The sequence below is a fragment of the Ziziphus jujuba genome, chromosome 5, assembly GCF_031755915.1.
Source record: "Ziziphus jujuba cultivar Dongzao chromosome 5, ASM3175591v1".
NCBI classification, from domain to species: Eukaryota; Viridiplantae; Streptophyta; class Magnoliopsida; order Rosales; family Rhamnaceae; genus Ziziphus; species Ziziphus jujuba.
The window spans coordinates 32,582,696-32,854,635 of NC_083383.1; the positions used below are offsets into that span (position 1 = coordinate 32,582,696).

Below are 271,940 nucleotides of genomic sequence, written 5' to 3' on the forward strand. Positions count from 1 at the left end.
GGATGCGTCGTGGAATTGATCCCATGGAGGATCTTGGTTTAATGGCGTGCTCCAGGTGAGTGATCCACCTTCAAATTAATTTCGGAAATTAAATTTGTGAATATTTTGTGTGAATTGAATATTTGAAATTGATATTTTATGTGCCAAATATTTAGTGGTTTTATTTGTGAAAATTTGATGCCCAATTGAGTGAATCAAAATATTTATATATTAAAAAATATTTTGATTCAAAGAATTTTATAAAATTGAATTGAAATTATTAATTATTAAATTAATTTGTTGGAATATTTCATAATTGAATATTTCCAAAATATGTCGATATCATGAGAATTTCTATCTAGAATGGTATTGCTAATTCATAATGTTTTTAATATACGTTTTGGTGCCAAAAGAATATATTTGGAAATTTAAAGAAATTGTGGTTTGATTTATTGTAATTATTGCTATGGTTATTAGTTTTAAAAATTGTTTTGGGGTATAATATTATATATATATATATGTGTTCGAATAATTTGGCTTATATACCATTTGATTGAATGTTTGGATTATGCATATAAAAATATTTGCCTTATTAGATATGAGTTGTCATTTTACGTAAGGTTTGACAATGTATTAAATGGTTTTATATTCTAATGGGTTCATAAGTGAACTTAGAGTAGTTAAATATTTTGGTATTTAAATTGAGATTTTAAATCATTTTGGAAACTATTGGGTTTGAGAAACCAGATTGAAAATCATGTATTTTTAAGTACGATCAAATATTTTATAATTTTATGTGCTTAAAATTGGTTTATGGTGAATATATTTCACTGTGGTATTTCTGGTTTTCGTATGAAATGATATTTTGAGATTTTGAAATATTTGAACAAGCAGTTGAACTTGACAATTAAATTATGATTATGATACAGTAGGATACTGTATCAGTTATTTTAATCGATGTACCATATAGTACCAGAGTTTGGTTCAGTATTATATTACAGCGTGCTGGGTTTACCACGGTGCCGTGAGGTTGGTTTCATCCAACGGTTATCTATTATTACCACGGACTGTGAGGTCGTGTTCATCCGACGGTTTTAGTATTATTACTACGGTGCCGTGAGGTTGGTATCATCCAATGGTTTATTATTGCCACGGACCGTGAGGTTGGGTACGTCCCGACGGTTATTTATTATTTCTACGACACTATTTATATATGGAGGGTCATGAGGTGGGTGTATCCCACGGTTTACAGATTGGTACGTCGTATGGTACATTGTATATGTTGTATTTAACGTTGTTTTTATTAGTTATTTCAATTGGAAAACTTAATACAAATTTTATGAAATTTTATTATGTTTTTGATTTCTTATTTATATTAGTGTTTTGACAGTGCATTTCATCTTGATTTTTCTATTTATATTGATTTGGTGATTTTAAAAAGATCTTACTATGTTTTTACCATTTATCTTAAATTGAGGTTTTAATTTGATTTAATTTTTCTTTTACTTAATTCTTCAAGAAATTAATTCATTTTAATTAAACAATTATTTCATGAATTGTTTTAATGTGAGTTTTAGTAATATTTCGGTATTAATTATTATGACATGGATTAATTATTAGTAACTGTTATAAGTTATTTTTATTTCAATTTATTCATTATAAATTTTGGATGCTCGATTTATTATATTTTATTGGATATTTAGTTGACTAATTGATTCCTTGGTTTTCGGAAAATAGAAATAACGGATGTTGCGAAAATATTTTAAAAAGGGAAACTTTTCCAAAGGAGTGAATGGTGAGGGTTTTGAGAGAAAATATTATTTTCAATTAATTATTATTTATTTATTTATTCTTAATTAATCAAGTGTACTATAATTATTATTACGGTTATAATTATACAGTAGATAGGGTCACTCACTGAGATGATTAGCATCTCATATTTCTGAATTCTGTTCCCTTAGGTACCAGGTTTGGGAGACGTTGATTGTCCGGGGCGAGCTCGACGTCTCAGTTCTTTGCCGAAAGTCCAAGAAACATTTCTTCCCTTTTCCTTTTCATCTTGTATTGCTCCTTTATCTAACATTGTATTAATTCCACATTTATTTGTATAATGCTCTGTTTACTGTATTGGACATTTGGTTGTTAATTATGCACTGATTTACTGTTATTCATTTGGAGTGCTGCAAAATTGTGGAATCAAATTGTAGTAATGTGGGAGGAATAAGGGGATGTATATAGAAGTGTGTTTTTAGTGCAGGAAATTTATGGTAAGTCCAACCCTTAGGAGAGATTCTGCTGGATTTCCATTGGAAGGTCCGGTAGGGTTTCCCTGGGATCAGGGCTTGTCTAGGGTTCTGGTGAGGAATTTTGGACGGGTCCTGACAAATGGTGACTCTGGTGGCTGGAAAACTTTTTGCAAAATTTGGCCAAAATTCCCACTGATAAATCTCTTAATCGATGAGGAATCTTGGCAAATGGAGCATGGAAATAAATTCAGAGGATCCAAAAATGGGAGGAAGGGTGTGTGGGTTGGCCTGGAATGGTCGGAAAAAGGCTAAACGGTCACTGTCGGCTTGAAATGGCCGATCTCAGCTCGTCAGCGGCGGTTTGGCCCGGTTGGTCTCCCAAAAGTGGGTAATTTGGGTGGTTGGCACATGTAGATATATGGTGGCCGGAATTTGAGAAAATGATGGTGACTTAATTGGGCATTAAACGGGTTCAAATCAACCCAGTTCAATCAGTCGGTCTGGATAGAGTTTCTTGGGTTCAAGGGATAAAACAAGTATTTTGGAATTTTTTCTCTATTAAGCATACTTTTCAATGCTTATATAGAGTCTTGGATCACTAACAGATAAAAATCTAAGATTGGTTTGAATACTAATATAAAACTGATGTTTGAAACTTTACAATTTTATTCGCAACTCATAATTTGGCATGCCACCAGTCTATGAACTCGTATCAAGATCCTCTACACAATAGTATACCGGTCAAATTAAAATATTGACCATACAAAAAGTCTAATTCAGGATCTATAAATTGTCTCGTTGATGAAACTCGGTCAAAGTTTTAAAATTTTTAGGCATTTTTTAGGACCGGATGTCACAATTGGCCTTGGAAACGAAAATTGCAGTTCTTTATTAAGATTTTTTAGCCAACATAATGTAGCTGTAACATAAGCCAAGGCTTTTTATGAAGCTTCTATGCTTGATATAGCAACTACGTGTTGCTTTTTAGAACTCCACGAGATTAAACTTGCTCCCAGAAAGATACAGTATCCACTTGTGGGTTTATTGTTATCAAGGCTACTGGCCTAATCTAAATATGCAAAAGCATGTAACACTAGCTTATTTAAAGCTTGAAGTTGAAGACCAACATGTATGGTATCTTTTAGATATCTAAGTAGTCTCTTGCAACCTCCCTAATGTGCTATTGTAGGAGCATGGAGAAACTAGCTTAACTTGTTCATTGAAAAAGATATTTGTTGTGGCTTCTTTAATGTTAGGTACTAAAGAGCTCCAACGGTGCTTTGATATAGTTCAAGATTATCAATTATTTCACCATCATATAAAACAATTGCTTGCCACTTAACATAGGAGAAGAAACTTCTTTTGCACCATCCATTTTATTTTTCTATAACAAATCCCAAATGTGTTTACTTTGAGTTAAATGCATAATACCTCTAGATTGATGAACCTTAAGTACTCCAAGAAAGAAATGTAGATCTCCAAGATCCTAGAGAGAAAACTCTACATTTAAATATTTAATAAGTTGATTGACAAAAACATCATTGTTCTCTGTGAATATTATATCATCCACATACTCTAGTATCATACCACAAGTTGCACCAAAGTTAAACATGAATAACGATATCTCAGCTTGTGAGGTCTTAAATCCTTTCTAATACTCCTTTAAGTTTTTCAAACCAAGTTCTTGGAGTTTGTCTCTAACCATATAAAGCTTTTTATAACTTGCAAAAATATCCTAGATTTGTTGAAGAAATAAATCCCTCAAGCTGTGACATATACATTATTTCATTGAGATCTTCATAGAAAAAGATATTATTAAAATCCGGTTGCAAAATTACCCAATAGTTCAAAAAAGCTACAGTCAAAATCAATCCAATTGTGGCTGACTTAGCCACTGGATTGAAAGTTTCAAAATAGTCCGAACATGGTGTTTGCAAAAAACCCTTGGTAACTAATCTAGCTTTACATCTTTGGACCATCTGCATTGTACTTCGCTAGGAATACCCTTTTATTTCCAACAACATTTATGTCAAAGGTGCAAGGAAATAATTGCCAAATATTGTTTTTATCAAAGTTGAATACTCAAGTTCCATAGCAAATTTCCATTGTGGATCAAGAAAAGCAGCTTTGACTATTTTTGGTTCAATGATTGTGTTTAGACAGGTAGGAGGTAAAGGATGTTTTATAGCTAAAAAACCTTTCGAGTTTGAAAATGTCATTCTTAGGTCTGGTTATCATAGGATTGATAAACTGACTTTTGGGTAAGGAATTAAATGAGTAAAAATCTATGTTTGAGCTAAATGAAACTTTGACCAATAGAATGCTCAAAACTAGAAGTTGATTTTGAAATTCAGAAGGATAAGAAGAACAATCAGACTGTGGAGAGCAATTATTTGGAGACCAAGTAATTGGAGAAATTTAGGAAGAAATACAATGAAAAGAAGATTAATTTTTAGAAGAAGAAATAGTATCTTTGGAAGAAGAATAGTTCAGAAGAAGAAATATTTTGAGAGACTAAATTTTGGTAAATTTATATTAGTAAGAGAAAAAGTAAAAGAGTCAAAATGGAGAGAAGAAGAAGGAGAACCAATATTTAGGCAAATAGATTGGGAATTTTTAATTTCATATGTTTTGTTTGTAGTAATAGGTATATGGAAGAATCAAAATTATATATATTTTTTAACTAGCAATATACAGGTTGGGTTAGGTTTATCTAGATTTATATGTATATAATATGATGCCCAACCTGATCGAAAAAACCAAACTGCAACCCCCTTTATTAACATCGGTTTCTCTCATTATTGGATTAGATTAGGTTGAGTTGGTCGGGTTTAATAGGTTGATCGGTTTTATGAACACCCCTAATGGGGAGAGAGAGAGAGAGAGAGAGAGAGAGAGAGAGAGAGAGAGATGTGGCTGCGACTTTAATTCCAATATAAACAATGGGGGAGAAAGACAAAGCCATAATCAACCTTTTATTTTTGTTTTTGTTTCCTTTGCTTTTGTTTTGCGGGCTGGGACTTTAATTATATTCTCCAAAAGGATAGCCCGGATGGAAACCCTTTTATAATATTAAATTTTAAAATACCAATTCCAGCTTAAAAAAAAAAAAAAAAAAGAAGTATCAAGTTTTTTTTTTTTTAAAAAAAACAAAATATTAAGGTTTTTTTTTTTTTTTGAATTCGAAAAGAAATGCTAATAAAAGAAAAAAAATATTTCATAGAAGTGTACAACAATCTAATTCTGCTGTAATAATACTATAAGAAAAACCATAGAGTTCAAATATTTGAAAAAAACAATTACCTCCTTTTTCTTGCATTCCTTGTAAATATCAAAGTGTTCTTGGCATTTGCTTTTGTCTGATTGATATTCTTCTAGACCTGCAAAGTTTACCCAGGAAATTACTATTCAGATATTGTAGGCCATACACTCTGTAAATGACTAAATCAATAAGTAAAACTTAAAAAGCAACACAAGTGTAAACAGCTCTCATTTAAGATACTATATTGTCACGGGCCTAAACTTTTCCAACATTCCCATGCGGCATTTAGCACCTCCCTTGCTAAGTAAGCCTTGTTCACAAGCTAACACAATGCGGAATCTAAGAGTAGGAGAGTAGGAAGTAGGAGAGTTTGAGAGAATGTGGAGAATACTTGTATTGCTAGAATACTTCGATATCTTACAAATGAGAGTCCAACCCTTTATATAGAGGGCTTGGCACGTATCACAAAAATATAAGGTTCTAGATATGTACACATGTCACCTATCTAGTTAGGATTTTAGATTATTCTAGGGTTATATACAAAATATTTACATGGAGTATTCTAGAGAGATTCCAATCTACATTAGTCTAGGTTTCTCTTGAATCTTCTAGAATCTTCCAGGTTTTCTTGGATCTTCATGGAGAGTGTAGAGTCTTTCAGTTAAACCTCAAGGATTCCACTCCTTTTGCATGGGACGTGACACTCTCACCCACCTAAACTCGCGACGCCCTCGTCGCGCCTTCTTCCTTGCCCGTCGAATGTGGTCTTTAAGTTGCCTTTGTATATCTTCGTGCTCTCTACTTACTTCACCATCCGGAAAGTCCTTCTCCTTCACCAAGTATTTGGTGTAGTTAGGCACGCCTCTATATTGAATGACTCGATCCGCAGGTATCGCTTCCATATACTTGTCGAGTGAAGTCACTATTACCATGGGTGCCCTTCTTGACTTACCTTTCTTTGGGGCTTCCTTGCCCCCTTTCACTACAATGGGAAGTGGCCTCTCATAGGGTCCTATCACCCCCTTATGCTCCTTGTGTAGTGTTTCGGATTGTTGGGGTAGCGGCTTGACTAAGTCCCCTTCCTTAACCTCTACATGCCTTGTCTCATTGTCTCTACAACTTGAGGCCAACGCATGCAAACTCATTTACTTCAACTCCTTTGGTACACCTTGCACCTTAGGTGTAACACCCCGTCCCAAAGTATGACGAAAATTTTCCAACTTTGACGGAGGTTGACCGTTAACCGTTGACTTTGACTTTGACCGTTGACCAAGGGGTCAACAGTTGACTTTTTGACTCGGATGGAATTCTAGGTTGACTGAGGTACCGTTAGGAAGTACACGTTGGCACGAGTTCGTATCTAGTAGCACGTTGAAAACGGAGCTACGGCTTGAAAGATATGCGCAAAACAAGTTGAGGTCCAAACTGTCCAAGGAATACTGAAGTTGACTTTTTATTCATGCAAAGTTGAGCTTTGACTCATGCATGGTTGTGAAGTACTCGTCGATACGAGTTTATAGACTAGTGGCACGCTTAATTTGGACATGTGGTTTGGAAGTTATGAACCTGTAGAGTTTTTCAAATACTGTATTATTTTAATATTATTTTTGAACGTGTAACAATGTGCCACGTGTGACTTAATAAATGTGACCATGTGTCACCATGTTGAGATGCCACATGTCAACCATGCTTAATACCCTATTATTTTATTATTGTTATTTTATATAATAATATTATTTTGTTATTATTTAATTATTTCTTTTTTTTTTATTTTCTTTTTCTTTTCTTTTTTTTCTTTTCCCCCACGTGGGAAAAAAGGGCCATAGGCCCCTTCCCCTTCTTCTTCTTCTTCTTCTTCTTCTTTCTTTCCTTCTTTCTTCCTTCCCACCGGCCATCTCTCTCTCTCTCTCTCCCGTGTTCATCTTTCTCCGGCCACCACAAGCCACACGCACCGGCCACCGTCCAAGACCACACGCCGGCGAGCTCATCAGCCAAATTTGGCTGCCGGCCGGCCGGCGACGCGCCCAGATCGGGCCGATGAAATCGGCGGCAGCGGGTTGAATTTTTCCGGCGATTCTCGCCGTTTCCGGCCACCCTAGTCCAAATTGCCACCCCTTTCCCCCTATTTTGGGTCCTCTGAGTTCAATTATGGTCTCCAATCTTTTAAATTCAAAGTGGTTCGTGACATACGAGGAGATCAAGACCGGCCGAAGCTTTCCGGCTAAATTTCGGCCACCACCGGCGGAATTGGGGTCAATGGAGACCGGTAATGCGATCCTCATTCCACAAGCTTCGATTAGGAGCACGTGTGCGTTGTGGAATCGATCTTATGGTGGATCGTGGTTTAATTGCGTGTTTCAGGTGAGTGACCCACCTTTAAACCTATTTTGGGGTAATTAATTATATTTATTTGGTGTTTAATTGATATTTGGAATTATGCTCATGTGGTGCAATTTAATTATAATTGTGGAAAATTACTATTTTATAAGTGCGTATATGTTTGTTGGTACTAAACGTAAATTTTGGGTTATCCAAAAATCCCGATTTTTATTATGATGATTTAATTTTATTTATTACGCATGAGCAAGGTATTTTCAGTAATGAATCGTGTGTGATTTTAATATTATTTTTGGGCATAATTGGTTTAAATATTTTAAGAAAATTATTTGTTTAAATTGGTGGTTTAAATTTTATAATTATGCCCGTGGAATAGCATTTGTTGGACCTCGTGTTACGAGAAAAAATATTTTTATATTGTTATCGATGGTTTCGTACTGAGTATGGTTACGAGAAAAAATATTTTTATATGTGGGATAGTAAATTTGAAAACTGGTATATTTCACACGGTGATTTTTGGAAAATCGGTACGGTAATAATTTATTAATAATTATTTTAGACACACTTGTACAGTATTGGTGTTCCAGGCATATGTGGTTAGCGCGCAAGTTATTATGTCTCCCGTGAGTTGTCATTGGACCGAGGGCAGGTAAGTCTTATATATTGCGCATCAGCCGCCCCCCTCCTTGGCCGGGATGACGGTTTCAGCAGCGGTACTATCGGGACACCGAAGTGCCGTATGCAAGTTTCTCTCTTTAACCTCCCCGCCAGTCGGTGCTCGGGACGCTGGGTATCGAAGGGCATCACTGGTATATAGTGTGATGCATCAAGTATAAATTTTTGGATGGAAATTTCAAACCCCAAAGTGTTCAAAATTATTTATCATATTTTATTACATTTTATTTATATTTGGGGTATTTATCTATTGTTTATTAAATTAATTGATCCCTTGATTTTCGGAAAATACGAATATCTGGTTTTGTGAAAATGTTTTAAAAGGGGAACATTTCCAACGGAGTGATTAGTGAGGGTTTTGAGAGAAAATATTACTTCAAATGTTTAATATTTATTATTTATTATTTATCTAATTGTTGGTATTAATTAAATCCCTTTATTTGTTATATTATCGATATTAAAAGTGTACAGTAGATAGGGTCACTCGCTGAAATGATTGGCATCTCATATTTTTTAAATTCTGTTCCCCTAGGTCCAGGTTGGGAGACGTTGATCGTCCGGGGCGAACTCGACCTCTCAGTTCATTGCCGAAAGTCCAAGAAGTATTTCTTCCTTTTTTCCTCTCCATCTTGTATTACTTCTTTATCTGTCATTGTATTAATTCCACATTTATTTGTATAATGCTCTGTATACTGTATTGGACGCATTTTGTTAATTATGCACTGGATTACTGTTATTCATTTGAAGTGCTGTAAATTTGTGGAATCAATTTATAGTATTGTGGGAGGAATAAGGAGATGAATATAGAAGTGTGTTTTCAGTGCAGGAAATTTGTGCTAAGTCCAACCCTTAGGGGAGGTGCTGCTGGATTTTCCGTTGGAAGGTTCGGTGGTATTTCCCTGGGATCAGGGCTTGTCTAGAGTTCCGGGGAGGAATCTTGGACGGGTCCTGTCAGTTGGTATCAGAACTCTAGTTTCTAGTATTCCTAAGGGACTGTGCATTGTTGTGCATCCCATCCGCGTCTATTCTCTCGTTTTACCCGTCTTAAAGCATTCTTTCCCTTTGTCTCGAAGTAAATTCGTTGCCCGAGTTTAAATAACTCTAATCTTCGAGGGTGTCAATTAGAATCACCTATCCTAACGGGGAATTCCTATGGCCTAGTCGATGGTTGAGGATTGCCTTTTCTTTTTGAAGGTTAAGTGATGGGGGCATATCCAATTCTGTGAATCTTTTTGGGAATCGAAGTGGTCCTAGATATGGAGTGAGTAGTTCTTATGTTTATGGACCTCTACTATAAAGGAGTAAAGTTAAAGTGTTTCAGCTTACCTGAAGTGGTGCTTCGTGGAGGAGTTAGGAGACCTTTGCTGTGGTTCATTTCTGTCCTCGTCTCCAAGGAGCTATCAGAGAATGGTTGTCAAGGGTATTTGACCCAGATGGTTGATGCCAAAGAAGATGGTGAGCGTTGGAACCGCTATTAGTGGGAAGCAATTCGAAAGCTTTTTTCCCAGCAAGTTATCTAGATTACGACCGTAAAAAGGATATCGAATCATTATTGAATTGGCTTTGGATATCGATCTGTTTCAGTACCGCCATGCCGTGCGACTTTATGAAAGTTAAAGGACTGAAAGGTTCAGCTGCAAGATTTGGTGAATAAAGGTTTCACTAGGTCAAGCTGATCATCGTGAATGGCATTTGTTTCATTCATGGAGAAGAAGGATGATTGCCTAAGGGTGTGTATCGGCTAGCAACGATTTAGCAAGGTCACCACCCATAATCGATACTTGTTGTCGAGTGTGGACGTGTGTCGATCAACCTCAAGGTGTCGAGATATTTTTCCGATCAATTATTAAAAATTAAATACTCTTCAAGGTGATATTTGAAATTAAAGGTATTTTATTCAAGTGTTTTTTTGTTTATGTTCGTACATGTATTGTATGTTATATTGTTTGATATTATACTGCATATATTGCACCATATGGAGGCGGCGAACCAATGTGGTCCATGTAGAGCTAGCTCCATAATCATGTTGTCTACGAGTCCAGGGGATCGGACAGCCAATATAGGCAACCACCCTGGTTTGTATTGGTAGCAGAGTACCGGCGACAGCTGGAATCATGGATCACGTAGCATGTTAGAAGGGATCATATGTACCTCCATTACGAGCATGCATATTTCATTTTACGCTATGGATTTTAAGATATGATTTTATGCATTTATTCATGTTTTTATTATTGTTCCAATGTGGAATTTTAACAATTGCCTATGCAAGTTAAGGTATTTTAAAATAATTTTTGTATTATTATTATTTTATTGATTTAATTAGTAAATTTCATAAATTATATTTCGATTTTTGAAGAAGTTTGGAAATTTAATTTGGGTTGATAAATTGGGTATATTTTATGTTGGTGGTATATTTGAAAATATATTTTATTATTTGTTTTATGTTATGGTCTTTCCAAGAGCGATTTAAGGTTTAAGTATCGCCAATTGAGAATCCAAGAGTAGGATATCGTTGAGTTCAAAAAGGAGATCCTAAAGGAAGCACGTGATTCAATGTATGCGATACACCCCAAGGGTACAAAGATGTATGGAATGCTCACTAGATGACATTATGGTTTGGCACGATAAAGGAAGTTGCAGGATTCGAATAAAGGTACTTAAGTCACCGACAAGTAAAAGTGGGGAATAGAAACGTTTGAAGTAGTTTCAATCCTTGCGCATTTCCGTGTCGGGTGGGGAGATGTAAACATGAATTTCGTGCTTAAACTATCGTTCACAAAGAGAAGGTACGACAGCGTTTAGAGAATCAAGCAAGATCCGGATAGCGATTGAAGTTCTACTTGGTTGTTGATTTAAGGATGCATACTTCAGAAGCACTTTATGGTTAGCGTTCGACTATGACCAAGACTTGTAGATCGTGTTCTCATGGCCTGGTTTGAATATCCTTAATTAGGGGGCATGAGAAGGAAAGTTGCACAAGAGGAAAGTTAAAATTCACTATTAGGCGTGATGGTAATGTAGTGATAGTGGATGAGGTCTCTATTATACTTGCTAAGTTAAGCTGCTCAAGTTCGAAAGAAGAGCTATACAGTTGTGTGTATACAGATAAACTTGGAGCGAGACTTAACGACTGCATCGCCTTTTACCATAGGCCAATGGACAAGCAAAGTGCAGATTTCACACTTGGAAGTTATGTTGAGACTGTGCATTATGCAATGTCGAAAGAAGCTGGATTGAGCAATTGGCATCGATAGAATTCGTTACGATATTAGCTACAAAGCGAGCATCGAAATGTCTTCGTATGAGATTCTATATAGAAGGCAGTGTTAAACCCCACTATATTGGAGTGGAGTAGTTGAGGAGAAGCACCGTACGATGACCAACCTGAATTGGATGCAAACACCTACGGATGACTATGAATAAGGTGAAGGTCATCCGAGAGAGTTTGAAAATTGCTCAAGATCAACAAAAGAGTTAAGCCGACGTGCATGGAAAAAATCTTGAATTCGAAGTCCGAGATTAAGTTTTTGAGATTATCTCCGTAGAAGAGAGTCGTATGCTTTGGTTGATAGAGAAAGCCAAGTTCTTGTTACATTGGTTCTACAGGGTTATTGGAAGAATTGGTTTGTGGTATGCAAGTTAGTATTTTAGGGAAAGTAGACATGGGTATGCAGCGTAATTCACGTATTGTTGCTACGAGAAGACATCGAAGACCTGTCATGTAAGGAGCGACCAATGCCGATTTTAAGTCATGAAGAATGCTTATGGGTCAATAAGACTATTTTCTCAGATCAAAAATCTCATGGTGAATTATTCTAGTCGAGAAAGCGACGTGGAAGCTCGAGGGACAAATCCGCAATCAATATTCTTATGAGTTTCAGCGATGTAAGAAATTTCAAGGACAAAATTTTTGTAAGGGGGAAGATTGTAACACCCCGTCCCAAAGTACAACGAAAATTTTCCAACTTTGACGGAGGTTGACCATTGACCGTTGACTCTGACTTTGATTGTTGACCGAAGGGGCAAAGTTGACTTTTTGACTCGGATGGAATTCTAGGTTGACTGAGGTACCGTTAGGAAGTACATGTTGCCACGAGTTCGTAAACTAGTAGCACGTTGAAAACGGAGCTACGGCTTGAAAGATATGAGCAAAACAAGTTGAGATCCAAACTGTCCAAGGAATGCAGGAGTTGACTTTTTATTCATGCAAAGTTGAGCTTTGACTCATGCATGGTTGTGAAGTACTCGTCGATACGAGTTCATAGACTAGCGGCACGCTTAATTTGGACATGTGGTTTGAAAGTTATGGACCTGTAGAGTTTTTCAAATACTATATTATTTTAATATTATTTTTGAACGTGTAACAATGTGCCACGTGTGACTTAATAAATGTTACCATGTGTTACCATGTTGAAATGCCACATGTCAACCATGCGTAATACCCTATTATTTTATTATTGTTATTTTATATAATAATATTATTTTGTTATTATTTAATTATTTCTTTTATTTTCTTTTTCTTTTCCTTTTTTCTTTTTTTTCGATCCTCATTCCACAAGCTTCGATTCGGAGCACGTGTGCATTGTGGAATCGATCCTATGGTGGATCGTGGTTTAATTACGTGTTCCAGGTGAGTGACCCACCTTTAAACCTATTTTGGGGTAATTAATTATATTTATTTGGTGTTTAATTGATATTTGAAATTATGCTCATATGGTGCAATTTAATTATAATTGTGGAAAATTATTATTTATAAGTGCGTATATGTTTGTTGGTACTAAACGTAAATTTTGGGTTATCCAAAAACCCCGATTTTTATTATGGTGATTTAATTTTTTTATTACGCATGAGTAAGGTATTTTCAGTAATGAATCGTGTGTGGTTTTAATATTATTTTTTGGCATAATTGGTTTAAATATTTTTAAAAAATGATTTGTTTAAATTAGTGGTTTAAATTTTATAATTATACCCGTGGAATAGTATTTGTTGGACCTCGTGTTACGAGAAAATATATTTTTATATTGTTATCAATGGTTTCGTACCGGATATGTTAAAGGAAAATATATGGGATGGTAAATTTGAAAACTGGTATATTTTTCACGGTGATTTTTGGAAAATCGGTACGGTAATAATTAATTAATAATTATTTTAGACGCACTCATACAGTATTAGTGTTCCAGTGTATATGTGGTTAGCGCGCAAGTTATTATGTCTCCCGTGAGTTGCCATTGGACCGAGGGCAGGCAAGTCTTATATATGCGTATCAGCCGCCCCCCTCCTTGGCCGGGATGACAGTTTCAGCAGCGGTACTGTCGAGACGCCGAAGTGCCGTATGCAAGTTTCTCTCTTTAACCTACCCGCCAGTCGGTGCTCGGGACGCTGGGTATCGGAGGGCATTATTGGTATATGGTGTGGTGCGTCAAGTATAAATTTTTGGATGGAAATTTCAAACCCCAAAGTGTTCAAAATTATTTATCATATTTTATTACATTTTATTTATATTTAGGGTATTTATCTATTGTTTATTAAATTAATTGATCCTTTGGTTTTCGGAAAATACAAATATTGGGTTTTGTGAAAATGTTTTAAAAGAGAAACATTTCCAACGGAGTGATTAGTGAGGGTTTTGAGAGAAAATATTACTTCAAATGTTTATTATTTATTATTTATCTAATTGTTGGTATTAATTAAATCCCTTTATTTGTTATATTATCGATATTAACAGTGTACAGTAGATAGGATCACTCACTGAGATGATTAGCATCTCATATTTTTTAAATTCCGTTCCCCTAGGTCCAGGTTGGGAGACGTTGATCGTCTGGGACGAACTCGACGTCTCAGTTCATTGCCGAAAGTCTAAGAAGTATTTCTTCCTTTTTTCCTCTCCATCTTGTATTACTTCTTTATCTGTCATTGTATTAATTTCACATTTATTTATATAATGCTCTATATACTGTATTGGACGCATTTTGTTAATTATGCACTGGATTACTGTTATTCATTTGAAGTGCTGTAAATTTGTGGAAGCAATTTGTAGTATTGTGGGAGGAATAAGGGGATGAATATAGAAGTATGTTTTCAGTGCAGGAAATTTGTAGTAACTCCAACCCTTAGGGGAGGTGCTGCCGGATTTTCCATTGGAAGGTTCGGTGGTATTTCCCTAGGATCAGGGCTTGTTAGGGTTCCGGGGAGAAATCTTGGACGGGTCCTGACATTAGGAGATGTCTTAGCATGGCTTGGAGCATCCTTGCTAGGCTCTTGGGCAGCAACTAGGTTGATTTGCTCCTCCTTCTCAACTTGTAGTGCCGACAAAACCTTAGTCTCTCGTTTGCTAGCTTGTTCCGTAGGCACCATGCATGTCATTCCCCCATCCATGATGCATAACATGTTCGCAAATGGGAGTGGGAAAGCCTTTACTTGGTTGAAGAATTCCATACCAAGGACAACTTTGTAGTCATCCATGGACACAACCGTTAGGTTCAATTGGTCTTTCCAATCTTCGATGTTGGTTTTCACACCTCTAGCAACTCCTTGGAGCAGCTTTGTGTCCGAATTTATCCCCTTTATGGAGCCCCTTTCTTTTGTTGCCTTAATCCCAAGCCTTTGTGCCTCCTCCACCGATAGGAAATTATGTGAGGCACTCGTGTCCACCAACGCCTTAGTGAGCACTCCATTGAATTTTGCCTCTACGAACATTAGGTCACCCTTCTTTGTCTCCTTAGGAGCAGCCTTGATAGCATTCAACAATTGTAAGAAACCTATACTAGTTTCTTCCTCTTGCTTCTCCTCGTATTTGGTAGTCATGGCATTCAAACCCTTCCTCTTCGAACAATCCCTAACCCAATGTGGTTCATCACATAAGAAACAAGAGTTTTTGGGTTTGGAAGCATCCTTACCTTCTTTAGATGCCTTCCACCTTGAGCTTTTTAGCTTATGTGCACTTTCTTCCCTTTCATCTTCTTTGGACCTAGTAGGTTCTCCCCCACCTTTTCTATGGTTGTCTTTCCATTCCTTTGGCTTTGGAGAGTCTCTTTGGTTGGAGTAATCAATGAAGCCTTCGGCATACGCAATGGCACTAGCCAAATCTCATACTCCACGCCTTTTTAACTCCGTCTTTGCCCAAGGTTGTAGATCATCCATGAAGTAGAAAAGGGAGTCTTTATCCGATAGGTCCGGGATCTCCAACACCAAGTTGGTGAACTCCTTAATGTATTCCCGAATATGGCCTACTTGCTTGAGTCGTCGAAGGCGACTCCTTGCCTCATCTTCGGCATTCTCTGGGTAAAATTGCCTTTTTAGATCTTTCTTAAAGTCATCAAAGGCATGGAAAGTGCACGTACCTCGCTCTATGTCACTATGCCTCCTCCACCATAACATAGCCGTGTCGTTAAGGTAGAGAGTGGCAGTTTTAATCTTTGAAGCACCGTCCACAATGCCCATCGCTTCAAAGTATTGCTCCAAGCCCCAAAGGAAATTCTCGAGCTCCCTTGCATTCCTCGCCCAAGAGTAGGACTTGGGCTTTGGCACATCGATTCGTGGCCCCTCGCGTATGGTGGTTGTCCTTGACGCCACCGCCCTCTTGCAAAGAACCCAATCGCCCTGCATTTCCTCCATTTGTGTGCGGATAGTATCCAATTCTCTCTCCAACATTGCATGAAGGTCTGCTACCTCCCCCATGCATTGGTCGCGTGTTGAGCGGAGCTCCCTCCTTAAGGCATCGTCTAGCCCATTGAGTAACCCTCTCACGGCTTGATAATGGCAACATCCTCCGATGCTAGCCCATCTAGGCGACTCTCCAGTGCCTCAAACCGTTCATGTACTCCAGCAGCATGATCCTCCAAGCGTAACTCTACGCCAGTCATCACATCCTTGGACTTGGATTTATGTTTCTGCCTCCCCGCATTAGGGTTGCGTTGCTCTTCACAACCTCGCACATCGATAGCTCCCTTCACATTGATGGTAACCTCCGAGCTAGCCATCTTGCCTACTTCCACATTACACCAACGGTATGCTCGAGTAGCAACCAATCTTTGATACCAACTGTCACGGGCCTACACTTTTCCAACACTTCCATGCGGCACTTGGCACCTCCCTTGCTAACTAAGCCTTGCTCATAAGCTATCATAATGCGGAAGCTAAGAGTAGAAGAGTAGGAAGTAGGAGAGTTTGAGAGAATGTGGAGAATACTTGTATTGATAGAATACTTCGATATCTTACAAATGAGAGTCCAACCCTTTATATAGAGGGCTTGACACGTATCACAAAAATAGAAGATTCTAGATATATACACATGTCACCTATCTAGTTAGCGTTCTAGATTATTCTAAGGTTATATACAAGATATTTACATATAGTATTCTAGAGAGATTCCAATCTATATTAGTCTAGGTTTCTCTTGAATCTTCTAGAATCTTCCAGGTTTCTCTTATATCTTCATGGAAAGTGTAGAATCTTTTAGTTAAACCTCAAAGATTCTACTTCTTTTGCACGAGACGTGACAATATGCCCACAAAGAAATTATAATCATGTTAAATAACACAAAGCACCAAAGTTGGAATCCACTAGAAAACAAAAAAAGCAATGGAACAGAGAGTTCATGACTCATTTAAACACCTTTTATACAGCATAAATATGCCTCTTACAATTTGGACATATTGATAGGTAACATCAAAACTTACAAATGATTAAGGAAAAGAAATAATTCTTTACTAAAGAAAAAAAAGTTAAATCATATTTATCGTGCTATGATCTCTACAAAAAGAAAATGCAAAAGAATATTTGTTACTATGAAAAGATGCTAGCTAAAAATAACAATTCAATCATTACAACAACTCCTATAGGGATTGATAAAACGCAAAATCCACACAAATTAGATGACACATTAATGCCGTTGAATGCGCATCAAGCAATGGCTCCGAATAGTTAGCATAAGTTAAGAAAATTCAAAATAACCGACTATTAATTATGCCACAACCACCACTGCTGCTCCAATCTCTTCCTTCCTCATAGTTCAGAACCGAACCCAAAGCCAAAATGGTAGCAGCAGAGCAACCAGTGCCATTGGAAGGCCTAGATAATTGTATTTTGCTCACCCCCATTTAACCTAAATGACAGTTTCAATGCCCACTTCCAATCACAAGCCAAGTTCCTCAGTCTGCATCTGACTCAGACAGTTTCTGGGTTTGAACTTTCAAAACCAGGTGGTGTGGCAGAGTTACTGAATTAGCAGTACCTCTTAAGAAAGAAAAGAATTTGTTCAATCAGGATCAGTATTCAATAATCCTTTTCCTTCTCACACCCAAAATTTTTCACTCTTGAAAACATCAAACTTTTTTTTTCCCCCCCAAATTGACACTGAAACTAGGCTTCAACTAAAATTTTCCATTCAAATTTCCACCTAAAATTCGGAAATTTTCCAATAGGGGTGTCAAAATTGTGCAGAAATTTTACTCTGCGTACTTATTTCGGTGTTTACGAAACCAAAGTTTCAATCTTTAATACTATTTATGGACAAAAATTGAAACTTTACAGCAAAAACTGAAAACCAGAAAAAAGAAAAAAAAAAAAAAAAAAAAAAAAAAAAAAAAAAAGAGAGAGATAAGTAAAGAAGTCTTACATTTGAGAGAAGCAGAATATGGAGGATAGCAAGGAGAGTCAGAAATTCTCGCAGCACTTGGATATGGCGGTGTTGAAGATTTCGATGCCATAGTCGTTTCCTTTCCTCTGTACAAAATATTACACATATCAGCATGTAGGTAAGCCATTGTGGGCCATCCTCAAGCCGAGACACAAAACCAGAAAGACTTGTGGCATATTTTGGAAGACCATGGGCCATTTTATTTGACTCTCTGGACTCAAAAGAAACCATAAAACCTGTACAAGACGAGAACAGCTCTTGTAAGCTTTCTATCAAAAAGCAGATCTGGTCCAAATTAACACCTATATAGCACCGACCAGCAAGCTTCAAAAGGTTTCGCCAGGGCTCCTTTTTTTTTTTTTTTTTATTAATTTACTTTTTTCTCACCGCCCTTGTTTTTATGGTAACTGTGTAAAATAACAATTTTCGCCTAAAAAAATAAAATAATAATAATGAAATCATCAAAATTGTTTTCTAGTGAAAACGATTTTTTTTTTTTTTTGCTTAAATATATGTAGTGAAAACGATGGTACTTCAATTTTAATTTCTGCGCATATGTAGCAACGTTAAACTTATAAATTCATTTAATTTTATCGCTTTATCAAAAATATATGGTAAAACTTTTAATTTCTCTTTCAGCCAAAAAAAAAAAAAACACTTTTAATTTCTCAACAATTCTCTTTTTTGTTTTACAAACACACATTACCTTTATAAATCCCTACGCTATCAGCGGTTTTTTTTTTTTTTTTTTACTATAAAATATATATACTTATTATGCACTTATTTATTTAACCTGGTAACTTGGCTTTAGATATAACTTTTGCAAACCTTTAATTACCCCAAAAAAAATCCACTTTGGAAATATTTTTACTTTGCTTCATTATTACTTCTTTTTTATAAGAGCATTTTTGTAAACTACATTTTACTGTAGTTTGGATTTTAAACTTTTGCAGAGGTCTAAAGCTCTTCTGTAAAAGAATCCAAGTAATTTCAGAAGGCATCTTATAAGTCGTAAGAAGCAATATATTTAGTTCTTTAACATCCTTTTGTCAAAAAAAGAACAAAAAAATCTTACATATTTATTAGGTCAGCAATGTTTCTTTTTTCTTTTCTTTTTTGACAAAATATAATTCTGATTATATATCATAATTTACCTTATACATAACCAGCATGCATATATAATACCTTTATTCATATAAAAAAAACAAATAGACGTGATTGACTGAACAAATTTGGGATATCTTAAGTCTCTATAGTATGAAGTTAAAAAGAATTTCCATACAAGTTTAGGTGTTTAGAATTTGTAAATGAAATCATAAACACAAGGGGCAGAGAAACAAATTTAATGACAGTCAAACAGGACCAAAAATTGTTCATCATCCAAAGTACATAGTAACTTTGATATGCAAAACACTTTAAACACAGTTATTTGCATCTTCTTAAATTGAATGGAAAATTAATAAATTACCTATTACATGAGGGATGATAGAGTGCTAATTAGGAACTAATGGATGCCTTAAGCTTGAAGAATTGTTTGTGTGTTTCCCAGAAACAAGATCCTATAGCTTCCCTTTACCATTTAATTCCTATACTGCCATAATTCATCCGTGTTCCACATGCTACCTAAAAAATCCCTATCATTCCAACTGTTATGTTCAACATGGTAATCTCCTGGAGGATTTTCAAACATCCCGGATGCTGATAAACTTGCATCATTGTAGATATCAATGGAGGAGCCATTGCTGACATTTGAGCAGCTCTTTCCCAATGTGTTGTGGTTCATTGATTCTGAAGAGTCTATGCATGAAATAGTGCAATTTTCCCAATCTGAAATCTGCTCCTGAATGTTCAAACCATTTATGTGTCCGTCCGCATTTAGATGATCTCCCTGAACAGAGATTTGTGGCGGTGGACATATTTGTGCCGCATCTGCTGATGCAGAATATTAGGAAGTAGCATTGTCAAGAGACAGGAATTTCTGAGTTTTGGATTGGCAATGATGATGATGATGATGATGATTCTTCTATCTTTTGAAGCAACCTTGGTATCCAAAAGTACCTAATGATGTCTTGAAATGCTGTGCTTTTGCTGTCAATCTTAAGATGCTTAGCTTGTTTCTGAACTCTTGTCCTCCAATAGTTCTTGATTTCATTGTCCGTCCTCCCAGGTAAGTACTTTGCAATTTTCGACCACCTATAATGCACAAATGGATGAAGTTAAAGACCTTTTGATGCATAGTTTTCATCAATACCGTGTGCAAAGTCATTTTTGTCAAATAAGAAGTTCCAATAATTCTGGTAGCCAAAGTTTTGGAAAAATGACGCAAAGAAATTAACAAAATTCACGTATTCTCATTCAATGCATGGTCGTTTCTAGAGAACTCTCAGAAATACAAACTTGTTTAGTTATGAAAAGCTATAATATGGTAACAAGTTGCGGACATAAAAACTCAATGTCAGTTACAAGTTATGATTATTGATAAGGGGACATATATATATATATATATATATATGTATATGTATGCACCTGTTGCCCCACTTTGAATGGAGATCAAGAATCAAGAGCTGCTCCCCTAGAGTAAGATTTCCGCGCTTGACATCATGTTTCAGAGAATTCAACCATCTCAATCTGCAACTCTTGCCAGTTCTTCTTAGCCGTGAAACAAAAGGAAACCAATACAGGAAAGTTAATGTTGGAATCATAATAACGTTCTGCTAATATAACCAACTTGCAGATAAGTTTTGTGATTACGAGAACGTTTTGCTAGCAAGTTCCATCTTCCTTCACCATGGTGAGCTATGTAATGAATCAGGAGAGTGTCTTCTTCAATTGTCCAGGGCCCTCTCCTAAGCTCATTATCATCTTCACTGCAACTGGTTGTGCTTTTACTACTAGCAGACATGGAAAACTTTCACTGAGTAATACCCACAAACACACCATACGCATAAAAAGGAAGGGGCTTTGTGTGGTCTTCAGTCTGAAGTGGAGCAAAATTACACAGCCAGGCCATCTTTATATAAAGGAAGTTGAAAGCTTGACCGGATAGTGGGTCATATATAAACCATTAACTTGTCAAAAGAAGTAACTCTTAGAAGTAAAATTCCATATGGAACTTCCACCGATTTTCCATGGAGTCTATTAAATTGATTAAGAAAAGAAAATAAAAAGACCAAAAAAAAAATATCACTGAAAGAAGCCTCTTAATGATTTTACAATTCAAGAATCTCACTTAACTCCTATAGACTAGAGTCTCCTAAGAAAATACCCAAATGGCCCTACTCATAACCATTTAATTTTCTTGGTCAGAGCAAGACCCAAACAGATTGTTCCATTAACACCCATCAAAGAAAAAAAAAAAAAAAAAAAAGATAAAATTATCAATCCAACAGTTCCAATACCAAACAGTTTCTGATTGTTTTTTCTTTTCACAAGAATTACTTAATATACTGTTCTAGTAATTGTGGGTCTTGCTCAATGAATAGTTCCATGATTGTATGTGTAATAATTACCCTGTCTGGGAATGAAAGAAAATGAATTCCAGGACAATAAAATAAGAAATGATTATATTTCCAGTGCTTAGAAATTTCCTTGACCGTCTGGCCCGGTTTCGGTCCAATCTGATCTCTTTCTCTCAATAGTATAGAGGCATCAGTCGACTCTGTGGATTCTGTTTATTCCCTTTCTTCCAAATCTCGATCCTTTCGTCAAATCATGTCTACACCGTCCAGTGATGTAAAGATTGGGCGTGGGAGAGGTGAATTCGACGAAAGAAACTCTCCGGGCCGATCATCTTTCTCTAAATCACATATAAAATAATATTGGCAAAAAACAAAAAAACAAATAGACGTGATTGACTGAACAAAATATAATTCTGATTATATATCATAATGTACCTTACAAATGAGTCTAAGAACTTGTATATTTAAAATTCAATTGCAATCTACATAACCACCATGCATGTATAAAAGAAAAAACCAGTAGGATAAAAGGAGTGCATTAAAAAAATTCTAAAAATACCTTTATTCGTATATAATACGTTTTATTCAATATGAACAAAACCTAAAAATGTCCCATCGAAAAAACAAATTAATTAAGAAAAATCTAAAAGCAATATTATCTTCCAAAGTCAACCATGCATATACGCCCAAAAAAAAAAAAAAAAAAAAAAAACGCAATCAAAACTCTCCACGTTCGAATCCAAATCCAAAACAAGTTGAACCATCTTCTCCTCCACCACCACCACCACCACCACCACCAACAATAAGACCATGATCTCCATCAAACCCACCATGATTAGTAACACTACCAGCTCCATGAAAACCCGAAACCGCCAGAGGCTAAGCCAAAACAGCATCGTTTGAAGCAGCACTACAACTCTTCATCAACTCTTCAGTCCTATTCACAACCTCCCTTCTCATCTCCTTCAAAGCAGCCATGAACTGCTCCAACTCCTCCAACCTCATCCCATCAACCATCTCTTCCTCCCACCAAAGCCTCTCACTCCACGCCACCTTCTTTTCTTCAGCCGCAAGTTTCACCTCTTCCGCTCTCTTCTTCTCTACCTCCAGCTCTTTCATGGCTTCTCTATACTCCCTGTTGAACTCTCCCACCGGCACCAACGCTCTTCCGGCAGCGGCAGCGGCGGCCGAAGCCATGGCCGCTGCCGCCGCCTCTGAGGAATTAGAAGTGTTAGTGTTACTACTAGTGGTGCTGTAAATGTAGCGGTGAATTACGGCCTCGGGGCTCGGGTGGCCGAAGCAGAAGACCTTGCTGTTGGGAGAGAAGACGATGGCGGCGACCTCGGCGCCGCAGAGGACGCTGAGCTCGCCAGCTTTGTTGAAAAGACCCACACGGCGCTTCGAGAAGGTGACTTGTTTGTTGCTCTTGTTTTCAAGCTTCTTGATTTCGATCTTCTGGCGGCCTTGGGTTTTTTTGGTGGCCATGGTGGAAGAAAGAATAGGAAAGGAAAGAGATGGATAGGTTTTTGGGAAATTCTTTTTGAATGAAGAAGAAGAAGAAAGTGGTAAAAAGAGAAAGTGAAAGATATGGAAATCAAGGATTTTATAAAGAAAAAGATGGGGTTTATAAGATTTGATTGAATATATAATTATATTATATAAGTATATTACATTGTATTCATATTTGGAAAGTTTGATCAGAAAATAAAATGTTGGTTTGACGAAAAAATTACTTCCATATATATATATATATGTATTGTATTTTATCCCTTAATTTTCTGATAATTTAATTTTCACTGATTAATTATTAATTTTTGGGGTCTAAAAGTTTTGAACTTTTTATAATATGAAAGTTTGCTTTGTTTTTCTTTTTTTTTTTTTCTTTTTTTCGTGTGATTTCGACAATATCTCCTAGTCGACCCTAGGGTTGGGCAAAATCCAATCCAACCCGTTCAACCCGTCCAATCCAATCCATTTTTAACGGTTTGGATTGGATTTTTATATCAATTGGATTGGATTGGGTTCAAAATATTATAAATTGTATAGATTGGATTTGTTATGGATTGGAAATATAAATCCAATCCAATCCAATCCAATCCAAATAATATATTATATAACTAAAAAATTATATATTTTTTATTTTTTTCATTTTTATATATTAATTTTAGTATATATATATATATATATTTTTTTTTTATATATTAATTTTTAAATTTTTTTTCATTTTTATATATTGATTTTTAATATATATATATATATATATATATTTTTTTTTTTCTTTTACATTCTTATATCTCAAATTCCAAATCAAATTGTAAATTATAATCCTAAACTAAACATTTACCTTTATTACCGCCTGCCACCAGTCCATCACTATCACCATAATATATATATATATATATATATATATATTTTACATTCCCATCATATATATATATATATATATATGTTTAAATATAATTTATTGCTAATTTTATTGTTTTGATCTTTGTAGAGCTTACAGAATCAACTAAAATTAGTGAATCTGTCAACGTTGATTGACTTATGATTTACCAAAATTTTAAGGTTAAAAAAAAAAGGAATTATGCATTGATTCTTGAGTGAATGAATTTTGACGAATGTATTATTTTACATTATTTGTTCTAACAATTTTAATTTGATTTTATAGGAGTGAGATGATAGACATTAATGTTTGCTATTTAAAAAGTGCATGATGTGTATCATTTGCTATATTTTCTTCTTTATTTTCCTTTGTAGACTATGTTGTATTATTCTAATTGTATTTTATGTTGGATAATTATAATTTATTATTTATATTTTAAATTTGGAAAATTTTTTGTTTGTATTATATATTTATAAATTAGTAAGTTTTAAACCGATCAACCAATCCAAACCAAACCGATCATAAATGGTTTGGTTTGGTTTGGATTTAACGTTTTAATGATTTGGTTTGTATTGTAAATTAGAAAAACCGATATGTATGGATTGGATTGTATTTCGGTCCAAAACCAAACCAACCCAATCCATGCCCACCCCTAGTCGACCCCATTAATCCCACCACGCTCTGCTGCAGACGCCGCCCAAGAAGATGACTTTCGTTGTCCTGCATGGTTTGTAATCACTTATGCAATCGCTCTGTGTGCACTATAAGTTTCATATATTTTAGGTGTCTCAATATTCCGTGGACCTTCAGTTTCCATCGAATCTATGTCATTCACCGTAGTGGATATGGCCTCCTTTGACAATAAGGTAACCTCCAACTTGGAGGTTGTTTTTTTGATTGATAACAATGGCTGTGGCAACACTACATACCATCATATAGATATTAAAAGGTTTACCATCTGGATCGGGTAGGAGGACATTATATGCCACAGTCAAAGCGGAACCCCTTTCAATTTCAATCTACGTGGACAAGGGAAAACCGGGGTTCACGGTCAAATGGATGGCATGGTTGTCGTGGTGGACGGCTATCAGGGAACACGCATATCATGAGAAAGATGGAGTTTCATACCTGAGGTTGGAATTTTCGGGTTTTGTAAGGACACTGTACAATTGGTTGTTTGGTGGTACACATATCATAGCAGCCTGCAATGAGCTCAAAGTGGTGTTTCCATGGAATCAAACACGAACGATCGAGTTTCAACCGCCCGAGATATGTTATGATGATGGAGATTTTAATACTTTAATACGACCGCTTGTGCTGATGATGTTATTCATAGTTTTAGTAGTATCTTGTTTTTTGTTTTCTTAGGTTGTTAATCCATATTCTTAATAGCATTTTATTTATCAAGGGCTGATATAGAGAGGTGCTGATACATAACAATTTAACATGCCATTGAACTATTATAGAGGTATGGAGATTTGCAGTTGGGTTGCTTTTTTTATTTTTTTACCTTTCCAATGTGGGCGAATGAATTTTTATTATTATTTTTTTTAAAGGTCTGCTTTTTTCATAATGTGTATATTGTTATGACTTAAGAGATACTATTTCATGACACAATTTTCCACATCAAAGTCTCCTTCAGATGATTGTAAAGAAAAATAAAACTAAATATACTACAATTAATGTCGATCTAGTCTAAGTCTAGTTGTTATATATTTATGGTCGATGCACAGCTGGGGCCATGGAGCCTCCAATGCGACATCGTAATTAGGGAACTGCAAACATGTCGGAGGTAAGAGAGATAGATCAGTTTCCCATGCATCAAAATTCAAACAGCAACAAAAACGAAGGGTTTTTAGGTTCAATAGACTATGTAAAAGAACAATATGTAGTCATTGGACAATGTAAAATATGTCTAGACAGAAAGATCAGATATGCAGAAGAAGAAAACAAGTTGAGATGCTTAAACAAGGATTTTATAAAATGCGAAGCATCTATTATATTTAAATTCTTTCAAATATAAGAATATTAAGAAAAAGATATGCAAGTTCATCCATCCACTGAAAATTCTTTGTATAAGAAACGGGATCACTGGATGACGGGGTTCATGGTCTATCCAAGTGTTTAATATCTCCCATATGATATATCATGTGTTAGAGAACTCATCCAACAAACCTATTTCAACAAAGAAGACAAAAGCTTTTAAATGACACTGTAGAAGCATACAGTAGTGTCGGTCCAACACAAAATATCAAATATACAGCCAATACAACAATCAGATAGCAACCTAACCAGCAAACAACTACATAAAATAAAATTCGAAATGAAACAGTAACAAGTTTCAACATTTTTTCTTATAGCTTTTCATAAACTACTCATTAATATTGAATGCGAGTGCTTGCCTAATGAAAGAGCATAATCTTGTGGCGTTTATCTTCGTCGCCATGCCCTTCTGTGCTCAACTTTCAAAGACACTTTCGTAAGCATCAGACTATACACTTTTCAGGGGGCAACTTAATTTTGTGATGAGTCATCCCCTTGAACTTCTGTCTAAAAATTTGAAAATGTGTATCTGCTATCCTATTGAACAATCCCAAATACACTAAATGGGGCTACTTTCTTTCTCATAAGTCCCAACCCCGAATCAGGACTCCTTTTTTCACTTTAAAAGATTACTTCTCTGTCATATGGTTACTTTTGGTAAAATATGGCCAAGAAACGTCACCTTTTACTAACGATGATAATGAAGTAAAGGGTCAACTCTGGGGTCATACTTCTTTATACCAGCTCCATCAGATTGCAGCTCAAGGTCGAGATCATGTGTGGAATGCAAGATTGAATCTTTATATGAAATTAATTCCAAAAGTTGATGAACTGAATAATAAAAGTTGATGAACTGAATAATTAAAAAAGCACTCGAATTTGATCAACAAATGAGCATAAGCCTTTTCCATTTCAACTTATTTTTAACATTTGGCTAATTTTTCTTCTTCATTCACATCAGAACAGCAGGTTTGCATGTGCTAAATGCCCATAGTTGTTTAACTGCCTCCTGATTTCTTCCAGCAGTTTGTATATCTCTTTACTTTTCGGATGTGATTTGTCACCCTTCCGAAATTCATGAACAACACCATCGAGCTCAATTGAACTACATCCAGGATTTTTCTTCATATTCTTTTCTTTCATTGCCTTTCTCAACTTCACTGCTTCCGTCCATTTATTTGCAGAGGAATATAAATTTGACATGAGCACGTATGCACCATCTCCATCTGGCTCTACCTTTACTAGTTTTTTCATCACATCTTCTCCTAGTTCAACGTTCCCATGGATCTTACAAGCTCCCAAAAGGGCTCCCCAAACAGAGGCATCAGGCTCAATTGGCATATTTTGGATGAACTTCTCTGCCTCATCTATCAATCCTGCACGGCCTAAAAGGTCGACCATGCAGCCATAGTGTTCCATTTGAGGCTTAAGTCCGTACACAAATTCCATGTCCTTAAAATACTTCTGGGCTTCAACCACAAGGCCTGCATGACTACATGCTGCGAGAACTCCGATAAATGTTACCTCATCTGGATTTATTCCCATTCTAGGCATCTCGGAGAAGACCTCCAATGCCCTATTTGCTTCCCCATGCATGGCTAATCCAACAATGATGGCAGTGCATGAATATACATCCCTGTGTTTCATTTCTCGAAACACTTTATAAGCTTCTTTTATGCTTCCACATTTGGCATACATGTCAACGAGAGCATTCCCTATAAACCCATCTGCCTCAATCTGATTTTTATCTATATATGCATGAATCCACTTTCCCAACTCAAGAACACCAAGATTTGCGCACGAATTCAAAACACCAACTAAAGTAAAATCATCTGGTTCAAGGCCTGTTTTCTGCATTTTCCGAAACATATTTAATGCCTTCTTGAATTCCCCTTGATGAGCCAGCCCTGATATCAAGGAATTCCAAGAAACAACATTTCTTACAGGCATACCGTCGAACAACTCACGTGCGGAAGCAGCATCTCCACACTTGAGATACATATCGATCAACGCATTGCCCACGAAGACGTCAGAGCTCACCCCATTATCACGAATATAGCCATGGAGTTTCCTGCCCAAGCTCAAGTCTCCGAGCTTAGAGCAAGCCGAGAGAACAATGACCACCGTTTTCTCATCAGCTTTCGCTTTGGCTTTGCACATCTCAAAGAAAGCCATAACGCCCAGTGTTGGAAAACCCATCTTGACGTAACACTGAATGAGTATAGTCCACGAGACCACGTCCAGGTTACAGGGTTCGGCAAACAAAGCTTCCACAGCATCGACAAGCCCACAAACGGCATAGAGCCTCATGAGCGTGTTCTTGACGTAGGCATTGGAGAGGAGCAACCCAGTCTTGATGGAATACGCGTGAATCTGCACGCCTTCTTTGAGCGCGTGAGACTGGGCACACGCCTTGAGGACGTAAGGTACAGTGTAGTTATTTGGAAGGACACCGTTCAGAAGCATCTCGCGAAACAGCAACAGGGCAGCCAGAGAATTACGGCGACTGCCATTGCTGCTGCTGCTGCTGCTGCTGCTGCTGCTGCTGCTGCTGTTGTTATTGGAAGAAAGGTTCCGAACGACGGCGTTGCAAAGGTCGAGGCAGAGTCGTGGGTTGTCCAATTGGTTTAAGATATGGCACACGTGGATAGAAGAAACGACGACGTCGGGTTTGGGACCTTGGGAGGGAGAGAAGAGGAGTAGCGGTTGGGTTGCGAGAGGAAGAAGCCGAGTTTTGACGACGTAGGCATGGATTTGCTGGAGATGTCTTACGGAACTCGCGGGTTCGGGGGATCCGAATCCGAGTCTGCCCGGTATAAGGCGCTCTTGGGAGTTCATTTTATGTAATGTATGTGCAAATTAGGAAGACGTACGGAGTGTAACTAGTAACCACCACCAGGGACTGTGATCGTCTTCCTCGCGAGATTATATGATAAAGTGAAAACTCGAACCACTTATGCACCGCCACATGGCTATGGAAATTGGGACCTACTACTTATGAAAACAATAGTGGATTGGTTTACTGGGCTGGTAATCATTTAAATGAGGCCCAATAGGCCTGATAGTGGAAGAAGCTGAGCCCATTCGCATCTGTCGTCCGTTCTAACTCGTAGCGGCTGGCGGGGAAGAAGAAGAAGAAGAAGAAGAAGAGAAGACAGAGAGAGAGAGAGAGAGAGAGAGAGAGAGAGAGGGAGTAGGGTAGGGCAGTGGTGGCTGGGAGTTTGGGAATTGGGATCACTTTCCGGTTTTGCTCTTCACAATCAAACCGTCGATCTTTCTCTCTCTATCTGCCGTACGAGAAAATCCCGAAAACCAACCGAGCGAAGAATTTTCAAGCAAAAATTAAATACAAATGGCGGAATTCCTGGACCTCGAGGCCCAAGACGGCGTTCGAATGCCGTGGAACGTCGTGCCGGGGACGAAGCAGGAGGCGACGGGCTGTGTGGTTCCGGTGGCAGCAATCTACAGCCCCATCAAGCCGTTCCCTAACATGCCGGTGCTGCCGTACTCACCGCTAAGGTGCCGGACGTGCCGCTCCGTACTCAATCCCTTCTCCATCGTCGATTTCGTGGCTAAGATCTGGATCTGTCCGTTCTGCTTCCAGCGCAACCATTTCCCTCCGCATTACAATTCCATTTCCGACGATAACCTTCCGGCCGAGCTGTTCCCTCAGTACACCACGATCGAATACGAAGAGAAGGCGTCGTCTTCGACTCCGTCGGTGCCTCCGGTGTTCATGTTCGTCGTCGATACGTGTATTATCGAGGAGGAGATGGCGTTCCTCAAGTCCGCGCTCTCTCAGGCGCTCGACCTCTTACCGGACCATTCTCTCGTGGGGCTCATTACCTTCGGGACCTACGTTCAGGTTCACGAGCTCGGCTTTGGACAGATTGCCAAGACCTACGTTTTCAAAGGATCCAAGGACTATTCCAAGGACCAGCTTCTGGAGCATATGAATTTCTTCTTGAAGAAGCCTAAGCCGCCCACCGGAGTGATCGCCGGTGCCAGGGACGGCCTCTCCGCTGAGAGTATTGCGCGGTTTCTGTTGCCGGCATCGGAGTGCGAGTTTGCGCTTAACTCGGTATTGGAATTGAATTGCGTTGCAATTTTTCCAATTCTTTCTTCTATTTGTTAGTAATTTATTATTATTATTATTTTCCAAGAAGTTTGGAATTTGATTATTATTCGTTTTGGTTGTGATTGAATAGGTGTTGGAGGAGCTCCAGAAGGACCCTTGGCCGGTTCCAGCGGATCAGCGGGCCGCGAGATGCACCAGCACGGCATTGAGTATCGCAGCCAGTTTGTTGGGAGCCTGTGTTCCTGGGTCTGGGGCTAGGATTATGGCGTTTGTGGGCGGTCCGTCCACGGAAGGCCCGGGTGCTGTAAGGATTTGCTATTTTGCTAATTAGCACCTTTCGTTTCCTTTTTGGGTTCAGTAGTCATCCTTTGAATTCACTTAAGTTTCCATAAATGGGGAATATTAATATTAACATAATATACAAGAGCCGTAGCACAATTAAACCTAGTGGAAATGACAACTAGTGAGTATGCAGGCAATCATGTTGTAGCTGCTAGTCGTCCTGCAATGGCCTTATTTCCTTCTTGTGTTGTAACTCTTTTGTGGAACATCTGCTAAGTTGTATGGTATGTTGTTGCCTAAGCTACCTAACTTTGAGAGATAAGATCTCTGACAACCTAAACAGAACCATAATTTTTTACAAGTAGTCTTTTATATTTCCCATATCTTGTCAGTAATTAACCAGCACCTGAGAGACAATTGGTGGCTTTTGTTGTGAGTAATAAAAATATTTAGAACTTATAATCTTCATGCAGTGTTTCTGAGATATGACTTTTAATTTACTTATTCTAAATTTTCTCTGCTCTAGAATTACTATTTTTCGTTATGCTTTTCTGAAATGTTTGTTGCACTGCTTTGGCATGGCTATCAAAACTTTCCTGCGTGAGGAATTACTGGTTTTTTAAAGATCTCTTTTATTCTTTTAATTTTTTTTTTTTTTTGGGTATATATTTTCATTTTATAGCTTATCCAGTTGACATGGCTTTGTAGATTGTGTCAAAAAGTCTATCTGAACCAATTCGTTCTCACAAGGACCTGGATAAAGATTCTGCCCTGCATTTTCATAAAGCTGTGAAGTTCTATGAGGGACTTTCAAAGCAGCTTGTTCATCAAGGACATGTACTTGATCTTTTTGCTTGTGCTCTTGACCAGGTGATTTTCGACATTTTCTATTCTGTTTCTGTAGTGTTCACTTTATATTCTATATGAGTAATGGATCAATGTTCACTTTATATTCTATATGAGTAATGGATCAATTAGATAGTAGTTGATTATATGCACATTAGATGTTATAACTTCTGGGTATTTGTGTGCATTTGCAATTATTTAGTTAGTCTTCTGCATGGTGTTCTCTGTTTCAGGTGGGAATTGCTGAACTTAAGGTTGCAATTGAGCGAACCGGAGGGCTTGTTGTGCTTGCAGAAAGTTTTGGCCATTCGGTATTTAAAGAGTCGCTGAAACGTGTTTTCCAGTCGGGTGATCACGATCTTGGTTTATCATCAAAGTAAGGCTTCATTGGTTTAGTAAAACTGGATGCTTAAATGTTTTGAGGCATGAATCCCCAACTATGGAAACCTCTCTTCTTTGTTTTCCTCTATAATATTTAACTTTGTGGTGTAGCTGAATAAAATATTTATACATTGTACTTGAACAGTGTCATTACTGCCATGTGGTTTTTGTAGTTTTGACGACTTAACAATATAAAAAAATGAAGCTATAGATTGCTTGCTGTTTGTGCCTTGAATCTGAATACCTTCTTTCTCTCTATAATTATCTGAAGCTACATATTTGTTTGTTTTCTTTGTACCAATAAGTTTCTTAGAAGTTTATTTGCTTAATTCTAAGGAGATATTCATTGGTTTATATTCTTGATAAGATGAATGAAATCATGTGTTACTGACTTTCAATGAGTTGAAAAGTTATCCATCCCTTAGAAGAACAATCTGTCTTTGTCTAATTTAATTATAATTGCATGTGGTGACGGACATCGTAGTTTATAGTATTTTTATTTTTCATGGTCGACCAGCTTATTTGTGATTCTTACTTTTGAGCTTAATCCAGTGGTATATTTGAGATAAACTGCTCAAAGGATATCAAAGTTCAAGGAATCATTGGTCCCTGTGCGTCTCTTGAGAAGGTAAAATTCGGAGTTTCTTTGTACCGTATTAAAAGACAAAATAAAATCTAGTGTATCTTTGAACTCTCTTTTATGTTGGTTGTGTTTCTTATGTTTATTTTGGTGCATCTGCAGAAAGGACCTTTGGTCTCTGATACAGTTACCGGTCAGGGGAATACAAGTGCGTGGAAGATGTGTGGCCTTGACAAAGCTACATCTTTATGTCTAATATTTGAAATTGTTAAGAAAGAAATCCCAGATGCTACCGTTCCAGCTGCTAGCAATCAATTTTACTTCCAATTTTTAACCTAGTATGAATTCCACACTTGAAACACCTAAGTAATTGTTATTAGTTTTCTATTTTTCCAGAATATGTGGAAACTTTTCTTACTTATCGGTGCTAATTTTCTCCAGTTATCAGCACCAGAGTGGTCAAATGAGGCTTCGTGTTACTACCTTTTCCAGAAGATGGGTAGCTGGACAGGGAAGCATACAGGCAAGCTCTTATTTTCTTGATATATGATGCAATTTTACTTTATTTTGCAAAGAACAGAAGAAAATAATAATAAATAAATAAAAGGGGCACAATTAGCTGACTGGTAGTAACTTGTTAAATGGCTTAAAAATTTAATCACCAGGCTTGTGAAATGACTGTCTCCCACCATACGATATGGGACATTGTCCATGGTAGCATTTGTAAATGTGTAGCACATTGATATTTATTTTTCCTAATGTATTTTTTTGCTTTAATTTAATCTATAATTTGAGTGTTCTTTGATATGCTACAGGACTTGATTGCTGGATTTGACCAAGAAGCAGCTGCTGTAGTTATGGCACGTTTAGTTTCTTTCAAAATGGAAACTGAGGTAATATTTAACTCACAAAGTCTTGGTATAACTTTTGAATCTAGGGTGTTCGACTATACGCATGCACATATATACATTCAGAGTTTAAAAACAGTATAAGCCAATATGAACAAACTTAAATCTACAATAAAAAAACTCTAAAGCATTGGGAATTGATAGGAACATAATTTTTTTTGAAATCACCTTCATTGTTTACTCGAAACCGAGAACCTGCATCAGATGCGAAGCTGATTTTCTTTCAAATTTTGTAAACATATAGGGCTATGAAAAAAATAAAATAAAATAAAATAAAATTTGAATGCTTTTATGCTTTGTTTTATTTATTTATACATGTATGATATTCCTCGAGGTGATGTATTTGGCATTCAGGCAGAGTTTGACCCTATAAGATGGTTGGATAAAGCATTGATACATCTGTGTTCTCGATTTGGAGATTACCAAAAGGACGCTCCATCTTCTTTCAGCTTATCTCCACGGTTTTCAATATTCCCTCAATTTGTGTTTCATTTAAGACGTTCTCAGTTTGTTCAGGTATATAATCGTATATATGTCTTCATATGTCTACCAAGTTTGTTTTGACATTTTCTCAATTTCAATTAATCAAGTATTATCAGTATGTTGTCCGTAGATGTTTTAGTTGAATTTGAACAAGTTTGTTTTACAGGTTTTTAACAACAGCCCAGATGAGACTGCATACTTCAGAATGATTCTAGATCGTGAAAATGTTGCAAATTCAGTTGTGATGATTCAGCCTTCATTGATTTCATACTCATTTCATTCAGGCCCAGAACCAGCACTCCTTGATGTAGCTGCCATTGCAGCTGATAGGATTTTACTTTTGGACTCTTATTTTACCATAGTTATTTTTCATGGTTCGACTATCGCTCAGTGGAGAAAGGCTGGATATCATAATTTGCCAGAACATCAGGTAATTTATTCACCTGTGGGATTTGAAATAAAGTTGGCGCCAGTGACTTTAGAAATCTTAGAACTGTGTTAGTTTATTTCACATTAAATGTGAATGATGACATCATTAAATTTTCCTTTATATTTATTACAAGGAGAAATGCTTCCAGGCATCCTGTTTTATGTCTTTCTTTTCCCAATACTCCTTGTTACTAGTAAAAATGTGTGCCTTGTCTTATTTTTCTTTCTGGCAGAGAGAAGAAAATGTGAGCTACTCAGGGCTTGGTTATTTATGTCACACCTTCTGTCCTTGTTGGCTTTAATGCCAAAATTGCCCTCCTATATCGTTAGGTTCTATGCTTTTGTCATTGAAATATCTTCTATAGATATTGTGTTTCTGTATCACATAATTTCTTGCTCTTATCCCTATTAAATGGTGATTTCCATGTCTCTCATCCAGTCATATGATGATATCCCAGTTGCAGTCAGTATTTGCACTTTTGAAAAAGATGAGACAGTTTTTACTCGTCAATACAGGGGGGTGGTAGTGGACTCAATGTTTGCAATTTTATCACATGTGAACTTAAAAGTACTATGTGCTTGCAGGCTTTTGCCCAGTTGTTGCAAGCTCCAGCTGACGATGCGGATGGAATAACCAAGGAAAGATTTCCAGTTCCCCGTTTAGTGGTTTGTGATCAGCATGGTTCTCAGGTTATTTTTAAATATCACTTTATCTCTCTCGTTTTGCCATTTTTGTTTTTTCCTTCTTTTTATTTTATTTTATTTGTCCTGCTCTGTTCTTATTCCTGACCCATGTTGACAAATGGTGTCTGTTTCTGCTTGCACCAGTAACATTTCGATTTATTTATGTTGTGTATGCCGTGGTCGATTCATTGTCATTGAGAATCACTTTTTTTCTCAATCAGTTTGCCTTTTAGTTGAATTACAAAGCGGAAAGGAAAATAAATAGTACACTAACAACTGGGAGCTAAGCTTATATTACCTTTCGCAATATTGTACTTGATTTGAACAATCTTTCAGTATGTGCCTAGTTTTTTGTGTCTTACTAAGTTCCGACATCAAACTCGTTTTTGGTAATTGTTCTGAGGTCATATGTTTGGTTGTCAAAATGGCGATTGTATTCCTTTTATTATGTGGTTGAGTAAATCTAACAAATATGATTTATTACTATTCTCATTTAGAAGCAGAGTGGTAGTCCTATTAATGCAACATTAATTTATGCAGGCCCGTTTTCTTTTGGCAAAATTAAATCCTTCAGCTACGTATAACAATGAGGCTCCTCTTCCTGGGGGAGATGTAATCTTTACAGATGATGTTAGTTTTGAGGTATTCTTGGATCATCTTCAGAGACTGGCAGTTCAATAATTTACAAATACACAGACAGGACATTATCTCCTCCCTCAGTTTTGTAAAATTTTTATTTTTATTTTTTAAATTGCGTGTATAGTAAAATGCATACATCTAGATTTTCTAGCTTTATTTTGTTTTCGGCTCTATAATATGCAAAAGCATGTAGTGCCTTTTCCTTTTTATGGAAAAATACATATTGAGTTCACATGAATCCATCAAATTAGCATCTCAACTTGCCTTTCCACCAAGGTACCTAATTATCCTTTTATTTATTTATTTATTTATTTTTTCCCCCTTCTTCTTCTTCTTCTCTTTTAGGGGCATTGATTCCCTACTGGTGTGGATTGGATTGAGTTGAGTGAATTTGTCCAAAAAATAATAATAAAATGAACTCTAAGAATTGTTGAATTTTTGTTTCTTATTTTTTACTATTACTAATCACACCCGAAAGCAAAAATACGAAAGATAAGGATTCTTTTTTTTTTTGGTTTGGCCTTACGACAAAGAAAATAATTATTGTATTTGTTTCGGCAGGTCAAAGTCCCTGAAGAAATAAAGTTTGAAAATTAAAAACTGAACCTAAAAGTGAGAAGTCGTGTATATGGTGCAATATCAATGGAGAATTAAGAAGGCAACACTTTAGTTGAATATGAGAACAAAAATGTTTAATAGTATACATAAATGAGTATTTCCCTTGCGTTTGGTAAGAATGAAGGGAAGGAGGAAAGAAGTAATTTGATTTAATAATTATATGCTCTTTATATTTATTGATATATATGAAGATAAAAACATAAGTATATCCTTAATTAAATTGAGATCTTAATTAATAATTAAACAAGAAAAATAAACAGAGATCCAGGTCCAAAGAAAAAATGGTCCCAGAGAGTTATAAAATTAATGTAGAATCGGAGGTGGGAATAGTAGTGCGGAACGAAGATGGAGCACTCATGGTGGTAATGTTGAAACCTCATCTAGAAAGATTTAACCCCTAATCTTTTGTTAGAGAAAAATATAAATAAAATAAAAGCTTATATTTCATAACTTTTAGAATCAGTAGTAATTCAATTTAATATCAGAACCAGAAATCTAAGAGGTTGTGAATTCTCATAAATAAATAAAAAAATCTACATACAAAAAAAATATTGGAGTCTACATGTGAACAATAGGAGTATTAAAAAAAAATTTTAGAATAAATGATAATTCAATTATCTTTGACAATCGTATTATGAACTATAAAGAATGCTTTTAGATTCGTCCGCATAAACAATTCTCTATAGAGGTAAAATAGAAACGATTCGAAAGAAACCATTAGACTTCTGGTAGAAGAAGACACAAGCCTCATATTTGACTGTTTTCTCCTCGATACTGCTAAGGCCAGGCTAGCACAACAGGGGCACTTCAAAATGTGTATCTTCTCCAACAGATACAAACAAAGTTGCTCGTGTTCTTGCTCCTCGGAAAGGTATTTATTTAGATAATTGTGAAATATGGTGGATGGTCCATTATGGATGGATTCGTTTATCCATTTAGATGCTGTTTCTGTTTATCAATAAAGATCCAATTAAATTACCGAAAGAAAAAAGAAAAAAAGATCCAATTTTTCTTACTATATATATATGTATATTTATATACATACTATATATATCATGTAATATGATTTTATCATATTTACTGCTATATAGGAAACACTAAGTGGAGACAGAAGAAATTATAAAAGAGTTTAGCTCTTATATTTTGTTTGAAAAATGTTACGAGAAAGAAAAATGATAATACAAAAACTGGAACCAAAAATATAAGTATATTCTAAAAACTTGTGATTTCTGAATTCCTTTTTCCTCTTCCTTCATTTATATGGATTCCGAAATTCACATACAGGGTTAATTTGTTCAAATGAAAAGAAACCATTTAGAAAATTTTCATTTAATTTGTACTTAGGTAGTGCATGTGTGTTATAGAGTATATGAAAATTATGAATATAAAACTCAAAATCACATGATGAGAAGAGCTACATCCATATATATCCATGCATATATATATATATATATATGAATTAAACTCAAATGAAAAAAAGTCGATTTCATGCCATATACAAATACATATATATGTGGTTTTTGCTTGGGGATTTAGCTTCCCATTTCACCCAAAAACTCAAATAAAACAAAGTTTTCTTCATGCCATATACATACATATAGCTTAATTATTTAATTATACTATCCTTGTAGTTTGAAGGAGGCAAGTATAGTAAAAATATATATTAAAAGTTTGGCAGAAAGGCCCTAGAGTTTGTAGCAAACATATATATATATATATATATATAAACATTGCATATTTCCTCCATTAAGTTCATATATATATATATATATATATATGTGGTTGAGAATTGATCAGATGGCTACCAGAATCCATTATGTTGCATTATCGCGTTCCATAATTTTTACCACGCCCTTATAGTAGCTCATGAATTTTGCTATAAACTCTGCACACAAAAATTATAACAAATTAATTAATTATATAACTATGTAGAAATTAAAACGTGCAAAAAGAAGGTTTTTAAATTGATTTTCTGGTTCAAATTAGTAGTGCTACCTTCAATCCTCAAGAATTTCTTTGTTGTGTCATTTAGATGATAATGTCGATTTTGTGAAGGGCCAGCATTGTCACTCTCGAACACATTTGCCTCCTTTATCTGGATATACATTAAAAAAATATTAGATCTACAATTGCATGCATTTTTGGCTTACATAAAAGAAAATTTAAGTTTATGGCAATCATACAATGTATTCGGAATACAGAAGATCAACTCGTGCTTTCAACTCGTCATCCAAATGTTTCTTCAGTTCTTCTACCAAGGACTGCATGCAATGTAAAATAATTAATGTAAATTATTAATTAATATATGCCTTACCATAAAAGTTTTAACATTTATAATTTTCCAAAATAAATCCATATGTACTTTTTTTTTTTTTTTGGTTGGTCAGAAAAACAAATATGTACCTTGAAAATAAAATCAGGAGACACATCATGCTCTGAAAAATTTTGAAGCTTTCCTCGGATAGTGTATAGCCTGTGAATATTAATCATATCTTGAAATTAAATGAATCTAGATGGTTGCTAAATTTATACTACAAAAGGAACTTTAATTTTAATTTTAGTGCATATAAATCTTACTGTTTTGGGCTTTGCTCTTTGACCATATTCTTAGCGATATTTGCAATGTCATCTTCCCAACCGGTCAAAACGACTTGATCTTCTGCAAATGGATAACTGCAAAAAGAATACAGAAAATAAACAATAAATTTTGTGCAAGTAAATATTCATGTTAATTTAATTTGGAGTGTATATGTGTATAGTTGTCTATTGATAGTTAAAATTTAAGAATAATTCCATTTTTATACCATAAATTTTTAGAATCTTGCAATTATTTCTTTTAACTTTTTAATTCAATGACTTAACATTTATTATTTTAATTTCTGGCAATTTGAATCTTATTTAACTTTTGATTATAGAGTTTAATTAACATCTCATGTCACAGTATAAATTATATTAATTTTCAAACTAAAAGGTATTAAAATGAAAAAAAAATATAAAAACTATTTTTAAAATTTTACATATTAGTATCCTTTATTTTTAAAAAAAAAATGTAAATCACCTAATTAGAACTAAATTGTAACAAATTTAAACTATAAACTATTAAAAATACAGATTTTTAAAATTAGTTTAAAAATTTTACATTTTAATTTAATATAATTTAATATCAATCATTTATATAATATAGTTGTTAAACATCTTTAATAAAGAAAACCTAAATTTCAACAAATTAAAAATTTGAAAATCTAAATCACTAAATTAAAAAATTAAAGTCTAAATTGAAAAATGGTAAAAATCGAGAATATCAAAATGCAACTAAATTTTAGCTATATACCTTTTCAGCCAGGTGGCCTCAAACGATCGAATGGCTTGGCGAAGATTGTTTTTAGATTTGTCAGCAATCTTTTCTGCCAAGTTATTCTGCAATTCTATGCCTTCTTGCTTCGCTATGAATTCCAAAACTTCAACAACCTTCAAGGACATATATATGCAAAAACGCAATGTATACATATAACTAGTAAGATTGATGTCACTAATGTTGGATTATTGAGCTTCCAAATATACATGAATAATGAATATAATTTAATTATAACTTTTCTTCAAAATATATATATATATATATATAACCTCGTTCCTTGAAGGAGGCAGAAGGTTGACGACAGTGCAAAGGGATTTGATAGGCTGAAGTTTAGAGACATCGGTGCAGCAGAAGAAGACCTTATTACAGCCTTTATACCTCTCCAGCAGCCACTTTATATACAGTAAAGCATCTGTTGACAGTTTGTCTGCCTCATATAATATTATTGCTGCATTTATATACAAGTCACAAATATTAAAGTACACTAATATAATATAAATTGTGAAAATATAATTGAAATTATAGGACTATATAATACAAAATAAAAATATATACCTCGGCAATTGTCAAGGCTACTGGGCAAGGCTTTGTCGGCTATCCAGTTAGAATTATCCTTTATGAGTTCCAGAATGACATGCTTTTCATACCCTTTCAACTCTGAAAGATTCACTTCCACATGCTGGGGTGATTCTTTTACATGTACTTCTATTTTTCCTACCACTTCACCCTGTATTCATTTTTCCATGTCAGATTAATTTACACGAACTAAAAAAAAAAAAAAAAAAAAGAATACCCTGTAATTCTTAAATATTGTGATTTAAGAAGAGTATAATTAACCTACTGGAATTAAGTAGTATTATTAACCATGTAGATATTAATTAAGAGTGCATGCTTAAAAGAATTAATTAATTACCTTCAAGCTAAATGCCTTGCATTCCTCCCTGCAGGCCTGGCAGATGTAAAGGCAAATAGGAAAAAAATGCATCAAGTTAATTTAAGTGATATATTATAATGTTTTACGTAATTGATGACTGGATGTCAATTTATTTATTTATTTTTTTAAAAAAAAATATAAAACGGAAGAGACATAAAAAGTAGCAATTAAAATAATATGAAAATAAAATTAATCATCATATATAGACTCTGTTTTTGCTTTTCCATATTTTATTACTCTCTCTGAATAAACTAAAAAACAGAAATCTGTTTCCCAAATCCAATTAGTACTTTTGAATATTATGCTATACATCGTTGTTGTTAAGATTATTATTATTATTATTATTATAACAGCAAATGAATATATGTTTATGTGTGTATACATATATATATGTAGATACCTGTATGGTCTCAGGTCCAAAGGCCTCTCGAAGCATCGCCCAGATCATGGTTCTCTTCCCCACGCCTGCTGGCCCTTCGAATATAAAATGACCACATTCTCCTTCTCTAGTCTGTATTATCCATAATTACCGCAACACAAAATTATAATTTATATATATATATATATGGGTGTGTGTGTGTGTGTGTGTGTGTATATATATATCACAGAAAATTAAACCAAACTTCAAACTAGTTAATTAATTTATTAATTACCAGAGCCAGCAGCTGAGACGCTTTGTCTCGATTGCAAATGAAATCTTCCAAAACCTTGGGCTGATACTTCTTTGCCCATGTAAAGAAGTACTGATTTTCCACAGAGGCATTATTATTACTACTATTATTGTTATCATTCATCATCTCCTCCTCCTGGTTTGCTTTGTCTTTGTGTTCCTCTTCTAGTGTGAATGATGATGATGATAATGATGATGTTGGAATCACAGCAGCTTCCGTGGCAGCTGTTGTGTCCGATAAACTCTCCCTCAATGGCTTCTCTTTGCCAGTAACCAATTTTGTATCTTCATTAATACTCTTTTTGCTGCCCTTTTTCATTTCCATTTTCAACTCTTTCTCTGAAGTAGTCCTAGACGTTGTTGTTGTTGTTGTTGTTGTACTACTTGTTGTCGTCGTAGACGAAGTACTCTTGGTTGACATGAACGATGGAGAGGATGGAGTTACAGGCATGGGCGGCTTCTTGGTCTTGTTGTGTTGGTGTTGATGATGGTGGTGATGCTCTCTTTTGGTCGTAAAGTGAAAGCAAGAAGCAATACTCATCTCTTGCATGACTTTAACAATGAAAGACGAAGAAAGAGAGATCCAACTGATACTTGGACTTGGAATTGGACTTGGACTTGTTGTTGCATGATGGGTTTCGGTATTCTGAGGACTCGAACTGCGAGATATGTCAAGGGAATAGTCAATGAGTCCTTTGTAATAAGGACTATGATGAGGGCTATGTTGATGATTATGATGATAGTCCTTGTTGTACTTGTTCTCCTGGGCAAGAGCAAACTGTACGACCCTCGAAGGCTTAGAGGGGGATCCAACCCTACACGAAGAAGACGATGATCGGTTGCTGCAAGGTGGGATGAGCTCGGTGTAAGGGTGAGAGCCACCGCAGGTTTTGGAGAAGTAGCAGGGACTTGAAGGGGAGCTTGCGATTGAAGGGCTCGGCATTTTTTTTGATTAATTTGCTGAGAGACTAAGACCGGTAGCTAGCTCGATCCCTAGGTTTGCCGACACCTGTTGCTGGATGGACAACAAAGGTTGTAGGATTTCTTGAGTTTATTCGGTTCTAGTTTTTGGTAGATTGGATACTACCAAAGCTGGCGATAATTTCTTTAGCAAACTAGCAAGTGGTCGTTGCAAACTATGATTCATTTCTAATGTTGACATATGTAAATATATCTAATGCATAGAGTCACGTTGACGTAAGCCTATGCAATCAATTTAGCATAATATTATATTTATATTATGATTTTAATATTAATTTTTGTATCGCTTCAAATATTAAAATTTAAAAATTAATATTAATGATTAAATATAAATTTAATAATATACTAAAATATTATTTTGAAAAAAATAAATCTAATTCACTGAACTATTAATTTATTATTAAGCATCAGTCTTTGAAGCACAACTCAATGATTGATTAAAAAAGTTTCAATGGTAAAATCATCAGCCCAACTTTATATGTGTTTGGTTATACCATATGTGTGTATATATATATATATATATTCTTAGGTTGAAACTTTTTTTTTTATCAGCATTTGGATTATTTTAAAAATTAAAATTTGAACATATATTTGAAGTTTATAAGAGTACATGTAGGATTCACTTTATCATCTAGAGTTTTAATAAATTATTAAACTCATATAGTTCAAGATTACATCTTTAAATTTTAACTATTAAATCAATTAAAAAACTAATAATAAAATTTCGGCTAATAAATCCATTAGAATATTCTAATAGAAGAAATACAATATATAATTTTATTATAATATATGTCCAATTACATGTAATTTTATATTATATATTCCATAAATTATATATAACTGAATAATATATTTTATAAATTATATGTAATCAAATGTTTAAACCCATATTAACGTGGGCATCGCAAAACTATATATGTCTAAATATATTGATTTTATTTTCATAAAATGATTTATATGTATAAGTATATACACGCTGGATGTTTAATGTACTATTATTGATAACAAGCTACAATGACATCTAACATAAGTCATTCAATAGAGCCTAAAGCATAATCTCAATATATAATAGAAAGTTGAAAATGACCTAACATGCATTTTCATAAAATCATCAACAATTTCACTTACTGTTATTTACCAGAAAAAAAAAAAAAACAATTCTATTCGTGTAGTTAATTACAAGAACTTTAAATCTAATTAAATTAACATTTTATTCTTAATTTTTAGGTTATTTTGATTTATGGAATGTTGTCAATTTAAATACATAAAAATACATTCAACATTAGGTATACAATATGGTTATTGCCTAATACATATTCGTATGAATTAAAAATAGGAAAAAAGAATAGTCATTCCTATGGATTTATATCTATATATATATATATATATATGTTTGATTATTATATCGAATTAGTTTCAATGTTAAACCTTTTATAAATATTTTTTTAAAAAATATTAAATATAGTAAAAATTAATTAAAGGCAAATTTTATAGTTATATATGTATTTTATGAAAGTCAATTTAGATTTAAATATATTTTAGATATAGTAAAATCTTTATTTTTGAATTAAAGGAAAACATATTATAAGCTTTTTTATAAGAAATATCTATTGATTGAAATGAGGGAAGAAAATTTCTATGCAATACATTTTGCTAAATTGAAAATATATTAAATATAAAATTAGTTAATCTATAGAATAATTATTATATTTCAATATATATTTGGTGATACCAAATATGCCCTAAATTAACTGATTTTGACCCTTGTAATTAAAAGTGTCGGGTGATGTTGTATGGAAACCATGCATGTGAAGCTATGAAGGAAAAAAATATATGCCTAAAAGTAAAAGTGTAAATTTGTCAAAGTTAAGAAATACTGATTAATTTGGACAATGAACTCTCGAAGGTTTTTTTTTTTTTTCATTATTTTTATTTTATTTTATTTTATTTTTTGGTTTCGGTAATAGTGAACTTGTTTAGTTGAAGAACAATATATGAGTTTCTTCCAATGAAAACTTAGAACCACAGAAAAGAGAACCATAAGACAGACGACCGTATATTACCAACTAATGATTAATTATAATAAAAAAAATACTCACTCATAATTTTTTTTATTATCATTTGTTTTTGCCCCATAAAACTATATATATATATATATAATAGTTTTACGAGTCTATATTTTTTTTTAAAAAAAAAATATCAATTTTGTTGTATATGTTTTTTTCCAAAAAATAATGATGTTCACTTAAATTTCAATTTGGTGGCAACCCTCCAAAAACTTTTTTTTTTTTTTTTTTTTTGTTTTTGTCCCCTTTGTTTTATGGGATTTACATATGTAAATATCATATTAATAAATTAAGATGCAACTGACCTATGCGTACAATTTAATGATTGGAATCTCTTTTTTCTTCGGACGATAATTATTAATAGTTGGGATCAGCTGAATACTATAAAAAAGTTGGAACCTTTTTTTATGTGATAGATAGATACTTTAAATAATTTGTTTCTCATATCCTTAGATTAACTTATAGTTAGATTACAAATCTATATGTACAATAATTATATAACCAGAACTAGATCTCCAATACATTTGGATGGAATTAATTAAATTTTGTAATAGTTATAGAGTTTAAATTTTCTTGCTCTATGTAAATAAGGATATAGCATTTTCCGTTTCAATCGTGACAATCCGTCAATTTAGAGATGGACCAACCAAAAACCCATAAAAATTGTACAAGAGGCCTCGTACTAGCCCAGTCCAACCCGTCTCTCCGTTTCATATGTTGCCCAATCTGTTAGTAGCCTTTCTTAAATATTTATATTATTTTTAATTAATGATTATAATGCTACAAATATCAAAAAGTTTATCAAGATGTGTAATAAACTATCATAATTTATTAGTTTATATTTAATTATATTTATTCTTTTGAAAATTTATTTATTTTATATTTGAATTATATGAATATTTGAACTAATAAAACAATGATCATGATCAAGAAAAAATAATAAAATAATAACTAGTCATAAGCTTACCATATCATTTGGAATAACGTAATTCTTTTATATAGTAATAGATTTGTTAGCATCTCTAATATTACTAAATGAATTTATTGGTCTAAGTACCCAAATGCTATATCATAATTGAATTTGAATTATATATGGGCCTATTGCTATTATATATATATATATATATATAGTTGGAGGAATCTTGAGGCAGAAAAAATTAATTAATTATGCAAATCATATTGGTGACCATCATGATTACGCATTAATTCCTGTGCCATTTTACAACTTTTTGAACCTATTTATTTACTTTTTAATCGAAATAAAACCTTTTATTTATAATTAATTTCCCAACTTCGTTTTTGAAGTTAAAAAAAAAAAAAGAAAAAAAAAAGACGACCTTGAGTTTCAATAAAGTTAATTCGTACAAAATTAATTCTTTATGCGAATGGTCTTTGGCAAATTTAATAATAGACTTAATTACAAATTAGGCCGTTATATTTTAGGAATCCTCAAACGATGTTCTTATATTTATAGTATATGTATACAAAATAATAATTGACCTAGTTAGTTTAAGCATTCTTTAATACTTGGGGCATACTTACTTTGATTTCTTTGTTGTTTAACATTACTCTTCGTTGGCAGATAAGATAAATAAGAGAGAAAATTATTACTTTTGTATTTTTAATATGATCCCATTTGGTCCTTCAGTTCAAATTTAGATTATAAAATTACAAAATTATGGTTATAATGAATGATTGCTAAAAGGAATCTTCCTGAAGTTTAGGATTAATATTTTTCCCCCCATCATATCAAAGGTCTCGTAAATCTACATATACAGGAACACCAGCCATGGATTTTCGTTATATATGTTTAGTTATAATGTTAAAGTGCATAAACTCATGTATATATATAAGCGGTTTCTCATCGGACCTAGTTTCAGATTTAAAGAATTTATCATGAATATTAATTTGATTTTAAAAGAGAAGATTCAATTTAATTGAATAAATTAAAAGTCAGTAATATAAATCCCTAATCTACTATGTATATATATAAGTTGAATTATCACTTTTCTAAAAGTTTAAGTTATTAGGTAACGAGCTATCATTTTTTTTTTTATATTTTTTTTTAAAGACTCACTCACATGTAGGTTTGTCTCCTTTTTATGGTTTTCTTTTGGATCTTTATATTTATTTTTTATTTATTTTTTTTTAGGATTATTAAGTTTTAAATTTAGAACCATTGTCTTTAATATTGAGTTAATTTATCATTTTTTCCAAAAATTTAAACTAATAGAAGATAAATTATCATTTCTTTTATTTCAAATATAAATAATATAATAACCTACCTCTTAGCTGAATATTTTATAATCAGTGATAGTTTATCTGTCACTCTCTCTATATATATATATATATGTGTGTGTATGTTTGTGTCATATATGAGATATGCTACAATTCATAATTGATCTATATGCCTACTATATAACTATATATAATGGTCGTATATAGTCTTTTAACACTGAAAGTTTGATTTATAATTATCTTTTGATCTCGAAAAGCATTATAAAAGTGTAAATCCACTATAACAAAATTAATTATATATATATATATACACTACACATACTTACTACATAATTAGTTAATTTAGTGAAACATAAAATATTAAATTTAATGTGTGTGCATGTACACACACATATAAATTGAATTTATAACACTATTAATGTACTAAAGAAACAATGAACTCATGCTTGATTACTTGGCCAAAAAATAAAAAATAAAAAAATCTTGCCTAATTGTTTGTTACTTGAGCTTTTTATCTATTATGAACCACATGTTAGCAGTGAAGCAAAAATCGGTGACAAAGGGGATATATCAGCGGCAATGTCGCGTATCGGTCATTGGTGACACCGATTTTTGGGGGGGGGGGGGGGGGGGAAGAAGTTTCCGTCATGGATGTCAGAGAAATATCGCCGGAATCATCAAAAGCCTGTAGGAGTTTTGGAGTTGTGGTGGACAACGATGGAAACACATAGGAAAATTCAGTTGTCGATGGAGATATCGGATGGAAATATCAGTCGGCACTCTCTTTGTCTCATTTGTTTCCCATGTCAAGAAGAAGAAGAAGAAGAAAAAGAAAATTTACGATGTGCCAGAGCCCAAAGAGAAGAGAAGAAGATCTGTGTTATGACTGAAGGAAAGGAGAGAGAGAGAGAGAGAGAGAGAGAGAGAAGAGGAAGATTGGACTGGAAGGGAAAATGGCTGAAAGGGAAAGAGGTCAGCCGGAATGGAAAGACTGAAAGAGATCGGAAGGGTGGTACCATGGTAGTAGGAAGACCAGAAGGGGGACAGAGAGAAGAGGAAGGATCTAGAAGAAATTTTTTTTATTGATTTTTTAATTTTCAAGAAATAGATTAATTTGTTTTGTTTAATAATTAAATTGTTTATTATTTGATGATAATTATGAATGGAAGTGTAAAAAGTGAATAAAAGTGCAGAAATTGTTTATTATTTCGATTTCTTTTAATTTAATGTTCACAGATTTTTAAAGTGTTAATCGAGTAGGATATCAAAAGAAAAAAAAAGTTTGAAATGAAATGAGAATAGAAAAGTAATAGTAAATACCATCAAATATTGGGAATCTTTTCAGAAAGAAATCGAAAATTATTGGGAATCTTTTCAGAAATTTGATAAGAAATTTTACAGCTATGAATGTAATTCACATGTTAATAGTAAATACATTTCCATGATGAATTAACATGATGGAGCTTATCTTTCTAACTCTTTGGATACAATGAGTTTAAATACACAAGTTAGTTTTCAATATGGAAATTATGAGATTCCAATTGTGTAAATTAGTCAAATAAGATTACATAATCCTCACAGTGATTACGATGTTAATATCTTTAATCATCTCATGTCTCAAAATGAATGTTATACTCCTCCTTGGGTAAATCCACATTACCCTTCACTTGGACAGTTGGTTGGAATTGATAGAGAGAGATATAGTTGGCACATCCAAAATTACATAGAAAATTTCTCTAATATGATGAGTTGGAATACCTATTGTTATACTTGTTGTAACACCCCGTCCCAAAGTACAACGGAAATTTTTCAACTTTGACCGAGGTTGACCGTTGACCGATGACCGAAGGGGGTCAAAAGTTGACTTTTTGACTTGGATGAAATTCTAGGTGCACTGAGGTACCATTACGAAGTACACGTTGGCACGAGTTCGTAGACTAGTAGCACGTCGAAAACGGAGCTACTGTTTGAAAGTTATGGGCAAAACAAGTCAAGATTCAAACTGTTCAAAAGGTGCCGAGAGTTGACTTTTTATGGTTGTAGAATTTTATTTTGACTTTTTTATGGTTGTAAAGTACTCGTTGATACGAGTTCTTAGACTAGCGGCATGCTTAAATTGGACGTCTGGTTAAAAAGTTATGGATATGTGAAGTTTTCCGAATATCGTAATATTTTATTATATCTTGCTTAAGTGAACAGTGATACCACATGTCAACATCTGAGAGGTCCACGTGGGTGAACAGTGTCACCCATGGTGGCTTTTATTTTGGCAAAACAACGGGGGAAGAGAGAGAAAGAGAGAGAGGAAGAGAGGAAATCGCCGGCCACCGGAGTTGCAAAATTTTCCGGCCGATTCTTGCCACACCCGCCGGCCAGACAGGAGCGCCTCTCCATTCCCGGCCAAACCCAAAATTTCACAACCAACCAACCGGCGACGCACCCCGATTGGGGCTTTTTCCGGCGGCGGCGCCGATTTCTTCAACCGTCGATATCTCCACATTCCATCCTCCATTTTTGTCACCGCTTGTCCCGTTGTAACCCTCTCCCCTCGATCTACAAAACTCCCAAAAATCTCAGCCACCAGCCACCGCACGTGCCGGCCGAGGCGACGGTTGCCGGTGACCGCGACGGCTCACCGAAGAACTCACTATTCCGGCTAGAACCCAGTTGCACCGCCGGTCTCTCCCCACTAATTCCGACCCCCTGAACCCAGATCCGGTGTCCTTTTCCTCCAATTCGAGACGGTTTGGGAGAATCGAGGCTCTAAAGGCCGAAAGCTTTCCGGCGAGATTCCGGCCACCTCGGGTCCGATCTCCGGGAAGTAAGATCGGATTTATAATCCTTGTCACTCAAGCTTCGATTCGGTATATTACTCGTCAATTTTGGCTAACGTTTGTGTTTAACCCCCCGGGTACCGGGTATTATTTATCCGAATAAAATATTAATTTATTTGAGTTGTATAATATTGTTGTTTTAGGAGCACGGATGCATCGTGGAATTGATCCCATGGAGGATCTTGGTTTAATTGCGTGCTCCAGGTGAGCGACCCACCTTTAAAACTATTTTGGGGTGATTAATTATGTTTATATGGTGTTAATTTGATATCTAGAATTATGCTCATGTGGTGGAATTTAAATATAATTGTGGAAAAAATATTATTTTATATATATATATACCCATTGGTGCTAAACGGAAATTTTGGGTTATTAAGAAATTCTCGATTTTTATTATTGTGAGTTAATTGTATTTATTACGCATGAGTAAGGTATTTTCATTAATTAATTGTATCTGGATTTTAATATTATTTTTGGGCATGATTGCTTTAAATATTTCAAGAAAAATATTGGTTTAAATTGGTGGTTTCAAATTTTACAATTATGCCCGTGGAACATTATTTGTTGGATTTTGTGATACGAGAAAAATTATTTGTATATTGTTATCGGTGGTTTTGTACCGGAAATGTTAAAGGAAAATGTGGGATGGTGAATTTGAAAAATGGTATAATTCCCACGGTAAATTTTGGAAAATTGGTACTGTAATAATAAATTTAATAATTGGTTTTAGACGCACTCATACAGTATTGGTGTTCTGGCTGTATATGTGATTAGCGCGTAAGTTATTATGTCTCCCGTGAGTTGCCATTGGACCGAGGGCAGGCAAGTTTGATATTGGCCATAGCCGCCCCCCTCTGTGGCCGGGATGACGGTTTCAGCAGCGGCGCTGTTGGGACGCCGAAGCGCCGTATGCAAGTTTCTCTCTTTAACCTCCCCACCAGTCGGTGCTCGGGACGCTGGGTATCAGAGGGCATCACTGTTATATGGTGTGGTGCGTCAAGTATAAATTTTCAGATAGAAATTTCAAACCCTAAAGTGTTCTAAAATTATTTATTATATTTTATTACATTTTATTGGCATTTGGATTGTTTAATTATTCTGTGATTTGTGGGGCATAAAATATTGGGTTTTGGAAAATATTTTAAAAAGGAAAACCTTTCCAACGGAGTGAATAGTGAGAGTTTTGAGAGAAAATATCATTTTCAATTAAATATTATTTATTTACTTATTTATTTCCCAATTAATCAAATGTGCCATAAGTATCGTTGTTTTATAATTGTACAGTAGATAGGGCTACTCACTGAGATGATTAGCATCTCATATTTTTTTTAAATTCCGTTCCCCTAGGTCCACGTTGGAAGACGTTGATCGTCCGGGGCGAACTCGACGTCTCAGTTCATTGCCGAAAGTCCAAGAAGCATTTTTTTTTTCCTTTTTCCTTTCCGTCTTGTATTACTTCTTTACCTGACATTGTATTAATTCCACATTTATTTTTATAATGCTCTGTATACTGTATTGGATATTTAGTTGTTAATTATGCATTGATTTATTGTTATTCATTTGGAGTGTTGTAAATTTGTGGAATCAAATTGTAGTATTGTGGGAGGAATAAGGGGATGAATACAGAAGTATGTTTTCAGTGCAGGAAATTTGTGGTAAGTCCAACCCTTAGGGGAGGTTCTGCCGAATTTTCCATTGAAGGGTCTGGTAGAGTTTTCCTGGGATCAGGGCTTGTCCAAAGTTTCGGGGAGGAATTTTGGACGGGTCCTGACACTTACGAAACATCGAGATATGATCATCAATTTGAAGAACCAAGGAGTTCTTTTTAGTATTGATAATGTATTAGAAATTATATTTGAGAATTTCTTGTATCTTACTATTATCTGTTAAATTTTCTATATTTTGTACTAACTAACATTATATTTTATTCACTTATAATAATTTGTAATATTTATAGACTATTTTATTATTATTGTATTTTTATATTATTTTATTATATTAATTATCTTATATGTAAAAATCTGTATTCTAAATTAAAAGTTTACAGTTTTCATAACTTTATCGATATTGATGTCTCCATCAATATTTTTACAAAATCATATCTTTGATATTTTCATCGATATCGATATTTACTTCACTGCATATTAGTATCAAAATTAGGTATAAGTCATGAACCTAATGGCTAATTCTAAATATAAGTAAACCCACTTTTTTTTTTTTTTTGATGAATCTGAGTGAACCAACTTATAATGACTATTTTTTTACATTTTGTATAAAAATCTTTTTCTATAAATTTTTTTATATATTTAAAATATTTTTATAAAATTATTCTAACATTTTCAAAAATAACTTTTAAAGTTTAAAAATTTGAAACAATTTTTTTTAAAGAAAAATAAAAATAAAAAAACCAAAACGTAGCTTTGTAGGGCTTCCATTATAGAATGGACCAAAGCTATATGGTTAAGAAATATGAATGCTTTATTAAAGAAAAACATGGGACTTGCTTAAAATGCGCGCAAAAGTTAGGTGGCTCCATGATCTAATTGCCTTCGAAGTATGATATATTTGCCAAGCAGCTTTGCAATATATTAAATTAATTAATTTCATAATAGTAACAATTTAATAATATTAAAAAGACCAATTAGTTTTCGTATGAACAGAACATGGTGGGGTCCACCTCGGATTTGAGGAGCACATTAGATAACTGTTAATTGCTTTTCTTGTGCCCGTAGACACATTTTGATTGGTCATTGATGCTATCGTTGTTGAGATAATCAACGAGAGAGAGTTGTTAATAAATTAATCCCGAAACCGACAAAGCTTTGCTCAAGTGATTAGGTTCTTTCATCTAAAAAAAGTGATTAGGTTCCACTGAACAACTTTTCCCATAAACAATTCGCTATAACATATGCCCTACTTGTTTTTTTTTAATCACAACTGGCTTGCTAGTCAAATTTGGACCAACATTTAGTTTTCAATTTACATTTCTAATTATATATTATCTTTATATATTCCATGGAAATCAACTCTCAATATGGTTGAATATTTCGTATTATCGATGGTTCAGGTTTAGTAATTAACTAGGGTTTACTTTGGTGGTGGAGGGAGATCATAGGTTCACCTCCCTATGAATGTGTATGCAAGGATATATATGCACATATGCGAGTCAATTTCTTACGAGGGTGTGCAAGGATATATATACATAAGAAGTCAATTTGTTATAAGGAATAGCTAATTTAGCTAAATCAGAAATATATTTATGTGACAAATATTTATATTTTTTAGATAGATTGATAACATAAATACGCATAATTCAATAATTATGACCATTAATCCTAACCATAGTCATCTCTCCATATTCTTTTTCTTTTCAAAAGGAAAAAACCTTTGAATATTTCATCATTAATTGGTATTACTCATTTCTAAGTCTATGAGCCAAATTGTACATAAATATGAACTATGAAGTGAGTCAATGTATAAATATACACCAATATGGGTATTGATTTCTACATGCCTAAGAATAATTTAATAAAAGGAGCTAAGGCATCTTAGATTTATATTTGTTTGATTTGGTCATTTTGTTACGTCCTATGCACCGTGTTGGCAATGCCTTGGATTTTGGCTTATCAAGTTGAGGCTAGATATTGTCGGCTCTAGTCACCTTGACAATCTATATGAAAGCTATTTATATACCTATTTTATTTGGAAAAGTAACGATAATCTTATCTCAAAAGTAAGAAAATATAAATTAAATATTTATATATACGTTTATGTAACTGCTGCGTGATAACCGCATATTTGAATTAATAGAGTATTTACTTTCGTGTTAATTTTCACTTGAAATAAAAAAGTTAAACGAAAAGACTCAAACACAAATTAGTCTCCATAGACCATGCGTATGTATATATTTTATGAAATTTTGAGTTTACAATCTGTAAACACTACTTTTGGTTTTTGAAAAGACAAGTTCGTTAGATTGAATTCACAAAATAAGTTCAGACTTTGTTTTCATATATTTTAATATGTATATATACATGCGTGTGTGTGTGTGTGGTATGTCCCTTATTCATGGATGCAAGTACAGAGAATTTGCAAGAGAAGTTTGTCAAATGGGAAGAGAAAAGAGGAAAGAAAGAGGGTTGATAGTGAAATATAATGAGTACAAGAATTGAATATACATAGGAGGAGTTGGTCAAAACTCGGAAAGTTGGGATTAGAATAGGATTAGCGAGATCTAAGAAATTTGGTCCACATTAATTAATCCTTTTTTTTAAAATTTGGTCATTTTGATAATTTAATATAATATATGTTTTCTTATTTACCAACTCAATCACTCCTTTATTGATTCATGCGTGCTTTTGGCGTGTGTGGGTGGATTTTCCAACTTTTGTTTAACTTTTCTTGATTTTTATTTAAGAAACCTTTTGGGACATGTAGGGCTCTTTATTGCCCTATATTTATGGGGAATGATCTTATTGTCTTGACAACAGTTTAAGATTGAAGATCTTCAGAATCCAAATTAATCATCTTCTTCTTTTTGGAGAGGAAGCTCTTTTCATTATTAAACTACTTTAATTATTGATAATTGTTTACTTAAAAACTTAGAAAGTAGAAAGTACATATGGTTTGAAAGTGGTCATTAATTTGCGAAGAATTAAAATAATGAATGAAGGGTTATTTAGATGGTCTTGATTTTTCGATGTGTTTAAGATTTTAACTTCCATACATTATATATATATATATATATAAGTGAAAAATGAATTAATTAAAGATGAGATGTGAGATTTTAGTCGGAATATTGTGACAGTAGATGGGAATGGATGAGTTTGGATATTGGAATTAAAAAACAAAACCTTAGAATATATTGTAGGCGAAATGGAAAAGAGGGGAACCCCTAAATTCTGGTGTGAAATTAGGGGGCGTCCAATTAAGTTGATTGGTTCCCAATGGAAAACACGGACTACTCCTTTGAGTTGAATAATCATTTTTCAAGTTGATGGGAGATCGGTGGACATTCTTTCATATATTTTTCATGACACTCCTTTCAAAATTAGGCTTATTATTTTTTAAGGTCCAATTTAGATCATAAAATCAAATTAAATTACCACTTCTTACAAAAAACTTTAAGCTAATGTAAGGTGAATCATTATTTATTTTATATTTTTTTCTTTGACACTTTGCCAATAACTAGCTCTATATAAATAATAACTGTTTATAATATTATCTCATCAATTTGGTAAAAGACTATAAATAAAAATAAAAACATCTGATAAGAGACTATACATAAAAATAAAAACATGAGAAGAGACGGTGTATATATATATATATATATATGTATATATTGTTTGCTTGTATGTAATTATATATGTATATATATACATGACCTTACGTGATGCGTGTTTACTACCAAAGAAAGGGTGCCAATTTTTACATTTGCAAGAGAAAGAGAGAGTTCATATATATGATCCCTTAATTTGAAGTAATTGTAAGCGATGATCGTATTTACAAATAAGAAAATAAGAAAAGACCAAAATTGATTAATTAATTGAAGAAAAAACTAGTTAATTTTTTTTTTAAATTTAAACTTTCTATTAGTTAATTTGAAAATTAACGAATGTAAAACAAATTATAATTAAAGATCTAGTATGGAACTTTTTAAATTCAAAGATTTAATGCATAATTTGACCAAAATACTAGATATATATTCAAATGTAATTAACCCATTAATTGACGTATGCATATTGGATATCCAAAAAAAAAAAAAATAAAATGTATGTATATCTCTTCGATCCTTTTAAGTGATTTCAACATATAACACACAACCTGTGAATGAAACCAATTGTGTGTGTGTGTGTGTGTGTTTTTTTTTTTTTTTTTTTAAAAAAAAATCAACTGTTTTTCCATTAATAGCCTCTTTAAAGCCATGTTCCTAGGCTTTGATAGATCTCTCACCATCATATTCAATCTGAAAAGTTGTTTATATAAAATATTTCTCCACCAATATTTTGATACTGTTGTGGTGGTTGATGATTCCATATTATGGCCCATTTACTAGCACTCCACATATCAGCTTGTGCAACAAGCGTTGCATCGTGTCACCATGGTATTGCATGTTTACTGCTTCTTTTCCCGAATTGATATGATATGTATAGAATTTGCTATAAAACAAGTGCACATCTTTGATAACAAAAGTGTGCTAAGTAGATTATATGAAATCCTTTATAGTAAATTATATGATTCAATTATATATAAAGTTATTATATATATATATATATATATACATGTTAAGAGCATATATTTCTAACATAAGATGATTTTTGCTAATATAACAAATGCTAAAAATATCATCTTAATTAATAATTTAAAATTGAAAATTTAAAAAAGGAGTGGAATCTCTTAATACTTGTCACATTTATAAGTTGCGACATAAAATGAAAACTTTGTTTGTAATTTATCAAAAATTCAAAATCATATATGTATGTATATATAAAAGATTTTTATGGTGTGAACGTATTCAAAACCAATGCTTTTTGGATGAAAGAATCGGTTTTGTTGTATACTATACACATTAAAGCCGAAATTTTCATCCAAAAAATATCGGTTTTGAATGCAATCTATATGCAGACCGTTCACATCGTAGAATTTTTCTGTATGTATATATATATATGTTATACAAGTATATGTACACTCGTACACACAATTATTTTCAAAATCAGAAGTTCGAGTTTTATTCTCCAAGTATTAATATTATATAAGATGGAGTGAATATCATTAATATAAAAAAGATCATTACTTTTTGTTTTTTTGAGAAAATAAAAAGGATCATTACTTATGGATATAATCAATGAATAAAGAGAAGGTTATATAATTTCTATATATTTACATCAACATCTACCTCAATAGTTCCTATTTCTTGACTAAATTAATAATGAATGGGTTTGGCTAGATAATGGTTGCGGAAAATGCACTATCAATCATAGTTAATTAGTTCCATATTAAAAAAGTATTCATGTATACTACAATGTTTAGCACATTTGCAGTTAAAGAATTTATAAATTACAAACTTGTAGCATGGATGTTAGCATGAAAATTTGAATTTGCCAATTGATTAATCAACTACTGTTTGCAGAAGTTCCAATTTCATATTACTTTTATATCTTCTAAAGCAGCTCAATTCTTTAATTTTCTAAACTGCCTTGGTTTCTTTTTATTTTTTTATTCGGTGGAAAAAATGTTTAGTGGAGGTTCAAGATTGAATTGACAATGTCCAATCTTTCTTCCTTCTTTTAGCAAGAAAGGGGAGAGAGAAAATCAAATATCAAGTTCAAATTAATCTAACATGTATAAATTGATGTTAAATTACTTGATGTTTGTGCATATTAAATATATAAACACCAGTTAATCTATTATATATATATATATATATATATATATCTTACATGGAAAAAGAAATGATAATATTTGGAGTCTATCAGACTTGTCATTTATAATAAGACGGATCTTCATGCATGAATTTGAAAATTGAAAATAATATTGTACTTTGAAATGTTAATTTTCTAGAAGCATGCTAGTTAGTTATTAGAAAATAAAATTAATTGTAAAAGTAAGAAGAACCAATTCAAAATCTAGCGACTATTAAAACAATGTAAAATTGATTAGTTATTAATTAACTAATTAATTTGATAATTCTAACAATAATTTTGTGTGTATATATATATATATATTTAGGCTTGCAAACATGTATTATTGTATATAGGATGGTCATGATTAATCACTTTTATTATGATTATAATATTAACTGCAAACACATTCTGATTTTAAAATTTGAGATTAAAAAAATAGTAATAATAATAATAATAATAATTATATATCAAATCAGAAAAGGATACAGACCCGTTTTTCACACAAATTATTATAAACTAACCATAGTCAGTCTTACTCCATCTGATGGGCCAATGGAACCCAGAAAAACATAAGCAAAGAAAATCAACTTTCCCCTAGTACAGAAACAAATTTAAGAAAAATTAATATTATATATATGTACATATGAATTAAAGAATAAATTAATAGATAAAATATAACAAAGGTTTTATATAATTTAGGCGTAGAGAACAGGTGCAGGCGTTTGCCACTTTATCTTTTCTGTCTGTCTGTGTTTCTCTCTCAGCTGCTTCTTCTCTCCCTCTCCTTTTCTTTCTCTGCACTCGATTCCTTTTAGTTTTCTATTTGTTACAGTGCTTTGAAATCATGGGGCTCTCCTTTCTCAACAAAACCATTAAATAATTCTCTCGATCACCTCCTCTCTCTCTCTCTCTCTCTCAAATTTTATTAAATTCTATAATTATTAATTTTTCTATCTAGCTCTATTTTTAATTACTATAATTTTTTCTTTTTTCTTTCTTACTTTCTTTTTTCTTTTTCTTTTTTTTTTTTTTTTTTTTTTTTTTTTGGGTGTGTGTGTGTGTTTTCCTTTTACATCCTGTTTTGGTGTATGTATGGCTGGTTTAGACTTAGGTTCAGCATCTCCCTTTATTCAGCAGCTCCAACGCACCACCACCGACCTCCATCTTCAAAGACCCCCCAACTCTGACGATGACAACAACCACTTCTCCGCCGATCAAAACGACGACGAAAACAACCTACAAGGCGGCCTTGACCTTGTCCCTAACTCAGGTCACGGCGATATCGTGGGCCGCCGCCCCAGAGGCCGACCTCCCGGGTCCAAGAACAAGCCCAAGCCGCCGGTGATCATCACCCGAGAGAGTGCCAACACGCTCCGAGCTCATATTTTGGAGGTCAGCAGCGGGTGCGATGTGTTCGAATCTCTTGTGACCTATGTCCGGAAGCGACAGCGGGGGATCTGCGTTTTGAGTGGAAGCGGCATGGTCACCAACGTTAGTCTCCGGCAGCCAGCAGCGGCGGGAGCCGTTCTGACCTTGCACGGCCGGTTCGAGATACTGTCACTGTCCGGTTCGTTCTTGCCTCCTCCAGCGCCGCCGGGGGCGACGAGCTTGACGATATTCTTGTCGGGGGGGCAAGGGCAGGTTGTGGGAGGGAATGTCGTGGGAGCTCTCACGGCATCGGGGCCGGTAATCGTGATAGCTTCGTCGTTTACGAACGTGGCGTATGAGAGATTGCCTTTGGATGAGCAGGAAGAGGCACTTCAGATGCAGCAACCTCAAGGAGGACCCGGTGGAGGCGGAGGAGGCGGCGGCGGCGGCGGCGGCGGCGGAGTGAATAATCCGTTTCCGGATCCGTCATCGGGACTTCCTTTCTTCAATCTGCCACTGAATAACATGCCTCAGATGCCTGTTGATGGATGGGGAGCAGCAGCTGGAAACTCATCAGCAGGACGACCACCTTATTAAAATTGATGATCATCATCAACGGGGGTTTTTGTTTCTTAATTAGGTAACCTAATTAAACGACCTCAGACAATCCTTCTCTTTTTTCCCCTTTTTTTTTTTTGTGTTTTAGATAAAATTAATTAAGCCTCCATGCCATCTTTGTAAAATCACGTTCTGTTTTTGTTTTCTTTGTTTTCGTTTCTTTCTTATCTTCCTTTTTATCTTTTTTTGTTTTTGTAACTCTCTTTTGTTTCTGAAAAATTAAGGCTTAATTTGATGATCATGATCATGATATATGTGGACTACTCCAACTTGATTAATTCCCTTTTTAATTTCTTCATTCTAGGCTCGATGGGTCCAGTACTGACTGGTTAATTTTGGATTTTATTCATGAATCTAACTTTAATTATTTCAGCTAGAATTCGTAATGAAATTTCATAGTATTAGAAGGTTTAATATTTTTTGAATTCTTTTTTTTGGAAATTTGTAATCCAAACAAATTATATCGTAGCCTTTAAATATTGATCTCTGTGGAATAATTAATTGACTCATATGTTTGGCTTTATTTTTTTTAATTAACAGAGAGGTTTTGAATACATCCTAAATCTTCAGGTTAATTAAACCGTGTAAGAAAAAAAAAATATTTATATATTTCTGTATTGTTTGCTTTTGGATCTAGATTCTATGATAGATTAAATTACTCCTAAACGCCATGAGCAATGATATAATCAAGTGGATCATGTGAAGTTAAAGAAGGGGGGAAGCTGATTAGTACTCCACTTTAATAACCTCTTTATTCTCTCCAAAAATGCTTAAATCTTAGCAGCACATAAAATATGGGCAACAGGGGTTAAATTAACACACATATATAAAAAGAAGCTTCTAATTATTTATTTCTTTTAATTTGTTTCACTTTTCATGCATTCAAATAATTAATTATTTTGACAACTAACTAATTAAGGGTTTTTATCTGTAGGAAAATTAAGTATTTCTTGGAAATCTGTCTAAACTTTTGGTGAAATTTTTAGAATAGCTTTTACCTGCCGTGTTGTTCAATATGATATATGGAGCAAAATGTATTTTGGTACATTAATTAAATAATTAACAGCTAGATTGCTTGGATCAGAGTTTCTCTTCTGCATATTAAACTCCTTAATGTTGGTGTGATAAATTAGCTGTTAACAAATACTGGGAGAGAACTAATTGCCAAATGAAAGTCAGTCCACCACACATTCTGCTCAACCACCAACATTTATTTATTTATTTGACAAGAAAAAGAAGATTATTATTTCCCTCCATGCACATGCATATGCATGCAATGGTGAAACTGAAGCCGAAGGCTAACAAGGTTAGTTAATATTTTGTTTAAACGACTAAAAATTTTCAATAAAATATATTTTCAAAAATATTTTGATATTGTAATGTTTCAAGTGATGATGAGTTTAATTTAGCGGATCAACTAACTTTGATGAGTTGATTGAGTATCCAACAACCAATTTCTGAACTTCAATGGGAGTGTGATCATTTTACTCTAGTTTCATTTTAATATTCATAATAGAGATAGAGATATGATGTAGTGTTTTTTAATGGCCAATCCGATGACCAAAAGCTCGTCTTCTGCTCTGTAGTGAAAATTTGGAATGAATTTATAGAGAGGGTGAAAAATTCATATATACTATCATATTTGAGAATTAGATCAAGCTATCGAGACACATTTATTGATCTGATATATATGTTCTTCAAGCATGCATGCTTTGTATATTATTTCCTATTATTTCTTGCCTGATATATTTAGGAAGAAAATTATATCTTGTGTATGTTAATTTATTTATATATTTTTGTGTATCTTCTAATATTATGTGGAACAGAGAAAGGTAAAGTTGTTAAATTAATTAAAGCTTAAAATGCTAGAAAGTGGGATTCAAATATTGATTTCTCTTTATAGAATGAAATATATGAATATGTTGTACCTAATAAAAAATGAAAAGTGAAAAAGAAGACAAATATACATGTGTGATGGGAAATCTTGGCCGCCATCTTAATCTTTCCCAAGCTAGTGAATTTATTTATGTTCATAAATGAAAGCTGCTCGTGATGTGTATATATATATATACATGTTAAATTTACTTTATAACAACTTACAGCTGTTAAAAAAACAATTTGATAATTTGACTTGGTATATTAAAAAATGGTCAGGTTTAAACGTGAAGGAAATGTTAAAAAAATATTAGAAAAATGATAATTAACATTTTAATAACTTAAACTTTTTGGGTTAATAACCATTTATAAGTTTTTAATTGTGTTTTCTTTCTTCTATTTTTTTCACAAATATGTTCATCTTCTTTTAATCTTTTTTTGATATTGAGGGCTGGAAGCCTAGATGATTTGAATTTGAATTATTATTCAAAAAATAATAATGATTTTTAATACTAGACTATTCTATAAGGACAATTTTGTGATTTAATTTGATTTTTAAAGTTTTAAGTCCTGTTTGGTCATGTTTTCTATTTTTAGTTTTTAAAATATTATTTTAAAAATAAAAAATATAAAACTGTTTTTATTTATTTCATGAAAATAAAAAATGTTTGGTTTGTGATATTTGAAAATAATTTTTAAACTAAAAAACAAAAAATATTATTTTAATATTTTTTAAATTTTATCTTTTAGATTTATTTTTCAAAATTATTTTTGAAAATTAATGGCCAAACATATTTATTTTTGTTTTAAAAATATATATATATATATATATATTTTTTTTTTTTTTGTAGAACAGAAAACTACTTTAAAATCTATTAACCATTTTAAACCATATTTATGGAGAATGATATAAACATAATGACAAATCCAAAATGGTATAAATATAATGACAAATCCATAGGTCTTTTTGCTAGATTTTCAGCGTCATAATTGACGATAGTAATCATATATATAGCATGCGTTTTCTTAGATTATATGGAAATTTTAATTTTTATTATGATGATTTTTTTTATTTACTTTTTTGGGAAAGAAAGTTGGTATAATACCGATGAAATAAAATATAAATGCTTTTGCTTTTTTGTTAAATCAATTTTACTGGAAAAAAGAATTCTAAATTCAAATATATATTATTAAATCAGGCCACCTAGCTATGTGAATGTGACCTTGTCAATTTTATCAAAGGATAAAAGGATAAAACGCAGTTAGTATTTTATTTTCACAATATTTCATTTTAAGTGTTGTAAAAAAAATTTGAATTTAATACCTTTTTTATTTTCAAAATACTAAATTTTAATTCAAATCCGTTAATTTCTAACAGAAACCATGAAAATGGTAACCTGCATCCACAAAATTAATTTTCTTTTTTTTTCCATATTTTTTATTTAAAATTTAAAAAAAAAATTGTTAAAAGCCCAAACGCATAGTTTTGAAAACCCTTCATCTTCTTTTCCTTCTTCCTCCTCTACTCAACCAGGCAAAATGAAATTTACTTTGAATTCGATGCTCAATTAATTCATTTCAAGTCAAACCACCACCAACAACCCCCCCCCCCCCCCCCCCCCCCCCAAAAAAAAAAAAAAAAAAAATCTGAGGTTGAATCTCTGAGTTGCAAAAATTAAATAGAAAGCTTCCAATTTCAACATCTTAAACGCATCCGATCACCACATTCCAAAACACCTCATATACAAAATCAACATCATCCTCTACTGTCTTTTTTTATATCATGCATCCTGAAGAAAACAAGTAAACCTAAAAAAAAATACCTATAAAAATTCCTCCTTTTTCAAACACCCAGTTGGGGAAAAAAAAAAAAAAATTTGGTGAACTGTTAGAGGCATGAGGGGCAGAAACTGGTGAACTGCTCTTCTGGATATCAGTTGCAGGAGGTGGATGGATGATGGGGCTAAGGAGGTTGCAGAGGCAGAGTTGGAAGCGATGGTGGAGGTGGAGGAGCTTGAGCTTCCCATCAGACGGGGTGTGAACTGCCCTCTCTCCTACTAATCTTTCTGAGAAAAATGAAAGCTTTTTAAAATTACGGGGTTTGGAATCTGGATTAGAGAAAGTCAAAGAAAATCGAGATTAAGAAAGAGAAATTGAAAGGAAGAATTGAAGTTTGGTTTGACGTAGTTAGATAAGAGAGGGCTTGAGGAGATGAGCAATGGATGAAGAAGAAAGAAGTAGAAGATTAGGGTTTTCAAAATTGTGCGTTTGGGTTTTCAACAATTTTTTTAATTTTAAATAAAAAATTTGGAAAAAAAAATTTAATTTTGAGATCACGTGAGCACGTAACCATTTTCACGGTTTCTCTTACAAATTAACGGATTTTGATAAAAATCTAATATTTGAAAATAAAATGGTCTTAAATGCTTTTGCTTTTTTGTTAAATCAATTATATTGAAAAAATTTCTAATTCAAATATATATTATTAATTCAAGCTCCCTACCTATGTTATGTGATATTGTCAATTTTATCAAATTATATAATTGATGAAGTTATAAATTTTTCAAAAAAAAAAAAAAAACAACAAATTGAGACATGACCAAATAAAAGTACAAAATATTTATTTTTTATAAATTTATATCTAAAGTGAATCATACATTTAAATATAAAATTCCTTAAGCTAGCTGGACCGTAATATAGTTATTATTATTTTTTTGTTCTTGTAGTTATTTTAGTGGATTTTATATTAATTATTTTATCTTAAATTTATTATACATAAATTGGTCCATATCCTTACTTACCAAACAAAAAGAAAAACTTGTCGATTTCCTTATTAATTAATAATTTGTTTAGTCTATCAATATATATATATATATATATATGTGTGTGTATGTGTGTACGTTACATGTACTTTAGTTATTTTTAGTTAATTGTTAATGTTAGTTGATTTTTATTGTTAGTTAATTTCTATATTAATATTTTTTTATTATTTTTTTCTGAGACTTTCTCTTAATATATACATTTTCACATGGCATAAAAAAAATAAAAAATTAAAAAAAATTAAAAAAAAAACGAAAATGAAAAAGTAAACGTATGGAAAAAAATATCTATTAATATATATTAATTAATTTCGCCATATATAGCTTCAATGACATAGACGCGCCATATATATATTTTTACTGAATGAGATGGACGAGTTATAAATATGTTACAATAATTTTATATTCTCCATTATGTCTTTAATTCGGACTCACCTTTTTAGTGACTTTAGGTACGCTAACAAATCTTCACATTACACGGAAGCATTTGTCATATCTTTTTGAAGTTATATAATTCTCATAAAAATATTTAATGATGTATATACATCATGCTTCAAACTTTATATATATATATATATATATATGGTTTAATTATCCGTTCGGTGGTTGAGAATTAATTAAAAGAAAATTTAGGAAATAAAAACGACAAATTTAATAAATTAGGAATAAGAAAGACTTATCTAGTGATTATTAATCGGTAACATATAACTCATGGTTTTTCTGTAGCAATAACTAAAAAGTAACAACACTATATATTTAAAAAGAAGCATTTGTATATAGGAAATAAATATATATGCTTTGCATGGATGTCGGAAAACACAAGCACACATGAAACACAAGCATATATATGTGTATGGAGGGATCAATCTAATAGTAAAGTTATTATTTCAAATATTTTCTTTTATAATAATTTCAAATTCAAATCCTCATATCCACATAATACATATATATATATATATATATATTAAATTATTTGAATAATTCCATGTCAAACTTAATTTGTATATGCATGATTTTGGGCATATGAAATACTCAAAACAAGCAGTACTTATTAGTCTATACTACACAACAAGCATTTGGATTTTCATCACTAAATAATTGGGGAGCATAGACATAGTGAACAAAATATGGGGCATTGCTGTCTTTGGCCTTGACTTCCACTACCTTTGTCTCCTCCTTATTTATTTCAACAATCTTGGCTGATTCACTCGTACTAGTACTAGATTTTCCTTCTTTTTCTTTGTCTTTCTTTTCATCCTTTTCCCCTTTATCCTTGTCTTTCTTTTCATCCTTTTCCCCTTTATCCATGTCTTTCTTTTCATCCTTTTTGTCTGGTTTTGAGGCTATAATCTCTGCGTGTTTGTGCACTTTTTTCCGAAGCAAGTTTATGAGTTTTTCAGGCTCAATTGTTCCATCCACCGTTAGAGTTTGGGCTTTCATGTCAGTTTTAACACTGTAAATATCTGCCAATATTATAGGCTTATTAATTATAATTAATTAATGAACCCCCCAAAATTATTTATTTTTAATGAATTTCCAAACATCTTTGACACTAGCTACTGATCACTAATGTTGTAATTCTTATATAATACCTTTTCGCTTTAGCAACTTCTTTTTTAGGTCTTTCTCACATTGTTCGCAGTGCATATGAACCTTCACCGATGTTGTCCGAGAAATTTCCTTTGATATATCATAAAATAATAGGAGTCAGACTTTACAAACTTTATTTTCTTGAATAACATAATATACGAGTTGTTAATTCAATTCATTAATCAGAGTAGTCTTTGTATTATATATATTCTTCGGAACTAAGACTAATACATTGATTAATTACAAACTAATTAAAATAGAAAGTTTAAATTGTATTACAATATTATATAATTAAAATTAGGATCAGTTCCAATAATTAATAAGACTACATTATATATGATTAAACAAATATATATATATATATATATAGTCAATATATATAGGCTAATATAAAGCAAAAAAGTTAGTTAATAGAAATATGGTGCACATATACGGTTTATGAATTAATTAAACTCTAATATTATTCTTGGATGACTAAAAAAGATCCTAAATTAATGGTGTGCATCCATGAGGCTTGCCTGGGAATTTCATGACAAGAAAGAAGATAAGATAATTAATTCGAAAATGGGTAATAAATTACATCCCGAGACACCACCTAGCACATGTATACCATTTCCCTCCAAACAAAAAGACATTTATTTTTTAATCCAAATTAATTAATAACAGCCTGCGGTTTCACTGTTTCCCTTCTAATTAATTTCATTCAAGGGATGCAAGCAAAAGATGCATACAATATATACACAAATTTCCATGCAGGCATATAGATATATATATATATATATATATATTAGAAAACTATTAAAGGTTTTTTTTTTTATTTATGAATTTGTATTATTAAATAAAAATAGAAATCAATATATAATTAATAAGTACGAAAACTCACTTGTTTGGTTTCCTTAGGTTTTTGGTCTACTTTGGAAGTATCTTTTTCCTTTATCTGGATTTTGGGTGATATCAACTCAGTCTTCTTCTTACTCAATCTCTCTATTTGTTTATGAATTTTAATGGGGTCGAAAATTCCTTTTGCCCTAATTTCACCTTTCTCCATATCAACCTCCACATTCTGAACCCCTGTTAATAATTAAATAATGCTTCATATATAAAAAAAATATAAAAACAAAGAACCAAATCTCCATAAATAGCTCCTAGCTTTCCATGTAAAATAAAGAAAAATTTAAGCTATATATCTCAAAATTAAAGAAAAATATAAATTGGATGAATTTATATATATATATATATATATATATAGTGTAGGTTTTACCTTGGGTTCTCATAAGAGGCTTCTTGATATCGCGTGCACATTTCTGGCAATGCATGTTTACTTTGTAAACAGCATTGATTATCCCATCCTTCTTCTCTTTCTCTTTCTCTTTCTCTTTCTCTTTGATTCCTTCTTTTGCTGTGTCTTTCCCTTCTTCTTTCTCTTTGCCTCCTTCTTTCGCCGTGTCTTTCTCTTGCTCTTTCTGTTTACTTTCACCTTTTGAAGCCATTTTAGCAGCAGATTAAGCTATTCCTACCTAGCCTGGAGCTTCATAAGCATGCAAAATGATTAAATGTTGGAGAATTTGCAGACACAAAAAACAATTAAAAACTATGTGAGTTGATCAGGGGACTTTAATTAGCAAAATCCCCAACTTATAATATGCAAGATGTACAAGGCATGCATTGTGTTGGTGGGACTTTGTAATGAGGGTAGGTCGCCAACTTTTGTTAAATTCTTGTGAAATTCCTTATGATACGTTATGACATTTTTCTTTTTCTAGTGGCAGATCATCTAATAATGACTGCCTTCGCATGTTTGACAAAACCGCAAACGTTAGTTTTATCGCTATACTTAATTCCTTTTTTTAATACCTTAATTATAAATTAAATGTTTAATGTTCTTTTTTATTTATTTATTTTTTTAAAAAACAGTTCAACTAATTACTGACTTGGTACGGTTAAAAACATTTTAAGACACATTCTGAAGAAGTTAAGTAGGACAAAAGTTTATGCACATCAATGCTGTGGTGATGAACCTCAGCACAATAATAACAATAATTAAATTTGGGGGTGTACCTGAATGCTCATTTTCGTTCTTTTAATTTTTTTTGGTTCCAAATTAGTAAACATGTCCTTTTGGATGTCGATAATCAATATCTAGGATAGAAATCAGTTAACATTTTATTCTAATAACGAAAAAAACAAAAAAAAAAAAAAGGAAAAAGAAAAAAGAACATTTTAATTAGTCTAAGGTTGATCTTCTTACGCTCGTAGAACACGGGTTTGGGCTCGTCCTTATTAAATGCCCAACTCCATTCATGGATCTAGTGTAGATTGAGCCCAACGTGTCAACCTTTGTACGAGTGATAACGTCCAAAGTCATATAGTTTCAACGGATCTTGGGTTTTTTCAACCCTTATTACGACAGTTATCTGGCCCAATGATCTTCAACTAGCTTCTTTAATATCAATTCCCTCTTCTATACCCTTGAGAAGCATTAATCAAATTTCTCAAAAGAAAAAAAGAAAAAAAAAAAAGAATAATATATAACATCAAAAATAAATGCTTGTTTGGTAACCGATATGTTTTTCCATTTTTGTTTGTTTATTTATTTTTCTTAAAAACTTTTGTTTATTTGTGTATAATTTTGGCATGTAGTTTAAATGATACTTATACTTCTCAGTTGATTACATATTTAAAAAAATTAAAGGAAAAAAAATTAAAAAAAAATTGCCATACTAAAAACTATTTCAAATTATTTTTAAAATGAAAATGAGATTAAAGTTTTAAATATCAAAATTTTTTAAAAAATTTTCTCAAAATTTTAAATTTTTTTTAAAATATCAAAATAAAATTTAAGTTTCAAATAGAAATAAATAAAATTTCCATATTATTTATTAAAATTTTTAAAATTTTGCTAAAATTTCTATGGAAATTTCCGTTAAAATATCCACATTAAGTCTTTTACAATTTAGTTAAAAAATACATAATATTTATCGAAATTTCATAAAAATTTTTGAAATTTCCATAAAAATTTTAAAAATATCTATAAAATTTTTTATTAAAAAATTCAAAAATATTATTGATGTTTAGTAAATTATTTTACCAAGTTAACCTTAGTGATAGTTTTTTTTTAAAACCTTTTAATTGTTTTTTAAATATTTAATGATATAAATAAAACGAAGTGAATTGAATTCAATACTCTTGATAAGTTCTATTCATTGATACAATATATATATATATATATATACTTGCTATACATTTTGTATAAGACAAATTCAGTAGATTTTTATAATTACAAGTTAATAATTAATTGTATAAGAATGAAAAAAAAATATCATAAAATAATAACATGAAAATACAATATTATATAGAATTGATATTGATAACATTTAAATTAATAACATTAAGTAAATAAAAATAAAAAGATAATAGAATATATTATCTTAAATATCAAGGACAATTATACTTAATACAAAGTTTTTATGGTTAACATATTAATAATTACATAAAAAAATTATTAAGGAGATATATCTTTTAATAATTACTTTTTATATTTTACATCTCAAAATAAGAACGAGAAAGAAACCAAATAATTTTCAATTATCTAAGAGTTCTATAATTATTAAGATGATATTTATGAAATATAATTTAATTGTAATGGTTGTTTATTTTAATTAATAAACAATTAATCAAATATATACTTTTAATTGTTTATTTTTATCAATAATAGTTTATTTATAATTTTTACCGTTTACTATAAATTAAATTGATTAAAAGAAATATAATACCTATTCACTATTTTTGCAATTTTTATAATTAATTATTCAAATAAACTAATGCTAAAATTTCAATAAAAATTTTTATTTTTTAAAATAAATTTTTTTTATCTTTTATAAATTTTTATTAATATTCGATATTTTTCGATATTTTTCGATATTTTCATAAAAATTTTCATATTTCAAATCTTCAATGTTCCGTTAATATTGAAATTTTAAACTTTCAATGAGATTCATTTTGAAAATGTATTTTGTTTGCTATTATAACAATTAAAAAAAAAGATACATACAAAATTGAAAACATAAATGTTACATATAACTTAATTAATTGATGCACAATTTTTATTCCAAAAAAAAAAAAAAGGGTGCAGGATTATCACTAAAACAGAAAATTTAATATCTCACAATTATCAATAAAATGCGAAATTTTATTATATCTCGCACCTTTTATATAAATATATATATATATATATATTTTTTTTTTTTTTTTAAGTTTCTTAAATGATCATCATTAGTATCGTTCTGGCAATGTTTACTTTCTAACCACGTTTTTTCCTTTTCCGTATAATCCTTTTATAAGGTGGTAAAAAATGAAAAATGACAAATTGACATTTAAATTTAATTTATTTATTTGCTCCGGCTTTGTTATTTGTTGGTTAATTACTTGTTTAATACATCAAAAAAAAAAAAAAAAGATTTAAAATTAATTTGATACTGTATCCTGCTTATACTTTTTACCTAAATTGAATTCAACATCAGAAGTGCATCTGTGAAAAAAGAACATGTAATTTGACCATAATATTGCGCAAAGATAACCATTAACCAATTAAGATGAACTCAGACGAAAACTAAATTAAAAAGGAACAAATAAATCAAAGCACAAATAATTCATTCTTGCGCCTAAGAACCATTGTCCTAATTTTTTCATAAATTATAACAGCAGCTCCATTAACAAAAAGCCATATGGCCAACACCCTCAGCAAGGTTAATTTCCTCTTTAATTAACATGTTGACGAGCTCTTAGAATCTGTAACTTTGTCCTCAACCTTTGAGGAGGAGGAGGAGGAGGAGGAGGTGTACGCATGATCTTCTTGAGCGACTCAATCTTCTCCCCAATTTCCATAATATTTTTCTCAACCAACTTTCCCAATTCATTCAACTCCACATTGGTCATGGCTTTTATCAATTTGTCTCCAGCCAAGCTCTGATACATCATCTGTTCGATTTCCTTCTCGTGGTTCTCCTTGTGTTGCTTCTTCAATTGCTCCTCCATTTTCTCTATATTTTTCCTCAGATAGCTTTCTTGGCTCATCATGTTTTTGCTTTGATCCGACTCCGGCATCTTCCTGAACCTTGCTAGTGTTTTATGGACTCCCATGGTTGATGGCCATACCTCAGGTTTTTTCTCATAAGGGCTGCAAATAATTGTGCAAGTCTCTATTCCACACAGTATGCTCAGCTCACTCAACTTCTTCATTAGCCCTTTCTTCCTCTTCTTGAAGGTGGCTTTCCTTGCAACATCGTTTTTTATGTATGCAAGCTTCACTTTCTTTCTTGTCATGGGTAGGTACTAGAGAGAAAATCAAAGAGATATAGATATATGTATTTGTCAACTCTATATAGTGTGGAATTTTCTTGCCTCAAGATATATACATATATATATATTGAGATGTGGAGGGTTTGGTTCATTAGTAATTCATATGATTTTAACATTTAATATGATTTTAAGCAAATGAGAATGCATTCAATGGCATATGAAAGTATTAAAAGCATTAATTGCAAGAAATCTGGCTGGTAATAAATGCTTAGGATATAGACTAGCTGAATTTGAAGGACTTTTTGGCAATATGAATTTATATGTATATATTTACCAACATGAATAATGAAAATAGTTGTATGGTACGAGTCACGAGGTTGCTCACGGCGCATGTGGTCAGGCAGCCTTACATTGGAGGGCAACCCTTTTGGCCCTCCACCGATGGATGTTGTCCATGTGGATGATCAAAAGCTCATTGTGTTGATGGACAGAAGAGTTCCACCTAAAAATTTACCTAATTAAGTTGCCTTCAGAGGTGATATGTGACTTTTGGTATGTGACAGCGAAAAAATGTCAAAAGAAAATCATTTGCTCAATTTATTAACTATTAGTCATTCTTTATAAATGGTAGCTTGGTTTTAACTTTCAAAAATTTTGAAAATTCCATTTAAGTGGCAAGTAGTATAAAGTTGGCACAATATGTTATAGCTGACCAAGACCATATATATATGGAAATTTTATGGTGAAGACGGTTCGCATAAGGACCGCAGTATTAGTGACGGTTTTTCATACTATTAATGACGGTTTTTTAGAAAATCGTCACCAATACTATGAAAAACTATTACCAATACTGTGGTGCATATGAGGATCGTCCGTACCATAGACGGACTACATATATATATACACCATATATATATATATATATATATATATTAAATTGTCAGGTGAGATGTTCTTCGTAGATAATTCTGATGATTATATAATTTACTCGTGCCCAATAAATCTCAAATGCAGTAAAAACATAAATAAATAAATAAATAAATAAATGTATGAAAAAAATAGTCAACGAGTAAAGAAATTAAGATGCTAGAAAAAGTCCATTATCATATCAAAGCCTACTCATTCTCATCACTACATCATGGTGAAAAGCAAATTTGATATATAATTGTTACAAACATAGACATTGAAGCCCCCAAATATATAGCTAGGTGAATTAATTAACACACATAAAAAAAAAATAAAAAAACAGAAACTTTAACAAGAAATGAAGTGAAAAACAAGAGTGAATAGAGCAGGCAAAAATAGCAATGGAGAAATGGGAAATTAAATTACATCATGGGGTTATTGTGATGAGGAGGACCAGACATATTGTTGGTAGGAGGAGCCATAGTATTAGGCATGCCAGTGGAAGCTGTAGCAGAGGCAGAAGTCATATTGTGTTTAGCCAATTCTCTCTGAGCCTTCTGTCCAGCTTTTGCAACATGCATATCCATTGCTGCTTCTGCCTCTTTTGCCAATCTTACTTCATGTGCTACCTCCATTCTTGCTTTTGCTATTTCCTTCTCAGCCTGCAATATCATTTCATTTATACCACGTTGTTCTGTTATTTTTCTTTGGAACTAATTCAACTTAATATTTTTGTTATTTGTCACAATTTTTCTTGTTAATTGATATTTAATCAGGTCATTTAAATAATAATAATAATAATACTAAGCATTATATGGTTTTATTGTTGTTGATGAACTATACCTTCTCTTCTGCTTTTGCCTCTGCCTTGACCTTGCGCATGGCGTTCATGTCACTAATCTTATCCTTAACGGCCTGCATGATTCTCCTTTCTTTCTTCCACAACTTGCAGAAACTCAAATGAGATATTCAGTGTTTATATTCTCTCGGGAAACAAACAAAGACAGCATTGAAAACTCAAGGAGGGACAGTTATATATACCCACATTGAAGCATTCCATAGAGCTTTCCATGTGTCGACCAACCAGGCTTTTCTTACAAGGTTGAAACCTACAAACATGCAAAACCCAAGGATTCAATCACTGATTGAGATCCGACTTTTATGTTCAAATGTTCAATTTTTATGGCCGGTCACAACCTCTTTGGTCTTTGCTATCCGAGTCTCAAGCTTCGATAGCACATACATACATACATATATATATATATATATATATATTTTTTTTTTTTTCTTTTTTCTTTTTTCTCTTGGGTTGTTGAACTTTTAACATTCTAAATTATGGTTTTAATTCTTTAAAGGAATTGGTTTTTTTTTTTTTTTTTTTTTTTGATAATTAACAGCTAGTCCACTTGTCACAAGTTCGAACCTCAGCAAAGAAAAATAAGAAAATATAGTCTTTACCAACTCGGCTAATTGCATTATTTTTTAAAGAAATTGGTTGACTCATCAATAATATTTACTTAATTAATGAAACATAATAATATTTACTTAATTAATAAAACATAGTAAGCAATTTATTAAAAGTATGAAACATTGTTTCTTAATAAAAAGATATTCTTTTTATTTATTTAATTGAACTATATAATATTCTTTTTATTTATTTAATTGAACTATATAAGTACAATTCACTAATGTTTGTAGTACTCTCCAATTTGTTGCAAATTGGAAAACTTTGTTTGCATATATACCTTATTAATTTTATGGTTTGCATTTTGCGGTTGGCAAAGCCTCCAAAGCAATCAAAAGCAAGTGCAAAAAGGTTAAACGGCATCGAGATTTTTCGCAACGTGAATTGAATAAGGTAAAATAGAAATCTAGCAAACATAAATCCAGGTCTTCTATATTTTTTTGGCGAATAATCCAGGTCTTCTATTTACCACTCCCTTGGCTGTCCCAACCCAATCCAGGAGTTGAGCAATATTTTAACGAAAATTTGGAAAAGTTCTTCCTTACCAAAAATAAAAGCAAACTACCAGCAAAGCTAATAGCCAATTTGAACGAGATCAGGGCCCTCAAAAAATGAACAAATATGTCAGCCTTAACAAAACTGGCACACATTCAGGTCAAGCTATCCATCTGCTTTCTCTACCACGGTGAGCCTTGCCGTAGAGGAAATGGCAACATTTATCTATGGTTGGGGCCCATCATAATTGCCAGTCAGTTGTTTACAATGCCTTTATACGTGTGAATAGACTAAAGATCTCTAAAATGAAACGGATAGGCAAAGGCATTATTTTTCCTTCAATATTTACATGGATACATATTTCACATCAGTAGAACTACAAACCAACATCATATTGCCAATGAAATTATTGTCCAATAATATAACTTCCTCGCACCTTCAAATTCATTTCATGCCTATAAATCAGAAAACATTAACAAGTTTAACGACTAAATATCATCGATGGCATCCTCAGCACACAATTTTTAACTTCCTCGATAAGTAGTGAACGAGAATGGTGAAAGTAGCAGGGGTACATGAAAATGTTCCCGCTTCTGTGACTCCTTGATCTCAAAGATAATAGAAACATATGGAAAGAACCCAGTTGGACAATACTTACTTGTGTTGAAACTTATCCTGTATATCCCTGGGTTAACTACATCAACTATGCTCATTAGTTGACCACTTCGTCCATCATTATCTGTGGTTGAAGAACCCTGAAATACCCACCCACCTGCATCTGATTCACCAAATACTGGACGAGGATGAGGACCTTTCCAAATCTCTAAATATACCTCGACTCCAGCAGCTGGCGATCCTCGAGAAACATCCAAAACATGGGTTGTAATAGGAGGACGTGTTCGAGATGGAGCTTGGATTGTTTTCCCAGCTGAAACTTCTGAAGCAGCAGTTAGATGCCCTCCTATGATGCTCACACGATCTTCTAGAGTTCAGATAACAAAATGTAAATCAACATAAAAAGTTAAGGGACTAATCAAGGTATATTAAAGTGGATCTTATTAACATGCATATAAGGGGAAACAAGCAATGACAAGCTTCTAACTAAGCAAGTTTTCACTTTTTAAACTCAAAATGTTGTTCCATAAGGAAATAAAATTACCTTCTGCTTTCTTAGCAACAGCTGCAGGATAATGGTCTCCTGTCGAAGTTTCTTTTGCTTTAGAAGAAAAAAGCTTTGCAAGACGAAGCTCTGTTATTTTCATCTGCTCCTGAGCTGCAATCTCGAACTCAACTATAGGCCTGTTTGGAAATCGTTTCTGCAAAAGAGTAAAGAAAAATGAGTCAATTGACAAGTTGGTTATGCATATAAACTGCAGAGTATGGACCTCCCACAAGGGGGATCCATTTTCTTACTTCATGGATCTCTCAATCTAAAATTCACCACAAGGTCGGACAAACTTCCGGAGTCAGAGTTTGACACCTCTAATACAAGCAGAAAAGTTTTCAGATATCATACTTTAAAAATCAATCTGGTATCTTGATAACTAGTTTCTGTATTCCCCTTACTATACTGAAAAGCATTCAATCTAGTACCATACTTTCTTCCAACAACAAACTGCTATGATGCTAATAACATGAATTTCTCTGGGTAAAGCATTATTATCTTTATCACCACTAATCTCTCAAAAGCACTCTAGACTGTATCATTGAGATAAATCAATTGAATAAGAAAACATTTAGTTAAAAATTTCACCTTCAATTCAGCAAGTATTTCTTCAGTGCTCCTCCCGGATGCACATATGAGAAACACGAAACCAAACTTTTGATAATAGCGAGCATTCCATTCAGCCAGTTGCTGAAAAGAACAAGCAAAACAAACCACAAATCAATCGAAAAATTCAAATCAGAAGCTCAAAATCCGATCGGAAAGAAACAGGCTTTTTGAGAGGCACCTCACCTGTAAGCTAGAAGTAGTAGCAGTTGCGAAAGCAGTGGATTGCTCTCCTTTACTCCATCTACAGAAGAACATTTCTTGATTGATTATGAACTGAAATGCAAAATCCCAAAAAGGGAAATTACCGACAAGGAAGAAGAAGAAGAAGAAGAACTCAACTGGGCACTGGTTGGATGAGCCGAAGAAGAAGGGGTTTGTTGTCCAATCTGTGGATGAGCAGAGAAAGCTTGGAGACAGCCATTGACGTCGACCTTGTTGAACCAGACATCACGTGCGGCGGCGATGGCCTCCTCGAGAGACGAGAAAGGCGAGGCCTTTGCCAATTCTTGAGCGAATCTGGTGCTTCCACAGCATGCTACCAACTCATCTTCACCAACCGCTATAGTTTTCGCTGCCATTTCTCTTTCTCTTTCTGGGTTCTCTTAGAAATTCAATAATTAGTGGAAAAGTTTGAGAATTTGGAACGACAGAAATTATAAAAACTCTTTTTTTTTTTTTTTGTTTTTCTTTGCTTGACCTTGCTCTTTCACTCTTTACTGGCACAAAAAAGACGGAAACGGTGATCTTAACCAATAACAAAGTAACTTGTCAAAAATAAAAATATAAAACGAAAACAACTTATCTAATTATGACGAATAATACTTAAAAATTATCCGTCTTTTTTCTTTTTTTCTGTCAATTTTAATTCAAAATGTTTTTAATATAAATTCGCTGCAAAAATGTCAAATGGGTTAGATTTTATCGAAGGTGAGAAAAAAAATTAAATCTTACAATTTGATAACATAAAATTAGGAAAGCCATCATATCCAATATAAAATAATAATAGTAATAATTATAAAAGAATTCATTTACATATTTATTTATTTCCTTCTTAGATAAACGTGCCACAAACGCAAAATATACGAGACAGTCTCGGCTCGGGTAAGAACTTCGAACCATTTCCCGTTGCAAGTCCGACAGCTCCGACGATCCTCAGAACCCAAAAACTAAACAGTTTTAATCCGCTGAATCTCAAAAAGCTTCCTGTTCCTGTCCAGATTCCAATTCCAATTTCCAACTGTTTGATATGGCGGCTAAAACTAACTCAAGAGCAGGCCACGAGGGCCAGGTTCGTTTCTCAATTTTCGCTTTCGGAATTACGTGTTTGTTTGTTGCTTCAGAATTTTGTTCTGAAAATCTATCTGGGTTTTTGCTTGTTCGTTTGCTTAACCAGAGAAATTTTTCTGCTTTGTGTTCTTCTTCCGACAGGTTCTAGTAGAAGAGAAGGCGTTTGTTAGGACTTTGACACTAAACAGGCCTAGGCAATTGAATGCTCTTTCATCTCAGATGGTACGCCATTTTATTATTCTATTTCAATGTTATTTTCTATCATGGTTATTTTTGTCATCTAGAAAAAGAACATCAAAGCCATTTATTTTCAAAAAATGCTATTTCTTTTTCATGTATTGTACCTCTGCTGCTTATCAGTGTACTATTTCAAGTAGATTTACAGTTAAACATTTATATGAGACCCGCCTAACTTATGTAACAAAAAGAGAATTTATAGAATGTGATGCAAGTCCTGACACATTGGATTATAGAAAACTCGAATATGGAACTTTTAAAAGGAAGAATAGGTATAGTGTTTTTCTGGAGATCCCAATTGGGGCTGCGCTGCGTTGGAAAGTTACCATTGTTTTCAAGATCATTTTTTTGGTATGTAGGCTTGCATTTTGCTGATTCTGTTGTTGTCTGCATCATATTTTTTTATGTGCTCGTTGTACTCATCTATGTTCGTTTATATTATATTTATTTTGGTGGTTGACACCATATACAAGACAAGAATGGAATCTAAATGAACTAGCCAACTTGCTATATTCAATGTCTGAGGTGTGAGAGTTTAATCATTCTCTATATTTCTCTTACCTTTTCTTTTTCATAGATATCTCGGCTTTTGGAACTTTTCACTGCCTATGAGGATGACTCTAATGTCAAGTTGATTATTGTCAAGGTACTTCATTTCAATAGGAAAATTTTGTTTCCTGTCCTCAAATTACATTGTAGAAAAATCTAAGGCATATTTATAGTCATCATCTTTATATGTCTTTTACTGCGTTTGTAGGGGAAAGGAAGAGCATTTTGTGCCGGTGGTGATGTTGCAGCCGTAGTTCATGAGATGAATAAAGGTATAAGTTTGTTTTTTCTTGATTGATTCTTAACATTCTATAAAATCTGCAGCCTATATTTAGGAGGAGGTATCTTAAACTCTTTTTCCCATGACGGTTTCTGCTAATGTTTGCTTTCTTTACTCTTTATCTCTCCTTTTCTTTTTAATGCAACTGTGAAAGAAATCATTTATAAGATGCAATGGATGTTAGTGCTAAATTAGCATTATCTTGTTGCCAATTTGCATGTACTAGGAAAATGGAGATTAGGTGCTGAATTTTTTCGAAAAGAATTTATCTTAAACTACTTGTTGGCAACATACAGTAAACCACAGGTAAGCCTGTTTTCCATTTAAGTTAATTTGCATGATAAGTTTTATATCGGTTTTTTGTAATGGAAGTACCCTTGGTCAGGTTGGTTAGTAATATTTATTTGCAGATATCCACATATATATTTTTTATTTTTTCTTACTGTTTGCATGCAAACTTCATTGAAGGTTTCAATTCTTAATGGAAATGTCATGGGAGGTGGGGCTGGTGTTTCAATACATGGTAGATTCCGTGTTGCAACAGAGAAATCGGTATGTCTTACTGTTTTATTCTGAATGCCCAGATTGTGCAGTACAAGCATAGATGTTTATTCTGTCTCATGGTCTTGATGGTTAACAATGAATCATAAGAACAACCCTTGAGTGATATTCTAGAAAAATTTTATTGATATGTGCAGACGTTTGCAATTGACGCTGACATACATGTACATACATGCATACATATCTATAATATATATAAATTATATAAAGTTATAAAGGCATATAACTTCTTGTTAGGTGGTTTGATTAATTTTCTTGGTCTACTTTTTTGAAAATTATAATTGGTTCTACCTCATAGAATGTTAATCCCTCTGGTACAAGCAGCATCCTTTTATGTCTTTTAAGTTGCTATTGTGGATGCTTCTTTCCTAGTAATACTAAATTTGTAGCACTGAACCTGATGAAGTACAGGAAGCACGGGTTTCCTGTCTGGTTGATAGAGTGATATGTCTGTGAGATAGAGTACTCTATCCTCATATGGAAGGTGAGAGATAATTTATTGTCAACACAACTTAAGATAGATAGCCAATCGCTGAATTGATTGATCTTTCAGTTTAATCTTTTGGCGTTGGAAATATTTTTTGGGTGTTCCTTGTCTGTTTTTCTGTGGCATTACATAAATAAAGCGAAGAAAAAGAAAATCCACATGCTCATATGTTTGCTTACTGCTTCATACGGTGAATACTATGTACATGACACCAGTTATTGTTGGAAACCTGGTTGGTAGGTGCTCTTTCCAAATATTGATGAGGATGAGAAATCTTCACATTTAGTCAAAAACTAAACTATAGTTCTAAATCATATCTCTCCAATTCAACAATGTCATAGAAATTTGACCATTCTTGACACTTTTGAAGTGGATACCTGTTAGGAAGCCCAAGACTTGATGTCATCCTAAAGGATTCTTACATCATGCAAATCACGATGATCCATTGATACTCTCTGTCTGCCTATTTGCTAATATTTATGCTTTATGATGTACTGTTCCCTTAAAATTTATTAATTCTAGTTAATATTTGTCACATGTACAACAAATTGGAACTTTTGCAGGTCTTTGCAATGCCAGAAACTGCTTTGGGACTCTTCCCGGATATAGGTGCCTCTTATTTCTTGTCAAGACTTCCTGGATTCTTTGGTAATGACATTGACATTTACTTTTCCTGATGTTAAATATTTCCATGTAATTCTTTTTCTTTTTCTTGTTCATAAATATTTTACATGGTAAACAAAATATTATTAATGAAACCCAAGTACACTGCAATTATGCGAAGGAAAATGTGTCAGGATGCTAAGGCAAAGAGGTTTTTTTTTTTTTTTTTTTGGGTAAAAAAAAAGTGTTTTGGGTGGGAGAATTTAACTCGATGAGATGGTTATATTACTGTATTTGAATACTGGATCAGCAAAACTACTTGCTTTTGACTATATTCCACATGCTTCTCATTTATATCAAAACAAATATAACAGCAAACATTTTTTGTCTCTGTTTATTTTCTCTTATTTTGATTTTCACTTCTGTTATTGTTAATTGTCTTTCTATTTTGTTGATTACTGTGGTTGATGCTGAATTTATTGACTCTGTACTCAGTTATACTTTTTATTTGTTGTTTTTTTTAATATTGGCAGGAGAATATGTTGGTCTAACAGGTTCTAGATTGGATGGTGCTGAAATGCTTGTCTGTGGTCTTGCAACTCACTTTGTTCCCTCAACGGTATGCCACCTTAGTCCCTCCTATTGTTGAAGTAGTTTAGTATACGTATGCTCATACTTGAAATGTTAATGTCTCATTGGGAAATCATTCTGGTTGAAAATTATAACAGGTATTTGGAATGCTAGATTATTCTGGTTGGAAATCATCATGGTTTTCTTTCTTTAGGAATTTATATGCATATGCTTCTTTTCTGTAGCTGTCAGTATGAGTATTAGACTTTTTTTATTTTTTATTTTCTATCTGCCTTTTGACAGTAAAAGTTTTCTCTTTCAATTAGCCAAGGGACTGTTTTTTAATGCCATTTTCTCTATCTTATTTAATGGACAGAGATTGTCCTTGTTAGAAGAAGCTCTATGCAAAGCAAATTCAAGTGATCCAGCCATCATTTCATCAATTATTGATGAATATTCACAGCAACCTTCTCTGAAAGAGCAAAGTGCTTATCGTCGGTTAGTATTTTATTTGCAATTGTATTGGTCTATTGATTATTTAATGCTGTTTATATTTCGCTCCTGTCTTCTTTCTCTCTCTCTCTCTTAAGAAAACACATCATATTATAACATTCTGAAAACTGACTTGCTACTTGGTATTTCCGACATAAGGTTCTATCATAGGCTTTTGACATAAGGTTCGATCATAGGCTTTTAGACCTCAGATTAAGTATGAATGTCTTGCAGTATGCTAGGGAAAGATATACCAGCAACAAATTGATCAAGGAGCTAAACTGGGTTACTCACTTTGTTATTCAGTAAGGGTAATGTTATGGTTGTTGTCCTGTATCTCACCCCTTGAGCAAAAGGACCAGCTTTATAAGTTGAAAATTGAGGTGGAAACTGGTCTTTGATTCTTGTTTTTGGTCAACAAAACTGGTCTTTGATTGGATGTTAAAAGGCATAACATACTAAAATGAAGGACTTCATTATGATTAGCAAGTCTTTTAAGGACAGTGGGAAAGGTATAAAACATAACTACCATCTTCTATGACTTTAGGGATATAACGTACTTACCCTTATTCAATAAGAGAGATCCTTGTTATACACACAACCACACAGATTATGCATGCATGTGTGCTGTTGCACATGTCGAAGGAACTGATATGGTAATGGTTTGTATGAGGATGCTTGTTAGTGTGCTAAAGTACCTATGTATGCTTGTTAGTGTACTAAAGTACTTATGTACTGAGAATCAACATATCATAATTTTCATGAACCATGAACCTTCAAATTAGCTTGGAAATTGAAGTGAAATTTAATCCTCTAGAGTGCTTGTTAGACTTCTACCTTATGCAACTACTAGAGGCGGTTGCTGTGTTGCAGACGTTCTATATTAGTTCCTGGATCTTTCTCTGTCCCAAGTTTTTTATATGAAATTTTGTGTTCAAAATCACAAAACTCATGTTTATCTAAGACGCTGTCTTAGCTTCTGTATTTATTGATTGAACTGCACGCTTTACGAGCCAGTTTTGTTAATATCATTTAGATCTTCATATATAATTGTTAATATCATTTAGATCTTCATATATAATTGTTACTTGAGTACAGGCTGGATGTGATTGACAAGTGCTTCTCTCAGAGAACAGTAGAAGAAATTTTATCTGCCCTTGTAAGTTGATGGTAGTGACGTCCCCATGCTGAAATAGTCCAGTTGTTAAGTTTAGGTGCAGTTTACCTGACCATAGTCCTATTTTTTGATATCAAAGGAAAGGGAGGCAATTTACAAGACAGATGATTGGATCACCTCAACAATTCAAACTCTGAAAAAGGCATCCCCAATGAGTCTAAAAATTTGGTTGAGATCGGTATGATAGCTGTATTAAGAAATTGTTTCAAGGAAGAGCTTCTTTAAATCAAATGAAATGTTCTGATTTCTCACTGCCTTCTCTTCACTGATTTTCCAGATTAGAGAAGGCAGGCTTGAAGGTGTTGGTCAATGCCTTATTCGTGAATATAGAATGGTTTGTCATGTCCTGCGAGGCGAAGTCAGCAAAGATTTCGCAGAGGTCTACTGATTATGATGCAGTTTTCACTTTCCGAATTGATCCATTCTTATAGATAGACCCATAAAAACGTTATCCTGATTAATTGTGCAGGGTTGCAGAGCTATATTGTTGGACAAGGATAGGAACCCTAAGGTATGAGCTGGGGCTTTCAATTTCTGTATCTTATATTCTTCAAGCTAACTTTATGTATTGCATGAGTCCAACTTGTGTCTTATTTGATTTCCTTATGGCGTTTTATTCAGTGGAATCCTTCTAGATTGGAGCTCATCAGTGATGATATGGTTGATCTGTATTTCTCTAAGGTGGATGATGAAGATTGGAAAGACTTAAAGCTCCCAGCTAGATCCAGCTTGCCTGTCTCTGCCATGGCAAAGCTCTAAGTGTCATTTACGATAGTGTGTTGTATGAAATGGAGCTTCATATTCTGAGCAAAGCAACTTTGTTTAAGATGTTATGGGGTTCATACAGAACAACTGTATATGTTCAAAGCCCCATGTTAATATGCTTGATAAAAGATGATTTGGAACGGTTTGGCAGTCCATGAACTGAAATAAAACATAGGATGATTAGGAATAATTCATTATAAAGATGCTATATCTATATAAATAAATTATGTACGTATCACATTTATGGCTTAATGACCAAACTGGGGACTTCATAATGCAGATTTTGTTTTATACATTTTTTGAGATGCACTTTCACAGTAAAGAATCATCCTTGAAATGTTGGAAATGTGTGTCCCTGATGACGTTCAAGTTATTATTATATATATATATATATATATATATTTTTTTTCCCTATTTAACTAAGACTTTTAAATGATAATATGTATATGTATATATATTGTGTAAACTATTAACAGCTCAAATAATTCTCTACCTTTTAACAATGCAATGAAAAAAATTCCCGATTGAATGTTGAGTACATAAAGATTTTGGTTTCCTTTGCGGTGGAATGCCAAGGGATGTTAGACATACGAGGCTTTAAATTGATGATGGAATGGAATTTGAAAATTATAAATTATAAATATACAGTGAGCAATTAGAGGTGCCCTGCCGTTGAAGGCATAACCTTGCAACATACTAGAAGTGTCTTTTAACATCATCTTTTTATTAAATCGCTGTCAATTTTGACTTTTACTTTATGTAAGTATGGATAACAGAGTGTAATTACGGCAGGCTAATTATCCTATTCTGGAAGACCCGGATCCTTATCAATACCCTAGTAAACAATGTTATGTATATGTCTGCATACATACTTCTGCATACATACATACATACATACATACATACATACATACATGTGATGCATAATTTATGCCAGAGGACACGTTCAATATTATTAAATGTGTGTGTATATACATATACATGCAATTCGAATCTAGAAGTAGACATTTCACCCAAGAAAAAAAAAAAAAAATCAATCTAGAAGTACACTTCAATTTAATTACAAAATACAGAGATATATGATTTAACAAAATTTTCAAACCTCAACCACGCGCATAGAAAAGGAAATGGCAGCAATTATATTTCATTACTTGCTTCCATTTGAAAAAGAAAAAAAAAAAAATTACTTGTATACTATCAATCACTTGTATATAAATTCAAAAAAAAAAAAAAAAAATCAGATCACTTAGGAAGGAGTAGAAATGACAAAACCCAAAAAATCCTTCAAGTCAGAAGGGAAACATGGAAATCGACTCCAATAATGGCCATGCAACTTGAAGATCTTGACGACCTTATCCTTAGTGGAGGATCTGCCATCAATATGCAGCAATGCCAGAAGCTTCTTCACCGCTCCACAAATCAACATCTCATCAAGTACTCTCTCCGTTGCATGGAAATTACAAATTAACCACAATATCTTCACCACTATCTTGGTAGCAACATTCGACACCTGCAGCATCTTCTTGCTTATTGCCGCGATTCCCATACCATGCTCCACCAAACCCAACCTCCCCTCTGCGCATTCACACAGAAGCTTTATCAGCTGCAGCATCCTCTCGCATCTGGGCCGGTTCGAATCCGGCAAAACCTCCACCAGCACACACACCGCACCTGCTTCGATGGCTCTCAGCCTGCTCTTCTTGGACTTGGACAGAATTTCGATCAGAACCTCCAAAGCACACGAACTCGTTTTGGTGGATATTTCATCGGAAACCATCTCTAACAACGACTTGAAGAAACCCACACCTTGATTACCTTGAATCATAAAGCCCCAATCGTAATCGGTCTTGGCCAGCTTTCTCAAAATAGTAACCGCGTAGAGCCTGGTGTCGGCGCTGGCTCTTTGGAGCATGATGGCCATGCATCTCATGGACTCCGGTTTCGATAAGAGCGATGATAATGATGACGACGACGACGACGATGATGATGATGATGGTGGTGATGAAGAAGAAGAAGATAAAGGGAGTTGGTGAAGAACTCCTAGAGCCTCTTCGCAGGCTCTGAAGGTGATAAAGTCGGAGCTGGTGTCCACCACGAGAATCTGATGGAGAATCCCAACCACAACTTCGACACCACTGCATGAAACGAAGTCGTTTTTGGTGTCGTCGCTGATCTCGACGATGGAACGTAGCTTCTTGAGAGAAGGGACCTTGAAAGGAGAGGATTGGATGGTGTTGAGGAGTGAGACAATCTCATCGTGCTTGTTGGATGATGGTGATGGTTGATGGTGATGATTGATTTGGTGGTTTTTGTTTTTGTTTTTGTTTTGCCATGAAAGAATGAGCCTCTTGAGGGTATGGTTAGGGGTAATTTGGGAATTGAAATCGGAGATGGGTTGCATGGTGGCAGGGCAGGTTCTCTTGTTGTAGGTGAAGAACCATTTCTCGATGTTCTTGCGCTCGTAGGAGACTCCCGTGGAGATGGTGACCGGGTCTGTCATGAGCTCCATGGAAATGGGGCATCGAAAATGGTGAGGAGGCAAATCATATTCATCCATGCTTGGTCCAATATCTGTATCAGATGATGATCTTGAATTTGGTGGTTTTGGGGTCTCTTTATCATCCATATATAACTTATTCTTGTTGTTGTTAATGGAGCAGTAGAATTCTGATAAGAGAAAGTGAGGCAATGAGTGGAGCAAGTAGTTGGGGGGTTTGCAAGCTAGCTTTTTATGTATATAACCCACAGTACGTAAGAGAGAGACAAAGAGAGAGAAAGTCCAAACATGGAAAATTAATCAAAGTCAAATAAAATGGATGCCTGAGCTAGCTGTTAAATATGGAACCCACAAGAAATCTCTCATGCACACAAACTTTCTTTTCATTATCTTTTTTTTTTTTTTTTTTTTGCCCTTTTTATTTATTTATTTATTGTTTTGCAAAAGTCCTGTGCATGCTTATCTCTTATATATCCTGCCACTGGTTTTGCGCAATATTTTATATTTGTCCCACATATTTATGTGTTCTTACACTGACCCGCAACTTAGCTAATATATATATATATATATATAGTATATACGTTTCATATTCAGTATTTTACTTCTTCCTTTTTTTCACTTTTTCTTTCTTTTATTTATTTGTTTTGAAATAGTCCTCTCAATTTAAATAACAATAGTCCTCTTAATTTAAATAACATACATAAACAAAGAGATAATGGCTTTGTGGATTAGTTATAACTGGTATTTTATAACATTTTTTTTTTTTTTGGGTCAACTGCAATTTATATAAGTTGGGCAGGCATATAATACCCGAGATATGAAAATGGGTTGGGTTTCCATAAAGTCGTACTTATTGAGCATGATATGTATCATAAAAAAACAAATGAATATGGCAATAACATAAAAATTGATGATATGTGTAACCACTTAACCATTTTTGTTATATATATGCATCCATATATACTGCCAAAAAAGAAAAAGGGATTAAAAAAAAAATAAAAAAAAAAGGGACGTGTTCTAAAAACCCTGCAAGTAGTTAACGCGGTTGATTTTTTTCTTTTTATTTTTTTAAAGAATTAGTGCTGTTGATTTGAATATTTCTCTTACCAAATCTTTAACGCTGTAACACTAATGAAAAATACAGAAATTGGATACTTCTTTTCCGAAAGGAAAAAATAAAAAATAAAAAATAAAAATCAAGTACTTTATATTTTGGGCTGGCTGGTTCTAATTTTATATATATATATATATATATATACATATTTGACCAAAAATAAAATAAAATAAAAAAGAATTTATAGATATGGCAATAAGATCATTAATTAGTGCCCTAAATGGCATGGAAACTTTATAAAGACGCACCTTTAATTTTAGGCTGCATTTGGAATTTAGAATCCATGAGGATTTGAATTAAAAATAATGTAAATAAGGTTTAGTGACAAATGAAAGCAAAATTGTGAATCTTGGGGCACTGTGATAATAAAACAAAATGTTGGGGAAGAAATTTTGAGGTTTCGAATATGTACGTAGCCGACCGTTTGAGGAAGTTGACTTCTTAAAAAGTCGGTCACTATTGTAATAGATAGATAGATGAGATTATAAGTTTCCCAAAACATATGCATGCTTAAGTTTCACTTTGATTCTCTTTTGATATTAAAAATAAAAATAAAAAAACACTATCTATAATTTTCACAAATTAGAATTTGGAATTTTCCAACTTCATTTAGAAATTAATTATTCAAATCATGCATACAAACCACAGGGCGAAGACTTCGATGCTCTGTACATGTTGTATTTTTATTTTTTTTTCCTTTTTTTATATAATTATTTTGTTTTTGAATTTGTAGATGAATAACGTGTATGGACTGTTGAGCTGCCTTGCTGACTCTCTCTCAGTTTCCAGGTGAGTTATTGAATAAAAATATGAAATCAGAGATGATGATAGTTTGGCTAATGATAAATAACCAGATAAATTGATCTTATAATAAAAAGTCTATTATTCATAAAATAATAATAAAATAATTAATTGATAGTTGTTTTTTTTTTTTTTTAAAAAAAAAAAAGAGTGATAAGAAGGAGTTGACAATAATTAAAAATAGGTTTTATTAATTACTTCCTCATGTTTCTAGCTATTAGTAAACAACTTTGCTTTGAAATTCATCCAATATAATGCATCCATCATATTATTACTATGTAAACATATATACGTGTTGTTCAGTTATTACCAATATATATATATATATATACGTGTATATAAACATTAGATTTGAACATAATTAACAAGAAAGTGTTCCCTTCTCGAGCTTGTAAATTAATAATAATGTTAAAAATACCGGCTGACTTTTCATTTTCTTTAAATAATTAATAGCATTTTATTTTATGCTAAAATATCGAAAAAGATTAGTCCTAATGTGTGAGCGGAGGTGCTGAATCGATGATGGAGAGAGGAATGAAGAAAGAAAATAGAAAGAGAGTAAAATTAATCAAGATTTTTTCAAAAAAAAATAAAGTGTGTATATATATATATATATATATATGATGGTGATATAAACTTTATATATGCATATAAATATGAGGTAATTGCATTTTTTTTTTTTAATCCTTGATTAGTCTGCAGAACCATGCTGATGGATAAGAAGAAAATAACAATTCAAAGCCTAAATTGTAAAATTTTAAATATCATTATGAAAAGATTATTTTTTTATCATTATAATAATTTTTAATATTTTATAAGAATAAATACACAACCAATTAAATCAACTTTACTTAATTAAAAAATATTTTTTATACATATATATTTATGAAACCTTGTGTATATATATTATAGAAAATGTTATCAGTTATTTATTGGCACTAAGGATGCACCAATCTTATTGTTGAATGATTTTTAAGGGTAATTTTACTAATCCACATTAAAATGATCATTTATATATACACATATATTATAAGTCCTCATCAAATATAAGTTAAGTATGTATACATATATTATAAGTCCTCATCGCATATAAGTTAAGTATTTTCTTTTTTAATACCAAAATAATAAGAATTCAAATTCAAAATGATTGTATGACAAATAATAGCCGCAAATCTATGTCTACATGGAAGATATAAACATTTTGCTAAGGTTGCACATTGATTCCAATTCAATGGATTTAGTTAATATTCAAACTGATCCAATCTAAATTGGTTTTTTGGATGCTTCAATCAAATCCATTCAAATTTAAGAAAAATTCAACTCAAACCAACATAAACTTGGTTGGTTTTTCGTTAAGAAAAAAAAAATTTGGTTAGTTTGAATTCGTTTTATTTTATTTTTTTAAAAAAAATATTATTTTTCACCATTAATAAATGATAACCAATAGGACCTATATGGAAAAAATAATCTAAATGATTACTATTAAAGGTTTCATTTTTAGAATTTTAAAATAATCAAATAATAAAATTAATTATTTCAATTAAAAATTGCCATATAAGATGATCATTAACACAAGTGTTTTTTATTTTTTTTGATGGATCCAAGCTTTAGTCAATCTAATCCAATTTTCAATATTTAAATTTGAACAAATTTTAGACAAAAACTTTATTATCTATTAACATTCTTTTTAATATGTATAAATCATAAAAAAAAAAATACTGCTAATTAAATAACAAATTCAATGATAATATGAAAAAAAAAAAAAAAAACATAACTTGTTAACTTAATGTTATTAATACATACTACAATATCAAAGCTGAATTACTTTGTTCAATAAAACATAAACTAATAATATGAGAATGGTCGAAATGGGTTAAACCATAGCCAGCTAACAATTACATCCAAGCTTTTCCATGGGAAGAATTCAAGCTTCCAAAATGAACTCATACTTCAAAAAAAATTTTAACATATTATATATATGGACTTTGGTCTGAATTGATTTTTTTTAAATACTAAAACAATAATTGATTCAATAAATTTGGATTTTAAAATTTTAATTTTTAATCCAATCTAATCTAGTTGGATTGATCCGATAAAATGGTCAGCTAATTTTATAAAGATCGGTTATACAAAAAATTTTGTATACTCCTAATTTTTTTCTTCTTTTTTTATTTCCTTTTTTTTTTTTTTTTTAAGTTTTGGTAAAGTATACCCCTACTTCTTGCCTAAAAGTGTTGTATTATTTTCATCATAAAGCATGAGCAATTTCCTATCATGCTAGCTAGATAACTTTTATTAAATTCACAAATTAGATATGTTCCTTTAGGAAATAATCATTTTCTTTAATTTTCTTTTCTTTCTCCTTATAGGATTCAAAATTGTTGACTTTAACAAATTAATTAACTTCCCGGTTATTTATAAATTTGCTGAGATTCATTATATAATTAAAATACTTGCATTGGGATTGCTTGTCAATTTATCTCAAGTATTTTACTAATTAAATGTACATGTTTTCTTCGATCAGATCCACTCACACAGGAAACTAGTTAATTGCATACACACATACACAAATGTATATGTGAGTGATTTAAACAAAACCAATAAAATTACATTAATAAAAGCACCTGAGGATGGAGCAAATTAAAGGAAACCATCCTCCATCACCTTTCAGTTTAAGATTGTGGGGTTGGATTTTAACACGATAATTCAATTATTTCATAAATTATATGAAGATTTTTTTTTAACCAAAAAAAAAAAAAATACATTAATATAAAGAAAAAAGAAAAATTATTGGGCCAAGCAGAGTGACAGGAGAGTGACTGACTGATCATGTAGTTTAATTACGACTAGAACAACTTTTATTTTTTTTTATTTTTTATTTTTTGGTTTTTTCCATGTCCTAAACGGATAAGTATAAATTGAAATAACTATTTATTAAGTGAGAGATGTGATGGTTAAATCTGAAGGTTATAGTTAACTAATTAATTAGCCATCATTTCAGTGCCTAGTCAAACCTTGAATTTGTTTAGTGTAATTTGTTCTAAATTTTGTGCATATTTATTTCATTATTAGAACAAAGAGCACGTCATCCATGTGGAGGGAGAGAAATAATGACTAATAAGGTTGAAAGCGCAAAGGGACAAATAAAGATAAAGGGATAAAGTCTCCAAAGAAAGTTTCACATCTTTTGCTGGCTCTCATCTTATCAAGAACCTCTTGAATTTTATTTCTCTTTTTTTCTTTTTTTTTTTTTCTTTTCTTTTTCTTTCTCTTTTCGACGATTTGAACCATTTTCTGTTCATATATTAGCAATTCTCCTTTTCTTCCTTTTTCTTCCTTTATCTGTTTATAAATTAGCAATTCTTACATTTATACATATATATAAATATATATATATATATATATAGGACTTATTTTCTCTACTCATGAATGCATTCGAATTCGGCACTTTTGTATATTCAATAGTCATCAATAGTATTACGAATACTTTATTTTATACCATATGTACAATATATACAACAATGATACGTGCTTTTTAATTCCAAAATTTAGAACCAAAGTTATTGGTAACCCACCATGGTGGAATGGATGGAAATTACATCCACCCAGGATTAGGAATACTCTTGAATTTGCACCAATATTTACAAGATAACGAATGCGAAGATTTAAAGTAATTGAACAATGATATATATATATATATAGGGAAGTAAACCTTTTATTTGAAAGCCAATGCTTTAAGACTTTGAAATTAACAAAGGCATTGCATCACCTTATATTGACTAGAAGATCTAATTGATTTATTAAAAGAAACTGGCATCATATGAAAACTATTAACCAAAAACGAAGGGCGGGCTTATTTTATGGTTTCTAGTTGGGGAATCGGTCAATGATATAGCTAGCTAGGACTTACTTGTTTTTCTCTTCTCTTTCTCTTTAACAATCTCTTTTTTCCTTGGAAGAAAATGTTTTGATCGGTCAATATATAGGTTAGACTAATTAGTTGAAGTTTGTGTCTGGTAGGTGAGCTTGCACATGGCTTGCTCAATTTGCTTTAAAGATTTTAGCTTCAAATATATGGATTACCAAAAAAATTTAAAGCCCCAACTAGCCAAAATTAATCAATACAAGTTAAATACATATATACTAGGTCAATTTGATAGTTTTTTCATCAAAAAATTTTTAATTAATTTTTAAATTTTTTAAAGGGTTGTGATTTAAAAATGCATTTATAATTTATATGAGATTTTAATATATCATTATTCATATTAAATTATTAATTAATTTTTAAATTTAAACTTTTGAAATTATCCAAAAATTAATTTAAAAAAAAAACCTAGTGTTAAAACTTTGTGATATATTAAATGTGATAAAGAGGCAAATTTATTAAGCAGAAATTGGACAAAAAAGAATTACATGGGTTCATCTTAAAAAGGAATTACATGGAAATTTGAGCAATTACCAATGAATCTTTAGTAGGGAGCTTTGAGCAAATCGGAATTGATTTTGCTTATCAAAGTCCAAAAATGACAACTTTAGATGCTTTGGATTGGTTGGAATTTCGATATGCAAATTGGTTTGGTTTCAGATGAGTCAAATGTTGTTAAAGAATAAACCACCAATAAAAAAAATAAAAAATAAAAAGTCAAAATGTTGATTCTTGGAACAGATTCCACATGCAGAATACACAGCAAGACTTTCGTTAGAGCCTGTTCTGAGCCCAAACTCGTCCTTCCTCCTCTCCACTGAGGATAGCATGGGCCGCCCATTAGGACTCCAAAGAGCCCAGTCCTAATGATACAGGGGCCTCAAAATCTTTGTAATCTTCTAGCTTTATTTATTTTTATCATTTTTCATTCCTAATTTTTCAAAAAATAATTGAGTCTAGAATTGCTGTAATAAGTCATGAACCAATTCAATCGTAAAATTCATCTTTACTTTATATATAAAATATACTAAATTATTGGGATCCATATATGAAAAACAAAATTTTTTACGATTTATTTTTTATAGTATCAAAGCTTTTAACAATTAAATAAGAAATATTTTTTTTTTCTTAATAATATTTTTTTCTCATTTCACCTTTGTTATAACTAAAAAAGGGTCTTAAAACATAGTAGTGCTAAAAAATAGGAATTGTTGAGAATTTTGGAAAGAAATTAAGAAAATTAAAGCTTAGCATTTTTGCACAATGAAGAGACTGAAATCTTGAAATGGAGTGTGCCTGAAACTAACTTAAACGCATCAACATGCAGTTTATCAACTACTTAAATTACTATACTCATTAACTAATTAAATCTTCTACCATAAGATACCATTTTCATTCCACCGTATGTATTCTCGTCAAGCATGAACAACGGGGAATTTTGTAAGTTGAACAATAATATTGTATCTCAGATCTTGAAACCTTGACATGGGAATACTTAATTAGCTAATATATCTGCAATTAAGTTTGATTAATAAACCTATCATGGCTGGGTCTTGACGAAGAACTTGTTTACTTGCAATAGAAGCAATTATATATAATATACATGTATATATATATAATTAGCCATGAGTGGTGGAACACCAGCAGGGGTTGGAAGCTAATTAATTAAATAGGCTGCTATTTATATTTTGAGTTTGTTTTCTCGTTGAGGACTGAAGCATGATAGTTTCTGCAGGAATTAGAGCTCTATATATATACCAACTAATTATGTTTGATTGATGTTCTCTATAAACTTAATTTTTGTGTCATATTATCATGTTAAATATTCTAAACTTTTATTATTGTTAAGAAGTAATATATATATATATATATACATGTGCAAAAATGTTCCTCTTAATGTATATGCTTCATAAATTTATTTCAAAATTGTTTTGAATTAACTACAATTTATATATGCATGCATTGCTGGGAATTCTCGTATAACATTTCTGAAAAATACTACTACTACTACTAATAATAATAATAATTAATAAAATAAAATAAAATAAGTACATTAATTGATTATAGTGCCAAGTCCATAGCAGCTTGCGTTAAATAAATGTACAACTTTTGGAATTATATACACCTTCAAAAGCAACAAAAAAGAAAAATTATCACATATATATATATATATATATATATTCAATAAGGATAATAAGGAGTTTTTTGCTTATTAGGAAGAATCAAAATTTAACGAAAACTCTGAAAACAATGGGCAGAAATGGGTAATGTAATAGGTTAATTAAAAAGTATAACGCTTAAATTTAGAAGCATGCGTGTTCCCACCTGTTGAACGTGTAAAGAAGCCAAAACCTCATTCTTTACAGCTTTTCGTGGCTAGATTCTCCTCTTAATTTCCTTTACTAATTAATTTATTTATCTGCATTTTTGCTTTTTTCATCTCTTCACACCATACATACGCGAATTTATTTCAAAATACATATATAATATATAAATATATATTTTTGGCAAAATTAAAAAAAAAATGTATGTATAACAAAACACATACATACATATATATATATATATATATATAGAGAGAGAGAGAGAGAGAGAGAATAGATGGATAAGCATTGATATGATCAACTAAAGAGATTGGATTTCTTTTCTTTTGGCATTTCCTTTAGATTGTAGAAATCACACTTTTAAATTTGTCATAATATCATATCTATATATGTATATATAACATAGTTTAGCATTAAATTTTAAGCCCTTTATAATTTATCCGGAGTAGCAAAAACCTCACCCTCCATGAATCCAAGTATTGGTCTAGTACTTTCCAAGAATTTAATTTTAATTAAACAAATTGAATTAATGAAAATAAACTTTCAAAAGTCTACAACGTATAGATGCATATATATATATATATATATATATACACACATATATAGTGCATGCATGTTTGCTGCATCTAAATTAATGAGAGGCTTAAACCTTGGCCTTGAACTTCTGGTCTTAATAAGATTTCTTGTCATTTTCTCCATAAAGTAGTTTTCATGGTTTCTTTCCTGAGAAAATATAAGATTATCAATTCACATTAACAGCAAATCATAAAAAAATAAAAATAAAAAGTGAGATGGAGAAGATAATTCAGTAGCGAATCACTTTTCTCCTTCTAGTTGTCTTACCTTTTTACTTACCAAAAAAAGTAAAATAATTGATAGCAATTTCACCTTTCCACTGTCTATTTCATCCTGTTTTATTATATGATTTTAAATAATTCATGAAGAACCAAACAACTAACATAGGACTTAAAACTATGTTGTTCTTAAAAATTAAAAAAAATTAAAAAAATAAAAATCTGTGAAGTACTTTTTTAAAGATCAAATTAATTTTGTATAGAAACCGATATTTTCACGCTCATATATATATGTATCTTCATGCATGCGAACATGCAAAACCTACATGTACGTATTTATATTTATATCTTATATAAATACATGTATATATATATATGTATGTACATAACCGTACACATACATATAATGCTATTTAAAATAATTAATTTATTCATTACCTTTACATGCATACATGCACTTTGCGTACATACGTATAAGTATAATATATATATATATATATAAATATTTTTTTTTGTGTGTATTATATGATCAATTTTTATTCTTGTATGTGTGAACTATCTAAACAGATTTATACCAAAAAATTGGTATGGCAAAATCTTTTATGTTGTCCAAATCATTTTGGAAATTGATATTTTTAAGTTAAATTGGCCAACACTTTGTGAAATCTTTCTGAACATCATGATCAGGAATACGATTTTGCCCACAGAAGCATAAGCAATGGATTAGACCATTACACAATGAAAGCCAAGAAACGAAAGGGTTTCAAAATTGCCAGTGTTGTGATAAACATTAAACTAAAAATTTCAAATATATGCCTCAACGAAGAAGTTAATGAGACGGAAAAAAAATAAAAGTAATAGTCATTTATAAAAGAAGAATTAAATTTTAAAATGAATAGAAAAGACATTAAATTGGGAAGGATAATCTTAAGATTACAATTTTAAGGATCAATGTAAAAATAATAATAATAATAATAAAATAGAAAATAAAAAATAAAAAAATAAAGCTCTTATTTATGGTAAATTGCAATAAATGTCAATTTTCACTCTAGATTTTTTACATTAATTGCTGTAGAAATTCGGGGGGCGAAGGACATATACATATATATATATATATATATATATATATAACTACATGGTAGCTAGCTTCATAATACATCTTATAACACTGCACTCAGTTTATTTAGAAATCAATGAAACTAGCTAACAAGATAAACAGGTAAAATAGAGAAAAAAAAAAAAAAGTGTAAAAAAGTGTAAAAAAGCTCTCTCCTTCTTTCTTTCCTTTTCTCTTTTCTTCTTTTTCCCTCTCTCTCTCTCTCTCTCTCTCTCTCTCTCTCTTTCTCTCTCTATTTTTCTTTATATATGTACACAATGCCTTCTTTTTACATAACCAGCTAGCAGTGGTTCTCAATCGTTTCAATGCAGTGTAGGTTGCAACATTGAAGGTGTGATTGACAAAGGATGGATGAAAGTGAGACAGAAACAGCAGAACATGATGAAGAACCCCTTACCATGTCAACCTCTCTTCGTATATTGGTTGTGGACGATGATGCTACTTTTCTTGCCGTCATTTCTGGCTTGCTTAAGATTTTGAAACATGAAGGTATCTGTGTGTGTGTATATATATATATATATATATATATTAACTCTTGAGAAATAAAAAACTTAATAAAAGGCTTCCATTTCTGTTTGTTACAGAAGAAGGGAAATTATAAAGAAAATGGAAAAGTTTGGGGAAAAATGATATAAGAGGAATTTTTTGTTTTTCATTTTTGGTCTCTTGTGACCTTTATTATTGATATTTACATATGAAAGCTTGAGAATCTAGTTCGATAGGAATAGTTAGAAAAGTACTAAATATTTTCTTCCGTAGACCTAGAATTTATACCATCCCTGAAATTCATAGCCAAGGACATACCATAGAGAAAAATTTATATATATATATATATATATTCTCTTTCTAGTTCTTCTTTTTTTTTTTTTTTCCTAGCTATGAGCTGAAAACCCTTTTCAAAATTTGCAATTATTATATAATTTATCTATTTATTTATTTTACTTTTCTATTATATACAAGCCAAAAACCATTTTCAAAATTTGCAATTCTTATATAATTCATTTTTTATTTTTTATTTTTAGTTATGAGCCAAACACCATTTTCAAAATTTGCATTTCTTATATAATTTATCCTTTTTTTATATTTTTTAGTTATGAGCCAAATACCTTCTTTTTTTTTTTCTTTAATTTGCAATTCTATATATACATATATATATTTATATATATATATATACATATATATATATATATATAAATATAATTTTTCTAGTTAATTATGAGCCAGAGACCATTTTCAAAATTTGCAATTCTTATACATTTACATAGTTTTGTAGATGGTAGAGGAAATCTTTTGCATGCTATACCTTTTTCTACAAATTTTCCACCTCAACAATTGTACAGGTGCACTTCATGCCTAGATCTCCGTTGGAGATGCAAAAAGTAGCAGTGCCAGAAGCTCCTTAATTAAAAATAAAATTAGACCTCATTTAATTGACTTTTGCCATGGTTTTTATTTCAACCTTTTCACATTCACTGGATCAGAATTAGATTATAGAAATTGCGATCTCTGTATTTTATGTATGTATGTATGTATGTATGTATGTGTGTATATACCAAGCTCTGAATCTGAAGTAGCTATTCATAATCACAGTAAATTAATATATATGTTGATTTATAAAATTAATGCATGTAATTAATGTAATATCCATTTGACATATTTCTTTAATTACAGTTCATAACTAGAGAGACACTGAGTCGTACTTTTGGAGGAAATTATTTAATTTGTATGTTTTATTCTTATAATAGTAGAATACAATGTATATATATATATATATATATATAATGGTATTAATTATGTTGCAATTGGGATTCTATCAGTGGTTACATTTCGAAACCCACTCCACGCTTTGTCTACTCTTGGGGTAAAGAAGAGCGATTTCGATCTGGTTATAACGGATGTTCATATGCCTCAAATTGATGGCTTCGAAATGCAAAAGAGAGTCCAGGACGACTTCAAGCTGCCATTGATAAGTCAGCATTTAATTATAAATCCTATAATTACAAATTATATATATATATATATATATGTATATTGTATAATTTTTCTTATATAATTAAGAATCCTAGATAAATTTTTATGTAAAACAACATATATAAAATGAAATAAAATACACATGTATACTTTTTAAAATATGCGTTGTTCAAATAAAGTTTTATCTAAAAACCTAGATAAGTTGGTGATTTCCTTGCAGTAGCAATTCCATATATATATATATATATATATATATAATTCTTGACGGTACATTTATGTATTACTTTTTGGGACGCCACGTGCAGTGATTTCGGCAGACGATAGAGAGAGTGTGATGCTTAGGGCCCTGAAGCGTGGTGTTGCTCTCTATATAGTCAAACCAATTTCCCTGAATGATCTGAAAAACATTTGGCAATATGTTGTCACTTCTAAGAAGGGTAAAAAACCTGCTTTTTTTGAAGAAATTACATATAATCTTGATGACTGTCATCGTCATGAATTAGCTTTAGCTGCTGGACATCATTCAATATCACCTACACTTAATCATGATCATCATGAAGATGGTGAAAGTAGGAATAATTTAGCATCTTCTTCTTCTGCCACTAATTCTTCAAAGAGGAAAATAGAAGAAGGTAGTAACCAACAACAACAACAACAACAACAACAACAACAACGACATCATCATCATCATCATAAGTATGATCCAGGTGCTAATACTCCTACTGCTAAAAAGGCCAAGGTCATTTGGACCAATACACTTCAAGCTCGCTTCTTGGAAGCCATTAATATTATAGGCCTAGAAAGTAAGTACCTCATCAATCTCTCCATCTATAATCTATATAATTTCCTTCCTGCCATATTCTATCTATTTAATTGGTTTTTTTTTTCTTTTTCTTTTAATTCTCTGTGGTACTTTACAACCATTTCATGGTTTCTTTTCTTTTCTTTTCTTTTATTATTATTATTATTATTATTATTATTATTTTTTTTTTTTTGGGGTTCTTCTTGTCAATTTCTTGTAGGGGCTGTTCCAAAGAAAATTCTTGAGGCCATGAACGTGCAAGGATTAACCAGAGAAAACGTAGCCAGTCATTTGCAGGTTTGCTTTCAATAGACTAGTATTTATTATTCAATATATATGTTTCCCAAGTTAATTATCATAGTAATTTTAATTGTTGGTAAATAAATTATATATTAGGATCATAATTTATATTAATAATGTTAAATTTTCAATTATAAACTTATACGGATAGCACGCGGCTTGAAAAATACCTTGAAGCTTATCCATTTTCTCGACGTGAACAATAAAACACCCTGCCTTTAAAACATTAATATGTATTCATGCTATTGTATATAATATATATAACTTTCCTCTTATCTATGTATTTTTATTCCTAAGAAATATGATCGATATAAAAATGGAAAAAAAAGATCTTTATATAATTGATAAACTATTAATCATGAAAACGTACATTTCTACAAGCTCTTTTACATTATTGATAGTTAATTTTCTTGACTGAGTAAAAAGAAACTACAATATCTCTATATCTATACGCTAGCAGAGCACTAGAACTTGGTAAGAAAAGTTCAGCTAACAAATATAAATTTGTGTTTCAAGAATATATACCATTGAGAAGTTTGCTTGATTAGAACCCTTGTATGGTTTGTATTTCTGATGATATAATTCCATTCGGTATTTTTGCAGAAATACCGGATGTTCTTGAAAAAGGTGGCAGAGAGAACTAAAGCAGCAAACAGCTTGGCTGCTAAGGCTAAATTCTTGAACATTGGATTAAACCATCCTTCAACGATCCTCAACACAAGATTTCCTGGCCAGAATCAAATAGGTGGAGCATCATCGCAACTGAGATTCAGGGATAATAACTTGAACCTTAGTGCTGCAAATTTTGGCCTTGGACGTTTCCATAGTCAGGGAGCTTCTAGGAGCACTTCTGTACCTCAGTTTGGATACAGACAGCTTGATTTTCTGAGCCAGCAGCCTAAGTTTGGCACTGCAAATCCTTTCCAACAAAACAGTTTCTCATCAGTTAATAATGGAGTTCAACCAAAGAATGTCGGAACAGAATTTCCAGTCGGTGGACGTATTCCATATGAAGCCGTGAAAGCTGAAAATGGACTCATGAATGGTACTACTGCAAATTCAATGCAGATTCACCAACAACAAACTCAAAAAGATCCACAACTTTTCAACACTACTGCTGGATCATTGGATTACAACTTCGGCTCATCCTCAGGAACTCCAAACTCCAATTACATTTCCCCCAATTATGGGAACACAGGATCTCTTAATGGTTATCATCCTGCTCCTACTTACTCCAACAATATTTTGGGTGGAATCCAACATACTTCTGGTGGAAATGTAGCTGCAAAGGCTTCTCTGGTGTCAAATGGATGTGGGAATTCAGCTGGTTTTAACAATTCCTTTGGTCTGATGAATGGTGTTTATGATGGCAACATGACTGCAGCTCAGATGGGGAACAGATCTTATAGCACTAATTGGCCTCCAAGAGTAGATTTATCTTCAGTTGGCTTTCCGAATGCAAATCAGTTCACTCCAAGACTTCCAAAAGCCAACACCCAAGACAACACCGCAGCACAAACCCCATTGCAACCGCATCAATATGGTCTATTTAATAATTTAGACAATAACTATATTTTAAATGCAATGGACCTTCCGTCTTCAAAGTCTCATACCAACATGACTTATTTGAACCTATCTGGTGGGAAAGAAATTACTAACACCATTTCACAGCAAATGGGTTTCCAATTTCCTTGTCAGGTATGTAAAGATGCTTAATTCATTCACTTCTACAATATTATTACCATGGAAAATGCAAAATAACAAATCTGGTCAAGCTTGCATGCATGGTGATGATCTTTTTTTTTTTTATAGCACATGAAGTAATCGTCCACACTTTATGAAAACAACATCTTGGTTTCCAATTTACTGGTTTTAATTTCTACAGAAACGAAGTAGGAATGAAGTCCACAATTCTGATTACAGTCGTCTAAATGGACAAGTCGAAGAGAATGCTCTGCTGATCAACAAAGAATCAGTTGACCAGGCAAGTGTAACAGCTACTTTATTTCCAATTTTTGTTCCCCCCCTCCCTTCTGATAGCAGGAGACATCATATCATATTATATATTGCTGAAGTACTCGTTAAGAAGCATGATATCTTTGTTTCTGTAATTTACTTAAAATCAACTATACAGTGCAAAAAAAAATTATGAAGAGTAATGCAACTCTGAATCCAAAGATTTTCACTTCTACATGCAAAGATTTAGACCATTTACTTTTTAGAATTTGATAATTTGTGACTTTAATTAAATGCATATATGTTAGTAAATGCAGATACTCAGTTATATAAATAAAACCTTTGTGATATCCTATCTCCTTCAAGTTTCATTCTTTCCTCCCATGGAAAATACTAAATACATATTTACATGCTAATAATTATTATTCCTAAGTTCCCAACCTTTGAAATTGTTATGTTACGTAGTCTAAGTGATCATTAAGTACTTTAGTTTTATGCTATGTTAACTTATTTTATTTTTTAAACTATCATTTGATTTAGTCAAATCTAACCTAAGCATGCAACTTGTAGTTTACTTGATAAGTTCTTGTTAGTTAACATTATTTAATAATTTAGATTGGTTTAGCAATATGTCTAAACATAAGTTGCTACGTAATTTTCAACATAATTACATATGAAATTCTTTTTCTAGCTTATACAAATCTTATCATTTATATTAATTTCTTAATAGAAAGTAACTTGTGTCTTCAGGATAAGTTAGCATTAATTTTATCGCTTATAAACTTGAAATAAGCAACAGTAATATTTTGAATTATAATGTTTTAAGCAAATACTTTAATTTCCACAATTTTTTGTAAAGTACTCTATGTGCTGTCCGTAGAAACAAGGCAGTGGAGAACTGATGGATGTTGACCCCAAGGGAAAGAGTGTAGTAGTGGATGAGATACCAGAAAAGAACTTTCTGCTTGATCAGGTATGTTGTTCTACGTACCAACTTCATTTCGCATTTATTGGTAAGAAGGAATTCAGTACACAAATGTTTGCGAAAATCTCTGATAGACATTTGGCTTTGCAGGAATGGGATGAGGAGTTTCCAGACTCGTTATTCAGCAACAACGAACATATAAGCGAGCAATCCCAAGACAATTCTTGATTAGAACTGGAAGTTATATAGCTGTTAGTCCGATATATTTGAACCTTTACAAATTAAACTGTCAGATCACCTATCTTCACTTGACTTAGTTTGACGTTTCTTTAATTCCTGGCTGGGATTTTATGTTTTAAAGTTACAACTTGAGTACTCTATCACCTGAATGCATGTTTTTTTATGAATGAAATCGTTATGTATTTTCCAAATCCCTATTATGATCTTCAATTTTTGGTAAGACCAGATCCAGTTTTCATTACATTACTCATATCTAGAAGTTTCAAGCCTCAAGCTAAAGACTAGGATGCCGGTGCTATCATTGAAGCTTATAATGTGGTTTTAATGACACAATAGGATTTAAATTTTAACAGCTTCTACTCCCTAGTGGCTATAATTTATAACCAAGAAGATATATATGTGAGTAAGATATAACCTTTGGATTGCTTCCTATTTCTGTGCTATTTTACAAAAATCAAAGAAAGTATAAAAAGAAAATGTAACCTTTGGATTGAATGTATTGCTCGATAGAAGTGATACTTTACAAAAATCAGTGTGAAAGAATAAATACTGTTGATTAAGTACAAAGATCAGAGAATATAGTTCAATTCTTAAGCTGTCATGGGATACAATCTAAAGTATAGTGTCCAAGCCTCCCCGTGCGGTAAAGATTCAATAACTTACAGGCAACTTTATCATGAGCATCCACACCCACGTTCTCAGGAACTTGAAAAACTTTCTGCAAGGCTGAGATCTCTGCATCAACAAGCCTAGCCAATTCCCTTTCATCATCCAAATTACCATCGAAAGATGATATTGTCTCAAAGAGAGTTTTACGAACACTATTCACTATGAAATCCTGCATGGAACTCGTGAATAACATTTTTCAATGGAAGAAAATGTAATGATGAGACCATAAAGCTAAAGCATGTTTTCTATTTATGTTATAACCAGATCTCCACCGGTATACATGTTCTTAACCATTATATGTGCTATTGTCATTGTGAAAATTTATTATTATTTTGGTTGTTGGTGTTATTTTTGTGGTAGCTCAGATTGAAGCATTTCTTTTTTATATTTATAAAGACCAAATTTATATTTTGAAGGGAAAAAAAAAAAAAAAAAAAAAAAAAAAAAAAAAAAAAAACCTAACCAAAAAGATTACAGAAATTTATTATAAAACAGTTAGAGATTATCATAACAGGTGCTCATACCTGTGTGTGATCTGTGGGGTATTGCCTTTTTCGTTTCATGTCCATTTCAAAATTGCCTGAGCATTCTGCTTTGTGGTCTGCTACTGGAATCCCATTCTTAGGGTCGGCCAACTTTGCCCATTTCTTGTATTCATCGCTCAAGTTTAAAATAGTCAAAAGATAACGAGAGAGTTCTTTTTCCCCAGCAAGACAGTTACCAATTGCTCCTGCATTTGGAAATTGAAAACCTCAGCATAGCATGATAGAAATTTGGGCATTTTCAATAGAATCATCAACTCAAGAGACACCTGTACAGGTCAACCACAGGGTGAGGGTACAAAAATTTACTGTGTTACACTAGCTACATGAACTCATCTTCAAAATTATCAAAGGTAAACTAGGCTATTGGTGTAGTACTACCTGTTAAAGCTAGCTTGCAGCAGACATCAGCATCAAGAATCTCAGGAGGCAAAACACCTGGGGTATCTAAAACGTAAATATTGGGATGGCTTCCAATCTGTTAATTAATATGAAATTTCAAATGTTAAATGACAAACTGAATACAAGGGAAACAGACATACATGCAGCAGAAGGAAAGAGATAGAACATGATGAAACTATAGGTTCTTCTTTCTCTTATGCCCACTAGGTTGTGGTAAAGCTAAAAGGAATCAAACTCCAATCCAAATATAGTTCCTCTAGTAGAAAACAATAAATGAAATATAAAATTAAATAGGACCTTCAAGATGAAGATTGCAGCCTTACCATAAGTGCTAAAAAGCATGTTTGCACAGGCTCTTACCATTGAAGCATCACAACATAAAGTCTTGAAAGAGAAGGACTACACACCTTCAAGCTGCTTATGTCTTTTGTCTCACCAGGTTGTGGACTCACTGTAGCATTCTTCAACTTTCCCTTCTCTACAAAACAGCAGAACTCTAAAAGTTATATATATATATATATATACATATAATATACATATATATCCAAAATATTTCCAGTACAAAGTATAAGGGATCCAATTATCATTTTCATATCCAAGAAACTTCCACTAAAATAGAATAATCAATAAATTTTTTGTCCAATAGAATTTGAAAAGGCACCTGCTGCACTAATCCTCCCAATTTTATGTAAGGAGTTGGCAAGAGCTGATTTACCAACATTAGGAATCCCAACAAGCAATATTGTTGTAGTATAGCTAGAATGTTGCTCTGTTCTCTTCAATTCCCTCACTCGGGCTTGTAAGAAGTTCAAGAACTGTAACAAGTGAACCTTACCCAGTTGCTATTAAACAAATGAAATCAGGCTAAGACCAGATAAAGAGAATAACCATAAAAAGGATAATACCTTGTGGTTATAGACTTGTACATGGTCGCAAACTTGTTAACTTTAACCCGAAAATATATGTATATATACATATAAACTAAGATGCAATGCTTATGATCTGAGACATGTTCAAAAGTCAATAAAAATTGGAGACCCACCAAATATTTTGGACTTTGTTCTGTTTTCCCATTAAATCAGATTAAAGCATCAAGTTCCCCCCAGAATTTTACTTTTCTAAAAGAAATTTTCATGATCCCTATCCGTGCAAATCTAAACTCACACCACACGCATAAAAAGAGAGCCATAGCATAGGGAGGGCAATGGACTTTAGGTTAATACAAGATAACCTTGTAGAAATGGTTTGTCTCATTTGCTATGCTCTTAGCAATGCACAAAGAAGTCTAAAACTAATGAGCTTTCTTTTTATTGTTTCACATCTACAAGCAATGCAAAGGCATAGTCAGAAGAGAGAGACAGAGACAGAGAGACAGAGAGATAATCCCATTTACCTGCTTGATATTCTCCTTGTTATGGGCATTGACTCCATAAGAAAGGCAGTTATTTTGCTGAAAATAGCTTACCCACTCCTTTAAAAGATTCAAAAATGTGGATATACATAGACAAATAAGATTGATTAATAAGAATATAATAATTGCATTTATAGAAGTTTGTACCGTACATATACTCAACACTTTCTAGTTTGCCATTTTTCTTTCCATCAATTTAACTGGGCATTTTGTTTAAATTGCTTAAGCATATACCATATTAGTTTGATGCACACAGTGAGTCTACTTCCAAACAGCTTAAGATTTTAGAATTAGTGGTAACTTAACATGGTATCAAAGTTCTAATTGTCTGTGGTCTTATGTTCAAATCTTACTGATCCCTATTTCTTGTCAATTTGTTGTGACACTTATATAACTTTCACTTTCTATCCACAACAATCCTAACCATGAGAGGAAGTGTTAACAGTGTGTTATGCGATAACTTGACACATAAGGCCCACTTTCTACCCTGAAGTGGACCAACTCAACATGAGCCTACAAAACTCTCAAACATTTCTCATTTACATAATTACCAGAGCTACACCTTTAAAAGTTTCAATGATAGTTCAAGACAAAGAGTAAGACTTGAATCTTTCATGATCGAATAAATAACAGCATCAATAAAGCAAAGCAACCGAGAAACAACTGACCTTAATTTGTGAACGATTAGCAAGATCCATCTTGTTCATCACTATAATTCGTTTTAAGGTGGATGAATAGTTCCTCAGTTGTTCATACTCTGAGGACAGTGGAATCTAAAGTTGAAAAAGAAAACTATTATTGATGTTTAATTCTTCCATTCCCCATAATAACAGTAATAATAACTATAACAAATTCCAATAAAAATTAAAAGGAAAAATATACACACATATATATATATATATATATATATCCATATTATATGAAGTTGATGCTGCAATATGAAACCAATCATTTAACTCTTTCCATTTAAAACTGTAAGTAATCTTCTTCCACCCTTTTTATAGTTAAAAAAAAAAGGTTTCCAGCCATGCAAGAAAATTGAATTCAGTTTCACAGTGGTAAGGTATTACATGATATAGAATTCTGACGCCCAAATCCTTTTATTTCCTGCAATCCATAACAGTAGAAATACATCCCATTCATTTAAATGGACAGTTTTAGATAAGATAATTAGGTAGCTTTAAGAGGAATGCAAAAAAAAAACTATCATCGAGGAAAAGATCAAGTGATGAAAGGAAACTCAGATAACATAATCCCCTCTGTGTGTAAAAGACAAAAAAAAAAAAAAGAAAAAAAATTATAAAATTTATAGACGAGTTAGCATGTATATGTATAATTCGTTAGCAAGAAGCAATTCCCTAGAAAATTTAGAGAAACCCAAATGCAGATGCCACTTTGCACCTTCTCCTCGATATATTTCCACTCAGTGGTGACCAAAACTCCCAAACTCCAAGTCACGAGTAACCAAGAAAGAAGAAGAAAACCCACAAAAATGCAAGTGAGAAATTTCATCAAACAGCTTGAGTACGTTCCGCAAACGTCAAGTAAAAATCAAACCCATTACTGAAGCAAAAGAAAGAAATCAATTACGTACCCTTGCGTCTCTAACCTCGAGAACAAGATCGACCAATGGGATGCGCTCCTGAATGGCTCGTGAAGCGGCAGCCATGTGAGGGCCGTACCATCCTCCAGAGTTTCTGTTTTTGGCAACAATGGCATTGCCTAATTGTCTTGCTATACTAGCCTTTGTCATTTTTGCGCGCAATTTTTAAAAATCAGTTAATGAAAAAGCCACGCAAGGGGACTAGACTAACTATCAAAAGGCTATTTATTTCTGCTGCAAACTGAATAAAAAGTTAAAAACGAAGTTCCTCATCCTCATTCTCTTTATCTCCCTGTTTTTCACTTTTTCTTTTTTTATTTTTTATTTTTTATTTTTTAGTTTTAAAAAAAAAAAAAGTGTCTGTTTAATTATTAATTTCTAGAAAAAATAAAAATAAATTTCATTTGACACAACTTGATATTTTTTTAAAATTAATAATAGGGAAGATGATAAATAAGATTATTTTTATTTAATTATATATTTTTAAGTTGATGAAGGGTAACATGTGTATAACATCTATTTCATCCATTGATTTTAGACTCATCAATTTTCCCCAGAGTCAACAAGCACTACCTGCAGCACCTTCTTGGTGCATATATATATATATATATATATATTTAGAATTTAAACTCCAATCATTACTAAAAAAAAAAAAAAAAAAAGAAACAAAAACAAAAATGAAATACAATAATTTTGGATGCGATAATAAATATTTAGCAAACGCCGTCTTTGGACGGCTTATTTTTATTAACTAATATAACATTTCATTGCCTTTGCAGTTCCTCCAAGCATTACAAACTAGTTTCCTCTCATATCTCTCTCTGTATTATTCCATTTTCTTTAGAAAGCAGAACCTAAGATGAGCTTCTCAAATCCAAAACAAATCTGGGAATCTCATCTTACCAAAAAACTTACATGAGAGACACAAGACAACATGTGTAATCTTAATCTCACTACTAAAATAGAATTACTAATTGTAGTATTTATAAGATCTTCTCTTATTATTGGATGAGCAGGAATAGAACTTCCTTCCTGCTTTGGTGCTTCGATTTGCTTTGATCCCTCTGATATGAACCTTGTGCTTATGAAGATGAGCATTTGGAGATTCTTGCCAAGTAATTATCTTGAGGCCTAGGATGTGGCAAGTGCTGCATGGGGCTTTTAGGATTCAATCTCTCTAGCCTGCAGACGACCAAACACATTTCAAACAAACCATATGTTAAAATCACTCTACATCTATCATCCTTTCGTTGACTCAGCTGAAAGGGTTTAAAAATTTAATCCGACATGATTTACCTGTATTTAAGCAGAAAATGGTGCAGAAAAACTCCGATTTCAAGCTTCGCAAGATCATTTCCTGGGCACAATCTGCTTCCTGCTCCAAAGGGAAGGAAAGATCCTGCTTTGGGCACATAGTCCTGTTTCCACCCAAACATATATGTATATCATGTCAACATAGCTTATGAAGACGATAATTTGTATGTATAAAAGCATATGAATATATGATTTCCCCGCTCGTAAAACTGACTTGTGGGAATTAAAAAAATGTACTTCTTCAACTTACATCCCATCTGGAAGGATTGAATTCCCTTGGGTTTGGATATATTTCAGGGTCAAAATGAACACTCCTAAACCAGACAAGAACTTTCCAACCCTTGGGAATGGTATAACCTGCAAGATAAGTAACCCCGTTTTAGTTGGCAACAAAGAAAGAGAAAAGCCCCAAGGTGTTTGAGTTGATTGTTCCAACAGATTAAATCAATTATATTTGAAAATAGTTTAAATCCAAGGAAACCACATGAACCGTTGTTTGTTAATTGCAAATCCATATAGCCAATATTTCAGGGGAAGATCAGAAAAGAAAATTAGAAGATGAACTAACCACTTATAGCAACATCAGTTTTTGCCTCTCTAAAGACCATGAGTGAGAAAGTTACGACACGAAGAGTTTCATCGATCACCTAAAAAAACAAAGAAAACTTTTTATGTTGAGGTGAACATTCTGAGGCTGAATGCTGAAATGAAGTTGATATCACAAATGATATACCTTGGAAAGGTACTCCATTTCACGATATTCCTTGAGTGTCATGCCTTTCTGTGTGGGTGGCCTTTTCTTTACAATCTGTTCTTGCTCTGCCTGAAGTTGGTCAAACAGCAGAATTTGATAAATGGAAGAAAAGGTATCAAAACAGACTTCATAAGGCATGATTCATTAAGCTAGACAAATCAATAAATTTAAATTTGTTGCAATTAGCTCTTGGCATGGTACCTTGGCTTTTTGTAGAACATCTGGATTTTCTTGCAGGAAATTGACAGCCCACATCATGGTATGGCCAGAAGATTCATGTCCAGCATTCAGATACATCAACAAAACATCTATGATTTCCTCGTCGGTCAATTTTTTACCATTTTCATCTTGCGCATCGAGCAAACAATCCATCATGTCTTTCGTCTTTAAGGGGACGTTGTCCTTCCTTAGTCTTCTACGCTCAGTCACAATAGATTGGAATACAGCCACAAGATTTTTCCGAGCCTGGAAAGTAAAATGACTCAATGTTGATGGGCTCAAATAAAGCATATACTTTTCACTATCGAGGAGTAACTATTAAGTTATCATCAATCCCAAAAGCTTATGTATACTGTTATGAAATGGGTCAAACTAAAACTATAAAAGACAATTAAAAAAAACAAAGCCTCACTCACCTTGAGTGCTCTATGGTAAGCAAATCCAGGGATGTTGATTGCCATGGCCCTAACTCCATAATTAAGACTTGTATATTCTCTCTCCAAAGCCTCCATTACTTCATTATCCACTGCGCTTAGAAAAATATAGATAATAATCCTGAAAGTAAGCCTTCGGGTCTCAGTTAAGAACTCTATCGGCTTCCCATAATTGGACCATCTATCCAAAGAAGCTACAACATTTTCCTCGATAAATGGGATGTACATGGACAATGCTTCGTAACCATTTACCGGAGCAGCTGTCAACCTTCTTAGACGCTTGTGGTCTTCATAAGAGATGCCAATGAATGATTTCTTGCCAATGAGTTCCACGGTGGAAACAGGCCAACCAGGTTTAAAGGCCTCATCATCAGTCAACACTTTCTTGCATGTTTCCGGCATTGTGACAATAATACTCGGGTTCCCAAACATGAAGGCCCTGTAGATTCCTGTTTTTCCATATCTGAAGCATTCTCCATAGTTAAAAACATATGTCAAATTTTTTTCACTGGAACCACGCAATTTACTTATTTTTATTTTATTTATTTAATTTTTTTTTTTTTACAGACATAATTTGTGCAGAAGAAACTATTGAGAAACAGACATTAACAAGAATATATTGACCTTTCTCCATCACAACAGTAAAGGGATCAAATTCCCTCAATCAATGATTGAAACAGGTAGCGTGCTATGTTGTCAAAAGTAGGAGCAGAAATAAGGCCCTTAAATCACATACATTGGATATCACTGAATAATAATACAAACAGCATTTTCAAGTTGGGGCCCTTCATTTTTGTTTTTAATTTTTTCAGATCCATATTCTTTACTTTAGCATAATTGTTCTTAACCATGCCACACATCAAATTGGCGCAGCTATAATCAATCATGTATCTTTTGCATGCACGGTGTGAAAGATGTATAATCAATGATGCAGGAAGTCTATTAACAAACTTTTTAGTAGTCAATCCGTTAACATGTCACTGAAAAACTAAATCATTCGGAACTTTAGTGTCAAAAAGGAAAATGATATGAAAGCATTCGGTGCCTTGCCACCACATAGGTTCCATAAATGAATAGTGCTACCTTTATATGTGAACTAATATAAATTCTTGACAATGAAAGGCGTTCCAAATTTGACAGTAAACTATATTCCAAATTTGACAGTAAACTATCTTTAATTGGGCTTAAAACAATAAAATAATAAGAATTATTTAAAACCCACAAATGAAGGAATGGACCACTAGGACCCTGAACGTAGGACGGCACCGAAAATATACCAAATGAATATGTCATTGTAAAATATATGAAAGCAAAAGCATAATATAATAAGAGAGAACATTATTTTCCTTTTGATGTCAGATACAGACTTAAATGTTTTAGATAGTATTATTGTAGAGGGGTAGTTGTTTGTGTTTCTCTGTGACGAGAGCAATGAAGGTTGTGGTACGTGGCTTTGTCATAACAGCCCAAGCCTAGTACTAGGCGACTAGCTAAGTCCTCCAAAAATGTTCCAACATTAAAATCGACTTTTTCCCTGTAGCCTTTTGGGGCAGTTGGGTTTTGAGTCGGACCAAATAAGGTCAAGCTTCTCTTATTAGATAAAAGCAAAAGTGAGACTGGAAGAGGCAAAGTGGGTCCAAAAAGTGACCTGGAAATCCTAAGGCAGAAGAATCAAAACATAGGGTGGTGGAGGCAAGGGGGTGAGTTTTTGGAACAGACGGCCAAAACTAAGGATTTTGTCGAGATTTGGTTCTGATGAAAAAAGACAGAGGAAACCAACGGTGGAAATATGGACTTTTCCTATTCCTTCACCACATCGAAGATGGCACTAAAAACGCACTCAAAAACACTGTCCTTTTCTCTGTTTATATTGTATGTTGTATACCCTCTTCTCTTTAAGCAATATAAAATATTAAAAAAAAATGGTAGCAGATAGATGGATTAAAAAATTTATTTAAAAACAAAAAAAAAAAAAAGGGACTGCATGACAGTCAAAATGACAAAAAAGCCAGCAGTAGTCTCGAATGAATCAATCGCGGGGTGGTGACGTATACTGTGATTCCGTACCCGCTAAGGTACATGAAACACACAGACAAATAAAAGAAACAAGTGTGTGGTTAAAGAAGAAGACAATATATATGCAAAGAGAGGAAGAGAAAAGAGAAAACAGACCTGGAGACGAAGGAAGACATGAAAGAGTCAGGGTCTTTGGACTTGAAGGCTTTGAGGAAGGACCACATGTTCCCAATGTAAGGCCATCCCAGATCACCTGGTGGCAGATAGTACTGCTTCTCTCCCAACTTCATCTCATACACCCACCAATTCACGCTCTTCAGAATCCATCTCACCCCTACTAATCCACCTATAATGCTCAGAATCACTAAGCAAATCGAACCCAACTCTAATTCCAATTCCATCTTCACCTTATCACTTCCACACACACACACACACACACAAAATCAACTAATATAAAGAAAGAGACTCCCTTCCGCAGACTCTTTTGCCGTCCCCGATGTCTAGCTTATTATTAGATATCGGTATATATGTATGTCTATATATGGTCAGATGATGAATGAATACAGAGACTTACGAAGAAGGCTGAATGATAATAATAATAATAATCAATAAGTAGAAGTAGTAGTAAGTGGTGGAAGTTTTAAAAACAAGCTGGTAAAAAGAAAAGAATGACTAGAGTGGGCTTTTCTTTTTTTTCTTGAGAAGATCTTATTGGTATTTTTATATAGCGAGATATGGACAGAACCGGCCGGCCTTTTTATCTATACTTAGTTTTTATTTTTGTCGCTTTCTTCGCGCTTTTGATTCTTTTATATATATGTCTGCTGCATCATCATCATCCTCCTCTATCTATATCTGCATACTACAAACATATATATACATGTATAATTAGTCATCAATCTTATGCAAGCCCATATATTAAACATTACTACACTATTACCAAAATTATATATACACATCCATCATCCATATTTAAAACAGAGAACAATAATGGAAAATGTATAGTTGTATTGAGCTTTCCTTTGAGTAATACAGGGATAACATGACAAACCTTACCATATTAGGAAGCAATAAATGAAAGATGGAATCAATTAAAAATCCCACAATTAATATGCTAACACCATGGTAAACATAAATGGCTAATAATCCTAAAACTATGGAGAGCATATATGTCTAACACATACATATATATACATAGAGAACCCATCTATATGCACATGTACTTTATATCATATATATACATATATACATACAAAGGCGCACTTATATTTTCCTTTTCTATATTTATCATATACCATGCTTTTCCTCTTTTATAATATCTTGAGCGTGAAAGTAACGATCAGATAAGAATGAATATGCATGCACTTTCACATGTTTCAGAAATTCAAAGAATTTTATCTTTTCTTTTTTTTTTCTTTTTTTTTTTTTTTTGTTTGGTGGAGATTCATGCAATTAATGATGGGAATAAAATGGCCATCATGACATGAAAGGAGTAGTAAAATCAATGTAACTAGTGAGTAGGCATGCATTATTTACCCCAAAAAAAAAAAAATAGTGAGTAGGCATGCACTTTAATCAATATATATATATATATATATATAAAACAAAAATAAAATAAAATCTATAAAAAAATAAAATAAAAATAAAAATAAAATAAATAAATAAAAAACATATTTAAGTTGTCAAATAGCGAGTAAACATGTATTTCAATCAAGGATTTAAAATTCAAAATCTAGATGGGACAAGTGTAACCTTAATAGTTACCACCACCTAAGTGTGCCAACCTTAATAGCCACCACCAACCGTGCGTTGCAACGAATTATTTATCATGCTTTGCTTTTACTATGATTTGGCAACCCAAACCCTTTTATTATTATTATTATTATTATAATAATAATAAATAATAAGTCCTTTTCACTTTTTGAAAATATATATATCTATATATGTGTGTGTATAAATATATAATATAAAAAATTTTTTAAAAAAAAAGGAAAAGAAAGAAAGAAAGAAGAAATATGATCCATTTCAGCATATATATATATATATATATATGATTAAGCAGTACTCAGTCCCTGAATGCAGCTTTTTCAAAAAAAATAAAAATAAAAATAATGAAAAAGACAGCTTCACATGTTTATTAATTTATCATGATTTGTTAATATCTTGTATGTTTGTTAATATGAGAACCGAAAACTCACACAAAAGCAATATATTAAACTGCTTATATTCATTTTAACCAAAAAAAAAAAAAAAGTTAGATTTATGTACAATAATTACTATATTTATCAAAATTATATATAATATATATATATATATATTATATTTAAAAACATGTAGTAATCAATTGAGATGGTAAAGGGACATAAGATCGTGTCTTTTTTCTTTTAATTATCTTTTGTCTGTTTCTTAGATGACATGATTTAGTATTTGACTGCAAATATATGTAGTAATTAATTGGTGAAATGAATACCACGTTCCATAATTGGTCTGAACTTGAAGACATTTGATATTCTAAGAACATTTTTATTTTTGAGTATATGTTTATGATGATATGATGTTATGCCCTCTGACCACTTCCACTACATAACAATAATTATATCCTTGTCCTCTATATTAAATATTAATACTTAAATAGTCCAATTAAGGGACGCAGAAAAACATGCTTTAATTTTAATTTATGGTGCTCAAATGAGAATATTTTAAACTTTTTCAAGTTTAAACTTTTTAAGTTGAGAATTAGTGAGCAAAATTATCTAGAACTATAAAATTAAATGTATTTGATAATGACACATTTTCATGTAACATGCAATTTAATGGTTTTAAATAAACAAAATTCATTCATTCTGTTGAAACTATCTTTCATTTGAACCGGTTCACATGAGTATTGAAATACTGAGAATCCAATACTATTAATTGAGGATATAAGTAAAAGTTCAAGGAAATTTTGAAATTATATATACCTAAGCCTTTTCTTTTCTTCCCTTTTTTTTTTTTTTTTTTTTGAAACATATCAACCTAAGATCAAGATGAACATTTAATTAGAAAAAAAATAAAATTAAGAACATATATGACAAAAAACTTGTAAAATTAAGAAGATTTCTTGAACTTTTCCTGATGATTTTTGTTTTAGAAGTTGTGGTTGAAGCCGATCAAATGAAAAAAAGTGGGATTAGTAATAGGAAATATCAAATGTATCCTAAAGTGGAAGCAAAAAAGTGGGTTCATGGCAGTTCAGATCCTTCCTTAGATTACGTTTGTCTTATAAAAGTGGTGATATTGAGTGACATGCTATCCAACCACATACATACATATAGATTTATATTAATTTATATTTATATAGTACATGTGTGTGAGTATTTGTAATATTATAGGTAGGGTATATACATGAGAGAGCCACCATTAAGTGGACATATGCATATGCTTCTCTCAATTATTTTACGCACCTTTTTTCTCTTCTTTTTTTTTTTTTCTTTTCTTTTCTTTTTTACTTCTACACTATAAATTTCAGTATGATGTTGATCATAAAATGGCAATTGGCATCTAGATTAGCATAAAAAATAAATAATAATAAAAAGGCAATAGACAAGCAAATTATAATGGGTTGAATTTGGCCCAAAATCCATATATTTGACATAGGATGGACTTTCGAGCTTGGCCATTAGGCTGACTAAGCTAAAGCTCATTAAACTAAAAAGGTCATACTATAATAATAATAATAATAATAATAATAATAATAATAATGTTTAAAAAAATTCGTTTGTCACCCCATGCTGGATACAATATTGTTAAAACCTCATAGTTTCTAAATTTTGGCATTTATTAAAACTCTCTAACCCATCATTTCAAAAATTTTGCTTTTGCAACGACAGAGAAGAATCAAAGAAAAATGGTTGGACAACTTCAGGCCTACCCTTTAACATTTTGCTTAAGGCATTCCATTTTACAAATCAAAAAATAATAACAAATGATGTAGCTATTTTCAAATAACAAGATTAAAAGAAAATTAGAAATATTTTTTCTAATACAGATAAATTTAGAAAACATTTTAGATATATCTCAAAAATTTTGAAAACAAATATATTAAAAGAAATAGATTATATTTATCATTTTAAACTAATAATTATTTATTTTATATAGATATATACATATTTTATATATATCAGTAACAAATACAGATAACATTTATCATTTTCAATAGCAAATATTTTTTTCCACATGGATATATATATATATTATATTTAACATTTATTAAACATAATTTTACCATTTTCATTTCCATTAAAAAAATTGATTATATTACAAGACACATTTTTATATTCTAAAAATATAAAATTCAATTTTCATTTTACTTGGAAGATGACATGCAATGCAAAATTTTGATGTATATCGCTTCAACCGTTTTAAAGTTCTTTTTTTTTTTTTGGATAAATTTTTTTTTTCTTGGAAAAAAAAAAAAAACAAAACAAAACAAAAAGACAAAGACAAAGAGTTTTTGTCTCATTATCCCTCCAATTATATTCCTTATCCCAGTTACCATTATAAACTAAAATAATGAATCTCTTCACAACTTTACCTATTTTTTGAAACTTTCATGACTATTATATTTAAATTATTGAAAGTGTACCTAACCAAGTTGATGAAAGCACATAATCTTAACATATTTTAATTCGAAGATCCAAAAATGAATAAAATGTTTCAAGTACTTGTTTTGGACTTCAGCTTAAGGCCACACGTTAAAATGATATTCAGGTCAGTTTGAAAACTTGAAGAGGTGAACCAAAACAAAAATAAACATTTCATAGAAAGTTTAGAGAACTTTTTTTTTTTTTTTTTGTGGGCAGCAAGTTTAGAAAATAAATTAACTTGATATGTAGGCGAAACTTTAAGGGCAATAATATAAAAATTCTTAAAATAAATTCACGAAAAAAAAGAATGTAGATGGTATATGCCATGAAAGGATACAATTATACGTTGACAATATGGAGAAGTAGAGTTGAAGTGGAAGAGATGATAATGGAAATTTATACTAAAATAAGAGACGTAAAGATTAATGGAAGTGGATTAGCTCTCTACTCTTATCATTCCGAAGAACGACAAGCGTGGAGACTAAAACTAGCCATCCATGTCAACTTTAGGCTTACCCATTTAGAATTAATTATTTAATTACAGTACAAAATTGCTCATGTGAAAAAAATAAAAAATAAAAAATTGCTTAAGAATTGAAAGCTCAGTTGGCTATGAAATGATGATAACACCTAGGTTCTTTTCAAGGCTTGGTGCTAAATTCCCACCTCTCCAATTTATAAAAATTCTAAAATTAAAAAAAAAAAAAAATCATGAGCAACGTTGTGGCCGTCTAAATCAAGAAAATTGAAATCGGAATGTGATAGGAAAAAGAATATAATAATATAAAATAAAAGATAAAAAAATTTCCTCTATGGTTTGATGAAAAGCTGAGAGTTGAAACCACCCTGCTTACATAATTACAATTTATATTATGTCTGGAAACATACTTGAAATTTTGTGATGTTGTAAATTTTCTTCTCTTTCAAAAATAAGTTTTCCTTTCATAATTTTATCACATTAAACAACGAAATTAAGAATTTGTCCGAGAAAAAATCAATTAAGAAAATATTTTTTTATAGATTTCTGTTCAATTCTAAATTCCAAAAGCAAACAAAAGCAAATTAGTATTTCATGAAACTTTCTTAAGTTATTCTCTTGGAAGCAGGAACAAATCTCATATGCATTCATAAATGGCATATATTTCACCTCAAAAATTTCCATAAGCTGCCTTCATTATTTAAAAAAAAAAAATAATAATAATAATAATAATAATAAATTGATGATATGAATTTTTGAAGAAAAACAAAAAACATAAAAACGATATAATAGATAAAAAAATTTTGAAGGAAAAAAAACCAACTTTAAATATGCATTTATTTTTGGGCCTCAACTTTTGAAGAGGCCCAAGGGCAAAGAGGCCTTGATGGTCATACCCTTCAACCGGCCCAGGATAAGAGTTACTGCAATCCCACTCAATCTTCCTCCAAAAACATTCATTTCAAATGAAAACAAGAAGGGGGGAAAAAAAACATGGAAAATGGAATGAAAAAACCAAGATGAATAATAATTTAAAAAAAAAAAAAAATTGGAAAATGGAAATGAAAAAACCAAGATGAATAATAATTTAAAAAAAAAAATTGGAAAATGGAAATGAAAAAACCAAGATGAATAATAATTCAAAAAAATAAAAAAGGAATGGAAACAAGAAGAAAAATGATAGAAACAAGAAAAGTGGCAGAAGTGGGAATGTATTAAAAACAAGGACTGCATGAAAAGAAAAACGATATAAACAAGAAAAGTGGCAGATGTGGGAATGCATTAAAAACAAGGACAACATTTTCGTTCATTGTCTACACAAAGCCTTTTTTGTTTGGTCAAATTGTCCACACAAAGCTTGCTCACTCATAACAGTGAGCATATACATGAGGTCAAGCACACTTTATAACAAGTTTAATACCATAAAACAACATATTACAATACCCATAGTGATAGAATATAGGACAAAGCTTAAAGCTTTTCCCCAAGTTTGCTAGCCCTTGAGTTCTCCTTGGGCAACAACAGGTGAACCTCCAATTTCTGGTGACTGTGTATAGGAAATAGAAATCAGCTCAGACCTAAATTTATCATCTGCATCACCATCTATTTCTCCTATCAGACTCTCACCATTCACCTTCTCAGAAGAGGGTTTTGAGCCAAGAACCTTATCTGGTTCAAAGTATGAGATGGCTATAAGCGACTCTCGGGTCACTTCCTCAGAGACCTCCTTTCCATGTACTACTTTATCCATAAAATGACAAACTGCTTCTGCAGGTGTCCACAATGCATTTAACATTCCCATAAGAAACTTTCCAGCAGTAATTCAAGATTGCATCTTAAAACAAGGGACTTTTTGTTCTGATATTTAAATTGTTCATAACTTAACTCCTAAAACACACAGGTAAAGAAGTATGAAACATCAAACAGAACCACTGTTAGATCGACAGGACACCAAGCAAGGAAGCTCGGGATATAGACATCGTTCATGATGGACTCAATCAACTTGAATGTATTCTCAGCATCATCACAAAAATTTATTTTGTCCATTTTCAATTTTTTTCAAGAATTATTCTTACAATTCTCTCAGAAAAACATGAATACCAGCGACATTTAAAAGGTTACAAACCCATCAGCGATACTCTATTTGACCGCTTTATTATTTGTTTTTAATAAAAAAAATTACTTTCCCCCTAACAATGCAAACAAGAAAAATCGATTTCAGGACAAAGACTGTTATTGGAAGCCATAAAATTGATTATCACTAGGGCTTTAAATCGGTATTGAAAACTATTGAGAAGATGGACTTCAGGACTCTCGAAAAGCTAAAAGCAACCATGTCTGCTTGTTGCTTAAATATGTGCTCTACGAAAGAACTTCTGTCAATTGAATCTGGCAAATAACCTAGGTCCTCACCCAAATTAATCTAAACTATATGTGAACCTTGTACCTCAAAGCTTCTCTCCATGGAAAGCTGACAAACTCAAATCAAATCCCTAATAGGATCTATGTATCTAAAGCTAAAGCTTGCATGTAAAATAGCTGAAACAAAAGGCAAACCCAAAATCAATTTATTCAATCTTTCACCCTAAAAGCAACCCAAAAGAGATTTTCTTATTTTCCAACCAAAATCAAATGGGTCAACTTCGATTTCTTCTTTTTCAATCAACACTCAGTCCTACATATTCAAGTTTCTCGTAATTCGCCCAAATCTGATTTGAAATAAAACAAACAAACAAACAAAAAATTTGTCCCAAAAAAAAAGAAAAATCGACCATCTTGTGTCTCCTTCGGAAAGTTTTACAGAAACAAGTTATCTATCCATAAATCGCAAAACAAACCAGAAATAAAATAAAATAAAATAAAGAAAGAATAAGAACAATTAAATTATTTGATGTTGCATGGCTCCGCAGGATGAAGAACTCGTCTATGAAAGTTTCTCCTCGGCTCCATCCCGCACGCATCCAATCCAAAGCAGTACAAAAGACTAAAAATTATCTCTCTATATCTAAAATCGTAATTCCAACTAAGTCCAAGGGGGAAAAAAAGCTCAAAAAACATGTATATATATATATATACAGATAAAAAGAGAAATAATAAAAAGAAGCTTAAATGTTGAAAACTTTCATATCAAACCTAGTAAAAATAAAAATAAAAAGATGAACAAGAAGTGAAAGAGAGGAAGAGAGGGAGGGATTACCAGGGATGGCTTAGTCTGCGGAAGATGTTGGTGGTTGCTGAATCTGAGTCTAACCCTCCTTCTCTCTCTCTCTTTTGTCTCTTTCTTTGATTTTCTGTGTGTGTGTATTTTCTAATCTATTAATTATATTATTTTATTCCTCCTTCTTGGTTTTTTTTCACTGTTGGGTTATGGCATGTATTTAAAGAGGGCAATGGGGTAGTTAGATACCGCCTTTTTTGCCGGGCGTTGATTGGCTGAAAATGGCAATTTCTTTTAAGTTTTTACTTTTTAATCCTTATTATTTACTTAATCTTCTCTTCTTTTTGTTTTCAGCTCTCCTACTTTTTCTCTCTAACTCTCTTTCCTCTTCCCTTTCCTACTATTTTTCACTCTCTCTCTCTCTCTCTCTCTAACCCATTCCATTACCATCTTCACCACTTTCAGCGCAATTAATTTCTAATCATTTATTTTAGTTTACCAATTCTAACTTTTATTCCTTCATTATTATGTAAAATAAAGAGTAATCTTTCTTCTTCTTTTTTTTATTTTTAATATCGAATTCTTTTAATATTATAGCAAATAAATGGTGGAATTTGCTTTTATCAAAATTTGAATTTTCTACAAGCCCATAAAAAAACAAAAGCAAAAACAAAAAAACAAATTTTAACTATTATTCTTTCTTATACACATCCTTTTGTTATTTGCTATCAAAATAAATGGAACCTTCTTTCTTTTTCTTTTTTTTTTTTTTCTTTTTTTAAGCAATGTTGAAATCAATCCTGTTTTGCTTTTTTATGATGTTTTGTAAGTTGTTATAGGCTAATAGCAAAACTATGTTACCGAGGATCTCCATACTTTTATTTAATTTTTAATATTTTAAAGACAAAAACATAAAATGAAATAATATTGTTTTTAAATTGAGCAATTATTTTTACTTTCCCAATATTTCATTTTTAATAAATAAATGAATAAATATATAAAGGTACCAGTGCCACGCATGCTTGACAGATGTGGCTGACTCACATTGTATTACTTTATTTGTTGTCATTTTGTCTAATTCTTTGTGCCATTTACTTTTTTTTTTGGCTTAAACTTTGTGCCATTTACTTTAGTTTTTACAAATAGGACTTTAATGATTAATACATTACTTTATATGCTAAGATTCATAAACACATAAATAGTTTATTTTATTACTAAAGTGGTGACTGAAATAAACAAAATACTCATCTTATGCAAAGGGAATCAAATAATAAATTCCGAATCATACTTGCATGCCTATTTCATTTTCCGCTCAAAAGTTTTTGGATGAGAAACTCCAAACATTTTTCAGAGTTGGAAATCCAAAACATTAGATCTGGCCTGAGCAGGATCAAAGTTTCCTAAAAAGCCGCGCTTCAAATAATCAAAATTCCCGAGTACAAAAACTGAGAAATAGTAAATTGGAATGAATAATAGCAACTTACACATTTTAAGTTTCTTCTTTACTATCAGAGAGTTTTGCCCGTTAGGAGTTTACTTTATACATTTCTGTGTGAAACCCAAACTATCTTTGACAAATAGAGGAATAAATAGCTCATGAGGGTGTCAACTGGAAAAACCCTCCAAATACACAATCAACTTTTGCTTCCTTGGGAAAAGCTTTAGCAGCATCACAAGCATGACGGTGTGAGAAGGGGCAGAAATTTTCAGTGAGGTTGTGGGTTTGCCACCATACCTTTTTGTCGCAACCACCTAACCACGCCAACTGTTTTGCTTCTTAGCATCGAAGGTGGCTCCATCATTAAGCATGTCCTGGGCATCAGTTTCCATTCCAAGCTTGGATAAGGCTAGAGCTTGCATGTAGAAGGCAGTGGGCCATTCAGGCATGCACACCTGAGCTTGCATAGCATCTCTCAAAGCTAGTTCTGGTTGGCCAATCATCAAGTAGCATAGCGCTCGCCTCACGAAGACAGTTCCAGGAGGCACCGACATCATTGATAAGAACTGTATATTTATGGACAATCACATGATAAGATACAAAAAGCACAATTATTTCCATTGCAGAACAAGTTGCCAACAACATGCATATTGTACGTAGACAAGAAAAGTAGAATTTCAACTATAAGGAAATACCTTTGAATAATAATCAACTGCATTTTTAAAATCCTTGTCTCTAAAGGCAATATCTGCAAACCTCTTTACATTCAACATATCTTGCACTTGTTGTGTCCACTCTTGGAATGACAGCTTCGAGAAAGAAACAATAAGAAGAAATCAAACATAAACAAACTGTTATATAAGATGCCAAACATAAATGCATTAAAATATAAAACAGAATAATGGACAAAACACAATGCACATGAAAGAAACTCACTTCATTTTCAGCGCCCTCCTCATCTTTATAGCCTGTTTTGAGCAAAATATCATATACAGCAGTAAGATTCATCCTTGCACAAGCCATTCCAAGAGGAGAAAGCATGGTTGGAAGCATTACTGGAGTTTTTGTTAAACCCATTAAAGCGTATGATGCAACCTAATATCAATACGAAGCCCATACAAGACTCAGTAAGGCTAAAACAAAAACCAGCACGAACAATTAAATATAACGGCATTTCAGAAGTTCACCTCTGTCTCCTTTTGAAGGGGTGCTAGCGCTGAAAGAAGAAATTTGACATCAGGTCGATCTCTAGCCTCATATTGAAGACACGTTGAGGCCAGTTCAACCAATTCAGTCGCATCTTCATTGGCATACTGCCCTTCTAAGGATGAATCCATCACTAGCAACAAATTTTTTCCCCTTATCAAGTCCAAAGCCTGGGGAAGCAGCAACAAGATTAAATGAAATCACAATTTCATATTGCATGCTCATATAAACTCTGGTTTAGCTATAACATGGTGAAATAGAAGCTCAGAAACAAATAACAGGAACACAAAAAGAGGGCTGAAAATTTCTTTTGGCCCCATGATCATGCATAATTATGCATAATTATTTAAGAAAAAAAGCTTCATCATTATAGAAGGTGTAACGTATTAAGTTCCTTATACTGGCATGCAACCTCTTACTACACTTTGCTTTGACATCTTATTTACCTTATCCAAACAACTAGAAACTGTTTCCAATTTGCCAAGTTCTGGACTAAATACGGTATCTTCTTCCCATTGGCTCAATTTGGTTTTGTTATTTGCCAAATGGGAGAGGTTGGGAGCATTGAAACTGATAAGGCAATCACAAAAGACTATCATCCAGCCATATATTATTGACAGCAAAGAAAATCAAATAAAAAATGTTTTGGCTGGGTTTGATTAATTTATAAAGCAGATAACTTTTAATATGCAAATGCTGTCACAGGACCTTTTTTCTTTCTTTTTGAAATTAAATATCATCACAAGACTAGCAAGCATGGTATTATTTTACCTAGAAAAGACAGGTACTCAACTAACAAGTGAAACTCAAAGAAGGTTAAGATAGCAGTGAGTGATCAATGATGAAATAAAGAATGTATCCTACATGGCTTGGAGGGATATGCTTTCCGCTCAGAAGGTCAAGCAGAACAGTTCCATAACTGTATATTACACTCTCCGGGATGACCCTACCTGCATAAATTTAGCCCCTGAAGTGTTGAAATCTAATAGCCACAACCAAGAACAAGAAGCAATAAATCAATAAAATAAAAAAAGAAAAATGCAGAGGTTTTCTTAATTGTTACAAGTGTAGCAAATGCAAGCTCTACCAACTATTTAAAAGATGGTCAATGTTGACGGTAAAATATCCCATATTACAAAGTACAAAACCAATATATCCTTTTCACCATACAACAAATTACGAACCAATAAAAGTACATCTAGTCATAACTCATAATCAATACCTTCCTTGGCCCTTCTACGAAAGTTGACAAAAAGGTTTAATCCAGTGAATGCATTATTTTTCCCACTTCATTGTGACAAATTTGTACGGAAGACAAACTTAGATTTGAATTATGTAAGCTCAACTCTCAATAAGACATTTCTCAGTTGGTGGAATCATCCCGACAATAAGAATGGATTTAGTACATGATGCTCCTCAAACATTTTGAATTAATAAAGCTCACTATAAATTATCAGCAAACTGAATTAAATGAATATAAACTTCAGTTTCGCCACTAATTCTGCACTTAAAGTTTACATAGAAGGAGCAATTGCTTCTATTTAGATAACTATAATAATGGAATATATATCACTGTCCACATTGCAATTAGAAGCAACCATTAAGGCACTGTAAAGACTGATGCTCAAAGTCAACATAGCTTAGACCAAGAGATTTCTCTTTATCTCAATTCTAAGGATGATAGCTGCTTCACGACTGGGGTTTACTTTGGCAGTTAACCCTCAACATTTTGGGTCAGCCATTAGTTTCATAAACTGGCACACCATTTATCCAGAGGTAAGGACCAATCTTACAACCACAGGGGCTCAAACAAGTGATAAAGGTCTATTGCATTTTGCATCTCGATCCAAATCCAGTTGTTATAGTTTTGTAGTATATTCATTGCAATTTGCATCTTGATCCAAATCCAGTTGTTATAGTTTTGTACTATATTCATTGACCGGTTTCTAAATTTTTCAAGTTGGATTACAGGAGGATCTTGACTATTCCTGCCTTGTATTTGTCTTGACAACTCTCTTCACTTTTCACTGTATCAATAACAATTCTTCATTCTTCTCCATTTCTCCCAATAGTTCACTTTTACTCTAATTAATGTCTATATCCAATATTAGAAATGAATATCTGTTTACATTTAAATCCTTTTATCAAATAAAAATCAAAGAGAAGGCATTAACAATGTACGAAAAACTGGCATACCTGTCCTCAGAAACTCAGGTGGAGTATAAGCCAAGTTAGTGCTATAGCTTTTTCCATCTCGACTATTCTTCATAAGGCCAAAACTAGATAACCGTGGGTCGCCATCCTATCATTTAAAAAAAAAAAAGAAAAATTAAGTTGAACAAAAGTCCAGTTGGTTCATAGATAATGCCACAATTTATGCTCCTTCTAGAGATGAATGAGGAATGAACAGGATGAGAAAAGTTTATAAAGAAAAATAAAAAGAAGCAAAAGGATATCAATTCAACATCTTAAACGCTATACAAATTTTCAGTAAACAAGGACAAACATCTCTCTACTATAACAATTTCTAGCCTTAATTTCCACCAATCATTTTTAAAAACCTCTCTAGCTTTGCATAAAGAAGGTGCATTTAGAATATGGACAATTTAAATTTCTCCACTATAGCTTGCCCCATCTGCACTTTCTTGTTAAATCAAATGTAAAAATGAAGTGCACACAAGTTGATTGTCTTGTAAAGATGCAGATTGTGTTTAAATGTGTATATACTACCTCGTCAAAGAGGACTCTGTATGCATTCAAGTCATGATATATTTTTCGGTTTTCCGTGTTGCAATGATCAAGTGCTTGTGCAATGTAGTATGCAACTCTCACACGCATCTCCCATGGCAGTGGCTGTTTCTCCCCTAAAACAAAAAATTTATATTGAGAAAAAGCACGGTAAAAGGGAGACCAGGAATACATGGCCAGCAACAATTTAATAAAATAAGAACAGTCACACTTGCAATAAAACATCAATTGCTAAAAACATTGTAAAAAGGATAGGAAATAATATATTAAAAAAAAAAAAACACCACAGTCCATAGAGCTAATATATTTAAAGGACAAAACATCTCAAAGGAACAATATCATAAAAACTTAAATGAGTAAAATCCAGTACTATTGGTTTCACTATTGAATAACTTGTAGTTTAAGATTAATTTCTCTTTGCGTCTTTTATTATATATGAATTTTTAATTTTGAATATCTCTATTAGTAGATTCTTTGTTACTAACTATCTTTGATTAAGATCAACTTATGGTTTAACCGCCAGAATAAATAAAAATAAATACATAAATAAAATAATTTATTGAAATGGTATGAAATTAGAGGGTCCACAAAAATCAACAGTGGTTATATCCATAAAGACCAAAGAAACATACAGTGAAAGAGATGCTTGGAGAGAGTATCATTAGGCATATACTCCGCTACTAACAGCCGCTCGTCTCCCTCAGCACAACATCCAATCAAATTCACCAATCTGTTGTGTCTCAGCTTCCCAACGCCAGAAGCCTCTGTCTGCCAAAAAGAAGACAAATAAAAATTTTTTTTAAAAAATAAAAATAAAAACTCCATTAATAGAGCATAAATTTTGATTTAAAAATACACAAAGAATAAAAACTCAATGAAAAAGGGGCATACTACAAACTGACTAGGGTCGGGCCAGGCCAGCTTAGACAAGCGCTTAATGGCGACTAAGCGATTGTTGCGGAGCTTCCCTCTGTAAACCACATTGGGGGCCTTCTCTCCACTCTCAGAGACTATCAATGCGGGGCTGAACCCATTTGTGGCCGCTTGGAGATCAGCAAGGACGAAATATTTGAATGCTGGGACTCCATGTTGTTGTTCTTCTTCTTCTTCCCCATTAGCTTCACAAAAAAAAAAAAAAGGAAACAATAACAAATTTTATTGGTTAGAACAAAAAAAAATTTTAAAAAAAAATTAGAGTAAAAAACAAACATTTTGAAAACCCAGAAGAGAAAAATGAAACCTGGATCTGCGAGAGGAGGATCCTGGTCAGGGGAAGCGAGGTGAGCAGTTTTGGACTGAAAGCAGCCCATGAACCAGTGCTACATACCACTTCTTCCTAAACACTCTCAGAGCAAATTTGAAGAGAAAAGCAGTGAATGAATGGAAGTGGGAAGTGGGAAGTGGGAAATGGAAGACTCGGAAGACTTGGAAGCAGAGAACCAAAGAAGTAAGCAAAATCAAAGTCAAAAGAGTAAGAGAGACGTGGGGGGTGGGGGTGGGTCTTTTCTCTGCTGAAGTCGAAGACTGAGGAATAGAGTCACATGACTTTCTGACATCGTCACGTGCACTAAAATTCTGACACACTCTCTTTCTTATTATTTTTATACCAAAAACTATTCATTATATTGTTTGTTACTGAGTCCTCCAACGCCAAAAACAATTATTTTGTTAGTTTTCTTCTATTTATCATATCTATTAAATTTCAAATATATAATAAATTATTTATTAAACCATTTGAATATTTCTTCAAAAAGAAATTGTAAGTACATAGGGGAAATTGATTAGATTAATTGACATTAATAATATTATAATTATTAAAATATTTATTAAATTTATTTATATGATATAAAAAAATTATATGATAATATTTAATTAGTTTATTTTTATAATTAATTTATTGTTTAATAATTTATTTTTTCGTATATCAATCTGATTAATTGATAAAAAAAAAATTATATGTTCATTTTCCATCTTAGAAATTTAATAAGCCAGAAGCCAAAAAGATAATTGAGTACCAAGTCAACATATTATATATATATATATGTGTGTGTGTGTGTGTGTGTGTGTGTGTGTAGGAGCATCTAAAAATATCTAGGCTATTATTTTTAAGCCTTTCAATTATACTAAATTTTATGCATATGTAATCTTCTGGTATAATATATGATCAAAAAGCCTGGAAACACAAGCAGCTAACAACAATTGTATGGTGATAAAACAAACAAAAACAACAACAACAACAATAGTAATAATAATAATAAAAAGTGAAAAATAAAGTAAAGAACATCTTAGAAGAGAAGATTACAAAGTAATAATCTTCTCTTATTAGTCTATATTATATATAAAAGGTAGATATTTTGTATAAAAGTCTTACACATGTTATCACAAGGATACTTAGATTTTTCTTCAAAAGCATAAAAAAAAAATCATTAATTATAATTAAGCTGTCAAACAATTATACTGACATTTTATAATATCATAATATATATATATATATATATATATATTTTAATTTTTTTTATTTTTGATAAAATTGATTGTGTAATTAATGGAATGAATATTTAATTATTAACATTTCATAAAAAAAATCAATTGTATATATTTGATTTTATTTATTTTTAGTAAAATTGATTATAAAAATAACAAAATAAATATTTGATTATGAATATTTTATATAGAATATTGATTGATATCGTATATCTACACTAACATATATCTAATACTTTAGCTAACAATCACGACAATATTATTTGTAGTTATTTGGATAAGTATTATATAGAAAATAATAAAGATATAGATGATTTTGTTGCAAAAAATATATAAATGATATAATATTATTTTATTGGTAAAAAATTTGAATTATCATTTTTATAATATAATTGTTAAACATAATAAAATAAAATTTATATTCAAAATATATTATATAATTTTATTTTATTTACCAAATAAACCAAATACATTTGGATATTAAATTAGTAAATGCCACATTTCAATTGTTTAAAATTTTAATGCTCAATATTTTGGCTATTAGTATTTTATATTATTTTATTTTGATAATTTTTTATTCTTTTATATTTCAGTTTCAATTAATAAGACTTTCTTGGTTTTTATTATTTAATTTTAATTAATTTATTTTTTATGAAATTTAATCATGATTATCTGAATTATGAGCACAGATATGAACCATGCTACAGATTTTCAGTTGAAGATGATAAATCTCATAACCAAGTTGACAAAGCTAAATAAGAATATACTACAAAAACTAATTTGGAAAACAAAAGATTTTTTAAGAAGATTCCTTATTGATTTTTTATTCACTTTTATGTATTGAATTTTTTCAAAATAATGAAGGATAAAAATATGAAAAGGAAAAAATATAAGAGATTATTTAGATAAAGGGCATGCAAAAAAGAGCAAGACTATCATTTTGACAGTAAAGTGATACTGAAAACTTTTAGAATTTGGAATAACTACATTGCACAAGAAGCAACATACATAAATTAAGTGTTTATCCTAAACAATTTAGATTTTCCTTTTTTTTTTCCTTATAATGCCTTTTTTTTTTTTTTGGTTAGAATCTATTGTGCTTGAAAATAATTGTTTTAAGTTTTATTTGGATTAAAACTAAAAAAAAAAAAATTGATTTTATTTTATTTACTATTTTTTTTTTAAATTTTCAATTTACGTTACCTAGAATATTTCCAATAATAAAATGTTTTCTAATAATATATATTATCTTTTTTTTAATTTTCGTTACAATATTTATGTAAAATAAACATGGAAAAATGAATTTTACATTTTAAAATTTAAAAACATTTTTGGCAAATTTTTTGAAAATATTTCCCAAAAAATAGTAAAATTGTATTTGACAAGTATTAAATGTGATTTAATATACGAAAAAAATATTTAAATTAAAGAATTTAAATTGAAATTTTTGAAAAGTTAGATTCAATATAATTTTTTATAACAAAACTAATAGTAGAAATTTTAATCTATGTATATGTCAATTTTCTTGAATTCAATACATGATAACAAATTTTAATTCAAGTAAACGTAATAATGATGAATATAATGAAAAAAATAAAAGAGCTATTTTCATAATTTTCTTAAAGATTATGGTAAATATTTTAAATAATGCAATTAAACATAAATAAAAAAATAAAAGTTATTTGTATCAAAAATTAATTTATTTGTCTAGGTTTATTTGTCTAATATTATATATAATTCCTCTCTAAATATTAATTAATTGTAATTTATATAGATATATCATTGGTTTTAAAAAAGTAAAAAATACAATAACAAATTAAGAAAAAGACACTTTCCACATGAAAAATAAAATATTAATAATTTTTTAAAAAAATGATATAACTACTGTTTTTTGACAGAAAGAAAAATTACATTATATAATTCACCAAATAAATTATTTTATATATGATATTAACATTACAGCATACAAACCAATTAATCATTAATTTGAAATTTTAAAATTTAAAATATAAAATTGTTGACCTTATATAAATTTTTTGTTTTCATAAATTATAAAATTAATTGTCCATATTGAATGACTATTAATTTAAAACTTTAAATTTTTAATATAAGACTTTTTAAATTTTAAAATTTAAAATTTTGGCTTATATAAATTATTTACAAGTATTATTTGCCAATAGTAAATAGTATGTTAATTTAAAATAAACAATTTTAATATAAAGCTATTCAAATTTTAAATTGTACGTATTATTATAATGAGTAATTAATATAAACAATTAAAAAAATATATATTAAAATATCAATTATGATATTAAAATGTTAAAATTTAAAAATTAAAAATTTTTACCCATAAGAATGAATATTATTAATTCTAGAATTTTAAAATTGATATTAGTTTTCTTTTTAACTAAGTAAAACATAAGATAATAAATTATGAACAAGTACTTTTCAATTAATCAATTAAAAAAACTTAAATTACTTCATAAATATTAATTAAATATCATTTATATAGGGTTAATATTACAATTGATAATTAGATTGTATTTAATTTCATTTGGAATTTTAAATATAGAAAAAATAAACATAAAAATAGTCAACTATTTAAGGCATGTTAGTCCAAAATGCCCAAGTTATGTTTTTTTTTTTTTTTTTCTCCTCAGTACTCAAAAAACAACTTTTTAAATAGTAAAAATAAATTTGAAAATTAATTGTCAAATTAAAGAAGCTTGAATAAAGCTACTTTTATTTTTTGATATGCAATAAATAAATCTGAACAAGATAAGTAATATTTTTTTGAAATAATAATTATTTTTTTGAGCAAAATAAAGTTTGAATAAGTCTAATTATTTATTTTGAAAATAAAAATTTTTCTTGAATGATAGGTATAAATAATACTAGGTTCATAATATTATGATTGAAAAGAATGGTGACCATACACAATCATTTTTCAAATTGACTCAAATAATAAAGGAAAAAAATATTATTTAGACTAATGGCTTGATTTTAGAAATTAGAGAAAATCTTCATTCACCGTTTAAAACAATATTTATGTTTTTGTCAAGTTTTAAAAGTGTTTACTTATAAATAGGCTATGAAGCAAGTGGTGTTTTATTTCCTAATCAATCAAACATATAACTACTAAACAATATTTTTTTTTTAATTTTAACGTTTTATAACATTTTTTTATTCTCTAAAAAAATTATTGTTATTTTTATTGTCTCACTTAGCTAACTAAATTTATATTTAAAATGCTTTTTGTTAAAAGATATTTAAGATTTTTTTTTTTTTTTATAAATTAGTATAGGCATCTGTTTTTGTCAGAATTATTTTAAGTAATTTTTAGTATTTTATTATCATATTTTCTTTATTTTTCTTATTGAATTTAGAATGGTATGCTCACACCTATTAAAAAAAACATCCAAATTTTTTTATTTTTAAAAAATTATCAAATAGTATCAATAAAAATTACAAAATTGAAAATCATTTTAGGCTTTGGATTTAATCTTTACTCATAAAGAATAATATAGTTTATTAATTTGAATATAATTAATTATTATAAATAATTTTCGAAATCATTTATTGCGGTTATATATATTGTACATCGCACAAAATTAATGCTAGTATATTATTAAAGTAAGATATTCAGCTGAAGTGTTTTGCCAAATGACAATTAATGGGGAGTTATTTTTCCTCTAAAATTTTATTAATATATTAATTTAGATATAATGTTTTTAAAAAAAATATGTCAAGTTCCAATATTTAATATTTAATTGTAGATAATATAATTATTAAAATTAGAACAAATAAATTTAAATCAAAAAATTGATAATTGTCCATAATCATTTAACATATTAAATATCATCTATAATTTTCTACATCATGTGTCAAGTTCCAATATAGATAATTAAGAGCAGATAATATTTTCAAAAATTAAACAAATAAATTTAAATTGAAAGATCGATAATTATCTATAATTTTAAGATTAAATATTAAATATTATCTAAAAAGTATTGATTATTTATAATTTTAATATTTAATATTCAATATTAAATTGTCTAATACCTAATATTTAATATAAAAAAATTGAAAATTTTTCATGAAAATTTGTTAAGACATGATTTTTATTAATTATAGATATACACGTACAAATAATTGTAAATAGTAACAATGAATTATACAATGTAACGAAAATTATATAAAACTAATAACCATCAATTTTGATTTGTAATTATAATTAAGTTGACTACTCTAATTGTAATTCAATCTTGAATCTTAACTATTATTATATGCTTATTAGTATGCTCAATTTATTTCTTTAATAAGAATGATTATATTATTAAATAAATATTCTACAATTTAATTATTTTTGTAATTATATTATTATATTCTCGAATATAATATATAGATAAATTTGAGCTTACATGATAATTATTTAATATATTAAATCTAAATTGAAAAATTAATAATTATCTATAATTTTAATATTCAATATTTAATATTTGATAATCTAATATCTAATATTTAATATGAAAATTAAAGATTTTTAAGAAAAATATATCAATGCATAATTTTTATTAATAATAGATATACATGACCAATGTTAAGACATTCTCGGGTTTTTATTTATTTTTATTTTTGAAAAAATTCACCAAGATGACAAATGTTTTGAAGTCTCTACTCCAACCTCAGTATTTTTTATCTATTTCCTATATTTCTCTCTTCCCTCTTTCTTTCTTCCATGAAAACTTATTGTATCTATTTGCTTAGTTAATTGTTTTATTATATTTTTCAATATTATATATTTATAGAATAGATTTCTTTCTCATTTAGTTTAAGATCTCTGGTTTAACTTTTATACAAACAATAAAAATGAAAAAGAACAAAACTAAAGAGAAATAAAATCAAATTTTCACAAAAACGAAGTAAAATAAAATGAAACATGAGTTTAAGTATGGTGAAGTGTTTTATCAAAAAAAGAAGAAAGAGAGAGAGTAGCTATCATATATAAACATGGTTAGTTTTTTTTTTTGGTTTTCTCTACTTAATTGTATATATGTCTTCCTTATGTCCAATGTTTGTTAATAATAGTTAAAATTTGTTAGACATTCAAGTTAGCCATAAAGCTTAGGGGAAAAAAAAAATATATATATATATATATATAACATTAAATTGAACATAACTTTAAGTTATGTTGGTTTTTTCATTTCATGTTTTTTCTTCTTCTTCCTTTTTTTTCTTTCTTTAAGTTTAGTTGTTTAAAATGTTTAACAAACTATAATTACCATATGAAAACTTACTAGAAGCAAATTATGCACAATTAGATGAGGAACACAAATCAAAAATTAAAACTCAATCATATTACCAAATGATACTGTAGAATAGTATAGGCGACCATAATAATTAAATGGTGGAATAACTGTATAATAGTATGCTAGAATGATAGAATTACTAGAATTATGCTAGAATTACTAGCAAAGAAAGAGTTGTGACAAGGTATTTTTACATCATTCTCAAATGTTGGATGATCTTCATCATATTGCTTTTAGACTGTTCTATACTACCATATATATACACAGAGAGAGAGATATATTCCCATTATGATAATAATTATATTACCCCGAAATTTTTTTTTTTTTGGAGTAAATATATTCAGAATCTAAGTGGAAAAAAATCGTGAAACTTGTGATCATGTGTACAATTAATTGAAATTATGATATAAAAAAGCATTGACTGGGTTATAGAATGTTTAAAAAAGAAAAGAAAAAGAAAAGAAATTGGGTTATAGAAGTACATATGTTAAAGCATTTGAGAGCTATATTTTTGGGCAAGCACTTAAACCCATGGCTCAGCTTCTTTTGGGCTTCTTCAAAAATAACTCCTTTTGGGCATCTGTGCTGACCTATTCCTTAATGAAGTCAGTCAAAGTCATACTTAGAGGGCCGGGGATCTTCTTTTTTTTTTTTTTTTTTTTGGTGGGGGGTGTGTTTAATAAGGGCCCGGGATCTTGTAACCCCACCCTGTTTCCAATTTTTGTTTGTAATGCCATCTTGTTAATGATATTCACCTATAAGAGAATTTTTTTTTTTAATTTTTAATGAGAGATCAAGCATATATATCTATATATATATATATTTTTTTTTAATTAACAGCGAATAAGCATACGATATCAACTATAAATGAATATTATGATAGTCATTTGTATTGGAAAAGAGAAAAACATTTATCCATTAGCTTTATAAACAGATTTTCAATTTAGCGTTAGGGTTAGTGTGTGTATATATATATATATATATATTAAATGCTTATACAGCTTAATTTAAAGCACAGGCCAATTATATACAGCTTAATTAAATTATTTTTTTCAAAAATAGAAATCTAAAATCATAAACACTACCAAACGATCGAGTGGAAAGTCAAACTTTTAGGCAAATGATAACAAAGTCAAGATTGGAGACTGGGAATCTTCATCATAACTTTCTACCAAATACATCAAAAGAAAAGAAGGCGATGGTCTTTGGATCACTCATTTACAACATCAAAGTTAGCAGACTTTGTTTTGTTTTGTAAAAATCAAAGTGAGCAGACTTGTTTTTGTCTTAGTTGGTGCAGCTACATCTAGCTAGCAGCAACATCTGTGATGACGACATGGGTGCTGTCTTGCTGTAATATATAGCTATTGGGTTTTAGCACTTTTAGCTACAAAGTTTCAAGAAAGTTCCAAATGCATCCATCCAAGAAGGAAAAAATGAAAAAAGATTTTATTTCTTTACTCCAAATCTGGTCCTTAAGGGTTTGCAATAAGAATGTTACTTCGACAAATTAATAAATAATAATAACTACTTGCTAAAAATCGAAATGGAAAAAAAAAAAATAATAAATAACAAAAGTTGAATTAGTAAAATAAAATTAATCATAGCACAGCTGTGAATTAGCAGCCAACCCATTTCCAAATTATAGGTCCAAATTAAAAGTTGAAAAATTTTCGAGTGCTAAGAGGCTGCTTTCTACACATATAACAACTAATTAATCGGCTAGAATTCTTAAATCTTACTCGTTATCATTACTTGTAATAGTCCTACTCTGTGTCGATCTCATCTTATCTTAGCATTAATTAATTAATAAGTTGATTAACTAGTCAAGAAATATTTATCAGAAAAAAAAAAAAAAAAACTAGTCAAGAAATACTTATCTCACGAAGTGGAACCCAGCTTGAGTAAGGAAATGCCGACAGTGCAGCAGATACAAACATGATAAGGAAAGATTAATTTCCAATTAGATATTTGTCTTCGCTTATGCAAATTGGCGAACTTGCAACTGTACGTTCTGGATAAGTGATAAGCAATGTGGATTAGGAAATATATAAGCCGTGCTCCAATTGGACATATAATATATAGGAGCAGTTGCGTTTCATTAGCTACTTTATAATTTTCCTTTAAGTTTTGAAAGCGAATTTGAACTTAAAGTCTAACCTACCAAATTGGAAGTATGGTATATAGCTACATATAGATTTCTTTATGAGGATGGAGTTTATTGGCTTTGAGCATTGTGACAATGACCTTCTGTTGTCCACTTGATGATGGACGTATGCCTATCTACTTTTAATTTACTATTTGAAACTTCAACTTGCATTGTCAATTTCAACCTTCACAATTTTCCATCACATTTATAATGATAAGGAGAGTGGAAAATTAATATGGGCCAGTTGCACATGCAATAAGGTCGTCGGTGGTATTTTAACTTTTTTTGAATAGTCTTTCAGATTATTAATATATATCAAATATTGCGCCATGTCAGTCCAGTGTTTGGTAATTAATTAATTAACTTTATTGATTATTACAAGTAAGAAATGAAAATTAAGGATTTACCCAAAAAAAAAAAAAATAAAAATAATTAAGGAGCTGGCAGCACTATGTTAATTGTTGCAAAAGTTGCAAGGTGTAGTGTTTAGTGATGATTGACAAATTAGCAGAAAGTTAATGGTTGTTGGGAAATTAAGTAGAACTAAAAAAATTAATTACGTTTCAAGTTTCAGAGTAGCTTGTTATCCATTATAATCGGTAGAGTTTCATAACTTATCTACACGATTCTATTTGTTTAACATATAACAAATTAAATATATTATATGAGGAAAAGGGAAAACTTTGAATCATGATTTTAAGGACAAATGGGCATTAAACGTGGAGCGAGCCCCAGGCCTTTGCTTATTTTACAAGGCGGGAATGCTCTTGCTTAATTTCATGACAAGACACCTTGAAAGTTTCCATATATTCAAAAATTGCTTGGCGTACAAGTCGTCAAATTAACATCATGCAGAAATCTGGTCTTGTTTATGTTGGGAATTGTATGACTATTAATCGGTTAATTCATGATTTTATGACCACATATATTTTGGATTTTTTGGGAAGATATTTTGAGAATCATCAATCCTCATTTCCTTATTGACAATTAGTAAAGAAATATGAGAATTAATCACAACCAAGAAGTGTTGGATCATGGAGTCAATTTATGCTTGGTGGATAACATATCTTATATATATATATATATATATATATTCTGAATAAACTAACATGTCTTAATTCTGAATAAGTTTTGACAATCATCACTTTACTCCAATCCTTCTTCATAACGTTTTCATGATTTACGCACCATCAACTATATATATGGTCAGTCCTCCCTACCTCTGTCCCAAAAAATAAAAAATAAAAGACAATATATATATATATATATATAGCTAGTTTGAACATCTGATGACCATCAACTAATAATTAAAAAAAAAAGAAAAAGAAAACACTAATTTACTTGAAAACAATTGAGCTGTAGTCCTCGATATGAGAGTTAGGCACTAGGACAAGACTCAAGTAGTTGAGGTGGTTGAAGGTGTTGAAAAAATCCAGAAATAACCAAGTTACCGCCATAAAAAAACAAAAAAGAAAAAAAGAAAGTACGTTTAAATTAAAACCAACCGCATCAAAATTTTATTAGCCTTTAGCTAGCTAAGGTGGCAAATTTTATTAATGGATAACGATAGATGCCTAGAAAATCTAAAGGTTCCCATGAAATATGTTTGAAAAATGACTTCCTTTTGAAAACAAACCGCAAATAATGTGCTCAAATTCTTCTATAATTATTAGGCATGTATACTTTTTTTAATATAATATAGTATGTGTAGATTTGTATAGATACGCCTTCCTCTGTACAATACTCATTTAAGCATATTCCAAATATGAATAGGGATTGAGTTGAAACCAATGTTGTCGTTTTAAACCAAAATAAACCATGGTTAAGGTTTTATTGGAGAAATGTTGAAATTTTGAAGGAAATTAATTTTTGAAAATTAGTTTATTAGAATTAATTTTTAGCATTCAATTTTCTATAAATTATTTTTTAAAATATTTGGTTTATATAAGGATATTTGGGACTTATAAATAGTTAATTAATTTGTGTTTTAAAAAATTAAGAGTAAAATTATCTTTTAATAAAATACATAAAACTAACTTTTTTGGAAATTTTAATATAACGTCTCTTTTGAAAAATTCATTTTACATTCTATTTTCTCATATTGTGAGTTTAATTTTTCTTGGATCCACAATTTCCTTCTTTTGAAAGCCATCTAAACATGGACAAAAAAAATTATTTTTCTAAGAGAATTTCTAGTTTTTACTAATTTTAATACTTTTCAAATGGAACCTAATATTATTTTTTTATCAGTAATATTATAAGTACCAAAATATTTGCTAAATTTATTTATTGGATTACACATATTATGATATTATTGGTTAGCATATTCATATAACTTAAATATGAATGAGTAAACCTTTAAACGAAAAAAGTGAATTTAAAAAAAGAACAATTAAATATTGTTACATTATTTACCACATCATTTAGCTAAAAAATTTGATAAATATTTTGGTAACCTAGCATTATTAATTTTTATTTATTTATTTTGAAGGTTTTTTAAGGTAAATATCACTGTAGCACCCCATATTTTATTTATTATTTTCAATACTATATCTTTATCAAGAAAAATATCAATACAGCCTTTTCACATTTTATTTTCATTTCAATACAAGATTTAGATAGTCAAATTGTATATAAATGTATATAATAATTTTACAATGGCATTTAAAAACTTTTTCCTCATCCATGTGTCTAAACAGTTTATATTAGTTATTCAATTTTTATATTTTAATGTATTTGTTTTATTTATAAGTTTTATTACTTTATTATTTTTCTACTAGGGATTGGATTTGACTTTGCCTTCATTAGTGAACTATTAAGGTCTTTGTTAGACGGAGAAGCAAAGGGCCGGCACTTCTAGTTTGTGGTTTTACGCAGTTGGAAAAATGGGAACAGATCGTAGAAGCCATTCAAGTTTTCTCATAAATGACTCAAAAAAACATGTTAACATAAATGCCAAGAACGGTAGAATGGTCGATGCATTTCCAAACAGTCTTTGATTATAAAATGTTTTATAGGATATTTTGGAATAGAATGATTGTTGGATACCTTCACAATGATGTGGTGTAGGAAGCCTATGATTTGTGTTAATATGTTTAAAAGAGACATTTTTTCATTGACTTTTAATGTTAACGTGGCATAGGTGGTGCAATATTGAGCTTGATAGGGCCAGAGAACCATTCAATTTGCTTCCTAATAGGTAGGGATGGGCATGGATTGGATTGGTTCGGTTTTGGATCGAAATATAATCCAATCCATATATATCGGTTTTTCTAATTTACAATCCAAACCAAACCATTGAAGCATTAAATCCAAACCAAACCAAACCATTTAAGATCGGTTTGGTTTGGATTGGTTGATCGGTTTGAAACTTACTAATTTATAAATATATAATACAAATAAAAAATTTTTTATATATATATTATGGTGATGGTGATGGATTGGTAGTGGGCGGCAACAAAGGTAAATGTTTAGTTTAGGATTATAACTTACAATTTGATTTGGGATATGGGAATGTAAAAGAAAAAAAAAATTATATATATATATATATTAAAAATCAATATATAAAAATGGGAAAAAAAATTAAAAATTAATATATAAAAATGAAAAAAATATTCTAAAATTAACATATAAAATGAAAAAAATAAAAAATATATAATTTTTTACTTATATAATATATTATTTGGATTGGATCGGATTGGATTGGATTTATATTTCTAATCCATAACCAATCCAATACATACAGTTTATAATATTTTGAACCCAATCTAATCCAATTGATGTAAAAATCCAATGCAAACCGTTAAAAATGGATTGGATTGGACGGGTTGAACGGATTGGATTGGATTTTGCCCACCCCAACTAATAGGCAAGACCCGGTTTGTTGGAATGCCATGATTGCAACGCCAGACAAAAAGCTTGAAGGTTTACCGACGGAGGGGCAAAGCCAAAGCATACATCGGCATCACCACTTTTGCAATGCTAGATAATATCAGTGATAGAAAATTAATAGATTCTTTAAAAATAATAATAAAGAAATAACGCTTTATAAATAAAACAGCACAATATAATATTAAAAAAACTAAACAATTAATATAAGCTATTACGTGGATAAAGTAAAGGTTAAAAATGTCATTATAAAAAAATATAAGCGTTTTTATACACTTTGGTTTGGTCACGAAAGAGGCATATATTGAAAGAAAAATAAAATGTAAGAAGACTGTGATAATATTTTTCATTAAAAGAATATAATATTGAAAAAATAATAAAATAAGAAGCACTACAATGATATTAATCTTTTATTTTTCCCCAGTGGACGAAATTGTTTGTCTATGAGGTAATTGATTTGTAAAATAGAAAAAGGACAAATAGTTAACAAATGTTGTTTTTATTTAAAACCATAAAAATATTTTAAAATTCATTGCTAAACAAGCTTAATTTCAAGTGCCTTGCTTAGTTGATATAGCCTTTAATTATTCATCATATTAATCCTATATATTGACTAATCACACTTAAAAAACATTAAATTAATTAACCCAACAAGGAAATAATGGCCTACTTAAGTATTTTCATTGTGTAAATTGATAATTATATATATATATATATATGAAAATCTTTGTTGAGAACTTTCGTTAAATTTGTTTAAATTGCTTAATTAATTAATTAAGTCACCAATAAGGTGGATTGTAAAAGATGTAATATATATATATATATATATATATATATATATAAATATGAATGCTATGATAAGGGATTTATAAAGAAGAATTAATAAAGATAACTATTTATATTTATAATTATTAGATAACAAAAGTCATGTAGATTGGATGAATTAATGGGTTGACGAATAACTGAGTCATGCATGAGATAGAGAAGAGGCTTTTGTGTAATTTGGTCCTATCCCATATAATATATATGGCTTTGAATTTGGACCCTAACGCGACGGCCAGGAAGCCAATTGTTGTTTGTTCATTTCGGACTGGAAAAAAAGAGCCATGACAATTGACAACCTCACACTAAAATTAAAGAACTTTTCAAAAAGTTTTTTTGGTGAATTAAAAGTTTCAAAAAGTTGAAAAGAAGAAAAGAAGATTTACGTCACCAATATTCCAAATCTTAAATACCACTAATAACATGTTTTATGCACTTTTCATGACCCAAAAAAAAAAAAAAAAAAAAAGAAGAAGAAATAATTTAAAAATAATAAAAATGAAAATTTAAAGGAAGTTTCTACTAATATTATATATTTATTATAATCTAAGATAATACATTTAACCTGAATTATATTGGAGTACTTTAGTTTTTGCAAAGACCCCCACTTGTTTCAAGGTTAATTAATTTACAAGTTTTTTCATATATGTAAAAAGAGCAACTTATTTTTAAGGTCAAACATTTAACACTTTATCATTGAATTAACTATGACAAGTACTTAGATATTTTGCCGGTCCCGAAACCAAAAAGACACTCACATTAAAGGCAAATTTTTTTTAAAAAAATTTTTAAAAGAAAAAAAAAAGAAATTAAATAGTGAGGGTCGGTATATTATATATTATATATGATGATATAGTGAAGCAATAATAATTAATTTAAAATGTGATGGGTTTTCCAAGTGTGTCTCTAGCTGTCATAAATAGTTCTAGAGAGATGGGAAAAGAACCTCCTCCTTACATGGAGCTGAGAAGAGAAAGAGCACGCAATGGCAATGACAATGTATAAACTGAATTTATGTGTGTCGTCTTGAAGTTGTTTTGAGAAGTTTGTGAGTTTTTCACGGAATCTCTAATATTTTGCTCTTTTCTTTTCTTTTGCAACATTTTGATCTAAGTGGATGCTTCCGTTTTTCTCCACTCCCAAATATGTTTGCTCAAACCAAGTTAACACTAAAAAGTGCTTTTTTTTTTTTTTTTTCATTTAATAGGGACTTATATAATTGTTATTATTATTATTATTATTTTCTTTTTCAACTTTCAAATTATATATACAATTTTTTTTTTTTATTCTAACCACTCCACTCTATATATTCTAAAGTAGGATACCATACGTAATTCCAAGATAGTAATTATTAATATTAATTTATAATGGGAAATACAAATAACATATATATCAAACCTTTCCTATATATTACTGCATCATTTTCGAAACAACAGGAATAACAATAATTATACATCTATATCAGTTTAATTGATAACAAGTTTACATAAAAAAAATGGGATCAGTACTAATTACTAGAATTTTAAACCAACTCTCAATGGAGAGGGAGCATTGAATTTGGTGTCTCCCAAGAGACTATTATACAAAAACACACACACATCTATATATATATACACACACACACACACACACATATACATATCAGCTTAGTTTATTAATTATGTGTTAAAAACTAATTAATGTAGAGTACACACTTGTTAAGAACAAAAAAAAAAAAATTTGTAAAAAAGTTATTTGATGGAGTGAAGTATTATTCTTTCCACAAAGATTGAAAAACGATTAATAAAAGTTAATATAAAGAAACAGAGATCAATTTACATCTGCTACAAAGTCTTCTTACTATGACACATTTCGTCGTTATGTCTGTTTACTTCAATGTTGTCACCGGCGTCCATATTTAGACCAACTACACTTCTAGATGATGGGTAATTTTTTTTTTTTGATCTCTTTACTTAATTTACTTTGGTTTAAAACCAGTAATAATTACCCCATACTGGTAAATTTTGGACCCAAATCATTATGGTTATAATTTATTAATAAGCAAATTAATAAAGTGTCTGTAGCACTCATCAATTGAGCTGTAACTGAGTCACAAAAGGCCGCTGTGAGGAAGCATATATATGTACATGCAGTCTAAAGAACTCCAAACTGAGCACCCAACAAATTTAAGATGGGGACAAACAAGAACACATGCATGCGGGTCCTAAGAAAGCAGTAAAGAAAAGAAAATAGAAGGCAGTAAAGAAAAAAGAAAAAACCCACTTGAAATCCAATAAATAAATAGAAAATAGAAAAAAGAAAATAAAAAATAAAACATGTGGGAGATGGGAAAATGAATGTTTGAAAAGATGTCAAAATCAAAGACAGCCATGAAAGAGACACGATGATGGAGATGGTGATGATGATGATGAATTGTGAATGACTGTATCCCACAATCTCACGCATCTTAATTTCTGTTGAGAATGATGTGCTCTTCATCTTACACATTGACATACTCCTCCTAAATCGAATCGGTCCAAATGATATCCATGCATATATTTGCTATTTATTATTTATTATTTATATTTAATTTTATTTAATTTGCCTTCAGCTCTATACGATTTCCTTTTCGTTTTCTGTATATTTCCTCTGAATCTGGACGCATGTTTTTCGTCTTACCTTCCACTAATCCATGTAGTAATTGATTTCATCCTAGCCGTCCATTACATCCTTGCCATCTCTATATATGTCTCTGCCCCCCTTTCATAAACTCCATAATTATACCATCTTTTCCTCTCTCTCTCTCTCTCTCTCTCTCTCTCTCTCTCATCACTTGCTAGCTCCCTACCTGATATTGCTCTCTCTGCTCTCTCCCTTCCTTTCTTTCTGTCTCATTGTTGATCTCTCAAGCAACTCATATCAGTATCGGACTAGTTAGCTAGCAATGGCTTGCTTAAACGTTTGCAAAGAGCAGGTTAATAACTATTTTGTGTATGTATATATATATATGCTTCATTTATATCTCTTTTACTAACTAATGTCTTTTCAAATTGAATATAAACACAATTGTGTCGCAAATCATAATATGTATACAGCTTAATTCCATGCATATATTCGCTGTCTGCATATGATTATCATCAGCAATGGCTTTTTATGGAACACTACAAGTTTATATGTAGTCTTGTTAATTAGCATAATTCCTATGCTATATATCAACAAGATAAATATATATTGTGTATATAGAGGAAAACATTCTACTAAGAGTCGAAATGCTTGCTTGTCACCTGATTATGTATAATTTTGATTAAATATTCAATAAATTACATACAATTAGGCATTAATCGAGCAATATAAAACCCAACGTTACTCATTAAAAAATAAGTATATGTATAAATGCTTTTTAAATATTATAGTTTGATTAACTCTAGATCATTTTTGAATGAAATAATTTATTTTTAATTTTGTTACTTCATCTGTATCGTGGAGTAAACATGTAGTATAAATCTGCTATTAGTGAACTGTATTCTTAATTTATAAATCTTAAGAGGAAAAAAAAAAAAGTAACGATCATAGCTAAAAGGTGAGAAGCCAGTGATGAGTTCTTTTTTTGTTTGAAATAATCTTTAAGGCCATAGTAGAAAAGTCCATCCTATGTTTAAGCTTTTGAGTCCCAAAATTACCTTTCATTATTTCTAGAGGGAAATAAATTAATTATTATTTTTTTATTACGGAAATAAGTTAATTAGGTCTCCAAAAATGTCTTTTCAAGCAATTTTCCAAATTCATGAATTTTTGATGATAAAAATAAATTAATTAGTTAGGTAAGTGATTTTATTTTTTTAAAGAATAATTAGATATGTGATTTAGACTTTTAAATTATTTTTTCCCCCTTTTTTCTTTTTATTGGTGTGCTAAGGGAGGCATATCTTGGCACGTTTTGTTTCTTTGTTTTCTTGAAAACCATGAATTTTATTACACAAAGCAACAACTATATATGGTCGAGTGATGAAAAGGATATACACATATAAAACATCAATTTATTCACCGAAAAAACAAACATCAACTTATTTATTTCCTTTGTTGTGCCCAACTCCTCTTGGCAATGATTTGGACATGCCCCACTACCTTTCTTATGATTATTTAGTTTATAGTAAAATATAATGTTTTTTTTTTTTTTTAACTTGTTATTAACAATATATGAAATTGAAATTAACTTTCAGGGCTATGGAACAGAGGAAAGGACGCAAAAGAAACAACATATTTGTACACTTGATGGAACCGTTGATTGGAATGGTCACCCTGCAATCCGAGGGACAACAGGATCTTGGGTTGCCGGAATTCTGATTTTGGGTATACATACCATTTTCATGGCGTATATTATTAGATATATATGCTGCTTAAAATCTTTATATATCAGATTTAATTAATTAATTTTATATAATTAATAGAAAAAGAAAGAAAGAAAGAAAGAAAGAAATAATATTGGTTTTATTAATAATAAAATAACATATATATATATATATATATACTTCAGTGAATCAAGGGTTGGCTACATTGGCCTTCTTTGGAGTAGGAGTGAACTTGGTGTTGTTCTTGACGAGGGTGTTGGGGCAAGACAACGCAGAGGCAGCAAACAATGTCAGCAAATGGACTGGAACTGTCTACATCTTCTCTCTTCTTGGTGCTTTCCTCAGTGACTCCTACTGGGGGAGGTTCAAAACGTGTGCAATCTTCCAACTCATCTTTGTCCTTGTAAGTCTTTTTCTTTCTTTCTTTCTTTCTTTTATTTTATTTTTTCTTTTTTCATTTCTTGCATGCATGCACGTGTATCAAACATAGGTACATACAATATAAATGTCAATATTCAAAGTTTATTGAATTGATTATTTATAGAGATGGGCCTCTCATGTCCAAAACAAAAGTGATAAATTATTGATTTACATATTTGTCCTTTAGCTACGTTCCCATAATATTCAATGACTTACAGTTGGAAAGTCTCTTAATTAATATCTTTGCAACACTTATATTTAGTTAGCAATATTATGACTTTAATATTAAAAAAAAGAAATAAAAAAAAATCAAGATCTCAATTCATGGATTGCTCAAAATTGATTAATCTATAAAGTTTCATGTACAAAATATGGTAGATATAGTTATATATATACTTATAGAGTAGAAGTTTTATGTATTATGGCAGGGCTTGGCTTCATTATCACTATGCTCCTACCTATTCTTACTCAAGCCTAGAGGTTGTGGTGACAAAGAAACCCGCTGCGGAGGTCATTCTGGATTCCACATGGCATTCTTCTACATTTCCATCTACCTAACTGCCCTTGGTAATGGAGGTTACCAACCCAACATAGCTACATTTGGTGCAGACCAATTTGATGAAGAAGACCCTAAAGAGGGGCTCTCAAAGGTTGCTTTCTTCAGCTATTTCTACTTGGCTTTGAATCTTGGCTCTCTCTTTTCAAACACAATCTTGGGCTATTTTGAGGATGAAGGGATGTGGACACTTGGCTTTTGGGCATCTGCTGGCTCTGCTTTCTTAGCATTGGTCTTGTTCCTTTGTGGAACTCCAAGATACAGACACTTTAAACCCAGTGGCAACCCTCTTTCCAGGTGTTGCCAAGTCATCATTTCTGCTTCAAGGAAATGGAAGGTTGAGATTATGCCAGCTGTAGAAGACAATCTCTATGAGGAAGCTGCAAAGGAGAGCTCTAAAAATGGGGCTAGAAAGATACTCCACACTGAAGGATTTAAGTATGTATTACTCATATTTCATGAAAACTTTTTGTTACCCACATGTATTTCACAATTACAACCAAAAGGATAACCAAGGTTAATGCTAATTGAAATTCATACAATGTTGATCATGCCTACAGATTCTTGGATAGGGCGGCCTACATGACGGAAAAAGAGCTGTACCATTTGGAGAAGGATGATGGTGTAAGGAATCCATGGCGGCTTTGCACAGTGACACAAGTTGAGGAAGTAAAATGTATACTGAGACTGCTCCCCATTTGGCTCTGCACAATTCTCTACTCTGTAGTTTTCACTCAAATGGCTTCCTTATTTGTGGAACAAGGTGCTGCAATGAAAACCAACATAGCAAGTTTCCATATTCCTCCTGCAAGCATGTCGAGCTTTGACATACTCAGCGTAGCAGCTTTCATTTTCATATACCGGAGAGTTCTGGACCCTCTCTTTGCAAGACTTAAGAATAACAGCAACCCTAAAGGACTCACAGAGCTGCAAAGGATGGGAATTGGACTTGTCATTGCAATATTGGCAATGGTATCTGCTGGCGTTGTTGAGTATTTCCGACTGAAGTATTCAAGAAAGGATTGTGGAAGCAACTGCGAAAGTCCGAGTTCTTTGAGCATATTTTGGCAAGTTCCACAATACATTCTGATTGGAGCATCAGAGGTGTTCATGTATGTTGGACAGCTAGAGTTTTTTAATGGACAAACTCCTGACGGGTTGAAGAGCTTTGGGAGTGCTCTTTGTATGACTTCAATATCACTTGGAAATTATGTGAGCAGCTTGCTAGTGACCATTGTGATGAAATTCTCTACGAGGGATGATATGCCTGGTTGGATCCCAGGAAATCTTAACAAGGGCCATTTGGACAGGTTCTATTTCCTTTTGGCTGCTTTGACAACTGCTGATCTTCTGGTCTACTTTCTGTGTGCAAAGTGGTACAAGTATACAACGTTTGAAGAAAGAAACGAAGAGGACACCAATAATAATATTGCTAATAGACATGCTGAGCTTAAGGTCTAAGTTAGTTAATTAGGTTAATTATGGTTTTGGTGGTTTAATTAATTTCTAAGTTTTGGTGTATTCTATATGTATGTATATATAAATAAAGGCTGAGAGTGAGAGGTGGGGACAAACAATAGTGTTAATGAGGGATCTTTGTGTCTAAATGTTTGCAATGACGCTTAGAGATATGTATGCATTTTATATTTCTCTAAGCAGAGCATTTATATATGAAAGGTGTTGTAAGGATATAAAGTTGATGTAAATTTCATGTAATTTGCGATCTCTTTTATATCTAGAAGCTCAAAAAATAGTAGACTCTAAATGCCAAAAGTTTACCAAAATGTGGGCATAGAAATAACTTCTCTTTCAGGATATCAGGTGAAGAACCAGAATGGTTATGGGATAGCCACCAATTTTATCCCTGCAACGGGAACCAAAATTCGGAATGTGATATGAGACAGAGCAAGAAGAGCCCCAATACCACATACATACTGGTGTCTGTTTGCGCCAAATTTGGTCGTCCATTATCAATTTATGCATATTGAAGAAGACGAAGAGGGTGAAGGAGGAGAAGAGGGGTAGATGATCATCATTTTGTGCATGATTTTTGCCGGTTGGGATTTGGGTGGTCCATTATCTAGCGCATGATTTTTGTTGCTGGTGGGGTTTTTGGTCATCCATTATGTATGAATGAGTTGCTTCAAAGTGGGTAGTTTCTTTCTGGCTTAATTCCAATCCATTTGATTATTGAACTACTCTAGAGTGAAGTTTGAAAACCATATCTACATATGGTTAAAACATATATCTACCATAAAATTTCTCTCGAGTCCATTTATGAGTTAAATCTGCCTGTTCTTTTTATTAACAGGTCCATTGATTGGACAGGCTTAGAATATGTTAGATTTCAAAACCTATGAAAAATTGTTTTTGAATCTCAACTTAAATGAAAAATAACAAGAAAATGAAGTCGATATGTACGCTTTTATATAAAAAGACTCTTCTAAGTGCAAAACTTTTACCAACAAGTGGCCATAGAAATAACTTCTCTTTTATTTCTACTTGGTATTGAATCAGCTTGCATATCCCACTACAAAGTGCAACATCTTGGAAGTTAGAAAGTTCTTATTTGAAAATTAAGTGATTGAGTGAAAGTTAATTTAATATGAAACTAATGATAGAAAATAAAATAAAATTAATAATTTGATAAATCAACTAGGATGGAATTAGAATTATCTACGAGTCATACCAAACTTTTAGGGTGAACCCTCTTCTTTTTCACTTGGCAGTTGTAGTTGTGCATGGTACTAATGCATCCAAACTTCCTCTTCATCTCTCCCCACAAACTAATTTTCTTTTTCCCCATGCCAACATTGCTTCTACAACCACCTTCAATCTCTCTTTTCATTATAGAGCACTTTCTTTCAAGTTCCATAACCTTTTTGCTCATTTTCTCCATTTGTATCCTCATTTTTTCCTCTCCACAACCATGCTCTACTTCCTCCTCCTCCTCATCATCTTGAGCTTTGTCATCAGAAAAGCCTTGAACCTCCTTCATGATTGTGTCTCGAAGCTGTAATTGCCTGACAAACAGTACCTGAACCACCACTCTTAGTGGCAATCTTTCATTGTTGCCAGCATGTTCACAAGCTTCAATGGACATCTTTTGGCAATCTAATAGCTGACACACTTCCTCTCTCTCCGACTCTGTCAAGTGCCTATGCTTGTTTAAGTAGATATCAATAGCCTTGTACAGTCCATCAGAGCTTCGATGTGTCCCCAGTGATGCTGCAACCGACATTTCTGCTAATGTAATAAATGTCTCTACCTTCAAATCGATGTCACTTGCAACTTCTGTCAAGAACTCTTCAATAAGTTCTGCCACTGCAATAGATTTTGCTATATTTGAAGCAGAGATGCGTGGAGCAGAGAAGCTTTCATAGAAATGTTTTACAATTCTCTTCACACAATCAATGTCATATTGCACTTCCCTTGCATAGCCTAGTGAAGGTATGAGGAGGTCTTTGGCTTTCGCTTCGTCAAGTTGTTTTCCAATCCTCATCTCAAAACCATTTCTGCAATCAGAACTAGCTTCCAAGACAATTGCAAATCTCAGCATTTCAAATAATAATGTACAAGGAAGAAGTCCTTGAACATGAGGCAAAAGCCTCTCCACTGCTTCGAGGATTTCCTTTTGGGATTTTCTCCTGCAGATTGACATCTTTTCCCCTTCTGTGAAGCTGGAAAAGACCCATTTCTTTGCATAATTACAAAGGGATGCAGTTATATACTCAGATGGGACTCCACGCTGACTCATTTCGTGGATCACAGGCTCATATAGCTGAAGAGAAAGTGTTGTCAGATCCTCAGGCTTCCAATCAAGGACAAAGAGCCTTCTTGCATTTTGCCTATGTACATCACCTTCGTCCTCACTATGATCATCTACAAACATTTTTTTTATTGGATCTCCAAGAAGGCGGGGATTGTTGATTGCCTTTGTAATGATGGACTCTATACAAGCATCAACTAGGCCAAGCTCCATGGCTTGTGGAAGAACATTTTCTGTAGATTGGAAAGCCTTAATTGTTTCATTCCAGCTAGGGAGTATTTTCTGCTTAAAATGGGTCAGAGTTTTTAATAGTAGATTGTTTCTGCTGCGACTTTCAGTCATCCCCAAGTAGTGAGCAAGACAACTGAGAGGGACAACATTTTCTGTGGAAATTTGGAGCTCGTAACCATGGCAGAATCTTGCTACAAGCTCAAAAGTTTCAGGATTCGCCGGGATATCTCTGAGAAAATGGAGAAGTCCTTCCTGGGATTTCTCTTTGAGTAAGGAAGCAAGCATGGATGACTTGGCAGCCAGAAGTTCCTAAATAACATGAAAGATTGTTACTACCCATTGAATTAAACAAGGGAAAAAGAAGAGGAAAAAGGTAAAAACTTAAGGATCTCAGAGTAATTACTTTATTCAAAGTGAAAGGCACACCACCTGCATAAAGCTGCACATCTGATGGAGATGCAGACTTAGACAACCTGAAATTAAGGGAAGGCAAATTATAAACCAGAAAATGTGGAAAAATTAAAGCATAACAAATAGAAGCAATTAAGAATGTTATATTATACCATGATGAGATATCTCTGCTTTCCCTGTTGGTCATAGTCTTGTAAGTCCTCTGAATTTGCATTTTTTGAAACAGTAGAATTCCTGTTGAGTTCCTTAGTCTTACTAAACACCTGTAAAGGGATTGCAGAACCAAGAAACCTAGCTGCAGTAGGCCTCTAGCTTGGCTCCAAACCATAGTATAGAGCTGGAATTAGTACTTACAATTACTTTTTAAGCAACTCTACAACTACTAATTAAAATCGATGGCTCATATTAAAAGTATAAAAGATTAAAATACTTTGGACAGGTAATTTTGAAATGAGTAGAAAATGCTCCAATAATGAACCAAAAAACGGTGAAGATGATTGAATCATATTTGAAGAACTTAAATATATATATATATATATATATCAACAGATGATGACTAAGTAAGAGCTAGACTTTAGAATGTGACCGATCAGATGTTCAAATTCTTCTTGAGGCTCGTTGACAAAGAAAACTCCATTGTTCAAGATATTCAAGGACAGAAGAAACAAAGAAAATAATTGTATTCAGATTGTTGCACCCACGCTCGAACCTTCTCCATATATATATATATATATATGACAAGTGGTTTATGCATTTATAACGTGTTAAAGATATTATAAAATGGAAACTCACACAGAAATCCCAAATTCTGGAAAATGCAGCTGAAACATAACCTTGTGTGTTTCTGCTATTCTGCAACATGCGATTGAGAAACGAATCTGGCCAGAAAAGAAAACAAAAAGCGAAAAGAAAGAGAAAAAAGAAAAAGACTATATAAAGATCAGTTGTAGACTATACACTCGGTGGACTTGCTTAAAGTTGGAAAAGAAGATAGTGCAAAAACGAAGATGTAATTGATGGCAACAGTAAGGATCCAACATAAAGTCTGTGACTAACTTGGGCATTAGATCATATGTATGCCGTTTCAACTAACGCAATGGATGTGATAAAAATATATAAACAACTGGGATTTGGTTAAACTAAGTTGCAGTGGAAGAGCTTGATCCCTCCAAAGGTTTGCTTCGAGAACAAAACTAGTTAAGAACCACTTGAAGCAAAAATGATAAAATGAGTAAAAGCAGAGTAAAGCAAATTAAGCACCTGATAAGACAAACTTTTGTTGATTGCCTCCAAAAGGAAAGCTTATTAATTTGTATGCATTTTGGAAAGAAGAAGAAGAAGAAGAAAAGGGTTACTGAGCAGCAAAGGTGGAGGCAGATTATACTGGCTTTCTGTTGCTTATTTGGCCAAAGACTTTTTTAAACACTATAACGTTTCAAAAAGAATACCAGATTTTCCTCCTAAACATATGGGGTTTCTGTTATTTTGAGTATCAGAATTTTATTCATTATAGGAACTCTCTATTTTGGGCCATTTTTATTAGATATTAATTTTATAATTTTATTTATTTATTTATTTTTATTTTCTAAGTGAACCTTTCATTTTTATTTTTTATTTTTTTTTGCTCTCTTCCGTCTCAGATTCTTTTGTTTTTTTGGGTTGATTTTTCTTCTTTTGTTTTTTCTTCTCAAATTTGGTTTATTTTGTTGTCAATTAAAAAAAAAAAAGAAGGTTTATTTTATTTTTACCCAATGCTGTAAAAGAAGCTTAAAAGTAGCCTAATAAAATTACAAATTATTGGCAAGTGATTTTTGTGTTGCTTCAAAGCTTCTCAGACTTTGAGCTTCTCTCTCCGTGTATATATATATATATATATATATATCACTTTGCAATTGCAATCTCTTACCGTTCCTGTTTATCCCAGTTTTGCGTCAATCTCACACTGCAATAAAAATTGAAATTTGAAACAAGTATTGGAGGTGAGCGAGGGGTTTGAAAACATGGCGAAGGGTTTGATATGGGCAACGGCAGAGGATTTGGCGATGAACAGAGGACAAGTTCTGTGTCTGTATCGCCAACTACTTCGCAGCCTCAACTCCCCAAATCTGCCGCTTTCTTTCGCTGCAAGACTCGCCAAGAAGGCAGAGCTCCGTGCCATCTTCGTCGTCGCTTCTGAAGAGCGTTCTCTCCATAACATTCAAGACCTTATGGATGCTGCTCACTACTCACTCTCACTCTTAAGAAAAGGCGAAATTCCCAAATACATCCAATGAGTAAGTCATCGTGTTGCTATTCATTTCAAATTTTGATTTTTCGGGTTTTTTTTTTTTTTTTTTTTTTTTTTTTTTTTTTTTTTTTTTTCTGCATTCGGTGTCTTGTAATTGATAGGGAAGTTGCTGATGGGGTTTGTGATTTGTTTCGAAATTAAAATTATTTTTCTGGGTTAACGTCTAGGGAGAACTGAACCGGGTTGTCATCTTTATTGGATGCAAGATTTGGATGGAAAACAATGGGATTATTGATGGAGTTTGTTGTTCACTATGTATGTATATATGGCACTCGAGGAAATAGGTATTCAAGTTAGGTTTATGATTAACGATGGGGAAAAAAAGATTAGACATTGTAATAAGAGATTTTGATTATTTTGGCACTCATAACCTATTATTTTGGCAAATAGTACCTCTGAACATATTTTGGTTTTTAGGTGTTCTAAAGGCGGAGGAAAAAAAGGTTCTAAATTTATTACAACATATGAAGTGCTATAAAGGACTGGAATTTATGGCAACAACAAGCTGGTTTTGGAAAATAGAACTTTCAGGAAAAAGCTAACTAAGTTGAGAAGTTTCGAGTTTGTTAATTTAAGAAGATCAGGCTGTTACAATTATGGCTTTTTTTAGGAGCTAATAGTTTGTTTTCTGTTGAACGGAAATTGGGTGGAGTTTGAGCTTAGCCTGGCCTCATAAGACATAAGTCCCCTAACTTGATAGTTTGTTGCTACTTGCTAGGTCTGGCCTTTTAAATCTGATTCCTAAAGTCTATGTTCATCTTGAAAACACTCTGTATAAGGGACTAAAACCTTTCTTGTCTAGACAGCATTTAAAAGCTATCATCCTTCTGTGTTGGATAATCTGTCATAATTTTGTATTAACTCTTTGTCTGTCCATGGTAAAAGCTGTGGTTTATTTCAAGATAGTGATTGTACTAATTGATTCTTCAGTGTCTTGGAAATGAAGCGTAGGAAAATTAAAATGTATTTCAAAAAGAAGCAAAGGGTGGACATGGTATGCAGTGGATAAACAAAAATTAGTCATGCTTGAAATATAGGAAGAAGGAAAGGGCTGGAGATGTAGCTATTTGACTGCTCTGTTTGATACTAATAAGATGTGCTTGCTCTTTGGTTCATTATAGATCAATTCCTTCTGGTTATATTGATTGTTGATAATCGAAATAATTGTCAAATTAACAATAAAATAAAAAAAATTGTAAATTTTCTCAACTAAGGGGGAGCTTTCTTTGGAACTTAATTATGCTGACCAAATTGTCTGACTTTTGGAACTCAGCCATTCCAAGTGGTACACCACCATATCACATTCTAATAGATTTTAGAAGCTTGTGACTCATTGTTGTGAAGGCACTTGTTTCCTTCACTTTGGTTGAAGATAGAGTGATTCCTCTATTTACATTGCTGACTTTTGTTGAATAGGGTATAGCTAGCTGGGCATCTTCATTGCTTACGGTGGGCTGAAAACTGGCTACTTGCTTTCCTGAAAATGATAATATAGGGTCCAGGGGAAACTTCTCTTTGGGGGTGTATAAAGAAGGAATGATGAGGATATTACTGGTTGCTGGATTTACCTTGTCAACGAAATGCAAAACGATGAAGTATTAATAATATAAAATTTTGTTGCCTCTGGATGGACTCTGTTTCTGGATATATGCATCTTTTCTTAATTTTTGCCCAAGTTCCGACATTTTTACTATATCCTTTCTTATCGCATTTTTCTGATCATGCATCCCATTGGACCTAGAACCTAGTCCTAGGGGTCATTTGCTGGGGTAACTAATAAATAATAATAAAAAGTATCACAAATTTGCAAATTAAAGATTGCAAAAGAATATTTGCTCAATGGCAAGATCAAACATTGTAGTCTAGCGTATTTATGAACTAAAACAAAATCCATAATTTGGAACCTTGTGGACCAGTTTTGGGCTTATAATTTAAACATTTTTCACTTGGAAATGTGAAGCATTTTTGGTTTTTAATTGGCATTAACAAAATGAAATATTAACTTTTGGCATAAATCAACTTGCTTAAATAATGTTAAGAAGATATATATACCTTCAGGTTCCAACATTTCAGAGGTATTGATGGAGAAACTTGCAAGATAAAAGTTCATATAATTATGTTTTGGTTTAATCTGCAGGAAGGGGCCTAATATATGAAAAGCAATGAGCTGAGAAGTGGAAGACAATAAATAAAAATATTAGAACCTACCATAGGAAATTTATACTCATTTTTCTACGTACTTTTCATATGAGGTATATCGTTCATGCGTCTTTGTTACAAAAGCTAACCTTTTTAGATATACATTGTAGGAGGAGAAACAGGACGTGAAGGAGAAAGGAAGAAAATTAATTACCTCTAGTAAAATAATTTCTATCTTTTTTTTTTTTTTTTTTTTTTTGGTTAAAATAAAATTTTCGTTTTGTGCAAACAATCATTTGCCATTCAACATAGTCCAATAATGGAAGCCAAACTGCATGCATGCAAACTTTATACCCCAAAATCATGGTTGATCTCATACACCAATTTCCATGGCAAATCTTCTATAACGCATGGATGCACGATCAATATATGGTTCTAGAATTCCCTGTGCACTTCATTTGGAAATTGAGTTACCTAGAACCAACATTGTACCATATGCTGAAGAATATAATACCAATTTACTGAGATCATCTAAGCTGATAATCTTAAAGGCATTTCGCTTTCGCTCTCACTATCCGATGCATTGGCTTCATCATCCCGACCTCGATGTCGAGGCTGTCCCTTCTCGACGTCATCTTCTTCATGATGATCAGGAGCTTTCTCCATGACAATCACTGCCCCAAAATGAACACGCCGCTCGCCACCCCCTGGAGAGTGGGCCAGGGATTCAGCTTTTGTGGAGGAATCTGGCAAGATGACATGTGGTATGGTGGAGGGGGTGGTGGTGGTGGTGGTGGTGTCTGTGTGGGAACTGCTGGAGGCTTTGGAAAGACGGTTGGCAGTATCTATGAATTGGTGATGATGAGGGGGTTGTTGTTTGGGCTTGAAGCATCTGTAGATGCAGGTGAGGAACCAGAAGGACCATGGGATGGCGACCAGAACCATCCCTACGATGGGATACCAATCTGCAGACTGTGATTCGGGGAGGAAAATATAGAGGCCGAGGAAGATGCCGCCAGAGATTATGCAGAGGAAGAAAAGGATGGAGACAATATATATTCTGGCATCTCTTTGCCTCACAATGCGGTTGTCCATTAATTAGCAAAGAGAGTGGGTTGAAGATGATTGAATTGGAATTGGATAAGAAGAAGAAGAACAAGAAGAAGGTGATGGAGATATTGGAGATGACGAATCAAAGAAGAAGAAGAAGAAGGTGATGGAGATATTGGAGATGATGGATCAAAGAAGAAGAAGAAGAAGAAGAAGAAGGTGTTTAAAGTTTCTGGGGAGGAGAGCAGTTGATGTTGTTGATGGTGGAGGGGTTGGATGCATGCATGGGAATTATGGGGATCCAGTTCAATGCGGTGAAAACGGGGCTCATGGTTGTTTTTTTTGTTTCTTTAAACGCTTTTCTCTTTTCCCATTTCTTTAACCATTTTTGTTTTTACTTCTAACCAACAATTTCCGTTATATATTTGTTCATTTATAAATTTAACTTTAAATTATTATAAGTTATATTATTATTATTAACAATAATATCTAAATTTTACAAACCCCCACCAAAAAAAAAAAAAAAAAATTAAAAAAAAATAATATTCTAGCGCTCCCATCTACTTGCTTTTCAATTTAATATATGGCCAACATAAATAAAATAGTCCTTTTTTTTTCTTTTTTTCTTTTTTTAAAATGACCTCATAATTGAGAAACTATTTGGGTTAGCATGTTATTAATCCATCTTTTACAACCCATCTTTTAAGAGGAGTACAAACCAATGGTATACAGTTTTTGTAACTTCTCCATGAAATTTGAGCATACAGACGTGTTTACCAAATGCTCATGGGATTTGCCAAAAGGATCGAACTAGCAATTTCAAAAATGCTCATGGGACTTGCCAAGGATGGAACTTGCAAATTAGATCAATAAGATATTAAATTTTTTGGTGTTTCTTTTGAGTGTTTAATTGGTACCTAATATAATAATACCCCATAAGCTAAATTAAGTAACCTACTATTTCTAAGTTGTATATATATATATATATATATGTATATATTTCTTGTTTATCTATTTTTAGTTTGACCTATGAGAGGAAATCTTTTAGGAAAATATTCTAAAAAGATCAGTGTGATTATTTTTGTTTGATAAAAAATCAGCAATATTGGCAAAATATGAAGAAAAAAAATTCATCAGATTTTAGGTACATTTTAGATAATTTCTTATCCATTACAGAAACTAATAAATAATGTATTTGTTGTTTTAAAAAATAATAATTATTTTATTATTTATTTTTCGTCTGAGTTTTGCGAGCCCAAATAAATAATTACATTTGTTATTTTTATTTACTTATTTATGTTTTGGTTGAGATCCATTAGCATATGAAGGCGAAGATCTGAGCGATTGAATGAAAACAAAAGGGAAATTCACTGATTTGTGTTGAAGAAGACAAGAAATGGAAAGAAAGGTGACGTTTTTTTGGTAAAGAATTTCAGCGAAACTCGCTAATACAGAGTCACGAGCTCATTCGAGTTTCGATTGCTTCGAAGCTTTTGCTTTACCCATTTAATTTGCACAGACGCCTCAAAGTTTCAGACTTTCAGGTTATTTCTTTACTTTGTTTATTAGTTTTGTTTCTCTCTGATTTCCTGGTTATCGAGTATTCTTTTAATTTCTGTTTGGGTTTTGCATGTTTCCTTTTCTGGGTATAAAATTTCTAATTTGCTCTTCTAGTTACTAACTGGGTAGTGATATATTTCATCTATAAGAAAATTTCATGATGGTCGGAGGAGTTAAAATTGACTTTTCTTATTAGATTAGTGTGGGTTTTGCATTTTTTTTTTTTTTTTTGGTTTCTTTGAATGCTTTTTGTGTTAATTGGTTGAGTTGGTAACTGCTACTGTGTTGTATCGTTTCTTCGTTGGTGATTTATCTACTTCTGGGTTCTTTACTCTTCCTATTCGTGGCTTGTATTTAGTTCGAAGATTTCGTTTTCAAATGCTGAATTCTAGAGCTTCGAGTGTTCTGGAATCTGGGAATTATTTTATTATTATTATTATTATTTTCTATTTGTAAGATTACAGAAGCAAGCCAAAAGGCAGTCTAATCTGTTTTTGAAACTTCAAAGCACTTAGATGAAACATGAACTTGGAATCAAAGCCTTGTGTAGCAGTCTGTGATTTGTCTTTTTTCTATTTTTTCTTCCCTTAAACCTCACATAGAAGCAACTTAGATGTGTAAGGCAAATATCTCTGAATGTTTTGCAGGTTGAGGTTGGTTATAACAATGGCTGCAGTAATAAAAAAATTCTTCATCGCGTCGATGTTTATGTGGATGACTCCCTTGGCAATACTGTATGGGTTTAATAATAATTGGCTTCCTGGTAAGATTGTTGCATTAAATTTTTTAAGTCGTATTTTATTGACGACAATACCTTTTTGCAAATTCTTTGTTTGTTTAACTTGATTAGAATAGAATGTATGAAAATTGATGGTGCTTTGTATGTAAACTTCTCAGTTCTAGAAAGCCTTGCATTAACCATACTGATATTGCATACTTAATTAACTTCATCCGCTTGTCTTCTCTCCTTACGCATTCCATAATTCTATATGATATTTGTTTCTACAACACTGTTTTAGATTGCATCATTCATTTCTTGTGTCATAAAGGCATTTGCTGCACATGGCCAAATCATTGTAATCAATTATAATACTACCTCTGAGTTCTCGAGCATGCAGATGTTTATGACTGTATCCTCTCGCATGTCTCAATATTCCCCAAAAAAATTGCAGTTTAGGACAATGATTTCTATATCACAAAATTTAGCAGGTGGCATCGTATGTTGTACAAAATCTGATTTAGAACAGTGGTGTAAGACTATTACGAGGAAATTTTAGGATGGATCTACAATCCCCGTAAGCACATATATATATATATATATATATATAAGTAAACAAGGTCACTAAGCAATGATAATAGTGGATTTTTGCTGAAATATAAGCTTGTTTAACTACAAGGAAAAATGGCTGTGGTTTCTGATCTTTCGAACCTAAGTCCTTGCACATATATTGACTAATTTAAACATTTTATTTGGTGAACATTTCACTACTAGGCTCATAATGATTGCTGTGTTTGTTCATATACCAGTATTGTTGTTGAACTTACTTACTGGTATAGGTTCTTTACATCAATTTTTATTCTGTATTCTTTTATTCAAATTGATAATTTTTGTTTGGCTAATCTGAACAAGGTATTGATTTGGAAACAGGTTCAAGTGAGTTGTCTTCGTATTCTGTGACACTAGTGAGTGGATTCCTGGCTGTAATATCAGTGAATGTAGTCATTGCATTTTACATATACATGGCAATGAAGGAACCTTCTGATAAACACGAGCCTGATCCTGCATTTCTTGCTGATGCTAAAGCAAGTATTAAACAGCAGTCTGCTGTGGACATTGACAAATCTTCACAGTCCTCCAAGAAACAGGAGTAGTGAATAGGGATATGTTTTTTTCATATGGAAACATTCGAACCTGAAATGTAGATAAGAGGTTGCTATATATTATACATTGAATATGAAGTCATATTGTAAGAGGTTGCTATATATTATACATTGAATATGAAGTCATATTGTAATTGAATGTTCATTCACTTTATTTTGTCTTTTGCTTTTTGAACTTGAGATTTGAAGTTGATGTCACCGGTTTACACAAGCAAATGCTGCAACAGTAAAGATGCACTCTTTTCCATTCCCCCATTTTCAATAAGTTTGTTTTGGTGGGAATTAGTTACATTTTAATTTGTTGCGGTGATGGAGTTGGAAGCATTGCCGAGTGTGAAACACTCTTGATTTGTTTTGACATTTTGAGCTTTTCGGATTGTGGCCATCCCCATTTGATCTTTCAAGCGTCCCCAGTTCATCCAACATCTAATATTAGTTGTATGTTCAAAGCCTCTCTATCTAACCCTTGGGAGGACAAATTTTGCTTGTATAATAATTGCTGTTTCTTTATTAATTTGGCAATACAAATACAAGTAGAGTGAAATTAAAAAAAAAAAAAAAAAGGATAAAAATGATGAACGATCTTCATTAATATTTTCAAAATTGTCTGTCTTTTCACATAAGGAATTAATTTTTTCCTTAATGCATTAAATCAAAACAACGCTTAACCTCATTCCAAGTGCCCGTTCCTTCCCATCTCAATTCCACTTTTGGCTTTTGAGGCAGGTACATGGAGCTAGAGTTTAACATGAATGCAGTGCACATGGTCATCCCTGCAACCAACGAAAATTCTGCCACCAATCATCACAGGCGAAGAAAATATGTCTCCTTGGAGGTCTATCCTTGCCAATTCCACAACGTTATCGTTATTATTCAACTCAACTCCAACTCCAAGCAAACGTATACTTCCAGAGCCGGAACACACGCACAGCAACCTGAAACATAGTGGATTATATTCACAATATACATCATCAACATCATATCATACACATATTGATATAAATGTGGGATTATCTTTTGTGGTAGTTCATTTTTGACCTTTGTGATGAAAGGTACAAGTGGTCATCAACATATGCAGATGCAATAATTGGGTCTCCAACATCGTATTTCCATACTTTATTTCCTGTTTCCTGCATTGAACCACACCAATCATCCATCTTATACGAAGTTTTACAACAATTAAGCTAGGCTCTTATAAAAATGAAAAACCAAAAAAGAAAAAACAAACACCACAACACATTTCCATCCCACACAAATGGTTGCTATCTTACCACTTCAAATGAATATACATTTCCGTTTCTGGAACATATGACCACCTGTAACAGAACAAAACAATATCTAACAGTAAGAAAACCGTCGTATTTATAACATGCAGTTTAAGATGACATGGTGTGTAAGAAATCTACTCATTCTCCAAAAGGATAATCAACAACCCACAATGGCCATGTCTCGTTGTCATTTAAAGACAAGGAAAATATTCATGAATAAAGACTTTTAACTCGTTATGACTACAAAATAAATGTACCTGAGAAGGAAGAGCAGAGGATATGCAGGCACCCGCAAATATATTACCTGAAATTTTATACTGACACCAAAAATAGATAAGGATTAGCAGTTGTCAAACACAATGTACATGTTAAAATGGATACAGGGACACTATGTTACATATGGATTTAATGTCTTAATTATGCTTATCAAGAATGCCGAATTTTCAGCCTCATGCCTTATCTCATTTTATTAGAAAATTAGTCATTCTTTGTTAGCTTTATACAAGCTCCTATTTTTATAGACGGAAAGGTTAGATGACTAAAAGTGAAAGAACTATCAAGCAAGAAATTAAACAAACCAATATTGCACCTTCCAAACAATGGATCCGCTTGAATCAAATACCATAACATGTCCATCCACCAAGCAGCATACAACTGCAGTTCATAAAGCAACTCATAATTCCGAACACACAAGAAAACATCCAAGAGAAACTTTTAGATAAGAAATCAACAATTATATAACCAAAACTCAAGAAACAAATACATACCACTCCCCGTTGAAGAATTAATGGCAAGAGACCCAAACACTGGTGCTTCCAGCTCATGCATCCATAAGATATTAAATGGCAAGGCCTGCATCATAAAACAGAGCCCATGTGAACAAGCCATTGAACACATCAAAATTATGAAAACAAAATTCGAACCACAGTAGTGTCTTTGGACTTATCAAATTTGAACACAAAAAGATGTAAGAAGGAATGTCCCAATAAAGCGGGAAGAAAGTCAACATAAATATCAAAACTATGTTAGGAATGGTTAGCACTTAGTAGTACAACTTCATTGTTTGTATTCCTAAAGAAGAGAAATGCTTCTAAATAAATTAAAATATTTAGACCCATTAGCAGTGACAAAATAGTAATATAAGAATAATAAGCCAGTAAAGCTAAGCTGCTGTATAATAGGCTTAGTGAGGTCATAACTCATCAGAGATAGCATTTAATGGAAGCGGTTTTATCAAGGAAAATAACAGGAGAAGTCCAAGATGTTTGAGACAAAGTATCCTTTGTCACCATTTCTCCTCAATTTACCAGTAGAAGCTTTGAGTAGATATAGGAGAAGGCCATTGTCATTGGAAATAAGAGGGTAAGCTGTCTCATTTTTAATTTGCTAATTACATTACTTCATATCAGGGGAGGGTGGAATTTAAATAATTTGATTAACTGAAGGGGATTTAAATAGTTTGATTAGACAAAGTTGCAGTTTATTTACCTTTATTGATATCGCTGTCATCCGGCCACTGGTAGAAGCAACATAAAGTATATTATTCAACTGCATGAAAAATTAATCATGCATAAAAACATGTGACTAGCAAGACGATAAACTCAGTCAACAACAAGACTTCTAATTTGTTCCCCTGGGGGAAAATTTTAAGGAGTTACTTGACCAATGAGAGTTAAAATCACCTCATCAATCACTGGTGACCCATATATGCTTCCACCACATGGAACATTATAAACACAACAACGATTTTTGTAGTCAAGAGCATATAAATTGTGATCATGAGATCCACACCTGCAGGCAATAATTACAGGTCAAATCCTTATTTTCTAAAGGGGAAATAATAAAACTAAGAAAGAGCTCATGTAGATCCTGTAAATCAGAAGGGCCAGAAAACAGTTCATCATCTTAACAAGTCTAGATATTGCAAAAACTACACCAACAAAGCCTTTTTACTAGGGCTACAGTAACAAGGCCTTTTCCTTTGGCTGATTCTTAGTTACAGTTTCATTCACCCTCCAACTGAAGTTAGTTTTATTTCAAAGTTATAAACTTCATCGTGACAAAAGACTTTTGAACTAAATGGTTAATACTAGGCAACGACTAGGGCCCCAAGGGCAATAATATGGCATACTGGTAAAGAAGGTTTCTAAATGGTGTTTTATTTTTTATTTTTTTATTTTTTTTTTATTTTTTTATTTTTTTAATTATTATCACTATTATTATTAACTTGGGAATCGTAAGATCCAAGATCAACCAAGAGCCTACCCAGATTTTACCATGTAAGAACTTCTGTTTCAGAAAAGAAGTACAAAAGTATTTATTTTCAGATGCAGACTTTGACATGCTATTGACAGCAATCTATTAGTTAAGTTCCACATAAGATTCAAAGCAACAATTTTCTATTAAACAAACGTTATACTTCCTAAAAGGTTTTGCACAACAATGAAAATTGTCTGATCTTGACATAAACCAGCTCTTTCATTTTGTAAGATGAACTAGTAATTTCTAGAACTGTATACATATCAAGTCTAACTCAAACCGAGATAAATCCATGAAAGAAATGCCAAGCACAATCATTAAAAGATTGAATACAAATAAGTTAGATCATTAGATTCACCTAACAATAAAGGAGGAATTAGCAGTAGCAGTCTACGATTGAAGGAAGAGAAATAATGACTTCATCTAAAGAAAAAAGAAAGAGGGAAAAGAAATTTACCAGATCAATTGCCTGGAAATGTCTACAAGTGGCTGTGACTTCACCTTCAGAGAATGAATTTGTATAAAAAAATAAATAAATAAATAAATAAATCCCTTAGTATATGAAACATGACAAAATGAAATCAAATGCCAAAGCAAATAGAGAAACAAAAAGTAAAAATAAAATGGGAGGCACAGAAATAATAATGCAATGTAGTGAGAAGTCTCCTACCAACCTTTTTGTAACAAATTAGAACCCTTACGTCATCCCTATGTCAAGGGGGTAAAGAAATGCCAAAATAGAAATATTAAGATTGAAAGCCTCATACAAGTCTTATAGTATTCTCAAAGAAATCCAACCCAAAAGCTAAGAAACTCCAACACCAGCAAAGTAACTCATTGGCTTTTCCAAGCCAAACCTAAAGAAGTTCAATAAATATTTACCAAAGACAATGAAACACCAGTATGCTAAAGCATTGGAACCATCGTACCTCAGAAGATGCTTGAAAAGACCACAAGATGTTGCCATTTGACGAATCAAGAAAATATATTTTTCCTTTGTAGCATCCAACTACAACCTAAAGGAAACTCAATGTAAGAAAGATAAACACCATAATACTAAACGCTGAAATGCCTTGTAAAGATTTTTTCAGATTAATTATTAAGTTTTGAAACAGAAAATAATGTGGAAGATAACCTGTGAAAAGTCACCGACAATAGCTGCTGAACATTCAACACGTCCTTCTAGTTTGATTTTCCACTGGACAGAACCACTAAACCAAATTCTATGATAATAAAAATTATATTGCTAGAAAAACTTTATGCCAAATGCTGTAGATAGGTCAAAACAAAATTATATTGCTAGAAAAACACCACAAACGTTTGTGTCATGTGTTTTAAATTATATTTGAAATCTATTATTCTTGTACACTAATCATTATTCTACTGATCAGAACCATTTAATGAAATTCTATTATAATAACTGAAAACTTTTTGCCTAATGAATTAGATATTTCACGCATTTACAAGATTAAAATAAAACTATACTACATAATTGTCTTAATAAAATGTGGACATCATCCAAAAAATGTTAAAAAGATCTATTATAGACACTTTTAATGCTTTATTTAGGTATTCACATTAACAAATTAAAGATTTTAGAGAATATTACTTGGGACATGACTAAGACACAAATTAATTATAATAGTAAATATGAACACGACTATGTATCATAAATTGAAACACAATATTTATATCACTCAAAAATTGGAATATAATACTTATTTCATGATGAAGACAACAATAAACATAAACGGAGTCTTGTCATGAATACTAAGAATAATTAAGATGTGTTCTGAAAGACATTGTAAGCCCTTACCTTCTGGCATCAACACACATAAATTCATGCGAGTGAGATCCAATAAATAAAAAGATGTCCAGGCCTTTAAATACAATAAGTGGCGATGCATCCACACAAGATCCCATGGAAACTTTCCATAATTCTTCCATTAATACTGTTCTACTTCTTGGAACCTCTGCACAGGTTGCTAGATGAGCATCATTAACCCTGTACTCTCCTTCATACATAACCTTGTTGCAGCGGCTAAATGAACATGACATGGGTATCGAATTAGAATTCCATGAGAATCCATTTGTTGATCTGAGACCTTCTAAAATAAGGCTTACTCTTGAATCCAACTTCAAGTGTTTAGAGATGATATCGTGATTCTTATTTTCACCACGGAGGGCTCTCAATAGTCTTCCTTCTGATTCAACTTTAGCAGGATTAGGAGTGTCAACAGCATGAAACATGTTCCTTTTACCTTTTTCAAGATTCATCTCCCACTTAGCATCATTCAGCACATCCAAATCCTTTCTCTCCAGAAGAGTCCCATAAAGCTTAGATGGACTTGGAAAACAGTAAAGCATTCTCATATCGACACCTAAATCATGAGAGAGATGTGCTGCAGAAATAGAATTTCCACCCATCAAAAAGAAATCATCATCATCGGCAACCTCTTCAACCATTAACACATTACAAAAGGCCTGGAAGAAACATCATAGAAGCAATATAAATCATTGTCTAAAACATATAGCTAGAGATAGCCCTATAACTCAAAATGGACTTCAGTGTAATTCAATGATTATATAGGAAAAAAAGGGAAAAGAAAACCTTTTTAATTACTTGCAAAAGGTTACCATTTCCAACTTCAGCAATTTTGTCTTGCACATGCTTCACGAGAAATGTAGAACTTGCCAATAACTCATAGTTAACTTTACCAGTGGAAGACAACGGAAATGATTTGGTAAAAGTGAACTGGTTAGGAATCATTGCTAATGGAAGTTTATCAACCATCCAACTTTTGATATTAGATCTGAATCCTTCATTGCTTCTCCCCTCCTTCAATATTATGAATGCAACAAGTAGTATAGTTTCCCCTTGACGTTTACTGATCACTGAAGCATCAACAACATCTGGATGTCCCCTTAATGTATCTTCTATCTCCTCTAAAGCAATACGCTGGCCATTCCGTTTGATAGTCCGGTCTCTTCTGCCCAAGAAAACAAGATCACCACCTTGAAGCCTGGTTGCATAATCACCAGTTCTAAACAGTAACTGACTTCCATGTTTAATGTCAGAACTGCAACTGGTGTTGTCTTGGGACAAATTCACATAATCCAAGGAAATAAATGTAGAATCATTGTAGTATCCTACAGAATTGCAAAGACCAGCAACATATATTTCTCCATGATCTGGTAGATCATCTTCACCAACAAGTACCACATCACAATTAGCAATAGGTATACCAATTGGAACACTAGTTAGTGGCTCTGACTCCAAAATCTTAGGCAGCCTCTTGCAATCAAAATAAGTACAATCACCAGATACCTTGATCCAAACAATCAATTTATTAGCATTCACCCATGTATCAGGAATACAACAGAAAGCGCTCCTATGTCACACGTACATAGCAATAAGACGCTGCATAAAATATGATTAAGAACATCTTTATCTGCCTCTATGCTAAAAGATTTAAAAATCTGAAAAGTGACATTGTATAAAAGATTTTGCAGCCTTTACAAAAAAGCATATCAGCATTAAAGCACAAAATAACATAAAAGATGCAGTGTTATTTTTGTTAGCAACTGGAGTCCATCTCACAGGATTTTTTTTTTTTTTTTTTTTTTTTTCGATAGGCATGCCTCAGAAGATTGGAATCTTGTGCAAAAAAAGGAAAATATGTAATAAAGGTAGTGGAAACAAATAAAGACGATGGCATGGAGGGAAGTTGGAAAGGCACTCTTGTGCAATATCATATACCACTAAAATTCAGAAGGAAAGAGAGACTCTATACAATGTGATAGATTAAGGCGATGGCATTCAATTGTAGTTAATAACTTAATAGAACAATCAGGGAAACATGCAAGGTTTGTTGACTTTTATGGAAAAAACATGGTATATTAACTTTATTTAATTACTCTTGTCTGGTTCGTTCAAATGTTATCATTATCTAGGTAAAGAAACCACTTTCTATTTCATGCCAACACAAAATTGATCTTAGAATCTTATTAGTTATGCATAGATGACCAACCACGTGATTGTGTCTTCCAAACATCTTTATGAATGAACTGCCACGAAGTAATGATGCAATGGAATCAGAATTAACAGTCAAATTAAACGACACCACTTGTCATGATGAATTAGTCACTCCAATAAGGTAGAACAGTGTAATTCTAACCTCTGTACTACCGTATAAATTCAAAATATTGGTCCCTGGTAATATCTTTGAAAGCATCTCCCATAGTGATAAAGAAAGGGTTTCACCACTTAGCACTAACAATTTCAATGAATTTGGGATCCGCATCTCATATCGACCTTTCAAAGTAGGAAGGACTGCTCTCATCAGAGATGGAACTGCAGTGAGTCTATTTATGGAGTAAGCCTGTAATAACAATCAAGAACTGTAGTTTAGCATTTAAGTTGACAAATAAATAAATAAATCAGTTAAACAATATCAAATTCTATGTTTAAAATGAATTTCCAGGGTTCAAAAGTGAGATACTAAGCACTAAATTTCTCTAGGTAGTTGTGCTGGATAACAAGCTATGATTTAACGAAACCCATAAGTTATGAACCCGCTAGTTATCAACCAACCAAAAATGACTAAACGAGAATGCTGAAACATTTTAAAAGCTTCACTCAGCGTTCTTTATAGGTCTAGTAATCAAAGGTGAGTCATATATCAATTTGAGATTAACAGTAAAAACCCAAATAGGAATACATACCTGTATAAAATCCACAACCGCAAGCATATTTTGTTTTAGCACATTGAAAGGAGGTACAACCAACGTAGAACCAGTGAGAATAGCACTGAGGAATTCTTGAAGGTGGTCGATAAAGCTTATAGATGTCTTGAACAACAAACGCTCCTCTCCACTCAGGGGATACAATTCTTGCATCCACCAAAACCGGTTCAAAAGTCCTATATTTAAATCAGAAAAATTCAATTTTTTTTTGTTTTTATCTTCAAAAAAGAAAAGAAAAATGCTAATGTGAGAAACAGATGTAATCTCAAAACTAAATTTGAATTGGAAATGTAAAGCAAAATCACAAATTTGATTTTAGCACATGGAAACCAATCCGAAAAGAACATCTGCTTACCTTGTTCAGTACCACAAACACCTTTGGGCTTCCCAGTAGACCCCGAAGTATACATCAAATAACAGAACAGTCTCTGATTCCCACTCTCACACGGCCAGTCCAAATTTGCAAAATCTCCAGCAACTCCATCATAATCATCATCACCTTGTTCCTGATTCCCACTCTCACACGGCCAGTCCAAATTTGCAAAATCTCCAGCAACTCCATCATCATCATCATCATCACCTTGTTCCATTGAAAACCATAAAACAGGGCAGGCACTGCAGTCCACCAACCAAGTCGGAGATTTGGGGTTCATAACAAAGGGAGAAGCGCAGGCGATGACAAGATGAACATTGGACGAAGCCATGACAGAGAGAACCCTTTGTTTGGGCCAGGAAGGATCCAGAGGGAGAAAAGCCTCCCCATTTCTGAGCACAGAGAGCACCGCAACTATATACTGCACAGAAGGCGGCATATAAATTCCCAATATTCTGGGCGTGCGCATGGAATTGGACGCGGCGGTGATGGGGCGTGGCTGAGGGGCTTCGAGGAGGAGTGTGCGCAGGCGGCAGGAGAGAGAATCGACGGCCGAGAGTAGACAGGAGTAGGTGAAGAATGAGTCGCCAGTTGAAGAAGAAGAAGAAGAAGAAGAAGAAGAAGAGGAAGCATGAATAACGGCGACGCTGTTGGGGTTTTGGGAAGCAGAGGTGAAGAAGAGGTGGTATATGCAGCTCCTGCGACTGCAATGGTGGTTTTCTTTGTCTTCTTTCATTTCATTCCCCTGCTCTGCTCTCTCTCACATTCACACTCAAAACGCTCTCTGCCTTTGCCTTGGGTTTCCTTTTCATTCCAAAAACTGCTTACTTGTGTCACGCGAGCGTTCCATTACAACAGCACATCATCACGCGCCACACACACCCAACATTCAATCAAACAGATTATTTGTTGCGCAATGATTATATAATTGATTAATAAATAACCTTTTTTGTTTTACAAATTGCAGACTATACTTTGTCCTCAAATATTGACACGCAGTATTCATTATCCAATATGTGGATAGTTACCACCGGCAGGAATCATGATATAGTTTCTTCTTCAATTGATTCCTGGTATGCTGCAACTTTAATCTCTAAACCTGTTTAAAATTTGCACTTGTCATGGAGATATAACTGCACTCAACCCATGTGCAGGGAGAGTGTAACAACTATAAAGAATTCAATTTAATAAGGATCTATGCATGGCTTTTCTAATATGATAGGACATGTATAGCAATGAGTAAAAGCCATTGGCATATATATGAAACAATTAATAAAGGTAGACTTTATATTGTGAATTTGATTTAGCATGAAGAGATAATATTAACAATAACCATGCGAGGCTAATCAAGTGATGATCTTTGATATCAACGAGATTATATATTTGTTTCATCAAAAATAAAAAAATTATAACCTTCTTTTATAACTAAAATGAACACTTTTGTAGCCTTAGTTAAACTGACATAAAAACATGTAGCTGGATACTCATTTAGTTAAGATTGTGTCAATTCATCCAAAAAAAAAAAAAAAGATTGTGACAACTATGTTATATTGACATAAATCAATATAATAAAAACTTAATTATAACAATCTAGGGAGTTATCTTCTTCAATTGATTTTTTTTTTTTTTAAATCTTATTATGCATTTGTTTATCTCTTTGTGAGACTGACTTATTTAATTCTAAAAATTTATTTTAAATTCTTTTAAAAAACTTAGGACCTCGATACTTTAGATAATGTATGACTCAGTGGATGTAGAAGTGGCTAATATATACTTTTCTTTTGATTTAAGGCATGAAAAAATCCAATAGCATGTATATTGACACTTGAAATTAAAAGTAACCAAGCATTGTGCATGATTAGAGCTTTTCGAATGCATAATAAGACAATTGATATTGGTTGAGCTAATTGTAAATTATTATAGGATATTAAAAGATAAAAAAGAAAAAAATCGAAAACAATAATATATATTCCAGCTTGGAAAGGGTCTTTTTTTCTTTTTTTTTTTTTGTTCTCTCTCTTTGGAAAGCAGAGTATAGTATCTGTCAACTAAAAATGAAATGATATTGATGCAGAAACAAACCCATCTTGTGCGCCATTTTTTTTTTTCCAACCTCTGTTTTCAAGCACCGCCACCTGTGCACCTCTGTCCCGTTGCTACCTTAGTTGCCTTATTCTTCAATATATATATATATATATATATATAATAATAATAATAAACGTGATTTTAATTTGCCTAAAGATAAATATTTATTTAAAATAAGTAGTGGTGATTGGAAAATATCAGATAAATTTGTTGAATCTTAGCTATTTAGCACCTTGATGATTTAATATATAACCTATATACTTATATGGTTGATGATCCCATTTTGTACGTTAAAAATAATTAACATATAAATCACAACAAATTACGCTAAATAAAGCCAACGACATATATAAAGTGATGCATGTAGAATATTATTACAATATATAATCCGAAAAAACAAACCTGAACATTTCATAATTAAATATTCCAAAGGCATTATAAAAGCAAACGCATATATATGGTCTGAAAGTAGAAAATATTGTTGAAATGGAATGTGAACATGAATATTTATGAAGTACATACATGGACATGGACATAGACATAGACATAGACATAAATGATCACAAGCCAATATTTAAGCAAGAAAATGATAACAATAGAGTTGTTACTCCTTAATGATCACAAACCAAGCAAGAAAATATCTTCTGGGCAAAAGATTTGGAGGAGTGTGGCTGTGTAGGTGAAGCTATCCCCACAACAATTTCGTTGATATCAATCCCTGCTAGCTTGGCTTTGTCACGTTCATCCAAGAATTTTTTAAATGCGCCTTCAATGTAAGTAGCGGCCTTTGAAACATTCAAATCCTCAACCAGCTTGCGGGGATAGATATCCTTGCTGTGGTCCCCATTCAATGTGGCAACCATCTGTATCAACTCCTCTTGGAACTCGCTCAGTTTTCCTTCTTCTTTTGCCTCTGTCTCTCTCAGTTTCACAGGCTCTGGCAGACTCGCTGGACAATCTGTTCTTGGGGTGCTCGCATTCAGAACACTCTCAAAAGTTCCGACCCATGCGTCCCGCTTTGTCAGAAAGTCTTTCAGGTTGAAAATCTTCTTCACCGTTGCTGCAATGGACGAGTGCTCGAACTGCGATGAAGGGTATGGACCTGATGGTTCATGCAATACTGCAGAAGTGGCATCCATGTCTTAGTCATTAATATATTAGTAATAGCATTATATATATATATATATATATTAATCTTAATGTAATAATGGTAACAAACTATATATATATATATATATGTTAAATTAGTGAGATCATTAATTAATTGGTAACATATGATATGAACATATATATTATATTAGCTAGCAGTTACCAGTTCCTGGTTTTATCCAAGGAGAAATCAATATGGCGGGAACCCTCACGCCGAGACGGTCAAACTTGAAGTTGTATGGCTCGGGACCAGAAATGTCGTCTGGACTGGGTACACCGGTGACCGGAGTTGGAACGTGGTCGTAGAAACCGCCGTGCTCGTCGTATATAACGAGGAACAAGATCTCATTCCACTGAGGGCTTGCTCTAAGAGCTTCATAGACCTCTTTTACAAATTTCTGACCTTCTGAGACATCATGAGAAGGGTGATCGTCATTGGCGGGTATGGATAAGAGATCGAAGTATCTCTGCTCAATCACCACATAGTTTGGTAACTTCCCCTCCTCGCAATGCCTCTTGAAGTCCAAATCAAACTGATGGAAGTTATCCGCGTATTTTAATTTTCTAAGATTCCTACATACATATATGTTATATGTATTAAACTGTAAATATTTGCTTTCAAAAATAATTTAAAAAAACTGTAAATATTTAAATATAGTAAAACCGACTAATCAAACTACAAGGAAAACAAAGTGAAAAGGTGAAATGATACGACGAATGGGTAGCACTGCTTATTGTAGCATCCCAACACAAAGTCCATAAATATATATATATATATATATATATATCATAGTACTGTTTTTTTCATTCTTTTACTTGCTCCGCCACCTGCCATGTGAATGTGCTTTTCAATTATATACTATATGTATGACATATGATTGAGACTTGAAAGGTTATCCTCTGAACAGTATTCTTAATAACTAAGCTAGCTACATATAGATTGAATTATTTTTATACCAAAAAATATTTAAATCAATCGAATTTGATGCTCTCACATATATTTGGACGTTGAATAAGTTTGGGGTTGGTAAATTACATAACCATAATTGTCAAACAACGTATATCGACGTCATTACGGTAACCCACCAATCCGAAGCAGCCCACTGACCTTGACAAGCCAATCGTTCAATTTTTCTTTTCTTTATTTCAAAAAAAGAATAAAGGAAAAAAAGAAAAAGAAAAAGGAAAAGGGTAAAGGTAATGATGAAGATGTAGAAAATGATGGCTGCGATATAATTGATTATTAAAAGACAAGGCAGATGGGATTAAATTTATTAATTAGTTGGCAGCATTTTGAACTTTCCACATAATTAAATAATAAATGATTTATATATATATATATATATGTATATATTGCGTATGATAGTTTATTGATCACGCTGTCGTACTTTTCAGCAAAAGTAATTAACTATATATGAGGATTATTAATTTATAAATTAAGACAAGCCAAATTTTAAAAAAAGCTTTTATAAATAATGAGTGGAATCTTAGTTGGCAATTTTCATTTTACATATAATTAAATTAGGATAATAATTTATTTTGATTAATCACGTTGCATCTTTTCCGATTACCCGCTTGTTGTTGACGATTAGACTCTACCACTTTAGCGAGAGGTAGGAAAAAACAGGCAAAAAAGATAGCGGATCAAGCAAGGGGTAGTTTGTGTTGTATTTATGGGGGTAAGATCTCAATCTCAAATAAAAAAAAAAAAAGTATAGGGAGGGGAGGGGAGGGGCATACCTGTAAAAGAGCGTAGAAGGAGGATACTGGTAGTAAATCCCAAAGGAGAGGCCGTTTTCCTCCACAGACTCGAAAATGGTCTTCTGAGGGAAACCCTCGATGAGCTGCTTGGTGTCGTTCCCTGTCATCCCATATGACGTGGCAGAATGCACATAAAGTCTATTGGGCTGCGTGGCCGCCGGCACAGACGCGAACCACCTGTCGCAGACGGCGAACTCCTTTACCAGCTCCCGGTACACCGGCACGCTCTCCGGCTTGAACCCGTTCATCACCGTCTCCGCCAAGCCCTCCTGTGTCTTCTCCGCGTTCTGCACGAAGCCTTGCATCGTGGGCTGTAGATTATTCTCGGACGCCGACGCCTCGCTCCACTCCTCCCCGAACACTTGCTCGTAGATGGCTTGGATGGAGTGCCCGGGATCCGGGTCCACGTACTCGGAGCGGTCCCCGAAGAAGATCCTCTTGGACGTCGGGTCGGACGTCGAAATGGGGTTGGACTCGGATCCGGTGACGCCGTCGATTTCTGGGTTGACGGACTTCATCCAACCCAGCATGTGGTCGAACGATCGGTTCTCTTGCACTAGTATCACTACGGTTTTGATCGGATAGCCGCTACTTGTAGACTCCGAAACCATATTTTTGCTGCTGCGGCTATGGCTGCCAGCTGCTTAATTATCAAATCAACTTAATTATGACTCTTATATTTATATATATATGATGTCAAAAAACAAAGAGGAGGAGAAATGAACAACAACAACTAGCTAGTTTTATTGGCTTCGAAAGGGAGAAGGACGTACTGGAGGAGAAACTAATTGGTTGAGAAGAAGTTAATCAAGCAAAAGAAGATATTCATGGTCAACAATGCATATGGAGTTGGATTGTTAATTAATATAAATATATGTGGTGGCCGCGCATTGAAGATCAATATAATTTTATTAAGGGAACTGGCGGACTATTAGGACAAGTAGTATCCAATGAAATGGTCGATAACGTGAACAGCATGTTCAAGTTGAAGCAGCAGCCTCCACAATACACACATATATATATATATATATTATCACATGCTCCCTCTGGGAAAAAAAAATTATAGAAAAACTAATAATCGATAATAATTAATGCCTTTTTTCTTGTGAATTTCGATTCCCTCTAGACAGTACAAAGTATACAACGTAAAGAATTGGATAATGAAATGAGTAATTCTATTTACACAGTTCCTTTTTTGTTTTAAATACCAAAAATACCCAAACTTTGATTTTCCATCTCTTTCTTTGGCAACCAATTATGAAATTTGGAGATCTTTCTCTCAACTGTAGATGATTACGCATGCCAGTACCCCCACTTCCCCTTATACCAAATATCAGTTGAATCTGTCAGTTTCCATGAAAATTCCAATAAATGGAAAATGAAAAACGCATGGTGGTTCCATAGAAATTGAGTTGAGGTACCTCTTGGAAGGTTTCTAGCGGTGGCTTCCACCAAAATGGCAAATCTTTATGTATCGAAAATTGAAAGTTTGGAAAAATTAATTTTCCGGCAATGTTCTTGATCATTTGACCTAGCACACGAACATGAAGGAATTCTAAAACGATAATGTTTTGGTTGTTGGCTCTTGAAGAAATTACAGCACGTAATAAATTGCTCTACATCTAGCAAACTATGGTTCCATAATCATTAAAAGCCTCAGTAACTGTACGATCTAGCTAGCTTGGATTTTTATTTTTATTTTTATTTTTTCGTCCATGACAGATTAATCCACACCAGTAGCTCGGCCACCTTAATTATATTTTGGGTCCAATGCTAAGGTCGGCAACAGCAGCAGGATGTAGGGTGTTTTTTTTTATATTTTATAATGAATACAACTGTGCAAAGATAAAATAAATATTTCCAAAATGGACTACTCTAATAAAATATACAGTTTATGTACAGTAAGGATGCAGTGGGCAGCTACGGTTTTTAAATAATGCCAATAATTTAAATACTCTTTTAAATTAATTCTAATTAGAAAAGTAATAATATGTCAAGTTTGCATGGAATTCACTAATAATTATTTTAAAAAATTATTTCGAGTTTTTAACAATTTGATTAATAATTTATTTTTTTATTGTATAAATAACACAAAATAATTTATTACATAATATCCTTATCATAAAATCCATGTAGAGTCTTTATCAAAATCCATCAAATATATTCACAAATGTTACTAAATATATAAATTGATCATATATATATATACATATATATTTATTATAAACTACAAAAATTCTCTAATTAAAAAATTTCCAACTTTATTAAAGTTTATGTGACAAGTGCTTTTAATAAATAAACTGTTATTTCTTTAAATCAGATATTTTCCAATAAAAGATTTACTCCTATTAAGTGTGTTATATTATTATTTCAATTTTTTGTTCGGACAAATATTTTAATTTAAATTTGAAACACGTTGTTTCACTGCATTGCTCCATTGACTGTAATAGTACACCTTCTTTTTCAATTACTATTTTTATGGAAATTCTACATGCAACATCCTAGATTCAACTCAACACTAGAAATGGATTTATTTTGGTTCGGCTTTCAGCCTATAGTTCAATTAGGAAATTTTTTAATTCAAATCAAAATAAACTGATTATATATATATATATATATATATTACTTTTTAATATTTTTATTATATGAATTATATATTAAATTTAAATTATTAAAACATTTAAAAATAATAAAATAATATAGTATCGGGTGAAAGCCTAAACCAACCAAACAAAACCAAATTAATATTGGTTGGTTCGATTCAATTTGATTTCTTCTAATCATTTAATTTGGTTTGGTAAACAAATGCAAAATGCCAATTGAAATAAACTGATATCCATCCATACTCACCGCTTAAACTTTAAGAAACACTGTGAGTTATAATTATATATAAAACTTTAAATCCACTACAAATTTAAGAATACTAAAATCTAACATTAATTGAATTTCTTAACTATTATCATCTTTGTAGTTTTTTTGTTAATTAGTTGAAAAGAGAAATTCAAATTCTTCATACACAATAATGTCTTTAATATTTTCCTTTCTCCTTGTAGATTGAACACAACCTTACAATAGGTAAAGCTATCAAAAAGCCATAATCATGTAGTCAAACGGTAAATTGATTTTTTTTTTTTTGTGGTAATAAATGGCAAATTGATTAGTAATAAAAGTGAATGACAAATATATTGTTTTTGAATTTAGAAGGCAATAATTGGAATACCACTATTATCTATAATGTATATCAGCTTCAGGACAAGAACACTAACAGGGTTACATTTTCCTCTGTTTAATCCTAAAATTTATATCCTTTATGTGTTAAATGTATCGTAATGCTTGTTACTGTTTGCTATTTATTGAAGTTGGCCTATTGTTACCGCATTTTACTTGGCTTCTCATATTATATCTATTCATTTTTCTTCTTTTTATTTTTTTCCCATCTTGAAGTGGAATTCTGTACTTCTGTTGTTGAGTTTGCGGTGTCTTTTTTATTTTTCTGAACATTTGAATTTGCCGTCTTGATTTGTGAATTCTAAGAAGGGTCTTTACTTTCTCTTTAGTGCTCCTTCTAATGTTTAATTTACAAAGAAATAAACTATTTAATGCTAAATTTCAAATAAATTTCGGTGAAAAATATTATTAGTCATTATTAATAAACAAGTATCGGTGAAACCTATATATTTGATAACAATTTAAATGGTTATTTCACCTTCAATGATTTAATTTATCAAACAAATTTGCCATATAAAATAGTATTATCAATGATGACAAATAGCAAATTTTAAAGTATTCTTAATGATGAATATGAATTACTGTTTATGTAGTATAAAAATTGACATCCTCTAAATATAGATAAAATAAATGTACAATCCATTCTAAAATTGTTCACAAATAATTATGTGCAAAAAGCTATTCTAATTATTAATTAATTATCTATATTTTATTATCATTATTATTGTTTAAAAAATAAATTTAAAAAAATTGTACTTTTGAGAAAACTTTATAATATTTGACTTACTCTTAGAAATAGAGGGTAAACATAAAACCACCAATTCCCTTTTAATGTAAATTAGAAGAGAACAAAGCATAATTCATACCCACATGGATGGAACTCAATTAAAACAATTGTGTGATGTTATGCATTGTTGCATGACAGAGATATTCTCTCTTATTGAGATTTTGACTCTAGTTGAGTAACATGCCAAGTATATATATATATATTGGCTCTAACAAGATATCTTGATTTTATTAACGTAATTCAAATTATACGCCTCACTAAGTGTAGATAGGCGTGTATAATATACTTCCACTCTTGCATGTATCATGTAGTCCATAATAATATATATACATATACACACTCAATCAATTCTTCATTAAGTTGATCTGATGGTTTTTTTCATTAATTTTTTTTTTTTAATTTTTAGATTGTTTTGAAAATTGGGACTTAAAAAAAGTATTTTTGATGATATAAATCTCTATAGGGTTTACTTTATCAAAATAAGATTTTAATAGATCATTAAAATTATATCTGATTAATGATTGAATTTAAATTCTAAGCTTTCATGTGATCCAAAGGTTAATAATAGAATATCTAGTACTAAATCTATCAGCCTAACCTAATCTGAGCTTAACTATACATATGCAGTTTTGATCTAATGTGCCATTTAGCTTATCTTATAATATATGATATTAATGTGACACAATATTAAATTGGAGCAAAAGAAAAATGAATAAAATTTTTATTCTTTTAAAAGAAAATGCAATATAATCTACATATTATGTGATAATTTAATTAGCTGCTATTAAATAGTTTATTTTCCATTACTAGGTACTTCGTATTTAAAAATTAAATTTTTTTTAAAAAGTTATAAATTGACATTACTATCTATGATTTTTCAATCTTACCCATGTACGGTGTATTTGAAGTGCTTTTGGAGCTCCAATAAGTACTTTCAAGAGCAAAAAAACACATGTAACCATGTTTGGCAAAAACCAAAAAGTATTTTGTGGATAACAAATAAACAACTAGGTGCTTCTCTTAGAAGTACCAAAGTTAGTACTTCTCCAAATTAGTAGTTTGGGATATAAAAATAAAAAAATAAAATTAAAAGCATTAATTAAAATATAAAAATACCATAAATAAATTAAGAAGTGTTTTACTGTTCATAGCCAAACATTTTACAACCTGTTTTATGAAGCACTTAATAATAAAAATGGTACAAAAAATAAATGCTTATAAAAAAGAAGTTTCAAACATAATTATAGTTAATGATAAGGTGAGTTAGATAGGATATTAGATCTTGATGTATATATATGGTAATGAAAAAAACTCAACCCTAGTTGGCATAACATATAAGATGTTTAATATAAACAAATTCATTGTTGGGTCATGATTAAGAGACTAATAAACAATTAATTAATGATCAGGTATTCGACTGTTTTAATTAATTATGAAATACAGAATCTTAATTACAAAATTTCAACATTAATTTTTTGAAAATATAGTAGAATGTCCAATGGGCCTTAGAAACCCCTAGACAACAAGTCATTATATACATCCAAATAAAATTGCGTTGATAGTGATATGGAATGAATCCTATGCATAAAATGAAAATTGAGAAAGCAACTTAGATTCCAAAGACCCTAAAAAGCAAAAGGAATTCATCATGAAAGCCATGAGGATACCCAGTAAAGGAACAAAAGCTTAATATTCAGCAACACATGATTTTGATGGGACATTCTCCTACTCTTCTATCTGTTTCTGTTTCCAATTTCCTCTACTTCTATCTACATGGTGCAAAGACAACAATGTCCACAGCCAAAGATTGGGAAAATTTTCAAAACTTTTGCAAATTGTAGGGTTTCTATATAATTTCATCATGCATTAATTAGTAATTACATATATTTCCCTATTATGTTTAATTAACTTACAAGAAAAATGTGTCAGAGGAGCATATATGAGGTAGTTGCCCTGTCATGTTTGATTAGAAATGGTTGGTTGGTTGTTTGGGCTGTGACTGTGAGGTGTTCTTTTTATTTTCCATTTTCTAGACCCCAAATATCTTTTGTTTAAGAGATTTCAAGTTGGATTTCTTCAAGTTTCAATTCCATATATATATATATATATATATACAGAGAGAGAGAGAGAGAGAGAGCAGATTAGCAGTGCTAATTAATGGCAATGGTAGTGCACATAATATAAAGCAGCATCAAATCATCCTACAGATGGGTTATGGGTCAGAATATATATTTAGGTGACCCACTTGGTCGTTAATTTTTTTATATCTAGATGTTTGAGCATGCTCAGAATAATGCTGTCATGGCAGATGTCCGACTTCCTGAAGCTTATTTTTTATTGGATACGGATGGGAATGTATTAAATATGTTATAAAAAGAACTAAACTAGCATAAACGAAATAGTTAAGGATATGGTCTTCTGGTAAAGCAGGTTTTAATTAATGACACCAACCCCTTTTTCTATATATTTACCAAAAAAAGAAAAAAAAAAAAAGAACCCCTTTTTCTATATATATAAAAGGAGGTTTCATTCACCTAAAAAATATAAAAGGAGGTTGTTTTAGCCTAGACTATATTGCCTAGCATTGACTATTTAGTTCTTAGCCTTTCACCAGGTTTAACTGACAAGCTTTTACTTTAACATTAGAAAATAAAATAAAATAGAAAGATAAGCGAGCATAAATGGACAGCATCATTTTATTAATGCACTGGGACAATCATGGCAGAAAGTTGCCCATTCATTACTGCAATTATTGTCGGCTAAGCAATTTTGCAAAACACAAATCATAAGTTGGAACTCAGAGACTAACTGAGCAACAATTCTCAAAGACCTTTTCTAAGATGTTCAATTAAACTATTAAGGAATACAGACTAAATTAGTCTTAAATCTCTATGGAGGATAATCTCTCTTGGTATGGCTGATCAATATGTTATAAGAAGGTGTAATTTTCTTTTTTATACATTTGGATTAAAAAAAAAGGAAAAAAAGAAAAAAAGAAGAGTTTGATTTTCAATTGGGAAGAACAGAATTCTTTCCCTTTCCATACCTCGTGAACACAAATCTCCCAGTGGAAATGGATCTCTTCATTTCAAGAGGACTCCTAATTACCAAGTTGTTGGGAACCCCATTTCTATCATGGGATTTACAATGCTGTTCTTGATCAACTCCTCCTTTTGAACACCCAATTCCCATAGAGGATTGCAGATTTTCCATCTGAATTAGCAAATCTTCATCCTCTTCACTAGCATGCAGTATATCAGCAACAGAAACAGGTCCTTGACAGAAAGAAGAATTCAATGAAAAGGACCTCCTCAATGGCCGCAAATTCCCTTCCAAATATCTCCTTTCAGTTGGGGTCTTTGGAACCTCACCTGGAAAGCTAATGACCTCTTCTTCAGAACCCATTTCCAAATCTTGGACAACAACCAAAACAGTCTCATTGCTTCTGTGTTGGTATTCCATTGCAGATGTATTCAAGTCTTGCTGCTGCTGGGATTCCGGGCCTGAACCAGCCTGAACTTGAGCAGTGTTGACAATATTGGATCTGCATAGTGGACAACTTGAATTAGATTTGAGCCAGGCATCAATGCAAGGAACATGGAAAGCGTGGTTGCATTTAGGTAGAAGCCTCAGGCTCTCATTCTCTTCAAACTCACTCAGGCAAACAGAGCAGTCAGTGCCTTCTACAAATTTATCACCAATCTTGTACTTGTAGACTTTGATGGACTTGATAAGGGACTCATCCAATCCACCAGAAGCAGGGGGTGCTGATGATCCCCATGATTCAGCATTCATTTGGTTGGTAGTTTCATCCATCTCAATACCTCTTCTATCATTGCTTCTTCTCCTGCAGTACTTGGATATGATGGTGTAGTAAGTCAACAAAATGAAAGCGCTGGCCAAGATGCCTATGACTGCTATTATGAGGGGAGAGAAGTCGGTGCCTGAATCATGGTCATCTTCATCTTGGCCCAGACCAAAAGGAGGAGGGGGTGGGACAAGGATGTAGCACCACTGGGGGCAGTAAATGCTGCAAACTCCTTGAGAGCAGTCCTTATAAGTTTCATAGGGTGCCCATGGATTTGAGTTTCCTGCAGAGCCCATGTCTGCCTCAAATTCTGAAATGATCAAAGCCTAGATCTGCCAACAGTGTTCGGTAATATGTTTACTTTTTACTTTGCTTGGTATTTGCTCATAATTTGCCTCAAAAGAAAAGAAAGAGAGATGGGAAAGTGGGAAAGAAAATATGGGGAGATGGAAGGGTGGGCTTGGATGGAAAGAGAAGCAAAGTAGAGGAGGTGGGAAATTGATGTGGCTTCTGATCTAATGCTTGGTTTTTTCTCTTTGTTTATTTGGAGGTGATGGTTGGTTGACTAATTGAAGTAGATAATTAATGGTTGTGTGTTTGAGATCATATAGTCAATGAGGTAAACAAATAGTTTAATTAGTACCTTCCCAGATACTTAATTAGTTGGTGAACATAGGTGAGAGGGAAAGAGAGAGTCTTTGCATCCTCAATTGATAAGACTCAAAGCAAAGCTACCCTACCAAAAAATTATCATCAATTGGATCCAAACAGGTGGTCCATTGCCACCTTAGAAAAATGTCAAAAAACGTGAGGCTAGCCGAAGAGTATAAATCACGTGCAACTTGAACTAGCGTGATGTGCTTGGAGGCTTCAACACCACACAATCAAAATCTATTTGACCCTTTTTGCAAAAGAAAAATTAGATGAAAGACCCTTCTTTTGCAAATGCAAGGTACCACTCAGAATCACATTATTGAAATATCACTAATTACTAGTTCTCTTTTCTTTTTTCTTTACGTTTTTGTGAATTCTGTTCCAAGATTCTGGCCTCATCTAAAAAATAACAGCTTCACATCTCCACATTTTGTCCCTACATTAATTTTAAGTCGAGTTTTTGTCAGAAGAAAATAATGTCTGCATTATTAAATGTTCATATGAAAACTGTCCAATTTTAGCAGTCAATTTTACAAGAAAAGCGAGATCATGTGCAAGACAGCCACATATAAATAGGCTGGGCTCATGCCAGCCAATGTTAATTTCGTGGACAAGACATAACACCACAAGCAATATTGAATGAGGATTAACATTAAATAAGTCTAAATTGGCAGCCAAGCAATCAAAGAAAAAAGTGAAACCGTCTCTAGCCACTAAGACAAGGAAAAAGAAACCATGGTCTTAATGTCCTCATTTTGGCATGCCCATAAGATTTTTAAGTCAACAGAGGTGATAGCCAAAATATCATCCTTAAATTGATCAAATCTCTTGCGTATTGCCAAAATATAAACAGGTAATTAGCATACTAATTGATCCAACAACAGACTAAATTAATTTCAGCTTCCAGCAAAGGAATCTCAAAAAAAGAAGTTGCTACATGACAATCTTATTTCTTAACTTCCAAGGGAAAATAATATTTCTGGGTAAGATTTATTGCTCCATATTCTTAGACTTTCCCATCCTTTCTCTAAGTAGAATATTGTTTCCTTAAGTTGTTTATATAAGTGGAATGCTTTTTCTTTTAAGTTTCACACACGCACACAAAATATATGCATATATATATATATATATATATTATTTCAACTTAGACTCTTAATACCGAAGTAGATTTGGGATGTATTTTTATATTTTATAAACAAACTGCAAGCTGCATCAACTGGTATGCTGTGCAAATCAATCTTGAATGAAACCTGGACTGATGCTTTTAAAATGAAAGAATAACCAAATGAGCAAGAAACGTTGCCTAAATTTCTAATTTGATGCTCCATATTTATTGTACTTTCAATGATTGATACTTGATAGAGGTCTGCTACCAATTAAATGCAACATCAATTTGTCATTCTAGCACCTGCTACATTTAAAGAGAGATTGATGGGCCAATAGCTCATATATATATATATATATATATATGAAAAGAAGATATTTCTTTCAGAGAGAATATTTTGTGCAATAAGGTCTATTGTGTTGAATTGCTGAATGATTTATGCCATGAAAAAAAAAAAAATACTACCCAGAGGACACCTAGCCTAAGTGCGATAAGCAGCTTTTTGTGCATACCTAATTGCACTAGTTGAACAGAGGAAAAACATATAACATGTAGTTGGGGTTTCAGAAGAAGAACAAGCCCCTCAAACAAAAACACAAGGAAATTGAATGAAAATGTATAACAAGATTATATTATAGAATAACAAATTACTGAAAGATCTAGTAACTAAAATGCAAACTACCAGTCAAATTCTGATTTCTCCAAATGAAAAACACAGATATACTAATTAGTTTGGTATATAAGAAGCTCTGTGGTTTGATTTGTGATTTGAAGATGCTTATAATCACAGAAGAGGTATGTATGATCATCTTCATTTCATTTATTTATTTATTTATTTTTTTGACTGAAAACATCTTCATCTTTACTATTACAAACTAAGATACAAAATTTATTCTCTGATTCAACATTTCTTTCAGTCATCTAACAATGAATAACGGCTATAAGAATCAACCAGAGATTGGCTATAAGAAACAACCGGACTTGCTATCCTCTTCCCTTCCTTCTCTCGTCCAACGCCTGCTTCAGAATCACAAAAACAAAGTTCCACAACAAGAGATTAGAAGTTGATAAAAATTATAAACTGAAGCAATTACTTCATTCTCATTATCTTAGCAATCAGTTCAAGATATACTGAAATTATCTTGTAAGCTTAACTTCAGATTGATTTCCAGCTTGTTTTATCCCTGTTACTTCATATGAAATTATCTTAGCAATCAGTTCAAGATAAAATAAAATTATCTTGTATATTTAACTTCAGATTGGATTTCCAGCTTGTTGTATCCTGGTTACTTCATATTGGGTTGATTTTATATCGTTTATTTGTTGGCTTGATGCATGTACAAACAGGCAAACATACACACGCATTGCTTTGAGAGATCAAACTGTATACAATGTTCTAATGTGAAATTAGTAGGCAACGCCAACTTATAAAGTAAACATCTAAGAAAGTTATCAAAAATAAAAATGGAAAATAATCATAAAGCAAAACAATGCATACCTTGCTTTGGAACATTCTCATGGTCAACACTAGTGTATCGCGAATCCTGCAAAAGAAATTGCATAGAATCATATTACATGGTAGTAGTATTGAGAAAAACCAGAAGGTTTTTATGTGATTTAATAAATGGGAAAATAAGTAAGTGATCAAAGATGCTAAACTATTACAAACTTATGTTCTTTTCTTTAGCCCTCCATTTTTACTCCTAACAGAACATAGAACTGACTCAGATATACTGGCAAGAGTTTTACAAGAAACTTACGTGAAAGAGACACAATTTTATTTTGAATAGCCTATATATTTAGCTCATTGATGCTAATGGCAAAAACAAGTGCCTTGTAGAATACTTTCTGTTTCATGGTATTTCAAAACAGTTTGACAGGTAAATATAATATCATTACCGAACATTGTATGTTCTGAAAGGATGAGAAGATCCATTGCATGTCAAAACAAACTGTGATGAAAACCCACAGGGAACCTTAATCTGCAATCAGCATAATACAGAAAGATGAAACTTTTCCTGAATACTATGCAACTTAGGTGAAAAATCTCATAATTGAGCCTGCTCATAAAAGTATTTTCTATGCTGAAAGTGTCCTATTTTCAGTATAGAAAATATATCCCTTTAGAGAGATTGTTCCAGAATTTGTAACGATGCAGCTCATATTTGTATCTGAAACATTAATTAGGAAAACTGGATGGACAAAAATATTCAAAAATTATTGAAAAAGACATTTATTAGACCCTAGTAATGTTAGATGTGCGCTCCAGCACACAAACAATTTAAATTAGAGAGACATTATCTTAAAAATCTATTATCACCATTCATGCATTGAAGTAAAGAACATACTGACAAATCTTCTGAGAATTTATTTTGTATTACGATATCTTCTGTGCTATTGATCTTAATTTGGTAGTTGGACCGCCTCAAAGTTAAAGTTGATGCCTCCCAATTCTCAGAAGACTCCATCTGTTTTAATAACAAATAACATGAAAATAATAATAATAATAATAAGTGTCATGCCACATGCCATATGTAATGCCATAAGTTGTTTGAAATATATTTTTGAGAAAATTACAAATAAATCCCCCCTCTGTTTTATCAGTTTTGCGGATATGCCTTTGTACTTTCAAAAACTATAGAAACAACCCCCTTACATTTCTTTTAAAATTTGAAAAATAAAACAGTTAGATAAAAACTGATAGTACCAACAATTGAACACTAAATGCGGCTTGTCCTCTGGAAATATGCGTGTCAATTTCCTTTTGCATTTCTGGATCTATAGAGTACCTCATCAGAGAACAAGGAAAACATATAACACGCATAAGAAGAAAGAAGTAAAAGGAATTCAGAATCACATGTAAAGAAACATAATATAGATGCATTCATAATATGTAGTCAGGATTGTATACCTCAAGCATTCATGGCAAAAAATATTTTGTTGGCAACTGATACCATTTAAAAATATTCAAGCATATGTACTTTTTCCATCCTACCACCCTTTTTCCTTGAATAATTTTATTTGAAATTCTTGAAATGTAACCTTAATCTCGTGAAAAATATTTCCAAAAATGAATGAAAAATAATTATCCCTTCGATAATATGAGTGGTAATTTATTTTTTAACAGCTAATGCAATTACATTATGCATGAATAAATGAAGAACAACTTAAGACAATAAATTTCATTAAAGGTTCTTTAGAACTTAGGAAACGTACCACATTTTATTTTGTTTTGATCATTAGCAAAAAGTCTGACCAGATCTCCCTGTCAAATGGTAAACAATATAGAGAAAAGACAAAATTACCATGGTCAAGGATGGAAGGTGGTGTTAGCTTTTACATGGTTTTACACAGAAAATATATCAAATTCATGAATGCAAGATAAAAATCAATTTTATTTTGTCAGATAGTCAATTGTACAAAAGCTTATGCTGATACAAATTGGCCAAGCAAATATATAAATCAAGCTAATGCAGATTAACACTCTATTTTAAATGCAATTCCATCAAACAAATCTAAATCCAACATAGATGTTACACATGCATACTATGTGATTACTAGGAAGGGGGTGACGAGGACATGCACAAAAGAAGTAAAGAGACAAATTATTCAATCTTCAAAGTGTTCTAAGATGGCCATATAGAAAATGCAAACAACATTCTTGGACATATAATTAGATCTTAGATGTGTATCTATCTAAAAGATACATAGCAAAACCTGACGGCCATGGTCATCCATTGGTATGCACTCAACAGCAATTATTTTATCGACGTCATCAGCAGTGACAGTATATTCAGGATTGGTGGCTCCTGAATCAGAAGAAACAATATAAACAAACATTTATCAAGTAAAAAATTCAAAAGTAATCTACCTGTAGTAAACTTAGATTTAATGATGGGTCTAATCTACAAGAACAATGTTAGCAAAGTTAAAAATCATTTTATACTAACCTTCAATGTACTGCCTAGTTCCATCCTGAAGATCACGAACCCACTGGTAGTGCAAATGAGCATTGATGACTCCAAATCATATTATATAAATCAAAGTTTCTCAATTTATGGAAATTTCAGAATTCTTTCAAGGAAATTCACCTGAAACATGCAAAGAGATGTCCCTCGTACTGGAAATCCACATCCAAGAAGCTTGCCTCCTGGAATGGCATCACCAACAATCTGAAAATTCTCTATGCCAGGGCCCTCTAACCGAAATAACTAATTAGATTTATTAACATGTCCTTTGAAGTACAAAAAAAATACTAGGAATAGAAATGAATACTGACAATAATAGTACTAATAATAACAATAATCACCTTCTGAAATAGAAGAAGCAATCTCATCATTTGGGATGGGAGGAGGCATAGGGCTAGCCATCACCCTGTGAATATACCACTTCAAATAAGAACGAAGGAAATTGATATTGAAAGGTCCAAACAAGAAATTTGTTCATAGTAATTTATTTTGTCGATTTAGAAAAGTTATATACATCCTTCTACTGTAAAGTAATATTCTGCATTAAAGGAAAAGACAGAAAATTCATGAACTTCAACATTTCATAATACAAGGAAAATACTTATGTTATGCATTTTTTATATTTTACTTTTTTGGTAATAATACTTATGTCATGCATGACTCTGAAAGATATAATCACTTATATTTAACAAGTTTTTAACACAAATGGAAGGCATGGAACAACTAGTGAGAATGGAGCTACAGCTATTTGCATGCACAAAATACTTCTGAATGGTAGGAATAAAAAATGAGCAAGGCAGACAAACTAAAATTGAACAAACATTGCCAACCTAGTAGTATTGGGTGTGAACTCCTGAGGAATTCCATTGTTGGTTAGCATCACATTCCTAATGTGTGTATGATCAGTCATATATCTTGGTATGTCAGTTGGATCCACAAGTCCATCAACAAAGTCATTATAGGGAGAAGAACCACGCTGACCCTCCATTGGTGAAAACACAAAGAGAGAGAGAGAGAGAGAGAGAGAGAGAGAGAGAGTAAGATTCTAATAATAATAAAAATAGTAATGTGCAATGGAATTAAAGCACAAATAACATGGTACATAAGTAGATTACATGCCCATAGTACCGTGGATCTATTAGAAAGTTGACCATTCAATATGCCAGGACCTAGGCTGCCTATACCATGTGACCCACTTTCAGAATGATTCTCCACCACTGTCGTTATTTCTCTAATTCTATCCTGTGATGAAAAACACATCCTTTATGCAAATCAACAGAAAAAAAGGGTTAAATTTACTTCATATTCCTCATCAAGAATGAAGTTCTTACATGCGACACTTTAATCTTCCACTGTAATTGATCATATAGGTGCTGCAAATTCAAGAAAATCAGCCAGATTTGAGATGAGTGTTTTAACTTGCTTGGTAAATAGGAATCATGTTGAGCAATATAGAAAGTTCTAATCATTCAAATAGTCAAAAAAATGAAACCTAATAAGTAGCACCAAGCTTCACTTCAGGGATAAGAACAGGAATAAAACACCCATTGTATCTAGAAAGTACAACATAGCTAACAGTTAATGCAGTGCATATATAACCAAACTATGTCTTATTACGTAAACCAATCCATGATCTTGGTTTTCGTAAGTTGAAGCACATGAATGAGAGAAAGACACTCACTGATGTCGATGTGAACAGTAACAAGAAATAGAAGGAGGGATAGAATTTGATGAAAGGGTAGAAATAATAGATTAAGGGGGTAGAACTAGATGAACAAAGGGAGAAATAGATGAAAAATAGACAGAAATAATCAAAAATAAAGTATTTTCATTCAATGTTTCATATCAAAATTAACTATCTAATGGGGTTATAGAAATCCCTATTTACAATAAAACGACCAAAAACCATAAGGGAACTGAATAATAAAATCCTAATTAAATATAGAAACTAAATCCTAATAAAACATAACAATTATAAAACCCTAACAATTATAAATTCTAATAAAATAATGCTTGAATTCTCCATCACTCACACATACTTCCATATCATTGCAATAAAATAAGATATATGACCGAGAAAATGTAATTGTCACAAATTTGTTATCTGTGTGCAATACAAGCATTACCTTTATACTACTAGATATAGCAGCAGCATTCATTACACGGGGCCAAATACCATACTCAGCCAATAGTCCAAGCAAGGATGACATGAAGACATATCTTTCATCCTCTTCAACCTAGTAAATACCATAAAGAACAGCCATTTAACAACTAAAAATGAAAAGAGTAGTTGCCTACAAAAACAAAAATAAAAGAAAGAAAAAGGAAATTAAGAAAGGGGCATTACAAGAGATTATATAACAAATTCAACCTGGTTCATGACATCATAAAATGAAAATGTACATTTATCTATAAGACTAAAAGGTTTTAGCCATGATTTTCATGTACAATATAGAGATATCAATGATAAAGATCATATTGTCTCCAACAATACATGCTTAACATGTGCAGAATCTGACAGGATGTAGATATAGGAAGCCATGGTGTCTATAGATATTTCGGATTGATAGGCTAGAACTAACATGGTGAATCTATTGGATGAATGGAGCTTGAAAAGAGTTTAAACAAACAAGAGAGAATCTTGAAATGAGTTCAAGTTAGTCTCTGTTAAGTTATAATCAATCCTAATAGCTCAAGGTATTATAATTCAGAAAATCTTGAAAAGAATTTGAGGTTAGCATTTGTTAAGTTATCATCAATCCTAATTGATCAAGCTTTTATAATTGATGATAACTTAACAAAAACCTTTTAACTAAAGATTCTAGAGTTATTACTCAGACGCTATATGTTAAGAGACATAACAAGAAGCTAACAAACCAGATAGCCATCATCTCTATGGTACTTCGACACATACCAAAACATCTATGTGCCTTGGCAGGAACCTGAGTAGTTTTGAATTTTTAGACTTAGCATATTCGAAATTTCTAAGGTTAAATGATTAACAGTAAATCAAATCTGATACAGGAAGTTCACTGAATCTCTAAAATTATCATTTCTCTACAAATTCTGCTTTCATAAGCTATTAAGCACTCTCTCATTCTTTTAGCAATATTCAATTCTAAACAATAAATTAATGTTCTAAAAACATGCAATTATTCCCATTTCTCATAGCACTTCTGTCATCTAATTTTATCCAGAACCTCAATAATTCCTAAGATTAATCAGTCTGCCATTACTTTTAATATATCAACAGGAAAAGTAAGCTAAGAAGTCAATGAGAAAAGAGAACATAGTTTACCTTCAATTCATGTGCTAATTTTAAATTTCCTTCAAGATCACCTTTTCTGCCAGCCAACTCATTTAGGGCAGAGGTAATGGCTTCATTTTGCTTCTCATCTACTGCCTGTCACTCAAGATAATTTAATTTTTCACTTTGGAACTTTGCAAACAAAGAGTATAATTACATATCCAATATCAGAAGTCCAGGGAATATTTGCAAGGGATAAATGAGTAATCCAAGAAAAAAGATCACTAATAATATAAAGAGATGAACAAACCAATCGTAAGTCCGCAAGTTTAGTTTCCAATGCATACTTCTCAGTAAGCAGCTGCATTTCCTACCACCATGAAAATCACTCCATTAAACAAAGAAAAGAAACATCAATACATGGAAAAAGAGCATTTGGAGACATGTTGTACCTTGACAGAAGCAACAGATATTTGTTCACGGAGGAATTGGATCTCCTCTCCTAGCTTTCTGGCTTGTGAATGAAGTTCCTAATCATAAAATTTTAGAGTGCTAAGAGAACCATTAGAAGCTTCACCAGATGATCAAACACTAATTAAAAGATCAAAACGTATGCAAAGTACCACTACCATAGCCTCTTGATCTTGAAGATGATTAAAAGTTTCATCTCCTTTCAAATTCTTTGGAGCAAGATGTGCTTCAAATTTATGCCTACAAAAAGAAATTAAAAAAATAAAATAAAATAAAATAATGGAGATGAACAAAAATGGTTTAAATGTTGACACACCAGAACATATTATCATGTTCATTACCCTAAATGATAGGTTCTGTGGCACAATACATAAGTGGCTCAAAGACCCAAAAACACAATATTAAGAACCAAAGAAATTAAAGAAATGGTCCAAAATGAACAGATGCTCAACTTAGGCCCAGTTTACCATTAATTTTAGATACCGGTTACAGGAAAAAGTAAAAATTAGTATCAGCATTTTCTTGGACTAGTTCATTGCATTTGTACTTCGATTTCAAGCTCTTTTGCAATAATAGCTACCTGTTTGTCCATTGGAGTTTTCTCAAATTTTCAAATCAAAAGTAATATCGAAAGATTTCATAATTGTCTACAGATCAGAGAATATGGCCTCTTCTTTGAATTCTTCTGTTTTTCCTATTTGTTCAAGCAAGCTTTCTGTCCATAATCCAACCAACCAAATACCTCAAAACATTTAAAATTTAAGAAACCATGAAAAAGCTCAAAACTCCTAGCATGACAGATCTTACAGCTTCTTTTTTTCACAAAAGAATATTCACATACTATACTTGAGATTAACTACATCACATAGGCATTAGGCGACACGGCACCTCTTCTACAGGGATTGTAAGCAACGATGAGAATGAAACTAAGGCCTTACATCACCAAATCCCACCCCAATGTCAACGATGGTCAGTTAGATTGAACTTGCAAAAATTGCTACTTTCAAAGTTACTACCTATCTAAAAAATCTGAGCTACGATTCTGAACCACTCCATCCTTAAGCTGATGCAACGCGCTCTTACTAGAAGACATCTTACTGGAAGTTGAAGATTCTCTTCAAGACAATCTCTATTAGCAACATAACCAACTGGTTCTTGCATTTTATTTAGCTTCATTCTCGTTTTCCATATTTCAGAGCTCCATTCATCTCAAAAATCTTTTGCCACCGAATTTCGCTACCATGTGTTGCAATCTTACACACAACTAGCAATAGACAAAAGATATCATCAGGATGTGAAGGACAACAAAAAGAAAAAGAAAACAACTAGAACATGAAAAATAAAATCAGCTAGAGCTTAGCTTAAAGCAGAAGAAATAATACTTGTTAGTCGTCATTCCAAACAAATCAGCAAATAAGCAAGCTGTCACATCAAATTCACCATCCATATTCGACAGTTTTCAAACACTATTTCCACCAAAACAATACAACAAAACTGAGTGAAGAATCCCATGACAATTGCATTCTGCAATCACTCCTGCAGGCATATATCTAAACAATCGAACAGCAAGCAACCTCATGGATTCGACAGCCAGAGTCCACTAAAAAAAAAAATGCCAATTTGTTTTTTTATATTTTTGCTGAAAACTGATTCACACTCTCAAATTGAGCAGCGAAATATTAGCTCTGACGAATCAAGGAAAGAAACATTAAGAGACGGTATTTTGCAGCAGGCAATACTGAATCTCAGCAGTATGAACAAGAGCCGAGAAAGATTGAATCTTTAATGTTTGAGAAACTGGGAAAAAGGATAACAGAACACTTACATGTCGCAGATGCTCCTGGAAGATCACAGATCAGAGTGAGAAAGATAAATTAATGAAAGGTAGACAATATTGAATCTTTAATGTTGGTTTTTTCTTTTTCTATTTTTTCTTTAAAAAAAAAAAAAAAGAAAAAATTATATATTTGGGTTATTCTAAGAAAAAATACAAGTCAAACGGGGTATCAAAGTCGTTGCGGTTTTCTTATCTGAATTTCCATGAATAAACAAATAAATCCATTGTGGGTGGTCCCTACAAATTGTATATGCTTTTCGGAAACAGAGCAAGGAGAAAATAAATCTTAAGTAATTAATATGTTTTTTTTTTTTTTTTTTTTTTTGGGGGTAATATAAGTAATTATTGTTATAAGAGAAAGGGGAGTTTGGGAATGGAATTCTTTGGTGTCCAAGTCTACCTCTGAATCCCATCAGATTGGTTTCGTTGTTGATCATCTAATCCAAGTAATTATAGAGAAAGAGGCGTTTGGGAGTGGAATTCATTGGTGTCCAAGTCTACCTCTCTCAGTCCCATCCCATCAGATTGGTGATCATCCAATCTAAGTCCAGTCCAGGTAATGCAATTTGCTATCCATTTCCAAAGTTTCTGTTTATTTATTTATTTATTTTTTAATTTTCTTACTGCATGCAATTGCAGCAGGACTAGGCTGTTTGTGAGTCGCTTTATGAATCAATATGACCTATCCATCCATCCATCTTATATTGTTAAAATGGAGAATTTTTGTTTTTAACCCAATCTGTTGTCGTATTAAATAACATATAATATATTATTAGATAGCAATATGTGGTCTTTGTAACGTGTTTGAGAAGTTGGAAAAATGATAAGAACGGTAGAATACGTTAACGAAAAGAAGAGGCTATAATTAACATGTGTCTTTGTCATATAAAGAGTGTATTTGCGATTCCACCAAGTCAATACCAAAATCTACTAAATACCAGCCCCTTAATTTTGATTGGATCACGTCTTAACTCACATAAATATATATATATATATATATATATATATGGAAGAATTTTATGGTTAAAATCCTGAAGTTGCATACGGATCAGAAATAAAATTGACATAAAATCGATATTTTTAGAAAAATTGATTTTTTTTTTTTCATGTAATATCGATTTTTTTTCTGAGCGAAATGTTAATATTTTTTTCTTGTATAGCGTTGATTTTTTTTAACTTTCATGTGATTTTATCTTATCTGGACGGTTTTGACTATAGAAGAATTATATATATATATATATATATATATGAATATATGTATGAATGAATTAAAAAAACAAAAGTAGGTGAAAAGGAAAATGTGAAACAAGACTTTGTTGAAGAATGATATGATAGGGATTCAATTAATGCGGGATATTGATTTTGGAATATTGAAAAAGGTTAATTACGAAGACAAAATGGCAAAGAAATGTGATGCTCACGCTTCCATGACTTCCATCCCCACTCGCCACCAAAGACTCGACTTGGATTGGATTATCAACAACACGCTAGCTGCCTTAGAATTAAAACCCCTCAACTCAAACCCACCTTCCCCAACACAGTAAGCTTATTACATTTATTTATGTCCACATACTTTCAACACGTCTTCATGCCACCACTACCACACAAATCAGCCAATGTACGTGGGTGGTTCTTATGTGGGCTTCATTTCCTCCTAAGTAGCCCAATATAACACCTTCTACGTCTCATGGGCCGAAGTTGGTGAAGCCTGGGTTAGTAACATGATCGTCGTCCCCACCGGCCCAAAAAGAACAAAAAAAAAAAAAAAAAAGGGCAGCCGGTAAACGGCATATGGAATCATGTCGTATGAATTTTCCACCATCTCAAAGTCGGAGGCACTGCGGCTTCGATGCTTCTGGGTCTCACTCTCACCAAGCCACTGTCTCGTACTCTCGCTTCTTCAGTGATCGAAACCACAATACGATGCAGTTGCCGCCGAACAACAGCAGCATTCCGGTGAACGAAGTGTACTGGTCTCTCGTCCACAAAGCCGACAAGAAGTTCTCCAAAATCAGGCACCTTCCCTTCTACTACCGCAACAGGTAATTGGAGAGTTTTAGAGTTAGAACCAACATTTTTCTTTGGAATTCAATTTTTTATTTTATTTTTTATTTTAAAAATAAAATAAAATAAAAATGTTTGAAAAATTAGCATAGGCTGGAGTACGATGCGTATTTCTACAAGGTGTTCAAGGTGTACACACAGGTTTGGAAGTTCCAGCAGGAGAATCGGCAGAAGCTTGTGGAATCGGGGCTGAAGCGATGGGAAATCGGGGAGATCGCGTCTCGAATCGCTCAGCTGTATTTCGGGCAGTACATGAGGACCAGCGAGGCCAGCTATCTGTCGGAGGCCTACATTTTCTACGACGCCATATTCACCCGCGAGTACTTCAAGGACGGTGGCATGTTTCCCGACCTGGGCCTCGCCACCAAGCAGCTCAGGTTCATCTCCAGGTTCATCACCGTCTGCTTGCTCTTGAATCGCAGGGATATGGTTCACCACCTCCTCAATCACCTCAAGCTCTTCCTCGATGACTGCAAGAGGACCTTCCAAGATGCCACCACCGACTTCAGGGAGTGGAAGCTCGTCGTTCAGGAATTGCTTCGGTTTTTGAAGGCCGATACCACTTTTATGAACCTCAGGCCTCTAAGATTTAGCGTTGTGCTTGACCAATCTCAGTCTGATTCTCAAATTTTTGCCAATGCCAAGAGGAATTTGAGGTTGAGAGATGCCGTGCTGACTAGCTACCATCACAATGAGGTCAAGTTTTCGGAGCTCACTCTCGACACTTTCCGAATGCTGCAGTGTTTGGAGTGGGAGCCCAGTGGGTCGTTTTATCAGTCCAACGTCTCCAAAACTGCTCAGAATGGGACTCCTTCTCCCACCCGCACAAACTACTCCCAAGAGATTTCTGATCCTACGCTGCCTCCTAACCCTAGAAAAGCTGTCTTATATCGCCCTTCTCTCACACATTTTCTAGCGGTGAGCAAATATTACATTCTATTTATTCAATGCTGCAATATTAGGTGCACAATCGTAGAGATACATGAAAGAGGGTGGCTCTTTATATTCATTATTGCAATTAGGATTGTGGATGGTCCATTAATTAACTGAGTGTAGGTTTCTTTTATTCAACTAGGTTGCTTGCTATAAAGATCCTTAATTGATGATTAGCCAGCAATAGACGACTATTAAGATCACAATCTGGGCAGAAATATTATACATTTTTATTAATGGCTCCAAATAGTGTTGTTGCACCTCTGAAATTCTAACGTTGTATTATTTTGAAACTAAAAACAGCTACATTAAAATGTAAAAACCACACCGTATCACCTTGTTCATTAAAGTTTTGGAATTTGGTTAGCACATTCTTGACCAGCACATTCTGCTCGCGGTGAAACAGTGTGAACTTCAAGTTCTTTTCCTAGAAAAGTCAAAGACTTCCTTTTTGGTTTCCTGTCAACTTATGGTTAAAAGGTTTTCTTTTCTTGCCTCTGCTCTCTCTCATTGCTTTTTCTCTCAATCTCCTATTTAGCACTTCTTTTCAAGTATTTGAACAAGAACTTAAAACGCTACTCCTTGAAAATCGAACCTTTTTCCTTGTGTAGATACATTACTAAACTTTCATGCTCCGTTCTAAGTTTAAATTTAGATTGCTTTGAAGATGATATTTAGTTGGAAAAAATGCTTGATGCCCTCAAATTCAAAAATCATGTTCTGCTTCTGTTCTTGTGGTTTGTGAAGAATTTATAACATTCTTCTGCATGCTGCGTGTTTTTTAGTCTGCCCTGTTTTGAACTACCAAGATATTTAGTTCTAGGGATGTATTGGATATAAATTTAAACTGCGGGTCAACTTCTAAACAAATTTAATTATAGAAACCCATTAAATAAATAAGATATTTACATTCTTAAAGATTTTGTAGATTTAGGAAGATTTATTTTAGTATGATGTATTATACTCTTTTAGAGTCAATAAATTCAAATGTGACTGTACATTCTTTCGGCAGGTTGTGGCTACAATCTGTGAGGAGCTCCCACATGATGGAGTTCTGTTGATTTATTTATCAGCTTCAGGTGATGCATTAAAGTAATTAGCTCAAGATTACTATTTTGTGATCAGAATGGGGCACCATTGTTCTTCTTTCATCATTTTTTAACTTCAGGGTCAAGTGATATGTCATCTTTTACAGGTGCTGGAATGTGCTCAGGTACAACATCCATTTCTCCGCTGGGCTTTCCATGTGATAGACCAGACCATTCTTCTGGCGAGAGTAAAGGAGAGAGCTCAAATATCCACCCTGGTTTGCTTTTTGGTACTCATGGAAATCGAGGTACTCTACAATGAAAAATTAGGAAACATAGTATCATCTTATCTGCTTTGATGCAACCTCCATTCATTCAGCGCTCAATTGTTTTTTTTCATTAAAATAGAAATTTCCATTCTATAAATAAATATTTGTCTTTTCTTATTTCCAGCTGTTGTAGGTATTTTTATTTGCATTATATTGCCTTCTAAATAGGATTTCTTAATGATATTCTGTCATATTGTCTTGGAACACTGTCAAAAAGGTAACAAGACTGTGTAAGATTCAGTAAAGAAGAAACTCCTTGCTATAGGAAAATCGATACATGGTTTACAACTATTTTATATATATCCGTTATGACTGATCATTACTTTCTCTCAACTTTAATTAAATTACTCTTAGTGCATTATTGCATCTTCTTAACACATGATCAAGTAATTTTGGTTGCCACTTTTTGTGATTTATGTCTCTTATAAATGACCTATTGGTACTGGATTTTTGAAGGTTCTAAACAATGAGATTGCCTTGGTTCAAACTGCAATCTTGTTGATTTCTTTGACATGTCACTTTCTGGGGATATATTATTCTAACATAGCGAAAGCTTGTTTCAGGTATAAATTGCATTTATCCTAGTGACTTAGTTCCATTTACAAGAAGACCACTTTTTTTAGTTATTGACAGTGACAGTAGTGAAGCATTTGAGGCAAGTATATCAATTCTCCCTGTTCTTAGCCACCCATGGCAATTTTTGAATGTGTGGATGATATATATATTGTGTTGTAAGACCTTTTAAGAAATTATTCAATAATTTATACATGGGAAACCACTGGTATGGTATCTCGATGTGCCATTAATGTTCATACTATGTTTAATTCTTAAAGCCTTGGTAGAAGAATTTTAGAAGAATTTGTTGACCGTATAAGGTTGCTCTGGATTTAACTGTGAGCAGGCCATAAATGGAGCAGAGAAAGGAGAGACAGCTGCAATGCTTCTATCTCCAAGTACTTCATATTGTAGTACTACTTCTGATTCCTCCCATCACCAAAGTGGAAGTCTTTTCACCATTTTTTTAACTGCTCCGTTGCAGGCTTTCTGTCTGTTGCTTGGTATTTCGGGCTCTGATGTTGAAATGGTACGTACTGTAAACCCTTCTCTCTCGTCAGGCTTAGCATATACTGGTATTTTCTTCTTTATCAGAATATTTGAAGAAGTAAACTGCATCAGGATAAATATACTAAGGCTGAGAAGCTGCTTTCCTTATCATTAAATGATTGGGGGTTAACTTTGGTAACATCAGAGACTCTTGATCCAGTTTGGGCACAGATTTTTGGTGATCCATTTCTAAGGAGAATTCTTTTGAGGTACCATTTTCTTTGGTACTCTTTTTCTGTTGTTTTGGCTCCATTCTTTTTTAGTCCGTGTCATGCATATGAGTTTTATTTTTTGCTTGATGAATAATACACACTTGGGTTTACTTCCTAATGGTTCTTGCTATTGGCATTTTATGGTAATTAACAAGGTATCAAAGTTTTGGTTGTCTGTTTGTTCTGTGTTAGATTCCTAGTGTGCAGCAATTCCTAGTTCTTCTAGTTTGTTGTCTGCAAGTGTAAGGCCACATTTGTTTGTAGATATTGAAGGGTCTGGACATGAGGAGAGCATTGGCGCATTGGTGTTATCTTGATACGCGTCATTAAGTTCATTTCCTAACAACAATAAGCCACTTTAAGAGAAGGTGTTTAATGGTCGGCATTAAGAAAAAGGACAAATTACATGAACCTTCTCTTTATTTCTGCCAGTTTTGTATATATACCTTTATTTTTCCATAAATTAGAAAGGATTACTCACATTGTGGTTGCCTTTTCTTTAAGCACTGCTTTAAAATTTTCAAAATGTAAATTCAATATATGGAACAAATGATAGTGTAACAACAAAAAAATATTCAAAGGGAGGTCTCTATAATTATTAGAAATACAGAAAAAATTCTATGCAACATTCAATATAGAGGGAGATATTTCTATAATTTACCCATAAAGGTGATATTCTGTTTGAGATCTTTAGTTTTCTTTTGATCGACAGATACTTTTCATCATCTTAAGAAGTTGTAACCGTTTCATTTGAATAAAGAAGTGTCTTATAAACAAGGATGTCAAAACAGTGATGCAAATGGGCATTTGGATATATGGTCATGCTAAAGATAATATCAATATCCCATGCCAGCTATTATTGTGGGGTTAGACATTGCAGGAGTGCCTATTTGACTTCTATCTCTAATTTTAGTTTCATCGCTGCTTTGCAACTTCATAGAATAACTCTTATCAGCTTGACACTCTTTGCTTAAGCTCTTGCAATTAATTTATAATTGTTTGTTTATTATCTTTCTTTTTTCTTTCTTTTTCTGTGTACAGGTTCGTATTTTGTCTGACAGTTTTTACACTTTATGCGCCAACCTTCAATAAGAAGGAATTCGTTCCCAAGTGCCTGCCAGGTCTTCCAGTGTCTGTCCTGCCAACAAATGCCAAATGTCAAAATTTAGTTCGGCAGATTGCCGATATCTTCGGTGCTAGCAGCAGTTTTATATTTTCTTAAGGACATGAACTTGATGAAAATAGACATGGTGACACAGACTCAATGTCATTATCATGAAGCATGAGAGGGGCAACGCAAATTAGATATCACCAACTCATATAGTCTGAACTGAACTCACAGTCACTGTGTTATATCTCAGTTCACGTGGATGGGATTTGTGCATCAAGATACTCTTAAAAGAACATTGCAGTTTGTGAATTTAGTTACGTTTTGTGGTGAAATGATATTATTTTTTAGTCTTTCAACATGAGGGGGGGAAAAAGTCAAAATGGAGATGTAATGCATTAACTTGTAGCATGGATATATTACGCTTATATTTGTACAGGAGGAGAGGAAATTAATGCTTATTTAAATGAATGGATTGGAGGGTTAACTTTCATGTGTTCCTGTTTTGTTTGTAGCAATATTTTCAGCAAGTTTACACATTTGTATTCATGTGGAAGAAAACTTCATTTTACCCATCAATATGATATTTGCAGTCGGATATATACAAGAAAACATAACAACAAAGCATTTCTAGGTTCGGAGTGAAATTTATGAGGGTCTCAGCTGGAACGGAGATTAAATTAGCGGATACCAAAATGTATTAAACATGTATACTATTGAAAAGTTATTCAATTCCCTCTTTGAATTCTTTCTCCAAAAAAAAAAAAATATATATATATATATATATATACACGCACACACACACACACACGTATATCTTTCAATTTCTGTTGTATCAAAAAATTGTTTTAGGAAGCAAAATTAAGGTCAACACCATTTATTATATAAGCGCTATTTTAAGCATGATTCTTGGGGCACATTAAAGTGCTATTAATTATAATAAAAAATAATCATAATTAATAGAGAAGAACGTTTTGAGGCATATGAATGTGTACGCACTATTCTTTGGCGTCAGAATTATATATTTGTAAAAATGTTAGTAAATGTTTTTACTACACCGGTAACAAACAAGCAAAAAGGTCCTTTCATCAACTTAATAAACCATTTTGGCAGTTTCAACTTCCAACGGTTGGATGTGTATATGGAGAAATGGTAGTTTTAGCTAGGTGCAAATTAACACAGGAATATATAAAAGAGTTACTTCCTAAATTATATAACCAATCAATTTGGTACGTCTTTTTCGTGCCTCTCTGGTAAAATCAAAGTATCATACCATAACAACAATTAAATTTTTTTTTTTAATTGGTGTTAATTTTCTTTAAGCTTTGTCTTTTGCAATAGCAAAATTGTCTTTTTAAAAAAAAAAAAAATTATTTGAAGAAATAATTTACATTTTTTATGAAAAAAATTCAAAATGAGACTAACTAATTAATTATCTGGACATTTTTGTATTTAAAAGATGGTGTTGTTCAATCGTGTCGTGGCATATGACTCTTTCAGTAAATGGAGCAATTGAAATGTTAAACCTTGATTAGGCTATACATTACTTAAACAATAATGCTAGACTAACCAAAATATTTATCAAGTTTGTTCACTAAATAATATGACATATTTAATTTTTTACCTTTATTTATATTCATTTAAAGGTTTACCTTATTTATTTTTAAGTTATATAAATATTTCAACCAATTATATATTAATAGATATTTTTTATAAACATTTTGGTAAGTAGAGCGCTACTGTAATTTAAAACTAGAAGATAATATTTTTTATTAATATCTTTAAAATACTTAATTAATTTCTGCTGAAATCTTATAACGAGGTTGGTAATCTATATAGGAATATCAATGTCTTGTATGTCTAGAATATTTGTTGTTTAATTATTAGCCAAGAATGGAAATAAAGCTTTCGTTAATTAAGCTTTCAATCTCAAGGACAATCTTCACAATAATTCTCATATTGCTGTTATTACTTCTCCATGTCGAATCGTTATCACCAAAAAGATCAACTTATACTGTACAAATGAACAAAGTATTCACCACCTCCAAAAAGGGGTCCACCTCCATCATCATTCATCAGTTTCCCTTCCATCTCAGACAATATCCAACATCAATACGATCATCGATATTCTTCACCATCACTTATATATATACTTATGATTATGCAATCCATGGTTTCAGCGTTCCTTTATCTCCATCTGGACTTGAACTTCTAAAAAGGTCACCAAGATTCATCTTAGCCGCTAGTGATGACTTTGTCAAGCTCCACACCACTTACACCCCAGAATTTCTCTCCCTTACTGAGTCGCTTGGACTATGGCGATCGAGTCTCAGAGCATGGAAAAAATGTTACTATTGAGTGTTGCCGGAGCATCCCAGCTTCAATGACAGAGGCATGACACCTGATATTCTGGACAAAAGGAGACTCTCCGATTCGTGTCAACAAGGACAGGAGTTTAACTCCTCCATGTGTAACTTAAAGCTCATACGAGCAAAGTATTTTTACTGAGTAGCTGCAGGGAATTATGTTCATGGGCCTTCTCATTTTGGGTATGCTAAAGGGAAAGTCAAAGGGGTTGCCGCGTACGTTCTAGCTAGATTAGTGGTTTATAAGGTTGCATGGGAAGAAGGATCTGTGACTTCAGATGTTGTTGCTGTAGAAACCGCCATCGATGTGATTGCCCTTTCCTCAAGTAACAATATATTTTCAAGTCTTGGGAAAACCCTTTGTCCACAAGTTTGTTTTCTGCCATGGAGAAAGGTATAGTGCTTGGTGACTTGCTTAGCAGAAAATATAGGTCCTGCTATTGCTGCTGTAGATAATGGGTTTCCATGGGTAATAACTGTCGCAGCAGGCACCGTTAGCCGTCGGTTTGCAGGAACTTTGACACTTGGACAAGTGGTCAAAATTGTTGGATGGTCAACTTTCCCAGGAAATTCCTTATCGCAAAGTGTACCATTACTCTACAAAAGGCCTCTATCCTCTATCATCCTGTGACTCTCACGAGCTATTATCCAGAGTTGCCAACGCCATCACCGTTTGTGATGCTGTTGGTTCTGTGATTGACCAAATATCTAATGTGACCAACGCAAATGCTTTAGGAGCTATATTCGTGTCCAAGAGTCAAATTGTATCCATTCCTAGTTCATGCATCATCATTAAGCCAAAGGAGTAAAAGATTGTGATGGAATATGCAGAATCCACTGATAAGACTTTATTCAGCATTAAGTTTCAAGAGATTGTTACAACTGCAAATAGTCCAGTACCTTTTGTTGCTGGTTATACTTCTAGAGGTCCCGTTTATGATTTTGGAGGGTTTGTGAAGCCAGATATAATGGCACCAGGGACAAGAGTATTGGAGGCTTGGATTCTGGACAAGAGTGTTGGAGGCTTGGATTCCAACCAGAACAACATCTCAAATAGGGACAAATTTGGTTTTGTACAGTGACTATAATTTGAGGACTGGAACATCATTTGCTTCCCTTTATGCTGCTGGTGTAGGTGTAGCTGCACTTCTTAAAGGTCCATACCCAGAGTGGATGTCAGTCATAAGCTACTGCATGACGGTGGAAACAATTTCAAAGACGCATCCCCAATAGCCATGGGATCGGGCCCCCTTTCACCAAACTAAGTTAGGACTTGATCCGGGTTTGATTTATGATGCAACTCTGCAATACTCTATCAATCTTATTATGCTTTGACCTTGATTTACAAATCTCAATCATTACCGAATCGGAGCATTTTTGTTGTGAAAACACTTGTAGACATCTTAATCACCCATTAATTTATTGTCTTCTACAACGATACTAGTACCTAAGTTAAGAAATTTGAAAGAAGTGTGACAAATGTAGGACGAACTGGTGGCACCCCCATTCAATTGTTTAGTTATTTGTGTCACCAGAAACGCTGGGGTTTGGAAGAAAAGGTCAAAAGAAGAGCTATCAAGTTACTATATATCATATAGAGGGAATGAAAATAACAATGAGTCATTTCCTCTCACGTGATATATAGTTATTTGTTGTAATCAGGTTTTTTAGTGTAGATAATTATGTGTAGAAGTGTTATCTTTATCTTGGTAACTAAAGTCTTCTATATGTACCAGTTCAGTATTCAATGAAGAAGAATGTTTCCACATTAAATAATTTTCTTGTTCTTATATGGTATCAGAGCCACAGGCCTCACACGAGAAATTTTTTTTTTCTTTCTTTTCCCAATGGCTCATACACAGTCTGATGAAACCTCCTCTATCTCTAAATCTATTCCCACTGTTCCGATTCAATCTGAGCCCAATATTCATGGTCAAACTCTTATAGCTCTTAATGTCACATTTCAAGCACCATTGAAACTGACAGACTCAACATATTTTCTCTGGCGTGCACAGTTCGATTCTCTCCCCACTGCTTATGATTTATATGGCTATCTAGATGGCTCTACTCCTTGTCCTCCACCAACAATCACTACTATCTTTGATTCTGGCACAACTGTTACTCCAAATCCTAACTATCTTTTTTGGGTTCGGCAAGATAAGTTCTTGTTGAATGCTTTGCAAGCTTCTCTTACACCTGAAATCTCCCACTTGGTCTCTGGAGCTAAAAGATCTGCTGACGTATGGACAAAATTGGCCACCCAGTTTGCCAAACCATCTCGTTCTCATATCATGGGGTTAAGGGAACGACTCATCAAGCAACAAGGAGATCGTTCAGTTTCAGAATATTTACTTGATATTAAGACTGCAGCTAACAAACTGGCATTACTCCACATGCTGGTCACACATGAGGACCTCATTCTTTATGTTCTCAATGCACTTGCTTCAGATTTTAAAGATATTTTGGTTGCTTTTCGAACCCATGATAATTCTGTCTCGTACAATGATCTTCATGAACAATTAATTGAATATGATTCTTATCTCAAACGCTTATCTCTTCAATCGGAATCTCATTCAATCATAGCTAATGTTGCAAATCGTTCCTCCCTTTCTTCACGGAAAGGTCTGAAATCTTCTAATGGTTCTACCTCAACTGGTTCTTTTCATACATTTTCTTCTCACGGTCGTCCGAGTAACTATAAGGGAAAGTGCCAATTATGTGATCAAATTGGTCACTCTGCCAAGTTTTGTCCTTCTCTAAAATAACAACGGACATATAATCCTTCTCGGTCCAACCTGCCAAGCTACCGTTCCGCTCCAATACCTCATGCATATAATGTCAACTCCATTAATCAAGGAATATTGAGTACTCGTCCACAGTCGCAGTATTCTGCAATCCGACCTGGCTACTTGATTATGGAGCTTCTCATCATGTGGCTACAGACTTACAGAATCTTACAATTCATTCTGAATATTATGGAACGGATGAAATCTGTGTGGGAAATGGTAACTCTCTGCCCATAACTCACACTGGTTCTACTTTTTTAAGAACATCAAATAGGTCTTTTCTCTTATCAGATGTTTTATGTGTTCCCACTATGAAACGAAATCTGCTTTCCATTTCAAAACTTTGTAACTCTAATAATGTCTCTGTGGAATTTATGCCTAATTGTTTTGTTATAAAGGATATGCAGACGGGCTCAGTTCTTCTAAGGGGACCACACAGTAAGGTTGTCTATGAATGGCCTTCCATACACCTCTATCCCTTTGCATTCATAACCAATAAAGCCTCTTTTCATGACTGGCATTCTCGTTTAGGACATCCAGCTACTAAAGTTCTTCATCGTATGCTCTCTCAGTTTTCTCTACCAGTGTTTATGTCCAAAAATTTTAATTGTAATGCATGTGATTGTAATAAAGCACATAAACTTCCTTTTGGTGTGTCTTCAATGTCTAGCTGTAAACCCCTTCAGTTAATTTGTTCAGATGTTTGGGGACTCTCTAAAATTCAATCGTATGATGGTTACAATTATTATATTATTTTTGTTGATCATTTTACCAAATACATATGGTTGTTTCCTATAAAAAATAAATTTGATGTTTTCCCTGTTTTCAAAAAATGTAAAAAGATTGTTGAAAAGTATTTCCAAACAAAAATAATATCTTTTTACGCTGATAAGGGTGGAGAGTTTATTAAATTAAAACCTTTTTTTGAAAAGCATGGAATTTCTCAATTTTTGACAACTCCTCATACACCAGAACAAAGTGGGTATGCAGAGAGACGCCATAGATATATTCGTGAAACAGGTTTAACTTTATTAACACACGCAAATTTACCATTAAATTTTGGATGTATGCATTTACCACTGCTGTCTTTCTTATCAATAGGTTAATAACTCCAACTCTTTCCAATATTTCACCGTTTCAAAAGCTATTTAATAAACCTCCTAATTATAAATTCCTTAAAAAATTTTGTTGTCTTTGTTATCCACTTTATAAGCCATATAGCCATCACAAATTGGAGTCTTCATCTCATCCTTGTATTTTTCTAGGATATCTTCCTCCCAAAGTGGTTATAGGTGTTATTCTCCTTCACATGATAAAATAATTATTTCTAGACATGTGAAATTTGTTGAAGCCGTATTTCCTTATAATCCACTCTCATTCACGTTATTTCCCCTTTGTCAACAAAATATACTATTGACACATCATCATCTTTCAAGTATGACCCACCTCATCACCTAATACCTTTAGTGATAAGCATCACTATTCCAACCACTCCATTATGTCATCTGCACCTCCTCCTAATCCTATTCCTTTTCCTTTTACACCTCTATCTTTTGTTCCCATCCAATCTATCCCACCGTACCCACAACAATCTCCTCCTATTTCTTGTACACCTTTATCTTTCATACCTACCCAATCTGTCATGCCATCATTAACTCCATCGAATCCTACTCCTTCTACACCTCTCTTTCTCAGTCCTACTCATTTTCCTTCACCCTCACGGTGCAACCTGGAAGTATACTTGAGAGTGTCGGAAATCCAATACAACGCCAAGCACCATCTACAGCTCCATAAATATCTACTCCTTCACCTCCCAAAAGAACACATGCAATGAGAACTCGAGCATTGAATTAGATTTTCAAATCCAAAGTAAATTTTTATCTTGCTACAAAAGACTGTTCTTTCCTAAATGAAGAACCACGAACCACAGCAAAGGCATTGTCCATACCTACTTACCTACTTGGTGTGAAGCCATGACCAAAGAATATCATGCCTTACTTCAAAATAACACGTGGAATCTTGTACCTTCACTGCCTCATCAAAATGTGGTGGGAAGTAAATGGATTTTTTGCATTAAGCGTAACCCAAATGGATCGGTTGAGAGGCTTAAAGCTAGGTTGGTTGCCAAAGGATTCACTCAGCGTCCTGGCCCATATTATACTAAGACCTTCAGACCTGTAATAAAGCCTGCCACCATTAGAGTTGTTTTAAGCCTTGCTCTCTCGAATAATTGGCTTGCTAAGTAGCTCAATGTCAATAATGCATTCTTGAATGGAAATTTGGACGAGGAGGTCTTCATGGAACAACCTGCTTGTTTTGTAGACTCTACAAAACCTTCGTATGTTTGTCGACTCAACAAAGCGATCTATGGTCTCAAACAGTCTCCTTAGGCATGGTACAATGCCCTGAAAGGTTTTCTACTTCACTTTGGGTTCAAGAATTCTCACTCTGACACTTCTTTATTTTTCTATACCAGAAATGGCAACACTCTGTATCTTCGTGTCTATGTGGATGATATTATCGTAACAAGAAATAACAATAATTTTCTACACCAATTTATTTAAACACTCTCAGGTTAATTCTCTCTTAAAGATCTCGGTGATCTACACTATTTTTTAAGAGTGGAAGTCCTACCTTCTAAATCTGGTATTCTTCTTTCTCAACAGAAATATATTACAAATTTATTGGATAAAACTAATATGGATGAAGCACGGGATGTCTCTACACCACTATCTGTTTCAAATTCTCTCTCTATTCATGTTGGAAAGAAGTTGGACAGTCCCACTGATTATCGAAAAATAGTTGGTAGTTTGCAATACTTATCCATAACCCGGCCTGACATAGCCTTCTCGGTGAACAAGCTTGCCCAATTCATGCATTCTCCAACTGATGTGCATTGGAGTGCTGTCAAACGACTATTGCGCTACTTAAAAGGTACGAGTGATTATGGCTTATTTCTTCGTCGTTCTTCTCCTATGGCTTTACATGCATTTTTGGATGCCGATTGGGCTGGGGACAAGGATGACAAATGCTTCACCACTGGCTATATTGTGTTTCTTGGTGCCAACCCTATATCTTGGATATCAAAGAAATAAAAATCAGTTTCTAGATCTTCTACAGAAGCTGAGTATCAAGCCGTAGCAAATGTCACTACAGAGATCTATTGGATTGAATCTTTGCTCAAGGAACTTGGTATTGGATTGACAGTCTCATGGGTGGTTTATTGTGATAACTTGGGAGCCACTTACCTTTGCTCAAATCCAGTTTTTCATTCTAAGATGAAGCATGTTGGCGCTGACTTCCATTTTGTGCGTGAACGAGTAGCATCTGGCTGTTTGCGTGTTACTCATGTGAGCAGTGGTGATCAACTCGCTGATATTCTCACTAAGCCACTGTCTAGATCTCCATTTATTTCTAACAGGTCCAAGATTAATGTTTGTAAACGCTCAATAATCTTGCGGGGGCATAATGAGTCATCTCCCCTCACGTGATATATAGTTATTTGTTGTAATTAGGTTGTTTAGTGTAGATAATTATGTGTAGACGCGTTATCTTTATCTTGGTAACTAAAATCTTCTATATGTACCAGTTCAATATTCAATGAAGAAGAATCTTTCCACATTAAATAATTTTCTTGTTCTTTTAAATAAGACAGTTTCTCGTGGAGATTTTTTTTGGATTGAAGAAAGTAAAGAGTAGAGGACGTCAGGAGGACAAAAGTCCATTTGTTTTGTCACCTAAACTTTCTTAATTTCTTAATCCGTTTTCATTACTAATTGTTTGCAACATACTCTTCCTTCATTGACTATGTACTATTTATGATTTTTTATTTTTTGTTTTCTCTTTCAGTTTTACAAGTCTTTATGCAACTCATAATCGAAATTTATTTTATCTTTTCTATGGTATAGATAAACAATAAAAAATTTAAAAGAAATAAACAGTAATTAATATTATAAGAATAGTACTTACCATAAACTTTTAATTTTTCATTATAGAATTACACATTAATTATATACCAATATTCATATGAATTTGGATGTATTGCTTTTAAGTATAACACAAAATTAATTATACAAACATTTTATTTTTCAGAAAAGAATTATATAAGCATATATATATATATATGAGAGGGTCTACCATGGGGACCGACTGCATGCCTTACGTGCGGACCAAAAATGTGATTAAAATTGGGGCTCTCTGATTTGCACATCTGGCATCAACGGTCCTGGACAAAAGCTGGTCTCACATGAGAATTTTGTCCAAGGCTCCCACTTCCCGCTTGCAGCAGCTCACATTCCCGCTTGAAGCAGCTCGAAACAGCTTTGCCAAAATTCCCATCTCGCACAACGCTTGTGAACCCACCATCTCGCACCACCATTGCCACCCTTGCGAACCCAATAGCTCACTCCTTTTCTACTCTGGTTCCTCTTCTCCTCTTCTAGCTCCAACCTAACCGTTCCAACCACCGTGAGTGCCTCTGTCCTCTGTTGGTGATTTTATAGTTTGTAACTTTTTTTTTCATTCTGGTTATATGTTATATATTTTTTATTATTCAATTACATGGAACCGATCATGTAGTCTTGCATCGTTAAGTCCTATCCAAATTGAATATGCAAGTCACTTGAAATTTTCTGCTTCACTTATGTAAGTAAAAAAAAAAAAAAAAAAAAAAAAAAAAAAAAAACGAAATAGAAAATCTAATTAAGGCCATCATCTCCCATATATTATTTGTTTATCTATTTATTTATTAACATGTGTAGGAAAAAGTAGGACGGCATAGATGAAGAGATTGAGAAAATGAAAGGATTGAATCAAAGTTACAAGTGGGGAAGTTCATCAACTCTAATCCCCGTGTATTAGGTGATGGGGAGTGTGGAAAATTCTTACAACCTTCAACCTTCTACTCTAAGATTGCATGATTTTCATTTAAACTCCTTTATGTCTAAACACAATTTTTTGGGACTCCAGGGTTGAATATGACCCAAAAGTTGATCCATTAGAAATGGTATCAAAAGAAGGATCTGGAGGTAAGTTTCGAATTATATATGTTTTCTTAGCATTCTTGGTTTTGGTTTAAATTTTAACTTGTCAGCAAATATGGTAATAATAATCATTATCTTCATTGTGGTGTTCTTATCCTGTGTGCGCCTCACTCTGGCACATTCCTTTTGCTTCGGTGAAATTCAAATTGGAAGGTTACATAACTGTAGTTCATTTGTGCATTTGAATTATTTTTAATTGATTGCTTAGAGAAGGCAACAAAGTTTTGCAGTGATATCCTTTTTTTTTTAGTCATGCAACATTTAAGTGAATCATGTTTTGTATGTTCCAATATAGCACGAAGAACCAAAAATTATTTCATGTTTCAGATACTGGACAAAGTATCAACTGTGTTTTGTCTTTCTCTTTATAGATGGGATGGTTCTCTCATATCAACTTAAGATGGACCGGCTTCACAGTGAGGAAAGATGGGAATGAAGAGATGTCAAATGGAGCAAGTACAGTGGTGCTGATAGGAGTGCTGGAATTTTGCCGAACATTACTAAATTTTTCACATTGCAGCTATTAGCTTGCTTACCAGTGACAATGCGAATGCTGAAAATGAATACCTAATGGATGTAGCATTAACACGTTTTAAATTTACCATACAAGAAAATGTTGGCAATGTTGCGTAATGGTTGGATTGAAATTGGTGTAGCTCACTAACTTTGCAACTGTAACATGGATGTTTGTGTTGTGAATAAATTACTGAAAGTTAAGTTTCAGGAATTGGTGTTGCATTTGTATTCTTTATGCCTTTCCATTTGTTTTTTAACCAAAAGATGTGTACTGGTAGATAATTTACAGGAATGCATTATTGGCATACCTGTAAATAACACCTGATGATTTACTAAAGCAATGGATATTTCAAATGTAAGAAACGAAATGTACATCTATAACTTTGGTGGACTGTGACCCATACCAGAAAGATAAAACAGCCAGTAAGAGCCTCATCAAAGTTGGAAGTCAACAATTAAACACTTTTATATTAAACAAAGCCCACATTGACAAGCAAGCATCTCGGCACTACATTTAACAAAATCCATAGTTTTTTTTTTTTTTTTTGTTTGTCCACGGGCAGCAATAACACAGCACTACACCGTGAGAACTACTACACAGCAAAACTAGCTTTCCTAACGGCACCAAATTTTTTTCTTCCATCCTCCTTAGGTTTCATTAGATGGAGAAATATATTCAAAAGTTATAACCATCTGTACTAAAAGCTTGAATGGAGCAAACCTAACTACCACAAATTCCATATCATTTACAATATAATGGCAGTAATAGATAGTTACAATATACTTGAGAGACAAAGGAAAAACTCCAACAGCACTTCAAACTGCAACCACCAATTGATGTTGAACCCACAACACATAAAACACAACCAAGAACCCCAAAAACATGTAGCTTCTCATTTAATATAATATGAGCAAGTGCAGCACTGCAAGAGAATACCATATTAACAGACAAAATTAATATATAAGTTAGAAAAATACATGTATATACACATCCATAATGAGTTGTTCTAAATGCATGCATTTTAAGACATATAACTACAAAATGATTTTAGTTTCCTATTCTTCACCTCTCTCTCTCTCTCTCTCTCTTCTACCGCGTCTATGTACTACTCTCTCCATTTTAGAATATGATTAACTGACCATCTAGCTGTCTCTCTCCAGTTGTTCTTTATTCTTTATATTTCTCCCTATTATCTCCATGTGTCCTTCTCTATTGTTTCACCTTCTTCCCTTGCCGTTGTTTCTTTCAGGCTAAGCTCCAAAATCACTGCCTCTCTTACTTACATACCCATACTTCCTCTAACAACATGCTCTTTATTGATTTTACCAATCATCCATTTCTCTCTTGACACGATATCCACAATAAGAAATTTTTTTTTTTCTTTCCATTGATTAAGAATAAATATGAAGTTTGAACTACTCACCATCTAAACTTATAATCTAGGCCTAAAATGTAACTTTAAAATAATGGTCAATGAATATATATAGGGACCAAGAATGCATATAAACCCAGTTTGTCCATTTTTTGTTCTGTCCAAACAACCTCTTCAAATCCCTTCAATATTAGCCTCAAAAGAAAAGTGGGTATTGTTTCAAGGCATTCTATCATATACTAACCTAAATCTCACTAATTCCATAACCAAACACCTCTTTTTTTGGTATCTTATGTTTGACTTACACAAATGAAGGACTGACCTTTGGAACTAAAATGTCAAAAGAGTATAAAAGCGATGAAGTAAAAGAGAGAGAGAGAGAGAGGATAGCAGCAAAGAATAAACAAAATTTACTTTAAGGCTATTTCTGTCTTAGAAGGCACGGTGACAGTACAATTAATTAACTTAGAAAGAAAGTCACTTGTTAAGCTAGACAGTCATTTTTTATAGTATGAGCAGCTTTGCTTAATGGAGCAACTCCCTATATATATATATATATATATCATAGATAACTTTTCTTTACTTACCTGATAATTATACTCAATGCGCCAAGAGGAGTGACTAGTATAGGCGGTGCAAATGCATAAGCTGCAAAGTTTGCAATTTCCCCTACAATCACTGCCACAGTGGCAGTTGCACACACTAGAAAACGCACATTGTAACCAACATGTGTTAACACACTTTTGCTAATGAAAACAATCATATTTGCTGTATACACAGAATACACATACATGCATTTTGTGTACGATTGCATGTTACATCTATCAGAAGAAAGAAATTCCATGATTTGGAAAATAGTTAAAGAATGTAAAAGGAAAAGAAAATAATCAAACAAGTTTATGCAACTTAACTAAGCCTTTCATCAATTAACATGGTAATAAACATTAAATTTTAACACTTAATGCAAATATATAAACAAAAAAATAGGCATAAGCTGATATTTTCCAAACTCATCAAAATATAAGTATATGAACAAAGAACCTTGTAAAGTATTTACTAGTTTACCACTGGCAATTCTACTCATTCATTCGCGAACAATATCAAAAATATTGTTGTTTCATTCTTTGTTCAAATAGGTCAAGTTTATATTCTGAAAGTGTTCTGATATATGGCAGTAGTATAACCGATTAATTTTATCCTCTCTGACTTGCTCTCCTCTCTTCATTTAATATTCAATTACTCCAATAATTATATATGTTATATTATTCTGATTTGCTGCTGATCATATATATATATATATATATTCTATATTTTGATATGTTATAAGTTCTTTTTTTTGTAAACATTTTTCTCTCTCTTTTTCTTTCCATATTATCAAAATGCATATGGCCTTGTCTGTCTTTCATCAAGCAAAATGAACATATATTTATACATATATTTTAAATCGTTAGCTAGGTAGCTCAATTAATATCGAATCCTACATATACAATACGAATCTAATGATTCTAATCACGTCCACACATACACTTGGTTGGTCCCCATACATATATGATAGAAGATGATGATGATTCTAAATAAATAAAGAAAATAGCAAACAAAAAAAAACAAAAAAATTGTGTTTAGACATAAAGGAGTTTAAATGAAAATCATGCAATCTTAGAGTAGAAGGTTGAAGGTTGTAAGAAATTTCCACACTCCCCATCACCTAATACACTGGGATTAGAGTTGATGAACTTCCCCACTTGTAAGTTTCATTCAATCCTTTCATTTTCTCAATCTCTTCATCTATGCTGTACTAACTTTTCCTACACATGTTAATAAATAAATAGATAAAAAAATAATATATGGGATATGATGGCCTTAATTAGATTTTCTTTTTCCTTTTTATTTTTTATTTTTTTTACTTACATTATTGAAGCAGAAAATTTCAAGTGACTTGCATTTTCAATTTGGATAGGACTTAACGATGCAAGACTACATGATCGGTTCTATGTAATTGAATGATAAAAAATATAAAACATATAACCATAATGAAAAAAAAAAATTACAAACTATAAAATCACCAACAGAGGACAGAGGCATTCATGGTGGTTGGAACGGTTAGGCTAGAGCTAGAAGAGGAGAAGAGGAACCAGAGTAGAAGAGGAGTGAGCTGCTGGGTTCGCAAGGGTGGCAATGGTGGTGCGAGGTGGTGGGTTCGCAAGTGTGGTGCGAGCTGGGAATTTTGGCAAAGCTGTTTCGAGCTGCTTCAAGCAGGAATGTGAGCTGCTGCAAGCAGAAAATAGAAGTCTTGGCCAAAAAATAGAAGTCTTGGCCAAAATTCTCACGTGAGACCAGCTTTTATCTAGGATCGTTGATGCTAGATGTGTAGATCAGAGGGCTCCAATTTTAATCACATTTTTGGTCCGCAAGTGAGGCATGCGGTCAGTCACCATGGTAGACCCTCTCTCTCTCTCTCTCTCTCTCTCTCTATATATATATATATATATATATATATTAATATTTAATTTAATTAGAGTGCAAAAACATGCTGGGGCTTCTGAAAACTCTTTTGGGCCCAATCTCAGCTTTGGCCCAATGAAGTTGTCCCGCCACCATTCTAGTCACTGCCTGAACCTTATAGGAGTGCCGAAGAGGGACAACACTGAGACAATTATAGCATCTTGCATCTCGCCAAATCAATCTAAATTCCACCCAAAAGAGGAAAAACGAGAAAATAAAAATGGGAAATAGAAAGACACAGCGTTCGTTTAATCCTAGTGTTGTAGTCAGAAATTCCATTCTTTTGTTGTTGTTGATGTTGTTCTTGTTGTTGTCTCCAACAGTTTTGGCGAAGTCTCGTCGCCCAATCACTGTATGTGTTTAATGTTCTCTCTTTCTCTTTCTGTATATGAATGGCAGCTAATTTAGATATTGGATTTTTTTTTTTTTTTTTGGGTATTGATTTAGATGGTTTTTGTTTCTGTTATATGGGTTTTCACCAGGAAATTGAAACCAGACAGAGGAAGAACAAGTGCTATGCTGACATTGAGAGGTACGCACTTCGCTTTCTTTCTTTCTTTTCTCAATCCTCTTTCGGTGCTTTGGTTAATGGGAATTCTCTCTCTAAATAAAAAAATAAAAAAAATATTAAGCATAGTTTGTGCAATTTCTTGAATTTTATGATTTTGTAAGTCTCTTTTTAACCACAGCCAATTCAAGAAGACCTCCGATCTCATTTCACATACATTTTTATGTTTCTTTTACATCGAGTTTGTTAAAAAATCCGTCCTTTTCTGGATCTTAAAGTTGAACATGGAACAAAGAACTTGAGAAACAATGATTAAATTACTGTATAACAACTTTGAATGTTTCTTTATATGTAATAGGGAAAGAGTTAGCTAGATAAGCTCAATGTGAAAATTTAGTCTGCAGAATGAGGAGAAAACTATGATTTTGTACATAAAAAATTGTTGATTGAAAAGATTTCTTAATGGATTCACAAGTGGATGGCCTCTTTTTCCATGCTTGCGTCTTGCTTTACCCTGGGAACAGTGGAATGTGGGGTCAGCAGTGCAAATCTTCAACGATAACGAAGGAAAATTGTGCTTTGAGATGCCTTTCTCCGGCATGTTATGAGATCATCTATGAGAGTGATCCTGTAAGACCATATTAATTACTTCTGTCAGATTAGGGTTTCCCTTCTTCTTGCTACTTAGCAATTATTTTATGTTTGTGTTCCGGTTATAGCTTGAAGAAGGAGAAAAAGATCTTGTTAGGGGACAAGAGTTCAAGTACTGTATGCATAAGTAAGTTCCACATCAATCTCACATTGAAATTTGAGCTGTTTTATATTAAGTTCCACATCAATCTCACATTGAAATTTATGCTATTATATATTTCTGTTTGTCCATGTTGATGTTAAGAAGTTTGAAAACTCTATGCAGAACTATTTCCATTAGTTTCTAAAATTTATGAAAGTGGTCCCCTGTATCCCTTGACAAATTTGGGCTTCTTTTGTTATGTATATAGGGAAGCTAAATTTTTGGATGTAAAAAGCAAATAACTTATTAGAATCTCATAACTGTGATATGATGTATATGATCAATCTTCATCATAAAAAGCTAAATAATGTGTTTAAGCATTTGAGTCAAGGAAAAAATTGGACTCTTATAGTTACTGTAGTGTTAAGATCCATAATTTTTTAGCTTGTTCTTGTGGAAAGCATAGGATTTCTGAGGACTTATTAAGGGAAATCATATCAATATTTTATTATCAGTAGGTGTCTAGGAGTGACTGCTTTTAAATTGTGGATCAATTGATTTTTCTTTGTGCTTCTTTGGCTTTAATGAATAAGCTCTACCAGGAAGATAATACCTTAGGGCCTAGATTTGGGCTTTTCGCAACCTAAATCTAATGGGTTTAGATTGTTATGTTATTAGAGCAGGATGTCAAATTAAGTGCTTTATATCTATTTTGATTTTTGTAATACTTGTGTTTAATATAAAATTACATTCTTTATCAGTTTAATCATATAAAATTTTTAGTTTTCCTTATTATTCTTTTTATTGGTTGAATAATAGAGGTTATGTTTATCCCCTTCTCATTTTTATATTGTTATTAATTGATTCCTAAAGTTTCATGTTAACAACTTGGTATGCAAACCATACTTTTTTGTCAATGCTTTTGGATATTAGCATATTTGTCAATATTTTGTTAAAACTTAAAACAAGGGACGTACATTTGCACTAACATTTTCATCCGAGTATCATCTTGATTGAAAAATCACTATTTTCTTAATGAATGTCTTAATGATGTCTATAGTTAAAGTTCAAATGGAAGTGGCTATGAAGGGTACCATGTCTATTGGACATTCACACCTTTTGGCCCAATTGCTTCTTTTCAGTTTGCTAGATGGTCTTTTCTGACCATACATGCCCAAGAGTGTGTCTCAGTCATAGAGTGTGATCATAGAGTCAGCTGAAGCCTGCAAGTCAAGCCTGGACAAGCATCCAGATATTTTGGTGCATTGCTTTTACTAGTTAGGCCAGATTGATTTGTCTGTACCCTTTAAGAATTCTTGTATAAATCCTATGACAGATTACCAGCGTTGTCATCTTGCAAGTTTCTTTTTCTTTTTTTTTTTTTTTTTTTTTTTTGGGTCTATTATTCATCTCATTTTATTGCTTTTGTCATACAAGCAATTCTCTCCGTTCTTACATTTTCATTGCTTTTATCGTTTCTTTTGGCAAGTATTTTATGTCGTGAAGAATTTTGTATTGTGGAATTAATTCAGAGTATATTTGTGGACTCATAGGTTGTCGTTGGGGGAGAGCCTTCAGGATATAAAGGGTTCCTTTGGATATTAAACTTGTCATTTGCTGCATTTGATGTAAAGTCACCATTAGAAAAGTTTGAAAAATGAAAGAGAAAGAACTTCATGTTTATAAAGAGAAAGAACTTCAGTATTCAATATATGTTAAAGAACTTATGCGCATGCTATTCAGTATGGAAAGAATTCAGATTACAGACTCAGTTTACATGGGGGGGATGGTAGCATGATGACCATCAGGCTTGATGATCCTTGAGGGGCATTTATTATCAGAAGTCTGTTATCTTGGTGGGTGTTCTTCAAATGAGACAACCACTATAAGAGTTCAATTTGATGGAAGTTTGGATTTGAATTGTTTGAAGATGACTCTCTCTGATCAACTGTGTCTCTCTTGCATGTGAAATTTAGTCAGGTGCTAAGAAAATGTGGCTAATGTGCCAATTTGCTGCTGCTTTTGTTGCTTAATTATTCTCTAGCTGATTGCTTAGGACCAAAGAACCTATTCATAAATGAAAGAAATCCTAAAGCAATAGAGCAATAAATAGTGAAGCTTAACTTTTGTTTATGGGTCTAACTTGTATAATTGTTGAATTTGTTCACCTAATAGCACTCTCCAACAGCTCTCTATAGACTTAAACATAACGGATGTTTGTGGCCAGCTTTATGATTGCATAGTTAGATTTTAAAACTCGGAAGCTGAAATATTTGAGGCGACCTAAATGTTCTACCCCGAGGTGGAGTACCTAAGTTTCAAATATGAAATTAGTTAGTTGACTAAAAATTAACCATATTATGAGATTCTTGATGTGGTAATTAAATTTATCCTTATGCTGTTAATGCGATTCAAGACGTGTCAAGTTGGAGAGGTTTGTTGATATGGATATCATCTAGCTGTTGTATTTGTTAATGAAGCAAGTTAATGGGGTAAGGTCCTTGCTTTACAAAGCATTAAGGAAGTGCATTAATAATGGGTTCTACTTCTGTGGTACCTTAATCATTTAGTTGACCAAAATTATTAGTTTTTTCACTCTAAGGGATATGTATAAGTAATTAATTTCACATGATCGATTAGGGCGTGGTTAAAAGAAAAATAGAGTCATAACTTTAAAAAAGTATTTTTACCATATTTAATAATATTGGTGTAGGAGATATCCCATACAGCACTTTGCTACTTTTTTGTATTAATAAAAAGGTTTGCAGAAATGAGAATTCAATTCTGAATAAACAAAGCCATTAGACAGTGGTTGATGATAACAAAGTACAATTACTTACTCATTACTACCACCTTAAAAATCAATCCATTAATGTTGATTGTGAAGATATTATAAAATTAAATCCCTTATCTGTAATTTAAACCATAAAAGTTGATGTTACATGCTTTCAAAAGCGTGATTTATTAGTTCAAATGACTTTCCCAACCCCAAACGCACTTGCTAGCACTAGTGCTATCCCCTCCTAGCTAATAGTAATATGAGCCCATCATTTATTTTTTTCAATCGTTGAAAATATATATACATTTGATCTGCCTACATTATAAATAGTCCAATCCATCTCCACCGGTAACTCCTCTACATTTACACTGATTAATTGCAGGCTTATGTTGTTGTTTCGAACACCTATTTTTCCTAATATTAATTAATTATTTTTATTATTAAATAATGATAAAAAAGTATTAATAATTTATAGAGTCATCTGTTAAGGCGCTAAGCAAGGCTAGCTAAAATAATACTTTCAGGATAAATCAATTTTCTGAAGATTTTAAGTTAATGGATAATTATTTACGACCAAGGTTGCAAGTCAAATTTAAACTTTAATTGCCCCAAGAGAAGATTGTAGAATTAACATTAATGCAGAAGAATTTTTTTATGGAATGTTCATATTCAGTAGCGATCGAAGTCTTTAAGATGAAGCTGCAACACAATAAAAAGGATCCTTTCCTTTCTCCACACAATAAAATTCTACTATGGAAATTTTTTGTCAAAATCTCTTTCCTGTTTTGCACATACTCATTGTCTTTTTAGTAATTTTATTTTTCCAGTAAGATTTGATTTTTTATCCTTATTTTACCATTTATCTAAGTTTTTACTATTTTTTAAATGAATTTCGCTTTATTAAATCCTATTTACCCGAGCATTAAAAGAATATTTAATTTTTTTCATTTTAATTTTTAACGCAATCATTTAAGATTAATTAGAAATTTGTTCCACGATAATTTTATTTATTTTCTTATTTCAATTTCCTCAAACATACTCTCATTTTTTAAAGATGGTACCCTCGTAACTTTTAGAGACAAGATGTTGGAAAAAAATATTCAACAATAATTAATAATAATAATTATTCCTCCACAGGAGGTCCAATCCCCAAAAAAAGAAAAGTTAAAAATAAAAGAGGTGGGTCCAAACTAAAAAGAAAGTGGTAAAATATAACTACAAGCACGTGAGAATTGCCCTTGTTTAATAGTCACGAATCCAGAATATTGAAAGTTGTGGAAAAAGGTTTTGAATTATATATATATAATATTATTATTGTTACTATAACTTTTTTTAAAATGGGTTTTGTTTTGTTTTTTGGTTATTTTGGCATCCTTAAAAATACTTCCTTTCTGTCCCCTTTTGCAGAAAGGTTAGGTTATTCAGCCACACATGAGAGTGGTCTTCTACTATTATCTTTTTGTGTTTGCCAGGATTATTCTCTCTTTCTCTCTAATCCCTCCCTCTCTCGTGTTCTTCTTCTGTTTGTCTGAGTTACTATTAGTATACTACTAAAGTAGTAGTACTAGTACTAGACAGAAGGGGAAAGCTCAAAGCCATGGAGGTAGAGAAAACCAATAACAGCGATCATTTGGTGGTAACCATAGGCCAACAAAGCACCAAAGTAGCAGAACCCCCGCAGGCCACGCCCAGAACAAATACCCTCAAACGCCTCAACTTTTCCAAACCCAGGTCACGCTTCGAGGAGGTTAAACAGCCCTTGTCACCCAATAATAAAATCGACCAACTCCAACCCTTGATCAACAACTCGTACGAAAACAGCAACTCCTCCACCGACGATGACGACGACGACGACGAGTGGTACGAGAAGGAAGAAGAAGAAGAAGAAGAAGGCGGCGGTGGCAAGGCAGACAACTCGCAAGGCAAGGACAGAAAAATGATCAGTAGGAGAAGAAGAAGAAGAAGAAAGATCAACAAGCGAGCTGTGATGGAATGGAGCCTGTTTCTGATCATCATGACCTGCCTGCTATGCTCTCTCACCCTCCAATCCATCAAATACGATAAGAAGTGGGGCCTGGAGATATGGAAGTGGTGCCTGATGGTGATGGTGGTGTTCTGCGGCCGGTTAGTGGCGGGATGGGTGGTGGGGTTGATAGTGTTACTGATAGAGCGCAACTTCATGCTGAGGGAGAAGGTGCTGTACTTCGTGTACGGACTCCGGAAGAGTTTCCAGAACTGCGCATGGCTGGGCCTGGTTCTGATCGCCTGGATGATCATGTTCCCAAACGTCCACGAGCACAACAAGATGCTGAAGAAGGTTTTCCGAGCCCTGGTGGCCATCCTCATAGGAGCCACCATCTGGCTGCTCAAGATCCTCCTCGTCAAAGTCCTTGCCTCCTCCTTCCACGTGGCTACCTTCTTCGACCGCATGCAGGAGAGCGTCTTCAACCATTACATCCTGGAGACGCTGTCGGGGCCCCCGCTGGACGAGGACGACAGAGACCAGCCTCGCCGTTATCTTCAGGCTTCCAAGTCGTTGCCCGCCAAGCTGCGATCCAGGGATATTCTTCCACAGTCCCAGCAGCAGGGCCCCAGGAGGATTGATAAGGAGAAGCTCAAACGGCTGAGCATGCAGAGCAGAGCCACCGCCTGGAGCGTCAAGAGGCTTGTCAGTCTAGTCATGTCCTCTGGATTGTCCACCATTTCAACCACCGTCGATGCATTCGGCAATGCCGATCAGTCGGAAATAACCAGTGAATGGGAGGCCAGAAGCACTGCTCAACGGATTTTCAAGAATGTTGCAAAGCCTGGAGCCAAGTAAGTACATAATTAATCACCTACTCCGATCCTATTCCAATTCCTACCTGCTAGTTAGTGGTCCACTGCTACTAGCCTTCTTTTATTATTTTCTACTTTCTGGCCTTTGGTGTTATGTTTATTTATTTATTTTTGTCCTTTTCCCTCTCTCTCTCTCTCTCTCTCTATATATATATATATATATATTCTGTTTAGCTTTTAGTCTTTTCCTACTTTGCATCATATTAATCAAACTGCGTATATGCATATACTTCTTGCTAGTTGATCACCAAAAACACATACAATTCTTTTTCTTCGTAATAACTGGTCGTGCAAAGTCACTTTAAATGCTTTATTAATAATGTTGAAATTTTAGATAGTATAGATGGGGATGTGACCATTTTTTGATATTAAGGATCCAGATCCATAATGTGGTGGGTCCCTTATAGTGTTTCATTTGAATTATTGTTAAAATGGAGGATGTTGGTTGTCATGGGATCTCATTATGATTAACATTCACTCCTGGGTCAAAAGTACATGTTAAACCTCTTTCAGCAGAAAACAAAAAACATGTTAAACCCCAATTATTTCCCATCCCCTTTCAACTTGAATTTTTTATCCCTTCAAAATAAATACGTACGTATAGCTTCTAAATGTTAGATATTGAATTAGTATTATATAATACTATTGTTGGAAGATTAATAACAAATGCATGCACCTATGCGTGAAGGAGGTTGAGCTCAAGAGAGGACGTAGTGAGCTAAGATGTGGTTTTAATTTTATACTGAAAAATATTTCCATCCATGATATTCAATCTCGCCATATAGCTTGTAGATTCGGATTTAAAAGTGATTATTTTTTTCTGCTTTTGTATTTTTTAATCTTAAAAAAAAAAAAAAAAAAAAGATCTGAATTTTAGGAGAGAGCATTCGTGGAGATATAAAATGATTGGTTGTAACTTAACTAATTAGGATGTGTATGTGCATTGAATATTGTGGTGAGATTTAAATTGACACAAGAAATGTCGTTGGCAATTGGGCCAGCCATTTTGCACATAACATCTTCTTTATGCTCCTCTCATATACATATATATGCTTTTGAATCCAACACATGGCCCCTTCCTGGCTGGACTCGATCTGCAAGTTACAACCTTAAAACATTATATTATAAGATTTCTTTCGTTTCTTCCTATTTTAAGCATATACAGAGACATAAATACAAATTGCATACATACATACATATATATATATATATATATATGTGCATGTATGAGCCTATTGATTAACTTTAAAGCTCCACATGGTTGGGTTAGGTAGCCCTATTCATTACTGCAGTGCTGCTTGATACATGTATATTGCTATATACATAATAAAGGGATTTAGACGTGTAGGCCCCGTAAGGTATTACCGTATTTTCACTTTTTGGTAGTCAAGTTCGTTAGTTATTTTAAAAAAAAGAAAAATTTATTGGATGAAAGTTAATTAGATCCTTAAAAATACAACACAGCTGGCATTATAGATGTCTATATGATAAATAAAACCCTTTTTACCAATAGATAAATAAATAAAATCCAGCCAGCAAATAATTTCCTCATGTGAGTACGCTCCATTGTAGGCCGGCCGGGGTACCAAAGTTTTTTTTCTCATAATTTTGATGGTTGAATGATATGATAGTTTCCCTTTTGAAAAGTAATGATAAAGCTGATTTCACATTCAGCTTCAGTGGGTGACAGGATGGTAGTGACCAGAGATCGAAAATGAGACTGGTGCTTCTGACGGTCTAATATGTATTGTTGCGGCCAAGGGCGCCTCGTGGCCCCCACGCAGGGTCCATGCATGCATTCGCATTGTATGCAGCAGATGTGGTGTTTTTGTTTTTTTGCTGCAAAGCAGATGTGGTGTTTTGCGTTTGCGTTTCTCCTTTTGCATAAACTAATTAGATAAAGGTATAAAAAGAGAGAGAGAGAGAAAGAGATCAATATGACCTATATATATATATATATATTACAGTTTCTTTGCTGCCAGCTAGCTTTAATCCCTTTAATTTTCCAATCAATGAATGACACTACAGTACAGACGTACTCATGATCGATCATTAGTCAAAAATTAATATTAATTATCATGTTTTAATTAATTATGAATTAATATTGATTTTTGATAACATTAATTTACGCGCACGCGTACACCTGCTGTGAGTGTACTGCAGATACATAGAAGAAGAAGACTTGCTGCGGTTCCTGAAGGGTGAGGAGGTGTCCACCATATTCCCTCTGTTTGAAGGATCGGAGAGTGGGAAGATCTCCAAGTCTTCCTTCCGCAACTGGGTGGTCCACGCCTACTTCGAGCGCAAAGCTCTCGCTCACTCCCTCAACGACACCAAAACCGCTGTCCACCAGCTCCACAAGTTGGCCAGCGCCGTCGTCATCGTCGTTATCACCGTCGTTTCTCTCCTGGTCATGGGGTTGGCCACCTCCAAGGTCATCTTCGTCGTCACCTCTCAGCTCCTCCTGGTGGGATTCATGTTTCAGAACACTTGCAAAACCATGTTCGAGTCCATCATTTTTGTGTTTGCGATGCACCCTTTCGATGTGGGCGATCGCTGTGTCATAGACAACGTCCAGATGATCGTGGAGGAAATGAACATTCTCACAACGGTCTTCTTGCGCTACGACAACGAGAAGATCTACTACCCAAACTCGGTCCTTCTCACAAAGCCCATTAGCAACTTCAGGAGAAGCCCAGACATGGCGGATACCATAGACTTCAGCATCGATGTGGGGACTCCTGTTGACCATGTGAATGCCCTCAAGAAGGCCATTCAAAACTACCTGGAGAGCAAGCCCAAGTACTGGAGCCCAAAGCACATGGTGCTCGTGAAAGAGATTGAGAATGTCAACAAGATGAAGATGTGCCTCTGCGTCCAGCACACCATCAACCATCAAAACTTCGGCGAGAAGAGCACTCGCAGATCGGAACTTGTCTTCGAACTCAAGAAGATTTTCGAGACCATCGGCATCAAATACCAGCTTCTTCCTCAGGAGGTTCATCTCACACAATTCAACATAAATTAATCTTTATCCACCTAGCTATTTATTACCTGCCATCTGCCATCTGCCATCTTCAGTGCATGCCATGCACAAAATATTATCTGCAATATTTTTCAAAGTTATGATGAGCGACAATCTTATATCTGTAAAATGGGCTTGGGTTTTGCCTGCTCTATGTATCCACTAATAATTAATACTACTTCAAAACTTCTCTACTGCCATCTGCCATCTCCAATGCATGCACAAATATTATCTACAATATATTTGTAAGTTATGATGAGTAACAATGTTATATATGTAAAATGGGCTTGGGTTTTGCTTGCTTCATATATGCATTCCCTAATAATTAATCCCTTACATATAATTTGCACCTATATATGTATATATATCATCTGTATATAGAGAGAGAAAGCCATTTCAATTTCTTTTGTTTTTCCCTATACTAGCAGTCAATAAATGATTATATGATTAAGCTGGGGGTTTTCAAGTAATATGTAAATTAAGGTATATAATATAGGACATTGAAGAGGGTTGTTTGGAATTGGAATAAAGATTAATTGTCTTTTGCGCTCACATGCATGGTGTCACGGTCCTATATTTTACGCCGCGGAAATAGACTGTACGGTGCCAAGACTCTCTAGTCAATGCCATCTTTTTCACTATTCGAGTTCATATATCAACCCATCTGATACCAATTGTACGCCTCTGAGGTTCACCGACGAGAACTACTCTCGCGAGTCTCACACATAGGCGACTAAGATTGCTTCCCAGCATCAAGGCTCTTAGCCTAGACGTGATGTGATTCCGCTCGAGCCCCACAACCGACAACCTACTGGGGTGCTGACTCGATACGAATGAAGACTGGGCCAATCACTAGGGCTCAAGCTAAGATATTTAGGGACAAATTTGTCATTTTTATCCAGGGGTAATTCATTCTCAAGAATACTTGTCCATACCCAAAGATCCAAGACCTGTTTTGGGCATACAAGTGGTGGAAGCCGATACGGACCCGGATAGCAGTTTTTGTGCAAATATGGACAACGGGCAGCATGAAATGGTTCCAACTCTTTATGGATTCAATACATATGTCTAAGAGGATATGGAATCAAGTCAAGGCAGCTTCAAAGGCATTCAAAAAGGGGTTGTACGGATAGCTTCAAATTTGGCCTATTTTTTACTGTATTTTGTGCTAGCTTTACTGTATTTTGCTGAGTTGTCTTTTTCTTCCTCTTCCAAGCATGGGCAACCTATGGGACTGCATGGATAGCTTATTTGGCATCCTACAAAGCATATGGAAGCTGATTTAGAGCCTAAATTGGTCAAAGTTTAGTTAAAGTCAACTTAGTCAAAAAGCTAGTGTTTTAGTTTCCTAATTTGATTTTAACTTTTTGTTTTAGGAAATTAGTCTTTTATTTTGATTTTTATTTATTTATTTTCTGGAAAAATAAGTTTAGGAAAGTTACTATTTTAGGATTTCAATTGTAAATTAATTAATTTTTAATTCAAAATAAAGGAATTAATTCATCCAAATTAGTTTAGGAAATTAGGAAAAATTAGGCACTTTCATTTTCTCTACTTTTTTTTTCTCCACACTTCGAGTCCGATTTTGAATTAATTTTTTAGGGGCTTTTCTTTGTAATCTTAGCCTATTTAAAGGCTTATTTTCAATTAGAAATCAAGTTTGAATTTTAGACAGAAAATTATTTGTGAGATTGAATTCTCTTTGTTCTTTTGAACACCTAAAACACCATTAGTGAATGAGTGTTTTAGTTTTGACTTATCAATAGGATTTCCATCACCTATTGTGGCGTCTTCATTATATACCAAGGTTTTTAATCACAGATTGGTTAAGGGTCAAGATGACCATTAGAACTTGAGCATAATTAGATCCGGGCTAATATAATACGGGTTTAGGAGCAGGTCGTCCTAAATTCGTATTATTTGGTATCAGAGCCAAATTTTGTTCAGTTTTGATCTGTCTTTATTTGCTTTAGTTGGTTTTGTATTATTCTGCAATTTTAGCATTAGGTTCAGGTTGCATCCATCCCATACACGTTCTGCATCTTTAAAAAAAATAAGAGAAATAAAAAAAAAAAATTCATTCCTAGTTGAATTAGGATTTCCTAGGTTTATTGTATTTTTGTTTCCTAATTTGTTGGTTGTTTTTCATCATTGTTCTTATTAATTTTGGTTTTTGTTGATTTTTCTTTGCTGTTTTAGTCTTAAATATTTGCATTCATATATTCAAAAAAAAAAAAAAAAGAAGAAGAAGGGTTTGCGGCAACATATAAAAAAAAAAAAATTGCACTTTTATTTTTGTTGGAGGCCACGGGTTTGGTGGATTTTTGGTGTGGAATTGCAATTTTTAGTGTTGATCTTTGCTACTGCAGTTTTTTTATGTCCTATGAGTGGGAAAAAAAAAAAAAAAAGAAGAAGAAGAAGAAAAGCTGAATAAAAAAAAATAAAAATAAAAATTTCGGTTTGTTGAATTTAGTGTTTGCTGCAAAATTTCTTTGAACTGCTGCATTGTTGACTATTTGTTACATATTTGGAGTAGCTGGAGAGTTATTTTTGCTGCGGGATATTTGGATTTTGGGTGCTTAAATTATTTGGATTAAAATTAGTTAAAGGATTTGATACAAAACTTGAATTACAAGAACAACAACCAACATTGTTCTATATTTTTGTTCGATTTTATTCTTGTTTGTGTTTGAAATGCTTTTTTCTAAATTTTATTCTTGAACCCTTAGACTCTTACCATCTGGTCAGTTCTTAAAAATTTCAAAATTTTCACATTGATTTGCCTTATTTTGCCTAGAAAAGTCAAAAACTAGGATTTGTTAATTCATTCAGTATTGCTTACTTTTTGCTACTGTTTTGTTGATAAGATTAATTAAAACATACTTGTGATCTAATTGTTGTTTTGTGGGTGTTTTAATTAGAACTTTGAGATAATTCATTGAGAGAAAAAAGGCAAGAGAGTGTGAGCACAAAAGAGGGTTAAAAGCCAAAATTAGTGTGCAAACATGGGTGTTGAGTTCTTATATTGAGTGAAACACGTGAGGGAGTGAATCTGGTGAGAATTTATTTTATTTTTGTATTATTCATACTAACATGGCAGATTCAAGGGTGAGAAGAGGAGATCCACCTTTGAGAATTAATGAAGAGGAGTCCGTAGGATTTAAAGGTGATTTTCGAGCTACGGGGCAATGGTGAGCAAACAGACATGAGGGCTATATTGGAGCAATTACAGCAGATGAACGCCCGTTTTGACCATATAAATCAAAAGATGGACAGGTTAGAAACATCCCAAGGAGTGCCCAATATAAGGTTAGATGCTCATGGAGGTCAAGGTCGAGGTCGAGGAGGCCGAGGGCGACCAAGAGAGGAATTCTGGGGAAGTAACTATGAAGATGACTTGGATGAAGGGTTTGATGAAATTTTTGAACCTCAAGAAAGGCTAATCCATGGGAGACCAGCAAGGAATGAAGATGATGATCTTGGCAACATCAAGGTAAATATCCCACCATTCATGGGTAAAAGTGATCCGGAAGCATATTTGGAATGGAAAGAGAGAATGGAGATGATTTTTTATTGTCATCATTATTCGAAGGCCAAAAAGGTGAAGATGGTAGCAATGGAGTTTGGTCACTACGCACTCCAATGGTGGACCAATGAGCAAAACACCCGAAGGAGAGTTGGTGATGACTTGATTACTACATGGCTCCATATGAAGGGAGCCATGAGGAAGCGGTTCGTACCATCATATTATCATAGGTTGCTGCATCAAAGGCTTTAATCCCTATCTCAAGGAAGTATGTCCGTGGAAGATTATTACAAGGAGATGGAGATGCTTATGATGAGATTAAACATGAATGAGGATAGAGAAGCAACCATGGCAAGATTCTTTGGTGGTTTGAATCGTGAGATAGTCAACCAATTAGAATTGCAACAATATGTAGAATTGGAAGAGATGTTGCATGTGGCTATTAAATTAGAGCATCAATTCAAGAGGAGGGGTGTAGGCTCACGGTTTGGAGGAGTTTCTAACAGCAGAAGATCAAATCCAAGTGCTTGGAGAAGTAATCCCATCTTTGAAGCAAGACAAAAACCGAAACTAGGTGAAGAAAGCTTCATTCGGCCAAAAAGGGAGTCCAAAACCGAATCTGTCCAAGCACCTAAACATGAGGTAAAATCTGATCCTAAACCTTCAAGATATAGAGAAATTATTTGTTTTAAATGCCAAGGACAAGGACACATCGCTAGCCAATGCCCGAATAGAAGGATCATGGTGTTGAAAGGCAATGGTGAGCTAGAATCAGAAAGTGAGGAAAGTGAGGATGAAGCCAAGCAAGAGGAGGAGTACTTATAGGATGAGGTCGAAACTTTGAATGTGACCAATGCCGAATTAAACTTGGTTTCTAGGAGAGTACTTGTTGTATACAAGGACGAGGATCAAGTCCAAAGGGTAAACATCTTCCACATCCGATGTGAAATCCAAGGTAAAATTTGTAGTATAATTATTGATAGTGGGAGTTGTACAAATGTAATTAGTAACATTGTGGTTGATAAATTAGGCTTAACAACTATTAAACATTCAGAACCATATAGATTACAATGGCTTAATGATAGTGGTGAAATCAAAGTGAATAAACAAGCCAAGGTAAAATTTAGAATAGATAAATATGTGGATGTTGTTTTGTGTGATGTTGTGCCTATGCATGCCGGACATATTCTATTAGGTAGACCATGGCAATTTGATAAAGATGCTACTCATTATGGTCAAGAGAGTTGTATTATTTTTAGATTTAAAGGTAAGAAGGTCCAGCTGGTGCCATTGACCCCGAATGAGGTTTTTAGAGATCAACTACAAATGCAACAAAGGAAGGAAGCCGAAAGGCTTAAAGAGAAGGCTAGTATGGTACCAAAGGTTCCACCATCCATTCAAGAGGGGAAAGGTGAGCTTGCTATCCAAGGTAAGTCCTCTAAAATCCAGGTTGAGTGGAAAATTTTAAACAAATCCGAGAGTAAGAAAATTGGAGCAAAAGCAGAGAGTGATGCAAAATTCAATGAATCCGTGAGTGAGAAAGGAAAAGAAAGAAAAGACAGGAAAAATAGAAATTTTTATCTTATCTTTGGTGATGTTAATAAAGTAATTATGAATAATAAATCATTGCTGATCATGAATATTAAAGATACTTATTTAAAGATATTTTTGTTGCATAGAACTTTATCTGCATTATTGAAAGCTTTACTTAGTGGAAATTTGAAAATTTGGAAGAGATTATTTGCTAAAATTAAGAAGTGTGATGAACTTGTATTTCTAGTATTTGTTGTGATAGTGTTTGACCCAGGAGATTGGTTTTGGTTCCAACCAAGGAAGGAGAGGTTTTCCGAACAAAGAAACTCTAAGCTTATGCCGCGAGGAGATGGATCTTTTCAAGTTTTGGAAAGGATAAATGAAAACACTTACACGCTTGATTTACCGGGTGAGTATAATATGAGTGCTACATCCCAAGATGCTGATTTGTTTCCTTTTGCTGCAAGTTATGAACTATATTTGAGGACAAATCCTTTTCAAGAGGGGGGGAATGATGTGATTCCGCCCGAGCCCGCACAACCGATAACCCGCTGGGGTGCTGACTCGATACGGATGAAGACTGGGTCAATCACTAGGGCTCAAGCTAAGATTTTTAGGGAAAAATTTTCTGTTTTTATCCAGGGGGTAATTCATTCTCTAGAACACTTGTCCATACCCGAAGATCCAAGACCTGTTTTGGGCATACAAGTGGCGGAAGCCGATACGGACCCGGGTAGCAGTTTTGGTGCAAATATGGACAACGGGCAGCATGAAATGGTTCCAACTCTTTATGGATTCAATACATATGTCTAAGAGGATATGGAATCAAGTCAAGGCAGCTTCAAAGGCATTCAAAAAGAGGTTGTACGGACAGCTTCAAATTTGGCCTGTTTTTTACTGTATTTTGTGCTAGCTTTACTGTATTTTGCTGAGTTGGCTTTTTCTTCCTCTTCCAAGCATGGGCAACGTGTGGGACTGCATGGTTAGCTTATTTGGAATCCTAAAAAGCATATGGAAGCTGATATGGAGCCTAAATTGGTCAAAGTTTAGTTAAAGTCAACTTAGTCAAAAAGCTAGTATTTTAGTTTCCTAATTTGATTTTGACTTTTTGTTTTAGAAAATTAGTCTTTTATTTTGATTTTTATTTATTTATTTTCTGGAAAAATAAGTTTAGAAAAGTTACTATTTTAGTATTTTAATTGTAAATTAATTAATTTCTAATTCAAAATAAAGGAATTAATTAATCCAAATTAGTTTAGAAAACTAGAAAAAATTAGGCACTTTCCTTTTCTCTACTTTTCTTTTCTCTACTTTTTTTTTCTCCACACTTTGAGTCCGGTTTTGAATTAATTTTTTAGGGTTTTTTCTTTGTAATCTTAGCCTATTTAAAGGCTTATTTTCAATTACAAATCAAGCTTGAATTTTAAACAGAAAATTATTTATGAGATTGAATTCTCTTTGTTCTTTTGAACACCTAAAACACCATTAGTGAATGAGTGTTTTAGTTTTGACTTATCAATAGGATTTCCATCACCTATTGTGACATCTTCATTATATACCAAGGTTTCTAATCACAGGTTGGTTAGGGGTCAAGATGACCATTAGAACTTGAACATAATTAGATCCGGACTAATATAATACAAGTTTAGGAGCAGGTCGTCCTAGGTTCGTGTAACATCCCATATCGGTTGGAAAGAGGAACGAAGCATGGCTTATAAGTGTGTGGATACCTTTCCCTTCAAGAGGCCTTTTCCTGTGACCCACCGTTGTACTGGGGTCGGGAAGAGCAAAATCGTGCGGGCCGGGCCCAAAGCGGACAATATCTTGAGACGGGTGGTCTGGGCTGTTACAGTGGTATCAGAGTCGGACCCGGATCGATGTGCGAACGAGGACGCTGGGCCCTAAGGAGGGTGGATTGTAACATCCCATATTGATTGGAAAAGGGAATGAAGCATGGCTTATAAGCGTGTGGATACCTTTCCCTTCAAGAGGCCTTTTCCTGTGATCCACCGTTGTACTAGGGTCGGGAAGAGCAAAACCGTGCGGGCCTGGCCCAAAGCGGACAATATCTTGAGGCGGGTGGCGTGGGCTGTTACAGTTTGTATCAAGATGCTCGCCCCATCTATAGGTTCTCATGGTTATCAAGGCTTACGCCACCCAACAAACTAGCCTGACGGCCTCAAGCCCACTCGGTAGCCTCCAGCTCGACTGTGAAGTCCCACATCGGTTAGAAAGGGAAACGAAGCACGCCTTATAAGGTGGTGTGGATACCTTTCCCGTATGACTCGTTTTGACAAAACCTTGAGGGCTGGGTTGTAAGAGGATTCCCCAGGCCCAAAGAGGATAATATCGAACGCGGGTGGTATGGGCTGTTACATTGACCTTGTGCCAAGATCTAGCCAACAACCCAGCTCTCCATTCGGGCCTTGGTCCATGCACATCCCGAATAGCATACAACCCTAGGGAATGCACGCCAGCATCGTGCCAACATACCACCCAAGGTAGCAACACAAGATTAGAAGCCCACATATGAATGCCACTCGATGGCATGGTGTCGCCCCGTCCGTGCCTACTTAGCTTTCGACCCTCTTAAGCGAGGCAGAACCCAAGCCTCCACTCAATGGCACATTTGCCACAACCTTAGAACAAAGGCCTACATGTGTCTTTGGCATAGCCAACGGAAACGGCATAGCGAATGCTACACTCAGCCTCTGGTATTGAAGTGATGCGCAATACCAACTCATAGCGCCTACCGATACTGTCCTTGGGACTCCCTGTCCCTCGAAGACATAAGACCACCTCCGTGGCACTTTATACCTACCCCATGGCTTGCCATTGCCCATTGAAGGCTCGCTTAGCCCAAGCTCGAAGCCGGAGCCGGGGGCCATGGAGCGCCAGACACGGACCACCCCCCCTAAAGAGCTTATTTAGCCATTTCCATTCTAGCAGTTGTAGATATCACTTTGTGCGAGGAATCATAATGGGGTTTTCTCTAGCAAACCTTCGTATCTTGGTCCGCCATTCTACATGCACCATCCTAGTGACATTCTTAAGAGATTCCCACGGTCCGGGATCGAAGATCCCGACCTTTAAATATTTAGAAAATGCCACTAGGCCACTCTAGAGGTGCAGACGGTCACATCCTCCCCCACTTAATTATGTTGATGCCCTCATCGATATGCCCGCTAGCTATTCTCAAACTCCTGCACTCCATGCAACTCTCCGCCCACATAAGCTTTTCAGGTTCAAACTCAAGATCCTGCATACTTCGTCCCCCTACCTCTATAGAATCACCTCTATGACGACTTTCGCACGCCCACTCATGGACTTAGCCAAGGACGTCTCGCATGCATTCACCCAAACTCAAGCTTTCCTCAAAATTTGGACCTCCATGTGCATATTTATTAGTGCTTCGCCCAGCACTTTTAGCTCTGTAAGCAAATAGTGTCCCTCTTGGACAAATTCTGCCTCTCATATGCATCAATGGCACCCTGGCCAAACTCGTGTCCCTCTTGGACAAATGTTTTCTTCGATTGTTGGCATCACTCTAGCCAACTTCGTGTCCCTTCTAGAAGTTGTTCTCTTAATTGTTGGCACCCAATGTCAGGACCCGTCCAGAATTCCTTTCCTGGAACCCTAGACAAGCCCTGATCCCAGGGAAACCCTACCGGACCCTCCAATGGAAAATCCGGCAGAGCCTCCCCTAAGAGATTTACTTACCACAAATTTACCTGTACTGAAAACACACTTCTAAAAACATCCCCTTATTCCTCCCACAAACTACAAATTGTTCCACAAATTTCCGCACTTCTCAAAACAACAACAGTCCAGTGCATAAAGAACAATTACACGTCCAATACAGTATACAGAGCATTATACAACAAATGTGGAATTTATAAAATGACAGATAAAGAAGCAATACAAATTCGAGAGGAAAAAGGGAAGAAAAACTTCTTGAACCTTCGGCAAAGAACTGAGACGTTGGGCTCGCCCCGGACAATCAACGTCTCCAACCTGGACCTAGGGAAACGGAATTTAAGAGTGTGAGATGCTAATCATCTCAGTGAGTGACCCTATCTACCATACACCTTTAATATTAATAATACAAAAATAAAGGAATTTAATTAATCAATACCGAATAATTAAATAAACAATTGAAGTAATACTTTCTCTCAAAACCCTCACTAGTCACTCCGTTGGAAAAGTTCCCCTTTTAAAACATTTTCACAAAACCCGATGTACGTACTCCCCGAAAACCAAAACATCAAATAATTTAATAAACAACAAACAAATAAATAAATACCCCAAATATAAATAAAATGTAATAAATGATAATAAATAATTTTTGAACACCTTTGGGGTTTAAAACATTATTTGCAATTTACACCGACGCACCACACCATATACCGGTGATGCCCTCCGATACCCAGCGTCCTGAGCACCGACTGGCGGGGGGTTAAAGAGAGAAACCTGCAACGGTCACTTCGGCGTCCCGACAGTACCGCTGCTAAAACCATCAACCCGGCCAAGGAGGGGGGCGGCTGTGCACAACAATAACCTTGCCTACCCACGGTCCAATAGCAACTCACGGGTGAAGTAATAACCGCACGCTAAACCACATAATAACAACGTGCTACCACGTGTCCATACACCATACACCAGAACATCAATACTGTATGAGTGCGTCTAAAAATAAACATTATTAACCAACCGTACCGTTTTCCAAAATTACCGTGGGAAGTATACCAAATTTTCACAAAACACCATCCCACATACTTTTATTTAATAACCCGGTACGAAACATTGATAACCAACAAACCACAATTTTCTCGAAGTACGAGATGCAACCATAAAAATACCACGGGCATAAATTATAAAATTTAAACAAATATTTTCGTAAAATATTTAACCCAATTATGCCCGAAAAATTAATACTGAAACCACGTACAAATACTACCCAAATACACTTTGCTCATGCATAATAAATAAATTAAACCACAATAAAACCATAATCAATTTGTACCACATGAGCATAATTTAAATACCAATTAAATATAATTAATTGCCCAAAAATGATATAAAATCCAGACAAAATTTCATGTGTAATAAAATAACATTTTTAATCGGAAAATTAATAAAATTAATACTGAAAATATTTGTTCATGTGTAATAAATACCATTTAATCACAATAAAATAATAATCGGGAATTTCTAATGACCCCAAAATTTCATTCAGCACCAATGGGTATTATATATATAAAATAATATTTTTCCCGATTATATTTAAAATACGCCAATGAGCACAATTTCAGATACCAAATTAATACCACATAAATACAATTAATTACCCCAAAATATTTTTAAAGGTGGGTCACTCACCTGGAGCACACAATTAATCCATGATCCACTACGGGATCAATTCCACGACTCACCGGTGCTCCTAGAACAAAATTCACAGACAGTCAAATAAATTAATATTTTATTCGGGTAAATAATACCCGGTACCTGGGGGGTCAAACACAAATGTTAACCAAAATAGGTGAATAATATACCGAATCGAAGCTTGTGGGACGAGGATCACAAATCCGGTCTCCATCGACCCCAATTCCGCCGGAGGTGGCCGGAATTTGGTCGGGAAGCTTCGGCCGGTTTTGATCTTGAGGGATCTTTCAAACGGTGGGGATTTTGGGCAAACTAACCCCGGAAATGGACTCAGAGGGGTCGAAAATAGTGGGATAGAGGTATGGGACGGGCTGGGTTGGTCGGAAACGGTGAGAATCGCCGGAAAAACATAACCGACCGCCGTCGGCTTCACCGGCCCGATCTGGGCGTGTCCGGCGGCGACAGGCCGGGAAATTTGGTGGCTGAGGTCGCGGCGGGTTGGGCTTCCTTGGTGGCCGGCGCGTGAGGACTATGGGTGGCCGGAAAAAGTGCAGCAAGGAGAGAGAGAGGGACGGCCGGTGGGAGAAAAAAAACTGTGTGTTTTGTGTTTTGGTGCTCGGGGAAGAAGAAGGAAAAAAGGAAAAAAAAGAAAAGAAAAAGAAAAAGAAAAAGAAAAAGAAAATAAAATAAAATAAAATATATAAATATAATTAAATAATAATATAACAATATTATTATTTAAAATAATAAAAAAATAATTTGATTTTAAACATGGTTGACATGTGGCATTTCACCATGGTGACACATGGTCACCTTCATTAAGTCACACGTGGCACATCGTTACGTGTTTTAAAATAATAATAAAATAATACAGTATTTGAAAAACTCTACAGGTCCATAACTTTCAAACCACATGTCCAAATCGGACGTGCCGCTAGTCTACGGACTCGTATCGATGAGCACTTCACGACCATGCATAAGTCAAAGCTCAATCTTGCATGAATAAAAAGTCAACTCCGGCACCCCTTGGACAGTTTGGACCTCAACTTGTTTTGCTCATAACTTTCAAACCGTAGCTCCGTTTTCAACGTGCTACCAGTCTACGAACTCGTGCCAACGTGTACTTCATAACGGTACCTCAGTCAATCTCGAATTCCAACCGGGTCAAAAAGTCAACTTTTGACCCCTTGGTCAACGGTCAACAGTCAACCTCGGTCAACGTGCGAAAATTTCCGACATGGTTCGGGACGGGGTGTTACCCCCAAGCCAACACTTATTGTCCCTCTTAGACGGATAGCTTCCCGAGCTTCAATGTAAGGCATCCCTTACCTTTAAGGTCCTCCAGCGGACCGAACTCTATCAAATAATTCGATGGTGACCTTGACCCTCTCATTAAGCACACCATCTCCTCTCAGGTGTTGCCCATATGTCAATTGCCCCAATGGTACCCAAACTCAAGAGTTCCTCATATGGTAGTTATTCTCTCTCTTGAACTCCACTCCACTCATGCTTCATCGGCACCCTGTTGCCATGACGAGCTAAGTTACCTCCTTAACTCTTGTTCCCACGCTCAGTTTTCTATCCCCATGATTGTGATATGCTAGCAAATCTTAAGCTAGCTCGCCTGCTTAAATTGCAAGTTGATGCATAACTTCCCTCAAGTGTGCACCCTCCTTGTGGCTTCCAAGCTTACCTTCCGCGCAAGTCGCATCTCCACGCAAAAAGTTGCCACATCTCAAATGGAAGTCTCCTTTTCTAAGACCCTCTTATTTCGGCTTTCGACACCTGGTGTTAGCCGGAACTAAGTCCCTTCCTTAGTTCTTTGCCTCAATTTCCCTCACCATTTGCATTTCGGCTCCTCCTTTTGAGCCAATTTTGCCCTCTGGCAAATTTGCAATGCTCCACCTAACCAAGGTTCCTTCTTGAACCAAATCTTGCCCTCCAGCAATATACCACGCTCGAATTTGACCCCCTTTGGTCATACAGGACATACTTGCTAGTCTCCGCCGAGACTTCCTTTCCAAGTCCTTTGGCTTTACATGGTCCCATGCATCTTTTGGCATCTTGCTCCATGAGGTTTTGGGTTTCTATCGTCTCCACAAATGTCTGGTCCTAGTTCATCTACCACTGGCTGTAAAATTCCACAAGATTGCTCGACCATGAGCTTATTTCACTCCACTCCCTTCTAGCCAGGATTTGACGGATAAGGTCTCATCCCGCAGTCGATTTCCTTTGGCCAGACTTTCACCTTAATGCATGTCGCTTAGCTCGACTAGGCTTAAGCTTCCAAAACCGCCACTTCTCTGTGCTCAAGGTATGGGGTGTTAACGCAATGAAGACTCCCCCATTTATGCCTTCGACGCCTGACTCAAGTGCTCGTCTGAATTCCACCCAAGCAAGCGTTTACTTTCTCACCGAACCGGCTCACTTATGGTTTCCTTATGAACTTGCACCAGAGTCTCGTGCCCTCATGGCACTAACCACCATGCCCTTAAGGCTGCTACTTCTATTGAAGTTCTCTGCCTCCACAGTCGACATTTTGTGCCCATATGTACCAATATCTCTAAGGCAACCCAAGCTCTGTGGTCTAGTTGTGCTTCCTTTGAAGCTCGTGCCTCCACGGCATTTCATAAATTTGGTCCTCGTGACCTGGTCGATGTTATCGCTCACTCCCCTCCTTTATTTAGCAGTCCCTTGGCCCTCTCGGCCTTATCTGCTATGTTGCCTGCATTGGCACCTCTATAGCACCTTTAATATTGGCCCTATTGGCCTACTCTGCAATTCTCACCCGCGCCTGTACCTTCATGTCACCTAAACTTTGGCCCCTTCATGGCTGGATTCTTTGATCTTTACTCCATATTGGACCACCATCTTGGCCCTCTCACTTGGCCCACATGGCCGTGTAATGAATGTCGCTCAACTTCCTTGCTACACTCGTGGCTTTGTCATTGGCCCTGACGGCCCCATATTCAATGATACTCAACGGGAGTTTCACTCAACATACCCCTGCACCCACTCATCTTGACTTCTCATTCGCTTCGACAAGGTTGTCCTTCTCCATGGACAAACATGGCCTCTACCACCCAACTGCACTGGCTTGTTCTTTCTTCCCCACTCTTTGTGGCTGTCAAGACTCTTGATCAAAATGAATCTATTTTTGGTATTTTACATATTCTTAAGATCAATACCCCAAAATAAATACATGGCTAACAAACCCTCGACTACCCAAGAGAACTGCACTACCTCCAAAAGAGGTGCATTAACCGATCATGGTCTTCAAGAAGGAATGCGCCTCTTGCGACTTATACTCCCTCAATGAAGCCCTGCACTACCCACGGTTTGTACTCCCATAAGAGCATTGTGGCTAGCAATCTATTGCGAATCCTCATTTAACAATGCACGAATTCCTTTCTGAGCACCAATCCTTTATTCCAAATGCTCATCCCATTAAAGAACTTCGCATCTGCCTCGCTGCTCGAGCATCCCAGTTGAGATGTATTTGTATGGCACACTGACACTCGTTTGGTGAACATCCTCACATCATATTCAAATTGGGTGTATTGCCACAACTACTCACGCACCATGTAAGAATGCCCCCTTTACAGTAGTATCGGGGTTCGACGGATTCAAGCATCACCAACCAACACCATCCGTTCCTCGATTCGCCTGTTGCAGGACAAATCGGGCTCTGATACCAACTGTCATGGTCCTACATTTTATGCAGCTAAAATAAACCGTGCGGCGCCAAGACTCTCTAGTCAAGGTCAGCCTTCTCACTATCCGAGTTCATATATCAACACATCTGATGCCAATTGTATGCCCCTGAGGTTCATCGACGATAACTACTCTTGCAAGTCTCGCACATAGGCGACTAAGATTACTTCCCAGTATCAAGGCTCTTAGCCTAGACGCTCGCCCAATCTATAGGTTCTCATGGTCATCAAGGCTCACACCGCCCAAAAAACTAGCCCGATGGCCTCACTCCCACTCGGTAGCCTGCAGCTCAACCTTATGCCAAGATCTAGCCAGTAACCTAGCTCTCCATTCGAGCCTTGGTCCATGCACATTCCGAATAGCATACGACCCTGGGGCACGCACGCTAGCATCGTGCCAACATACCACCCAAGGTAGCAACACAAGATCAGAAGCCCACATACGAATGCCACCCGATGGCACGGTGTCGCCCCGTTGCCTACTTAGCTTCCGACCCTCTTGAGCGAGACAGAACCCGAGCCCCCGTTCAATGGCACATTTGCCACAACCTTATAACGAAGGCCTACGTGTGTCTTTGGCATAACCAATAGGAAACGGCATAGCAAATGCTACACTCAGCCTCTGGTACAGGAGTGACACGCAATACCAGCTCATAGCACCTGCCGATACTGTCCTTGGGACTCCCTGTCCCTCGGAGACATAAGACCACCTTCGTGGCACTTTATGCCCGTCCCATGCGCAACGGGGCTTGCTGTCGCCCATGGGAGGCTTGTTTAGCCCAAACTCGAAACCGAAGCCGTGGGTCATGGAGAGCCAGACACGGACCACCTCCCTAGAAAAAGAGCTTATTTAACCATTTCCATTCTAAATGTTATAGATATCACTTTGTGCGAGGAATCATAATAGGGTTCTCTAGCAAACCTTCATATCTTGGCCCGCCATTCGACATGCACCATCCTAGTAACATTCTTAAGAGATTTCCACGATTCAGGATCGAAGATCTCGACCTTCAAATATTTACAAACATACCACTAGGCCATTCCAGATGTGCAGGCCGTCGCACATGGCTTATGAGTTTTATTACTACTGTACTGTAGTGTAGCAAAATTACTAATATACATACATTAAATAAGTAACTTCTTTAATATCACCACAAAAAATAACACCAAAAGTGACAAAGAACAAAACCAAAAATAAATAATAAAATTTTGAAGGGAACATAATTTAAGATTAGGGCAGCGTGGTGAATACATTAATAATATTATTAAATATAATAAAAATAGCAATAGAATAAAAAATAGAAAACAAAACGAAAACTAAAAACTAAAATGTTTTTGAGTGTAAATAGAAAAGAAATCGAGATGCAAGAAATTAAGTTGTCAAAGCAAAATTAGATTTATATTAATTAGAAATAAAGAATTTTTGTTTAATAAATTCATTATTAAAAAATAAGATGATGGGCAGAGAAGTCGGCATTTATTTTATATTTTTATATTTTTGGGTCTACAAATGACTTGTATTTATGTAGATATAATTATGTTTTTATTTGATTTTATTTTTAGGTGAATAACAAATAAACTTGTATTTAAAGCAAACAGAGGGAGGAATGACGGGGACAAGGAAGATGAAGAATCATACATAATAAACAGAAAAGAGGCAAAGAGTATAGTGTGTAGAGAGAGATAGAATGAAAGGGGGTGCGGGAGCAGGTTCGTCTTCTTCTTCGTCTTCGTCTTCGTCTTGGAGGGAGAGAGAGAGCGAAAGCAAAGTGAATCTGATGAAGCAGATTCGAAGCCACGAGGTTGCGTTAGCCGAGCTCAATGCTCTTTCTTCCTCTCGGGTATCTCACTTATTCTCCTCTGCCTCTCTCCCCTCTCTCTCTCTCTCTCTCTCTCTTTGCTTTTCTATTTCCCGTTTTAATGAGCTTATTTCACTCCGATTCAACTTGTTTATTTTTCTTTTTACTAATTGCGTTTTTCCTATCGATCATCAATCTATAAACATAATAAACTCCTTTTCTTAATTAATTCCCCCCACCCGCCTTCCCAAAAATAATAATAATGATAAAATCCCTAATATCCCCAAGAACACAGTACAAACAAAGATTGGTTTTTAGTTCAAAATTGCAAGAATCCTACGATTTGGAGCCAGCAGAGGTTGTAAATTATTTTCTGTCCAGTCTTGTTATACCAGAGATGATGATTGATGAATACCACCAGGCGATATTGATTAGTTCCAGTGCTGTCCTGCAAGCTTGAAGCTTGAAGCTTTAAGCTTTTATAATTCTCTTCTTTAATGGGAAAATTCTTGATGCCTGAATGACGAAAGTTTCTATACCATATATGTGTTTCTATTTAGAATGGGTTTTTCTTAAACTGTTTCCTCACCCATCACCTTTGCTACCATCAATTTATTGTTTGTTTATTGGTTGCCAACGTCTTGGTAACCTTAATACACCACTTCGCTTGAAGCATACATTGCATTGTATTTTATGGACTATGGTCAACTATACTCATAATAATGCAGTTTTTTTTCCGGTTTACCATTCATTCTTTCTTTTCTCTTTGTATGTTTTGTAAAGTTGATGAAGAAGATGTTTCCTTATCCCACTAGTATACAGTGAATGGGGCGCTGTGGTTCTCGACAAAATAAATGAACAAATCTCCTTGGTCTAACAATGTTGCAATTTAATAGGAAGAGCTCGTTTTTCATGATGTTGTATGAACAATTTGAGAAGAAACTGGGTGATGATTATTCCACTTGAATTTCTGTTTTTAAAATTTGTTGGTGAAATATTTCAAGTGGAGTTACATTGCTCTAGCTTCTAATGCTTGCTGATCCTCTGTTTTAAATGTTCACTTTCAGTTTTCTTTGAACTTTCTGTCTCATCCTGAGCTTAGCTTCGCAAGACAAAATAACCTTGTTATAAACAATAAATTGTGCAGACATTTTAGCTGACTATATTTCCTTGTTGACCGCAGGCTGTGTATCAGAAGGATGGGAACATATTTTTCCGTACAACAATCCAAAAGGCAGTGACATCTGAACAAAGTAATAACATCTTTCACTATTGCTACATGTTCTTCCTTCTTTCTCTGCTTAACAGCATTGATAACACATGGTTCTTCATTCCGAATGTTATGCAGAACAACTTGATTTGTCAAAAGCTATGCTAGAAAAGCTGAACTCTCCTTGATATGACCTGGCCAACTTCAATACCAAATGCACATCTTCTAGTTGTCCTGGCTAAAGTTTCTGCAGTTCATAGCGTATCCAAGTGCTTAGTATTATCTATCTTCTTTTCTAGGCTTCGATTCACTATGTAATATCGTTGCGATGGTGAACTAATCTTAATGCCTTGTTATGGTGGGCGATTTCCTTCCTATGTGGTAGTATCTGTACCTAGCAGTAGTTGTTATTTTTGTTTTCTTTTGGATCTTTATTAATAGAGATGCCATACTATTTTGATGCATTCATATCTAATAGCGACCGTGTTATTAAATATAGTTGATCCTGGATTTGCCCAAGTCACAAACAACGATGCCACAGGGCTTCAACTAAATTAGAAAGATAATCGCATCTTGACAGGGTTTAATTATAACACGAGGTACGTTTGGCAATGAGTTATTGCTAGAATATGATGACCATCTGAAAATTTTTAGCCCATTCGTTAGAAAGAGTAATCTTGCTGAAGAACGGTCTACAGTGCCTGCTGTCGTAGTAATGACCCAACGATATCCATTTTGTATGATGTAAAAGTTTGGTCCTTTATTTTTCCTGAACATGAAACTAGTATAGCTTTGTTCATAGCTGCAAACGAACCAACTGATATAGGATCATCAAAAGAGTTGTGTTGGCCACGGCAATTGAAAGGGAGATCACATCAACATCCTCAACAATGGCACTTTCAGTTGCAGCAAGATCATCAGCTTCCTTGCATCCCTCTCTCCACAAGACCATATGCTTGGCTATCCTAACACGTGGTGCAACTCCCTTGGCTGTTCCTTTAGCATACCCAAAGTTAAATGCATCTTTTACTTAATTTCCTGTAGCTATAAAGGAAACCAGAGTTCCATGACTCATATGGTCCCTATCAAGAGTTCATACCAACCGTAAGTTTGTATTTTTCTTTTTTTTTTTAGTCAAAACTCTTTTGAAATATTTAGCCCCAATGAGTTTTGAATTATGGAGGAATTCAACTCATCTCCGTTTGACATGATTCTCTTCATTTCATCGAATTATCAAAAAGTCAGTCGATCATCCTTGATGCTTGGACTTTCAGGCCATATACCAGTATAAAAGCTTTTTCCTCTAGTATTTGGGTTAAACTGGTCACACCTTACAGTATAAGTGCATTGGTCACATAGGCTTGAAAGGACCCACTCGTGTCCTATTCAGTCAATTCCTTGTTAAGTCTTTTTGTAAAAGTCTCGCTGATTGGCCCTGCTAGTGTGCGAATCCCGTAGCCTCTTCTGTCCATTCCTAGAGAGTCTTATGTAGCCTGGCTTCTTTCATCTATTTTGCCAAAGGTGGTAACGTTCTAACTTTTCAGCGCCTCTTTGACCGCTATGAAAACGGTTTAGACAGGCCTTCAATTCCTCCAACCTTTTCATCTCTACTCAAAGGTATATTGGTCTATGTCTATGGTTATATCACACCTTACAGTAGAAAAATTAGTTACCCACATTACATGACCCGAGGGTTTGACACTTGGAACTATATATTCTTTTACATTAGTTTTGGAGATTAGCCTGAAACTGGGCTCCTCAATTTCCTCTGAAATTTATGCCCAATCTACAAACCATGCTTGCATGAATTTCATGCTCAATGTTAGAGGAAGCTAATAATACCATACTCCAAAGATCACATTGCAAATTTACTCTTCATATTTAATTCCACATACTGTCATTTTGGCCAAAAGAACACTCATTTATCCATGCTCAAAACAATATATACAGTAATAAATAATACAACAAACTGCCACATAAACATATAAATCCATGTAATTGTTTTCATCAACATAATGATTTCCATTTCCATCCAGTCATATGGATCTGCTCTAAGTTCTATGATATCTTAAATCCAGTCTACTAATTGGATTCCTCTCAGGAAATGGAGATCAAGGCAAAGAGCTCCTTATGCAATTCCCTGCCCCCCCTCCCTTCTTTTGCGACTGAAATAGCCACTTATGTTAAACTGATTTGTAAGGATTCAAAATCTTTATTCCAGCTCCCGGAATGATTTCTGGAACAAGACAACCGCAAGAGTGACAAGGGATGCATAAATTGAATTGGGCAACCTTTGGACGACCTTCCCAACACCAGGGACTCCTTCAGTAGCCCTCTTTGTAGCCATTGCAACTGTTGGTGCTACAACCAAAGTGATGATCAATCCTTGACTAACAACAATGATAGTGTCAGATGTAAGCTGCGCGATGAACCTCACAAATTCTTCACGGTCAATTTCTCCATCAAGATTGATATCACAGTCCTGCATGTAAACAATAAAAATTCACTACTCCTTTCTATGCATGAATGTTTAACCAGGCCTATGCCATCTCTCCTTCAGATGAAAGTGAAGGTCCTGGATTCAGCCAGGCTTTGTCCTTAAATCACAAACAAAGAAATGAGGTTGCTAATGCCATGTAACAAATTTCCATTAGATATGACATCCTCGATAGCATAAATTAATATAACCCATAGAAAGACCAAAAATTGCATATTTACTTAACACATGTAATTTCAGGATTTTAAGACACAGTTTCTAAGATTTAATTCCATAAACTTGATTACCATTCATAAGCTTTTAAAGCTATGATTACAGAATTGGACCTAGATAATAAAAGAATGCATAAAACAATGTCATTACCACATACCATTTGGCCGGAAAAGCTACTAAGATGGTGTACAACGGCATAGTTTCAAGCTCAGCAAATGCATATCACTTTTTTACCTGAAGCATAGCTCTGACTTGTTCTTTGGTGGGCGGATCAAAATGCGGGCCAGGCAAACGTTTATTGATATCACTAAAAAAACACAAAAAAAAGTAGATTCGTTAGTGAGAGAATAGCCCCACCATCACCGCTACAAAGTAACAACATAACACGTTGATTCAATGAGGAGAGCTTAGAGGTCAGCTTACTTGTACACAAGCAGGACGGCAATATATAAATCTTCAAATCCCAAATTAGCCCTTCCTGAATGATTTGCAAAGCGATCGAAAACCTTATCTGTTATGATCCTTATTTGCTTCTGTCTCCATTGCTTACCTGGAAGGAAAAGTATAGGAAAGGAAAAGGACCCCAAAGTCATTCATTAAGCTGTGGCCAATTTTGGCCAAAGCTATCAACTTTGCCATCTGTTTTTACAATATTCACGTGAATCCAAGTTTTAAAAGAAAAGATTTGGCCAAAATTGAAAAATTAATATAAGAAAAAAATAGAGGGAGCAAAGCAATTGATATTATGTTATTTCATAATCGACAAAATTCGAACAAGATCAAAATTTCAAATCCATGGATCAAAATTGAAATGATTATATCAACATATAAGTGAAAAGAAGGTAAATTTGAACTTGAAAGTTGCAGTAACAAGTATTAAGATTTGATCAGACTAAAAATCCAATTTTAATTTTTTTCAAAAGAAGAAGAAGAATTGAAATACCCTGAAATCTATCCAAGACTTGTCCCATGGTGATCGAGGGCTGGGGCTGGGGCAGTTGCGGTAGAAAGAGATGGAAACTAAACGATCTTGTTATTTTTGAGCGGCTGCTGGGACTCCACTAAAAAAACAAATAAAAATAAGCAGCCTTGAAACTTGAAACTTGAATCTTGAAACTTGTTCTTCTTCTTTTTCTTCTTCTTCTTCTTCTTCTTCTTCTCTCCCTAGTCCCTACTCGCTGCTTACTTGCTAACAAGTAGCTATTCTCTAATGCTGCGGGCAGACAGTTGAGTGGCTAAAATGCCCACGGACCATGTCAAACTCCACCTCCTCCTATCCTATCTATCTTTCTCCTTTTCCACTCTATTTATTTCTAAATACACCCAATAAATCGCACGCCCTCCTCCTCCACACGAATATGATGATGGATAATCGGCCTCTTCAAAAAGTTTACTTTTTTTTTTTTTTTTTTTTGCTTTTTGTCCTTTTGGTCAGGTCAGGTGAGTCCTGCTCTCATAAGTAAACTGCTGTGGCATCCCTCACCATCCCAACTCCGAAGCAAGCCGTGTCAAAGTGAGTGAGTGACAGACAGAGAGAAAGCGAGAGAGTAGAGAGTTAGGCGATTGTAGGCTCCCAAGCTACCTGAAACTGGTCACTGGGACATATAACATCATATCTCCCCCTCTGCTCTTATTTTACTTCCTCTTTTATGTACTGTAGTTGAGTACATGCTTATATGTTTTCTATATATATACACCATCAGTATCAGTATCACCGTGTCAGAGATCAGGATCAGGACGGGAACTCACAAGCCTCTATTTGAATTCGCAGAGCTTGACCCCGATACCCACCCACCCACCTCATCCCACTGCCACTAGTATGCTTTCGTCTTTTTTTATTTTTTTCTTTTTTAACTTTTTCTTTGTCTTGCAATTTACTCATTTTGATCTTTAATAATCCCTCCACTTCAAAGCTCCTACTTTGACTTTGGATAAGTACCTACTTTCTCTTTCTTCTTCTCCATCAAACTGTGAACATCATTTTGTAGAATTCCTTGTCTTTCATTTCCTATTAGCTAGCTAGTTCGCATAGTCATATTCTCTTTCTCAATAATTTCTACTTAACCACCAGTACAACGCCCTTCTCAATTGTCAATTCGCCTTATCGCTTGAATTTAATATACAATGAGATTATAATTAGTGCTATAGCTTAATTGATCCACTGTTAGTTTCCATGGTTTCTGCAAGTTGTTCATATCAACTCAATTACATTAGATTTTGGGTTTCAGTACAAGTTATTGACTTAGTATTTTTGGGTTGTTGTACGAAACGTGATAACAAATGTGATTTGGATATTAGTATAGTCTCATCGTTTTTGAAGGAGAAGAATGGGATATTGCAAAGGAGAAGCAATTTCTGTAACATAATTAGTTTACAAATTCATCATCCCAATATTATGCGGGACATTGTTTTTCTTTTTCTGACTAAGTTTACAGGTCTATCTATGCATCTATAATCATATTATCCTTTTAACTTTAACAGATAAGCAGCTTGCTTGCTCTCTTTGGTAGTTTGATGTATATCTGAAATCTTATATTTGGCCTTTTTACATGTTCTATTGTCTTACTCCTTGCATCTAGGTAGGAACCTCATTTTGTTTTTAACTTTGGATTTTGTAGCAAGTGTAATGAATCACATGCTCAAAAATTTTTCTTGACCGATTCTATCAGAATCCAAAATCTCCACAAGAACGGATGGATTTTGCTAATGAGGACATAGATCCATGTCCAGGAGACCAAGACTACATGGAGAAGATAAAGCAGTTGCAGGATTACCTTGCAATGGTAGATTTCTCGATTGATTGTTTGAATTATTGCAAATTCCATATTATAAGCTTACATGCCCCTTTTAACATCTTAAAAGTACTTGGAAAAGTACCATTGTTTGTTTAAGAATATAAAGTGGACTTGTCGATCTGCTATGCCATTTCATTAACTGCTTCATTATAACTAATTTGTTAGGCACCAGCAAGAAACCTATTTTGCTGAAATGTCATATATCATACCATGGTTTTCCATAATATCTGCATTTGCATTTGGCTCATACATTACTATGAGAAGAATGACTGGTTTGCCACAATTAATTCTAGGCTACAGAATACGCAACAGTTTCATATTATTTTAGTTACAAAAGTCCTAAATGTACATGACAGTAACTATATCTAATGTTGAAATTGTGGGGTAACTGTTCAAACTTTTTATAACCTAGAGTTTGGAGATCAATTTTTTTTGGCTGTTTACAGAGGTAATAAAGATGAATAGCTTAGTTGTCTGGGCTGAATTTGAGGGTTTGGAAAGTTAACCTCAAGCTGGGTGCTGCATGTGTTGCTGTGATTCAGGTAAAGAAGATGGTGAGACCAGGTTGTTCGCAGCAAGTAGTGGATGTGGCCTTGTGTAGTATCACCTCACTGGTTAATAGCCTCTCCTTCATGTCTTCCAACCCAAAATTTCATTCCTCACTCTAAAAGATGTTAAATTGTCTATCACATTGTTAGACATGTGATATATTCAGCCATTGATACGAACAAATATGTGTTTGACACATTGTTGGAGTAAATATTTAGCAATAAATTTTTAATTTTTTGGTGACTGATTGTTGACTGCTCCACTGTTCCCTTTTCCCTTCTCATTTATACGTTGTTATTTGTGAGATGAACAGAAATCCTGTGCTGTGCGGTGGTGTTCAAATTAAACATTACATGTCATGGGCTATATGTGGTATGAAACGTGATGCTTCTGCATATTACAATATGCGTAGATGAATCCTTTTTTTAAATCTTACTTCAAATAAAGATAAAAAGTAATAGCTAAAGCCATATATTGTGAATTTATAATATTATCATATATACATACATTTAAACTTTGGTTAGTAAGTAGCTCTGGCATGAGAGTTTTATTCATATTCATGTAAACAATCCATGCAGATCAGACCGCTTGTCTAATGCAGGAACAGAATTAGAGGGGGAAAAAAAAAAAAAAAAAAAAGATATAAATAAAAACTATTTCACCGATTGCGAAACACAATTATTCTTTTGTAACACTATTTGAAGTACAGTTAATACTAAAGCTGGCCTTATATATATTTTATGAAAAGGATGGTTTAGCAATAAATTATTAGGTTACGCTAGAAATATGTTAATAAAAGGAACTTCAATATTAAAATCAAATCTTGTGCATATTCATGGAGTAATGATTTGTGTAAGTGCAAAATTCAATGTCATTTCAAATATTTGTATTCAATTTCGTATAACTCCTTCAACAAAATCAGGAAGACCATGCATTTCTATTAGTTAAGATCCTTCCAATGGGATAAAAATTGTGTATATATATATATATATTTATAATTATAATTAAGAAGAGAAATTATAAATTTTTTAGCTTGACTTGTTTTCGAATTTTTTTTTTTTTTTTTTTTAAGTAGTAACTAGCTTTTATTTGTTTAATTAACGTTGCGTGGGGGCCCAAGTATGAGAGTATGAAAGCCCAGACAATGGGCCTAAGAAAATGAAGTAAGAAGGAGGCCCAAGTGCAATCGCAACCGAAAAGGAGAGAAGAGAAGAGAAAGACAAACACCAAAGGGCTGTTGCTCTGGGTTGCACCGGCTCTGCTGCTCTCGTCATCCTCCTCTCTCTTCTTGCTGCCGCTTCTTCTTCTTTCTTTCCTTCTTTCTTTATTATTATTATTAATATTCTTATTATTATTATTATTTTTTTTTTTTTTTTTTTTTCTTCTTCGGTCTTTCAAAATTCAAAAACCCTAAAACCCTGTGATAAGGTTCTTGAGTTAAAAGAAATGGTGACAATGGCTCTGGCTCTTCCTCATTCACTTTCTTCTCCACGTTTTCTTCAACCCCAACGGAAGCCCTCACAGGCTCCCAATCCCACCCTCCCTCCAACTGCAACTCGATGCTCCGCCAACAATCGGAATTCGTCTCCTCTTATTTTTCTTAAACATAGAGACTCTCGCTCCACCGTCTCCCCCTTTCAAGGTTACTACTTTTTCTTGTTCTTCATTTCTTTTTCTTTTCTTTTCTTTTCTTTTTTTATGTTTATATTGCTGTGCACGCTACTGGATTTTTTTCTGTCTGCTACTTTCTACGATACACAAAACTCGTTTCTAGAAAGCATCAAGTATTTGTTTTGTTTTCGATTCAATTCTACAAATTCGCAAGGGATTACTCAGTAACAATTACTGTTTAGTTACCATGGTGCTATTTGAATGAATAGCTTTTCTATTGTTTCGAATTTTTTGGCCTATTGTTTTATTAGCAGAGAAAAAAAAGAAAAAAATTGAAAAGTTCATTCTTTTATTAGACACCCAATTGATGGACATGTTGTGGCTCGCTATTTGGTACCTTCTTTTATTCTATAAACATGCCATACGGCGGAATACATACATACATACATATATTACATACATATATTTTGAAAGAGAATTCAGCCTGCCAAAGGAAACTTAGAGAGCGGCAAAAACAGAGGTTAAGCCATCCAACCGCTTCAGCTAGTCTGTCGGAACTCTATTAGCATCTCTGACATGTTGAGGAAAATGGATAATGCTGTAAAACCGTCTACAAGCCAGTTGTCAACCAAGAATCCTTGATTTCTCCCTTCATCCATCTTAGATCTGATAAAGTTTTCACCGAAGAAAAACATCTACTTTAATGTTTTCATTGAAACCATCGATCTCAGTTACCTATTCTATTTGTAAATGTGTTCATCCACATGCGCGTATCTCCTTTTCTGGTGTGGGTGTTTGGAAATTTTCTCGACACATAAGTTTCTGTTACTGATTTTTCTGGTGACTATGTGTTTTCTTTAATTTGTCCTTGTGCTATTTGGCGTGCTTCTCATTCTTCTTCTGCTAACTGCTAACACGTGTTTCTGATGCTATTATAGGGAAGTTAGTACTGCAACGTTTTGCAAGCATTTCTTCTTCGAACAGTCAACAAACCTCTACGGTTGGTGTCAACCCACAACTTTCAGTGCCTCCCCCTCCATCACAGATGTAATAATACAACCCTATTTAGTTTCTTCTGTTTTGCTTTTGATTTATTTTCCTCTACATTCATTATTGTTAAGAATTAAGAATTAACATGCAGTTATAAACTTTCAGTCATTCTGGTTTTGAATGTATTCTATTAACTGCCCGCAAAAATTTGTAACCATATGATTTGCTGACCTTTTCTTGGTAGAGGGACGCCGCTTTTCTGGATTGGGGTTGGTGTTGGGCTTTCAGCACTATTTTCTTGGGTGAGAAGATAACTGCAGGATCTTAGTTTTTTTTTTTTTTTTTTTTTTTTTTTTTTTTTTTTTTATATTATAGATTCATTCTGCTGCATGTTTGACGAGTTTATTGTAATGACAGGTTGCAACAAGATTAAAGGTGAGTGGTTCTTTTTTTTCATACATATATTTAGTCATGTGCTATATTGAGTTCCTGATAGCTTAGTATGATTCACTGACAGTTTTAGAAACTGAGTGAGACTATTTTAGAAGATGGTAGGCATTTGAGAATTGAAAGTTTATCTTGTTTGCATGTGATCTGATCTGCTTAGAATGTAGTGTAGAGCATTAGAGAAATTATACTATCTCAATAATCTTGTTTCTTTCAAATTTATATTTTTTCTTCTTACAGAACTATGCCATGCAACAAGCTTTTAAGACTTTGATGGGCCAAATGAATACACAAAATAATCAATTCAATAATGCTGCATTTGCTCCGGGGTCACCCTTTCCATTCCCATCGTCAGCATCAGGGCCTACTACCTCATCTTCTCCAGCCACTTCTCAACCATCAGTTACAGTGGATGTGCCTGCAACAAAAGTAGAAGCTGCAACAACCACTCATATGAAAGATGAAACAGATGTAAAGAAAGAACCTAAGAAGATTGGTAAATAAATAAATAATTCTGTTTCTGCTGTTATTACATATTCTTATGTTTCAGTTTCCGCAATCTGCTGTGTTTATAATCAAGTTAGTAATGGACGATAAGTATGTCTAAAGGAACTCTAAATGAAACTTCTACTTGCAGCTTTTGTGGATGTTTCACCAGAAGAAACTGAACAAAAGAGTCCTTTTGAGAGCAGTTTAAAGGATGTGACTGAAACGAGTCCATCCAATGATGGTCGCACAGCCCAGGAGGTAAGTTGTTGCTTGCCAGAGTATGTTTCTGTGAGTTCATGTTCTTAATGCTGACAAACTTGCAAATGATATGAAGGTCTCTCAAAATGGAGCTGCTTTTAAGCAGTTTGCAGGTTCTTCCCAGGAGTCCCAATCGACTGGTAAGTAAAGACTTCTTGACTTTAGCAGTCCCTTATTATTGAGGTGCATTGATTCATTTTAGATGTTATAGTTTGTTTGTTTGCATACTGATATATAAACTTAGAGATCCGTTTTAGATTCTTATGCAAGTTATATATGGTTTAGTGGGAGACACAGGCAGTGCCACCTTTATTCAGGGTGTTAAATAATCACAGAAGTTTGAAACAATCAGCTAATTCTGCATTCTGCAATGCTATCTTAAAATTTTCCTCACTTTTCTCAATTTTGTTATCTTCTTTCAGAATTTAGCCAACACTCTTTAGTTTGTTCATATTCGTTAATGGACAGGAAAAGCTCCTGGCTTATCAGTAGAAGCGTTGGAGAAAATGATGGAAGACCCAACAGTGCAAAAGATGGTTTACCCGTAATATGCTTCTTGTCTTTATACATTTCTGTTTTTTGAATCTTTAATGATTCTTTTTGTTGCAAAACTTCAAAAAGATTCTGCCTTAAATTTGTTTATTTCTGAAATTATGTCCCTTTATTCTATTTATATCCTTGTAGCTATTTGCCTGAGGAGATGAGGAATCCTGCTACCTTCAAATGTAAGTCTATCCATGACTATCATGTCCTTTTCCTTTGATATATTTCTTTGTTGATATAGATTTTTCATTTTGTTATAAAATTTCTTCCTTTTAACTGGTGACTATGTTGCTCGGACTTGGGTGTGAGTGTCTGATGGGGGTATGTGTTGAAGTGTTGGATCTTTCTGTTTTTCAAAGCTTTTTCCAGATATTTGGAGTGTCCAATAGCCATACCCTCTTCAGTGTCCAATGGGAATTTGTGTGATAAAGCGAAGAGTCCTGGTAACATAGACTGGTGTGACTGTAATGTGCTTTACTTGTTACAATATGTAGGACTAGTGTTTCTTGCAAGCTGTAGTTTTTAATTTAATTATTGGAAACTCCTAAATTTTACCACTGGTTCTGAAGTCCTCCCAAATGCTAATTCATAAATCTAAAGAACTCTAAAAATTTTTATATTTACTTTTGTAGGGATGCTACAAAATCCAGAATACCGTCAACAACTTGAAGACATGTTGTAAGTGATTTTCTGAGAAGCGTGTTTTGCCACTTTGCAGAAATTGTGAGCTTTTTTAATTCATTTTATGCGGTTGGTCAAGCTGCCCCTTTTTAATTTATGTATAGATTATACATGGCATGTTTTACTAGCGAGACATATGATATATTGGTATTCATCTAATCTTTCAATTTGGCTAATTTCAATTTGTTGACTGTATAGAGATACTTTTTGGTTAACGTGTAGCAAAAACAGTTTATAAGGTTACGTGTCAATGGATTATGTATTGATATTTTCCTACTAATGTTAGCTTCAACTTGGCAATGGAATGTATTTTGGACCTTATGATATGCCTTCAGCATTGTATCAAGTTATTGATTTGAAGGAGTAACACCTATTCGAAATTTGAACTTATCAAATACTTCTCTAGCCAATTTCAACTTACACTATCCTCTAGAATAGAGAAACTTTTTAATTTTTATTGTTTGGTCTTTTTTCTGGTTTTGCAGTGTTTTGTCGGTTTTGTAAAAAAGATAGCATGTGATATTGACCATTTGGTGAATACTCAATTTATTTTCTCTTATGAACATTTGTCTTCAGAAATAATATGAGTGGGAGCAGTGAATGGGACAACCGTATGATGGATTCATTGAAAAATTTCGATCTCAGCAGTCCAGAGGTTAAGCAGCAGTTCGGTAAGTTTGAATTGATAACTCTCCTGCATTATGTTTGATTTTCTATGTGATGGTACGGAATATTTGCATAATCCACTATTATTTTCTTTCTGTTTTTTCATTAAACCCTTTCAATATTATGTTTGTCAGACCAAATTGGGCTTACACCTGAGGAGGTCATATCAAAAATTATGGCCAATCCTGAAGTCGCCATGGCATTTCAAAACCCAAGAGTTCAAGCAGCCATCATGGATGTAAGTTTTTTTGGGAGTATTCAATATAACATTTTGATATCATACCAACTTTCTTGATGTCGTATTGCTTTTTGCAGTGTTCCCAGAACCCAATGAGCATCACAAAATATCAAAATGACAAGGAGGTATTTTGAACTTCTCTGTCATCAAACACAATATCTCATCCATAGAATTGTTTGCTTTTTAGTTCATTCATTCATTTATTAGTCCATTCATTTCTCCAAGTGCGTTGTCAGTCTTAGAAATACATTGAATATCTATAGACTATGGTATACCTACAAATATGATCCCAAAGAATGGTTAGGTTATTAAGGTTTTTGGAATATGAGCATGGCCATATGCCAGCCATTATGTGGCTGCATATTATAGCATGCAATATTTTTATGATGTCATTTTCATTTGTTTCATAGGTTATGGATGTTTTCAATAAGATATCAGAACTCTTCCCTGGAGTGAGAGGCTCACCTTGATCAAGGTCACTGTTATGGAGTGCAATACTTAATAGTGGTCATATATGAGCAGGAGGGTGATCAAAGCTACTACATGAACCTTCAAAACCAAACATGCTTCCTTTAATCGAGGTGATGGATAATGTTTTCTTTGAGTCAGATGCATAGTGCCCCATTGCAAAGTTGACCGACAGCTGTGTATTATTCTGTGGGTAGTGCCAATAAGTTCCTTCACTCTCCATCGCTATGTAGTGATGTTTGTACATCTGGTTTAGAGGGCCTTTGTTGATTTTGATTTTTGGTAGCGGAATTTAGAATTTTATCTAGCCAATTAACTTAGCCGGATGAATGATTGAGCTATACATGGTCATATCTTTTTATATAACTGTACATTATATAATTGTGGAACTTTCAGATTTGTTCTTCGTTTTAACACTTCTTTCACCATAATGACTCAAATTTAGAAGGAATTGGATGAATAAAAATATTTGTAGCCTAAATAAATCCGGCATCAGTGCCTTAAAAGACATGTATAATAAAATCATGGAAATTTCATTACATAGGTCACCTCAGGTGCTATTTCCTCTCTGCGCATACATTAGCTTTGAAAAGGGTACACATACTTGAACTATCTAGAAATCATATTCTAGATAAAATGTCACTGAGAGCCACCACAATGTTCTCATAGCACCTTAACACACTTGATTCATCTCCATCCCTTGCTGCATAGTCTAGCTGCATTTTCCAATTGGCATCAGCACCATTAGATTAGAATTTGTCACAATGACAGCGGTATTATCCCTTGAAAAGAAACGAAGTACACAAGCAAGGAGAGAAGGAGATGGGGAGAAAGAAAAAAAATAAAAAAGAAAGACTTACTCTAGAGACATTGTTGAAGAGGTCAGAGTAGAGCTTCCTGAGTTGTGGCCTCTCAGTTGCAGGTTTGTTTTGAATGATGGTATAGACATCCTGTTTCAGTAGCGCTGAGCTTTTCCTCAAAGCCTTCTGTGCTTCCACCCATGACTCTGAGTCTATCAGAGCTTTTACTTGTAACAAAGCTCTTGCATGCCCTCTGATTCCACTCTCTGCCTCTTGGATTGACTGGTCTGGTGCTATGAGCCTCAAGTCCAACCCATATGCAACTTCTTGTTTGAGCACAGCTTCTCTTGCCAAAAGCAGTGAGGCTATCATCGCTGCTCTTCTTCGATTGATACCGGTACTGAATTGGAAAGCCCGCTGGGTCTTGGGCTTGTCTGTATGCCGAAGAGAGGTGGTGAAACCAGGAGAGAGGCGTGTTAGAGTTGGCTGCAATACAAACCATCTTAATTCCATAATTGTGTGTCAAATGGAATCACCCTCCTGCAAAATCAACGTTTGCATGTATAAAGGTCTCTCGGGGTCTTAATAGTTTAGTCTTGTACAAGACGCAGAAAGGCGCTGAGTATTATTTCCATTTCATTGGAGGATAAAATAAAACGCAGGCCAGGCTTGTCAAAACATAGAAGTATAATCATGAAGCTGAAACACCTCAAAATTCGTTCAAGAAAAATAGACAGACAATCTGCAGCTAATGGTAAATCGTACAGCCGCCGAGAAATGACAAAGGCCCTGCTGTTTGGGATGGGGAAAGTCATAGCACCATATTGCTTTCCAAGTTGTCAAATAAGTAAGGTATATACTTACCTACAAATATCGTTCTTGTCTCAAGACCATCCAAAAGCACTCTGCTACCGTCGCTTCCGGGCCTACTCTTTCACTTGCACGGTTGATTCTGCTGCCACTGCTGATATTATTCCTCCGCCTGTGCGCTGGCTTTTTTAAGAGCTTTATCGTTAAAATTGTGAAAATCCTCCGAAAATCTTCCCCCCTTCTTAAGGCCACCAGCCACCATCACTGGGCTGAACTTGAGCTTCGGCCCAAGAAGAACGTTGCACATTATAAGTGGGCCTGCTCTGTTTAGGTCTCGAATGCGCCTCAGCCTGCCTCAGGGCTCGGCTTTTCATTATTTATTTATTTTTATTTTTTTTTGTTATTATTTGCTTCATTCCCTGTCTCATTAATTAATATAGGAATTGAATATATTAGTACTTACCAGCCTAAAGAATTTTTTTTTTTTTATGCATTTAAGTAGTTTATATATCAATGAATTAACTAATGACTAGAGATAGGATATATCATCGAACAAATATAAATACATTATTACATAGATATATTAGGTATATTATTAATTTAAAATAACAGTAGATATTACTGCAAATTAATCCCAGAACATAATTACATAGGAATTTACTTTACTAATGAGAGGTACAATCAGTTGGCTTGAAGTAGAGGAGTTCCTTGTCAAGGTCGTATCCGATTAAGTAGTCCATCTGTGCAATATTACCATAGATGGCAATATCGTCGACCGGGATAAATGCGAAGCAGACAATGTCTTGTTGAACCCTTAAGAAGGTGTTGGAGGAGCTTAGCTTCACATCTGCACCTTTGAAATGGAAAGTGACAGTGGATGCATCATCCACAATAATATCGGATTTGGTCCTGAAACAAAGACTTGAGACGTTAGTAGGATCCTCTGCCACCTCCAACTTGATCGCTCTTCTGATTGCCGAATCCATGCCCTTGTATAACTCCGGAGGCATGAAGGTGTAGGTTGTACCGGAGTCGATCAGAATGTTGCCCTTGAAAGAAGAATTAGAATTGTTATTGGAATATTGGAAATCGAATTTCTTGTGTCCCACGCTAATAGCTTCAACTTGAAGGTAGTAATAGGTCTCTGAAGCGTTTGTGAGTAAAGGAGTAGACAGCACCTCAGGGCCTGAAAGCATTGGGTTTTCACCAAAAACCATTTTGCTGGAACTGTTGGACCTGGAAGATAATGGATTCACCAAGCAATACGAGAACTTTTTTCCATCCACGGCAGACGAAGAAGAGGCCATTTGAGAAACAAGAGATAAAGGCCCTCTTCCCAGTCCAACAATTCCGGATTCGATTCCTCCAAAGACCCCTTCATTATGGTGTCCGCACCCGAATATGATGTTGGGAAAAGAGATGGATGTTGATGTTGAACCGGCCTGCTGCTGCAGCCGCAGGGTGAGTGTATCGGTGGAAAGGTTTCCAGTAGTGAAAGACCCATCTCCATAAGTGTAAGTATAATTGCAAAACTTCCCAGCAGGGGAAGAAGAACATGAGGTGTCCTCCCTGATGAATTTGCAGGGTTTGGAATCGCAGGAAAGAACCCTGTTGGTGGAGGAAGAAGAAGGATCAAAGAGAGGGTCTTTCTGAGGGAAGCAATTAAGGCAGGGCTTGCATTGAGTCCATACAAGATCACTCCCTGTGTCAATAATTCCAATCACTCTCACTGGTGGCGTGCCGATTGATATATTCATCAGATATTCTCCTTTTCCGTACAATACACCGGCTTCTGCTGCTGCTTCTTCTGATGATGATGGCGACGACGACGACTTGATGCTGCTCATTATACGATGGTGGTGGCGGTGGTGGTTTGAGCGTTGGAGAGCATTGGTTACGCGTTGCCAGTGCGTTTGCGAGGGAGAATACATGGGAGACATGGTGGAATCACGGTGGATCACATCCACCCTCAATATCATTCCATCTATTTCACTTTCTGCCGCACCCACCACAACAATAGCTGATGACACTAACGCCACCATTATTAATGCTGCACACCATACTAACTCTCCCCCCATCATCACAATAATCGATTCGATCGCCTCTCTTCTCTTTCTGTCTTTCTCTCTATATTTATATATATCAAGGAAACTGATCACTTTCCAATTAATTTTGTTCTTTTGCAGCATGCGTTACATATATCTATATTTATATGCATATTCATAACATCTATGTTTTATAGAGAGATCGATCAAGAGTAATAAGATAACTAGGCCCTTTTTTTTTTTTTTTTTGGTATATATAGATATATATTTATATTTAAAGAGAGAGACAGAGAATTGTCATTAAAATTAAAGCAAAGATATACTTTATATGGAGGAGGGCATGCACGCGTATAGGGAAAGATTATATTATATAAATATAGCGTACCAAAATATAGTATGATTCATTTGGTTTTGATTCTTATAAGTTTCCTGCTTCTCTCATATACGTGCATTATGAGTCAAGTTATGCTAGTTTCCAAACATTATATTTGACTATATAGTGCATAGACATTCATTCTTTACTGGATTCATTTATTTAGGTATATTTTCAACCAATTAATGCATTTGCATCAATTCCAACACCAACAGATTTGCTAATTAATGAAATTACAATTACCACCCTTCAGTTTTTTATTTCTAAACGTTTCTGTTAAATTTTCATTCAGAAAAAAGTGGAATAATTATTAATTACGACTCCATAAATTAAATCAAAGCATATCGAACAAATTATTTGTGGAGTGAAATTCATTGTTCAAAAACTTGCTGATATATATATATATATATATTAAAACCTTCTAACAAAGATTTTAAGAAAGTATAGTATAACCAAACGTATATATTCAAAAGAAAACATATATATATATATATATATATTATATTTTTCTCGCATGAGAAGACTTATATGTTACCTTCAAGCAAAGCTAAAAAAGGGTACTAATTAAAGATAAAATTAAAATACCTAAATAGCAAAGATTAGCGTTCAAGGTTGGATATGAATACAAATTTACGTTTTCAATAGAATAACTAGGGATAGTCACTAAAGATATGCTTTTACACACCAGCGAAGTTGACCGTTAAATCAAACACAGGAAAAAGACTATCTGGACAAAATGATAATAAGAGAAAGACAAACAAAAAAATGGAAAGGTTACGTATGTGAATCGAACAAATAAAAGGGTTAATTTATTTTCTTTTCTTAATTATGACAATATTTTATATATATATATATATATATAGGAAATACAAAATTAAGAAAAATTATTTATTAGAAACAAAAAGACAGTTGCCAGTAGCAAGGTAGCTATAGCTAGACCTAGTTCGGCCGGCCACATCAACATGATATAAGAGGAAAAGCAAATACAATAATAATAATATATATATATATATATATATATGTATGTATGTATATGTAAATTAAACAAGAACAAATTATAAATATTAAAGCAAGAAGATGAGATAATGATAAAAGACGTCGGTGGGTCTGTCCGTCTACTGGTTGGCACAGTTGGTAGGCTTAAAGGACACCGTCTTGGCCTGACGATCATAGCCAACAAGGAAGTCCATCTGAGCCAAGTTGCCATAGATAGCCAAATTCTGGGAAGAAGCGAACGTAAAGCAAACCTCATTATCGGAGGCCAGAACAAATGTGTTATTGGCACTCAACTTGACGTCGGCACCATCGAAATGCACTGTCAAAGGGGGAGCTTGGAGTGCCGCAGGGGAACTGGCAGCATAGCAGAGACTCAGCCCAGATACAGGGCTGCCTATGCGCTCCGCAGCGCTGACAGCCTCTACCACCGCATCTTCCACGCGGGAGTAAAAGTCCGTTGGCAGAAGGGTGAGAGTCGTCCCAGAATCGATAATAATGTTGCCACCCACCTGCTGCCCTGCACTACTGAACTCAATCCTGTTGTTCCCCACGCTCACGGCTTCCAGAGTTAGGAAGTAAAAAGTGTCCGTCTCGCCATCAACCAAGGGTGTAGAAACCGCACCCGATCCTGAAACCACGGCATTGCTTCCGAAATTCAACTTGCTGGACTCCTCCGTGTTGGATAAAGGAAGCAAGCAGTAGGAGAATTTCCCGCCGATGGAGGGCCCCAGTTGGGTGATGAGGGACGCAAATCCTCCCCCAAGACCCACGATTCCTGAGCCGCGCTCGTCGAAAGTGCCGTCGTTGTTGTGGCCGCAGCCGATGGTTGCATTGCGGAGGGCCACGGGGGATTCTGTGGTGGAGCCCAGAGTCAGAGTCTCGGTGGCCACGTCTCCGTTGGTGAAGGAACCATCGCCGTAGCGGGCCTGGTACTGACAGTGCGAATTATCACCGCAGGAGGTTCCCTGCACGGCGACGCAGGAGTCGGAGCCGCAGGGAAGCTGGTTGAAGGAAGTGGATTTGGAAGGGTCGAAAAGAGGGGCGGTTTGGTTGTAACACTCACTGCAGGGGGTGCACTGCGTCCATATCAGATCGCTGCCGGTGTCCGCAATCCCTAAGATTTTGACTTTTGGAGTGCCAAGCCAATACTCCAACAGATATTCTCCGCCGTTGGCCACTATATTGCCTTCCGCTGCATTCGGCCGCTTCACCAGCCGCTTCGCTCGGTCTGCGGAGCGCCGAGCCGCATTGCTGATGCGCTGTGCGGGAGTCAGGGAGGGGTCGTAGAATGGAGACTTGGGGGAGTCACGGTGGATTAGCTCCACACTGAACCCCTCCACAGCTTCTTCTTCTGCTTTTGACATCAATATTTTTGTGTTTGACACACAAACATTAATAAACAACAACAGCAACACACACCCCCGGTACAACAACAAGGTTGCCATCGATCACAATCAGATACTCTACCTACGTACTATAATAATTCACTATATATTCACTAGATGTTGGGAAATAATAATGTATTAGTGCAGAGGATATACATATATATAGGCACAGACTTTCAATTAATTAATTGATGCAGCTTAAAAATTTTTATGATCTCCACAATTAATAGACTATATTTTCTGTACAATAGCTATATAGCTAATTATCCGACTACTATGGAAATTTGTATGGCGCTGATTTTTTGCCAGAGTATGACGTTTGTTTCCTTATTGTATATGCTGACGATTTTCAGTGATCCTTCGGTACATATAAGATCTTCGGTTGACTTAAACAAACAAATATACATGTCTACATGCATATATAATTATGGACGTAAACAATAAAGACTCACTAATTTCTAGTACACGAGAATTAATCCCAACTCACAAAAACATGTGGGTCCACATGATTGTGAATTGGGAGCTATTTTTACGTGAATATTATATATGAGAGTGAGTACGTGAAAATTAAACTCAATTGGTTCAAAAAGTAAACGCTCTCAACAGTAAGATACAGGTCATTTACGAGCTTGGAAAGCCAGATTTGAGATTTCGATTACATACGTTAATTATTTGATAAGGGATAACAGGATAGCATGAATATTAATGCATGAAAATTTTTAAATTGAACCAAATATGGTAATTAATTTATTTCAAATATATATATATATATATATATATGGTTAATCAATTAATAGGTAGACGCACAGCCACGCATGAACAAAACATATATAGCAATAACAAGGTGGATGCTGAAATTTATATTTTCATTTAATTTCAATTGGTTTATTAGTTAGATTTGGAAATTACAATCATTGCACAATTGGCTTGCCCGCTAATTAATTTTTCCGAATTAGCTTGTAATGCAAGCTGAGAATCCCGCATATATGTAAATATAAATTCCATATTAAAAGGTTTGAAAAGGAAAAAACTTGCAAAGAGATATCAAATTACTAAACAATTATGGTATATAAGTAAATATTGAGTAATATATTTCATTTCATTTTGTATCCAATTGTTAGTACATATCATCGTCCCACCATCGTTATAATGTTTTTCTTTAGATTAGCAAAAAATATTAAGAAATAATGTCTTGTTTAAGTTCGCCTTGCAAACAATAGTTTTTTTTTTAAAAAAAAAAACTAAATAAATAAAACAATAAAACAATAATTATATAGCAGTGACAAATTTTATTAAAAAATTAAGCAATAAGAGACTCTAATTGATGGATTTCAAATCAGTATTAATCTCTTTCATAATTGATTATGATTTATCTAATTAATTCGATCTTACATGAGGTCAACCGGATTTTCATCCATTATTCTTATGTTACGTTTTAAAAGTTCAAAATTTCTTCCATTTTATAATTAAAATGCATTTTGACCTTACAAAAAATCAATCAAATTGTACCTTAGATGCTTATAAATGTAGTTTACCATTTTGGATTGCAATTGAATTTTCCTTATAAATGTAGTTTACCATTTTGGATTGCAATTGAATTTTCTTAGTCTTTTATATATAAAAAGTCCATAAAAAAATCTGAATATAGATTGACGCTCATATAATATAAAAGATTTCATTTATTAATAACTATAAATAGTTTTTATAAATATACTGTTAATTTTAAAATTGGTCTAGTGACGAACAAAAATTATTTGACTGTTAACTAGTTAGATAATTTATTATTCTATTTTCTTTTTCTTTTTTTAAAGTAACTTTTTAAGTAAAATTTTATTTTTAGAAAATTTCAACATAACTAACGGATTCTCCAAAAGTAGAGAGTCACTTTCAGTGTTTTTTACTTTTTTTTTTTTTTTTTCCTTGCCACATCAATTTAAAAACATCAACTTAAATGATATTTAGATAGACATATGAATTGGAGATTTTTTTTTAACATCTTTCTGACGTGGCAAAAAAAATTTAACACAAATTCATTGGAGATGCTTTGAAGTGGCATCAGTGCAGCTCATCATTCATAATGATAAATAGCATCTCAATTTTCTTAGAAGGAAGCAAATAAAATATATATATATATATATATATATTAAAAGTAAGTTTCTTAGACGTCAGCAAGGATTCTGAGTTCCTCCAGTTGATCCATATCCAATGCAAAATTCTGAAGTCCAGCGTTACATGCACTGTTTTACATCCACAACAAAACACCACACTACATTGCCAAACACTTACTACCCTCACATAAGCCATTCAAGTTATTCATTATACAGAAACATGAGATTGTGATTTCCAATAAATTTCCAGATGAAAAGTAATAATACTCTTTCCACCACTTGTGACAATTTTATCTTAAATTTACCTCTTCATCCTGCTCACGAGCAATGGACGCCGAAAGAATTCCAAGGTCACGATTTAAGAATGTCAAGGCAGATTCACATTCCGAGATTATTCTGGTCACAGATGAGGGCTCACCAGCAATTGTTTCAGATGATCCAACAGCAAGAGCTGCATGTGAATCTCTAAGATTTCTCAAGTTCCCTAAGAACTGCAATCAACGCAGACAGAAGAAATGTCATTATTATTTTCTTTCAATATAGCTATTCAAGCAATAGTATAAAAGAATAAACATCAACGAAAATGGGATGTGAAACAACTGAGTACTTTTAAGCATCCAAGTGCCAAGCAAAATATATAAATTATTCAAATAAAGGTCTGGCAACTGGCCATTCCACAGTATTGTACCAAGTACTTTCATAAATTTCAAGCCAAAATAAGATACTAATATAGAGAAATGGAAGGTTTGGGGTTGAACAAGGGCGGGTCTCATACTTGGGAAGACATGAAGAGAAACCCTCCACAATTCTGTCTTTTCTCACACATACATGTACAGACAAAACAATCCAGTAATACAAAAACCTGAAATGTAAATGTTCTCACTCTAAATGCAAATGTTTTTTAACTTTCCAGTCATAGAAAATTTTCATATTAATTGACATATCTAATGAATTGCCTGCAATTTTTAGCTAACCTTAAGAAAGTTTAGGGATTGAAAGATCATAAAATATTTCTCATGTAATGTATTAAACATCTATATATACATATATAAATGTGTGACAGGATACCTTCAAAAGCATCTTGTAGGCCTCCAACAAGCGATTGGCAGCTGGCCCAAACCCATGAAGCTGGGGTACCTCCATCATGTGTGTCCATGGACGAATTTCCTAAAAATATAATGGTTTTTCAGAAGGAGTAAAACATATCTATAAACATATATACATTTCCCTATGCCACCCCTCCCTTTCGAATCTCAAACCCCCAACCAAACCCAAAAACAGGGCACTTACTATTCCTGAAATCAAAAGATATGACAACATTCTCACCTAAAGGTACAAGTATTACTTTTCAATTAAAGGAACAGGTGGAACAGTAAGGATCATCATAAAAGGAGATAAGTGAACAACTTTATAGTGAAAAAGTTGTATCTACAAAAAAGCATCAAAACCAACACACTGAAAGCATAATGGCACAGGTAGAACATAGACAAATAGGGAGCAACAATTAATCCAAAACCAAATCGAAATGAAAGAAAAGGCTAAACAAAGACCTTAGTATAAATCATGTTGAATGATCTTGCAGTTTCAAGGAACGACTCCAAGTGTGCCCGCAATTGGGATTCCACATCCATATACTCCTCATCTGGGTTGTATGCATGCTAAATGAAAAGACAAGCAAAGAATATTAAGGTTAAATAGGAACCGACCAACTTTAAATAACCAAGAAAAGTTAAGAAGTTAATTAATGTAGTGAATTTCATGCAGAAATTAGGTTTAGCTCCTCAGCGCAGGAGGCCTGCTCCGAAATAAAATTGATGATAAACACAAACTATAATAAGAGACAAGGAGTAACCTTTGATGCCAAATCATCAACCTTTTGTTGAAGATTTAAGAGTATCTTTGATTGTTCTGCAAGCTTGGTCTCTAGCTCAGAAACATCATGCCTGCAAATCTACGTGGATTAAAGGAATTGAATCTTACTATATCTGATGAATTAACTTGAAATTGAGTTGATACACTCAATGCAACTGAGCATTTAATAACAACATAACATAATCCACTGAAATGTCCTCCACATATTAGTCCAACTTATCTCTTTTAGTATTTCCTCTTTAAGAAACCGAAGCAAACATTTTGCTATCCAACTTGTTCAACACAAAATCTTTTCTATTTGATTATCTTTACACACACACACACACATGGAATTTGCATAACAATCCTATAACAGAGGGAGTCTGACGCATATATGGTTTATAAGGGAAGGCCAGTAGATCCTTAGGTTTGGTTAGCATATAAGATTTATGCCTCCAATGAGAAAACAAATTTATTGGGGGGTGTGTGTGGGGGGGTGTTGAAAGGGTCCAATTAGAGAGGGGAAAAAAAGACATTCTTACAATGGGTATATGGATTGAATCTGAACATCAGCAGGGAACAACTTGCAGTCTTCGGAGAAAATTTGAGCTTGCTTCTCAGCAATGGAATCAATTAGTTGTATGTCCTTTGTTACCTGCTCATCAACACTGCAGAAATCACAAATATAAAAAATAAATAAAAAACAAACCTTAGGGTATGAGCATAAAAAAAGCAAGTGTGTAAGAGCGGGTGACAACCTCCAATCAGGATTATCAGCATAGATGCTGGCCTCCACAAGATCTACAATGAGACGAAGCATTTCGGTGCGATCTTCATAGCTCCCTCGTCCCTGAATTAATAAGTTAGAAAACTGGATGGAAGTCCAACTAATAAGTAAGAAAATGTCATAAGAAGCCACAAACCGACTTGAATGGCTTCAGTGTCCACACTGGTTGTTATACCCAGAAACTTGGCGATCTCTGCCAAATCTGCGAAAGGAATTATATGATATATTATAATAAAGAAATTTCATATTTTTTTTGTTTTTTTTTTTTTTTTTTTCTTGGTTGGAAAAATAAAAAAATAAAAAAATAAAAAAATAAAAAAAAATAGAGGGAAAAGGGTAATTACACTGAATACGAGCAGTCTCTTCGTCGCGATCCATGGTGTCTCCTTGAAGAGTTTGTTGGGAGAAGGGGGATTTGTCACCCAATAAGCTGTGAAAGAAAAGGCAAATTGCAATTGGTATTAGGATTGGTACGTTCAAAGTTAGAAAAGAAGAAGAACGAGAAGAAGAAAAAGAAAGGGAAATAGAAGAAAAAATAAAGAAAAAGAAAGGGAAATCGAAGAAAAAATAAAGAAAAACCGGAAGAAGAGCCATTCGAGAAGGGAGTAGCGCTCCATGCCAGCGAAGAGGAGGGACTGAGCAGGAGCATTGGCTCTTGGATAATTCAGCATCCCCAGTTTCCTCTGTATCTCTTCCATTTGCCTCGCCGCCATTTTCATACCATAAAACAAAATACCCTTCTTATTCCTATTCCTATTCCTATTCCCACTTCTCCTGCTTACACTTTTTGCCGGCACCTCACCACAAGTCTCCTTTCTCTTTTCTCTTCGTGGCCGGTTTCACCTTCTCCGATGCAGCAACTGATAAACAGTATACATATAAAATTCATGTTTTGGTGGCTCTTCCTATAAACCCCATAGTTTTTAAATTTCAAATTAATCGCTTTTATTTTCATTTATTCTTTATTCAACTTTTCTTTACATTAAAATAACAATAATAAATTTGAAAGTAATTACAGAGAGCTCTTTTTATTTATTAATCTAAATTTTCTCTTATCTCAACAGTCAACTCTCACCACCCATTTGAAATATTGTCAAATATAATATTAGTTACGAATACTTTTACTAGTTTATTAATAATATTTACATCAATAACTCTTTAGTTGTTTCTAATTAATAAAATTATAAAACGAAAATAAAAGCAAAAATACACTTGGGAAATTATTACATCAAACCTTACTAACACCATCTTCATCCATTTAATATAATTACTTCCTTATACTCTTATTTTTTAACAGAACAAAAAAAAAAAAAAAACAAAAAGAAGGAGAGAGAGAGAGAGAGAGAGATAGCAGATAGTTTACCCAATTTTTTTAAATTTTGACCTCACTATTATAAAAAAATAAAAATAAAAAAAGAAATAAGCTATATCTTAAAAAAAATTCACATATTTGAGGGTATATTACTCTTGGAAAATAATAATAATAATAATATAAATTATAGACCCTTTTTTTTTTTTTTTTTTAATCTTCCCTATCAAAATAACGTTTATTTCATAAAGTCGACTTAAGACTTAGAATGAATTCGCAGATACAATGAATTACATTTTTTTTTTTTTTTTTTGGTGGCTGGGAGGAATTATTTTTGTACAACGCCTTGGCCAATGGATGAAAAACTGAATGTCCCTTCTCATCCTCTTGTGCACTTATATGTTGTAAGCCTTTCGAAGATATCAGCCTTCTGAACTTTTTTCCTTTTTTTAATATAAATACTTGCCTTTATAATGCTCATTGAAGATAATGTATGTGCTAGCTACTATGTTTTGAAATAAAATTGCTTTCACGTTGCCTGGTGGCTGTTAAGTAGCGTTAGGAAGTTTTAATATAACAAGAAAAAGGTTATTATTTAATTTATATATATATTTTATAGGTATATCAATTGCAAATCGATGCCTCCAGCTTCAGGCCATTTGTACCTTGTAATGGAATTGGCATTACCACCTGCTCAACTTTGTTAATCAACAGGAAAAAGACAACCTTTTAACCATTGTTTATGGAGTAGAGCTGGATTTAAGACTGTTTCTGTTGCATTGGACAATTCACTTATGCTTGCATCATATGCTGAATTAATGCAATTAATTTCGGTTTTGGGTAAACAGTAATAGGATTTTTTTATTTTTTACCTTTTTTTTTTATTTTTTTATTTTTTGGCTGGATAAGCAACAAGAAAAAACAACTAACCCACACCCCACGAAAAATCTTTAGCCAAAGCACACTTCAAATATGCAGGGATCGCAATAACATTAACTTGGCCAAAATGATTCTCCATAGAAACCCATTTACACAGCGCATAAGCCGCACCATTAGCCTGTCTAATCACACATTCTAATGAGCAATTGTTAAAAAAAAAAAAAAAAAATTCAAAAGTTCTTGCCTCTTCAATGTATCCTTTACTCTCCCAACGGACCAATGACTCTCTGGAATCAATAGCAGAAATAATCTGCAAAGCGTCACCTTCAATCTGAATATTTTTCCATCCATTATCTCTTGCAATTTTAAAAGCTTTCGAACAGCACAAGCTTTTGCAGCAGATGGATTAATAATGCTGCTTTTAAAAATCCACATTTCAATAATCATTCTGCTATCATCACCACGAACAATAATTTCCATTCTTGAATATTATCCCCATTGCTTGTGATACATCATATATGCGGCACAAATGGTTTACAGTTTTGCTTTCCCAGATCGTATATAATCCCAAAGCACATAAACATCCTAAATTTTAAGCCAAACGAGTTGATGTTTGGTTTAAGAACATAAATTTCGGCCAATAAGATAGTGATAAAGAGTAAAAAATAGTTTTATTAAATTTAGAAGACAACGAATTAATGAAAACATAAAAGGGGCTATTCTATTAATTGGAATTGGAATTGGAATTGGACTCAAGTCAGTCAGTCAAGGAGGAGGATAGGAGTGTGAGCAGTCTCACCGCTGGTCCTTCGGAGGAACGCAGAAGGAATATCGCCTCTGAGAATTTGAACCCTAAAGACGAGCTTGGAAGAGCTACTGTGAAGAAGCTGGAAAACGCAGCCATCTCCGACCTTCAAATCGTTGTCGCTCACAAATTGTCTCCAGGAGTTGCTGTCTAGTCTTTTCGGAGACGGAGAATGGTGGTTTCCTCCATGGTAGGTCGCCTTCCAGGTCTTCCCCCGATACTTCAGAAGTGTCGGGATTGTTGTTTCGCAGGGAAGCTTCGAATGAATTCTCAAAGGTAATGCCTAATATTTGCAATTATAAATTATTATTATTTAAAAAAAAAAAAATACAATCAGTTTCTTTAAACATGGTCATATCTAGTAACAATCAAATTAAATTAAAAGGAAATTAAAGATTAAAAAAATTACCAAAATACAAATGGGTTTCACATGCGACTTGCTCATAATAACATTGAAAAAGGGCTTCTTTTCTGAAAGGGGCCAAAATTCTTCATCCCCTCTTCCACAATCTTCTTCTTCTCCATCAACTCGTACGTTTCTTTCAGTTTTGTTCATGCTGCTCTGCTCTGCTCTGCTCTGAGACTCGCTGCTTCCTCGCTTCCTTTGTACTCACTCAACTACTTCTTCTACTTTCTTAAATAAGACCCCCCTACAACACCAAAACGTAAATTACTTTTATACCATACATTGTTATCTATTATAATTATTATTAATTTTTTTAAAAAAAAAAAAAAAAAAACTTTCTACCACAACAAAAATCCTTTTACCAAAAACTTTTCAAATAAAAAAAAAAAAAATTACCAAAATGTATATGTTTCCATTAATTACTAAAGAAAATTATACAGACACCCTCATGCCTTGCTTAATGTCACATGTCCTTAATGTGGACTAGTACTTTACGCAAATAAAAACGCAATGAATGTGCGTGTAATAATCAGGAAGGGGACAGTATGTGCGAATATAAAATAAACTACACCGGATACATGAGTTTTTTTTATTTTTAAAATACATGTTCTTACATACATATATATACGCAACATATTCTTAACTTCGATCTCTTTCTCTTTCTCCTTGTCCCATACATTTTTTATCTTTTATAAAATTAAAAGATTTCAAGCCATTTAATTAAGGTGGGAGTCATCAAATGGTAAATTGATAATGTTTGTGAGTTCAGCAGAAAAAGCTTGAATAATTACCAACTAAATAAGCATTATATCATCCTCTTTACGTTGTCTTGGCTTTTCAATAGGAATATCCAGAATCTTCAGAAATTGAAGTCAGAGAATTCACAATTCGTTTTACTTTTTAGTTTCATCATAATCACAAGTCATAGGCTTGTTTTCGATCTGACATCTTAACCAACTAGTTTTTGCAATACGTAGATGGTTTGTATGAAGAGTTAATAAGATAACTAATCTCTTATCCGTTCGTTCGTTACCTTGTATATATGTTTCCATGACGGTACTCGGGAGGAGAGGAACAAATTGACACATCTCTTTCACTGTGTATCAATGGTTTTGATAACACATTATAGTTTCAACTTCAAGATGTACATAATAAAATTTGGTTGTCAGAGGAGGATGGTGGTGGCACACACCGGTTATTCCTCTCAGACCGATCATAAGCTGGCCTGGTTCGTATGAATAGCAAGAAACTGGAACCTAACCCCAAGAGCGAAAAACACCCCCACCACATAAACGTCTGCCAATAGCATTTTCTGCCAATGCAAACCGTTGCTTCCTTCAATAAGCTCTGGTCTAGACCACTACTGCCTTCATTGGAATCGTACACTATCGCAGCAACAAGACCATAGAAGAGTGAACCAATTGGAATGTTGGTGATGAGGATGTTGTGGTTGATCCCAGCGCTGTTTGGGCCAAACAGCTCTGATGTGATTGAGACTGCTGCTGAGAAAACAAAGCCTGAGCTTAGACCAATCAGAGCTGTGCCTGCATGCAATGCTACCTCACTACCTGATGCAGCCAGCGAAAACAATGCCATTGGTACTGGCAATAGTGCAACTGCAAGCCACCCAGTCCTTGCAAAATACACCTTGCTGCATATATACATGTACACGTTAATGTTACATTTTATACACGGACCAAACCAAGGGTGTCACTGATGATAAATACATACTCATGAAGGAAATCTGGGGCAGCTGAGAGTAAACGCCCAAAGAAGGAGCACAAGGAGTAGAGCATGACAAGAGAACTAGTATGGGAAGTGTATCCAAGTGACTCTGAAATCTGCCCAAGATTGTTGCTGTAAACCAGTCCCAATGTCCCTCCACAAAAATATGACACAAAATATAGCCAAAAATCTAGGCGATGGATTAGCAATCCAGCTCGATGCTCCTCGCCCAGACTAGTTAGCCTATCTTTCTCCATGATCACCTTCCCAAAACAGCCTTCCTTTTCTATCACTGGTACTTCGTAAGTAGTAGGGCAAGTAGCAGCAGCAGCAGCAGTATCCTTTCCAATAAGTTCTTTATGAAGCTCATCAGCCTCAGGGTCAATAAAGGAGGAGTTTTTTAAACGGGAAGTATAATGGACACTTGGACTAGACCACTCCCTAGCATATGCAATAACAGGCAGACATAAGGGTAGAAGTAAGAGAATAATAGCACCAAGTAGGAGAAGATGGGCTCTATGCAGAATAGAGGATATGGAATTAAGGAAAAGGAGATAGACGCCAGTGAAAGCAGCTAGAATGTAAAGGATAAGAAAAATGAGGGAGTCGTGGTGTATGGCGCTATCAGCCGAATTAATTGGTTGAAGAGGGAGTCGGCGGAGGAGGATGGGGATGAGGGTGAGGGTAGATGCAAAGAGAGGGACAAGTGCGTTCAGAAGGAGGTAAAGTGTATCATCATTTGGGTTAATTGCATTGGCAATGAGGGTGTATAGAGCTGCACTTACCCCATTGAAACTGACACTGAGAGACAGGGCAAGTGGTAGGCTGGTTGGGAAGTTTTTGATGCATAGAACATGGCAAACTGTGTTGAACCAACAGATGCTGCAACCTCCCAACAAGCACAGTATGACTACCTGCCCCAAAAATCAACCAACTCTGCTCTTTATATGTGCTTTACATAATATCCTTGCAAAATTCTTATTCTGTATATTATATATATATATATATATGAAGTGGAGGAGGAATGATTACGAGCGGGTTCTCAAGTGAATGGGAACAGACTTGGGGTTGGAGCAACCAAAAGTGTGTTAAGTAATCTCTATTCGCCAAACTAATTCCTGGCTTTAACTTTACGTCAGAGTTGGTTTGGTACTTGGTAGGTAAGTTTTGGAGCCTAATTTGTTTTGTATTCCAAAACCAAGATAAATTAATATAGGTGTATTTATATATTGGTGTTAGATGGATAAAAAAATCAACTAAAAATAACTACTCTTGAAATTGGCAGATTGATAGGTGTTCTCACGTTTCTCTTGTAATTAACTAATTGATGGATAATTAGATACTCAATGATACAAGTAAAATGAACTTAATGTGTGTGGCTGGGGTTGTTCTTGGTGGAGAGGCAAAAGAGGTTCACTAATTTTCCAAGGAAGATGATTAATAATTTTCACCGCTTTTCCCACGAAAAAGGGAAATCTAAACTAAAATTAGGAAGGCCTCGCAGAAATCCATAATTAATAAGACTGCAGCACTAGGAAAAGCCCAAAACGTCAAATTAACGTACTATATTAATGCATCACGGTAGTGAAATTAATAATTATATATGGCATAAAACCAAAGAATAGATGAAGTTGTAAATTTAACAAGTAAAAAGCAAGTGAAATGAAGGAGACAAAAGAACTGACCAGGAAATAAGGCAAAGAGATGAATTTCCGAATGACAAGCCATTGGAGGCCATAACCAAAGAATCCCATGGAGGCAGCAATGAAAATGACCACCCACATGGGAAGATACAAAAGGGAGACCCCAGAACACCAGCCCAATGCCTTGCCCATATCAGAGGCCATAGACAGATAGTTAAGCTGCACCTGAGAAATCCCCAGAACAGATTTGAGGTCGGAGGAGTAGGAGGAGAAGTCGAAGTTTGTGCCTGTGAAAGCCTGTATCCATATTGTCGCCACAAGTATCATCCATTTCCCTGATTGTCCACCCATAAAAGTTGATGAAGATGAAGGATTTGGGGGGTTGTTTCTCAATTCTCAGAGAGATAGAGAAAGAGGGTTTAGCGTTGGACAAAACATCTGACAATCGTTGTTAGCTAAATTTGGCAATAGCTGTTGCCTGGTGGAGGTTGCCTCATTTTTATGCATGAGTTTCTCTGGATTGTAGATTGTAGAGTGAGCGTGTGTGTCCCTCTCTCTATTTTCCTTTCTGATTTTCATTCATTTGTTATGGTATACAAGGGGCGAAAGGAAGGAATTGCACAGAGAGGATTTAACCATTGTGATTTGTTCGTTGAGGCAGGTGAGGCGACCTTTAATTGAAACACTGTCCACTGTTGCTTCTCTAATTAAAGGAGCTATTAATCATTGATACTAATAAAATATATAAAAATGTAACTAAATTATTTGACCACCCCCACCACCAATAGAATTATAAATTATAAAACCATGATTCATTTGGTTTTATAATAATCCAATTGAGTTATCATTTTGCGAAAAAATAATCTAATTAAATTTTCTTTAGGTTTTGTTACATTATTTTATAATTTTTTTGGATAAAATAATAATAATAATAATTCATTACCTTTGGGGTCCTTTATGGAAAGAGGAAATTATTTCATTTCATCACAAAAGCATACTGCAAACATATATGTGCCTTAGCCAATAGCGGCAGAGATAAATGCCCATGTTTTTGGTCCCACCACCCACGTGTTTTTGTAAAACCATGTGGCACTAAAAACAGATGTGGACGGACGTATATAATTTCACAAAACTAAATAAATAAATAAAAACGAAAAAGATGGATGTATATACTATTTTATTTTTTTTCTTGTAAACAGGTTGAATTGAATCTTCTTCTAATTTGGTTAAAAAAAAAAAAAAAAAAACTTTCTTCTTGATTAGCTTAATTAGTATACTACTTACATCCACCCATAATTACAAAAAATAGATTTAAAATACCGAATAAAGATAAATTCTTGTAAATGAAAAAAAAAAATTCAAAAGGTTTTCACTTTTCACAAGGTTATTCAAAGTTACTGCATGTGAATGTTTTCACTTGCTTAATTCATCATGATGTTTTCAATTTTCAATTAGTAAGTGTGTGTTTGGGTTACTTTTAAACTTTTATTTTTATATTTTAGATTTTTTATAATAATTTATCCTCTTAAAAAATTAGACTCATTTTTTAAATTCTTTTTTTAACATAATCAGGATTTTAAATTAAATTTATTATTATATCTTTTAAATAATCAATTAAATTCTTTTTTTATCCATTTTATAACTTTTGGGCTTTTACTAAATTTATTTTCTTTCGTTCTTTTTTTTTTTTTCAAGTTTTTCAAACAAACATTGTATTGTTTTGAATTTTATGAGTTTATATATTTACAACGTATTTTGTGCTAGACTATACATTTAATTTGATGGGATAAGTTCATAGAATTTTTGTATAAACAAACTAAATAATTTTATATGTATATGTTTTTTAATGTTAATGAAGTTGGAGTGAGAAAAATATGTATATATGTTATCAATTTTATAATTAAAAAGATAAATCATATAATACTAATATATTATACATATATACAATTATTCATGTTTATTTTGGTTATTACATATATATAATATTTAAATTTAAATTTTGTAAATTTTAATAATTTTGAAATAACAGTTTACCAAATATTTATTAAATTGTTAAAAAAACTAATTGTTGTTTCAATGCGGTTTTAATAATTATTTTGTAATCTACAATGACTCCAAATTTGGCATAATTTTCACATGAATGCTATAAAAATGATAATTCTACTATAGTGACAGCATTTCTAATGATAAATATTATTTTTTTATTGATATTTCTATATTTAGGCATATGTATAAGCTCTTCAATAATAAATGTCAATTCTAATATCATTGTCAAATGTTAGCATTTATTACCCAATTACATATGTCAAAAAATAGCATTGGCAATATATATTTTATTTAACCACGTTATTGTATTAAATTTTAATCACAATTATACATCATATCTTTATCTATCACCTTTTTTGTTATCATCTATTAAAATTTATTTACTTTTTTTTTTATATTTTAAACTTTTTTTACTACAATATTTTATTTATTTAACAACATTTTTTTTCATCAACCATCTTTTTTGGTTATGAGAATGAGAATGTAAGAAGCAGTTGTGGTGATTACTCAATTTATATGAAAATTGAATGCAATATTATTTATTTTATTAATACTGTTGCTTTTATTTTTTATTTTTTATTTAATTACCGTTGTTTTTCATGAACAGAGGTTCATTGAATGGGTAAAATTACAGTTGCTTTTCAATTTTATGGTTTAAATTAAATGGCTTTCAATGAGACTTTAAATTTTATTAATTAAAAATTAAAAATTACTTTGTTTCATAGTGTGAATGTTAGTTTTTTATTATAATGGGACCCACTATAAAAAAATACCAATTATATTTAGGGGTAATTGATAAAAGGCACATTTATATGCTATAATTTTAGTATTATAATGGTAAAATATAATGTTATTGGAGATGCTTTGAGCATGCGTATTATATTATGATAGGACATCCTATAACTGATTATGAAGTTTGCACGTCCACAATATTAAAAGCATATTTGGTTTATGAAGTAAATATAAGAATATAATATGTATTTTATAAATTTAATTTTTTCTATATTTGACAAGCTTTTATATTTGGTAATAGTTATTCCATTAGAATATATATTTTTATTTGAATGAATAATAATATTTTTAAAAATTTTTTAAATTTTTATTTCTATATTTTAATTTGGATAAAGTTTTGAATATCATTATTATATTTAAATTTATATTTATTATCACATATTAAAATATACAAATAAATTTAAAGTTTAATTTTCAATTAATTTTTGCAAAATTTAAACATTTTTTTAAAAAATATTTATAAATATTAAATTTTAATTTTAAGTCAATATTTTTACCAAATATATAAATAAAAATTATCATTTATTTTATTATTTTTTATTTCCATAAATAACTATTTTTATTTTTAAAAAAATAATTACTCTATATATCAAATGTAGTATAAGAATATACAAATATAAATATACACATCAATAATTCTATAATAGGCACCGTTTGTTTATTATTGACCTCAACTGATTTTGTTAAGCCCACTAGATGAGATGGGAAAGAAATGCTATAAACAGCTCACCATATTTAATAAGATGTATGTTATGTATCATAATTTAAACATAAATGTCCATTATGGAAAAATTAATATATATACATATATATGGTTTTCTAATAAGGATTTTACTTATCAACTATTGAATTGTTTAAAGCGATAAAAT

At 33.4% G+C, this 271,940-nt stretch overlaps 37 protein-coding genes and 2 long non-coding RNA genes across 84 annotated transcripts; 13 read left to right on the forward strand and 26 right to left on the reverse strand.

Annotated features, from left to right (window-relative positions):
* Nucleotides 1–17,080: 17,080 nt before the first annotated feature.
* On the reverse strand, nt 17,081–18,486 carry LOC132803688 (uncharacterized). Its single transcript, XR_009638913.1, has 2 exons — nt 18,116–18,486; nt 17,081–17,733 (listed from the first exon to the last, which is right to left on the reverse strand). It is a non-coding gene; the product is annotated as an uncharacterized LOC132803688 (long non-coding RNA).
* Nucleotides 18,487–19,387: 901 nt separating this feature from the next.
* Nucleotides 19,388–22,292, reverse strand: LOC112491800 (transcription factor MYB62-like). The gene is made up of 3 exons (XM_060817073.1): nt 20,893–22,292; nt 20,663–20,797; nt 19,388–20,329 (listed from the first exon to the last, which is right to left on the reverse strand). The coding sequence occupies exons 1-3, from the start codon at nt 21,036–21,038 to the stop codon at nt 20,098–20,100; spliced, it is 513 nt and encodes a 170-aa protein (XP_060673056.1). The 5' UTR covers nt 21,039–22,292; the 3' UTR covers nt 19,388–20,097.
* An 82-nt stretch (nt 22,293–22,374) lies between these two features.
* LOC125422900 (agamous-like MADS-box protein AGL62) lies at nt 22,375–23,337 on the reverse strand. The gene has a single exon (XM_048475391.2). It carries the CDS (start codon nt 23,077–23,079, stop codon nt 22,474–22,476), a length of 606 nt encoding a protein of 201 aa, XP_048331348.2. The 5' UTR covers nt 23,080–23,337; the 3' UTR covers nt 22,375–22,473.
* A 2,818-nt stretch (nt 23,338–26,155) lies between these two features.
* LOC107428633 (pentatricopeptide repeat-containing protein At1g08070, chloroplastic-like) lies at nt 26,156–28,960 on the reverse strand. Its single transcript, XM_016039206.4, has one exon. The coding sequence runs from the start codon at nt 28,856–28,858 to the stop codon at nt 26,978–26,980; it is 1,881 nt and encodes a 626-aa protein (XP_015894692.3). The 5' UTR covers nt 28,859–28,960; the 3' UTR covers nt 26,156–26,977.
* A 194-nt stretch (nt 28,961–29,154) lies between these two features.
* Nucleotides 29,155–35,643, forward strand: LOC107429603 (protein transport protein SEC23 C). Its single transcript, XM_016040318.4, has 12 exons — nt 29,155–30,101; nt 30,229–30,402; nt 31,089–31,250; nt 31,460–31,602; nt 32,160–32,235; nt 32,350–32,525; nt 32,629–32,710; nt 33,003–33,080; nt 33,450–33,611; nt 33,745–34,008; nt 34,593–34,697; nt 35,232–35,643. The coding sequence occupies exons 1-12, from the start codon at nt 29,373–29,375 to the stop codon at nt 35,370–35,372; spliced, it is 2,292 nt and encodes a 763-aa protein (XP_015895804.3). The 5' UTR covers nt 29,155–29,372; the 3' UTR covers nt 35,373–35,643.
* A 2,119-nt stretch (nt 35,644–37,762) lies between these two features.
* Nucleotides 37,763–41,850, reverse strand: LOC112490542 (replication factor C subunit 3). Its single transcript, XM_048475699.2, has 11 exons — nt 40,891–41,850; nt 40,638–40,748; nt 40,217–40,252; nt 39,859–40,030; nt 39,573–39,751; nt 39,280–39,416; nt 38,526–38,621; nt 38,352–38,421; nt 38,132–38,209; nt 37,944–38,043; nt 37,763–37,833 (listed from the first exon to the last, which is right to left on the reverse strand). Exons 1-11 carry the CDS (start codon nt 41,848–41,850, stop codon nt 37,763–37,765), a joined length of 2,010 nt encoding a protein of 669 aa, XP_048331656.2.
* Nucleotides 41,851–57,137: 15,287 nt separating this feature from the next.
* Nucleotides 57,138–58,679, forward strand: LOC107429156 (AT-hook motif nuclear-localized protein 23). Its single transcript, XM_016039816.4, has one exon. The coding sequence runs from the start codon at nt 57,522–57,524 to the stop codon at nt 58,392–58,394; it is 873 nt and encodes a 290-aa protein (XP_015895302.3). The 5' UTR covers nt 57,138–57,521; the 3' UTR covers nt 58,395–58,679.
* Nucleotides 58,680–63,977: 5,298 nt separating this feature from the next.
* LOC107429219 (heavy metal-associated isoprenylated plant protein 4) lies at nt 63,978–66,299 on the reverse strand. The gene is made up of 4 exons (XM_016039872.4): nt 65,961–66,299; nt 65,583–65,770; nt 64,702–64,789; nt 63,978–64,572 (listed from the first exon to the last, which is right to left on the reverse strand). The coding sequence occupies exons 1-4, from the start codon at nt 66,187–66,189 to the stop codon at nt 64,166–64,168; spliced, it is 912 nt and encodes a 303-aa protein (XP_015895358.3). The 5' UTR covers nt 66,190–66,299; the 3' UTR covers nt 63,978–64,165.
* Nucleotides 66,300–69,328: 3,029 nt separating this feature from the next.
* LOC107429240 (agamous-like MADS-box protein AGL80) lies at nt 69,329–70,488 on the reverse strand. The gene has a single exon (XM_016039896.4). It carries the CDS (start codon nt 70,019–70,021, stop codon nt 69,458–69,460), a length of 564 nt encoding a protein of 187 aa, XP_015895382.3. The 5' UTR covers nt 70,022–70,488; the 3' UTR covers nt 69,329–69,457.
* Nucleotides 70,489–71,067: 579 nt separating this feature from the next.
* On the reverse strand, nt 71,068–71,918 carry LOC107429466 (late embryogenesis abundant protein 6-like). The gene is made up of 2 exons (XM_016040159.4): nt 71,747–71,918; nt 71,068–71,565 (listed from the first exon to the last, which is right to left on the reverse strand). The coding sequence occupies exons 1-2, from the start codon at nt 71,822–71,824 to the stop codon at nt 71,326–71,328; spliced, it is 318 nt and encodes a 105-aa protein (XP_015895645.1). The 5' UTR covers nt 71,825–71,918; the 3' UTR covers nt 71,068–71,325.
* Nucleotides 71,919–73,162: 1,244 nt separating this feature from the next.
* On the reverse strand, nt 73,163–75,497 carry LOC107429452 (uric acid degradation bifunctional protein TTL). Of its 2 annotated transcripts, none has more exons than XM_016040148.4 (5): nt 74,977–75,497; nt 74,821–74,878; nt 74,617–74,718; nt 74,023–74,179; nt 73,163–73,842 (listed from the first exon to the last, which is right to left on the reverse strand). In XM_016040148.4, the coding sequence occupies exons 1-5, from the start codon at nt 75,213–75,215 to the stop codon at nt 73,388–73,390; spliced, it is 1,011 nt and encodes a 336-aa protein (XP_015895634.1). In that variant the 5' UTR covers nt 75,216–75,497; the 3' UTR covers nt 73,163–73,387. The 2 variants fall into 2 exon arrangements, with proteins under 2 accessions (XP_015895634.1, XP_015895627.1); XM_016040141.4 differs by having other exon boundaries at nt 73,163–73,845; nt 74,977–75,496.
* A 195-nt stretch (nt 75,498–75,692) lies between these two features.
* On the forward strand, nt 75,693–81,940 carry LOC107429442 (3-hydroxyisobutyryl-CoA hydrolase 1). The gene is made up of 14 exons (XM_016040129.4): nt 75,693–75,925; nt 76,066–76,146; nt 76,739–76,807; nt 76,919–76,982; nt 77,217–77,296; nt 77,459–77,542; nt 78,602–78,686; nt 79,175–79,260; nt 79,588–79,709; nt 80,802–80,862; nt 80,960–81,058; nt 81,158–81,259; nt 81,350–81,391; nt 81,502–81,940. The coding sequence occupies exons 1-14, from the start codon at nt 75,884–75,886 to the stop codon at nt 81,637–81,639; spliced, it is 1,155 nt and encodes a 384-aa protein (XP_015895615.3). The 5' UTR covers nt 75,693–75,883; the 3' UTR covers nt 81,640–81,940.
* A 622-nt stretch (nt 81,941–82,562) lies between these two features.
* On the reverse strand, nt 82,563–84,426 carry LOC107429165 (E3 ubiquitin-protein ligase PUB23). The gene has a single exon (XM_016039823.4). It carries the CDS (start codon nt 84,269–84,271, stop codon nt 82,892–82,894), a length of 1,380 nt encoding a protein of 459 aa, XP_015895309.1. The 5' UTR covers nt 84,272–84,426; the 3' UTR covers nt 82,563–82,891.
* Nucleotides 84,427–97,209: 12,783 nt separating this feature from the next.
* Nucleotides 97,210–99,884, forward strand: LOC125422828 (two-component response regulator ORR24-like). Its single transcript, XM_048475005.2, has 3 exons — nt 97,210–97,287; nt 97,894–98,988; nt 99,176–99,884. The coding sequence occupies exons 1-3, from the start codon at nt 97,240–97,242 to the stop codon at nt 99,440–99,442; spliced, it is 1,410 nt and encodes a 469-aa protein (XP_048330962.2). The 5' UTR covers nt 97,210–97,239; the 3' UTR covers nt 99,443–99,884.
* A 991-nt stretch (nt 99,885–100,875) lies between these two features.
* Nucleotides 100,876–105,606, reverse strand: LOC107429427 (DAR GTPase 2, mitochondrial). 5 transcript variants are annotated; one of them, XM_048475004.2, is made up of 9 exons: nt 105,030–105,168; nt 104,506–104,542; nt 104,104–104,208; nt 103,418–103,495; nt 102,686–102,866; nt 102,432–102,502; nt 102,004–102,100; nt 101,605–101,810; nt 100,876–101,249 (listed from the first exon to the last, which is right to left on the reverse strand). In XM_048475004.2, the coding sequence occupies exons 3-9, from the start codon at nt 104,140–104,142 to the stop codon at nt 101,010–101,012; spliced, it is 912 nt and encodes a 303-aa protein (XP_048330961.1). In that variant the 5' UTR covers nt 104,143–104,208; nt 104,506–104,542; nt 105,030–105,168; the 3' UTR covers nt 100,876–101,009. The 5 variants fall into 5 exon arrangements, with proteins under 5 accessions (XP_048330961.1, XP_015895596.2, XP_024930470.2 ...); XM_016040110.4 differs by lacking the exon at nt 104,506–104,542 and having other exon boundaries at nt 102,686–102,839; nt 105,030–105,606; XM_025074702.3 differs by lacking the exon at nt 104,506–104,542 and having other exon boundaries at nt 102,686–102,854; nt 105,030–105,606.
* A 144-nt stretch (nt 105,607–105,750) lies between these two features.
* Nucleotides 105,751–118,234, reverse strand: LOC107428821 (ent-kaurenoic acid oxidase 1-like). Of its 2 annotated transcripts, none has more exons than XM_048475808.2 (9): nt 118,075–118,234; nt 109,932–110,637; nt 107,742–108,222; nt 107,308–107,571; nt 107,086–107,175; nt 106,921–106,999; nt 106,603–106,709; nt 106,335–106,456; nt 105,751–106,220 (listed from the first exon to the last, which is right to left on the reverse strand). In XM_048475808.2, exons 2-9 carry the CDS (start codon nt 110,174–110,176, stop codon nt 106,121–106,123), a joined length of 1,488 nt encoding a protein of 495 aa, XP_048331765.2. In that variant the 5' UTR covers nt 110,177–110,637; nt 118,075–118,234; the 3' UTR covers nt 105,751–106,120. The 2 variants fall into 2 exon arrangements, with proteins under 2 accessions (XP_048331765.2, XP_048331766.2); XM_048475809.2 differs by having other exon boundaries at nt 109,932–110,630; nt 118,075–118,232.
* A 1,197-nt stretch (nt 118,235–119,431) lies between these two features.
* On the reverse strand, nt 119,432–124,903 carry LOC125422820 (serine/threonine-protein kinase BSK2). The gene is made up of 10 exons (XM_048474977.2): nt 124,668–124,903; nt 124,319–124,545; nt 124,060–124,195; nt 123,410–123,543; nt 122,876–122,981; nt 121,544–121,629; nt 120,661–120,849; nt 120,410–120,568; nt 120,169–120,282; nt 119,432–120,039 (listed from the first exon to the last, which is right to left on the reverse strand). The coding sequence occupies exons 1-10, from the start codon at nt 124,735–124,737 to the stop codon at nt 119,788–119,790; spliced, it is 1,473 nt and encodes a 490-aa protein (XP_048330934.1). The 5' UTR covers nt 124,738–124,903; the 3' UTR covers nt 119,432–119,787.
* A 15,805-nt stretch (nt 124,904–140,708) lies between these two features.
* LOC107428812 (protein NRT1/ PTR FAMILY 7.2) lies at nt 140,709–145,108 on the forward strand. The gene is made up of 5 exons (XM_048476425.2): nt 140,709–141,032; nt 142,279–142,408; nt 142,593–142,810; nt 143,256–143,821; nt 143,944–145,108. Exons 1-5 carry the CDS (start codon nt 141,003–141,005, stop codon nt 144,842–144,844), a joined length of 1,845 nt encoding a protein of 614 aa, XP_048332382.2. The 5' UTR covers nt 140,709–141,002; the 3' UTR covers nt 144,845–145,108.
* Nucleotides 145,109–145,249: 141 nt separating this feature from the next.
* On the reverse strand, nt 145,250–149,449 carry LOC107428803 (BTB/POZ domain-containing protein At5g17580). 3 transcript variants are annotated; one of them, XM_025068228.3, is made up of 5 exons: nt 149,055–149,449; nt 148,587–148,672; nt 147,947–148,111; nt 147,787–147,856; nt 145,250–147,692 (listed from the first exon to the last, which is right to left on the reverse strand). In XM_025068228.3, exons 2-5 carry the CDS (start codon nt 148,622–148,624, stop codon nt 146,067–146,069), a joined length of 1,899 nt encoding a protein of 632 aa, XP_024923996.3. In that variant the 5' UTR covers nt 148,625–148,672; nt 149,055–149,449; the 3' UTR covers nt 145,250–146,066. The 3 variants fall into 3 exon arrangements, with proteins under 3 accessions (XP_024923996.3, XP_024924004.3, XP_024924012.3); XM_025068236.3 differs by having other exon boundaries at nt 147,947–148,106; nt 149,055–149,399; XM_025068244.3 differs by lacking the exons at nt 148,587–148,672; nt 149,055–149,449 and having other exon boundaries at nt 147,813–147,856; nt 147,947–148,002.
* A 178-nt stretch (nt 149,450–149,627) lies between these two features.
* On the forward strand, nt 149,628–152,415 carry LOC107429051 (uncharacterized). 4 transcript variants are annotated; one of them, XM_016039705.4, is made up of 2 exons: nt 149,628–150,067; nt 152,391–152,415. In XM_016039705.4, exon 1 carries the CDS (start codon nt 149,795–149,797, stop codon nt 150,065–150,067), a length of 273 nt encoding a protein of 90 aa, XP_015895191.1. In that variant the 5' UTR covers nt 149,628–149,794; the 3' UTR covers nt 152,391–152,415. The 4 variants fall into 4 exon arrangements, with proteins under 4 accessions (XP_015895191.1, XP_024927402.1, XP_015895183.1 ...); XM_025071634.3 differs by lacking the exon at nt 152,391–152,415 and adding an exon at nt 150,499–151,490; XM_016039697.4 differs by lacking the exon at nt 152,391–152,415 and adding an exon at nt 150,249–150,497.
* Nucleotides 152,416–152,438: 23 nt separating this feature from the next.
* On the reverse strand, nt 152,439–153,845 carry LOC107429042 (uncharacterized). The gene has a single exon (XM_016039677.4). It carries the CDS (start codon nt 153,313–153,315, stop codon nt 152,752–152,754), a length of 564 nt encoding a protein of 187 aa, XP_015895163.3. The 5' UTR covers nt 153,316–153,845; the 3' UTR covers nt 152,439–152,751.
* Nucleotides 153,846–154,519: 674 nt separating this feature from the next.
* LOC107429409 (uncharacterized) lies at nt 154,520–156,865 on the forward strand. The gene is made up of 3 exons (XM_016040092.4): nt 154,520–154,814; nt 155,478–155,593; nt 156,479–156,865. Exons 2-3 carry the CDS (start codon nt 155,497–155,499, stop codon nt 156,700–156,702), a joined length of 321 nt encoding a protein of 106 aa, XP_015895578.1. The 5' UTR covers nt 154,520–154,814; nt 155,478–155,496; the 3' UTR covers nt 156,703–156,865.
* A 409-nt stretch (nt 156,866–157,274) lies between these two features.
* On the reverse strand, nt 157,275–166,289 carry LOC107429370 (putative acyl-activating enzyme 19). 8 transcript variants are annotated; one of them, XM_060817046.1, is made up of 16 exons: nt 165,340–166,278; nt 164,964–165,202; nt 164,417–164,620; nt 162,876–163,566; nt 162,055–162,640; nt 161,374–161,461; nt 161,168–161,254; nt 160,696–160,739; nt 159,662–159,770; nt 159,468–159,527; nt 158,747–158,831; nt 158,569–158,633; nt 158,237–158,296; nt 157,983–158,027; nt 157,750–157,841; nt 157,275–157,646 (listed from the first exon to the last, which is right to left on the reverse strand). In XM_060817046.1, exons 1-16 carry the CDS (start codon nt 166,091–166,093, stop codon nt 157,448–157,450), a joined length of 3,408 nt encoding a protein of 1,135 aa, XP_060673029.1. In that variant the 5' UTR covers nt 166,094–166,278; the 3' UTR covers nt 157,275–157,447. The 8 variants fall into 8 exon arrangements, 7 of the variants coding, with proteins under 7 accessions (XP_060673029.1, XP_060673028.1, XP_048331211.2 ...); XM_060817045.1 differs by having other exon boundaries at nt 162,055–162,722; nt 162,862–163,566; XM_048475254.2 differs by having other exon boundaries at nt 162,055–162,722; nt 162,850–163,566; nt 165,340–166,276.
* Nucleotides 166,290–167,879: 1,590 nt separating this feature from the next.
* LOC107429084 (non-specific phospholipase C3) lies at nt 167,880–171,461 on the reverse strand. The gene is made up of 3 exons (XM_048475090.2): nt 170,332–171,461; nt 168,755–169,164; nt 167,880–168,562 (listed from the first exon to the last, which is right to left on the reverse strand). The coding sequence occupies exons 1-3, from the start codon at nt 170,961–170,963 to the stop codon at nt 168,054–168,056; spliced, it is 1,551 nt and encodes a 516-aa protein (XP_048331047.2). The 5' UTR covers nt 170,964–171,461; the 3' UTR covers nt 167,880–168,053.
* Nucleotides 171,462–177,035: 5,574 nt separating this feature from the next.
* LOC107429019 (RING-H2 finger protein ATL52) lies at nt 177,036–179,901 on the reverse strand. The gene has a single exon (XM_016039643.4). It carries the CDS (start codon nt 178,469–178,471, stop codon nt 177,377–177,379), a length of 1,095 nt encoding a protein of 364 aa, XP_015895129.3. The 5' UTR covers nt 178,472–179,901; the 3' UTR covers nt 177,036–177,376.
* Nucleotides 179,902–180,732: 831 nt separating this feature from the next.
* Nucleotides 180,733–189,849, reverse strand: LOC107429267 (uncharacterized). 21 transcript variants are annotated; one of them, XM_016039930.4, is made up of 21 exons: nt 189,446–189,843; nt 189,003–189,086; nt 188,637–188,884; nt 187,773–187,860; nt 187,602–187,679; nt 187,460–187,519; nt 187,201–187,305; nt 186,029–186,139; nt 185,234–185,275; nt 185,031–185,144; nt 184,733–184,884; nt 184,244–184,308; nt 184,026–184,132; nt 183,885–183,927; nt 183,652–183,743; nt 183,151–183,199; nt 182,642–182,712; nt 182,283–182,402; nt 181,834–181,916; nt 181,433–181,478; nt 180,733–180,954 (listed from the first exon to the last, which is right to left on the reverse strand). In XM_016039930.4, exons 3-21 carry the CDS (start codon nt 188,711–188,713, stop codon nt 180,919–180,921), a joined length of 1,539 nt encoding a protein of 512 aa, XP_015895416.3. In that variant the 5' UTR covers nt 188,714–188,884; nt 189,003–189,086; nt 189,446–189,843; the 3' UTR covers nt 180,733–180,918. The 21 variants fall into 21 exon arrangements, 18 of the variants coding, with proteins under 18 accessions (XP_015895416.3, XP_015895425.3, XP_015895456.3 ...); XM_016039939.3 differs by having other exon boundaries at nt 189,003–189,220; XM_016039970.4 differs by lacking the exon at nt 189,003–189,086 and having other exon boundaries at nt 184,733–184,878; nt 189,446–189,847.
* A 950-nt stretch (nt 189,850–190,799) lies between these two features.
* LOC107429257 (uncharacterized) lies at nt 190,800–196,728 on the forward strand. 2 transcript variants are annotated; one of them, XM_025078659.3, is made up of 8 exons: nt 190,800–191,499; nt 191,614–192,439; nt 193,467–193,533; nt 193,650–193,790; nt 194,375–194,466; nt 194,851–194,895; nt 194,988–195,124; nt 196,169–196,728. In XM_025078659.3, the coding sequence occupies exons 1-8, from the start codon at nt 191,249–191,251 to the stop codon at nt 196,347–196,349; spliced, it is 1,740 nt and encodes a 579-aa protein (XP_024934427.2). In that variant the 5' UTR covers nt 190,800–191,248; the 3' UTR covers nt 196,350–196,728. The 2 variants fall into 2 exon arrangements, with proteins under 2 accessions (XP_024934427.2, XP_024934425.2); XM_025078657.3 differs by having other exon boundaries at nt 190,804–191,499; nt 194,713–194,895.
* An 8,835-nt stretch (nt 196,729–205,563) lies between these two features.
* Nucleotides 205,564–207,234, forward strand: LOC112490090 (uncharacterized). Its single transcript, XR_003054373.3, has 3 exons — nt 205,564–205,854; nt 206,148–206,414; nt 206,801–207,234. It is a non-coding gene; the product is annotated as an uncharacterized LOC112490090 (long non-coding RNA).
* Nucleotides 207,235–207,391: 157 nt separating this feature from the next.
* On the reverse strand, nt 207,392–210,746 carry LOC107429685 (probable magnesium transporter NIPA3). Of its 4 annotated transcripts, none has more exons than XM_016040434.4 (3): nt 210,386–210,746; nt 208,906–209,020; nt 207,392–207,868 (listed from the first exon to the last, which is right to left on the reverse strand). In XM_016040434.4, exons 1-3 carry the CDS (start codon nt 210,402–210,404, stop codon nt 207,688–207,690), a joined length of 315 nt encoding a protein of 104 aa, XP_015895920.1. In that variant the 5' UTR covers nt 210,405–210,746; the 3' UTR covers nt 207,392–207,687. The 4 variants fall into 4 exon arrangements, with proteins under 4 accessions (XP_015895920.1, XP_015895913.1, XP_060673489.1 ...); XM_016040427.4 differs by having other exon boundaries at nt 210,382–210,746; XM_060817506.1 differs by having other exon boundaries at nt 210,367–210,746.
* A 130-nt stretch (nt 210,747–210,876) lies between these two features.
* LOC107429667 (uncharacterized) lies at nt 210,877–214,194 on the forward strand. 2 transcript variants are annotated; one of them, XM_016040406.4, is made up of 5 exons: nt 210,877–211,172; nt 211,303–211,352; nt 211,853–211,958; nt 212,048–212,106; nt 213,204–213,527. In XM_016040406.4, exons 1-5 carry the CDS (start codon nt 211,041–211,043, stop codon nt 213,223–213,225), a joined length of 369 nt encoding a protein of 122 aa, XP_015895892.2. In that variant the 5' UTR covers nt 210,877–211,040; the 3' UTR covers nt 213,226–213,527. The 2 variants fall into 2 exon arrangements, with proteins under 2 accessions (XP_015895892.2, XP_015895885.2); XM_016040399.4 differs by lacking the exon at nt 213,204–213,527 and adding an exon at nt 213,615–214,194 and having other exon boundaries at nt 210,888–211,172.
* Nucleotides 214,195–216,181: 1,987 nt separating this feature from the next.
* Nucleotides 216,182–220,903, forward strand: LOC107428985 (mechanosensitive ion channel protein 10). Its single transcript, XM_016039598.4, has 2 exons — nt 216,182–217,657; nt 219,842–220,903. The coding sequence occupies exons 1-2, from the start codon at nt 216,438–216,440 to the stop codon at nt 220,704–220,706; spliced, it is 2,085 nt and encodes a 694-aa protein (XP_015895084.3). The 5' UTR covers nt 216,182–216,437; the 3' UTR covers nt 220,707–220,903.
* Nucleotides 220,904–236,461: 15,558 nt separating this feature from the next.
* Nucleotides 236,462–238,330, forward strand: LOC107429540 (uncharacterized). The gene is made up of 3 exons (XM_016040252.4): nt 236,462–236,698; nt 237,840–237,909; nt 238,005–238,330. The coding sequence occupies exons 1-3, from the start codon at nt 236,546–236,548 to the stop codon at nt 238,052–238,054; spliced, it is 273 nt and encodes a 90-aa protein (XP_015895738.3). The 5' UTR covers nt 236,462–236,545; the 3' UTR covers nt 238,055–238,330.
* A 1,391-nt stretch (nt 238,331–239,721) lies between these two features.
* Nucleotides 239,722–243,348, reverse strand: LOC107429531 (uncharacterized). 2 transcript variants are annotated; one of them, XM_048475580.2, is made up of 4 exons: nt 241,520–243,348; nt 241,000–241,215; nt 240,811–240,883; nt 239,722–240,348 (listed from the first exon to the last, which is right to left on the reverse strand). In XM_048475580.2, the coding sequence occupies exons 2-4, from the start codon at nt 241,167–241,169 to the stop codon at nt 240,079–240,081; spliced, it is 513 nt and encodes a 170-aa protein (XP_048331537.1). In that variant the 5' UTR covers nt 241,170–241,215; nt 241,520–243,348; the 3' UTR covers nt 239,722–240,078. The 2 variants fall into 2 exon arrangements, with proteins under 2 accessions (XP_048331537.1, XP_015895726.1); XM_016040240.4 differs by having other exon boundaries at nt 241,000–241,126; nt 241,520–243,343.
* Nucleotides 243,349–245,131: 1,783 nt separating this feature from the next.
* LOC107429615 (protein TIC 40, chloroplastic) lies at nt 245,132–250,725 on the forward strand. Its single transcript, XM_016040326.4, has 14 exons — nt 245,132–245,562; nt 246,470–246,578; nt 246,766–246,823; nt 246,939–246,956; nt 247,209–247,464; nt 247,606–247,715; nt 247,792–247,855; nt 248,184–248,259; nt 248,400–248,440; nt 248,891–248,936; nt 249,516–249,610; nt 249,740–249,843; nt 249,921–249,968; nt 250,254–250,725. Exons 1-14 carry the CDS (start codon nt 245,367–245,369, stop codon nt 250,311–250,313), a joined length of 1,281 nt encoding a protein of 426 aa, XP_015895812.1. The 5' UTR covers nt 245,132–245,366; the 3' UTR covers nt 250,314–250,725.
* Nucleotides 250,726–250,931: 206 nt separating this feature from the next.
* LOC107429625 (psbQ-like protein 3, chloroplastic) lies at nt 250,932–251,624 on the reverse strand. Its single transcript, XM_016040335.4, has 2 exons — nt 251,172–251,624; nt 250,932–251,027 (listed from the first exon to the last, which is right to left on the reverse strand). The coding sequence occupies exons 1-2, from the start codon at nt 251,622–251,624 to the stop codon at nt 250,932–250,934; spliced, it is 549 nt and encodes a 182-aa protein (XP_015895821.3).
* A 33-nt stretch (nt 251,625–251,657) lies between these two features.
* LOC107428782 (aspartic proteinase CDR1) lies at nt 251,658–254,449 on the reverse strand. The gene is made up of 2 exons (XM_016039373.4): nt 251,976–254,449; nt 251,658–251,900 (listed from the first exon to the last, which is right to left on the reverse strand). Exon 1 carries the CDS (start codon nt 254,108–254,110, stop codon nt 252,587–252,589), a length of 1,524 nt encoding a protein of 507 aa, XP_015894859.3. The 5' UTR covers nt 254,111–254,449; the 3' UTR covers nt 251,658–251,900; nt 251,976–252,586.
* Nucleotides 254,450–255,344: 895 nt separating this feature from the next.
* Nucleotides 255,345–257,004, reverse strand: LOC107428774 (aspartic proteinase CDR1). The gene has a single exon (XM_016039366.4). The coding sequence runs from the start codon at nt 256,778–256,780 to the stop codon at nt 255,455–255,457; it is 1,326 nt and encodes a 441-aa protein (XP_015894852.3). The 5' UTR covers nt 256,781–257,004; the 3' UTR covers nt 255,345–255,454.
* Nucleotides 257,005–258,885: 1,881 nt separating this feature from the next.
* On the reverse strand, nt 258,886–262,388 carry LOC107429035 (AUGMIN subunit 7). Its single transcript, XM_016039665.4, has 9 exons — nt 262,046–262,388; nt 261,811–261,896; nt 261,607–261,668; nt 261,438–261,529; nt 261,222–261,347; nt 260,681–260,771; nt 260,379–260,486; nt 259,897–259,995; nt 258,886–259,319 (listed from the first exon to the last, which is right to left on the reverse strand). Exons 1-9 carry the CDS (start codon nt 262,183–262,185, stop codon nt 259,119–259,121), a joined length of 1,005 nt encoding a protein of 334 aa, XP_015895151.1. The 5' UTR covers nt 262,186–262,388; the 3' UTR covers nt 258,886–259,118.
* A 3,475-nt stretch (nt 262,389–265,863) lies between these two features.
* LOC107428969 (protein NUCLEAR FUSION DEFECTIVE 4) lies at nt 265,864–268,930 on the reverse strand. Of its 2 annotated transcripts, none has more exons than XM_016039580.4 (3): nt 268,276–268,930; nt 266,597–267,504; nt 265,864–266,516 (listed from the first exon to the last, which is right to left on the reverse strand). In XM_016039580.4, exons 1-3 carry the CDS (start codon nt 268,582–268,584, stop codon nt 266,003–266,005), a joined length of 1,731 nt encoding a protein of 576 aa, XP_015895066.1. In that variant the 5' UTR covers nt 268,585–268,930; the 3' UTR covers nt 265,864–266,002. The 2 variants fall into 2 exon arrangements, with proteins under 2 accessions (XP_015895066.1, XP_060673448.1); XM_060817465.1 differs by having other exon boundaries at nt 266,597–267,500; nt 268,276–268,450.
* Between the last annotated feature and the right edge of the window lie 3,010 nt (nt 268,931–271,940).

Bases quoted from the DNA above. Each gene is read 5' to 3' on its own strand.
- LOC107428969 (XM_016039580.4), bottom strand. From the start codon at position 268,584: ATGGGTGGACAATCAGGGAAATGGATGATACTTGTGGCGACAATATGG. The intron at 267,505-268,275 runs GTCAGTTCTTTT...TTTTTGGGGCAG, and splicing joins TCTCTTTGCCTTATTTCCTG to GTAGTCATACTGTGCTTGTT. The intron at 266,517-266,596 runs GTATGTATTTAT...GTATATATGCAG, and splicing joins GCCCCAGATTTCCTTCATGA to CAAGGTGTATTTTGCAAGGA.
- LOC107428774 (XM_016039366.4), bottom strand. From the start codon at position 256,780: ATGGCAACCTTGTTGTTGTACCGGGGGTGTGTGTTGCTGTTGTTGTTT.
- LOC107428633 (XM_016039206.4), bottom strand. From the start codon at position 28,858: ATGAACTCCCAAGAGCGCCTTATACCGGGCAGACTCGGATTCGGATCC.
- LOC107428821 (XM_048475808.2), bottom strand. From the start codon at position 110,176: ATGGAATTGGAATTAGAGTTGGGTTCGATTTGCTTAGTGATTCTGAGC. The intron at 107,572-107,741 runs GTGAGTGAGGCT...TTTACTTTCCAG, and splicing joins CTTACCATAGAGCACTCAAG to GCTCGGAAAAATCTTGTGGC. The intron at 107,176-107,307 runs GTACCATGCCAA...GACCAACTTCAG, and splicing joins ATGTTCTACAAAAAGCCAAG to GCAGAGCAAGAACAGATTGT.
- LOC107429625 (XM_016040335.4), bottom strand. From the start codon at position 251,624: ATGGAATTAAGATGGTTTGTATTGCAGCCAACTCTAACACGCCTCTCT. The intron at 251,028-251,171 runs GTAAGTCTTTCT...TGGAAAATGCAG, and splicing joins TCTTCAACAATGTCTCTAGA to CTAGACTATGCAGCAAGGGA.
- LOC107429084 (XM_048475090.2), bottom strand. From the start codon at position 170,963: ATGGTTTCGGAGTCTACAAGTAGCGGCTATCCGATCAAAACCGTAGTG. The intron at 169,165-170,331 runs GTATGCCCCTCC...ATATGTATGTAG, and splicing joins CCTTCTACGCTCTTTTACAG to GAATCTTAGAAAATTAAAAT. The intron at 168,563-168,754 runs GTAACTGCTAGC...CCACTTCTGCAG, and splicing joins TTGGATAAAACCAGGAACTG to TATTGCATGAACCATCAGGT.
- LOC107429257 (XM_025078657.3), top strand. From the start codon at position 191,249: ATGGAATCATGTCGTATGAATTTTCCACCATCTCAAAGTCGGAGGCAC. The intron at 191,500-191,613 runs GTAATTGGAGAG...AAATTAGCATAG, and splicing joins CCCTTCTACTACCGCAACAG to GCTGGAGTACGATGCGTATT. The intron at 192,440-193,466 runs GTGAGCAAATAT...TTCTTTCGGCAG, and splicing joins CTCTCACACATTTTCTAGCG to GTTGTGGCTACAATCTGTGA.
- LOC107429051 (XM_016039705.4), top strand. From the start codon at position 149,795: ATGGCGAAGGGTTTGATATGGGCAACGGCAGAGGATTTGGCGATGAAC.
- LOC107429427 (XM_048475003.2), bottom strand. From the start codon at position 105,188: ATGACAAAGGCTAGTATAGCAAGACAATTAGGCAATGCCATTGTTGCC. The intron at 104,209-105,029 runs GTACGTAATTGA...TTTCAACTTTAG, and splicing joins TCGAGGTTAGAGACGCAAGG to ATTCCACTGTCCTCAGAGTA. The intron at 101,250-101,604 runs GTATGAGCACCT...AGTTCCATGCAG, and splicing joins ACCCCACAGATCACACACAG to GATTTCATAGTGAATAGTGT.
- LOC107429615 (XM_016040326.4), top strand. From the start codon at position 245,367: ATGGTGACAATGGCTCTGGCTCTTCCTCATTCACTTTCTTCTCCACGT. The intron at 245,563-246,469 runs GTTACTACTTTT...ATGCTATTATAG, and splicing joins CACCGTCTCCCCCTTTCAAG to GGAAGTTAGTACTGCAACGT. The intron at 247,716-247,791 runs GTAAGTTGTTGC...AATGATATGAAG, and splicing joins ATGGTCGCACAGCCCAGGAG to GTCTCTCAAAATGGAGCTGC.
- LOC107429042 (XM_016039677.4), bottom strand. From the start codon at position 153,315: ATGGACAACCGCATTGTGAGGCAAAGAGATGCCAGAATATATATTGTC.
- LOC107429019 (XM_016039643.4), bottom strand. From the start codon at position 178,471: ATGGGCTCTGCAGGAAACTCAAATCCATGGGCACCCTATGAAACTTAT.
- LOC107429685 (XM_025066709.3), bottom strand. From the start codon at position 209,162: ATGGAATTTCTTTCTTCTGATAGATGTAACATGCAATCGTACACAAAA. The intron at 207,869-208,905 runs GTAAGTAAAGAA...ATTCTCTTGCAG, and splicing joins GCATTGAGTATAATTATCAG to TGCTGCACTTGCTCATATTA.
- LOC107428803 (XM_025068228.3), bottom strand. From the start codon at position 148,624: ATGTTTCAGCTGCATTTTCCAGAATTTGGGATTTCTGT. The intron at 147,857-147,946 runs GTATAATATAAC...CCTTAATTTCAG, and splicing joins AGCAGAGATATCTCATCATG to GTTGTCTAAGTCTGCATCTC. The intron at 147,693-147,786 runs GTAATTACTCTG...CATGTTATTTAG, and splicing joins TGCCTTTCACTTTGAATAAA to GAACTTCTGGCTGCCAAGTC.
- LOC107429452 (XM_016040141.4), bottom strand. From the start codon at position 75,215: ATGGCAGCGAAAACTATAGCGGTTGGTGAAGATGAGTTGGTAGCATGC. The intron at 74,879-74,976 runs GTTGAGTTCTTC...GTTCTTCTGTAG, and splicing joins GCTCATCCAACCAGTGCCCA to ATGGAGTAAAGGAGAGCAAT. The intron at 74,719-74,820 runs GTGAGGTGCCTC...TGTTCTTTTCAG, and splicing joins CTACTACTTCTAGCTTACAG to CAACTGGCTGAATGGAATGC.
- LOC107429531 (XM_048475580.2), bottom strand. From the start codon at position 241,169: ATGACTTTGGGGTCCTTTTCCTTTCCTATACTTTTCCTTCCAGGTAAG. The intron at 240,884-240,999 runs GTAAGCTGACCT...GTGTTTTTTTAG, and splicing joins GCCGTCCTGCTTGTGTACAA to TGATATCAATAAACGTTTGC. The intron at 240,349-240,810 runs GTAAAAAAGTGA...GTTTACATGCAG, and splicing joins AAGTCAGAGCTATGCTTCAG to GACTGTGATATCAATCTTGA.
- LOC107429466 (XM_016040159.4), bottom strand. From the start codon at position 71,824: ATGCAGGCCGTTAAGGATAAGATTAGTGACATGAACGCCATGCGCAAG. The intron at 71,566-71,746 runs GTATAGTTCATC...ATGATATTGCAG, and splicing joins AGGCAAAAGCAGAAGAGAAG to GCTGAGAAGGAAATAGCAAA.
- LOC125422820 (XM_048474977.2), bottom strand. From the start codon at position 124,737: ATGGGCTGCTTTCAGTCCAAAACTGCTCACCTCGCTTCCCCTGACCAG. The intron at 124,196-124,318 runs GTATGCCCCTTT...TCTTTTTGGCAG, and splicing joins CCGACCCTAGTCAGTTTGTA to ACAGAGGCTTCTGGCGTTGG. The intron at 123,544-124,059 runs GTATGTTTCTTT...TTTTTGTTTTAG, and splicing joins CTCCAAGCATCTCTTTCACT to GGGAGAAACAGCCACTGCCA.
- LOC112491800 (XM_060817073.1), bottom strand. From the start codon at position 21,038: ATGTCTGCTAGTAGTAAAAGCACAACCAGTTGCAGTGAAGATGATAAT. The intron at 20,798-20,892 runs TTCTCGTAATCA...GTTTCCTTTTGT, and splicing joins TGGAACTTGCTAGCAAAACG to TTCACGGCTAAGAAGAACTG. The intron at 20,330-20,662 runs GTGCATACATAT...TGTGCATTATAG, and splicing joins CATTCAAAGTGGGGCAACAG to GTGGTCGAAAATTGCAAAGT.
- LOC107429603 (XM_016040318.4), top strand. From the start codon at position 29,373: ATGGCGGAATTCCTGGACCTCGAGGCCCAAGACGGCGTTCGAATGCCG. The intron at 32,711-33,002 runs GCAAGCTCTTAT...GATATGCTACAG, and splicing joins CTGGACAGGGAAGCATACAG to GACTTGATTGCTGGATTTGA. The intron at 34,698-35,231 runs GTTATTTTTAAA...TAATTTATGCAG, and splicing joins GTGATCAGCATGGTTCTCAG to GCCCGTTTTCTTTTGGCAAA.
- LOC107429442 (XM_016040129.4), top strand. From the start codon at position 75,884: ATGGCGGCTAAAACTAACTCAAGAGCAGGCCACGAGGGCCAG. The intron at 76,808-76,918 runs GTACTTCATTTC...CTGCGTTTGTAG, and splicing joins TCAAGTTGATTATTGTCAAG to GGGAAAGGAAGAGCATTTTG. The intron at 78,687-79,174 runs GTAATGACATTG...TAATATTGGCAG, and splicing joins AAGACTTCCTGGATTCTTTG to GAGAATATGTTGGTCTAACA.
- LOC107429240 (XM_016039896.4), bottom strand. From the start codon at position 70,021: ATGACAAGAAAGAAAGTGAAGCTTGCATACATAAAAAACGATGTTGCA.
- LOC107429035 (XM_016039665.4), bottom strand. From the start codon at position 262,185: ATGAAAATGGCGGCGAGGCAAATGGAAGAGATACAGAGGAAACTGGGG. The intron at 261,530-261,606 runs GTCGGTTTGTGG...TTATTAATTCAG, and splicing joins TGGACACTGAAGCCATTCAA to GGACGAGGGAGCTATGAAGA. The intron at 260,772-261,221 runs GTAAGAATGTCT...GTAGATTTGCAG, and splicing joins ATTCAATCCATATACCCATT to GCATGATGTTTCTGAGCTAG.
- LOC107428812 (XM_048476425.2), top strand. From the start codon at position 141,003: ATGGCTTGCTTAAACGTTTGCAAAGAGCAG. The intron at 142,811-143,255 runs GTAAGTCTTTTT...GTATTATGGCAG, and splicing joins TCCAACTCATCTTTGTCCTT to GGCTTGGCTTCATTATCACT. The intron at 143,822-143,943 runs GTATGTATTACT...TCATGCCTACAG, and splicing joins CTCCACACTGAAGGATTTAA to ATTCTTGGATAGGGCGGCCT.
- LOC107429409 (XM_016040092.4), top strand. From the start codon at position 155,497: ATGGCTGCAGTAATAAAAAAATTCTTCATCGCGTCGATGTTTATGTGG. The intron at 155,594-156,478 runs GTAAGATTGTTG...ATTTGGAAACAG, and splicing joins TAATAATAATTGGCTTCCTG to GTTCAAGTGAGTTGTCTTCG.
- LOC107428782 (XM_016039373.4), bottom strand. From the start codon at position 254,110: ATGCTGCAAAAGAACAAAATTAATTGGAAAGTGATCAGTTTCCTTGAT.
- LOC107429156 (XM_016039816.4), top strand. From the start codon at position 57,522: ATGGCTGGTTTAGACTTAGGTTCAGCATCTCCCTTTATTCAGCAGCTC.
- LOC107428985 (XM_016039598.4), top strand. From the start codon at position 216,438: ATGGAGGTAGAGAAAACCAATAACAGCGATCATTTGGTGGTAACCATA. The intron at 217,658-219,841 runs GTAAGTACATAA...AGTGTACTGCAG, and splicing joins GTTGCAAAGCCTGGAGCCAA to ATACATAGAAGAAGAAGACT.
- LOC107429370 (XM_048475254.2), bottom strand. From the start codon at position 166,093: ATGAAAGAAGACAAAGAAAACCACCATTGCAGTCGCAGGAGCTGCATA. The intron at 165,203-165,339 runs GTAAGCAGATGT...TCTTTTTTGAAG, and splicing joins TGTTTGTGGTACTGAACAAG to ATAAAAACAAAAAAAAATTG. The intron at 158,832-159,467 runs GTAAATAAACTG...TTTATGATGCAG, and splicing joins TGACAGCGATATCAATAAAG to GCCTTGCCATTTAATATCTT.
- LOC107429267 (XM_016039923.4), bottom strand. From the start codon at position 188,713: ATGTCTTCTAGTAAGAGCGCGTTGCATCAGCTTAAGGATGGAGTGGTT. The intron at 187,520-187,601 runs GTACAACATGTC...TCATGGTGGTAG, and splicing joins TATCTGTTGCTTCTGTCAAG to GAAATGCAGCTGCTTACTGA. The intron at 186,140-187,200 runs GTAAACTATGTT...GGTATTTACTAG, and splicing joins AATTAGCACATGAATTGAAG to GTTGAAGAGGATGAAAGATA.
- LOC125422828 (XM_048475005.2), top strand. From the start codon at position 97,240: ATGAACGTGCAAGGATTAACCAGAGAAAACGTAGCCAGTCATTTGCAG. The intron at 97,288-97,893 runs GTTTGCTTTCAA...GTATTTTTGCAG, and splicing joins ACGTAGCCAGTCATTTGCAG to AAATACCGGATGTTCTTGAA. The intron at 98,989-99,175 runs GTATGTAAAGAT...TAATTTCTACAG, and splicing joins GTTTCCAATTTCCTTGTCAG to AAACGAAGTAGGAATGAAGT.
- LOC107429540 (XM_016040252.4), top strand. From the start codon at position 236,546: ATGAAAGGGGGTGCGGGAGCAGGTTCGTCTTCTTCTTCGTCTTCGTCT. The intron at 236,699-237,839 runs GTATCTCACTTA...TGTTGACCGCAG, and splicing joins ATGCTCTTTCTTCCTCTCGG to GCTGTGTATCAGAAGGATGG. The intron at 237,910-238,004 runs GTAATAACATCT...AATGTTATGCAG, and splicing joins GGCAGTGACATCTGAACAAA to AACAACTTGATTTGTCAAAA.
- LOC112490542 (XM_048475699.2), bottom strand. From the start codon at position 41,850: ATGCCGAGCCCTTCAATCGCAAGCTCCCCTTCAAGTCCCTGCTACTTC. The intron at 40,749-40,890 runs GTAATTAATAAA...TGGATAATACAG, and splicing joins CGTCTCAGCTGCTGGCTCTG to ACTAGAGAAGGAGAATGTGG. The intron at 38,622-39,279 runs GTATATAGCTAA...TTCTTTTTGCAG, and splicing joins GAGGCCACCTGGCTGAAAAG to TTATCCATTTGCAGAAGATC.
- LOC107429165 (XM_016039823.4), bottom strand. From the start codon at position 84,271: ATGGATGATAAAGAGACCCCAAAACCACCAAATTCAAGATCATCATCT.
- LOC125422900 (XM_048475391.2), bottom strand. From the start codon at position 23,079: ATGGCCACCAAAAAAACCCAAGGCCGCCAGAAGATCGAAATCAAGAAG.
- LOC107429667 (XM_016040399.4), top strand. From the start codon at position 211,041: ATGGGAAATAGAAAGACACAGCGTTCGTTTAATCCTAGTGTTGTAGTC. The intron at 211,173-211,302 runs GTATGTGTTTAA...GGTTTTCACCAG, and splicing joins AGTCTCGTCGCCCAATCACT to GAAATTGAAACCAGACAGAG. The intron at 211,959-212,047 runs GTAAGACCATAT...TTCCGGTTATAG, and splicing joins TCATCTATGAGAGTGATCCT to CTTGAAGAAGGAGAAAAAGA.
- LOC107429219 (XM_016039872.4), bottom strand. From the start codon at position 66,189: ATGGCTTCAAAAGGTGAAAGTAAACAGAAAGAGCAAGAGAAAGACACG. The intron at 65,771-65,960 runs GTAAAACCTACA...AATTATTAACAG, and splicing joins GCCTCTTATGAGAACCCAAG to GGGTTCAGAATGTGGAGGTT. The intron at 64,573-64,701 runs GTATTATATAAG...TAATATTGGCAG, and splicing joins GAAGTTGCTAAAGCGAAAAG to ATATTTACAGTGTTAAAACT.